Source organism: Lethenteron reissneri, chromosome 22 (genome assembly GCF_015708825.2).
Source record: "Lethenteron reissneri isolate LAM-NWPU_2019-01 chromosome 22, ASM1570882v1, whole genome shotgun sequence".
Taxonomy (NCBI): Eukaryota; Metazoa; Chordata; class Hyperoartia; order Petromyzontiformes; family Petromyzontidae; genus Lethenteron; species Lethenteron reissneri.
Window position 1 is genome coordinate 8,495,640 of NC_083800.1, and position 288,358 is coordinate 8,783,997.

Consider the following 288,358-nt stretch of genomic DNA (forward strand, 5'->3'; position numbering starts at 1 on the left):
TCGTCCCTCCCCCCCACCCCTCGTCCCTCCCCCCCACCCCTCGTCCCTCCCCCCAACCCCTCGTCCCTCCCCCCCACCCCTCGTCCCTCCCCCCCACCCTCGTCCCCCCCCCACCCCCTCGTCCCTCCCCCCACCCCTCGTCCCTCCCACCCACCCCTCGTCCCTCCCCCACCCCTCGTCCCTACCCCAACCCTCGTACCTCCCCCCACCCCTTCCCTCCCCCACACCCTCCCACCCCCCACCCCACCACCCCCCCACCCCCCCCCTCCCCCCCACACTGCCATCCATCCCCCCCATCCCCCCCCCACCCCCCATCCCTCCCCCCACCTCCATCCATCACCCACCCAACACCCACCCCATCCCCCACCTCCCACTCCCCACCCCCCATCACCCCCCCCCATCACCCCCCCCCATCACCCCCCCTGTCCTTGTCAGGTTCTCGAGGGTTTCCCTCCAGATTTTTTTAAATTTAAAAACATTTATCGAGATTTTTTTTAATTTAAAATCTCGATAAATATATACAGGGTGTCATATTCTTGGTTCTTTCGGTAAAATTTTCAAATTTATTGCTGTAGATTTCACACCTGATGATGATTGCTTGTGTTGCAGTCGAAACGTCGTGAGAATTTGTATTGTTTTATATTTCATTATTTTATTATTTCCCTTCTACGTGACTTTACCGAAAGAACCAAGAATATAGGTTCTCCAGGGTTTCCCTCCAGATTTGTATTTATTTAAAAACATTTATCGAGATTTTTTAAAATTTAAATCTCGATAAATATATACAGGGTGTCATAATATTTTTGGTTCCTTCGGTAAGATCACGTAGATCAAATAATTAAAAAACAATAACAATTGTATTATTTGTAAAATAATAAAAAATAATAACAATTTTATATTCTTGGTTCTATCGGTAGTCACGTAGAAGCGAAATAATAAATTAATAAAAATGAAACAAAACAGTTCTCACGACGTTTCGATTGCAACACAAGCAATCATCATCAGGTGTAAAAATCACAGCACTCCCATAACCAAAAAAAAATTATTGCCGTGGTTTTCACACCTGATGATGATTGCTTGTGTTGCAATCGAAACGTCGTGATAATTTTATTGTTTTATTTTTATTATTTTATTATTTCCCTTCTACGTGACTTTACCGAAAGAACCAAGAATATTGTGGTATTGTTGCAAATTCTCAGATGTGTTTAACATTTTTTTAAAGCCCCCTGTGAATATTTAAACGACTAAAATAGATACGACGGCGACGTGTCTCCGTCGCGTTATACGTCGTGTCCGCGTTCAAATAAATGAACGATATTCTTGGGTCTTTCGGTAAAGTCACGTAGATAGGTTCAAAGAAAATAACAAAAAAACTACGACGTTTCGATAGCAACACAAGCAATTGTCATCAGGAGATAAAAAATAGCGTGAAAGCTGCTGAGGCAGGCTGTTTTAAAGGTTTGAAATGGGCGTAGCCCAAGGGTCATAAGCGAAGTGGGCGGGGCTAGTGATGTTAATGTGATACATTTGCATGTCAATGTAAGACTGGAGAGCCACCGCCACATCGAGGAAAACGAGCAACGGTGGCTGTGTTAGTGAGACATTTAACCTGTTAATGTAACGACATTTAACCTGATAATGTAAAAATAGAGAGTCGAAAATAACTACTAACATCGGAAGGAAGGATGGAAACATCACAGCCAGTTATAACTTAAACTGGTTAATAACGTCCTTCCAATGATTGAGTGGCAGGTGCTAGTGATGGTAAAGTGAGAAATTTGCATGTCAATGTAAGATCGGAGAGCAGGATAAATTAACGAATTTTAATTTTTATTTCGTACGCGACCCATTGGCCACTCTCACATCATTTCAGCACCATTCGCATACCCTGTCAACCCATACGGTTTACCCCGTATTGTTGTACAGGGAAATTTAGTTTTTAGGTCCATACGGCGGACAGCCGTTACAATACGGGAACATTTTTTTTGTCTATTTATTTGTGTTTCTCCCTTGTGATGAGACTTTATAGAATGAACGTTGAAATTTGTCAAGGGCAGGGGATGACCAATAAGGTCTGAATTTGTCTGTAATAAGCTAGGCACTGATAAGGGTTCACAGGTATGCCATTGGTTCTAACGAAGTATAATATCTTTGATAATATTCATAGGTGGCGTTTGACTTCTATATTTGGGGGAGCAGGGGTTCGCTTTATCCCTCACATTAAGAATCGAGGGTGCATATTATGTATTTATTTTTAAGCAATTGGAGGTTAAACATAACTCACATCAATCAAAGTTAATGTTTCTGAGCTTCAGAACTCCGGCGTATTTAAGTTGCATTGTCGTTGCGGTCAATGTTACTTGGAACTAACTGGATAAAACAACATCCCAGTGATGCATGCTAATAAGTATAACCAGTACTACCAGTACTATAAATCCTTTATATGCGTGGCGGCTAGAGTCCTCTCGTCCTCTGGCTTGAGATGGCTGCCACCTATGGGTCAGATGATTGTCTGCCTGTATTAAGCAATTGGTAATAAATATTTAATTTGTTTTCCCTAAACAGTGTAAAATTTTGGAAAAAAATTTTCACGAAAATTAATTGTCACACACAACGAGTCTGTGTGGAAAATGTCAGCTCGATTGGATCACGGGAAGTGGGTTAAAAACGAGCGAAAGATTTGCACGGTCCTAAGCAAGCAAGCAAACTTAATATAAAGGATTTTAAAATATATTCGCCTGTGGAGGACCCAGGGATCGATCCCGCGACCTTTGGCATGGGAAGCGAGGGCGCTACCAACTGCTCTACTCTGCCACGGCCTGTGGAGGGGTTATGCTCTGGGCTCCTATACTGTGACGTTCAGCCAAAGCCATGAATGAGTTCTATTTGAATAAATGTAAAATAAAATTTTTTTGCCTAAAAAGTGTAAAAATTTGTAACATTTTTTTCACGAACATTAATTGTCTCGCACAACGAGTCTGTGTGCAAAATGTCAGCTCGATTGGATCACGGGAAGTGGGTTAAAAAAACGACCGAAAGATTTGCACGGTCGTAAGCAAGCAAGCAAGCACGCAAGCACGCAAGCAAGCAAGCAAGCATGCGAACTTAATATAAAGGATTTGAAAAAGACCACTGCTCCAGGTGCAGATCACTGCCTGGTGAATATAACATTTATTCTGCTTAAACAGAGGCCCTATGTAGACATAGAAAGTATTATTATCAGCGCTTCATCCATAGAGGACTACACATATATAGACATCAGAATCGAAACTTCAAAAGATGATGGCTTCAAGTTAAATAATATTTGGAAAAGTGTCATTAGACATTTTGATGTTACCAAATAATGTATGATTGTAACTGTAATACCTTATTTGTTAGGATGCATGACTACCCAATATATACAGGAACACGCGTTTTCTTTTAATATATTTTGTTGATTAAGTATAGGTAGCTGTGACGATACAAATATTGCATAGGTTATTTCAGGTTGTCATTGTTCCTCCCCTTGTTCAGGAATTTAATATAAATCTGCGATAATATAGTTTATATACGCAGATTCAGTCATGTTTAATTGGTTAATACATTGTCAAGGGTGCCATCTGATGATTTACACTTTAGTGGACATACACCAACAAGGCAATTAGGATACTTCCATGCACATGCTCAAATCAATAGCATGCCTATATTAATGTATTGATAGGTGCGTCGTTTGAAGGATTACACGTAACCTGATTAAATGGCACACACCTGAGCAGATACATACACACTCCCACACATTAACAAGGCAATTAGGACATCCCATATCAACATTAAATAATCTATTTGGAGACGTCCATTATAAAATGGTGAAATCTGTATTGCTTAAATAATTATGTAGCTACAGCCTACAGCTCCGCGAACAGTCAGTCCAGCGATGTCTTCCACGTTGCAGTTTCTGGTCCCATGCCCTGGGCTGCTCCTTTATATTGTACCCTCTCTGCCCGCCTTTAATTGGACAGCACCCTCAGCCCCTGACTGCCACGTGACTTCAATTATCTCCATATGTACATTTCGCTGTCCCCATACAGTCCCCTACGGGCACCTGTTCCCAATCAAAGTGTGCACTTTATAATTTCTCCAAACAGTCCCATACACATGCACACGTAGATTGCTTACACACATCAATTGATTGTTGCATCCTTGATCGTGGAATCACAGCACTCGAGGATGTGAAATCATCCTTCCAACAACCTTTAAATTCAAACCACAGCAGAACAAGCCGCAAGGTTGTTTGCGGGCACAGCCAGTGCTAGGCTTGTCCACTTTACCACGTCCGAGTATGAGAGCGGAATTGATTGTCGAAACGTAACAGAACTGAGGTTAATTTAAAGATTGCTCGACAAAGCCCTCCATTCCTGTTGATCTGTAGCGTCAGCGCATAACGTGGCAACTTATAGCGGGGATTCATTATGTATATTCAAATTGAATAATTTGCAGGTTATTCCGTATGTATTTGTACAAATGCCATACTTTTCAACCCCTTATCAGTGCCTATCTTATTACAGACCAATTCAGACCGAATTGGTTACCACGTGCCCATATAAATCTCAACGTTCATCCTACAAAATCCCATCACAAGGGAGAAAAACAAAAAGAAAAAAAATGTTGCCCGTTTTGAAACGGCTGTTTGTCGTATAGACCTGAAAACTTAATTTCCCTGCACAAGAATACGGGTAAACCGTATGGGTTGACAGGAATGAAATGTTTATGCATTACTTTTAAGCCCGGAGTAAAATATATGACTAATGAGATATGAGACAATAATCGGTGTGGTTATAAGTCAAATTATGCATGTTTTGATAATTCATATTTATGTGTTGGTCTTTTTCAACAATTGAATTGGTCGTGGATAGCACAGAGCTACCTCTGAGATTATTTCAAGCTTCCACACAGTAGGGGACATTAACTGCTCACCCACCTAGACATATATAGTGAGTGACTTCCTTACCTTTTTCTCTATTTTGCACGACCATCGTTTTTTTGTTTCTTGTAACTTGTTGACCTGCCCATAGCTCGTTGCATTCCTCCCGTCCAAATAAACATTTGTATGCTGATAAGCCAGCAGATGGCGCTATAATCACAGGCACACGGCATGAATATTACAGCGCTTTGTAACGCAGTCCAACTTGGCTTGCAAGAATAAAGGGATGTTGCCAGTGACGACGGGGTTAGGGGACGATAAGCACTCCCCACAATCTCCTTGAGGCCCCAAACATTTGCGATTGTATTTCCATTTACCAAAGAAAACAATTGAATGTATATTTTTATGTAGGCCCCTGTTTAACAAAATGCATTTGGGACCAACACCGTAGTTAGACTTGGGACAATGTAATTTGCTTTTAATTGTTAATTATTGTGCTTATGCATAGCTACGAGATTTGTGTTTTCCGAATTAATTCGCTCAATGAATGCACTCGATTTTTCAAGTCACATTTTCCACTAAAGCCACTAAGAAATCTGGATTAACAACGCCAATGTACAATTTCAGATTGACCAGTCTTCGGCGGCATAATGTGGTTGGCATGGGCCATGGTGGTTAGAATTGGAACGGGGCCCCTGCTGAACAATTCCCCCCTCTTCGTAGCTCGGAGCCTGAGCCCTTCCGGCGAATGGGCGTCTGTGCAGTTGCACGGCCTGCACACTCGATAGCCTTTACAAATTACAATTATAGTTCGGTATGCGGAATGTGTCGTTAATACTTAAAAATGTGGTTCAAAGTTATTACCTGAACAATACTGAAAATACAGTACTGCACAGTCTACTAATTTTACATTTAATCACTTCCATTCAATGAATTACTACAATGGATATCGTCAACCAAGCTGCCGCCCATTTCCAATTGCACCATCATCTTCAAGTACTCAGGACCAGCACTTGACTTGTGAAATTGGGTCAATGTATTTGATATTTTTGGTGCAATTTAAAAAATATTTCTGGATTTCTGAATGCAGGCACTGTTGCTGGGTCAATCACTTCGGGCGAATGATTCGAGCTGGTGAAGCATGAAACGTGGCTCTTGAACAACACCACAAACAGGGCTCTGTATAGGCGGTGCTTACGCAGTGCGGCAAAACATTTAACTTTAATGATAATTAGTAAGCCTGTGACCAAATCACACAAATGTGTGCACGTCGAACTTCTTTCTTTCGGACCGTACGTAGTCAATCGTGTACCGAATCTTATCAGATCTCCGAAGCTAAGCAGTGTTGAGCCTCGATAGTGGTTGGACGTGTGAACACCGTTTGAACCGGGTTGTCATGGGCAGTTTAGGGGCTGTGCTTTGTGGTGGGAAACAGTAGGCAGTGCAGGAAAATCAAATGTCGTAGTGAATGTAAATGCTCTCATGTATATACTCCCCACCTTGACCAATGGGGTGAAGTATGATCAACCAACATGTACATACGTGTACAGTATATGTGCATGACAATCAGCGATTAAAAGTGGTAGAAGGATGATTGCATCGCCAGGATTGTGAGAAATGGTGACATCTTGAGGTGGCCTTCATCCAGCAGTGGATTGTCCACGGCTCATGATGGTGATATAACACAATATTTTTCTTTGGTCCTTTCGGTAAAGTCACGTATAAAGATAAAATAATAAATTAATTTATTATTTTATCTTTATACGTCACGAAAGCTCCAAAATTAAGATATAACACAATAGTTTAAATGGCAAGGTTGTTTCACCAAAGCCAATCGATCACAATTTTATCATTTTATTTATCCATTACCAATTAATGTAATTCCTGCATTTATAAATCTTACTTAATAAACAACGATCCTGTTTAATCAATAAAGAAGAAACAATTGCATTTTCTCTAAATGTGCAGGAGAAAAGGTACCACGGGATTGATACAATTAGAAATTTCTGTTTAGAGCCAATTGGTCCGTGATATTAAGGGCATATTGGCAATGCTTTTCGTACGAGGGGTTCATTTAAATTCCCTGGTGCCACCATGGCATGAAAGTGTGGTCTGAGTTGTTCATAATGCGAGTACTGTTTCATCATATTTGATCATGCTGGCGTGTCAACCTAAGCTTCCCTTCCAGCCATAACCACACGCGCCTCTTCCGTTATGAGTATACTGTATTTTCGATGCCGAATGTTATAACTGAGTGGGGGAAAGATGAATTTCGAAGGAAATGTTCAATTCTAACGAAATACTCATGACGGCCTACATTTCTCAAGTCGTTGGTTACTTCACACGACCCAACATGAACCTCTATTTTTATGGAGCTGTTTCCAAAGAGCTCCCTTTTCAGCCAGACAGTTGTGGGTCCAAGTGCTGATAGGCTCGTGCGTCGAAGAGCTGTAAGGTACCTATTAAGTGTGGGACCAGTGGTTTAGTGTAATTTCCATGGACCCTGGTGCAAGTAATGACGTAGGGCCCCCTGTCCAATCAAATTCCCTCTATTTTCGTAGACTGGTGCCTGGGTCACTCTAGCCCGTGGGTCCTGGTGCAGTTGCACGAGATGTACTCCCAAGAGCTATGCCACTGCATTTGGGCATGGTTCTGTCAGTGCGCACTTGGGACTACAAAATAAGGTGGCGTTATCAATACAACAACCAACTTGCCTTTATCTCTTCGGTAGTAATTGCACACCACACCAGGTGTTCATTCGTCAACCTAGGGGTGGCACAGGACCGGCTGAGAGCCCACTTGCCACTGATGTTAACCATGGGTGGGAATTAACCTTAAGTCTGCAGGTTTTCAGGTCAGTGCGTTAATGGGCCACTATACACACACATGCACTTTTCTAAAATGATAAGGCTGAAGTAATTCTCATAGGAATTTTAAATTATTCAGTTGTCTTTATATGCCGACTCTTATTAACCTTCGTGGACTCTCCACGTTCGCTCTCGCATATCGGGTTTCATGGCAGAGAAGCTGTGTAGTTAGCTTACATACACTATTTTACATTTAAAACGAGCCCTCTGAAATTCGAGCCTGCAGTCTTTTTTAAAATGATCCATATCATGACGCTCCATTTACTAGTCTTCCATATGTGGTGCTTCATAAGTACTGCCTAGTCTTCAACACTGAAAATTAGTTGCACACTTCAAGTGCATATATACAATACTCAGTGCTAAATATGGCCTATCAAGTATAACTAAGGTGTAATATCCTCACTGGCTAAAATATTCCTGATCTTGTTTTGGGAGAGCGGTATTGTACTTGTATATACACAACTAACATTACATATTACTAAAAATGAGAACATCTTATGGTCTGCGTAACTGTACCATACGGGAGACAAAAGTACTGCAAATACTGTTTCACAATGTGTTGTGGAACATTTTCCTACGACCAAATCGCCCCGACTATAACGATGTCATCTCGTTGTGCCTTGCAAGCTAAGCAGGTACGAGCCTGGTTAGTATTGGGGTGGGCGACTGCCAATGCATACGAAGCCTTGTCGTCGTGGGGGCTGTATGGGGCAGCGAAATGGCAGTGCGGCAATGTGTGGGGTTATACGGAGTGATTTAGTCCAGTCACTGGATTGAGGCGATAGATTTAATCTGCCTGTGTGAACACTAAAACTGTATATCCCCCGATTTGGATGTTCTCCTGGTATTGCAGTTGCCTCCCACACTCCAAATAAAGGAGTAATGTAATTGGCTAGAAATTCAATTCTCACTCCTAAAAATAACTGTGAGACTCGTGGTTTTGCTTTGTAAATAATTAAATCAATTATCATAATTAAGCAATATGTTTGGGGTGTTTAGCTGAACGCCTCATTAGCTGTCAAGCGGTAATTGTATAATAAAGTGTATACAGTACTTTCCCCTTTTTAATGAGTGTATGAGTGAGGCGTTTGTGAGTTCAACATATCACACGGAGTCTTGGTGAGGTATAGTTTGTAAAAATGTATTTTTTTAGAAAAATCACAGACCTGCTGTGTTCACACATCACAAGTCTGACTTTGGCACGTGTGGACAACTGCACAACGGAACACAAAAGGAACTCGACATTACAGTAACATTACTCGCTTACAAAATCGACAAGGTTTCGCATTGTCAAATCGTTACACCATCATTTTGAACTATATAATAGTTCAGAGATAATCGCGTAAAAAAAAATCTGCGAACATGGTCTCGTCAAATAAATATTTATGGGTAACGGTTTTAACATGTCATTTTTTTTGCACATGCGCTTACATTGCATAACAATGAGGTGCAGCACATACTATCGATAGTAAAATGGCATCATCATGTTATGCCTCAATAGCAACAGTTGCGATACATTGTGTTAATTAATCCGAGTGGACACCAATACGCGCGCCGTTGCAAAGAGCTCAATATTTTCTTGTGCAACGTGGTCCATTGATTTTCCACCACTTTCGGCCGGATATCTTTTTTTTCGGCGCTCCGTACTCTTGTATAGGGTAAGGTTCACAGTCTGAAATGAACGCTCTTTCTTTCCTCCATTTTCCTCTTCCATCTTCACATTTGCGCACCGATGCGTCAAATTACGCCGCCATGGGACCTCTTCTTCTTCCTCTCTCAGTTTGCGGACCACCTCGGGCGCGTAAAACGCCGGCCATCGATTCACGAGAGTCAGTTGCGTTTTCATTTCACCTTCATCTCCTCCATATATTTCCTCCCCAACAGGAGGAGAGAGAGAGAGAGAGCCTCCTTCGCGCTCCAGATTTCTCGTGCAAACTCCGTGCTCTTCCACCCGAGCGAACGAAGGATGACGACACCGGGGAAGCAACGATGAAGACGACGACGACGCAAAATAATTCGAGACCGGCACCTAGGGGGCTTGGTGCAATGCGGCGCGCGCGTCTCTCGTTTGTTCGCACGTTTCACCCCCATCACCAGCCACCACCACCCCCCAGCTCGTCAACGTGGCATCGACCCAAGGAGGCAACCCACAGCCACTCGAAGTGGCCTTTTCTTCAGATGATTCTCAGCGAGCGTTTGGTGAAGCGCAGCAGCTTCCTGAACCCCGAGCTCTTCTTCTGCTCCAGTGCGGCCAGCGCCTTCACGGTGACCGCCAGCTGCTCCTCCGTCTCCTCCGCGGCGGCGCCACCGTACGCGGAGGCGGCGGTGCACGCCAGCCGTGCCCTCTCCACCGCTTGCTGGTCCCCGGCGCGGGACAGCAGACCCCGCACGGCGCGCTCGTTCACGCCCGAGAAGATGTGGCCGCTCGCACCGCGCCTGCCGGCCACGGTGCTAGCGCGTCCCGCCGGGGTCACGGCCGGGCTCACGGGGCTCACGGGGCTCACGGGGCGGCTGCTGCTGCTGCTGCTGCTGCACCCGCCGGTGAAGGTGGCGGCCGTGGTGGCGGTGGCGGTGCCGAGGGTGGCCGGGTGGCAGGGAGCCAGCGCGTGGAGGACGACGCACGTTTCGCCCTGCATTGTTCAGCCAGCCGAAAGTCGCGCAGCGATGCCGGTGCTGTGAGCGGTTGACACGCTGTCGTTGTTGGCAGGATCTCTCTCATCGCTCGGACGGAGTGGTTATGGGCTGGACAAAGCGCCGGGCTCGTTGATTTTATAGCCGCGAGAGCGCGAGTTCGTACCGCCCACCGCAACCTGCTGTTCCAGAGCCAAACTCCGCCTTCTAAAAACCTGCCAAACCTCGGCGAACTTGAGCCTCCCAGGCGGAGGAGGGGGGGTCACAGCCACCCACCCACCCACATTGGCCGTCACCCCGACAATCCTCCTCCCACCACCCACAAAACCCCCCAATCCCCGGGCGGGCGCGTCATCTCTTCTCTTCTCGTGGCCGCACCCTTGCGCCATTGGCTCCATGCGACAGGATGTGTGGAGCCAGCAGCAGCAGACATGAAAGAGACGACCAGGGTGGTGGGGGGAGGGAGGAGAGCAAGGACGTGGGGTGGGTGGCAAGACGGGGCTGAACAAATCGGCGGAAACATCCACTCCGAGGAAGGGGGGGGGGGTCCTAGCCCAGCCAATGGATAAGCCCGCAGAGAGGGGTCCTGAGTTCGCGAAAAATAGCCCTGGCTATAAAGACGAGCGAGACGACCACATTCAGCTCTTTGGTTGGTGTGGTGGTAGCGCTACGGGGCTGTGTGGGTCGACGTGCTCTGGGTTGGTGCAGGCCGACAATCTGCCACCTTTACCATCGGCTGGATGGATGTGTTTGTACCGTACGTGTGAGTGTGGAGTCAATACATACAGTATACCGTACTGTGTTTAAGTGGCCAAGGGTAAGAACCCAGTTATTTAAAGTTGTTGTAGTGGTGGTAGTGTGCGTACAGCCCTTGGCGTTGTCATATTTAAATACATCAATCACCCTGTGACCCGTGTCAGAATTCTTGTGTGTCTGTACACCAAAAATATGCCTTTAATCCATCGGCCTATTTTCCTTTCAAAATGTTTGTTCATCATCAGCGTTTGTTTAAACGCGTACATTTTGGGGGCAGTTTCACCCTTCTGTGGCTCATCAGCAGTCATCAGGTGTGCTGAGCAAATATTGCCGGTTTACCAGAGCAAATCCTCTCGTGGTTGCTCGTCCTCTATCCCATGGAGCGCCGGTGCCAAAAAAAAATCTAAACAATAAGACGGATGTTTTTTTTTTTCACCGGTGTCTCTGTTCTTTGGAGGCACACCATGTCCTGCGTGTTCTATGCACGCGTCCTCTTGTAAGTGCGCACGCGGTAATTCTAGAAGGATATCTCAGGATAATTATTCACGGCAAAATTGGCATCTTGAACAATACGCTGTTCTCTGCTGCAAAAATATCACATGTCTGGGTACACTCAAAATGTGTTTTATTCATTAATCAGGTCCTGTATTCGTATTTATATTCCCTCCTTATGTACGATTATTATACGGATACGTTAATGTTAAATAATTACGACTTGCGTAATGAAACTATAATCAGTCGACAAATAAGCGTTTTACTAAAGTAATAATTCTAATCCACAGCTCCTTTGTCAAACCACTGCTGGATAAAGGGCTCCCCACGTATCGATCATAGGGGTTGTTTCACCGAACTTAACCATGCTCGCTCGTCAGTTGCGGGTTTGTGCCGAGGGGTGATTCAGGTAATCCTTACCGCAAATTTTAGCCATGGCCTTTATTTGAACTCAGGTGCCCGGTATCATTATGCGTTAACCTCTGTGCCACATCTCTCCTGCAAACTAAAAATCCCATAGTTGGACTGGAACCCAGACGTACATCAGTGTGGGGTGCTCAACCTTCTACTGCACCACACAACTCTTTGGTTCACAATTTTAAAACGGATCCCTCTCCGTCTGTCTCCGTATGTAACTACAATACGATACATATCAAACATGGACATTGTACTATATTGACATGAACCATTTCTTTATTTAACCGGATGATCGTCATTTGAGACAACATTTGTTACAAAAGTGAGACGTGAGTTAAGATAAATGAGAAGTTATTGTAGGTCGCGCTTTCCACAGACACACCAACCCCAAACACTGGCTTCCTCCCATCGAATGCATATATACAATAGTGGCCGAGTGAAATTGATGACTTACAGCCCCTTTGCCAATCCACTGCTGGATAAACGCCTCCACTATCGGTCACAGGAGTTGACCCAGGACCGGTTCTGATATCAATCACTCGCCATTGATGGTAGTCGTGGTCGAGTATCACCCTGAGGTTGGTAGCCTGGTTCGTCGGCCAGTGTGTTCATCGATCCCATCCACTCACACGACCGCAGTACAGACATAGATAAAACGCAGTCGCCACGTGCTCATGCGATGTTTGGGAGAGGCACATCTCTTTCTGGGCCAGTCGTGGACGTTCCATCGCTACACCGTGAGATAGCGACGGCGTGGGGGGTGGCCGAAAATCCAGCTGTAAATTATCCAGAGATGATGATGATGATGTGACAAATAGTGGGGGGATGGGGGCGATCATAATTTGTTTTACTTACAGAGCAAGCCATGTGCCAGGGAGTGCCTTTGCAAACAGTGACCAAGTGTGATAATTTACAGGACACTAAATCATTCGGTCTTATCTCACGTCAAAGCGCGCTATCGTGACATGGCAGGGCTTTCCCAAATAGCCGTGCTGAGCATTTTGCTTGCGTTTTACGAGCACGAGGTGAGTCACGCCTCTCTGCCGGCAAATGACGCAGGCTGTGGTTGAACTCTGTCCATCCGTGTGTCAAAAAGACAAAGATCCCCCCCGTATAGCCGTATACGTTGACTCAAGTGCCGTTATTGAGCGCCTATTAAGGCCAGCACCACGTAGGAGTGCGTGGTGTGGGCAACGCCAAGCCCTTGATAGTGTGGAGCCGGTAGCGCAGTGGTTAACGCATGAACCCGGTGACCTGAATTAAATTATACTTCGATTTAAAGCTTTCGTGACTGCAGGGATTCATCTTCTTGGTTCTTTCGGTAAAGTCACGTAGAAGGGAAATAATAAAATAATAAAAATAAAACATAATAAAATAATTCTCACGACGTTTCGGCCGCAACGCAAGCAGCCGTCCTCAGGTGAAGAACATGTCTGTCGGAAAGACAGCGTCTGAATGAACACCACCAGGTTTGGCAGCGTATATTTAAGCTGGGTTGGAAGGGGAAGAGCGCATTTTTTCGGTAAAGTCACGTAGGGGGAAAAATAAATAAATAATAGAGATAATAATAGAAATAAAATAATATATCACGACGTTTTGTTGCCTCCGAAACGTCGTGATTTATTATTTTATTTCTATTATTATTTTTATTGTTATTATTTTTTTTACCTACGTGACTTTACCGGAAAAAAAAAACCTAAGAGTATGAATCCTTGCAGTCACGAAAGCGTCAAAAATCTAGAACTTGAATTAAATTCCCAACCACACTTAATATCATTGACAAGGGAGATCCCAACCGAGCCTGGACTCACCCCTCGCCATTCACCGATCCACGTTGACTAGCGTGGTAAAGTATGGTCGAAAAATTTCGATTTAAAGCTTTCGTGACTGCAGGGATTCATCTTCTTGGTTCTTTCGGTAAAGCCACGTAGGAGGGACATCATAAAATAATAATAAAAAATTAACATAATAAATAATAAATTAATAAATAATTTACATTACATTATGTTTTATTTTTTTTATTTTCTTACTTCCCTTCTACGTGACTTTACCGAAAGAACCAAGAAGATATGGTCGAACAATTTCCATGACCGAAAAAATTTAGAGGCCTCCGTCTAGCAGTAGATTGACACGTGGTTGTACTGTATATAGATGTGTCCTGTATACATATACACAAACTACCAGGCTGAGTCGACCTAAGGGGAGGCCCGGAACAGGGTGATTTTATCACACTGCTGATGTGACTCGTCGTCCACTGACGTAAAGTGGGGTCAGGGATCGAACTGTGGTCGGTGTTGTAGTATAGCGGCAGTGCGTTAAACGTTATGCCGACGCTCTCCAGTGACGCACACGGGCATTGCTCAGCTGGGGAGATACTCGCTGGCACTGCGAATTCACGAAGACGTAGATGGGGTTTTTTTTTATCCCACGACCGCAGTTACCGACCCACCACCACCTTCTACGGCAGGCAGGCCGTTACTCACCCTGGAATCCGTCTCTAGGAGCGGCGGTCAACACCGCGCGCCAAACAAACGCTTCATGTCGTCGCTAGGGTCAAGTGTCACTTCCTATCGGTGGGTGTGAGCGGGAGAATAAATTGTTTCACTACGCAAGTCCTGATTGTTAAGGAAATGACCAAATCACCCGGTTAGGTGCCAGATTTCGCGGCATCTCGAAAGTGTGGCGTGTTCAGGCATGGGCAAGTGAGTGCTTAGATGCGCGACCACAATTGTACTTTCCCGAACGGGAGCTTTCAGTTTGAAGACACCTACAATCTAGATAGGCGCTGCGTGACCACTGTGCGCCGTATGTTGTTATTTAGAGGTCGCAGGGCTGCGTGGTGAGTCGTGCAGCAACGCTAATTATTGTACTGCACTTCTAAACTCCCACACCAAGCCGCATTAACTTGCCAGTGCAGTGAAGTCCGCTCAAATAACCTTCCACGACCCGCACGGTTTGAAGTCCCTCTTTCGATGAGCACGGTTGACACCTCCGATTAACACGGTTGGCAACGTATGGTGTGAAAGAAGTTCAACATACTGTACATACATTCAACAGTGGATGGATAAAGGCCTGTGAGATAAAACGTTTTCAGGAAGCTGACAGGCTCTTTATGCTGTGTGACATTCTGGGAACATCTGTGTTATTCGCAAACAAGCCACACGGTTTCACAGGAAACTACAAAACCCCAAAACCAATCCTGCGAAATTCTCACCACACAGTTTAACACGGAGGCTTTCGCGACCAATATCTTTAATACAGGTTTTTGGGTAAGATCGCGTAAATATATCGTTCATCCCACCACCACCCGACACAGCCAATTAATAAGGTTTGTCACGTAAATAGAACATTCGTTACTAGGAGAGAAAAGCCACAACATTTACAATCTGAGTACGGCGTTTAGTCCGTAAATTTGAGTACGTAACATCATCCTCATTGTAAATGGTGTGGCTTTGCTCTCCAACACACCAGTGTGCTGTACTAGTAACGAATTGTCATGCTTTGTTAACGTGACAGACCTTACTAATTGGTGGTGGCGAGTTTAACTAGACATTTATATATTTACGCGATCAAACCCAAAACACATTTTGGATCACACCACACAGCTCACCCACGCAAATGACGAGACCTATGTCATTTTTGCATAACATTGGAAGTGAAAAACTATTGTCATTTTCGAGTTTCGCCACGTTTCTGTGCATCTCTCAGTTTCTCTCGAAGCGTGTCTCTGCTGCTCAGTGTCTCATATCTCGTCTCCGTGTTTCGTTGTGTCTCCGTGTCTATCTCTCTTCATGTTTTTTCGTCTCATTGTCTCTCTGTGCCACTCAGTGTCACTGTCTTTTATCTCTCTCCACGTCTGTCTTCAGGTCTATCTCATTGTCTCATTCCCTGTCCCTCTCTCTCTCCATATCTCTTCCTGGGTTTAAACATAATTATTTGGCTGATTCGTAAACATTCAAATAATTTAAGTGGCTTAGGTATCCTATGCGGAATAGTATCTCTTTAACAGCTGCTATTGGTGTCATATGATGGTGTATGCATAGTTTTTTTTTTAAGAGTACTGTATTTCCCAATTATAGCTACTGTCTGTCATTCGCCAAAATGTCACGTGGCTTATTTTTAAATAAAACATATTCACTGAGTACAAAAATAATTATTCGACAATATGTGAAGGCGGTACACAATTATATGCTGTTGGTGAACAGGATACGTTCTTTGGAAGGATGTAGACATTTTCTTTTATCCTATTAATTTGGCAATAAAGGATATTCATTAATTTGTAAAAGCGGTGTCTGGACTGATATTGTTCAGGCTCCGGCTCTGAATCGCTGGTGACGTCGCTAAGCACAGAGCACGTTGTGACGTAAAAGTGTGTCGAGCACAGAGCAAGCTGATGTGACGTCAGAGCACATACAGCAAAATGTGGCGTCACACAGGACACGGCATGGGTTCAATTCCTAGCCACGGTTAGCATCAGCAGCGAGTCATATCTGAACCACCCATTTACCAACCAGCACTGACCAGCATGGTGAAGTATAGTCAAACCTCACGACTGATACGGTGTGGCAAGGCCTTCATACAGCAGTAGATTGACAAATTTCAATACATTGTTATGCATCTATTTTTTTGTAATAGGAACATAATACTGCGGGAGTTGGTTTACACTTTGCATGGTTGTGCTGTGGAGCTCTCCGATGTGTTTTCGGGTTGTACCGCGTGATGTTCGGCACGATGTCCGACGTTTTGCTCCATATGCTGAGAACCCGGTAACTTCAGGAACTGAAGAAGCTCCCATCCCAGCACGTGCAGAAAAACGTCGGACGTTATTCCGAACAACACACGGCATAACAGGAAACCACATCGGAGAGCTAATAACGTTAATTTGCAATCCGGGAAGTGTGATGCAACATCTGGCGCTCTGCCTTTAACCCAGCAGCCAAGTCGGTAGCGGTTGCAGTGTGGACCTAAATCAGCTGATTGCTTTCGTCCACGTTTCCTGCATATCCATGTTTAGAGCAGAGCGCCTGTGACTCAGGGAGGCTTGTGAAACTGGAAACAATTTCTCCAGCAGGCTTTAACATTCTGTTACAAGAAGTCAGTTTCGCGTAAGCGATCACTTTCATTGTAAAAACGTAATGTGTCACATCTTGGCTATTTGTTTTCCATCATCGCACTCATTACTGTGTTAGTCACTGGATTCCCACTGCTGGATGAAGGGCTCTCCCAAGCCATCACCATCTCTCACGGTCTTGTCATGTAAAGATCGAGAGCACCTGCGCACGATATGATTTAGTCGTTCCATCTCCACAGTGGAGGTTCCCTTTGGGTGTTTTCTCTCCACTGGCTGTCGCTCCATTTTTAGCCTCGACCTTCATCCCATCTAGCGATGTGGCCTAATTAATATAAAAGTATGAGTCATAATATATAAATAGCATCCCTTCTTGCGACGTGGCTTGCTCAAGAACACTTTTCTTAACAATCAATGTTATGATTAGATTTTAATAATGCAATTTGTAACGCGCGCAAGTTTGCGGACGGAACGGCCGCAACTCAGAGGTGCGGAGCCAAGCTGAGTCACTCGAAAGTCATGTTGTAGAGGTGAGTTTTTAAGTGTCTCTTGAAGGAGACGATGGAGTTGATGCTGCGAATGTGCAGAGGGGATGGCGTTCCAGACTGTGGGGGCAGCCACCGAGAAGCGGCTCATAGCCGTGACCTTCCCGGATCTTGGTATCGAGAGGAGGTCGTGAGCCACACTGCGAAGGCATCTGCCAGATGTAAAGGCACGGTGGCAGAGGCATGGTGATCTTGTGTGTGACCCTGCTGGCAATGGGAAGTCAGTGGAGGGTGCGGAAAGAGGCAAGTGAGTCGAGCCGAGGATGAGTGTGGCCAATGATGACGCGTGCTAGGTTGTTTTGAAGTCTTTAAAGTTTTTTGAGGTTGCCAGAGGAGGACCGGACTAAGACAGAGTTGCAATAAATTTCGATTTAAAGCTTTCGTGACTGCAGGGATTCATCTTCTTGGTTCTTTCGGTAAAGTCACGTAGAAGGGAAGTAATAAAATAATAAAAATAAAACATAATAAAATAATTCACACGACGTTTCGGACACACGCTGTCTCCCCGACAGACCTGGTCTTCACCTGAGGACGGCTGCTTGCGTTGTGGCCGAAACGTCGTGTGAATTATTTTATTATGTTTTATTTTTATTATTTTATTACTTCCCTTCTACGTGACTTTACCGAAAGAACCAAGAAGAAGAGTTGTAATAGTCGAGGCGAGACCCAACTATGCAACATGCTGTAGCCTTAACAGACTGTAGGGGCAAGTGCTGTTAGCGAGCACTTATAAAGGCCCGGAACGGTACACGAGGGAGTGGGTGGCCAGCACCACACCCGACCGCCTTTATCTTCCCAGTGGCGATGTTTACACACCGCACCAGGTACTCATTTGAGGCTGAGTCGACCTAGGGGAGACCTAGGACCGGTTCAAATAATCGTCACTGGTGTTAGCCGTGAGCAGGAATCGAACCCGTGTTGCTGGGTTCGTAGCGCAGCGCGTTAAGCGCTGCACTACCCACAACATAGACCCACAGTCTATAACAGCTGCTTATGCGAGATAATTGCCCATACATGCACTATCCGGGCTCCAGCATGATTAACATTCCGAGATTTAAAACTTCGAACTTCAATTTTTTTTCCCAGGTAAGGCTCACTGAGCTATATCGCTCTTTATCAGAAGCGACCTGACCACAATTGATAGCTCAACTAAAGTGACTTATCACGTGTAAATGTAGAGCAGCCAAATACCCTAAATGCACGATTCTAAATGTTGTGGAGGGAAAAACTCCAAATATAGAGGCATCAGGGTCGGGATCGAACCCACGACCTCCTCCATACCAGGCGAGGTAGTTAACATTTGACGAGATGTGGCGCATTTCGGGAGATTTGGTCATATGCCGTGATGTGTTATGGGAACTGAAATAGGTCAAATGTTTAACTAACCACACTACCAGACATAACTTTGGCTCATCAGCCTACGAACCTTCTGTCGCCAATATTTTCCAGCCGCATTTATTCACGCTGGCAAAATTCTGAGCCTCATCGCAATTGACTCGGCAAAAACGCCGCTTAAATCCCTCCTAAAAGGAGCACCGAAAAGTGTAATTTAAATTTCACGTGATGAAACAGAGCCCCCCCCCCCCACCCCTTACATTAATAGCGAGAATATAAATAATAAAAATACGCCGTGGCAGCAACAGCAGCAGCAGCCAGGAAGCGGAACCCGAAGCCTGCACACGCAACAACAAAAAAACGCAGCCTCACGGAAGCCCTCGGAAACAGCCAAGCGCCGTGATTCTGCAACACGGAACCTGGGCAATCCGTCCGTCCACATGATCGACGCGACAGCATTCGTGGTATCGATCAGTCCACAGTAAACTTGGCTGATTCCACGCGTGGTAGTGGCCGAATAAAGCAAACCCAAAGACGCGTCGGGGACTGCAGCAGTGCGTGAAGGAGAGTAGCGGGGAGGGACGCGCAGAGAGACATTCCAGCGAGCCGCGCCCGGCTGCAACCCGCAGCGCAACGGACAAAGGTGGGAACCAACAAAACAATCATCACCACAACCACCACAAATCTACCAGCACAAGTACTGTAAAACAACTAACAACCACCACCACAAATCTACCAGCACAAGTGCTGTCCACTAAATAACAACCACTATCCACCAGCACAAGTACTGTACGAGAAGACTAACCACCGCCACCAACAACAACAACCATCCACTCAATCTGAAATCGACCATCCACACAACAACAACAGCCGACAACGACGCATCGTCGGCAATGGCTCAGTCACCGAGCGGCCCCACCAGCGGCCAACAACAACAGCAACAGCAGCAACAGCAGCAAGCGGCCACCACCAGCAGCACCAGCAAGGCGAGCCGCCTCTCCGTGGACCGAGTCTACGCACGAAGCGTCCCGGGCGCGCTGCGCGCCGCTCAGCTCCTGGCCAGCACCGCGGCGTGGCTCTGCGTGGCGTGCACGCGATACCGCGGCGCGTTGCATTTCGTCGTGTTCGCCGCCGTCACCTCGTGGCTGCTCACGCTCGCCGCCTACGCGACAGCCCTACTGGGGCTGGGATTAGCGCGCAAGCGACAGGATCGAGGAGGTGGCGGTGGAGGAGTTGGAGGTGGCCATCGGCTCGGTTGGCTGGCGTGCAACGCGTGCGGGGACTGCGGGTGCGCTCTGCTCTGCGTCGCCGCGTGCGCCGTCGCTGCGCACGCGGCGCGCGCGCACTCCTTTTGTGACGTCACGGGCTACCGATCCAGCTGCCCGCATCGCGCGTACGTGGCAGCATCGGTCCTCTGCGGCCTCTGCGCGCTCCTCTACGCCACCTCTGCGCTCCTGCACGGACTCAAGTGGCGGCGGCTGCGGCAGGAGGAGCGGCAGGGCAGCGAGCGGCCGGCTGCCCTCGCTTGAATCACGTGGCAGACGTTTGATGTCGTCTTTCAGTCTGCCGCACCCTGTCTGTTTATGCCCAACGTCCTAGTGTTCGTCCCACTATCGTTGTTGACTCCTTGTTTGGTTTTCTCACCCTGCTCACGTCCGCCCCACCGTCTCTGTGTTTCTTTTGTTCTTCCCGACATTCCTCTGTCCATCATGCGAACTCTGTCCGTCCCCCACAATCCTCTACGTTCCTCTGGACCCTCTTTCGTCTTCCCACAATCCCTTTGTCGGTTCATCTCTCGTCGTGTCAATCCCTCCTGCTGATGCCAGCTCCCCTGTACTGTTACAAACTGATTGGCTGGCATGGCATGGGTCTTGATTGACTGCCTCTGATGTTACATTTCATAGGTCATAGTGCCTGTATCAGTATTGTTTGTTTAACTGCTCAATCCTTTATTCAAAGTGTCAACTGCCTCTTTCTGGCAACTTGATGTATTTGTTTAGGTGGAGCCAAGACTTGGGGTGTGTCATATGTGGCTTTTCCAGAAATGTACATATATGTTGAGATGAGCTTTTAGAGTCATCTTTGTGTAACCACCTATGTGTTGTCCATGGCTGGGTCATGTAGCATGGATGCCTAACCACAGGATGCCCAAGCAGGTTCTGTTTGGCCGGATAGAGTAGGATAAACGGGCATGACACGGGCTGGAAAAGAGACGTACTGATGCGGTACGGGAGGATGTGGAGCTAAGTGGACTTGCCAAAGACTGGTACCAGCGGTGTCAAGATCGGCCTCTATGCAGGAGGCTCGTGAAGGACGCTACTGGTCAGTTGGAGACAGTCACCCTCCAGCAACAACGGAGGGCAGAGGAGTGACGCTCACAACAACGAGCGGAGCGCCGGGCGGATAAAATTAAGCAAGTTGGCAAAGTAGGGGGCACAGTTGGTGCATCTGCCAGTCGTCTCAGTCAGCCCATGGCACCTGGGTCTGTCTCGTGACCTGTCCGCGAGCCTTCGACACTTCACGTGGCCTCAAAGTGCACCTGACCTGGCACAGGTGCCGTGGTGGCGGGTATTGGTATATATTGGTATTGGTTCATAAGAGCAGGGAGTGACTACAGATTTGGTGGTGACTGCCTTTTAATCATGTATTACATATTGGGCTATAGGAAGTCACAAGAGATTAAGAATTCCATGTCCTAGAGAAGGGAAAGATGGCACCCTCATCAACAGTCTCATAGCGAGAAATGAAAGTGAGTGACCACAGACGTAGTGGCAATGACTATTTCAACCATACGTGGAACTTGTAAAAGAGCCATATGAGGATTACAGCCATATGAGGCCTACCACTTCCAAATAGCCCGTAATGACACCTATCACTACAAGCATCTTAGCTGCACTAATCGGGTGCAAGAGGGAAGTTTCTTTCAACCATTTCTGATTTCAGCATGCTCAGTCACTTCTGTTATCTCAAGGGACTTTTTCAATGACAACATTTGGGTGTGGGTTAATGTTTGGCCTACCAGATGTGTCTGGAAGTCTGAGATTTGACCCTCAGTATTTATAAATAACTATAATAGTCTGAATACAATATAGGCAACTGGCCGAATAAATTTTGTTCTGACTGGAGCAGTAAATAACTGTTACATTAACAATGATGCCAAATAAAATACCACAATAAAATTCTAGCAATTCACTTACCAACACACCAAGTGAACCAAATCAGAATAGACCACGGTCAGGTTAGGGTCTTTCTAAACGACTCACGTAATGACACGAGGTCCCCAGTTATAGCTCCAGTAATTGCCTCTGCATTTTGGTTAAAGACTACATTTTTACGTGTAACAAACTTTTTTACAAATGTTATCCATAAACTGGCATGCTTTGACCCCACACCTATTTGGCTGTTGTCTGGCCAACCGAAAGTTATGCAATAATCTGAACCACAAGTCCTGTACGCGATGTGCAGACAGAATACTACGAATCTGCAGATCAGATAGTGATTTCTGACATTTGCTCACGAGACAACTTTATTTGATTGGCTATGTCGGGTAGTGGAGGCTTATAGTGAAAAATTGGTATTATAAATACACGATCTAACCATAAAAATGTTTTATTAATCATTGGTCGTGAAAGGCTACGTATAAAAATAAGCTGTTTTGTTGAACGTATTTATATCATTTCGTAGTGAGAATGATAGCATGCTAAGGTTGCTCATGTAGTGTTAAGTATTCAAATAGCCACGCTTGCATCGTCATAGCTTGTGAAACGAACACGGTATCGCAGAATACAGGAGCCTTCCATGAGGAGTGAATGTACCATTCCAATCGGTATGTTTACTAAGTATACTGCTGTGAACTCTTGTCAAATGCAATGCACTGTTTATACGTATAACGATGGTACAGCATAATTCACATTTGAGTTATGCATCATTATTCCATGTGCATAAGCCAACTCTAGTCAAAGTGTGGGATACATTTACAGTTTTTTTTATTACATTGATTACATTGATAATGATTACATTGATGCCTTCTAAAGCACTACCATCAATAACTGGCTTATGAGATTGCGCTGCCTCCAACAACATGAATGTTAGTGGTATATATAAATAGCCATTGTTAATCCACTGCTGGATGACGGCTTGCCCACACTTTGTCAATCATAGGGATTGTTGACTATACTTCACCACGCTGGTCGGCGCAGGTTGGTGAAGTGTTAGAGGACAGGAGCAGGTTGGATATCGCTCGCCACTAATGTTAGCCGTGGCAGGGAAATAAACTCTGGTTGCTGGGTTCATAGCACATTGCACTAACCACCGAACCCCTAGTGGTGTACACATTTTAGGAATGTGCTCATGAGCATATTCAATTAATAATGAACCAAGTACATATTTTTATATTTGCTATTTTTTTCATTTATCTCCCTCATCGGAATTCCAGCCTTATCTGAAACTGACAAAAAGTGACCAATTCCTAAACAGCCTCAGAATTAACAGTACTGTTTTGTATATTTATTACGTTTTCTACCAGCATTGCTTTTTTTTTATATTAACACGAAGTTTTATAAATGTGTTAGCGGTGTGTGCATGTAAAATTACGCGGGAACAAAATGTACCAAATGTATCCGTGGGCAAAGAACACAAGCTGAGACCCGTAACATTGAGGATATGTGGCTCCATGGTTTTTAGCCAAACCAATGCAATGAAAGAAAAAAATCACTAGGTAAGGCCCAATGAGCTATATAGCTCTTTCTCAGAAGCGACTTGGCAATCACAAATGATAGCTAAAAGAAGTGGCTTATCATGTAGACACTTAGAGCAGCCAAATCCTGTAAACGCGTGTTTATAAACGTGAAGGGAAAAACCGGAGGACCCGGATAAAAAAAATCTACGCGACCACAGGGAGAACATGCAAACTCCAAATATACAGGCGTCAGGGTCGGGATCGAATCCACGACCTCCTGTATACCGGGCGAGGCAGTTAACATCTCACCACCGTCTAACAAAGAACGTGGCGGTGGATATTTCGTTGGAAGTGATGCACAAGCACAATTAACAAAGACACGCAACACACTTGTTAACAAGACTTCCTTAAAAACATTAAGTCTATAGGGTGGCCCAAAAGTCAGGACACATAGGGTTTTTTCATTTATTTTAACACTGGCAATCAAACATTGCAATTGTTTCTTCTTTCAGTTATTGTATTTTGTCTATTATTATCATCATCTATTTTTCTTCTTCCTATGGGGTCACTTCAAATCCGTCGTTTACAAAATTTACCCAAAAACCCCAGGATTAATTGAAACAAAAAAGAATTGATCAATGTTCGAAGATAATCTTTTTTGTTAAGTCCGAAATACATTTCAAATGATAATTCATTCACGCATTAATGTTAACGGAAGTCAGTTTGAACATTCGTTTAAAAAAATAAGCCGATATGATTTATATTCTTGGTTCTTTCGGTAAAGTCACGTAGAACGGAAATAATAAAATTATAAAAATAAAGAAACAATAAAAATGATCACGACGTTTCGACAGCAACATCAGGTGTGAAATCCACAGCAAGAAAATTAATGGAAGTCAGTTTGAATTTTTTTTTCTTGCTGTGGATTTCACACCTGATGATGATTGCTTGTGTTGCAATCGAAACGTCGTGAGAATTTTTATTTTTTTATATTTGTATTATTTTATTATTTCCCTTCTACGTGACTTTACCGAAAAGAACCAAGAATATGAATCCCTGCAGTCACGAAAGCTTAAAATAAAAAATTAAAATCCGATATGATTTGTTAAAATAAATACATTCACACTGTGTCCTGACATTAGGGCCACATACACTGTACCAAATTACATTCCTGCATCACCTGCACAATCATTGTATTGTACATGTACTCCCATCATGTAAATCCACTGCTGGGTGAGGGGCTCCCCATGGCATACAGGCTATGGGAGCTATTTGACCGTACGTCACCACACTGATCACTACAGTATAGGTTGGTAAATGCAGGGAGCATACATGAGTACAGTATAACAATGTATATTTACGCACTACACCTTGGCTTCTCAGCACATAACCCCGCTGCCTATAGAACCTGTCATGCATGACCGTGTCACTACATCTAAGCACTATCCAGGCCAAATCTTTGCTTAGCTTTTGAAAACTGACGAGGTTGTGGTGCATTCTGGGAGATTCGGTCACAGTCGTAAGTTATTTGCACGACTGAATATAAAACGCGTAATTGTTCAGTGTGGTGCAGTAATGAACAAATACACGGTGTACAATCTCCGCAAGTAAATCATGGGAGGAGATATTTGTTTACATAAAAAAATATATAACTGCCAAGTTGAAACATTTGTTGGGTTTTTTTAAAAAGTATTCGTTGAAATTTAACATTTGAAATAACATGCCCTTTTTTGTAATGTTCGTTAAAGGTACATGTTTCTTTGTTATGTTTACATTCGCCTTTAAAAAATAATTGTAGAACACGATTTCCGTATAGGCTACGGACTGTATCATCATTCCCAACGTTTGCTAAACCAATGCAGTTTTGTACAAGGGCTATGTAATCTCTTACCGTTGAAACAGCTGTCATTTTAGTGTTAATACAAAATAAATCATTACTAGACAACGGCCTTTTGTGTTGCCTCTAAAGTGCACTTTGGTGAGAAAACACTGAACATACACACACATTTTTCAAGACCATGGTATGTTCAATGGAGGTGAGGCCGTGTTTGACTAGCTGTGTTGATTCTGTGAGTGTATGTAGGCAAAGTCAGCCTAAAGCCTACTTAGAATTTTAATAAATCACATTCTCCAGGTGCTGTGAGGCAAACGCAACCATTGCAATTTACCAACGTGTGCCTACTGTATGTGAAAATATGTCGAGTACTTGACACTTTTTACTTTTGCAGTCACTCATAGGCTATACGGATTCTTAAGTTGCATTTTAATTAGTTGTCAGATTACCAAAAACACACACTTCTCTTCGTGTTCAAAACGGAGCATTTGAATCTATTTAGTTTGACACTTGTAAACCGTCTGAATGATTAAATGTAACGTTGATCAAGATAAGCTGATAACCAATATCTCCAACAATAATCACATCACGGAATGTCGATTTGAAAACAACAGTAGTAGCTGGTTAACACATTTTAAAAAATAACTCCACATTTGTAGGTGCACACGTGACGTTGCCTCCATAGTTGAACAACAAAACGAATACTTCATTGTGAAATGGGAATCTAGTGGTGTGTCCAATGGAAGGAAGAAGACCTCACAGAGAATGGCTTGAGGGCGACATTCGAGATTGGTGCCAGACAAATGTGGCACTGCCTGAGCATTCTGGCACAAAGACAGAGAGCCAAGTGGACACAAGTGACGAAATGTGCGGTGGACATGAGTGATGATGTTGTACATTGCGTGCACAAGTCGCAAGTATTGCTTATCTCGTCCAAATACAGGGCGAAGCATTTATATTACACGCTCTCTTCTCAGCACGTGAGTGAATATTGTGAAAGCAATAAGCTTCGTACATTACAGAGGAAACAGTGGTAAACATGTATAATTCATGCATTGGGTGGGGGACAAGTGGAAGCTTAGAAATTAATTATCTCACTTCTCACTCATTCTAGATTTGAAGCTTTCGTGACTGCAAGGATTCATATTCTTAGGTTTTTTTTCAGTAAAGTCACGTAGGTAAAAAATTAAAATTAAATCATTATTTTATTGGGGTATGGACCACCCTGTAGACTCACTGAAGTTACTTACAGTGGCCTGTAGGTGACATTGACAGAAATTAATGTGCAGAAAGGAAAACATGTTAGGGGTCAATTAATTTGGGAGTCACGAGACATCTGGACCACGCTGTACATGTCTCATCACCTACAGGCCACTGTAAGTAACTTCAGTGAGTCTACAGGGTGGCCCAGATGTCTCGTGACCCCCAAAATTAATTGACCTCTAACATTTGTTTTCCTTTTTGCACATTAATTTATGTTTTAAATAAACCTTACTTTCAAATAAAAAAAATTACGTTTTAGAGAATTAAATGGGGGGGGGGGGGGTCACGAGACATCCCGACCACCCCGAAGAAAGGAAAACATTTACACAGGCACTGTAGCAATGAAATGATGAAAGTAGCATCCAGTGGTGGGGGGGGGGCCACAGCACAGGAGTGAAAAGACACACACACAACACACACGCCTAGTTGTGAGCTAAGGTTCAAGGGACTTAAGCAAATATGTGTTGTGACTGGAACTCTCCTACATACAAACTGAGCAAAAAAAATCAACAGCAAATTCCAGTAGCGTTGGGCAGTGAAGAGAGTGGTTGACTGGGGGATGGGTGAGAATGATTACTCAGTGGCTAGCAGCAAGGGCCATTTCACCCTTACATTGCTCCAGAGAGTGTGTGTGTGTGTGTGACAAAGCCAGCAAAGACACCAGCTGCTCGGGGAAAAGAAGGAAAGGATTGCCTATTTAGGGCCAAAAAACGCTGCAGCAGTCTTGGACCCCCTCCTCGATTTTGGTAAGAAACAAGAACAGCATTTTTCAACATTCATTTGGCGTCGAAGTGGTCATGTGCTTCAGTTGTAACGTGCCAATTCGGATGTGTGTGTGTGTGTTTTAACACAGTGAGTGGTAATCGAACCCGGGTCACAGAGTTCGTAAGCGCAGCGCGCTAACCGCTGTACTCACCGCTCCCACCGGTGAGGATTATCTGAACCGGTCCTGGGCATCCCCTCTAGGTCGACTCAGCCTCAAATGAGTACATCGCCACTGGGGAGACAAAGGCGGCCGGGCGTGCCGGCTTTCATATGCGTTACTCGCTAACAGCACTTGCCCCAAAAGTCTGTTAAGGCTACACGGGGAGGGGGGGGGGTCTTTGTCTTTGTTAACACAGCAGTACAGCGTTACAACGTTTTGGTCATCCGTGCATAATCGTCAAGTCGGGGTTCCGGTGCTTTTGTTGTCCTCTGACCCACGGCTAACATCAGTGGCGATGCGACACGTGGACCTGTAACTTTACCCCACTTCACTCCTTAACCCGCGGTGACCTAGAATTGGTGAAGTATGACCAAACAACCCGCCTCCCTGCCCCCCGTGGCTATATCTCGATCTTACATTCATTCGCATCTTTCTTTCGTATACGGGCTGATGATGTGTTAACGTGCAGAGCAACGGCTACAATGTCACGACATCCAGGTGGTCAAGCCGAGATAACCGCGACAGGAGCACGTGGAGTGATTTCGCTGGAGATATCCCCTTCGTATTTGCGGATCGGGCGTTGCTGCTTCGTTATACGTCGTTACTGGTCTGTTCTGGGTGACCCATACCTATCGATCCAGTACGATTTACCCATATTCTTGTACAGGAAATCGAGTTAAACATTTGGTGCCTGCTTGTTTGTGTTTTCTCACCTTGTGATGGGACTTTGTAGGATGAACTTTGCTATTTATAAGGTCACGGGGGTGACCAGTAAGGTCTGAATTGGTCTGTAATAAGTAGGGCACTGATAAGGGGGTGACAGGTATGATAACCGCAGTCGTCTGCCGTCCGTTGCTGATGATTATGTTGAGTTGGTTGCTAAATGACTCTGTTGAGTGAGCGATAGATTTGTCCCTGTGATGGTGTAGAGTGGGGGGGGGGGGGTGCTGTCAGTATTCGCTGGTGGGGGTCTTTAAAACCACAACAATACAAATCGTGAAATCGTCCCAGAAGATCAAACGTAAAATCGTCACGGATACGAAACGTTTCCAACACTTGTCCCCCGAGGTTGAGCGCGGGCGTGAGCTGACACATTCCGACACAGTAGGAACAACACTTGTGGTGGACGGAGCGGTGGCGCAGTGGTTAGCGCACTGCGCTGTTCATTGCCCGTGCGTCCACGTCCAAGTTCGATTCCCAGCCACGGTTCGTTCGTCCGTTTCTCAATCCGCTTGTCCTGGTGGCGAGGGTCGTGGCGGCAGCGTGTTGAGTAGTGGCGGTCCAGACCCCCCTTTCCCTGGCGGCAGACTCATCACTATACATCACTATACACCGCTATAGACTACTACTAGACACTACTACATTATACACTACCACACTATACACTATTACACTTTTGCTGGGGAATTCCCAGGCGTCCCCAGGCCAGCCGAGCGACATCGTCCCGCCAGCGTGTCCCTTGGGTCGGCCCCGAGGTTTTCACGCACCCGCCAGCCATTTAACTAACCCGCATTGACCAGCGTGGTGAAGTATGGTCAAACAATCCCATGGTCAATCCACTGCTAGGTGAAGGCCTCCGTTATCCCTCTACGATCCTGTGATTGCACAATCCATCTGGCTTCTGTGCTTGAGCTGAAGTCATCAATCCATCTCTGCAATTCGTTCCCGGCATTTGAAACATATGCCGAATTGAACACTTCATTTGGAACCCAGACATTTGGAAATAGTCAAATGTAGTTTCCCCATATTTATGTCTTTAACATGAAGCATGTTTGGTCCTTTTTATTATCAACGGGGATGTGACGAGTCACCCCTTGGCGAATCGATTAAATAATCAATGACAATTTGTACCGTAGGGCTCGGCGAACCCATTACATACATTTAACCCTTTACATTGCAAATCAAACTTCAGTTGTTCACCGATTGTAATTCGCTGTGGTTGCCCCACCTGATGACGGACGCTTGTGTTGCGCCCGAAACGCCGTGATTTAATTTAGTTATTTTAATTTTCACCTACGTGACTTTACCGAAAGAACCAAACAGTATGGATCCTTGCAGTCACAAAAACTTCAAATCTAGAATCAAACTTCAGTTCATCGACACGCGATTCAAGGCATGGCGTGAGCGTAGATAATTGACACGAACCAATGAGGACCTATACCAATGTCATCTGTTTTCTTTAAGCACAATGATAACGATAAGGGTATATCCAAATTCTATAAATATTTGAATATATTTGTTTTTATTAGCTAAGCCGAGACTGGACATATCCCTGTAAACATGTGACGGTGGTCCAACGGTGGCATGTTTGCTGGAGTGTTGGCACCAATATAATTTACCCAATCTTTCATAGACAGGTTCAAATCATTTTAAAACATAAACCAAGGGCAAATTTGAACAGCTGAAAACACAGTGCAGCTGGGACAATGGGTCAATTACGTCGATCAATCAACCAAAATGTACAAATAAATAATCACTTTTGTGGTCAATTACTGAAGGCAGGAAACCCCCCTACATACCACGCCTGGCGGGATGCAACTGATAATACTGATTGCGTAAACAATCCTTGTCCATAACCTGCCGTCCAGCGGCACACGTGGGTATAGAGTTGAAAGCTTTCATCAACTGTTTGCATGTCATCAGATATTTCCAGAAATCTAACTGATAATCGGGAGAATAATCGATTTCTTAAATAGTCGGATAGCTCAGCTCGAATATAATATGGACAACTTGCTCATTAAATGTATACAATGTGTAAGCAAATTAAGTACAGTACTCAAGATTGATACACACTGGCTCATTTATACATTAATATATTTTTATAGGTATGTGCATGGCATATGTTGACACGGTAGTTATGCAAATTGTAATTTTTTTACAAGTTTTCCAGAAATAAAATGTGTTGACCAAATTTAGTAGCCCCATGTAATGCAATGCGTCATGTGAACCAAACCCACGTCCTGCAGCAATCTCAGCAATCGCTTCCGGTACACTCGGCCACACGGCACCCTACCAATTGCATCATCATCCAGTGCTGCTATTTTAAACTTTGTCCATATTTGTAATAGAATTCATCCTCAACCCCCTTTTTTGAATAGTTCACGTAAGGTTCATTCGGCAAATCTAAACTTTGATTAAATCTACGGATGTCCGAGTCCCCACTGCATGACAGAGGCACTTCATATCTATTTAAAACGTTTAGTGAACAAGTCCATGACATTTATTCCAACAATTGGTCCCGATGCTGTGATAGATGATGGCGATGACTTGGGGAAGCCTCCATCCCGCAATGGATTGATCATGGCCAATGATGATGGGCATTCATTACAGTGGCTATCTTCTTGGTTCTTTCGGTAAAGTCACGTAGAAGGGAAATAATAAAATAATAAAAATAAAACATAATAAAATACAATTCTCACGACGTTTCGGCCACAACGCAAGCAGCCGTACTCAGGTGAAGAACAGATCTGTCGGAAAGACAGCGTCTGTCGAGGTCTACTAGCCACGACGAGAGGGCTTCTGAAGGGCGTTTGTGTAGTTTTGTTATTCGTTCGTCGAAGGAGGGCAGACTACAGTAGTTTTGTTATGTGGTATATAATTTGGGTTGCATGGACGCAAGCGCACGACTTTGCCTTGTATTTCATTTTCCATTTATGAAGGATATGTGCGCAGCGGTTTCGTGTACACTGACAGATCCTTTGTTTCTAGATTTGAAACTTCACTTGATACAGCAAATCTGACTGTGACGGTCCCACCTGATGACAGAGACTTGTGTTGCCTCCGAAACGTCGTGATTTTTATGATTTTATTTTTATTAATTTTAATTTCATTTTTTACCTACGTGACTTTACCGACAAAACTAAGAGTATAAGATCCTTTGTTGTTTAACCAGGCGAGAACACTCAGAATAAAATGATGGGTTTTTTTTTCCCAGGAAGAATTGGGTTACATGTATTACAGTGGACGGAATGCATGCGTTCCGGTTTGGAGCGGTGGCGCAGTGATTAATTCACAGCACCATGAACCCAGACACCTAAGTTAGATTCACGGCCATGGCTAACATCAATGGTGAGTGGGACCTTGACCGGTCCTGACCGGGGGTGCAGTCAATGTGGGTGTCCTGGGTGTCCTTTACACCCTCAACATTGTTGGATATGGCTCAGAGACACCCACAATATTTTTCACCCCTGGTCAGTACACACAGCACAAAACTGGACAAATATCTCCCTGACAGCCTTAACAGACTGTTGCGGCAAAAACTGTTAACGAGCACCTATGAAGGCCGGCATGGTACACGAGGGGGCGGGTGGCCAGCATCACGCCCGACTGCCTTTGTCCCCCAGTACCAATGTTTTCACATCGCACCAGGTACTCATTTGAGACCGAGTCAACCTACGGGTGGCCTAGGACCGGTTCAGATAATCGTCACTGATGTCGGCCGTGAGCGGGCATCAAACTCGGGTCGCCTGGTTTGTTGCGCAGTGGGCAAACCGCGACACGAACCGCTCACCTTTTGTCAGAACGCACACCCACATTGGCACAGAATACACACACACACAGAGTATTCAACAGTGCAGAGTGTGGACAACACGCGCGTTCACACAGTCGGCCACATTACCGCAAGCCAGCGCACGCGGTCAACACGCACATTGACTCAAGTGCCAACGGCTGTGCACACACACGCTGCACCACTCTCCTTCATGGCGTCACAATAGAAATGCAGCGTCCCAGAAACATCCTCTTGTCCACGTTTTTTTTGCGGATAGGAGTTGAGTGGCAAATTGATCCTATTATTTGCGAGCAGCCGTATTTTTTTGTGTCACGAATAAGTGATAGAGTGCGAATCACCGGCGGATCCACAAGTTGTAAAGTATGTTTGCATACGGTACAGGATCGTAACTTAATTCATAAATCAAAACTATCCAAGACTGTCATAAGTGGAAATAATGAGTGGATATTTGCAATGCAAAGTCTCAAGAAACGTGTCTTTTTCTTATTTTATTGAATTACATTTCGTTATGTTCATAAGCTTATGCTGCAGTAGTTTCACAAAAGAACACATCTTTTTGTCCCCTTATCTTAAACACAAGTGAAACGAACGTTAAATAGGGGTTGCCAATGCGACGTATATCATGGCTCTAGATTTGAAGCTTTCGTGACTGCAAGGATAGCTGTATCAAGTGAGTGGAGTGCTTTCCCTCACTTGATACAACTGTCGTGGCTGTAACGGTTCCACCTGAAGACGGAAGCTTGTGTTGCCTCCGAAACGTCGTGATTTTTATTTTTATTTTACTTTATGAATTATAATGTTTTACCTACGTTACTTTACCGAAAAAACCTAAGAATATGTGTATCATGGCAACTGTAATCAATGGGAGCATGAACAAATAATGGGCAACAACTGTGCATCTGTAATGTGGCCAAAAACCCACCGGGGGGGGGGGGGGTGCCCCCAACCTTCCAATGTTTGGCTGCACCCCCATGATCCTGAGCCCCCCCCCCCCCTACCCCGTCTCTCTTCACCATCCCACATTGATCGCCGTGAAGTTTGGTCAAACAGCCCCCACATTTGACGCATCGTCGGGAAGCATTCGCTGAACGGTGTACTAAACAAAGGGCTTGAAAGTACCGTCGTTTTATCACGTGTTATTGTTGTTATTGTTGTTGCAGTGGCCTGGAGTGCTTTCCCGACTATTGTCCCTTGGCATCGGGCCACGCTGCGTGTTTTCCCCACAAACGCAGCTCCGTTTGTGTAATTACTGGAACACTAATTCTCGAACGTGCACGTCCGTGCGCACACTTTATAGTTACCAGAAATGCAGAGTGTGAGCTTAATAGGAACGTTACAGATAATTAGCCGGAAGCTTTGGATATACACAAAAACAATCCGTTGTTTTCAACGAGCCCTAAAAACTGACCCAATGATTTTCTAGGAAGGAAGTCACCAACATCTATTCACGTTGTGTTTACGCACTAATTATGTTTACGCGAATGTTGCTAAATCTGGACCTTAATTTCTTCCCTACATAGCTACTGGTGGGGATATTTTTAGGGACGATGATGAGTAAGAGCTCGAGGTGACGGGGGGGGGGGTGCAGCAATTAAGTTTTCCTCGCTGATAATTTTTGGCTGCCACCTCTCAGAAACGAGATCTATCAATGAATGACCATATTGCCGCTAATGCCGCCCATTAGTGTGGCCTCAAACCAAGAATGTAAAACGTTCTGTTAATAAATATTCAACTGCAAGATCGGCAAGGAGAGACACCGTTTGCCCATGTTTATGAGTTGTATAATAAGGGATCTGTCCAACTTTCAGTGTTAAACTTGATTAACTTTTTCATTGTGATGTTTATAAAACATAATGTTTTTTTTTTATTCAACTATTAACATGCCAATACCGAACATTATTTTAAAATGTGGCAGATAACTTCACATTTCAAAAAATGGTACTCTTGTGGATGTTATGTTACGTGTGATTTAATTCTGAAGCTTACAACTTGGCACAGTTTAACACGTAGGTTTTCGCTACCAATATTATTCATAATACAGGTTTTTGGGATAGATTGCGTTATTTACTTGGCACAGTTCACAACACAAGTCTGCAACCAGTACAGCTGCCTGCTAATAACTACATTGAATGTAATCATATAATCCTCTTTAAAAAACCCATTACTATAATTTACATTTGGGGGTGGAGCGGTGGCTTAGTGATGAGTGCACTGTGCTACGGTCTCAGTTAAATTCTGGTCCACGTCATCGGTAGTGCTTGATGTCTCTGATCGTGTCCTGAGTCAGACATTTGTGACGAATTGTGACGGGGGGGGGGGGTGAGAAATGTGACGTCACATCAAAATGCGCAACTTTAAATAAATATAGACAACACGTTCTACTTAATTAATTAGACTTTTTAATGAATGTTTTCTCTTACAACATCAGAGTGCAGCGCCACATTAAATACGCACTACAATGACAATAGTTTAAAGCGATTTGAAGCATGTTTTTTTTTCAAAATGGAAATATGGTTTGGGGGGGGGGGGCAGAGCTTTGTGACGTCCAAAATCGCATGACGTCATTTATGGACGGAGGAAGCCTTCATCCAGCAGTGGATTGACAACATTTGCGTAAATTATAATTATTTACACCTTTGTTGCAAGGACATTCAGTGCTGCAATGGTTAGTGTGGACGATGTCTTGCCCTCAGTGAGGCGTAGTAGAGTCTGTGTAATTGTACACTGCTCTGTATCTCAATACCACGCTTCATTTATTTATTTAAGCAGGTAAGAGAACGCTATGAATTGAGTTTTCTTGGACAGAATGGCCCTGCCAACGACAGCACAAACACACAAGCTGCTTAAATAACAAATAAACAGCCACGCAATAACGCAAGTACGCTGTGCAATTATACGTGAACAACGCAAAACACGCAGCTGGAATCGAATGATACCGGTAAAGAGAGCGAATACATTACCGTACCATTAAATTGAGAAGAAAAAAACAGGAAACGGCATACAAAAACCGAATATATATTCCATATAAATTTTCGAAATGTTTTGCCGAGGGTAATCCAAGCTCAATACAGCTGTTGTAAAACAACATTTTGAATGTCCTACGTGAGTGACCTGTGCTCAAAAGATTCGTTCTTGGCAGGCAGCTCTGCATCATCAATAGGAGCGCATTCACGTGGTACAGAATGTGTGTGTGTGTATCTTTGCCTGCCAGGCACATTGGATGCCTTTAAAAAATGTCAATACTGTACCCACTAAGATACGGGGCCCCTGTTTGTTTGCTAAATATAGTGTACACTGCACATTTGTTAAGCGTGAGCTGTTTTAGCAATATATTCATTACTAATACGCGCTGTGTGTATTTACGTACAGTACACTCTGTTTTGGGTGAATAAATAAATAGGCCAATGGGCAGGACGTTTTAGTTGAATGCTTGCCAATGAGCTCGTCAACATTTTCAGTTTCACTGCTGTGGAATATCAATGGGTGTCTTGGAACAAAAACGTGTCAACCCCCCACATAATACATAAATATGAATAAAACCATGCGAACTTGATTGGAACACGTTTCATATTCATTTTTATGGTATAATTTCCCCATGGATAGGCGCAATGGATTTAATTATTAATGTTTTTCATTCAATAAATCCACCTACTCTCAACAAAAGCCTTCTTGGTTCAAGTTTTTAGAGGGCAAAACTCAATTAGTAGAGTTAACAAGATAAGAGCCTGTAATTCAATCAAGAGTCGGCCATTGTTTGACGATGAGCCAATGATCTAAAAGCTTTAATCAGAGATGCCCCATTTTACAATCTTCTCTTCATTTGCACTTAATATACCAAATGAATATACCAAAAATTCCGTACTCTTAAGGCTCTTGTGAGTTGGTGGCAATCGCAAGGCCGTATGCAGAATGTGCACAAATCATGGTGATGTCATCTTGACATGCAAAGCATCTGGGACACCTGTTATAATGTTGCTGGTGAATGCTACTTTTTCGTGTAAGTATATCATAATTATCACACAGCAGTTCAGATTTCCTGAGTTATGGCTTTTTGTGTTGAATTGAAATTATCCACTCTCCACTTGCTCTAAACGTGTGCATGATATTTTATGCACGGTTAGAGTGTTAAATGTGCAATTGGCTTGAGAAGAAAATGTGCCGAGGTATTGTTTCATTAATAAATTGGCTTTCATGTATTTATTTCTGAAGCCCCTTTTGCCAGTCCACTGCTGCATAAAGGCCTCGCATACTGCACTACGCTTGTTAGAGTATGGGTGACGAAGGGGGAGCGATAGTGCAGCGGTAACCACGCTGCGCTACGAACCCAGCCAGCTGAGTTCGATTCCTGCTCAAGGCCAACACCAGTGACGAATATCTCAGCCCGTCATGTGCATCCCCCAGGTCGACTCAGCCTCAATGAGTAACTAGTGCAGTGTGTAAACATCGCCACCGGGGAGACAAAGACAGTCGGGCGTGGTACTGGCCACCCACCCTGTCGTGTACCGTGCAGACCTTAATAGGTGCTTGCTAACAGCACTTTCCCCAACAGTCTGTCAAGGTTATAAGGGTAATCTTTGTCTCAGGCCTGGTTCTGATACCACTCACAAGCAGTGTTAGCCATTACAACGAATCAAACTTAGACCGTCGGGTTCACAGCGCAATGAGCAAACCCCAACTCTGCCTGTCTCCCTTCCATGAACTGTTATGCCATTAGAACGGCCAGTCATTCTGGAGCTCAAAAACAGCCATTGGAGACATTGCTTATATATGTTGTTATTGTATACTCTCCACAATGATGCAAATGCTTATTTAGAGTTATGTTTGATATAATTTCGCGTGAAACTGGGACCCAGTATCGTAAGGGGGGGGGGGGGGTTCCTTGCCTGTAAGGTCAGCAGTTCTCCAGCATTGATTAAAGGAAGCAGGACTCTGCTGATGAGACACTGTGTTGTTGAAGCCGGTCCAGAATTTGCTTGTTGTGAAACAATGTGCGCCTTTTGGCGTCATCTGGTCCAACCCATGTGAGACTAGGCTCTAAGGAAAGCTGTCTCGGGTGTGGACCAATCAACTTCAAGGACAGTGCACATTATCAGAGTTATGTCTTATGACTGCAGGTATTGCGGTCTATGCAAATGTAGGGGTGTTAAAGAGAGGGCCCGTTATGCATGGCAGCCTATGGAAAACAAACACAGTGGGCGGGGCTACGTAAGTGCACGAGCAAGTGCCCTCTACGACGTCCGAGCCAGACACCCTGGGGGGGGCTGGTTCGAACGTTATGATCCCCCGGGGCCCCACCCCTCAGGGAGGGGTTGGGTATAAAAGGGGATGTTTCAAAGGGCTCGGCAGTTATGTTTAAGCTAAGGGAAGAAGATTGAAGACGTCTTAGATAGAGCCCTGGACTCCCCTGGTTCGATGTCCTTTTCAGGGCCGGACAGGATTGAGCCAGCGGCGTGGTCCCGAAAGCCAGAGCCGGTGCTCTTGTAAGAGCTGGTCTGGAACTCCGGGTACCGGGCCCGACTTACCAGTGTCGGGCCAGTTAGCCTCCCCTAGCCCATTAGTGGAGGATTCGGGGCTAGGACAGAGTTAGCTAGGGGTGTATTGCGAGTTATACGGGTGAGGGGGCCGATACCCCCTCGAGTGTGTATATGCCCACTGTCATATTGTGAATAAACATACGTGTGCCTCAACCTCGGCGTCAAGCGTCCTCACCGGTACTTCACAAACATGACTCCTTGTAAAAAGGTGTCAGTTTTGTTGCCAGATAGAAGGGTAAAAAACCAATTATCATATTTTTACTGGCAAATGAGGTTCCCTTAATGTTGCTGGAATTATGCACTCCCAGAAGGCCGTGTGGCTGATGGGTTGTGGAAGAAATACTTTTATTTCTCTTCGTGGAGAAACAAATATGTGAAGGACACGTATAGTCTGCTTATTTATTGTGTACGGTAAGTATTTATTTCTCAACAACGATGACTACTTTGAGTATAGAACATTGGCAGCTGTTGTCTTCACACGGTTAGTTATCAACCACTGTAAGTCATAAACAGTTTGTACAGGGCTGCTCGTGACATCACTACAGCAACTGGCCTACGTCAGTAAGGTAGTACGTACGCACTTGCAGCTGACTTATCTTGCCATAAATGTCCTTTGTCTACCCACCCACTCCCTTCACAACAGCATCACACCACCACATCGCAATTTGCATTATATCATAAACACCTTCCCAGCGTGGGAGATGACACCCTTCTGAAGATGGGATTGTTGAACTCCTTAAAGTAATGAAGCAATTCATCACGGGTCACACTTTTGAGTAAATAAATCTAGCAGATGACCATGGGAAGTAACGAGACACTTCTCTAGGGAAAAACGCCAATCGGTAACTAATGAAACTATTTTACAGGATATAATTAAAAGCAAATGAATATCCAGGTTAATAAGTCCTCCGATTAGCACAGTTGGCCATGTAGCTACGTACGGTGCGAAATAAGTTCAAATAACGACGAGTCAACAGGATCCGATGGTTCTGTGGTTGGAATCCCCCTGTTGCCTTATAAGGCATGGAGCAGTAGCACAGTGGTTCGTACACTTGGATATGGGCCCAGAGACCTTGAGTTTATTTCCTGGCCACGGCTAACGTTGGTGATGAGTAATATCTGAACCAGTCTCGGACCATTACCCACCACTGCTCCCCCCCCCCCCCCCAATAACCTACACTGCACGAGGAGGCCTTCATCCAGCAGTGGATACAAAAATGGTTATACTTTGTTTATTTTATAACCCGATCTTGAATTTCGATGTAAAGCTTTCGTGACTGCAGGGATTCATCTTCTTGGTTCTTTCGGTAAAGTCACGTAGAAGGGAAATAATCATTCTCACGACGTTTCGGCCACAACGCAAGCAGCCATCCTCAGGTAAAGAACAGGTCTGTCGGAAAGACAGCGTCTGAATGATTCTGTCGGAAAGACAGCGTCTGAATCATTCTGAATCATTCAGACGCTGTCTGAAACGTCGTGAGAATTATTTTATTATATTTTATTTTTGTTGTTTTATTACTTCCCTTCTACGTGACTTTACCGAAAGAACCAAGAAGCCGATATTGAATGTTAAGGAACGTGGGCGTGAGCAGGACGCAATCGCTTGACGGCCCGTGGTCGAGACTAACTACGGAGTGGCAGCCAAAAGAGGGAACTCGGCCGGGAGGATGTCCACCCTCGTGTTGGGGCGATGGAAGCAACCGGTGTGCAGGAGCTCGATGGACTGTTGCATGGTGATGACTTTAGTAAGCCTTCAACTAGCAGTGGATGGATCATGGCTGCTGCTGAGTATGATAATAATGATGATGCTGCATCAAATGATTGTCAAAATATTTTAAAAAAAATCCTCAGGAATGGGATTTAAAGAGCAATTGGCAGCATCGACATCGATAATTATGAGTCACTGTGCCAATTGTAAGGCTGTGTTTTAAACAAGACATCTTTAACCAATGCGCACTGACCAGCGTGGTGAAGTATGGTCAAACGATGCTCGCGACTGCCACGACGTGAGAAGGCCCTTCTCCAGTAGTGGATTGACCAGAAGCGCCGTTAATTATTCCAGCCTTATTATTCCGAGTTAGAAGCATGCTAAATAGCCACACAGCGACACGTGGCAGAGAGAGAATGAATAATGAGCTCTGCCCATGTCTTTAATTCAAATTCAAAATGTGTCTTGAATCAGACAAAACATTGCATCTTCATTTTCATACATTCGCACGTCTTATTTCAACTTTTTTCCAAGGCCCCCCCCTCCCTCCACCAAAATCCACTCTGTAGATGAATGAATTTCTGCTTTACAAGGGGCGCCATTCATGACTTTATTTGAATACAAAATCAAATATTTACAGAGGAAAGTTTGTATCGAACCGCCTTATTTTTTACGCATATTTCCCCTGCGAACTTTAAATATATTATGATTGTGAATAAAGTCTTTATTTCTAACAACCATCTTTTACGGTCAAGGAAAATGAAAAAATAAAAACGACGAGATTTTTTTTTTTCAAAGACTGCCCAAATGGTTCTGTTGAACATTTGCTAAATAAGCCAACTCCTGTGCTCATGTGGCTCCTACCCTGGCTGCCACCTGTGGCCATGCAAAATAACTTGAGACGCTGGGAATCTCAGAGCCGGCTGTTTGTGCATTAAAATGACTGGTTGTCCACACATCAAATGGATTGAGCGAAATCAAACAATAATTTGTGATGGGAAAATTCTGATATGCTTCGAGATAAATTCGAAAATGACTTCATAAGAGGCATATGCATGTGTGAGGCTTGTCGTGAACTAAAAGGTGCAATGTGTAGGACTGTGGGTTATTGATTTTAATTCCGTGGTGCCTGTTTATAAGAAGTTTGCGTCATGGGTTGAACAATTCACCACCCCCCCCCCCCAAACGATTTGAGAAATGGTAACGATGCGGTGTAGTGATTTTATTTTTTTAAATGAATGGTTCACACTGTAGAAAATATAGCGACCTCTACGAGCTGGTAAGGTTACATTATCTTATTACGCGCAATATATACCATTAAATAACGTCTATTCCACACAAAAATTGTTGCACGTGTATTGTTCATGCTTAATACTTTGAAACGATGCATATACGCATAGTAATATCCTTGATATTAATCGAGTGATGTAATGCATAAGAATAGCAACCGATTGAATTAAACAAAAATTATTATCATTATTACAAAGTATGTGTGGAGTGGTGGCACAGTGGCTTATGCGTTTTACTGTCAACCTAAGTTAGATTCCTGGCCATTGCTAATATGACTGGCGTGTAACGTCATCACCTATGCCCCCACCTCCCCACCCCACCTCATCAGCCCACCCACACTTACCAGATTGGTCAAGTATGGTCAAACAACTTCCATAATAGCCGACATGGCACGGGAAAGCCTTTCATCATCCAGCAGTGGATTGAGATAGGGGCTGTTAATGTTTCCAAATATAGATGTTTACCAATCTTGACTTGAAGCTTTCGTGACTGCAGCAATCCATACTCTTTGGTTCTTTCGGTAAAGTCACGTGGGTAGAAAAATAATAGATCACGACGTTTAGACCACAACACAAGCAGTCGTCATCAGGTGGGACAACCACAGCAAGAAAACAAACTGCTGAAGTAAGCCAATTACGTTTTCCTGTTGAACAATACCTTTGGCAGAGTACTATACTTACTGTTTCGTTGAAAAGTCGGGTCTGCGCATGATTTACGCTGACTCGCGTTATTTTCGGATGGCATCATATGTTCAGATTTAAGGGAGTGATATTGGCATTGAAGCCCAGAGGCTTTGCAGGGCGGTGGTTACACGGGTTTACGGGGAGTTCCCCGTTCTCGTGATGAAAGCCCACGCATGTCCGTGCAGTCCCGTAGGTCTTGTTGTTGCACGGGCTGTTTCACACGTGCCCCTTGGGGGTGGATCTCCGGGACCCCCTAAGCAAAACCACATTTCTGAGGCCCCCCACTTTCAATTCACGAACTCTCGTGAAACGACAGAAGAGATTTAGACGCGAGATAAGTGATGAGATGACAGGTAGAGACAACACAGAGCTGAAGTGAGACGTCGCCAATCGATGAGCGTGCAGTGTGATGGGATGAGAGAGCCAGGCGAGGCGGTCACGTGGTGAAATGAGAGATGCAGACAAGACAGAGATGTATGGGGAATGATTTATAAGAGAGATAAAATGATAAGAGACAGTAAGATAACATTGAAATATATGTATTCGCACACAATATGAAATTGATAGGTAAGATTTGAGAAATATGTTAGGAGATACATTCAAATGAGCTAAGTGATATGAGAGGTATGTATTCTTAAGATGATCAGGAGACAGATGATACATTGGACTTGGATAGAAGAGATATATGTTCTGAGAAAGATGAACTCAGATGAATTGTCACAAAAAAGTTAGATATATTAAGATGAGATTGAAGAGATGGGATTGAAAGTAGGAGAGTGTGTATTCAGAGATAGGAAATGATTCAGGCGAGACAGAAGAGCGAGATACTGAGATATAACTGTTAGAAAATAAATTATAATAGGAGATGTACATTCAGTTATGAAATGTATTCTATCGGAAGACAGGATAGGGATTCAGAAGTGATACACAAGATACAAAGAAATACGGGATATATATTTTAGAAGGGAGACATGAGCTGCGTGATCAGAAGGGACAGGCGTTTTAGACGTGTTCGGAAAAGGAGCGATAGGAGGAGAAAAAATGTTCAGAAGAAAGGGCACAGGAGAGAGACATCGTCAGAAGAAGAGCGACAGGGTCGACCTGCAGCCAGAATAGACAGAAGAGAAAAACAGGAGCGAAAAGGAGTGGAGGAAAGCCACACGTGGAAACGTTACTCTGCATTTCATGTGACCATGTCAACGATTAAGGGGCCTTCCATAAATGACGTCACGCACCTAGGGGGGGGGGCAGACATTTGTAACGATGTGTGACGAGGGGGGGGGGGGTTTGAGAAATGTGACGTCACATCACAATGCGCAACTTTATATAAATATAGAATTGTTGTAACAATCCTACAACAACAGAGTGCAGCGTCACATTAAACACGCACTACAATGACAATAGTTTAAAGCGATTTGAAGCATGTTCTATTTTCAAAATGTAAATATGTTTGGGGGGGGGGGCAGAGCTTTGTGACGTCACATTTGAGGGGGGTCTGACTTTTTGTGACGCCATGTGACATGGGGGGGGGGGTCAAAAATCCTCCAAAATCGCGTGACGTCATTTATGGACGGACCCTAAGCCCCCACCCTCAATTATGCCTCGCCACAGCCACCGCCGCACTCCTGCGTGTTTATTTATTTATTTGTTGTTGACGACGACGATGACGATGATGGCAACTTTTGGCGTTTACCAATTGTTGACATTCTTGCATTAACGTGGTGTGACATGCTGGGAGCTTCAAGCAATTTGTTTTTTAATGTCGTGTTTATCCCAACGTGTGAGCATATTAAAAGGGCTTTTATGGCAAGGGTGCCCTTGTTTTGAGCGAGCAAATGTCAGTCGACGGCGGGTCAGGGAGGGTTTGCAGGTCGTGAGTGGTGACGACATTTGCCAAAGCTCGAACGAACGCCCAAGCAAGCAATGCAGGGGTGGTGCTCGTCTCTGTTGATAGCACGCACCCCGTGGTGGAAATTCCACATTCTTGTGGCAGTGGCCTGTAGTGTGTACATTAAACAGCCCATCACACCTACAGTCGTGGATACGATCAAGTTGTACGTGTTATTCAGAACCGGCCCTAGACCTTTGGGGGCCCTAAGCAAAATTTGGTTGGAGGCCCCTTTGATGTATGATTTTTTTTCACCCACGAGCTAACAGTGACTCTAGGGGGCCCTCTGCTGGCCACGGGGCCCTTTGCAATTACAAGGGTCGCTTAGTGGCTGGGCCGGCTCTGGTGTTATTGTATTAATGTACCACGGCATGTCGACATGTTGTTTTTCCCCCAAACACATATGTGTGTGTGTGCGTATACAAAGATTGTGTAGGCTTATAGACGAATGTATATTGTGGGTGGTATTTATGTATTTTCAACTTATACTGGTAGGAACGAAGTGAACCAGCCTACAATAGATTATATCGTCCGTCCGTCCGATGTCCGATTAGGTGTAGCAACATCGCCCCCTACTGCAAACACTTGGCAGGACCCTACAAAAACCTTTAGACTCAGTGAGGCTTTCCTGGCTAAACAAGTGTAACATTCCCTTATGATTCCCTGAGATAGTTTTTAATTAAAACATTTAAATTAAAAATTAACTCACAGCGGCCTAAAGCCTACAGCTAGGCCTAAAGCCTAGAACTAGGCCTCAAACTCTCCCTTCGTATCGTACCCCCGCCATTTCATTTTATTATAGCCATTCATTTGTTCGTTCCTACCAGCCCACCCCGCAGGGACCTGTTTGCGCACCGTACTGTGGCCAACCGCGCTAATCGGAGGTGCAGGGGAAGGACAACAAACTCATTACGACTTCAGACCGCTTTTTCAAGGGTGAACTGAGTCGCCCCTGATGGCCATTACAGAGATAATACTCATCTAGATTTGAAGTTTTCGTGACTGCAGGGATCCATACTCTTTGGTTCTTTCGGTAAAGTCACGTAGGTAGAAAATAAGCAAGAAACGAATTGCTGTGGTTGTCCCACCTGATGACGGACGCTTGTGTTGCGTCCCCGAAACGTCGTGATTTATTTTATTTTATACCTACGTGACTTTACTGAAAGAACCAAAGAGTAGCTAATACTAAGTCTTAATTTCACTGCTAGTAAGATCCCACTTCTGGCCCAAGGCCTCCATCCACCCATGCGGTATCCTGCCACCTCCATCCAGTGCACCCTCCAAATCTTGTACACCTTCACCCGCCATCTCATTTCCCATCTAGCTCTCTTTCTCCTGCACTCCCATTGTTACGTATTCCCATGTGTTGTCCTAGCTAGATTGTCCTGTCCAATCGGAAACTAGATTACAGAGAGTACATTCAATTGCGCAGAGTTAAATGCAAAAGTCAATGCATCATGGCCGCCGTCATTTATTAGCAGGATCAACACTGCTGCTTGCGTTATCCTATACAGAAAATGGCAGGTATATTTGAAATAATTAAGTATTTTAATATGAAAGGATGAACGCCGAGAAACTAAACGGTGATGGTTTTTAACGTCTTCTTGGTTCTTTCGGTAAAGTTACGATAATAAAATAATTATCTCCCTTCTACGTGACTTTACCGAAAGAACCAAGAAGATGAATCCCTGCAGCCACGAAAGCTTTAAATCGGTTTTTAACGTGTTTTTACTTGAGTTAACCGTGTTTTTTTGAACATACCAAACTGACAACGCTGATATATGACCCAACATGGAAGCTATACAAAACTGTTGTTTAAAATCGCTCTGGGTCAGAATTGCGAATGCATTTTTTTGACTTCAGAAATGGAATGCTTGAAAACAAGCCGTCAGTGTTTTGTCACGGGTGTTGGATGCCACATCTGTGATGGGTTACACACTTTTGCGTATAAATAACGCCTGCAACTGCATAATGTGCTGCACAACATTAGGGAGAAGGTTAACAGGATATATATACACATAGATTGACCGCATATTAAAACAAGTGGGGCAAGTCAATAGATGGTGTCCTGTTGACTGGTTGTCCGCAGTGGTAGCCCAATAGAGACTGTCCCGTCATAGGAATATGGAATTTCCACAGCTCAGGGCCACCAGTAGAGATGAGCACCGACCTAGTGTGCTCATTTGCGCAAAACTACACTTGATTAGACACGTGTTATGTATGTGTATAAAGTCGGCGTTGATCTCGTTCAATTGAACATAGGCTGGCATTAATCTCCTGTTTACAGCTCTTGAGCCATTGATGGAAATTCCACATTACTATGGCCCAAACACTGCCGAACTCTCCACTGAGTGGTAATTCATATATTGACCCTGGAGGGATAAAGGGTTAAGTTGACCCCCAAAATTTGTATTGCAAGCCGAGTACTCTATCTCTCACCTGGCCTGGTAAATCAAAGAACAGATGATTACATATCGTAGGCATTATTACACTGTGTAACAAAAAAAAATTGGTCCTGGGTAGTAAGTGTTATTTCCTAATTGCTTATGCCTCAAAAGTACAGACAATGAATATTATTCCCCACAAACTTTGCTTTTGTGACCAGTACAGTGATATTTAGAAATGTACCTATTTTCAATTAGAAAACGGGCGAATTTGTGTCTTTTCGTTCACATAAAGTCAGAAAAAATTTCAACCACATCAATTCCATACACCCATCCATCAAATTCACCATGAAAGTGGAAAATGATGGCAAGCTGCCATTCCGGGATGTTTTGATCCAGACGAGGCCTGATGGCTCGTTAGGACATTCCGTCTCCAGGAAAGCCACACACACGGATTCCTATCTAAAACCTGACTCCCACCATGCACCAATCCGGCCCAGAAGAACTCCCTCATCAAAACACCCAGCAGTCGAGACCAACGACAGAGAGGAGACAGCCGAAGGAGGCAATGGGCCCGTGGAACATGTGGATGTACGGGGTAAAACAAAATCACAACGCATAACAAAGCCGAGCATCAAAGCGATTCAATAACACGGCAGTACCCTCATAAGTTGTGTGAGATAGGCCACGCAAAGTATTTACACCATTGAGCTTGTACGCCTGCACTGCAAGTAAGGGGAGCGAGATGGTGCGATTGCGTGAAGTCAATAAAGGCTAATGAAGCGTAGCGGCAATGTAGGCACGCAGTGTTGTGAACTCCTCACCCCGTGGCCCTAGACCCAGTGAGTGCAAGTCTGAGAGTCACTGGCATCAGCTCGCTCCACCGAAGCCCGATACTTATACAGTGGTCAAGTTGGAATGTGTTTTTGTACTTTACTAGGGCTCTTAGACTCCCCCCCCCCCCTCTCTACGTATAACAGCGTTGCGTATTGTACGCGGTATTTTCACGTAGACGAACTACGCATGAACATGTTGCATGTGCAACGAACCGCCCTCTTTGTTAATCCACTGCAGGACGAAGGTGATCCCTGACCCTGCTTGGGTTGTGTGACGATCTTCCAAGCTCATGGCGACCTGTTTGTGTCTATGGTGGTCCCCATCGAAGCATCATCCAGGCTTAACCCCGCTTAGCTTCTGAGATCGGGCACGTGGGTGGTATGGACAATAATGCAAACAAAACATATGTAATGATATCATCGTTATCATCAGACATGATCATTCCACTGCTGGATGAAGGCTTCCCCAAGCCGTCGCTGTCCCTCGGGGTGCTGCAATGCAAACAATCGATCAAGTTCAAGCACATTGTCTGATTTCAAATCGGGGTTGGGAATCGAACTCAGGTGGCCGATTTCATAGCACCGGAAGATATGAAGCCTGGCTTCGATCCTGCATCCATTTACTATAGCTAACTATAAAAGTAAAAGCGGACTTTTTACCAATTCATTGTCTTCGTAACTCTTAGGCGATGAAGCAAGTAACTGTGCGCAAGCAGGCGCGTTATGTAACAGAATGTTATTGTGTGCGATGGTCATGCGCCTGCTGCTGTCTGGCAAGAGAACTCGGTCGGCGAATGTCATAAGAACTTTAGAAGGTAGAGTTTGGCGCAATTGACCCTGACAAATGTTCCCAATTGTGATAACTGCAGAATGTCAGGGCCAGCACTGACCCCCGAGAGGTTTGCAAAGAATTCCATTGTTTCGTGTCTTTGTTTCTCTTCAAATGAACGGTACGTACCGGTGATGAACAATACCGGTGCTGAATGATGAGGCGTCTCAAAGTCACCCAGTGGTGTTCACCAAGGAAGCGTCGGCTCGCAAGCAAAACAAAATGCAGAACCGAAATTGAGCGGCGTGCCCATGAACCGCGTTGCGTAACCTTATTTACAGGTTGGTGATAGGGGGGCATACAAAGCTCCATGACACGGCCAATGTTAAATGCTGAACAGAATGAGTAACGGTGTCAGCTGGCCGTGTCTATTGTGCATTCTGCTCCGGCTCTCACTCCGTGTATGAGGAAAGGCTCTAATGCTCAATTGTACTATTTTATTTGACTATAAGAGTTTATAAGGAGGAGCTGAGTCTTAAGCAAGAGGGTTAGGGGGGCAGGCCCCTCAGCACCCCCCGAGCACTCGAGGCTAAGGGACCGGTAAACACGAGCTTCCATGAATGCGAATTGTCAGCAAGGCCAAATGAGGCACGAATCATTAACGGCCAAATTTCACTGAACAAGGGAGCCACTCTGCGTGCGCTTGCAAGTATGTTAACTTGATCGGCGAAAGAAATAACTGGCTCGGCGCTCTCGGATATTTGTTACGTCGTTGCTTCATCGAGCAGATCATATCCTGTTGATAAGTGCTCATTTTTTTGTTTTCAGGAAGTATCCCCCATCTGCTGGAGGTTTTGGTTTTGGCCGGTGTGGTGGCACACAATGTGGCCTTTGGCGTTTGCGAAACGAGTGGGCGGGATTGTTGAGTGTCGGTCGTGCGCTGGTCATTGCTCTTTTTTTCGCGATGTTTCTTCCGCTGTGCGTTGGCTGTGCCAGCCTACAAAGGTGTTGAACTTGCAAGGGATGGAAATTTGGACTTCTGGTGAGCTGAGGTTGAAGATAACGAAATTGAATTATTACCCAGAATGCTCTCGTACACAGCACTTGGCAAGACTTGATATCATAAATTCCATCAGGCTAAATACACGTGTCTATGATAAGTAATTACAACACTGCAGGTAGTGTTACAGCTGAAGGCAAACAATTTAGAAAGTATTCCCAAAGCACTCCAAATACTGAACGGATTGTAAATTATTACCTAGAATGCTCTTCTAAAGCACTTGGGAAATGTTGTATATAATAGATTGTATCAAGCTAATCACACGTGAAGAGAGTAGACCGCTATTTGTATTGTGACAGCTGATACCAATCTCATTCCAAAAGCAATCTTAATATAACATAAAGAAAATAAAACTTAGTTCTTTTAATGGTTTAGGCACACACCAACACACTTGACAAATGAAAACAATTGCTTTATCGACAGAAACCTACGTAAAAAAGACAACAATCACCCACATAAAAGATCACAAATCTGCTTCGCATGTGGCAGAGATTTGTAAAAAAAAAAAAGGGAGGAAAACTGGCTCAAAACGGGTTGTTTTGTTGTGCACTTTTCGCAATCGGTCTACAATTCTGCGCAGGGCGTTCAAGCTATGGCATCATGTGCTTTATAGAGTGTTTCGAAAACATGTGCTGAGATATTTGAATTTGGTAAAAAAAAAAAATAACCCTGAATTAATTCCAACTGATCATCCTTTAAACCCTTGCATGGAGAGCAGTATCGTGTGTTGCTCCACGTGTATGAAATGCTGCAATACAAATTGTGCACCCTATGAGCACTCACAGCGGGCTTTGTACATACGTAAGTATATCTTATTAATTTATATAAGCACACACCTGCATGGCTATTGTTCCCATGAACTTCACTCATTATATTCCTCCACACATGTCGAGGGGGTGAGGTCTACGAGACTGAGCGTTTAGTTCTCATACGTACTATTTCCATTCACCATACTTCAAGTCGCAACACTTCTCTTTCTGAGTAATTCCTCGCACTGCTCGACTTTAGAATTCGTTCCCATCGTCTATTTTCCTCATAGCCTTACCCTAGTCAAGAAGCGTAACACATTCCTGCGGAGGGAGCTGGTAGGAACGTTGGGTTGCTCGGTCAATGGCCAGGGTCAACGGCGGCGTGGTGTATTCCGCAAATATGCCCGACTGTGAGGGTGGGCACAAGCCGGCGTGAGTCTGTTAAACGTTGAGTTTTATAAGGGCACCACGGGGTGACCAGTCCCCTCCGCACCCAGCCTCACCCCAGTGATATTTTTAATGTACCTATTTTCAATGAGAAAACAGGCGAATTTGTGTGTTTTCGTTCATACGAAGTCAGAAAAAAACAACATATGATTCAAAATGAACATGTAATTTCCAAAATAATACAAAAATGTCTACAAAAGATTTAGAAGTGAGTAGTTTTTCGAGATTTACGATTATATTGTAAATCACTTTCCCGAATCAGCCGCCAAATGTAGTTTCCCATCATGTTCTCGTTATACTGTCCTTGGTAGCGGCGTTCAAAGTTCAGTATATCCTGGTGGAAGCGCTCAACTTGCTTCTCTGAGTATGCCCCCATGTTCTCCTTGAATTTATCAAGATGAGCATCAAGGATATGGACTTTGAGCAACATCCCATTGTGCCGTAGTTCTTCACCAGAGTCTCAACCTAGCTCCACATAGTTTTCGACCTTGTGGTTGCCCAGGAAGCCACGAACCACTGCGACAAAGATGTGCTAAGCCACTTTCTCCTTACGAGTGAGCTTCTTGGGGAATTCATTGCACTTCAGGATCTTCTTTATCTGTGGTCTGACAAAGACACCGGCTTTGACCTTTGCCTCAGACAGCTTAGGGAAGAAGTCTTAAAGGTACTTGAAGGCTGCCGACTCCTTATCTGCAGCTCTGACAAATTGCTTCATAAGGCCCAATTTGCTGTGCAGTGATGGCATGAGCACCTTCCGGGGGTCCACCAGTGGCTCCCACTTGACGTTGTTCCTCCCCACAGAGAACTCGGTCCGCTGTGGCCAGTCCCGCCTGTGGTAGTGCGCCTTGGTGTCTACATTTTTTGTAGTAATTTTTGTATAACTTTAGTATAAATACATGTTCATTTTGATTCATGTTAGTTTTTTTCTGACTTTACGTGAACGAAAAGTCACAAATTCGCCCGTTTCTCATTGAAAATAGGTAAATTTCAAAATATCACTGTCCTAGGTCACGAAAGCAATGTTTGTGGGGAATAATATCCATTTTCTGTTCTTTTGAGGCATAAGCAAATAGTAAATAACACTTACTACCCAGGTTACAACAACAAAAATGTTACACAGTGTAATGGATGACTCTGTCCTCAGAGCTTGACTTCTCACTAAATAGTGTCTGGGTCTCTATTAGACGAGCATCTATGGCACATGACTAAGTAGCTGCGGCCATGGTGTGATTATACTGGGTGTGGTGTCCTGGGTATGGAGATATTTTCTGGGTCGCTGACTCGTACAGGTCCAGCTGAAATTAAGCCCTGCTGCTCGTACTGCACAGGAGAAGATGACGACTCTGCCCAGTGATGTGGAAAGGGGCGCGGAAGATGATGGCTACGGGCTGCCACTCAACGGCTACGAGCGGATGATGGACGGGAGGCTGAGGTGCAAATTCTGCGACTACACGTGCAAGGACATCAGGCGTCTGGAGGAGCACATGAGGACACACACAGGTGAGTGGAGAGGTCTGTGCGTGCACCTGCAGTCTAACGGTTAGCACATTGCGTTCAAGCACCTGGGGAGTTTGATTCCAACTTATAGCCAACACCTTTCATGATTATCTGAGCCAGTCCTGGAGCTCTCCTAGGTCCACTCAGCCTCAAATGAATACCTGGTATGATGTGTAAACCATTGCCACGTTTTGCTGTGCCGGTCTTCATAGGTGCGCGCTAACGGGACTTGCCCCAACAGTCTGTCAAGGCTATATGGGTGATCTTTGTCTTTGTTACACACACGGGCTCACAGTAAGATGCAGAACTCTGCCATTGTTTTATTTATCTCCTGCCTCTTAGTCCTAAATTATAATCATTCTCAAATGATAGTCGCGTCAAAGTGTGTTCCTGCTCAAATAAGAAATGAATGAGGCATCGCTCGACTTTGTGAGCGGTCATGAGCCAGTAGCAAATAAATTCACATTCATATGGTAGGGTACCAGTCTATCTGTAGGCCGACCACTGCTGACTTTGCACAGTGGGACTCAGTTAATTGACTGGAGAAACGAAAGTCGAGTCAACCCCCGACTGGAATTTGAACTTGCAACCTTCTGTGACTCATATGGCCTCGTCTTACGTAACTTTCTGTTATGCTTTCAATGCAATCGGCCCACTGCATATGAAGGTCCCTGCATATTTCCTATTGAACTTTCTTCAAATTGGCTTATTTCTGCTTATTTTCTGCAGAACTATTGGTATCTTGCATTTCATAATTGGGACCGTAAATGGGCAACTACTATAATGCAGTGCTGTATATATAATTACATTTTGACTTAAAACTTTCATGCCTGCAAGAATTAATATTCTTTGGTTCATTCGATAAAGTCACGTAGATAGAAAAATTATAATAAAAAATAAAGTGAATAAAAATAATAAAAAACAAAAAAACCACTCATGTAGACTGCAGCCTGGTTCTTAATCGGGGTGAGTGTAGTGGCAATCTATAATGTAGACTGTAGCCTGGTTATTAAGTTTGGTGAGTGTACTGGTAGTCTATAATGTAGACTGTAGCAATGCTTATCAAGCTGGGTGAGTGTACTGGCAGTCTATAATGTAGACTGTAGCCTCGTTGAGTGTACTGGCAGTCTATAATGTAGACTGTAGCCTGGTTTTTAAGCTGGTGAGAGTATTGGCAGTCTGTAATGTAGACTGTAGCAATTGTTCTTAGCCTGAGTGAGCATACTGGCAGTCTATAATTGTAGACTTATTATTGGTTCTTTCAGTAATAAAAATAAAATATAAATAAAAACAAACACCACGACGTTTCGATCGCAACACAAGCGGTCGTCATCAGGAAAAGGGGGGTTAGCCTCACAACTCAAGTCATGACCCAAAGTGGTTGATGACATCTTTTCAATGATAGCTGAGTTTATAACCATCCTCTCGGTTGAAATTGTGTCTGTGTCTGTATATATGGATGGCTTCATGAACGAATCTTTGTTGATAGCTAGTAGGCTTGAAAAGTACCATGGTCTTAGAGAAATAAATTTCGTGCGAGCCAGCCGCATTAAAATAATGATCAGCCACGGCAGAAGTATTGGTCCTACCGTGTTTCAAATCTGCCTTATGCTGACGAACACAGTCCAAGACATGTCGTTTAGTTTCCCCAATGTAACTGCTGCCGCAGATACAGCTTAGTTTGTAGACGCCGGGATATTGCATGTCAGGAATCTTGTCCTTCACAGATCACAAATTTTGTACACTGTGTTAAATCGGACCCGGATCTTGTGTTTGTTCATGATTTTGGAAATATTTTTGGTTACCCCTGCTATGTATGGCAAGGTGATGGTGTTGATTGGAGCTTCAGATGGCTCCTTCCTCACGGTTGGGGTGATGGCTTTGCGGATTGTGTAGTTAGAATATCCATTCGCCTTGAGAGCTTGGTGTACGTGTTTGAGTACACCGGTTAGGTGTTCATGGTCGGAAATACATTGAGCTCTATGGTGTAGAGTTTTGATGAAGGAATTCTTCTGAGATGGATGGTGGTGGAAATCAGGTTTTAGGTAGGCGTCAGTATGGGTTACATTCCTGTAGACAGAATGGCTCATTGAGCCATCTGGTCTCTTTTTAATTAGGACATCCAAGAAAGGTAGCATGCCATCCTTTTCTACCTTCATGGTGAATTTGATGGCTGGGTGTATGGAATTGATGTGGTTGAGGAATTGGTTCAGAGCTGGTCGGCCATGTGGCCAGATGACGAACGTGTCATCCACGTACCTCTTCCGCAAGGACGGGCGTAGAGTGGATGCCTGGATGGCATCCGACTTATATTTTGCTATGTAAATATTGGCTACAACTGGAGATAAGGGAGAACCCATTGGGGCGCCTTCAGTTTGTTTGTAGAATGTTCCATTCCAGTGAAGTATGTGCTGGTGAGGCAGTGTCTCACCAGGGCCGGTACATCAGCATTCAATCCTTGTTGGACCAAATCTTCAATGATTGCAATGGTATCAGGCACAGGAACTTTGGTGAACAAAGAAACTACATCGAAACTAACGAGCAAATCATCCTGGGGACAGTGAGATGTTTTTAATTGATGATACCAGGTGAGCTGAGTTAAGAACAGAAGAGGTGGTCTTACCAGTGAATGGCTGCAAGGTCTCAGACAGATAACGAGGCAGTTTGTAGGTGGGTGAGCCAATGGTGGAAACGATGGGACGAAGGGGTGTACCTTCTTTATGGATTTTTGGTTAGCCATATAATCTGGATGATCGAGCGGCAGAAGGTTTTAATGAAACCCGTTTGGTCTGTTCAATTAATGAAGCTGAATCAGTGATGATACTGTTTGTATTCATAACTAGGCTGTTGGTGGGATCTCTTTTAATTTTTATGTAGCTACCATCATTAAGTAGGTACACGGTTTTGTCCATGATGACCCTGGCATTGCTGTTGTCGGCTGAGAGGATGACGATATCATCCCTCTTTTTCAATTGAGATAACTTAAAAGCTCATCCTTACTGGTGTTGCTGGCTGGTATCTTAGCGCTTTTGAGGATTGCAGCGATATCAGATCTTGTCTCGTCTGCAGCGATGTGTCCCACACCCTTAAGAGCTACATCGACCTGGGCAATAATGTCATCCACTGGTATGTGTTTGGGGGTGACTGCGAAGTTCAACCCTTTAGCCGAAACCGACTTTAGATCCATCGGAAATTAGGATATTACTCAGATTAATAACAACCTTGTCAACGTCTAACTTTTTATGTGGATCTGGTTTCTTCTTGGAAAGGAGGTTGAACTTGGAAATCAGGTTATTTTTACATTTAGCTGACATTGTGGCGGCTGATGAAGCAGTCACGTTATCTACATGTTCATAATCAGATATAGAATTTTTTTCTGTCAATGTTAAGTGTGATTTCAAGAGTGTCTTGTCTACATGATCTAGTTCAGTACTGAGCAGTCTAATTCTCTCTGAGATCAGGGCCAAGCTAGCCCTGAACAAAATTCGTTTGGCATTGCAAGACACGATGGCAGCAGAAGTCAGTGTAAATGAGATCGGTATTACAATGATGTATATATGTAAATCGGACCCACTCATGTAGACAAGGCAGTCAAATTTTGGATACGTAAAACAATTATAATCAAAGTAATTATATGATTGTATATGACGCTCACGAGACCAAATTAGCCAGAATGCACCTGATCTTCTCAGGTCTCAGAAGTTAAGCATATTGGAGCCTGGATAGTGCTATATAACATGTGTTATAGTTATTCTTTGGGTCTTTCGGTAAAGTCACGTAGGTTCAAAGAAAATAACAAAAAATGTATGTTTGTTATTTTCTTGGCACATATCTACGTGACTTTACCGAAAGACCCAAAGAATATGAATTCCGGCAGTCACGAAAGCTTTCAGTCAAGGTGTTATAGGTTGCTGTGTTGTTAGCATGGAGACGTACAGCAAAATCCACTGTTGTAGTGCACTATACTCCCACACCTATGCTCCCCGCCTACTCCAACCGGCAGTGACAAGTGTGGTCACATAACCCCCACGACCCGTACAGCATGGGAGGGGGCCTTCATCCAGCAAGTGGATTGACAAAAAGGTGGCAGATAAAAATAAGAAGTCTAATACTGCAGTTACACATCTCAGAAAGAGTAACTAAATTCTACACTGAGCTGAAGGGTTGCAGTCTCGACAGTATGTAGTGTAGACAACTTAAATGCATTATTCCAGTCCCGCACTCACCCTACTAAATCATTGTAAATGTTGTGAATGTGATTATTCACCCCCTTGGCGATTGAATGAATTGGTCACATCGGAGATGGGAGGTGGTGATGGTGGTGGTGATTCAGCTCAAGGGTAAATTCACGTTGGGCTCGTTGTGGTGCATGCGTAGTCGTCGAGAGTGGCTACGAATAACAGACATCGTATTTGACTGTTAACAAAAGTAAGTGACCTTGGGCAGTTGTTGTCGAATATGTTGATTTTATTTGTTGTGTGTGGATATATGTAGAAGTTGGCGATCCATTTATAGATACCCCACAAACAAGAGTGATACAAAATACATCTAGGTTTTGTTTAAAAGCCTCTACACGTCAATCTCAAAGTGTGTTTATCTTTTCTACACTCTCTTTGTAAGAGAACGGAGCTATAGCTTTCATAGTATATTCATCACCTGTTGAAAATAAAGCGTCATCAGAAATCGGCGGGGTATCTATAAATGTATCATACATCCTACAACCAAGTGCGTTGCATTACCCCATCTCAGACCTCGAAGAATTATGTTAGCAGTGACAACCTATTACTCATCGGCCAGAGCAGTCTAACGCTCGCACAGCAAGAGGGCCGGCCCCACGTGTAAAACCACAGAGATTAAAACGCTGGATTAACAACTGTACGCGCACACTACTCACAGCAGCACACGCGGCTGACAAAAACACGACACGTGTCTATCTCGCTATAAACGCCGAGAGGAGCCTCGCTGGTTATTATTTCTCTAACGTTATGAACGAGGTCAAAACAAAGGTCAGCATCGCGTAGAATATTGTGAAATGTGCTCGTGATTGCACAGTTCAAGATGTTCAAAATTGGGCACGTAAGTAAAATAATAGCTCTTGTTTAGAGCCCCTGTTCAATCCGTCGCAGGATGAAGGACTGCCTCCCCGGTAAACTATGCAACGTCGAGCCAACGTTGACAGGTGTTGGAATCATTGGACCACGTACCTGTCAACCCATACGGTTTGCCCGTATTCTTTGTACAGATAAATTGAGTTTCCAGGTCCATAAGGCGTACAGCCGTTTCAATGCGGGCAACAACAACAAAACAACCGATTTGTTTGTGTTTCTCCCTTGTGATGGGACTTTGTAGGATGAATGTTGAGATTTATAAGGGCACGGGGTGATCAAAAAGGTCTGAATTTTTCTGTGATAAGGGGTTGACAGGTATGGGACCAATTCGGCCCAACCTTGGTCTCAAAGCTCCATGTCTTTGCTTTTTCAATCGGTCATGGGGTGGGCGGGGGAGGGGTTGTTTGACCATACTTCACCACGCTCGTCAGTGCAGGTTGGTGAAGGACGATTTTGTCTCTGGTGAAAGGCGATTCTGCTCTCATGGCAATGGGATACTGCAACTTCATGCACGTGCCCTCCAATCAATATTTAGTTTTTATACATATACGGCTTTAACAGTTGAAACCAACATTTCCGCACATTTGTCAATAACTACCCCAAAACGAAATAGAAATAATAGGCGACGTTTCGGTAAATGGCCCTTCATAAGGCGTAGAGACAGAATGTCAGGCCAAAGAGCTTGAGTGAACGATAGGCGGACGGCTGCTGCGCTGATCGATATTCAATTGTGGGACAACAGATACTTGTGCAGTATTTGAAGAGGATTTTTTCCCCCCTCTTGTTGAAAATGAAGTTCTTGCAGCCTCGCTCTTTCACTGCCGTGACTTTTTGCCTTGGTTTGTAATCAGTTGTTCAACTCTGTGCGCACTGAGCCAGACTGACGCATTACGCAACCTCCCTCCCCCCCTTCCATCGCCGCGTTACGACCCCTACTGGGCCCACGAGACTGTAAACGTGGCAGCTGATGCTGAAATTAAATACCACCGTCTGTAGACCTTGATGTAATAATAAGTTGGCCATATATTTGACCATATTACAGATATCGTTTAATATTTGTGGAGGTTGGTGGTGGGTGGGGGGGTATAGAGATTGGGGAGGATAGTGTGATGTGATGAAAAAAAAGTCTGTATTTTATACTTTAGCATTTTCATTACATTCTCCACTTGCTTTCTGGGTTAAAAAAAAGACTCACATTTGCAAGGCAGCTGTGTTTGATGGCATAATTTTAAACTGAAGGGGAGGAGGGCAGAGGAGGGCACATATAGCCCTGAACACGATACTTGGGTTACATCTTCTACATAATTAGTTTGGACAGTACATCATTAATATGCGTCTCATCAGCACTGTTTTACCTCTTTAAATAGCTTCGACATCTTTCTGCCGAACACATTTGCATGGCTGAACGATTTTGAAAGTACAACTCTTTCGCGAGTGAACTTTGTACACGTTTTGTAAAATTCATGGATTCGTGGTCTCTCGCCACTGTACCCCAAACGCCTCCAGATGAGCTAAAAGGGCAGCAAGAATGGGAGAGAATGTATTGTTACACCACATGGGGCCTTAAGAGGCGGCATTGCCTTCTTGTGCCACCCCAACTCTAACCCCTTGTGTCGTCTGCGTCGCGTAGAGGGTTGCCACCTCAGATGTACAACTGGAATGATGGGACATATGGGAAAGAGGGAGAACTACTCGCAACTGACCAAAACAGGGGATTGTAATGTTTAACACGTCGGCCTTCGCGACCAATTCTGGCAATTAGTAACGAATTGTCAAGTTTTGTTTACGCGACAAACCTCACCAAATTGTCCTGTCGGGTGGCGGCGGGTTAACGACACATTTATACTTTCGCGATCTAACCCCCCCCCCCCCAAAAAAAACATTATTATGAATATTATGAACGTATTGTAATGTTTAATGGTCCAGGAAGCCGTGGATTTCCCCAAGAACAGCCATCTCAAAAAGAGTGCAGAATCCTGTAAAAACAGCATGAAAAAAACCCAGGGCAAGGTGGTAAACTCCATCAGTAGCCACACAGAACTTCACCGTACGGTTTGAATATTTGACAGTCGGGGAGGATGAGGAGGGCTTTTCTGCTGAACGTGGCGAATCGTAAGCCACCGACGTCCCTGCGTGCGTGTGTGTGGTGCGTGTGTGTTGTGTGTGTGTACCCTTTGTTGTTGGCCTTGGCATCGTGCCACCCACGCAAGGCGGATGACACGGCCAGTGTTGGTTTATCACGGGGGGAGGGAGAGAGGGATGGTGGGTTGTTGGTTGGGCTTTAGAGGATTTAGGGCAGATGCCGGCGCGTACTGGTTTGAACCAGCGCGGTGCGGGCGAGCAAGCCCACAGAGACAGGAAGAGATGCAGGGCGTGTGTGCCGACCACCACCACCACCACCCATCCCCTCCCCTTGCCTCGCCACAGACTGGCCTGCCCTGTTTGTCCCTTTTTTATTTTGTTGCTGGCTTGTTGCTAGCCGGCGACTTGCGTCTGGGAACACCGACTAGAGAGACTTGGGTCTGTCTCTCGAGTGCATTGTTCGGAATCTCCTGGGATGCACAATCGGCCGTTTTAATAGAAGCTGCAGCGCGCCAGGCTGACTCCAGTGCCTCGCCCATGACATTGTTAACGCGTGTTTACTTTAGAAGGGACAAGAGGCCATTAAACTATTGCATTGTCTAGGGTTGTGGGGGGGCAGACAATGTTTTGGCGTTTATGTGGCATTTATATGAAATGGCACTTTTCTTGACCACATTTCTATGGAAACCATAAAAAAAATGTTGGCTTTTTTCACCGAATGTTCTGTGTACACCCCTCATTGTGATCGTCGAAAAAAATATAATCGTCGTCTTGTTACCTTACATGGCTTTCACTCGTTAATAAAATAATAAAATAACGAGTGTGCTGAGCATATTTTTATCTTCTGTATATAAAATAAGCCCGATAATTTGATGCCAATGAAGTGTATACTGTCGCTGATGTGGCACTCATGACAGCCATAACCGGTTTGTGCCGGTTGGGACTACAGACCAAAAACTTCCCTCTTGCAAAATTAACGTATTTGTTCTGCATTCTCACAAATTATACAATGCTGCGATGTGTACAAAGGGTTCGAATGTGATTGGCGTCGTAAGAATTTAAACAGCTTTCCTTCATAAAATCATAATCCTCCGATTATTACACGGAGTGTATAGTGCGAGATGTGTTGGCATGCCAACTGCGTTGTGAGGCTGTGAACATTTAGGGCTTGTTTTACGGGGTGGCTTACTGGCGTTCTCGTACGTGGGACGTTTTCTTGATTAACCATCTGTTCTTCAAATATAACATTCCTGCCAGCGTTTGGTGGGCAAACAACTCAGAGTTCACTCAATAAGGTCATTCGTTTGCGATGTGAAGCTCATCGAGAGTTGAGCGAGAGCTCGTTCATTGATTTTAATGATTCAGAACTCGCTAATTCACTCCGGTGAATTAGCGAGTTCTGAATCAGTCAGCTGCTCCCTTTTCCATATTCTATCGCTACTTTACTTGATGCAGCAGTCGTGGCTGTGACGGTTCCACCTGAAGACGGAAGCTTGTGTTGCCTCCGAAACGTCCTGATTTTTATTTTATTTTGTATTTTACTTTTATTAATTTTAATTTTTTACCTACGTGATTTTACCGAAAAAAACCTAAGAATATGAATCGTTAACGTTCCCGCTGTGACGGTTCCACCTGAAGACGGAAGCTTGTTTTGCCTCCGAAACGTCGTGATTGTTATTTTATCTTGTATTTTACTTTTATTAATGAAATTTTTTTTTTACCTACGTGACTTTACAGAAAAAAACTTAAGAATATGAATCGTTAACGTTCCCGTTGTGACGGTTCCACCTGAAGACGGAAGCTTGTGTTGCCTCCAAAACGTCGTGATTTTTATTTTATTTTGTATTTTACTTTTATTAACTATAATGTTTTACCTACGTGATTTTACCGAAAAAACCTAAGAATATGAATCGTTAACGTTCCCGCTGTGACGGTTCCACCTGAAGACGGAAGCTTGTGTTGCCTCCAAAACGTCGTGATTTTATTTTATTTTGTATTTTACTTTTATTAATGAAATTTTTTTTTTTACCTACGTGATTTTACCGAAAAAAACCTAAGAATATGAATCGTTAACGTTCCCGCTGTGACGGTTCCACCTGAAGACGGAAGCTTGTGTTGCCTCCGAAACGTCGTGATTTTATTTTATTTTGTATTTTATTTGATTAATTTTTATTTTTTACCTACGTGACTTTACCGAAAAAAACCTAAGAATATGAATCGTTAACGTTCCCGTTGTGACGGTTCCACCTGAAGACGGAAGCTTGTGTTGCCTCCGAAACGTCGTGATTTTTATTTTATTTTGTATTTTACTTTTATTAACTATAATGTTTTACCTACGTGACTTTACCGAAAAAAACCTAAGAATATGAATCCGTTAACTGTTGCCCGCTGTGACGGTTCCACCTGAAGACGGAAGCTTGTGTTGCCTCCGAAACGTCGTGATTTTTATTTTATTTGTATTTTACTTTTATTAATTTTATTTTTTTACCTACGTGACTTTACCGAAAAAAACCTAAGAATATGAATCGCTAACGTTCCCGTGAACTTCACTCAATGATTCCTCGACCCGTGTTGAGGACTCGGTCAACCACCATACCGCGCACGTCAAGCAGACCTCTCTTCTTCTGCTTTTTTTCCTCGAAAGAAACAGAACTTTGGAATTTCTCCCCATGGTCTCTCCCAAGAAAATATAACCTCGCTCAATTCAAGAAACGTCAGTTTAACACGTAGGCTTTCGCGACCAATATTATTCATAATCAACGTTTTTGGGTTTAGATCGCGTACTCAAATTGTAAATTGTTGTGGTTTCACGCTTCAACACACCGATGGGCTAAAGCAGTGAACTAATTGTCTTTTGTCAACGTGACACTTTTTTACTGATTGGCCGTGTCGGGTGGTGGAGGGTTACGACACATTTATAAATAACGCGATCTAAACCCAAAAACGTTGATTATGAATCAAGAAACGTGTTAACTCTTATCTATTGGTTATGTTTGTATTTTTTTTTATTTGTTACACGGATGGTTCCATTTAGCCATTTTGCCCGGCTATTTCACGAGGTAAATCCTTGGTGGGTGAGCACAGCAACGACAAAGCCAACACGTCAATACTGCAGAGAACGAGTACAGGGTCCTTCAGGAATATCGCAGAAGTCTGACTACGTTGATAGTGTGTTAATTGTTGCTGGTTGTTCGACAATGTGGGCCTTTGAGGCCGTGCTCAGCAATTGTGTAAAAAAACTATTATAGAACTGAGAAGGCTGGCACAAGGCTTTTCGTTTGTGAAAAATTCACAAACTAGTTTGTGAAAAATTCCTGTCACGGTGGCTGCATCGTTCTCCAAAAGGCTCCTGTGAAGAAGATGGTGGTGTCTCGGTGGTGATGATCGAAACTGAATAATTTAATTACAACAAAAAGGATCTGTCCCACCCTCTAGTGGAGAATGTGTATTTTAATTCGTGAAAATCTACAGGAAAATCTTGCATAAGACAGGCAAACAGTGTTTGTGAACTGTGCATTGGAATTGTCTACCCAATAAGACATGGCAATCTGATCGTTTTCTTGAAATGCTTTGCTTAAAATTTAGCTATTAACGTATTAAATGTAAAAAAAAACAACACAGCTCTCATTTCCATATTGCAAATTTGTAAACGCATCAGCTAATACCCTCTGCCATAGGTAACAGATTGTGTGCTGTTGTCAAACTAATTGGGGGCAATATGTAAGTCATTGTGCAAGGAACAAGCCTTACTTGGCAAACAGTTGTATCTCAATGTAGATAACAGGGTAGTAGACACACGGGCTAAATCAAAAGAGAAAAGAGTTTGCAGAACGATAGAAATTCATGAATAAAAAAAATATACGAAGAATGAATGGAATGTCACAATAGAAAAATAAATATCAATAAACATTGTATTTAGTTATGGGAGCACGCTTTAAAAAAGGGATATAGTTGCTGGTATCCTCAAACTGCGACACTGCCAAATTGGTTACATTTTAACCATTTAATCAGCATCAGCCAGGACATTCTGTCGGTTTGCGCCATAAGCTTTTCCATTTAATGAGGGGCGAGGGTTTCTGTTCAAATCATTAACCACTATCATGTTTTTAGCCATGTTGCATATTTGTTTTGTCTTTGTAAAATAAATATTCAGCACTTAACACTGCCACGAAAGGGCATACACACCTTCCCACAACAAACACGAGCTCGTTAAATAAGTGTTGCACTTATGAAAGTATCCAAAAATTGCTTTTTTAAAATCAAGTTTCAGCCGCTTGCCAGGTCCATGGTGCTGGTGCCATTTATGTCGGACACCGTATTGAAATCTTCTTGGTTCTTTCGGTAAAGTCACGTAGAAGGGAAGTAATAAAATAATAAAAATAAAACATAATAAAACAATAACATAATAAATTTGAGACGGACGCCATCCAGACTGCCACTCTACGCCCGACCTTATGGAAGAGACTCTGTCGCCTCGACGGACCTGGTTTTCACCTGAGGACGGCTGCTTGCGTTGTGGCCGAAACGTCGTGAGAATTGTTTTATTATGTTTTATTTTTATTATTTTATTACTTCCCTTCTACGTGACTTTACCGAAAGAACCAAGAAGATGAATCCCTGCAGTCACGAAAGCTTTAAATCGAAATTTAACCGTATTGAAAGTTTGCATGTGGTGGTGCATCTGTCGATTTCGAACGCTACCGCCTGCAACCTCAGAGTCTGCGCTCGTAACTTTGGGATATTGCGGCACGGTTAGCGGGTAATCGGGCACCTACCCTTTGCCCGTGGACCCAAATCCAAACCACGAAATGTATCATACCCAGTGCCGCAATGAGACGTTGTTTACCGGCCACTTCCTACTTGCGTCAGGAGAAGACACAGGCTGTTTACTGGACGTCCAAGTATAGAACCCACTTAATGGTTTCTAAAATAGTTTCCGTGTACAGAGCAGCCTTACGTTAAACAAGACTTCCATAATTGCCATAGCACCACCCTTTTCCAGGAAGAATGTTGCCCTGCTCGTCGCGTGGCTGCAGACGACGCTGGCCTGCAGTCTCGCACGGAGGCATCTCTGCCGAAGCTGCCTCCGGTCACACGGCGAAAAACGTTTCATAGTTTTGTTAGTCTTTCGGAGGGCTGGAACATTTTAAGTGATTTCAGTTTTTAGACCGACATTAATATATGTGTAAGCGCCGGTAGGATCAGCTGTGGAGCGAGCGACTTGCAATCTGGAGTTTGCTAGTTCAAATACTGTTTGGGGGTTTGACTCGGCTCATTATCTCTCCGGGATCGATACAATGATTAACGCTTTAGTGGGGAAGTCAACAGTGGCTGTCCTATGGATAGACTTTTGTAGAAATGCGAAATTTCCACCACTGCCTCTGGGGTGTGAACAAGAGATGAGCACTAATCTCGCAACGCTCATTTGAGCAGGAAATTGCTTTTACTTTATATGCTCATGTGCCTTCACCAAATCACCCCGAATGCATCTGATCTCGCCACATCTCGGAAGCTAAGTTAAGCAGAACGGACGCTTGTGTTGCGCCCGAAACGTCGTGATTTATTTTTATTTTATACCTACGTAGAGTAGAATTTGGCATGTATAGTGTTTGGATGTGCGGCCACGACGTATAGCAAATTGTCAAAGGTGGCTTCTGGGCTGTTACGTGATGGTCAGCAGAGGCGAGTGAAGGGAAGTCCATTGTTGTACTATACGCCTATGCATCCTGCCTTCACCAAACCTGCATTGGTACTGACCGGCACGGTCAAATAACCCCCATGACCCACTCGGCATGGAGGGGAGGGGGGGAACTCATCCAAAAGTGGATTGACACAGGGGCTGTACATGAACTCCACGAAAGGTTAAGTAGTTTGCCGAACCAAGTATGTGTTGACATTTCAAAAATCAAATCATCTTTGCTCATTCCGTTGCTTTTTTCTTTGTTAAATGTCATCACACAGCTGCCGGTAATTAACACTGTCAGAGGCGTTTCAAGATGTTTCATAATTAATGTGGATACGTCCTGTCACTCATACTCCCTCGCACCAGAATAAAAGATAATATCTTAATGATTTTGGTTCAGTTTTATCTTCGAAATATTTTAACTCTACTCTTTCTCCAACAAATGAATCTTCTTACCACTCAATTACGTCAACAGGTAATGTTTGGGATATCTATGCAAGGCGACGGTGGTGGTGCAGGTGTAATCTACACATGCAAAAAAAAAGTCGAAAGATAAATACCCTTAAGTTTTGAGCAGAATCATCATGAAAATCACTCCACTATTGAAAACCCAGAGACACAAAAATTGGACAAATACGAATCAATTATTGTTATTATAGATGACGAACAAATGTATTTTAGAAGGTTATGGTGAAGAGTTGTGCACATTTCTTTATTTTCAACGTTTATTCTCTCAATCCAGAGTGAATCACTAATTCCTGTATGTTGAAATGAATGGTCATCAAGAGTGGGGCTTCAGCTGACAACTGCCCATACTGATTACAGATAGCAGTCATGGCAGCATAGCGAACTCAAATATACCTCGGTGAGTGTCCGACATCATGAAAGTATGTAATATGCATTACCCGGCTGAATAAAGACTTGGGTGGATAAGGGCTCTATTTACGGAGGACCACACAGGACCACCATACCTTTTATAGACGTTGCACATGTGTCACTATTTAGATTTGTCAGCAGTCTAGCCATTCGGTGCTGTGTAATGGTTGCAAAAATAACAACAAGACCCGAGAAAGAAATCATTGCGGTCTGCGTAATATCAACAGGTTGGTGTATGTATGTTGAACTTCTTTTACGTACGTAGCCAACCTTGATACGTGGACGTTTGTATACTGTACAAGTAAAACTCTGCTTTGTCTCCATGCACCAAAAATGAAGTCCATCAGCCTATTGCTTACCAGACCAACATTATCAAACTCTTAGGTTTTTTCGGTAAAGTCACGTAGGTAAAAATAATAATAATAGTAAATGAAAATAACTAAATTAAATCACGACGTTTCGGAGGCAACACAAGTCTCCATCTTCAGGTGGGACCGTCACAGCTAAATTTGCTTGATACAGTAAATTATACACCTGAAGACGGAGACTTGTGTTGCCTCCGAAACGTCGTGATTTAATTTAGTTATTTTCATTTATAATTATTTTATCATTATTTTTTTTTCTACGTGACTTTACCGAAAAAACCTAAGAGTATGATTCCTTGCAGTCACGAAAGCTTCAAATCTAGAATCAACATTATCAAGCGGCAGTTCCTCAAGCAATCAAACTCTGTACCGGTTTCAACCTTTTGGGTTTCATGAGCAGTCAGGCTGGTTAAACAAATGCTGTTGATTGTATTGGATGTTATTGGCAACAATGCAGCATCACAAAAATAAAGCTGGGTACCGGATGCATTTTCTCTCGTGCAATAAGTTCAACTGCAATATGCATACTGTGATGAGAAAGCATGGTCAGGTTGTTGGACGGTGTCAAGGGATATTGTCCATATGTAGTAACAATGTGCGAGAGAGAGAGCACGATAAGAAATTGACCTAAATACTTGCACTAAATGGGGATAACCTTGTAGAGCAAGTATTAATCTCATGGAAATTATTTTTGTTCCTGGGTAGTAAGTGTTATTTTTTTTATTGCTTATGCCTAAAAAGTACTTTATGTGAAGGAATGACACAAATGCACACGTTTTCTCATTGAAAATGGGTAAATTTCAAAATATCACTATCCTGGTCACAAAAGCAAAGTTCGTGGGGAATAATAGCCATTTTCTTTGGCTTTCATAATCAACGCTGTAATCAATGTTGATCTCACAAAGGATGTTTGAAAATTACCTATGGCTCAAAGAAAATGTAACAAATATGGAAAGTGTGCAAAAAAGGCTAGAGTTAACGCATCGTTGGAATTCCACTGATAGAAATAGGAACACGTGGACCAGGGAACAAGTGGAATTAGCATCATATTGACTGTTAAGGAACGTTAGCTAGGGCAGTACACGTTGCTAAAAGGGGTGATGGCCGATGGACAAGACTAGTGATGGTATCGCAGCCAAAGTAGGGAATCGCCTGAGAGGAGATGGAGCAATGAGATCGGTTTACCTGTGTTGCTCCCTCTATGTATCTTGGTGATATCTGTCTGCTAATATGTCTGTCTATAGTTTTCTGGTTAGATTTTATGTCGCTATTTCATTATACCTGATGATGATTGCTTGTGTTGCAATCGAAACGTCGTATGCTATAATTTAATTTAATTTATTATTTTATCTTTAGACGTGACTTAACCGAAAGAACCAAATAATAATTACGTGCAGGAGTGAGATGGATCGTGGAACAGCACGGGGAGGCCTTCACTCCGCAGTGGATAGACAATGGCTGATGATGACAATGAATAATGCTCATTCATTATGAAGGTTTCTGGGTTAGATCACGTAAGTATGAATGTGTCGTAACCCTCCACCAACCGACACAGCCAGTAAGTTTTGTCACGGAAACAAAACGCGCCAATCTACATTTGAATTTATTTTATTTTATACCTACGTGACTTTACCGAAATAACCAAAGAGTATAAAACGCGCCAACGAGTTACTACTTCAGCCCACTGGTGTGTTGGAGAGTAAATCCACAACATTTACAATTGCTCGTTATGATTACTACTTTACTTTGTCTTCTTGGTTCTTTCGGTAAAGTCACGTAGAAGGGAAGTAATACAATAATAAAAATAAAACATAATACAATAATTCTCACGACGTTTCGGCCACAACGCAAGCAGCATATTTACGAAAGCTTTAAATCGAAATTTATGCTTTACTTTGCTCGCAAGGATCCAGAGAAAACCCTAATTTCAATAAACAAGGCGTTGCTCAAACCCTAACAAAATAAAGCTCAGCTGAACGTACGTGCTCAATGAGAGAACTCGCCCCAGGGAATCACGTTGCCCGGCTGTGCGGCGCGCAGGAGAGAAGCCATTCCGATGCCACCTGTGCCCCTTCGCCTCTGCGTACGTGCGCCACCTGGAGGCGCACACGCACTCGCACACGGGGGAGAAGCCCTACAAGTGCAACCTCTGCTCCTTCCGCTGCGGCGACCGCAGCAACCTGTCGCACCACCGGCGCCGTCGCCACGAGGCTTCGGGGTCGGCGCCGTGGGGTCTCCGGGGAGGAGGTGGAGCCCGGGGCCGGATGGCGCCGGGGCAGCCGGGGCTGGGCTCGGTGGGGTTCGTCCACAGGACCCACCGTTCGCCGCAGATCAGCTTGTGCCATCGACTCGCCGGCCACGGTGGAGGGCAGTGGGCTGGCACCAAGTGCACCAGAAGCGTTTTGAACGTGGCGAGTGTGAGTTGCACGTCCGACGCCGTGGGGACATTTGGCAGTGGCGACATGACCCCTGACCTGCGACGGGACGGTTTGATTTCAGATGGTGGGGCTGCTGCTGCTGCTGCCCATCTGTTGGACGGGCGTCCGCTTGGCCAGCCATCCATGTCTGTGGAGCACATCTCCGGTTTGGGGTTGGAAGTGGATTGTGGGTCTCGTGCTGTGCGAATCGAGGAATGTAGCCAGAAAGTGATCTGTTGGAAGACTGGCAGGATCATTGATGAGGTGGGCTATGGAAATGATTATGGAATAATTCACAGTGACACTGAAGAGCACATTCAGGGATACAACACTGATGATTTGGCATCGCAAAAGAAAGATAAGCAAATACAAAGAAATTCACACAACCTGGAGGCACTGTCTAAAAGCCCCGTGATTGCATCCTCGTACAGCCTTACTCAGCAATCCCCAAATCAATCTCACCCGGAAAAGCAACCACAGCATCAAACACACAGAGAGCCACGTTGCCATTCACAATCCGGCTCGCCCCACACATCTTCATCATACACAGGCAAGATGGAGCCAGCAGAGAATGGCAGCGAGTGCTCAACATCATTGCACAGGCCATCGAGCGACAGGGAAATCATCATAAAAGGCAACACGCCAAGGAGTCGCAGCAGCAGCAGTAGTAGCAGCAGCAGCAGTGCAGTCATCTTGTCTGTGCCCCACGTGTCCAGGTCCGTCCTTCCAAACTCCCACTCCTCACTTAGGTTTCCTGGCCCAGGAACTGGAGCCCCAGTGGATGGCCACACGTGCCCACACTGTGGCATATGGTTCCCAGACAATGTGCTCTTCACCATTCACATGGGCTGTCACGGTCACGACAACCCGTTCTGGTGCAACTTGTGCGGGCGCCGCTGTCACGACCGCTACGACTTCAACTGCCACTTTGCACTTGGGCAGCACAGGCGGTGAGTGGAGGTCGCACGCGCCCTGCACAGCAGGGAGCAATGGCAAGGGGACCTGGGCATGCACCCAGGTTGTGAATAATCGCCTCCTTTCTCCAGTCCAATGCAAGAACGTCCCCAGCTTCAACCTTCCCAGGAAAGCAATGGCCAATGTTGATTCGCATCTGAACATCTCAAGTTACGGAGGCAAGACCTGTCCCTTCCAACAAAAAGGGCCTGGGTTTGATTCATGACTGGTGTCTTTTTGTGTGGAGTTTGTATTTCCCACTGTTCTGCATGGGTTTCCTCTGATTTATCCAGTTTCCTCACATAGCTACAAATATTTACAATGCAATTGATATTGACCGAACATCCAAATACTTGCAAATTACTCCATTTGGGTTACACACCGCGACATCGCCCCCTACTGCAAAAAAAAAACGTGGCAGGAGCCTTTTGAAAAAAGTATCTTGAGGCTTTCCCCCCAAGATCATTCAACGAGAGAACTGAAGCCATTCACTCAGCCCTGCTCAAGCCATTCACTGGCTCTCTAATCCAACTCTAATCAACATGAAAAATTGTGACATGAAGATGTTGTCCAAAGCATATGGTCATGACCAGGGGTCAGTAAAAAACCCCTCAATATTTCAAGAGCCACAATGCATGTGATTACGAGACGGTGGCCCTGAATAAGTAACGGTCTTTTTGCGAACAAATTGATCTCAGTTCAAATTGCTTGTGAAAGTGAATTGTCATAGAAAAAAACACTTGTTAAGCAAGACAAGCCTGTATTTATGAATGAGTTTGGAATCCAAAGCGTTATATGTAGCCTTTTCCATTAAATCAAAAATATGTACATATTAATGTTTCATATATGCCATTGCTATGATATATGCGCATATTCAGATATGTTGCACATATTTATATATGAATGCTCATATGATCTTGTGTTTTTTTTCCCACAAAGCAATGGCAACAATAATTCAGGGCGTTTGAGGACATGTGTTAAAGTATATCAAGAGGATTACTTCTGCGGAGTTGGAGTGATGAGATCAATGAACAAGAGATAGACTGTGACGTCAAAGTACCATGTGGGATATCGAGGGGAGGTCTTCATCCAGCATGATGGTGATGATGGTTGATAAAGTATGCTTTGTGTGTGACTTGTAAGTTGTCTTTGCAGAACCCCCCTGTTAAACATGTACGCTCATGTTTATCATTGATCGTCCTTCGTTCACCACTGGATGCATTTCTCCACATGCCATATCAGCCAAGAAAATAGTTTGGCCATACTTCACCACACTGGTCGGTGTGGGTTGGTGATTGGGGGTTTTGGGGGCAGGACGGTTTCAAATATTACTTGCCACTGATATTGGCCGTGGCCTGGAATCCAACGCGGGTTGCTGGGTTCATAACACAATGCACTAACTCATGTGCCATAACCCCTTGCATGTTTACAACCCCCGAATTTGGCAGGAGACTCGCATTCATTATCCCTGTGATCTAGGGAGACCGAACCTCCCGTATTTTGATATCTTAACATCGCCACCAGCCACCACTCTCCCCGTGTAAACATGGACGTATGCTTACACAAATGTTTTGTTCTTCAGAAAGATTTGAAGCACATTCTTGCTGCATTAGGGCTGTGTAGGGCATAATTGTGCATAATCGTATTGACAAATACAACTTACACGGGTAATGTTTCTACATGGGCATAGATGGTTAAACTTCTTAAAATTATGCTTGATTTAAAAATAAAACATTATTACGAGTCAAAAATTCAACGAATTCTGAGTTTTAAAACATACTCTGAATCCAAGTCCCGGGCTTTGCCTGGCCGCCTTTGTCTCCCTAGTGGCAATGTTCACACACCACACGAGTTTCCCGTTTGAGGCTGAGTCGACCTAGGGGAGGCCCAGGACCAGTTCAAATAATCGTCACCGGTGGTGGCCCGTGTGCGGAAATTTAACTCAGTTCGTAGCGCAGCGCGCTAACCAGGACACTACCGCTCCACACACAAACGCGCGCGCGTCCATAGGTACACATACACGCGCTTGCTGCAGACACACGCAACTTTCAGGGTGCGTACGGCAGTAAACGACTGAAATCATCAAGCAATGCTGCGCGAAGAACGCCATAGACCTGCAACACATTTGTAATTTCCACACGGGTCACATGACTGATGTGACGTCACAGCTCACTTGCCGTGCAAAATATATGCATTATGCCGCCCCCCCCCCCCCCCCAAAAGTATATTTTAATAATGTTTGCATGGTGTACAGTCTGGAAAGTACCCACATGCCAAATTTCAAGTTTGTTGCATGTCGGGAAGTCCGCTAAACATTTTGAACAGACACACATAATCACTAATTTCCCTTTTTTATATATATAGATAGACTTTCAACCCAGAAAGTACATTGGTAACGTATTTATTGCATGTGTAAATTACTGTCATGACGAATGACAACATTTGTTAGATTTGCTTATTTATTCTTGGCACCAATGGATGTCCACACACTATACAGAGCATCTTTTTTTTTGACATTTTACATTCAATCTAAAAAAAACATTTATCACATGAACAAAATTACGTAAATTGTCCTGCATTACGTCAGTTGATGTTTATCAAAATCTGCATACGCCAAGAAAAACATAATAAGAATAGAAATGAATCAAATCCATCAGCCTTATTTAGTTGAATGCTTGCATTACTTATAGCCCTGTTTCGTTTGCCATTCAGTAAAGCACACTGTGTGCCCTGCTCATTATGCTGTGACATTCTGACCGGTATATGTTTACAATCTATTTCAAAGAGGCTGAACATACTTCTCATGGTCATTATTTTCAAATAATGTCTTCGAAGACCATTATGACCAAATGTATATGTTGTTGAACCGTGCTTATTGTGATTGCGATGAAGAAATTGAATGTTAAACTGTCCAGCAATATTGAAATAAAGTCGCTTACAACAGTATGTCTGTTGCTCGATTTAACATGGAATGCAGCAACGGCAAAATAAATCTGCATATGCATTATCACAATGTCTCATTTATACCACCCTTCCCATGCAGTACATCTTGAGTTGCCAGCACACAGGGGTATTTGAGGTAAGTGCTCATGAAGAAAGTGATTGGAGACTATTGTAATTACAATATAAAAACAACAGTACACACAACATATGCAACAAATGGCAACAGTATCGAAAAAGCTAAGCTGTACTTGAGACTATGTTTTTTGTTTACTTCTCTTAAGTTATTCACAGGCTATATGAAAATGGCTTTAACTTACACTATGAGATCTCTTTTACCAGTGGCAAAATATAGTCGTAGGTTTTTACCCTTTAAAACTGGTACAAAACTGACACCTTTATTCAAGGCATCATGTTTGCAATAACCACAACACAAGTAGTCAAAAAAGCAAACAAAAAGAAGCAACTCTGATAATGATAATAGGACAGTGCATATTGTTATCATTATCAGAGTTGCTTCTTTTTGTTTGCTTTTTTGACTACTTGTGTTGTGGTTATTGCAAACATGATGCCTTGAATAAAGGTGTCAGTTTTGTACCAGTTTAAAAGGGTAAAAACCTACGACTGGCTTTAACTTAGTCTTCATTTGATTGTGGACGCATACATAATCTCTGGGAAAGCTCTTCCACAAGTTGAGTGCCAAATCGCCAACTTCCCGTTCACGTTGCTCTGCAACATGCAAATTTGCTGAAACGCACGAAAGAAAGTGTTGCGTAGGCAAAGACACTTTGATTAGTTTTATATGAAGTTGATGGTTATCATGAAAGCTCAAAATTCAACTTGGTGGGAATGTTACGCTCTAAACCCTGGGAGAGGATTCATTAAAACAAGCTGGTGCCATTAGTTTTTACCAGGTTAGGTTTTAAAACTTTTATATTCTTCCTCTAAAGTGTATTTTTTTGGTATTCGTAGCCTGGGGAGGCACCAACTCCTTGCCTAGATCTACTACGATATTTCATTAAGGTTTAATACATAAGGCCACGATTGACTATAATTACTCTTGCAAAATGGAAGCCAATAAATTGCAGTGTTTACCATTGGATGTTGTGCAACATTTTAAGAATGCAACAAAGTTCTGTGCATAAAATGTACGCAATTATTTTTGAGCTTTACGTGTGCAAATATCTTATAAGATGGTGCCTTCACAAAAACTTTGACAAATGTTCTTAAACAGGCGACCAGTCAAAGACAATGGTGAGAATGAATGTTCACCATGTTGGCATTTTATTTCGACATTGATTATTATTCACAAGAAGCTCAATATCACATAAAGGAGACCAATTTGCAAAATATAGAGGCGATATATGGAAATATATGACTTATTTGCATGGTGTACTCCTTGCTCTTCATCAGACAATGCTGGCATTTCATCTAAACAGAAGCAACACGCCAGAGGAGTGTAATGTCCTGCCGGCACCTATGGTATTGATGCTGCACACTGCGTCACTAAACCGATGCACGAGGCGGAGTTCTCAGCGCATCCCTGCGTCCATGAGATCGCGGATGAACCTCGCACGATGAAGCACGAGCCACGCTTCCAGCTTTGTGCCCAGCATTCTTTCCAGATCCTGCGCGTGCACACAGCACACAGCACGTCGGGATCTTAAAGCAGCGTTAGCAACTCTCATGACGCAGAAAGTTGCCAAACGAACATCAAAGAGTCACTAGTTAGACTTCCCTTGCATCTGCCACCGCCTCTGAAGTCAAAAATGTCACCATACCCTTTACCTCTACAGTGCTGTTGTGGTTATGCGGTCCAAACTATGGACCAGACAGTAAACGCATGTAGTCTGCACTCTTTCAACAAACTAATAGCAAAACTAAACACGCTCTCCTGAAGTTCTCTCGTGGCTAGCAGACCTCACTATAGGCATTAGTTCCTGAACATATTGCTACACGCAACAGAACATCTTATTACAAATAGTAACGAGTGGCCGTGCAGCGGTTCGTGCAATGCACTATGAATCCGGTGACCCGAATTCGATTCCCAGTCACGGAATACATCAGCGGCAAGTGATATCCCAGCCAGTTCTGGGTCTCTACCAATACACAGATTTTCACTGACCAGCGTGGTGAAGTATAATCAAAAGCCCATGTGATCAACACGCATTAGGAACGCCTTCATCCAGCTGCGGATTGACCATAGCTGATGATGATTTTTAATCATTGTAAACTGATACAATATCTTTGGCACGGCTGGAAGCCCTCCGAATCAGACATCATTTTGTTTGCAGTAAATGGCACTAAATTTGTCACTCCAGTGGTGGCTTTGACAAAAAAATTGCCACGAGGGGAAACACAAAAAGCCATGAAAAATAGTGATAAAATCGCAGTTGGCATGACTGGCATTAACAACATCGGCACAGCGGCTTCAGTGTGTAAAGCAACGCTTTGGAAGCGGGGCTGGTTGGTTTGTTTGTTTGGAATTCATCGTGCACAGAGGGCTGTGAGGCAGCCGGAAGCCGGCAGTGAAGCAAACACGTCGCTGAGCTTCACATGTTTATGGATACACAGTATGCGTGTGTTTGTTTTCTGGGTACTTCCGTTATCCTTCCACATGCAACATACTTATTTAGGGACGAGGATATAATCCCATTGTGGTCGTCAACATGTCTCTCTTTTTGTATGACGGTCACATCAGCGGAAATGTATGTTCAGTGACCTTAGATAAAGAGGACCACTGCATTTTTTCAGCAAATTCTGGTGTTTTGCATAATGCACGAAAGCCGGTTCTCATTTGTACACGTTTTTGTCACGTGTCGTGCGACATCTTAGAGCGGGGATTTCTAGAAGAAGAAAAAACAAAACCCAACCCGCCAAGACTCGGCGAGATTTATTTGAATATTTGACGAGACATGTTTTTAGCAAAGAGTGCATTTCATATGAATACACCCACGTGTTGCCAGAGGTGGGACAAAGTCATTGTTATGCAAGTCCAAGTCGAGTCTGAAGTCATCAAATTCATGACTCGAGTCTGACTCGAGTCCAAGTCACATGACTCGAGTCCACACCTCAGAGGTGGGACAAAGTCATTGTTATGCAAGTCCAAGTCGAGTCTGAAGTCATCAAATTCATGACTCGAGTTTGACTCGAGTCCAAGTCACATGACTCGAGTCCACACCTCTGCGTGTTGCCATCCTAGAATTTCACCCACGTGCAGAAGAACACTGACCAACGGAGTGGAACAACGCGAACGTCCAGAATAAACACCACATTCGAGACCCTTTGACATTCCTCCTCAAAGACACTGGGTGTAACCATGAACTGCATCAGAACATCAACAGGCCGATGCGCACATCTCCTTCATGAATGGAAAATGAGAGATAGTGGTGCGACTGTGGCAATGCAACCACAACTCTGGAGCATATAGTGAACTACTTGTACATCTGCGCTCCTTTAACGGAGCAAGCAAAACCACACGAACTCTCTAATGTAGTTAGCAGACGTCAACATTGGCATTTAGCTCCTGAACAGATTGCGATATGCAATAGAATTACAAATGCAGTCTCAACACGTCGGTTCTATTTACTCAGTAAACATGAAACATCAGAACAACGTTAGCCCAACGGTTCCAACCACATGGCGTTGTTTACTGGGTAAGCATGTTGTACGTGTACAGCACTTAAGTGAAGTCATTTAAACCACAGGATGGCAAACCCTCTCGAAGCCGGAATAATCTAAGGGAGCGACGATCATGATGGCAGTGACCGGAATACTGCTATTAATTAGATAATATATCATTACTGTGAAATTAGATTTACAAGAAATTAAAACCCAACATTTACTTAACATGCAGTAAGTTGATAACAAATAACAAAATATTCACCGTTAAATTGAGCTTTACAAAGCTTTAATCTTCTTGGTTCTTTCGGTAAAGTCACGTAGAATGGAAATAATAAAATAATACATAATAAAATAATTCTCACGACGTTTCGGCCACAACGCAAGCAGCCGTCCTCAGGTGAAGACCAGGTCTGTCGGGGAGACAGCGTCTGAATGTCTGAATGTCAGACGCTGTCTCCCCGACAGACCTGGTCTTCACCTGAGGACGGCTGCTTGCGTTGTGGCCGAAACGTCGTGAGAATTATTTTATTTTGTTTTATTTTATTATTTTATTATTTCCATTCTACGTGACTTTACCGAAAGAACCAAGAAGATGAATCCCTGCAGTCACGAAAGCTTTAAATCGAAAATCTTTCATCGTGTACGGTACGATTTTATCCGAGTCAATGCCAACACCACAAAGCAGAGGAGGAAGGCCGATTCTTAAACTTAATAAACAAGAGGCTGATTCTTAAACAAACAAACAAAAACCCCAAGAGACTGAATCTCACGGGCGCTATATTAACATGGAGCTGTATATCATAACCGAGTAAACAATTATCGATCCCAGTAAACGCTGTACGCAACGTTTGTCCAACGGGTCTAACCACAATGACAACAACGGTGACCCAACTTTGCCATGTTTACTGAAATCGTAGAGCGATAGTTGTTATAAGTTGGAATGATCCGGTTTATTTTAAGATGTAATCATTTTTCTTCATCTTTCCGGCTCATCCTGAATCCCATCTTAGCCGTGTCTGGCTTAGCGCTGTTTTACCGTATTGCATACAAACATTACGTCAATAAAACATTGGCGTGTAAACTGCATAGTGCGTATGCGATCCATGACGTTATGCACGATTTGAATAAAGACTTAAGACCCTTTCCAAATATGTCACCACGAATTTGTTTTTTCCGTTTTAAACTTTACACGGGCATGACTGCCTTTGGGACTTGATCATGACCCAGGAAACGTGCTGATGTTGAGCTAACCTTGGCATTGGATTTGATGTTTACTAGACAGTTGGTGCCCTAGATTAGCAATTTGCCTTTGTGAACCATGGAGACCAGGTGGAAAGAGGGCAACAACTACTCTTTGTTTTTTTTGGTAAAGTCACGTTCGGCTGCTGGGTTGATGATTTAGTTGTTTTTTAAATCCTTTATATTAAGTTCACTTGCTTGCTTGCTTGCGCGCTTACGACCGTGCAAATCTTTCGGTCGTTTTTTAACCCACTTCCCGTGATCCAATCGAGCTGACATTTTGCACACAGACTCGTTGTGCGTGACAATTTATTTTCGTGAAATTTTTTTTAAAAAATTGTACACTTTTTAGGTAATTTTTTTTATATTTAATTACCAATTGCTTAATGGTGGCAGGCAATCATCTGACCCATAGGTGGCATCCATCTCAACCCAGAGGACGAAAGGACTCTAGCCGCCACGCATATAAAGGATTTATAGTGAAAAACTTTGGTTTTACGGGTTAATTTTTTCATTTATTTTTACCTACGTGACTTTACCGAAAAAACCAAAGAGTAGTTGTTGCCCTCTTTCCACCTGGTCTCCATGGTTCACAAAGGCAAATTGCGAATTAGGAGTGGTTGGTGAAAGGAGGGCGACTTAGGCAACAACTGGTGGTTTGCGTCGCTGCTCTGGAAAGCTGAATATTGTAGATCGATGTTCGGCTGCTGGGTTGATGATTGCGTTGGTCATGATTTCTCATTGCGCCACGTGAAGGCTACACGAGTGATAAGACCCACACGCTGTCATAACCAGAATAAAGTTTAAAAATGAGTTTCAATCAAGGCTGCAGAAACCTTCAATCGAAGTTATCGAACCAGTTTGCTACCAGCAAATTACCTTCACTTCATTCTTGGGCTTGAGGATGTCAAGAGGGTGTAAATTGACCTCTGTGAGCTGCCAGAAATCTCCCAGCTTCCCATCAAATGAAATGTCTTCTTGCTTTGTCTTGTCGACGATCATATCGGGGTTGATGCTCAGAACCTGTCCGGGGAAAAAATAAAACGTGACAAGTTTCTCCGCAGGGAAACTGAATGTGGAACAATCTCGCTCCTTGACCCACATGCAGCCCCCTGCAGCTTTGCTCTGTCGCCCATTATATTCAATCAATGGCAGAGAAAGGACCAGGTCAAACGCCTGCTCTTTTCTATCGATTTGAATGTACTCTGTGATTAAACGACTGTGTCTTCCTAGCCGGCGCATGGCGCTCAACTGATTGAGTAAGTGCAATAGCTTTCACTCAACTGTGCAATTTTGTCTTCGACAAGGCACATATACAAAGGCCAATTTTAACTTTTCTTGTAGAATGTAGGAGTAAGTCCTGTGAGTGGGCACTGGTGCGTGTGCTCGTACACATACACAAGTACATACACAACTGTACGCACAGCGAAACTCCTCTTTCTCTTTTCTTCGCACTAAATGCTTCCCATTATCTAAGCCTTCATAATTTAGGATAAGAGGAAGTCACCAGAATTGTCGGCGATATCTTCCTATAAACCGTGTTTATTCGCGCTTTGCCACTCACGTAAAAGTAGTAAATGTGCGGACGAACACGGCGACTCGGATTCGTACTTAGCACCCCACACCAATTGGATAGGATTCCCACTGAACTGTATAATTATATATTTTACAACAACGCTCATGTAAAACTGATTAGTTACAACAAGTTAGTGGTTTCCTGCTTAACCAACTATGAGGCACTGCTCCTCTCCATTTTCCAACACTGATTTAGCGATGGAAATTCTACATTTCTATGGCATGTGGAGAGGCACTCCAGATGCTATTGACGTCACAGGAAGGAAACTAATTTTGTTGACCCCAGGGGGATGAAGGGCTGAGTGGATCTGCGACCAAAAGTTGAACTTGTGATCTTCAGTTGTGCTCTAGCCACACGATAACTCAGCACACTGCATGGATATTCTGTATCGCGCAAAAGATACGATCACACAAATAAATTATAATTTACGGCCTTGTTCAAATCAAAATTGGATCAAAGGCTCCCCATGTTCATGTTGGTCATAGCAGTTGTTTTACCATACTTCACCGCACTAGTCAGTGCAGGTTGGTGAATGGGGGCCAGGGACCGGCGCAGATAACACTTGCCACTGTCTTTAGCCATGGCCAAGAGTTGAACTTGGGTTACCGGTGGCACACAGTAGCAATTCTAGATTTGAAGCTTTCGTGACTGCAAGGATTCATTCCCAACAGCGTGCTTCAGCCGCACCGAACCTCACAACAATAATATTCAGGGCCTACCTTGGCTCCTCCCACCCTCAACCAGTATATATACAAATACTGTTTTCTTGGAATTTCTCTCACTTGATACAGCTATCGTGCTGTGACGGTTCCACCTGAAGACGGAAGCTTGTGTTGCCTCCGAAACGTCGTGATTTTGATTTTATTTTTATTTTACTTTTATTAATTTAGATTTTTTACACAGTAGCAAGTTCAGTGCGTGAACATCTGCACTGACCTCTTAATAATACATTTGATGTTTTCCCCTCTTTGCTTTGTGTACTGTGGTGAGCTTGAGAATTGATGTTTCGGGCGAGCGCTGAGTAATCATGAGAGGGCACTCACAGCTCCTGGCACCCGCTGCTGTGGATGCAGTGCAAAGATGCGCTCACGCTCACCTTGGCTCCCTCCACTCTCAAGTCCCACGGATCGTTTTGGCGTTGTCTTTTCAGCTGAAGTATCACGGCCTGTGGTACTCTCCGCACAGAAACTGCGACCTTCATCGTGCAAAATCAACAAACAAACATTCACCGTTTACAATTAAGAAACAACAAGTTGGCCCAGATTAAATTGATTCGTGACATTTTTGCTAATTTTGTTCAAACCGAAACAATACAATATACTGCACATGTGAAAATGCTATTAAAATTCACGATAATGCACAAGATGTCCCATATGCCAGATAGAAGAAATGAAAAATAAACGATGTGGCCAATGCCTGTATCACACGAATGCACACAATTTTTGTCCGATTTCGGCAGCATAACCTACTTAGTTCTTGGACGGCGAGATTGCCTGGGGATAACCAGGCGTTGTAGCCTTGGGCCCCGAGATGGTCAGACATGGAAGTGCATCTTAGTGATGGATTATGGAACCTATGGGGGAGCTTTGATTATGCACACATCACTCCCAACTTCTAAAACCCATATTCTTAGGTTTTTTTCGGTAAAGTCACGTAGGTAAAACATCAAAATTTATAAAAAATAAAATAAAGATCACGACGTTTCGGAGGCAACACAAGTCTCCGTCATCAGGTGGGACCGTCACAGCCAGATTAGCTGCATCAAGTGAGGCAATGATTCAAGATGTAATCCCTTAAAAGCGAGTTGAGGGGGGAGGAGAGGGGGGGGGGGAGCTCATCAGAATGTGGTAGCCAATGAATGGAACGTATCGGGAGGGAGGGGGGCGGGGCCTAAAACCCATTCTGCACAGCACATGGAGAGGACACGCGCTACCTGTCTGGCCTCTTCTATGTGCTGTGAAGAAGGCCCATTGCCCGAAACGTCGCCTATTATATACTTTTTGTTTGTAAGGCCTCACTGTTATTGACAAATGTGAGTTACAACTTTCTGAACCGCCCCTACTGGACATCTGTGAGAAAGAGCTATATAGCTCATTGGGGCCGTCCATAAATGACGTCACGCGATTTTGGACGATTTTTGACCCCCCTCCCCCTCGTCACACGGCGTCACAAAAAGTCAGACCCCCCCCCCTCAAATGTGACGTCACAAAGCTCTGCCCCCCCCCCAAATAAAACATGCTTCAAATCGCTTTAAACTATTGTCATTGTAGTGCGTATTTAATGTGGCGCTGCACTCTGATGTTGTAGGAGAAAACATTTATTTAAAAAGTCTATTTAATTAAGTAGAACGTGTTGTGTATATTTATTTAAAGTTGCGCATTTTGATGTGACGTCACATATCTCAACCCCCCCCCCCCCCTCGTCAGACATCGTCACAATTGTCTGCCCCCCCCCCCCCCCCTAGGTGCGTGACGTCATTTATGGACGGCCCCATAGGAGTCTTCCAGTATAAATACATAATCTGATCATGCATGGCATAGACCAAACATCCCAATGTAGGACGCTCCTGAACAAATGCCGGGTGGCTCAGCGAGGCATTCTTCAGTAAATAAAGATAATCATTATAATAATGTGCATGATATTACAGCCTTTAAAATTAGAATTTCAATTACTATGCTTAACTGTAACGTTAATAACAATGTTATAGCAGTTGGAGTGGATACAAAAGTCATACCTCCTCCTTGATGCTCTGGGATGTAAACCGCTTTATGTCTCCGGCGTTTCTGGGTCTAAGGTCATTCACGGCCAGAATTTCATCACCAAAGTGCAGTTCCTTTATTTCTGATGCCTCCATGATTAGCAGAATGCTGCGCACACCACAACAGAGATATACAGTTCAATACCTGTTTGGCGAGGTTGAAAAAGTTTAACAAACTGACGGTGATGTCAATCTGTGTCTCTGTGTGTGCATATCTCCGTGTCTGTGTTGTTTTGGGGGTTAGCGCACTGCAATCTGAACCCGGCGACCCGATTCAATTCACGGCCAACACCAGTGACGATTACCTGAATCTGTCCAGGCCCTCCTCTAAGTCGACTCAGCCTCAAATGAGTACATGGTGCGGTGTGTAAACATCGCCACTGGGGAGATAAAGGCGGCCGGGCGTGGTGCTGGCCGTGTCTCTCTGTGTGTATCTCCGTGTCTCTGTGTGTATCTCTGTGTCTCTGTGTGTATCTCCGTGTCTCTGTGTGTATCTCCGTGTCTCTGTGTGTATCTCCGTGTCTCTGTGTGTATCCCCGTGTCTCTCTGTGTGTATCTCCGTGTCTCTGTGTGTATCTCCGTGTCTCTGTGTGTATCTCCGTGTCTCTGTGTGTATCTCGGGTTTCATCTCCCAGCTGCGTATGGTTCCCCCAGTGCAACCCTCATGACAGACGTTATGGAGGTAATTGGGGCCGTCCATAAATGACGTCACGCGATTTTGGACGACTTTTGACCCCCCCCCCTCGTCACACGGCGTCACAAAAGGTCAGACCCCCCCCCCCCTCAACTATGACGTCACAAAGCTCTGCCCCCCCCAACCCCCAAATTAAATACTGTATGCCTCAAATCGCGTTAAACTATTGTCATTGTAGTGCGTATTTAATGTGCCGCTGCACTCTGATGTTGTAGGAGAAAACATTTATCAAAAAGTATATTTAATTAAGTAGAACGTGTTGTCTATATTTATTTAAAGTTGCGCGTTTTGATGTGACGTCACATTTATCAACACCCCCCCCCCCCCAAGGTGCGTGACGTCATTTATGGACGGCCCCTATCAACTTACTATATTCTGCCATTGTATTCAGAAAATGACATGTTGTCAAGGACATCATTGCGGTTGACCTTCACAGTGATCAACTGTGCAGTCTGGTCCTTTTTCATCTGCCTGTGGGACAGAGAAATACAATATTTAAAACGCGTTGTGTGCGTGTGTAAACGACTTAGCAGTCACACGAGCATGGGTCTTTCAGCTGCAGCGAACTAACGGTTATGCCGACTCGATGTAATAATGTCTGATGAGACGATTTGTTTACAATTTCACCCAATAAAAGAGTCCCCCCCACTGCCCCCCGAAAAAGAAAGGCCTAACAAATGAACAAAACTCATGGCGGTCAACATTCGATCACCGATTGTACATTTGAAAATGCCACGCTTCGTGCGTCACGTTGTTTTGTAGAGTGCTAAATGCAAACAACAACACAAATCCATTCTGAAAAGTATAAATGGTGACAGGGAGCGGAAGCAATGTGGTTCGTGTGCAATGAATCTGAGCGACCTGAGTTTGATTATCGGTCAAAGCTAACGTCAGCGAGAAGTGACATTTGAATCGGTTCTCCTGGGCGACCCCCCCCCCCATCACCAACTCGCATTGCCCATCGTGGTAAAGCAGTTTGGTCAAACAACGCCCGTGACAAACACGATGTGGGGGAGACCTTAATCCAGCAGTGGACTGATAAAGGGCTGGAAATAAAACAATGCGCACAAAAACAATGAACAATTTGCATGTGTCGTGCATCGATTACAGGTCCTGGTAATTATTTTACTTTTATTAATTTTAATGTTTTACCTACTTGACTTTACCGAAAAAACCTAAGAATATAATTATTTGTGTGTTTGCTTTTTCGAATCAAAGGATGGAACAATGACTGCTGAATGAGGGTCCCCGCAAGCCACGTGTACAACATTCTTTAGGACGTGTTGTGACGGGTACTGCAGGATCTGACCGTGTCCGTCCAGTGCACCACCGAGCTGCATTGGCTTCTAGTTACCGAACGAATACATTAGAGAGTCGCACTCATTACACACAAAGCGCTTGTCACAAGTGAGCCACAATACCCTGCTCATCTCGTCAAGGAGCATAAACCATCACGAGACCTCCGGTCATCCTTGCAGCAGATTTTGGCTAACCATCGAACAAACATAGTCACTGCATCGCACGCTTTCAGATGTGCTTCTTCTGCGGGACGTCTGGAACGTTCTTCCTTCCGATATTCGGAAGCAACTGCAGCTATGCACTTTTGAATCTAGATTGAAAACTAATTTATTTAGAACTGCTTTTTGTGTTTAGTTCGTTGTCTTTTCCCCGCACCTATTAGCGCAGTTGGCTATGTACGGTGTGAAAGAAGTTCAACATATATATGTACAACAGTGGTAAACACGCTACTCCACCGCTGGGCCGTGTCGCCACCCTATAAGTCACCTCACCTGTAGCAGTCGGACACCTTCCAAGACTGTCCGGGGCTGGTATGCTGCTCAGCAGCAGCGCTGGCTTGCATTGGGCTCGACGACTTCGTGTGTTCAGGCTGGCCTGCTGCAAACTCCTTATCAATTCTGAGCTTGTCCATTGACCACGTGGGGAACGATTGGTTGCTTGGTTTAGACAGGATGCCGATTCCGTTGTCCTTCGTGTCTTCATTGTAGCGTATGGGCTTATAATTGTGAAAAGTAAATCGGAGAAAAGCGTTGTTGTTAATGTTTGCATGGTTTTTACACGATGTGATTGTTGGCAACTAGTTCTTTTCTACCATATTTGTCCATGAGCCCAGAATAGATATTTTGCTTGTCGGTACCACCTGTGGTGCCAGAAGTTGAGTGGTTCCAAATTGTTTACGTGACCAACAAAGGTGAATTATGTGATAATGGGTGGGTTATGAAATAATTGACTCACATTATCCATATAAATGCATCGGTACGAATAAAGTTTTGCTTCCGTAAGTGGTACCAATTTTTGCTCTGGTTCATGAACTGTCATATTTAAACCGAAGGCTATACATGCTTGCTTTAGTTATGGCTTTACTGTCACACTGCCATATGTTTCAAACAACATGTTGACAAATGTGTACATTTTTACATTTGTACATTTTGTAATAAATCATCAGCATCTCCTGAGGAACTGCATTGCAGTTATAAAATACAGGGTGTTTTTAAAAAAGATTGACCCATTTCAAAGCAGTATATTTCACGATGGCAACATGTTACAATTACACAAAAGTTACAAGCGGTTTAATGAGTTAGCAAGTTTTACTAACCATTTTATAAATGCTCTATGTGCCCTCCACCTGCTGTACGGACAACATCGAGACGATAGTTCAATTCGTCCCAAACGCCTCTCAAAGTGTCTTCTTTCGCTGAATTCACCGCTGCCGTGATTCTGTTTTTGAGGTCATCCAGATTCGTCGCTAATGGTGGCACAAAAACACGGTCTTTTGTGCCACCATGCACTTTGACATTGGCGGATCAATGCCAAAACGCCGTTGAAACGCACGCTGCACCGCAATTACAGATTCAGTCTTGCTGAACTGCAGAACGCCAAACGCCCCTTGTGTTGCGGGGTCACCATCTTGCGAATGACTGAGGCTAGGGGCTGTTTGTGCGCTGGGAGAGGCATCTAGCGGTAATCATTTGAAACTCTACGCCCCGAACTTTCAAGTGGTAAGGGTTTCATTCATGGGCGGTTCGTGGTTGCAGAGATATAGCGATTTCAAATCGGGTCTATATATTTGAACACCCTGTATTGTACACGTTTCTGCGATATGTTTGAAAGTTATGGATTTTCAGATTGTGCTATTTTTGTGTTATGATGGGTTTTTCTTGTCATTTAAAGATTTGATGACTACCCTATGTGCACCTGACTGCCAACATTCATATAATTGTGCTGAATGTTATGTACTTCATACACAGTTGTATGTTGACTGCTAAATCATTAATTTGGCACCTGTACATCGCTATAGCTGTGCTAAATGTTTAGTACATGTGCTGATGCATAGAGTTTGAACACATGCAATTAACGGGTACATTTTAGAAGTTGAAATCTTTGATACATTGTTTCATGGCATCAAATACTCTTGACATTTCCATAGCCAGACTGAATATCCATTTTAAAATTCTTATATAGTCTGGGGTCTCGAGGTGGTGCCAGTGGTTTGCGCACAGCACTTCTGAACCCTGTAACCTGAGTTTGTTCCCTGCCTGTGGCTGACATCGGTGTGGCGAGTGACGTCTGAACTGGCCCATTTTTAAATCCTTTATATTAAGTTCACTTGCTTGCTTGCTTGCGCGCCTACGACCGTGCAAATCTTTCGGTCATTTTTTAACCCACTTCCCGTGATCCAATCGAGCTGACATTTTGCACACAGACTCGTTGTGCGTGACAATTAATTTTCGTGAATTTTTTCTCTCCAAATTTTTACACTTTTTAGGAATTTTTTTAAAATATTTAATTACCAATTGCTTAATAGTGACAGGCAATCATCTGACCCATAGGTGGCAGCTATCTCAAGCCAGAGGACGAGAGGACTCTAGCCGCCACGCATATAAAAGATTTATAGTGAAAAATTTTGTTTTTACGGGTTAATTTTTTAAATCCTTTATATTAAGTTCACTTGCTTGCTTGCTTGCGCGCTTACGACCGTGCACATCTTTCGGTCGTTTTTTAACCCACTTCCCGTGATCCAATCGAGCTGACATTTTGCACACAGACTCGTTGTGCGTGACAATTGATTTTCGTTAAACAAAATTTTCCAAAATTTTCCACTTTTTAGGAACATTTTTTTTTCATATTTCATTTAAAATACCAATGTTATAAAAATGAAACTCTTACTCAAGAAAAACAGAAATGAATAATAAAATAAAACCGATGCCACGCATATAAAGGATTTATAGTGAAAAACTTGTTTTTACGGGTTAATTTTTGTGGTACCCCTTCACCAACCTGCACTGACCAGCGTGGTGAAGAATGATAAAAAAAAAACAATCGACCACCATGATTGACATGGTGTCGAGAGGCCTTCGTCCAGCAGTAGATTGATAAAGAGCTGAACATTGTTATTTGTATTGTTTGATACTCGCAGACCGCACGTCCCTTGGACGTAACCGTGAGTCCCTCCCTCCACCCAGCAAAACCTTTTCTTTCTAACATAGTATGATACTCCATAAGCTTAAAGACGTATACTGTGTATATTTAGACAAACAATGATTATTAGCCTGCAGATATATATATCTAGGCCGTGTGTACCTCTCTTTCTCAGGACACGCATTACGCACCTCCTATTAGCACGGTTGGCTAGGTACTTTGCGTATGAAATTCAGAATCACTTAAAAGTAAAAAAAAACTCATTTACGAAACCTGTTCTGACTTTGTCATTCATTCCTGGAAAACTGAACACATTGTGTTTTTTTTTTGTTACTTCATTTCCAACTTTGCTGCTGTTGATTCTCCAGCGACTCTACATTGGCCGAAGCCAAGCCGCCGCTCACGACTCCAGCCTGAACACAAACCTGAGCAACTGCCACGCTCAGCGAGCTTGGCGTAATCAAGCCCTCCTCCGACTGTGCGCAGTGTGCGTAGACTCGTGGCACTTACATGAAGCGGCGCACGGACCTCTTTTAGTTTCTGCATCCACTTATCAATGTCCCTCCTGTGAAGCATGTCACAACAGATACCACTCACTGCGTGAGCGATTGGTAAATCTAACACAGAGACGGCGACGTGAATGCACCACAAAGCAAACGTTTTTTTCAGAATGGTCTTGCCACGTTTTTGGCTGTACTGGTGATATTGCCACGTGTATTCCAATTGAGTAATTTCTAAGCGTTGGGAGGTTTGGTCAACGCCGGTAACATTGTGCGTGTGTATTGCCTTTTTGTTTTAGCTATGGGAGGGAAATGGGAGAACCCGTATGAAACTCATGGAGATCGCGGGGAGAACGTGCAAATGCCAAGCAGAAAAAAACACCCGAGTTGGCTATTGAACCTAGGTCCCTTCTTGCTATGAGTGACAAGTCTTATACCACTGCGCCATCCTGCTGCCCATTCGACTATTCAGAGTGAATTTGAGGGAGACGCCGTCTGCCACACAACAGTGGGGCCAAGTGTTTTATTGCAGTCAGCAATTAGCTACCCCGTTCTACTATATAAAGTGCACGATTGATTTTTGCCAATCTCACTTCATCTCACCTGCTTGTTCATTAGTGCTGTAGTTGTACTAACATATGCAGCACGGTACTCTATACAACATCTAATGCTTGTCACAAGTTAAGCTTTTCATGCTGAACAAAAAGTAAATTTACTTGACCTTACCAACATTTAAAATTATTTTCTGTTAACCTTCTCATACATATTCTTTGGGTCTTTCGGTAAAGCCACGTAGCCAGAATTAAATAACAAAAACTACGACGTTTCGATCGCAACACAAGTGGTCGTCTTCAGGAAAAGGGGGGTTAGCTTCTAAAGACAACTGCTTATAAAGGTTTGAAATGGGCGTAGCCCAAATGTCAGCAGCCAATGCCAATGCAAGTGGTGGGCAGCGACCGAGGCGGTAGTGGGGTTTCCACCAATCAGAGGGCTGCCAAGCAAAAATTAGCAAGTCAATGCAAGATCGCAAAGCCTTCTACAAGGTGAGTGCGCCAAGGTAGCTATGTTAATGTACTAGATTAACATAACCACCTTAGCATGTTAATGGAGGATGCTTGGCGATCTACCTTTAACATGCCAATCTCTGATTGGTTGAAAGCCCACCATTATGTATACTAATTTACGATGCTACATTTAATCATGCACTGCAAGTGCTTAAACAATATATTTGAATCTTAGTCACAAGAACCAGTTTTCAGAGAAATATTAATCCACTCTTATACCATATTTCTAATTTAACGTTGATGCTACTTCATAGAGCATTATTATCAAGACTGTAAAAATAATTTCACCCACAGAAGGAATCATCAGTTAGGCATATCCAGCAGCCATACAGAGTTAACGATGCCGAACGTTGTATGGGTGAGGTGCCCACAAATGAACTGTGAGGCTCCAAAAAATTGCAGCCAAAATAATGATAGTGTAATTATGTTGATGCTGCCTCAGGAATAGAGATATGATGCCTCCTCTGATGTACAAACACCACCCAGGAATTGCCTCGAGTGGTGTCTCATAACTATAATTATGCAACTGGCAAAAACTGGGACGTTTTACGTCACACGAAGACTTACAGATTTCCCAAGACAGCGCCGTCAAAAAGTTTGAACATTCCTGGAAAACCAAAGAGGTGGCAACCCTACCCAAGAAGCATTATGCATACTTATTTACAGTTTTATTTGAGTTCACATACAACTGGGTTCTTCATAGCTATGTTGGATCTTTACGAGTACTTTTCCTCCTTACCTGCTGCCAACGAGGAAGTACTGACGCTTGTAGACCTGGAAGAACAACACGGCGTCCCCTGGGTCGTGCAGCATCATGGTCTTCACAGCCGACCACTTTGGGTTCTGCTCCGGATTGACTTCTATATTTTCAACGCTGCACATTAATAGCACAGCAGATAATACATCAGTGGAGAATTGTTTCCGCGTTGGCAATCTGCGCCGAGGTATCAGTGAAAAGGTAATACAGAACGCAGAGGCCTTAGCCATCATTCTTTTTGATGAGTGGTTTGTCCTGCCCAAGGCCACAAATCTTTATTTCTTTGTTCTCTGATCTATGTGTTTCCTCTTTCTGTGTGTATCTCAGTGTAATACTCAGGATGCATCTGTACATGCTTTGTGTACTGTTCATCTTTATTTGTCAATGTATGTTAATTAAATCCACATGTTACAATAATATGCAACGATTGAAAACTTTCTTCTCTCAACACACCGGTATGCTGTTTATTTTTTTTTTAAATGTTCCAAAAGCATGGCTGCTTGCTCTCGCTCAACTCTCTGTTTTAGTATTTTGGTGTCAGTCTGCCTTCAATAATTGTCCTTGAGAAACATACTTTACTTCATTTCGCTTTCAAGTTGTGTGCCTTAAACAGATATGTTCTTCTAGATTTAAAGCTTCTAGATTTGAAGCTTTCGTGACTGCAAGGATTCATACTCTTAGGTTTTTTCGTTAAAGTCACGTAGGTTTAAATAAAAAATAAATAATAATAATGATAAAAATGATAATAGAAATAAAAAATTCAGTGTTAAAACCTATGCTGTAATTACGAATTTATTTCATTTAGGTCTGCCTTGAAAAAGATCATTATGGTATCAAAGTGCTCTTTCCAGGTCTTTAAATAAATGAATTGACATTGAAATTCATGCCGCACTGATCAGTCAGGTGGAAATTATTTAAGAATACAGATAATAACAACAATTGAAATCTCTCCTGAAATAGATCACAAGAATGCACCATTGTGAATTCAACATCGATGTCTGTCCCATCGCTGATTCCAAATATAAAGGTCATTGCAACCCATATATGTTCGGATCAGAGCACTTGGATCATATTAAATATTCACTTAAAAATGCCTGTGACAAAAATACAGTTAATCCACAGCATGCGTACACATTGAGGTAAGAAGGATGAGGACGTCAGAATGTTAAATGTCAGGGGAAGTACGCCAAGCCCTTAAACGGTTCAAAGGTGAATTGTGAAATATTTTGCTTTGTTGTCCTGGCTATGACGTTAAACTGCGCCCAATTGTGGCGTCACCTAATCGACCATTGATACTTTATTGGAACGCTCGGAAGAAAACACCACAGCCATCGCTCCATACTTATTGCACAAGAACCATAGAAAGATCAATTGTGTTAGGAGGTGAATAGGGGTGAATAGGGGGGGTATGGTGTGATGGATGGAGGAAGATTGTATCTTTATTGGACTAAAGAAAAATGGTGACTTATCTATTATAACTTTGATAGTGTTGTCTGTTGTTGGACACTTGGTGTTTTGGGCCTTAATGCCTGAGCTCGGTTTTTTCGCGTAAATATATAAATGTGTCGTTAAGACCCGCGACCACCCGACACAACTAACTAGTAAGGGTTCTCACGTAAACAGAACATGCCAATTCGTCACTAGTACAGCACACCGGTGTGTCGGAGAGCCAAGCCACAACATTTACAATCTCAGTACGATCTAACCCCCAAAAAAACCTTTATTATGGAATGATTTTGGTCGCGAAAGCCTACGTGTTAAACTCAGAATGATCCTAAAACGAATAAGATTGTCAAATACCTAAATTAATCGCTCGACAGATATATTGTTTTAAATACGTGTCACTAACTTCAAACTGCAGTCAGGAAAATCAAGGTCTTCTAGAAAGGGAAAACGTGCTGCGATAATACCCAATTCTAGCTTGTAAATCATATCAAGCCGTCACGGAATGATCACCATCTATTTAAGCTTTACCACTTCTCAATAAACCCCCAAGTCCGTATCAACACCATCTGCCGTAGTTAACGCATCTTGTTGTGTGTTTAGACCGACTCAACTGGTTATTGGAGTCCACGAGAGCAGTGTTTTTATAATGTTGCTATACTCGACTGTGTGAATGTACACAATGCATGGACACAGCCTGGCATTGACTGTGTCGGCTCCAAACCTTGACATGGAAATGATTCCAAGCGGTTGATTGGTGACGTAGTGGCTTTCGCTCTCGTAATACTCCAGCAAGCACTGATAACCAAAGTCCCGAAGCACAAAGTACCTGTTTTTCCAGCTCGCCTGCATGCAAAGCAGTGTAACACGTGTTACATGTACATCAGCATACGAATCTTATCTTTTCATCAGGGCCTAATTTCTCACCGAATATTTTCCATGTCGCAGGTCGAATTGACTAGGCACAGTATGGGACACGGGTGGTACATCGGCCAGTCATCTCAAGTCAGTCAACCCATGGCACCCGTGACCTCCTGCCAGCGGGCGTTCGACACTTCACGTGACCTTAAAGGTGCACGTAGCCTGGCACAAGCGCCGTGGTGAAATCACCGCCACTTAGTGGCGAATGGCGGTTGTTGTTGGACTAGGCATGTGACGAGCAGCCACAACTTTGCTGAAAGGAATACTGGATGTAATGTGCCGGATGCAGAAATATTTCCCCAGGTTACAGACCCGGACAGACCTGGAATAATTTAAGCACGACGTTAAATGCACAAGTTAATTTACTCGCTCATATGGTCAACTTTGACTAGTCGTTTCATAACGGTGTGTGTGTGTGTGCCCACACTGGAATTAAAGGGAAATTATTTTTAAATCCTTTATATTAAGTTCACTTGCTTGCTTAGGACCGTGCAAATCTTTCGGTCGTTTTTTTAACTCACTTCCCGTGATCCAATCGAGCTGACATTTTGCACACAGACTCGTTGTGCGTGACAATGCATTTTCGTGAAAAAAAATTTTTCAAAAATTTTACACTGTTTAGGGAATTTTTTCAAAATATTTATTTACCAATTGCTTAATGCTGCCAGACAATCATCTGACCCATAGGTGGCAGCCATCTCAAGCCAGAGGACGAGAGGACTCTAGCCGCCACGCATATAAAGGATTTATAGTGAAAAACTTTGTTTTTACGGGTTAATTTTTTTAAAGCCACTGTTTGGTGGTGATTTTCTACATTTTCTGCCATGAAACAGCCTGCATGCACGATTTATCAGATTGGCAACATGTGCTCTTCAAAGCCCGTTTGAAAATTGTTATTTTTACGATTTAATGTCAGCACAGGACAAGATTACGCCAAAAAAAATACCGACGCATATGTGTACGGTTTTGTTCCAAGGACAGCTGTGCAGGGTCAATAAGTTATCATTTTATGTACAGCACTCTTGTACAAAAAGTGCACCGATGTGACTTTTCTTTCTTAGTGAGCATGTGCACACGATGGATATTACAACCTCAAAAGCTTTCACGGACAGCGTCTTCGCGTGTACTGTGGAGACGTACGCAAGCCAGTGTGTGTCGTGGACCCTCCTCCACCCGACTCGGCTAAATAAATGAAGCTGTCGCGTGAACAGACACGACAATTTGCGTTGTTTCGGCACACCGGTGTGCTGGAGAGCAAAGCCACAAACATTTAACAATTGGGTATAACGTTTCGCTGGGATTGAGCTCCTGATCGCCTGATGATGCCTGTTATGTATACACGCATGCCACAGTGCCTCATACAAAGGGCACAGATCCATCAATCAATCTTTATTTAGCGTGCCAATATCGCTCTCGCTGAAGTAAAACATCAGTGCAGATTACAGAAGATGAATACTATGGATACACGATATTGGCACGTAAAAGAAAGATTGAATTATCTGTGCCCTTTGCATGATGCACTGTTAAATGTAGATGTGTATCTATAGCGATGTTGGCACGTAAAATAAAGATTGATTGGATCTGTGCCCTTAGTATGAGGCACTGTTAAATGTGTGTATACATAACACGTTACACTCGTGAGACAAGTGTAACACACACGAGTATATAAAAACTAGTTGTGTTTATAAATATTAACCAATCCATCGCCCGAGAGTCTCAGTGGGTGTTAAGCATGCGTGTGGTCTGAAGCGATGAATTTGCCCGCATAGAATACCTTCCTTCACGCAGCAAGGTAAACCTACAGCATATATTGATGCCGAGCAGTATAAATCATGCTCCAAGGCCCCGTCAGTAAGCGATGACATCGGGCACTCACCTTCTTTCTGAAGATGAATTGGTCTTGAGGTGGGGACTTCCATAAATTGCCACTCATCAAGATGCTCGGCAAAGCCATCGCTCAAAACGTGTGCAAATAACTGCTGGAGAAAATACGAGTTGATCAAATCCAACACATTATGGAATGATTAAACATTTTTTATTAAGGCACCGTGAACATTTCGGCATACTGCGTACTATATTGAAATGTTGGTCTTGCGTGTTTAGAAGATACATCATTAAATCACATTGTACGTGTTCTTTACCTTAACGTGCTCAATTCACAAGTGTGTTGGTCGGAGCAAAGCAGGAGAAGAGACTTGGCAGGTGCGTCACTTGACTTCCTCGTGAATTCCAGTGGTCATCATATCAGAATGTTGCAAAGCTAGTTTTAAAAGCCCTATTCATCAATGCATCTTACCTTATACTTGTCAAGTCGTTCACACGCAATATATATTTAACATTAATGTTTATAAGAATCGTCAAGTTAAATATTGCTCGAACACAAAATGTGGATTATCACGTCACACAATGAGATGGCGGTGGCTTGGAGAGGGTTTCATCTAGCAGTGGAATGATCATGGCTCAAAGATGATCAAAACTAAAAGGTAATTTTGAGGATATCTCAACTATTTAAAAAGACACAACCCAAAAAACTAAAGCGCTCTTGTCGCTAAATACATTCTTTGGTGAGACTCTGTTGCAATGGTGCACAAGCACAAATAACAAAAACAATAAACACATTCGTGAGTAACGCTGCGTGGCCTTAAAAGGAAAAATATACAACAATTTGAGGTCAATAAAGTGTCACCCTGTGCACAACGTGATGATTGATGAGGCAAACAACGCAACAAAGGCGATCAGCTTTCAGTATGTAGCACATGGTGTCTCACGCTAGCATTGAGGCGACAACAGCAGACGAGTAGCAATCTTCTGTGCCAGGGTATGTGCAGTCGTCGCGCAGTTTCTCGAATGGCGAAGACAGCAGCAACTCGACAGCTGACGGTACAATAGCCATGCATTCTAGATTTGAAGTTTTCGTGACTGCAAGGATTCATACGCTTTGGTTTTTTCGATAAAGTCACGTAGGTAAAAAATATAAAATAGAATAAAAAATAAATGAAAAAACAACTAAATTAAATCACGACGTTTCGGGTGCAACACAAGCGTCCTTCTTCAGGTAGCGAAAGCACAAAACGCTTAAGTGAGACACACTTAAGCGTTTGTGCTTTCGCTACGTTGTCCCCACCTGAAGACGGACGCTTGTGTTGCACCCGAAACGTCGTGATTTAACTCAGTTCTTTTTTCATTTATTTTTTATTTTCTTTCATATTTTTTACCTACGTGACTTTACCGAAAAAAACAGAAAGTATAACAGCCATGCAGCTGGTGACTTGCCATGTGTGGTCGGGTCTTGACGACGTGTAGGATGATGTTATTATTCTTTCTTCGTGTCTTCACCATAATTATTCACGGACTTGTTTTAAACTCCAGAGTATTAGAATAATAGGTCTGTCATGTAATGAAAGTTACTTGCCTTTCCCATCGTATTACGTGAACCAACAGTTATTTGAAGTGATTTTATAGCTCAGCAGTATTCACTTCCGTAGGCTTTTCTCAAATATGCAGGCTTGTACTGCTCTAAATATTTCATCTCATGACACAACACTGAGATCGAAATTTGTATAAAATGGGGGGGTGGGGGGAAGACAAAAAGATCTAAATGAAGAAATTAGTTGAAGGATTGATGCAGTGATCATAGCAGTTCCTATGATCACTGTTTCATTGCTTTTATGGCTTTATTTTGGTGATTTTCGAAAAGTTTTTTGGTTTGGCCATGTTTGTTTGTTGTAGTACAGAGTTAGACTGAAGGCCTTAATCTAAGTTGTCTTGTGGTTGTTGTTTGACTTGCATCCCACTGGGATTATTGCACACAGTGTTGGTGTACGGTGCTTTTTCTGCAATATTTTGCTGTCTTTTCTTGGATTTTCTGTTTGCACATAGTCACTATAACATGTATTCTTGTTCATGTTTTTGTTTTTTGTTTGTTGCGGTTGCACCTGATTCAAGAGCCGAATGGCTCACAGGGCTATACCTAATAAATTAACTTGAAATGAAAATAAAAATAATAAATGAACTTGAACTGTAGCGAGTTACAAAAGTGCTGTGACAGCGCTCCTGCATTTCACTTTCACATATTTTAGCTCAATTAGGAAGGTTCAAACTCATTGGGGCCACCCGTAACATACAGTCTAGATACGTATCTAAGGTGCCTTCATAGTTTTACGTTGCGTGTTCGATTTGTTGACGAGCTTTAGGCATGATAAAAACAGACTACCACACGATTATCTGCAATCATTCCACAATTGTTTATTGTTGCTCTCCATCCAAAACGATTTTGAATTGAGTAACAAAAATGCATTCCGAGTTAACGTGTCAGCGGCAAAGAACACTGGATTACATTTTTTGAAGATAATCTATAATAGTTTTTTTATTGTAAAATTGTATTTTCTAATTGTAATCAGAATTTAAATTAAATATATGCTATTCCATTAACCTTCAGTACATATTGCAATATATAGTCGAGGTGGTGGAGTGGTGTGAAATACTGTAAAAATTACAAACCCTGTTGATTAAAAGTGAAATTGCGAAATGCCCCGTTATAAAAGTGTTTTACTGCAGTTGTGCAAGTGCAAGCTGGTACACCCTAGAAATAACGCCAGACTGCACAAAAGTCTGTGGTTACACAGAACGGAGGACGACTGAATAGGTATTCCAATTACCGCCATTGGCTCTGCTTGTTCACATCTATGAAATTTAAAAACAAAGCATATCCACAAGAAATCATAAAATACACCGGGTAATAAAACATTGCAAAACTTCCGCCTCTTGTTGTGTTCTGCACTTTCCCCACCTTTGCCCAACCCACAATGACCGGTGTGGCCAAGTAGGATCAAATATCCCTCACAACCCGCAGGGCATCGGGAGGCCATCGTCCAGCAATGGATTGACAAAACCGACCCGTACATGTACGTGGCTGTGGGGTATCAGACGGACGCTTTCGCGGACATACTGAAGCCCCCTCCTGTGAATCGGGGCATGTCAGTGCGCTGCGGCTGGATGAGAGACTCTCCGGACTCGGCCAGCGCGAGTTCACGGTCCCGCTGCCTGTCAAGAGAAGCAGCACATCACGCGAGGCTCAGTTGTTGCCTTTGGTGGAATCACAAGGCACGAGCGCAGGTTAGCTGCAGAGCCACGTAAAGACGCATCAATAAATCACTGGCTAAATCACCGTCAACAATGTAAGTCCTGTATTCAACATTGACGAATGCCAAAATAAAGATAATGTCCTCCTTCAGGTTTAAAAAATCTCAATGAGTAAATGGGAAAACCCCAAATATCAGCATTCCAAAAAAGACTTGACAATCTGTAAGGTTTTGGTGCATATATATGGTTTAAATTTATCTTAACACCAGCAAGAGTACACACACACATACACAATGCATACATTTGGAGAGGGAGGTGGGGAGGAAGAGGTTATATATTTTTTAATGTCAGGGTCTCTTTCATAAGCTGCCATCTGGATAATTTTATCTCATCTCTGTTGTCGGCCATGAGCCAGTGGTGGAAATTCCACATTCCCATCATGAGGTCAGAGTCTCCATATGATGACCATTGTTGACTTTCCACAAAGTGGTACTCAATAAAGTTGAATTATAACTTTTGAAAATTATCAAAATTCATACACCTTTATGTATATATTTATGCAATAGTAAATGAAATATTACAAAATAAATAACATTGTCCGCTAAAAAGTGTACGGAATCATGGCATAATTTTCGTGTACACGCAGTCAAGTGATTCAGCATGCCAATCACACACTCAGGAGGCCCTGTTAGTACGAGCTTCACACATTGTGAGCTATGAAGAGCAATGATGAAAAAGGGATTTTAATGTTAAATTGGGAAGTCTGCCCTATGTAAACTATGACCATGGTACAAACAACCCGTGCTGAGAATATGAAGCATGAAACTCACTCTGAAAGGAACACCTTTCAAAGACAATGTGGACAATGAAGCAAATGTGATCATCATTTACATTTATTTGTAAGGCGCCTTCCACTAATGTCTCAAGGCGTGATGAGGAAACTGAGAAACTTTCCAGTTGAAAACTTCAAGAATGGCTTTCCGAAGAGAAGCAATCGCTGGCAGCGATGTAACAGTGCCAAAGGAGACTATTTCGAAGGAGACCATCAAATACTACTCATTTCATTATAATCCTGCAATTTCACATGACGCCATATATACAGAGTATATATAGAGTATATATATGAACATCAACAGCTTCTTACTTCGTCTGCTGCTCCTTGCGTTTCTGTATAAGGTATTTTTTCTTGACGTTCTGCAGCTCACGAGACAGCCTCTCCAACTCATATTTGTTCTCCTGGCATTGTGACTCGTACATGTTGAGCTCCGAGGCCAGGCTCTGGTGGATTTGCATACACAAACACACAAAGCGGATACTAGAATAAACACTAAGTTATAAGAAGTAGCCCACTTCTAAGTATTGTAGAATGTTAGCCAGGTTTTAAATACATAAACCACACTATACTCTTTAGTTCTTTCGGTAAAGTCACGTAGGTGAAAAAAGAGAAATAAATAAATTAAATCACGACGTTTCGATTGCAACACAAGCAATCATCATCTGGTGTGACAACCACAGCAATAAATTTTACTGCTGTGGTTGTCACACCTGATGATGATTGCTTGTGTTGCAATCGAAACGTCGTGATTTAATCTATTTATTTCTATTTTTTTTTTATGTTTTCACCTACGTGACTTTACCGAAAGAACTAAAGAGTATGGATCCTTGCAGTCACGAAAACTTCAAATCTAAAATAAACCACACTCATCATTCCGCTCGATTTTGCCAGGCACATTACATATTATAAGCATATCACTTTAGCAACTGGGTATGCAACTGCATAGCCTCAATGCATTATAGCCACCACTACACACCATTCAGGAAATGTATGAAAAATGTATTTGAGCCAAGCTTCCTACTTTCATCTGCTTGGTTTTCTCACGAAGTGTCTGTTGATAAATCTGGAGCTGTTCGGCAACCTCCGGGCCGGGTTGGCGAGCTAGGATGTGTTTGAGCTCCACGTATAGCTTCTCTTTTTCCTAGACACACACACAAGCACAGACAGTAACACATTCCATTAAATTGTACATGTACAGCCCATTTATCAGTACACTGCTGGATGAGTGCCTCTCCGTGCCATGTGAATCGTGGGGGTTATTCAGTGTGGGTGGGTGAAGTTGGGGAGCATAGATGCAGGAGCATAGAAGTATAGTACAATGGATGTTGCCACACTTCGCTCTGCAGACCGCAACATAGCCCCACGACAACCTGGTGTGCATGTCAGTCACCCATCCAAGCACCATCTAAGCTCAACCCTACATAGAGTCTGAGATCTGATGACACATTCTGGGCAATTTGGTTGAAAGCTTTGATAAATTAGGCACGATTGAAAGTCAGTGCATAAAATATACTGACAATGTTTTGAGTTGTGACCCCATCATAATTTATCCCACCATTAAAAAAATATTGCTTCAAGAAAACACAATACAGTTTCTAATTTAAAACATTTAATTGCTTGTGTTCAAGTGTGCATCTGATGATTTAAAACATGGCTAATGCGCCATATGAACGTCAGTTACCAAGCAAAATATGAATATCCTAAAGGATTAGCTATTATCACTGAAATATGTTTTTTTTTAACACGTACATATGGTCATAGCTGTATAACATTTGTCGGGTTTATTTAATGGCTAAAGTGTTCTCTCTGGCTTAGGTATTAACTTACTACAGTCAATAAAATCTTACTTCAATTACAACCTGTGATAATATTGAAAATATTCTTTTTTATTCTGCACCATCATCTGGAGAGAGCTGCCAAATTAGCCAAGTGTGAAATGAGAAACTTACACTGTATTTATCAGCTTAGAGACTGCTTAAGCAAGCAAATAATTACACCGGCTCCGCATGGGCATGAAATGAGAATCTACGAAAGAACTCGCTACGAGCATTTGCATCTGCAGTCCAATGTCCTGCGACAGCCCACATGTTAGCAATTCAAGCACGTAGTGGCATCCACCGTCCAGCACCAACCCTTAGCGTTCCCTCCTGGCGAAGCCCCCAAGCAAACTCCCTTCCTTTCTCCGAGTCTCGACAGTAACCGTCCATCTAACGCAGCTCCGAGGAGCAGGCCTATTGCCGACCACATTGCCTCCTCTCCTAGCCACGAGCTTCTCTAGCACAGAGGGTCCGGTACAGGTAGCGAGCCTCACCTTAAGTTTCCTGCAGCAGCCGTTGGTTAGACACGAAGTCATCCTATCAGTACCCCAAGATTCTTGGAAGAAACCTGGTAACCATTGTTATCATGCCTTTATCTAATTGATAACTCATAAGTCAGAAGCCAAGGACGTATCAAGGGTGTAGGGAAGACCTGAATGAGCAGCTCCCTCTCGACCACCTCCTCTGTCTTCGTGATGAGTCTCTTTTGCAGCATGTGGATCTTCTGGATCAGCTCGTATGTGCTGGGATCACTGCCCTGTTGGTAGTGGAATACAGTGTTAGACTCTTGATGCTTTAACTATGGCCCTCAAGTTCTATCTAAAATGTCTGCATTAGTGTAATTGATAAATACAAACTAGGAATGTTGTTCATTAACATACATTCTTAAGCTCAGAAAACTTGAAATCGTAGTTGCAAGATTATATAATTACAATTTATACAATTTTATGTTTTCATATCAAAAGCAAGAAATGTAAAAAAAAGCAAGACCATTAAAATATATAATTTTGTCATTTACATATTAATGTAAAAAAATAAAGCAAAGTCTCAAATTAAATCATGAAGTTTTTAGTGCCCAATAATGGTCTCATGTTCATTGATAAAACACACATTAATACATTTTATAAATAAAACTGGAATTGTGGCTACATCTTATGTTTAGAAAAGATTACCACACAGTACCAAAGTGGCAATGAACCCGGTGTGTAAACCGAACTCTCCGTCAGTGACAAAATGTTTGTTAAATGTAGCCCAAAATAGATTAAAGCAATGGTAATTAAATGCCGCCTTATCCCCTACGGTTAAGACGAATGCTGTCGCATAGGTCAAACTACAATTATTTTTCAATTATAAACAGGCATTTCTTGACAGCGACGTTGACCGACTGCGAGGAGTGCTCATGCAAATAGGGCCCCACCTCCAACTTCCTCCACCGATGGATGTTCATGGGGTTCTCTAGCTCCTCCTCCAGAGCCTTGCAGCGCGTCCTCTCCCTCAAAAGGTCACGCTGCATGTGGTACACCTCTCGCCTGCCACACCGCATCGCCATTAATAGAATACGATACAGTCGGGATTTAGATGGCGGCCAAATGTCACTGCATCCCAAGATGCTGCATAAAAATAGTTGACATTTATTTTATAAAGGGAGGGTCATTCATTCAAAGGCAGTGGGAAAGAAGGGAAGTCTTGAGATTGGACTTCAACAGAGTCGACAACACAAATGGATAGGAAAAGAAAGTTCCACACAATGCAGGTAGCAGGCGAGAATTAGAGACCTCGGGAGAGGTAGGCAGAGACATTTATTGAAATTTCTTTGGGATTGGATTGTGAGCCAATAAGTTTGAATTCATTGTCATGTGTTTAACTTCTCTATAACAGGGCATGTGAGAAAATGTGCTGCTTCTAATGTGGATGTTGAGTACTCGTGTGATATCACCTTCTGCTGACCGTTCTCTGGCACAGGGTAATGCACTGGCCAACGGAAGAGCCACTGAATAGAATGTTCTTCTTCTCATAGCACAATTGGAATATATTGCAAAAATAAATATAAAACAATTAAGTCAGGCATAATAACAAAGTATTAATATAATAACCATTGTGCTTGGCTTCAATGCTTAAACTGCTTATTTGGAAGTCACGAGTGCTGCAGTCAAGGGCATAAAAGGGCATGAAGAGTGTGACAGGACCTTTAATTACTTCGTGTGTGCCCATTAATATTGAGTTACAAATGCAGCCATGTACTCAGAGGACTGTTACACTCTAGCATCTGATCACTTTCTAAAATTGGTCAAAAACCGCTGTTATTGTGTCATCCTTAAAGGAAAACAAGATGAAGAGCCCCCATATAGCCTTAACTGACTTTTGAGACAAGTGCTGTTAGCGAACACCTATGAAGGCTGGCACGGCACACGAGGGGGTGAGCGGCCAGCATCACACCCAGCTGCCTTTGTCTGCCGAGTGTCAATGTTTACACACCACACCAGGTCCTCATTTGAGGCTGAGTCTACCTAAGAGAGGCCCAGGACCAGTTCTCGCCAGGTTCGTAGCTGCATGAACGCTACTCCTTAAATGAAAACAAATACCATAAAACAGATAGCTCTATTGTTGTGAATAAGTAACTCGGCTGTGTATTCCACACTGTTTGACGTGAGTGTTAAGCTTCAATAATAGACAGGCACACCAACATATCAGTCTTGTAATGTCAATATGACATCACTCCCTGACATTTTTAATATGTCCAAGTAGCGTTGCCACTATAGTGCTGATGTGGCAAGATAAGGCCTCTTTGTTTTTCGGGTTGCATCTCCTTTATGGATGCTTTTACGATGCTGCCTGTCAACACTCGTAACATGAACTCATTATGTGTTTATACTTGTTTATTGTCGAAGATGATATAAAAGTAGACCTCTGTTATGTGTCTCTACATGTAGATAACATTTTATCCAGATAAGGATATTGGCCAGCAGCATTTGTTTAAGGAACCAAACTCTGTACCAGTTTCAACCTTCAGGGTCTCATTAACAGAGTCAGGCTTGATAAACAACAAAGCTCAGGTCTCCTGTGTGGCTGTGCGTGACGTAAGGTCCGGTTACTCCACTCAGCACAGGGTATGGCAACGGGCATGGCAGCGTTACCGGAGGTCCTCGACATTGGCCGTGCTGCGGGTGAGGATGTTCTTCTCGCGACGCAGCTTGCGGATCTCCAGCTTGAGCAGGCGGATGTCCTCTAGGCGCTGGCGGTACTGCACCTCGCCCTTGTTGAGCGTCGACTGCTGGATCTTGATCTTCTCATACAGCAGAGCCAGCTCATCGTTGCGCCGCACCAGCTGCGTGCCCAGCACGTCGCGCTCCGTCAGGACCTGCGGGGGCAGCAGACAGAAATCGCGTGGCAAGAGGAAACCCGTTAGATAGGACGGTGGGCACATTTTGAATTCTATTTGCGTTGAGGAAGCTTAGAAATCAGAGCACTGCACTGGAACTGCTGAAATGGTGGGTTCAAACCCTGGCAGCCGTCTGTGATTAAACCTGGTACTCAAGTGTAGTGAGTTTATGGTCTTACCACATTAGTTATTAGATATATAATTACTGTATGACATGTTTATGCTTCCACGACCAACATCCATAATAGAGGCACAATTCGAGTACAACGTTTCGCCAGTAACTACAACTAGCATCATCAGGCGACAGCCATATCTGGCTGTCATAAAACGTCGTACTCGAATTGTAAATGTTGTGGGTTTACTTTCCAACACACCGGTGTGCTGTACTAGTAACGAATTGCCATGTTTTGTCTATATAACAAACCTTACTAATTGGCTGTGTCGGGTGGTGGCGGGTTCAACGCAACATTTCTATTTACGCGATCTAACCCAAAAAACCTCTATGATGGATCTTGATGCTGTTATTACATTTATAGTGCCTTTCTGTCTTGTATATGTACGCTGTCTTTTATAAAGCAAATTAGGTATTAAATGCTAATTAAGAACTTTCATCAACTGTCATTATCAACCAATGCTGACATCTACCAAGGTTGTAGAATTACCTCAAGTTTTTCTGGAGCTACAAGCCACCTCATGCCTGCATGTGCCTTTCGTTAATCACCACTGTACACACCTAACGTAATGAAATTCAGTTCTTCGTTGCAACGGTTCCAACCTGATCTAGCTCCTTCTTCTGCCGGAGACGGTCCTGGTCCGCCTCAGATATGATTCGCAGCAGCTTCCGCTCTTCCACCTCCTGCGAGTCGATGAAGGCCTTTGTTTCCGTTGCTTGCAGTTTCATCCGCTGCAGTTCAACCTGCAAGCAACGGCCATGCACTTTTAAATCTAGGTTGAAAAATAACTTCTTGAAAACTGCTTTTTGTGTTTAGTTTGTTGTCCTTCCCCCGCACCTCCAATTAGCACGGTTGGCTACGTGCGGTGCGAAAGAAGTTCAACATACATAAGCACGTTCCACCAATGTGCACATACACAGCCTTTTTGTAAAGCCACTGCTGGATGAGGCCCCTCCCCACGTCTGTGCGGGTCGTGAGGGTCATTTTACGATATTTCACCATTATGGTTAGTGCTGGTGGTGAAGGTGGGGAACACAGCATAAACGTACATGACATCAATTAATTTACTGCACCGCCCTCTACTGCCCACCACGTGGTACCTGAGGCCCTAAACTAATATGTTTGTGCATGGTGGTCACTCATCTAAGCGCTACTCAAGCTCAATCCCACTTAGCTTCCTGAAATGTGAGGAGATTGGCGAGTGATTTGGTCATAAGCATAAACCAATCATCATGGTAAAAAAACCAATGCTGCCTAAGAAAATGCTTCTGAATAGTTTCTTACTCACTTGGAAAAACTTAAACATGTAAACATCCATTCCATTATTACCAATCATTCTGTATTTTAAAATAGTTTTATATATATTGTGCTACATTTGTGTAGTGTAATAACGCGGGCTGCTGACGGAAAGGGGTACTGACAGCAGTACACACGTCAGCAGGTGGAGATCAAAAGGGAAGCCGAGGACAGGGGTCCATCTGGAAGCCGAGAACCCGCGAGTATGTTCTAGAAGGGGGGCGTGGCTAGGGCGGGGCGAGGCGACGCCAGGAGGATAAGAGGGCGCCCAGGACGGGGGCTCGGGGCTGTTGCTGGGAGTGGACCCCCCTCGCCGTGTCGCTGTTCGTCACCTTCCTCACCGCCGCCTCGACCACCTGAAGGCGCCGCTAGCTAGCCAGCCTGTCAACTGTACTAGCTAGGCAGTGCCGTCAAGAGACGGATGTGTGACTGGCGTGTAAGCACGTAGGGCGTCTGTAGTTCCCTGACGTGTAGGAATAAAGAAGGTGTCTTAAGAACCCCTACTCGGAGTGAGTCACTACACTTGTGTTGCATAAGTATGCTATACATATACTTGGAATTGGCTTTTAGAAATAGATGTAAGTATGTATCATATGAAATATTGAGACTGCAAAGACAGTGATGCACAAGCATATGAATCATTCATGATTTAGGTATCAATTGAATATTGTTCCTATCAACAGTCTTCATGTAAAGTGTGATTGCCAAATATAATTCGGTCAAATTTTTCTGCTCGATTTCTCTTCTCAACATAGGCCACTGCCTGAAATATTAACATATCTCTGTTATAATTTAGTGTTAATGAGACGTGGTCCTTTTTGATTGCAAATGTAGAATTGCAAATGTTGATGCAAGCAGTTTGTTGGAGGTAATTCATCAAGCAACATTTGGCCAGTACATACCAGTACGTCTCACGACGACTGAACAACTCATACCTTGAGAGCTTCCCTCTCCTTCTCCACTCGCTGGTTCTCCATGTGCTCTTTGACCAGCGTCGCCTCTTTGGCCGTGATCTCTTCCTTCAGCTGATCAATCTGGTGGTTCATTATCTTCAGTTTCCGCTTTGTCTCCGTTATTTCATCCTTCACAAATGAGATTACATTTTAAGAAATGTCATTGTCATACACACATCCATTAGCATTTCGTGACATACCATAAACACGGATCATAATGCTACCTATTACACGATTGAAGTAAAATATGCATTTTTATAGTAGATATACCGATAAAACAAGCAGCATGCTAAAATACAGCTGGCGTGACACAAGGCTGTGCTGCCACGGCTGTTGATAAAAGTCACAAGACCATCATGCACTCGAGTTTGTCTTCATGATAAATTAATAACATCATGAATGCAACCCTGAGTCACAAGTATTAATGCTCTCGCGCAGTCACATACATATATATTACCTTTAGAAAATAATTTGGATTATTGGCTGCCGAAAAAAATCTATACACCCCCACATATGAGTACATACTTGACCTGCTGTAGGACTGGGTTTACCCTCTTCAGACTGAATTACTCCAACTGCTTCAAAGCTATTAGCTTTGGTTAATGATTTAGAATGCATGGTGAAAAACAACCCTGACTAACATTAACTGTTTCTCTCATCTTATCATCAGTCATTGTTTAGCCACTACTGTATCAAGGTCTCTACACACCCGTCACAATTACAATTAATAAAAGTGAAATATGGGAAAGGATTGTAGAACTACACAAAGTAAATCACAAAGATAAACACGAGAAAAAACTAAAGTAATATTTGCAAAGTTTTAGAAACTCTTTGCTTACAACTTAAAATTTAACCAATCTAAATTAATCAGCTTTTGGGGATGGTGGTGGTATAGGGAGGTCTTAATCCAGCAGTGGATTGATCATGGTTGCTGATGATAAAATAAATCAGCATAACATTACACTTTTAAAATATAGAGTTAGAATTGAACATAATGGAAAGGGCAAAATATGTCAAAATAGGGTGCTCTGAAGGCACTCATGGACAGCAGTGAAATAAAAAGGCTCTCTCGGTGAATGACTATCATGACACGAGCACTCTGCCAGGCAGTGACAGCACCTGTGCCTCGATGAGATTCTTGCTGTAGAGGTTGCGGTCAGAGCGCACGGCCTCATACAGGTTTTGCTGCTGCTTGAGTTTCGTCTCGGCTTCTGCTATCTTCTTCTTGTAGTCAAAGATCTGCATCTCGCGCACCTTCACATCCTCCATGTGCAGTAGAACCTGAAAGGTTTACACAGGAAACCGCAGACTTCGAGTGAAGCCATCAGCAATCAACTCGGCATCAAGCTTGCTTATTTAGCCACGAGTGGTTCCTAATCCTGGCTTAAGAACGATGGCCAGTCATATTTACTCATTGTAGTGGTTTGGCAAGGCATTTGCATTCATAAAGAAACATGCGCCTTTCAAGTTGGGTAAAATCCAAAAATACAAAGCATGATTAACATGTAAATGAACAAATTCTGCATCATGCTAAACTGTGCCTGATGTTATAGAATTACTTTATATACAATTTAATATATAGTGTATAATTCCACATCATACATTAAAATTACTATGCCAAACATTTATTTGCAGTGGTTTACTCCAGTGGAATTCCAGTTCAGCATAGGGGGATATCAAAGTACAAAGCTGTACTATTATTTATTTCATGCATAAATATTATGCATATAATAAATATCCTATTAATTCAAATGTATTATGCTCACGATTCTAGCATCAACATGTATATTTAAGAATGATGCAATTCATTTTATACTACAGTAGATTCTATATGCACCCCCAGGGCAAAACAGCAAACATTACAAACAAGAAAAATATTCTAGAATCGAATTGTACAATCTATACACCGGCATGTGAATTACCACATGCATAATATTTATAATGCAATTACTGTGAAACTCAGAAAAGTTTGGACTATTCTAGGGTTGGCTTCACTTAAATAAACAACCGCTACAAATATTAATCCAGCGGGCCCAATGCTTGACGGACTAAGGGTTATTTTATTTTGGCAATAAGACAAAAGACAGTTAGTTGCACGTTCATGTATGAGTTGAAAATTATTCCACGAGCCTGCCACGGTAGTGAGGGTCCCGTGCAGCATCCACAGCCGTGCCTTTTGCGTGAGGTCGCTGGCCTCGTTGATGTAGCGGTCGCGCTCTTTCTCCAGCTGGAAGATGATCTTGCGCTGCTTCTGGGCCTCGTCCTTGTAATTCTGGATCTCTTGCTCCAGGTTGCGCTTGGACTGCTCGTGCAGGCGCACCATGTGCACCTGCTTTTGTGTCTCACCTGCCGCTTTGCCGATGTTCTGCAATCCACGCAACGGAGCATTTAAGCAGCTAGCACACACGTAAGCAGTGGCTTTGTGGCATGCAGCATGTGTACTATTGTGCTCGACTAATATGTAGTGTTTTTGACAGTGTTATATATTTAATAGTGTACAATATTTAATCACGCACAATGCCAAGTTCAGTTTCGTTTGTCTTCCTTCCCCCGCACCTCCGATTAGCACTGATGGCTATGTATGGTGCGAAAGAAGTTCAACGTACATACAAATCGCTTGAATAAAAAATATCTCTTAATGTGCATAACCCAAGGACACTTCTGCTATATCACCAAACATCAGTTGGGCAAATGTTAACCAGAATGCATTGTTGTTGTGTAAAAGAAACACGAAGGCATACACTTATACAAACATTATGTACATATTAAGAGTAATTGGTAGTGTGGTGTTCTGACCTTATTCAATAACTCTTTCTCTCGCTGTAGTTCATCAATAACCTTCTTGTCAACTTCCATCTGTTTTTTTGAAGCCTCGGCCTCTGCACAATAAATGTCAATATTCATAAATATGTTATCATCACTCTTGTGAGCCATTACGATTCACTGCTGGATTAAGAATTATCAATAGCATCTCTCATGGTCTTATGATGTCACAATCCATCTCACTCCTGCACATAAAAATGTACTCATTGGTGCATAACTGCAGTGTGTTTGCGCTCTCAAAAATATTTGTTCAAACTAAATTACACTTATAAACATCAACAAATTAGAAGTTATACAGAAATGATGAATAAAAATACATTAAGTCATACAAACATTGTGATAAATTTACATTTCAACTTACATTTTCAGCACACTAATTGTTGAGAAATTTTAATTTCACACGACAACTTGCGTAGTTTATGACTGAAGCCTAAACAATAATGATCATTTTCTTTTCGTGAAAAGAACAGATGAAAATACCAATTGAAAACTGGTTGGCTGACGACCAATAGGACAGACTGTCAAACTCTACATATTCCTACAAGCTCAAATTAGCTCAAATAGCATAGATCCTGGTGAAGCAATTGAGATTTAGAGAGGAAACAGGATACGAACCTTTCTCCATTCTAGAAATCTGGTTCTTCAAAATCTCTCTCTGTTGCTCCACCTCCGTCTTTTGGTCCTCAATCTGACGCAGCTTCTTCTGCGTCATCTCACGCATCTTGGTGAGCCGAGTGATCTCATGCTTCATCTGGAACACTTCATCCTCCCGAGCCTGTCCATCAAGAGCAGACAGATTGAGAATCATCATCTGTATTTCTTGAAACTTAACATTGGGGTATCCTCGTTTACGCACGATGCGAAAGAAGTGCAACCTACATACATACGTTATGATTTATTGTATTTTTAAATATAAATATTCTGCTTAAAATGTAAAATAAATCAACAAACAAGGCAGTGGCAATGGATTGCATCAATTATAATGTAAAAAGTGATGTGGCTATAATCCACAATATCATTGTGAGAAAATATTCCGGGAACAAAGATTTGGTCCAATGTTGTGTTATGGGGCCCTCTGCTGGAGAGTACGATGACACAAATAAGTGCAATCCACTGAACGTTTATAATAAAAGGAGAAACGTCTTCCGGCTTTGAAACATTTTACATGTGTCAATACCTTTCTTCGTACACTTCTTTACAAACAATTTTTTTTTTAAATAGTGTGATAGCTCTCCAGTTTGAGATCATTCCCGTGGGATAAACTTATCACATCTTCAGATTAGAATGTGGTGAGCAAGCAGCACGTACTTTAAGTTCACCAGAACTCTGCTGGTTCTCATGCGCCAGCTGATCCACCAACATGACCTTCTGATCGTACTCTTGCTGCAGCTTCATGGATCTGACCTTCAGGCTTTCACTTTCCTTGATTGTTCGCTCATTTTGTATCTATGGCACACAGAGAGACAACACACACGTGATAAATGACACTAAATAAAAAAAATGGACATGAATGAAATGTGTCTGAAACAAAATGCAACAATCCCTCTGGCATAGTTAAAAAGTAACAACAAAGGGGACCAGCAAAGGATCATTAAAGAGTCAACCGGGGATGAAAGCATCATTTAAGTGGAGTTGCTATGCTCATTATGACGTATTTATAGTGTTGGCATGAGTGCTTTTCTCTCAATAATGCTTTAAGTAAAACAATAATTTCCTTCCCATCTTTGAAAAGTTGTTTTCCTTTTACCAAATTTGAATTCCAATTGTGTTATATTTGCAATGTCATGGGGCACAGTGTCCATTTGAATATTTCGCAGAGAAGTGCAATCCTTCGTGTTTGAGAACGGCCCATGGATTTTAGGCAAATTAAATGTAGAACCGACATTTATTTTGATGGACTAAGAATAACTCACTACGCAGGTCTGAATTTGAATCCAGGAACTAATAGGTGCCAGCTCAGCACTCTGGCCTGTGAACCACACCGCCAAAGCCTTACGTTCTGGTCTTTAAGCTGCTGCTCCTGCCTCTGTAGCTCATCCTTGCTGCGCTGCAGATGGCCCTGCAGATTCTTGTTCTCAGCATGCTTGTTGTCTATATCCATCTGCATCTGCTTAACCTCCCGCTCCAGCTTCTCCTTGCGACGAGTCTCCCGCATTATGTCATTCTGTCGCATCTGGATGTCTTGCTGAAGCTGTGGTGGGAGATACGACAAAATATTTCAACCAAGTTTCCTTTGCAAGAGGCCATTAAGTTAATTAACTCCTGAAACCCCACAAAACGTTAAGCGTCATGCACACTTCTATTGCCACACATTACAATGATTTAATACACAATATTAAAAACATGTCAAGGTTAAAAGAGTCTCACTCAAAATATGTATAAAAATATGTACTTTCATTAATTTAACATCTCAATGTGTTTAAAATTGCAACCCTCTTTTTCGACCTTTTCTGCCCAACATTTTTAGTTGCTTCAATATTTTAAAATAACTTTACAGCTCTGATGCAATCTGCAGCTGGATGAAAGCTTCCACATGCCGTATTGGTCATGGGGGTTATTTGACCATACTTCACCATGCTGCTCAGTATAGGTTTGTTGAGGGGGTTAGGGCAGGGAGTGGGCATAACTGGACTGGTTCAGATATTACTCGCTACTGATTTTAGTCATGGCCAAGAACCGAACTCAGGTGACCAGGTCCATCGCACTGTGTGCTAACCATTGCACCACTCCTCTTCCTTGGGCAAAAACCGAAAATGAAAACATTACTTGGAAGAATGTTTTTAAATGAGCAAGTGAATTGCATCCCATGAACTTAGCTGCGTGTTTTTGAACAATCTGTCTCAGAACGATGTGATAGCCGCCTTACCTCGGAAATGGTTTGTTCAACCTCAGTCATATCCTGCTCCATCTTCTGCTGCTGGGTGGTTGCCTGTGCAAGATCCTCACGGAGCCTCACCACATCAGACAGCAGCCCATCCCTCTCCTTCGTCAAGTCCTCTTTGGCTTTGAGCAGATCGTTTAAGCTGAGGACACACGGGGCACACAAGAAACGTATGCCAAAGATTGACATCATTTCAGAAACGTTATGTTTTATGCATTCCATTTAATATTGAATTCGTATTTGAAATGTTAGGCATATAAAATACTGCATTGCTTGCGCTTTGATGAATTGCCACAATTGTGAGTCGTGCTTTCATTCCACAAACAATACTTTTTTTGTCATTTTGGTAAATGTAGGACCTCTAGTGGCTGCAGGGTTTACAGAAAGTAATTTCAACAAGAGTGATAACTAAACTATTTATACATACACAATTTAGTACACATGAGTGTAAGAATACACTTGAATATCTAAATCCAGAAGTAAATGCATGACTATTACAGTACATCTATATGCAGCATTCAAATATACACATGAACAGTGCATTAAATTGTTTGTCATCTTTACAACTTACCACTGTACGGTCAAATGTTGTCATTTGCTTCATGCTTTACACAAATGCGAGTTTAAATTACTGTCGTAAATTTCAACGTGACAAACAGGACAAGCACTATGAGTACCAGTGGTCGGAGGCGGTCACGAGTGCTTGTCCGACTAAGCGAGTGATCCACGCCATCAGACATCGTGGAGATTCCACAACTTAGTCAATGCAAATGAGCACTGCTCAATCCTTGGTTTCAATATAGGGATACACTGTGAACACGACTAACAATGTTAACCACTAGTCACAGTCATCAATATTCCTTATGAATGCCTGGCTGTTGCCTTATCTACTTGTATTCCTGTCCTTGAGAAATGCCGGCTCCTTGCTCGACCATCTTGGCCAGGTTTGTGATCTCCTGCTTGAGGGTCTGGATGGTTTCTTTGGCCCTCTGCTCCTTCTCATGGGCTGCGTCCACCATCTTCCAAGCTTTCTCAATTTCCTTCAAGCAAACACAGACAATGAAATGTAAAAGTTGGTCACTGGGTCTTTATAATAATTCAATTCAAAGCAGGCAGCAATCTATATAAATCCCCCAAAGAATAATCGTGCAATCCACCACAAGGCTATCCATTAATATGACTTTTCTCAAAATTTGAATGAGGCAACATATATCAATAGTTGATTCCAGGGAAATATCTTCCTTTTCCAAAACATACTGATTTAATTGAAGGGGAGATGATACATGGATAAAACACAATCAGCATATGTTCACTTGAGTCCTGAAATACAAATACCCCCTTGCAGTGTATCAGTTTAGTAGAACTTAAAAGGCAGCAAACCTTCCTCACTCCAATCATAACATATAATTTTTATGACATCAGTTTAGCTCGTGCACAATGTATCACCAGTGAGGCAGCAAAATACCAGTAGGAGGCAGTACATCGAAGTAGCTTGCTTAACTATTTCTGCAGTTCCAGTGTTATCCCCTCATATGGGTGGGTTTTCTTTGGTCACTCCAGTTTCCTCCCACATAAAATACACACCTTACAAAAGCACTTAGAAGGCAAGGGTTGGTTGATCACGCCACTTTGTAAAACTCTCAAACTCATTGCGATACGAGGTAGTCAGGAGATGTCATTAAATCAAGTAGGCCAATAACCCCCCATCTGTGTGGACATTTTAGCATTATCCCCCACATGGGTGTTCTCCAAATACTATAGTTTCCTACCACAAGCGAACCAATACAAATAAATTAGCCAAACTATCTAAAGCAGGAACTTAGTAAAAGTGTCCTTGAATATCACACGAACATTCCTGGTTTAACAAATGATTATTATTCATGACACACCATTCCACAACAAAAATAGGATACAATTTCAGTAATTTCTAAAGCAGGGATTTTAGCTGTCAGTGATGGAAGTGCATTCCACATTTGATTAATTCATCGGCATAGGAAAGCTATGAGGACATTCCTGACCAAGGTCGCCGAGTGGCTCAGAGGTCAGAGTGCTGAGCTGGCATCCCTGAGATCCTGGGCTCGTATCCAGGCAGCCACTTGTGATTAAATTGAGCTCTCAAAGTGTAATAAGTTGATGTTCTCAGCCTGATCACCAATGAATGTACTTAATTTGGCATTTTGGCTGTCATGCGCTCTCATATGGGAAAATGCTGCCCTCTACAATATGAATCAAATCACTTGAAGGGATCCCAGAAGGAGCTCTATGGTATCCAATTCAATTTCCCATTTTATACCATTAAAGCATTGCTCTGTGAGAGATCCGAATAGTTTCTTCGGCTCATGACATGATGCTGATAACACAATCGGAGTACATTGTGGGGGATTTTTTCTTTTTAAGAAGTTGCTGACCTTCTTGAGGGAAGCAATGCTGGCCTGATCCTCCTGCGATAGCTTGAGGGCGGTGGACACCTTGGCAGAGTTGGCGACAATCTCGGCATTCAGCTCACGGCACTTGGTCATTAGGCGCTTCTCGTTGTCGTGGGACTTCTTGAGGGCGCGGTGCAGCTTCTCGTACTCATCGCGGAACTTTTCCAGGCTCTTGTCGCCTGTCAGTTCGCTCAGCACCTCCTGGAAGTCCCTCTCCAGCGACTCAAACGTGCCCTCGTCGCCAACAACGGGGGGCGCTTTCTCTTTCTCCATCTCTATTTCCTGCGTGCACACATGGTCACTCGGTTTCAAATGGGCTTTGGTTTTGTTTGATTACATGCTGTTTATTTATACGAGTACTGTATAAAGTTCGTGTAATTTATAGGACCAGGGTTAACTTACTCACCGAATATTTGTCGCATCACTAGGAGACTGGAGTACACACGTGACTAGTAATGACAGCACTTTAATATCGAGACGTATACTGGATACGGTGTGCCAGGAACTATTATCTGGGTTGCTAACCAGGACAGACTCAAATGAAATTAAGCCCTGACAATTAAAACCTATACTTTTTAATATATATATGAACCGGCTGTGTGCACCATTTACTTATGTGGTCTATTGCGGCGTGATGCTCACGCTGGCTTCCTGAGCTGTCTTGTTTCCTGTTCTTGACACAGTGTAAATGTAACTTATTATTATATAAATATATCCTGAATAAGATGTAGATTTAAAAATGTATGTATATGCGTCATTGCTATATATGTATCACTTGATAGCCTGGACACCCTTGGAAATGAGATATTCCATCTCAAGAGATCATCCAGGTCAAATATTCCGATTTTTTCTTTTATTTTCAGCCCTGTGACAATTGCCTGCTGTATGAAGGCCTCCAGATGCCGTTTCGGTGAAAGTGGTTGTGTAACCCTACTTCATTGGGTTCAGAAAATAGTGCCCTAACCAGTGCACCACTCTTTAATACACTGTCCAGGATGATTGATACCCGACTGATTTCTAATGACACTCTTATTTTCTGCTTAACAGGCGATGGAATACCGTCACATTGATGGCTCCATATCTTCCAATGGAGTGAGTTAAACGATTTAATGCGTGAATTGAGATTGGTGGGAGACATGTAGAGGCATTGCGATATAATTTCTCCCTATCGTTTTCGCGGGGATTTATACGAATAGATAATCCCGAATATCCCACTTAACACCAAGACGAATATCTTCATTTCCCTAACACAAATGCATTTAGTCAGGCTGAATTGCATTTGTGGATGGAGTAATTTCTTCTCTTCGTTTGGAAACGAAATTTTCTTGCTTGTATTTGCATAAGTGGATTCCATATATTCTCCTAAATCTTATTGTAAAGTCAGTGGATGAGAATAGTTGTATTAGTTTCACTTATGCTACGTTTAGAGTATTTATTCCGTGGTGAGCCTGCTGCTCCTGCGTTGGGAGTGGGGTACAAGCAGAGTTCACAACAAACCACTCAACACATCCGTTAACAACAACAGTGTGTGTGTGTGTGGCCTTAGCGACGTTTCGGGCAATGGCTCTTCATAGAACATGAATAATAATAAGTGTAAACAGAGTTGTAAAATGGTTCACGCGTGAAGTTGAATAAGAAAATACACATTTCACAGAGAAGAAAAAGAAGACCTGATCCAGGCACTATTTGGACACACACGTGTGTAATGGACAAGAACAGGACAATTGAAAGTGCGTTGTTTCGGTCGAAATGGAAGAATGGGGAAAGTGAGAGAAGACTTAACAGAGGATGTCGTGGCGACGACATCGCAATAGATCTGTGCCAGAAAGATGTGGCCACTACTTGAGTTTATTGGCACCACAAGACGGAGGGAAAAGAAACAATTGACGCAATGTGCAGTGGACACCTTACGGATCGTAATGATGATGATGGTGGTTGGTGGTAGTTTAGACAGATGAAGACACTTGGGACTTTTTCTATATAGTTTCCAATGGAGACATGAGATTGGAGTACCGGTGAAATTTGTATGAAATGTGCAAAATAGTAAAATATTCCAGAACACAAGTTAATGTATACATATAATCAATATAAGGTGTATCGTACATTTATCGATGTGGTGAAGATGTGACTTATAGGACTGATGAAAATGCACAAGAATTGAATTATGTTTGAAAGATGAATGATGGATTTGGTACAAAAAAATCTTTAAACTATTTTTTTTTCAAAATTGGTCGAAACACATTGAATATATCAACCTACATTGAGGTTAACCTTCCACAGCTTAAATATTCGCAATGTTACAGTATTATATGCACAAAAAATATTTTAAAAACAAACAGTAGTACGTGTATTTGCATTACTGAACTGCAATATTACATTAATGTGATCCTCGGTATATAAATAACGAGTACGTACCTCTTCCATAGCTGACGCCGTATACACAACACTGTACTTATACAAATAACATGAATCTTGTTGTTTAAAAAATTTACTTGGCACAATGAAAACCACAGAAACGTTAAGTGGCTGAACGAAGGCTTCAGTTTGCACCGGGGCCTGTTGGGCGCGTTGCCTTGGAGACGTAAACAACGCGGTTATCTCGCGAGACTTGCCCCCGCCTCTCGCGAGATCTCACAAGACTAGCCCCCGCCTCTCGCGAGATCTCGTGAGACTAGCCCCCGCCTCTCGGGAAATCTCGCGAGAATAGCCCCCGCCTCTCGCGAAATCTCGTGAGACTATCCCTCGCCTCTCGCGAAATCTCGCGAGAATAGCCCCCGCCTCTCGCGAGATCTCGCCCACGCGTTCGAGGTCAGGCACCTGTTGAACTCCACGTGGCGAGAGGCAAATTGAAGACCTGGGGAGGCCTGTGTGGCATTAGGATTTCACACGGGCACTCTCATTCGCATTTCAACGGATGTATTCCATTTGCCCTTTGACATCCATTTGCCCTTTGACAAAATCACCCGATTCAAGAGCCTAATGGCTCACAGGGCTATACCTATTAAATGAACTTGATGTGCCCATCCAAACCCAAGATTTGAGCCTGGGTAGTGCTTGACTGGGTGACCCCTATGCACACACAGGTGGTGTGTCATTGGGCTGCAAGTCGTCTCGGTCAAATTTTTATTTAAAGCTTTCGTGACTGCAGGGATTCATGTTCTTGGTTCTTTCGGTAAAGTCACGTAGAAGGGAAATAAAATGATACATTTTCTTGCTGTGGATTTCACACCTGATGATGATTGCGTGTGTTTCAGTCTGAACGTCGTGAGAATTTGTGTTTTTTATATTTTATTATTTCCCTTATACGTGATTTTACCGAAAGAACCAAGAATATCGTCTCAATCAGTCAACCCATGTGGCACCTGGGTCCGTCCCGTGACCTCCCGTCAGTGAGCCTTCGACACTTCACGTGGCCTCAAAGTGCACCTTGCCTGGCACAGGCGCCGTGGTGACGTCGCAGTCACTTAGTATTGATGTGGATGTGGGCAGCGGAGGGTTGGTGTAACAACTTACATTGCGCCGTAGTTTTCTCCCACGTCTATATGCTCCCCGCCTTCATCCAACGCGCACTGGCCAGCGTGGAAGTTTGTTGACTAACCCGTCATGAATTGGGAAGGACATCATACAGCAGTGGTTTGACGAAATTAATTTACGTGGACATAATTAACGGTGGGTCGACAATGATAACGACCTGGAGGCCCCACGATGCGTGGTGTCTCATGGAGGAGGCTCAGCATTGGCGAATTCCTAAGACAGCAGTGGATCGACCACAGGCTGTAAAAAACGTATCTATGGGGCCGTTTTTCCAGTATCAAAGTGTGGAAAATAATAGGGTTTACCCTTTCTGGCAATAAAACAGGTGTTAAGATGTTTATACACCAAGTAGATAACTTTTGCAAGGCATCAAATCTGCATGAACCGCATGCACTTTTGTGGTTTGAATGTTTTGCCACAGGTTCATGCAGACTTGATGTCTTGCATAAGCTATTTGGTGTTTGAACATCTTAACACTTCCTGTTTTATTGCCAGAAAGGGTAAAGCCTATTCATTTTCATGCTATAAAAACGTAATTTACCAGTTATACTCTTGAGTACAAGCTATGGAGTCACCCACCTTAATGCGATGTACTGGTGAAGTGAGTTGTGCCGGCCCTTCGCAATGCTGTCACAGTCATTTGGCATAAACTTCAAGACGTCTCAAGATGTCATCAGCATGGCCAAAGCAGTTGTCACCACGAACATGCCGCGATACGTTTAACAATTACAGACATAAATATCACTGTGCAGCACTGGGTACTTTTTTATTACAGTATGAGTCTGCATTGAAATAATTGGAAATAATTGAACACGAGCAGAAGCTTTTAAACGATTCCAAACGCCCCATAAAAGCAGTCCCAGTTTCCAATGTGGACAATGACATGTGTCTCGCTTTCAAATTATGATTTTTGTTGTTGTCCCGGCTAAACTTGCGAATTCTGTCCAGCAGAACACCAGATCGTCACCAAGAAACGCACGGTACGCGATTGCCACCGGGCCCAGACAGGGCTCTATCTACAGCTCTGGTTGCCAACCTTCCCAGATTGGCCCAGGAGTCTTTACCAGAATTGGCATCGACCTCCCGGTAACTATTGAAAGCAATCCGGGAGATTTTAAGGCGATATTTTAAGAACATAAAACAAATCTCCCTGAATAGCTTCAGAGTTGGCAACTAGACCCACAGCAGAAGCTTGGGATTGACTTACACGGTCAACCAATTAAGAGATCATGGAGGTGGAAAAGGATGGAATGTTACCATTCTTGGATGTTTTAATAGAAAAGAAACCAGATGGCTCAATGGGACACTGTCTACAGGAAAGCCACGCATATGGATGCTTATCTAAACCCTGACTCCCACCACCATCCAGCCCAGAATAATTCCTCATCAAAACTCTACACCATAGAGCCCGTTGTATTTCCGACCATCACCACCTAGCCAGTGAAATAGAACACGTACACCAAGCTCTCAAGATGAATGGATATGCGGACTACACAATCCGTAAAGCTATCACCCCAACCGTTGGGAAAGAACCATCTGAGGACCCAATCAAAACCATCACCTTGCCATACATAGCAGGGGTTACCAAAAAGATTTCCAAAATCATGAGCAAACACAAGATCCAGGTTTGATTCAACACAGTACATAAAATTCGTGATCTGATCCCATCTGTGAAGGATGTGATCCTTGATATGTAATACTTTGAGATGTATTGAATATATACGGCTCCTACAATGATGCAGCATGACAGCTTGCCCGTCAAGCAAGCAACATGTATGTGCACCCACTTGGTTTAATTACTACCTATTTGGCATGTGACAATGCATCAACTGACACAAGAAATCGATTTTTACGCTCACAAAATATACATCAAGTCATACAATTAGTATTTTTGCTGCGTTTAAATGAGTACAGAAACAGTGGGCATACTTATTTTATATAGAGGCAGACGGTCACATAGGAAACATGGAGCTTTCACGCAAAGACATGACCAGGGACAGGAAGTCGACATGACAGATGGCTGGGCAAAGTGAGTGCCAGACAAGGCAACGAACAAGAATGGCAGAGCAAAGGTTGACTGGGCACCAACGTAACGCCACTGATGAGCACATATGTTGACCCTGCAGGATAGTCATGCGTTGGGTGGTACGTGAATGGAAATTGGAATAACATTGAGAGAAACACATGGATTCGAGAACATATGAAAGTTATATACATTATTAAAATTTCCCATGAAAGTAGTGGGCTTGGGCAAGGCACATTACTGGAGAAGAATAGTAATTGGAGTGACGCCAAAAGAATTTAACATATCCGAGGGCCTGTCCATCAAAGAGATGGAGTTGATGAAATCAGCCCGTGTGCAAGTCGTAGGTGGTTTATTACATCACAGAAGCAATAGCGATGACTTCAGCAGGCCTTCATCCAACAGTGGATTTATCATGGAAGCTGACAATGATGATGATGTTGGTTGGTGCTCCATACAAGTAGAGCCACAAAGCGAGCGAGTCAATACCATACACAGATCAGATACTCTTTATTTTCATTATTCCAGGTGGATTATATCACCAAATATCTACGTAAATGTAAAACCAATTTTTAAAAAGCAGCGAATCCTAGAGTAAACCCATCCAGTTGCACATTCATTTGGCATGAACCTCCTTTTCAGCCATTCAGAAACACTCTTTGAAACGTACAAGAGTTCAATGTACGGCAACATTTTTTCCTCAGGCGTAAGACAAACTGCTGATGCAGTAATCCTGAAAAATTTAATCCGTTTTAAAAAGACAAACGTAGAACATACCAACAATAAATCTGTACAAGGAGTCATACAACTTAATTACGCGCAAACCATAACACATTTAACAGAGAACATCAACAGAAATCTTCATAGCATGAAATTGATTTTTTGATATATGTATTGCACTAAACTCATGCAAGAGAGCGGTACAGTAATATCCCCCATAATGACTTTCAGAAAACACATTTTTATCACACTGCCACACTTTTTTTTCGAAATATAATGGCAGTTATATTTAGAAGATATGAACCGCTACCACACCATAACCCTTTGTCATTTGGCCTCCGTGGAGAGGCTTTATGCTTATGAGGATAATATATACGACGTGTCATTGTACGTTCTGGCAGAATGTCATTTGTCATAATTCTCACGATTTTATTATAAAAAAAAGATGGAATTGTACAACAAAGTGATAACAGATTTATACAAACTATACACAACCACTTACCCATAATTCTTTTTAATTACAATTCAACTACAGTATATACTAGATTAATAAAATATAATAAAAGGAAAATATGTCAAGTATTTCTAAAAAGCCCTTTCTTATAGAATATATTATTTAAGACATTTAATTTAGTCACAGAGGAACACCACTAACATTGAAAAACGTCTCAAGTTGCTCGTAGGTATGTAATGTCAAACTATAATTATGGTCACGGAGTGCATAAGTCAGTTAACAAAAGCCATACAAATCTTTACGACATTTTGAGAAAGGCATTTTCGCAGTTTGTAACCCACAGAAATATTTCATTTACACATTCACTTAATAAATGTGCGCATACGGCCAAATCGTCTGGGTGGTTAAAAGGATCATTGTAATTGTTGGACTGCAGCTCAATCACAATTCCACAATGATATAATTTTTTTAAAAACAATTGTTACTATTAAACTCTACCAAATGTCAATTTAATAGGCAGTAAATCAACATTTAATATGTACTATTATTACTTGAGAAAGTGTGGCCATAGTCCACGAATTTTGTTACAGTGACTAAGTAAACACTTTAAGAATAAACAATTTCTCGTAAATATGTAATTAGAAATGTACATGCCAATTGTGACAACATTTCCACTGCCTTAATTGTAACTTGTTTTAAAATGCAACATATACAACAACGAACTCAACCAGGACATAGTGGTGCGTGCCTGTGATCCAGTGTGTTGGAGACTAGGGTTAGTGGATCATGGAGAGGTTTGGAAAACTTAAACCCACCGAGTTCTAACGTGGTCAAGGAGATATAAGTACTGTTCATGGATCCGTTCTGTGCTGACCTTTGTGTGTTTGCATCTCATAAGTTTGGATTTTCTCTGGGTATTCCAGTTTCCTCCCAGATTCAACAGATTCCTTAAACGGGCTGGATAAACATTCCAATGCAGAACCCACCTGATAATACATTTTGAGAATCAGTAATACCATATATTTATCCTTCCTGGAGAAAGATATGGCATTATGATTATACCTCACAGCATCTAATGCTTTTGTCAAATCATATCAAGGTGATGACATACAAATGATTGGACTTTTTTGTTAATTAGCAAGGTATTTTTAGCAAGAAAACTTAAATTTGTGATTTTACTAAATAAACTGGATTTGTAGCAATTTGCTGGTCTACTCTGAGCACATTGCTCAGTGATATACATTTGCCTCAAACTGGAAAAGATATTTACATCCAGAACCAGCAAACCCAAAGAAGTTCTCAAACTTAAATCGGCATTTCGTCAGTTTTGTAAATCACGCAGCAACAGTGGATTTGTGCTCTTATAATTGACGCGTGTTATGATGCCAGGGTGCCATCTGTTTGTATCTTGCTGGTTGTGTCCGATATAAGTTGCGAAACCGCAGCATACAGCAGCACCGAGTGTCATTTTCACATCTTTGCTTTGGCCCGGACTGTTGCTTATCATTACCGAACGTGGAGCTATTTTCTTGGTCTCAAGCCCTGTCAGGTGTGACTCGCTCAGCAATATTTCCAAGAGGCTCAGGCCCTGACATTGGAGGAGGGCTTGCTCTTGGGTGCGGGAGGTGGTGGTCTGAAAACACACAATGGCACATAGAACAAAACATATTTTCAACTCAAGCACCATGTGAAACATAATGTCTAGTCCTTTGTCGATCCACTGCTGGATGAAAGCCTCCCCACGCCATGTTGCTAATGGAGGTCACGTGACCGTACTTCACTACACAGTTCAGAGTAGGGTAGTGAATTTAGGGGGAGGCCCATGACCGGTTAAGAAATTAGTCGCCACTAATATTGGCCTTGGCCGGGAATTGAATTCGGGTTGACAAGTTTGTAACGCAGTCCATGAACCCAATGTGCCACCGGCTCCAGACCTTATGCGAAATATGTTGATATGGATGGGCCTACATTATCATGGACCTTTCTATGTGGTGTTTGGGTAATCTCTTCATGGATGTGTAGGTTCTCCCCAGGCATTTCGGTATCCTCCAACATATAAATATACTTAAAAATGAACTGGCTGAACATCCGAAGCAGAACTCTCCTACAACTCAGCGAGGCATTATGGGGTAAACAGAATAGTAAAAGTAATTAGCATTAAACTAAATATGTGACTATTAATCAATTAATTGATTATTCTTACATACACACATCTATAACCAGTCGTGCAGAGAAACGATTATTTACGATTTATTAAAATGATGTACTCATGCTACATTTATATTAAAAAAAAGTTGAGGGCCAAACTGTACAAACGAGAAGCAATACCAAATGAGTCAGCAAGAACAAGACGAGAAGTTATTGAATTGAATGACCCAAAGTTGTCACAACTGATAACATCTCTGGGAGTGGATACATGCATATTTACATGCCTACAAGAACATAACATAAACACATTTTAAATAAATTAGGAAAATATTTCAAGTGAACAGAACTTAAAGATGGCGCATAGTAAGCATTTGAAAAAAAAATACATCTAAGAGCATCAAAGAAGTTTGCATGTAGAAATTGTATCTCGAACATCATGAAACCTACCCCCCAAAAAACAAAAGGAGCATTGGGCCTGGAAAATTCTGTCTTCGTATGGGAAATCACATGAAAAACCATGTTGTTGCAGCAGGGGGCACTATTCTTCTGGTGAACAGCAACACTTGGGAGGAAAAAAATTAACCCGTAAAAACAAAGTTTTTCACTATAAATCCTTTATATGCGTGGCATCGGTTTCATTTTATTATTCATTTCTGTTTTTCTTGAGTAAGAGTTTCATTTTGATCACATTGGTATTTTAAATTACATATGAAAAAAAAAATTCCCTAAAAAGTGGAACATTTTTGAAAAAAATTTCCACGAAAATAAATTGTCACGCATAACAAGTCTGTGTGCAAAATGTCAGCTCGATTGGATCACGGCAAGTGGGTTAAAAAACGACCGAAAGATTTGCACGGTCGTAAGCGCGCAAGCCAGCAAGCAAGTGAACCTAATATAACGGATTTAAAAATATGGGCAGTGCTTGACGATGAAAGCGAGGGCTTAATTTCAGCGGTACACCACAGCCAGTATAATGCTCACTAATATATGTGGCTACAAGTCACGTAGCTATTCCAGTCTAGCTGCAAATCAGATAATATTCAAAGATAAATAAATCCCTCATTACATTTATGGCTAGTAATAAACGGATACACGTCTGCCTCTAGCAACATTCGTTTCACAGGCCCGATTCTGCTGATGAGTCTCCGACAGCCAAAATCAGTCCAAGGTTCAAAGGCTGATGGAATACAATAACATCTCAATATCATGTGGCGACACACTTTTTTTCTCAACATTTTATTTAACACCTGGAGACACTCATTCATACCCTGCACAGTGGTAAGTGCTACTTTGCTGCAGTTAGACACACACAAATAACGAGTACTAAAACAAAAGTGGAAACTTTGTGAAAAATAAATCTGGCACGGGGGATGTATCAGTGAGCCTAACTCACAATTGGAACGTTGCGAGTTTGAAATCCTAGTTGGGGTCAACTGAGCCCACCATTCCCCAGGGTAGATCAAATTAGGATAATTTGTTTGGAATTCAAGTGATTTTTCAACAGAGCACATGGGACCCCCATCTGAGAAATGTGAAATTTCCACCATTGCCTCAGGGCCGCACATATCTCGTCACTCGTTTGTGTTCTGGCCACAATTTCTTGTGCCCACCTTCACCAGTTTGCCCAACAGGAAATCGTTATCAATTGTGGTGACGATCAAAAGCAGTTGTGACCCAAAACGTGAAATAGCCATTGTAGCCCTCATCTTGTTTAGGATTACAACAGGGCTCATCAACTCAATATTTTGGTGAGCAACATCATAAAATTAGAGTGTACTGGCAAGCCACGGAATATCATATGTGACGTGTACAAACATTATGACGTCACACAGCATCGTGCCGTACGTGACCGCAAATCTGTATCTCTTGTCTCCAGGTATCTCATCTCTCTCTTGTTTATCTCACTTTCATCTCACAAATCTTTTCCTCTTCACATCTCAACAAGCAAATATCACTTGGTGGGTCATGATTTGAAAGCACCTTCAAGAGCCTCATCTCTTGGTGAGTCCACCAGGTTAAACAAACACCTTGATCTATGAGATGAGGACTCTTGATTTAAGAATTTGTAACGAAGCTCCCCCCTAAATTAAATCACTCATTTGGCAAAACACACAGCAACGTCACCCCCCCCCCCCCCTGCAAAAACCTATCAAGACCCTTCTGGAAAAAGAGTCTCGAGATCCAAGTGAGGCTACTGGATAAACATGTGGACTAAAAAAAAGATTACTTAACAAAGCTTCAAACTTGTGTTGGGAAGCCTGTACATGTACCCTGCATCTCTGATTAGCACGGTTGACTACGTACGGTGTGAAAGAAGTTCAACATACATACGTATGTATATGTCAGTGTCCACAAGGTGACAGCATTTTGTTGACTGGGCTGCGTCATCATGCAACAGTGTGGCCACCCACCTGCTGGGCGTGACCTCTACGACAGGCTGGGCCACGTAGGATGGCCCCGAAGGGATCTTGGTTTGTGACAGCATCACGGGACGCCTCGCCGGGTTCGAAGGCAGCGGTTTCTGTGGTGGCGGTGGTTTATACGGTGGCTGCCATGAGGAGAAATGGGTGCAGATTTTCCCACAATTTTTAAATTTGTTTACAAAGGGATTTGGGTGGGTCAAAGTTACCGAGCCAGCACTGCTGGGTCATAAATCATTACACAAACATGTCCCATAAAAAATAATTAACTTATTGTGGCTGAAATGTTATTGCAAATTTTATTTTTGCCATGGAACAAACACTGATATAGATATCTCATAAGTAGTTCTGCGATGTAACTTTCCAGAGGTATATCGTCTAACATTGAGTATGAAGTCATACAGTTCCTTTTGTGAGAGTTCCGAATGGCATTTGACTAATTTAATCTGGAAACTTGATATTGACGTGATGTAAATAAAACAACATCAAGGAAAACACTTGACTTTGCTAGCCTAATGTCACAGAGACCCGGTATTAGTTTAGCAGGTGAGGGAGAAGGTAAGGTCATCATGTACAGGTGACAATTTAGGCAGCGGTATTGTTCAATCATAATGGAATTTTCACATAACACAAAACACTACTCCTAGTTTTTTACAGTTTTGCTTGCCACGTGTCTATCATTAAATAAAGCCCATTTATAATTGCGATCCCTTCATTTAAATTAAAAAGGGAATGCATTTACAGTGGTGTACAAGCACAAATATTAGTATTATATCTGTTACAAACCAAAATTCACGATGAATTCGGTAAGTTTGTTGTGACTGAACTACTAGCGGCTACTTGTGTTGCTCCCCGAGTCATTCTACGCGAGCACGACACCCAGCCACGCTCGACCTCGACGTAACAACAGCACCCTCTGCTGTAGTACTATTAAAGGTGGCGAGCAATCGGCCTGGCAACACCATGCATCCGGTGACAGTGCGGACGAAGGTCGGCGAGCAGCGCACCTCATTGGTCGTCGAGTTCTGATCGTGACCTCCGCTAGGCAGTGGCTTCGTCGGGGGTTTTGGCCTCGTCGGGGACTGGCGGAGAAAAAAAAAAACGGAGAGCATTGTCCAGGTCACCAGCACAACACATGGAGGAGGTGGGAGGTGCAGCTCCACTGGGGCAAGGGCAGTCAGAGATGTGACTCGTGCCTGACACACGAGCGAATTGGCTATAAGCATCTCACAAGGGGGACTGTTAAGAGGGCACATTGTACACGGTCTGTGTGTGTGAGACAGCCGTGTGTCATTCGACTGCTCGATGAGGTCCTCCCCATGCCTATATGGATCAAAGGGGGGTTACTTGACAATACTACATCATGCTGGCCAGGGCGGGTGGGTGAAGATGGGGAGCACACACGAGCGAAGCATAAAGTACAACTATTCATTCTGCTGTTCTGCCCTCCACGGAGCCTAGCAACCGAATGGTGTTCCAAATGTGCTACCTGCATTACGTTCAGAGTCAAAGTATCCATTTGGAGCCCCTGCAGAGCAGTACCCCTACCTCATATTAGGGAACGGCTCGTGGAAGGTGATACCACAGAACAATCGGGAATCGTTCAAGCTATTAAAGTATTAGAGCGATTAAAGTCTGTCTTGAAAACTCACCTCTTAAACTTGGCCTTTACCCCCCCCCCCCCCATCCCAGTTCAGCCCATTTACCCTGCCCGGATCTGTTTATTTTCTGCTTTCCATACACGGAAACTACGGATGAAATGCACCTTACAAATGTACATTATTAATTCTGTGATCATTTCAATCCAAGTTTTTAGGAGCGCGCTCGAAAACACATCGCGGCAAATGTGATATTTTACATTCTCAGAGCGATGAAGTGCAAAACCAGATTTAAAAACCAAATTGACATGGCGTGGGTTGTTTTTATATGCAATCCAGTAACCAGGCTGAGACCATCAGCTGGCTACACTCAGGAACCCAGTTTTATGACGGATGGCTATGCAGATTTGAACCCAGGATTTTAATGCCAGCTCCAGTGCTCTGTCCCTATGAGCCACAGCCACCACCGAACCATTATAGTTGCTTTTGCCACTGGTAACAACAATGCTAGGGGGCACATTCGTCTTACCAGTGCAGGCCGTGCCGTGTGCAACTCGGTTTGCTGAACCCTGCCGCCATGTCCAGCATCCCCTCCATTCCCAGCCTCGCTGTCCCTGTAAAACGACACATCCAAACTCAGCGGAAACATCCAGGCATGGCCAAGCGGTAGCCATCGATCGATGCTGCACATTTTTTTCATTGAACACGAGAACCCAAAAGCTCCTTTTACAACAAAAACAAAAAACCGCCAAGGTGTACAGGATACCGGCTCAAGACAAACGCTGCAACAATCAATTGGAACATCCAGAGGGTGGCGATCGCCACAGTGATTGAGTATGAAAAGCATTGGACTCGGGTTTTGGAAGCGCAAGACAATCAAGAATCCCTTGCTCCGCGTACCCCCGTAAGCCATGCCACTCACAATGCATTGACAATGAAGCCTGCCGCTCTAAAATTTAAAAAAAAAACATTGCGCCTACACTTAGGACGTATGTGGACACACAACGGTTAAACACGACAATGCCCAGCCAGCTTCCATTTTGGACGGGTAATATTATTTAAATTTGTTACATTGCAATTCAGCTCGAGATAACGGAGACAAAGGGGAAATTCCCACAATGATGGTGTGCTATAGAGCTTAGATTTGATGAAACGTGTAAATGGCTCATTACCACATTTTTAATTAACACCGTCACAATGTTCACAGTATTTGCAGACGCACTGCAGCGATTGAGCCAAATTGAATGGATTTTTAAGGCACTGTTCGTTCTAGTGATTTGGCATTCCAGTATTCAGGCAAAATGGAAGCTGTCCCAAGCCCCACCACCAAGAGACACTATTACCCTTCCAACTCCTGGGCCTCCAAATCTGTCATTTTCTGTACCTCATGACTGTCCCTGGCACAATCGCTAAAACCAAGCAAAGGAACACACAAGGACACAGACACACGTCACTTATCTAGGCCATCAAAAGCGCACATGACAAGCATCATGCACAAAATAGCGCTTCTAATAACCCACATGACCCTGGCTTAGCCCTGTACTCATACATTCCCATTTGACACTTGAAAGTAAACCGAACATGATCTTACAGTAGTCATGACAAAGTCTCATTTCAAATTTACGATTGCAACCAGTGGCAGACGGTGGCAGACGCTAGCGTATTGTACGTGCCATGCACACATGAACAATAATGGGATTGAGTTTAGTGCATGCTTTTCCTTTTTGCCAGATGATTATAAAATTCCTATGGAGCTTTCAACGTACTGCAGGTCTAAATCCATGCTGAATTAAAGACTCACTGATTGCTATGTGATGCAATTCATAATTATAAAACATCTAAAAGTGACTGCATCTATTTCACAGGTAAGTCTGTAGTGTCTGTGGGGTTGAAAATCCACAGTTGTCCACGTGGAATTGAACCTGAACTTAAAAACACAAGGTGCAAGCTATGTGGTTGTACAAAGTAAACGGGGACATGCTGTAAATATGACTGAACGGGGTTGGAAATGAGCCCGGGTCTCACTGGGGCAGGCGATATGCACGGTGTCACGCCACAATATACGATGCAAACAAAGCTGAGGAAAAAATAAATGCACCTCAACCTATTTCATCACAATCACCATCGTCACCGGAGAAAAACAAACCATATTTATAACGCACATCATTAAACCATCCCTGCGATTCGAATCAATGGCCATGATTCTGGGTTGCTGCTCATTTTATGAACACAATGTTGTAATGTTTTAATCTTTTTGGTTTAACCCGTTTGTGCAGTTTCATTCGCTTAGCCGCAATGTACAATAACACAACCTGCATGATTTTCATAGATCATGAATAATTATCACGCACTAAATCCGATGCATCTACCGCAAGCAGAAAAATTCATTTTAAATCAGACAAATCGTTGCATCGTTACATGCCTACTATTAGCACATAGCAGCGTGGTAAAGTCCACAGAGAGTGAGACGAAAGACAATGTCGAGATATTACATTTTACACGCAGCTGAGAAAACTCAATGGAAACAAATCTACGCAATTTGAGTAAAGAAAAAGTGCAAATATAGCCAAGTCAATTTAAAATCTGTCCCAAGATTTGTGTGCGGGACACAGTACATTTTGCAACGTCTCATTTCTTATTCGTCTTCAAGCCCTTGGTCTACACAATGGTTGGAACGCGTGTGCCCTCCTTGCAAAAGTGCTTGCCACAAATTAACCACGATACCTTTCTGACCGTCAAGGAAAATAACCCATCACGCAAAATCCGCTCATCCTCGCAGCAGCAGCGGCTTTTGGCTAACCATCGAACAAAGACGGTCACTGCATCGCACCCTTTCAGATGCGCTTCTGCGGCCGTCTGGAATGCTCTTCCTTCCGATATTAGGAAACCACTGGAGCTGTGCACTTTTAAATCTGAAGTGAAAACTTTTTTTACTGCTTTTTCTGTTTAGTTTGTTGTCCTTCCCCTGCACCTCCAATTGGCTACGTACAGTGCTAAAGAAGTTCAACATACACACGTACTGCCTCCAGGTCGTTCTGTGCTACCACCGAGTTGATACTTACTCCCTGGGACCGCCCGGCCAAAGTTAGCCGCACTCACCTGTACGTCTGAGCGCGCGGCTTACGGCCACTCTGCCAGGACTTTTTGAGTGCCTCCCGGTAACAGTAGCACAGCACCACTCCGCAGGCAAGGAGAGGCACCACCAAGAGGAAGATCACCAGCAGGGCCACCTTGCCGGCGTTGCTACCTAGAAACGTGATACAGCAGGTCAAACAACCGCTGTTCTCAGCGCTCGCCTCACGGCCGCGGTGCCCCCTGTGTGACTAACAAAGGCCAATCGCAAGCATGCAACGACCGCACACGGCATTTCCTGCGCTCTTAATTGCACACGTACATGCACGGCACTTTTGTCAATCCGCTGCTGGATGAAGGCTTCCCCAAACCACGTCGGTCATTAGCGTTATTTGGCCATGCTTAACCACGCCGGTCAGTGCGGGTTGGTGAAGGTGGGGATCATAGACGTTCCTGCAAAGTATAGTACAACTATGCATTTTATTGCCCTGTCCTCTGCCAACAATATAGTTCAGCAGCAGCTTACAACACCTGTTCTATGCATGGTGTTCGCTTATACAAGCACCATCCAGGATCATTGTCTGGTTAGCTTTCGAGATCTGATATTGGGTGTCTTCTGGCTGACGATTTGGTCATAAGTGCACTGCACGCAACAACGTGTGCCACGGCAAAAACGCCTGAGTGCCTCAACATTACTACTAAGTGATAACATTGTGAAATTTGACATGAATTTAAAAATCTATACTTGATCACAAGCATCCGGATAATGCTGCAATGGACAGTTGTGGCGCCATTGCCGTTAGCGAGCACCTACCAAAAACATAGCGCAGGACGCGGTGATGGGGGCCAACACCAGACTTCTCGTTTGATATCTACCCCCGGTGTCGACTTCCACAAACTGCACCATGCATTCGAATTTTATACCAAACTGGCCGAGGAAAAACCCCAGGCCACGTTCAGAATACCAATGGTCACTGGTGAGCGTGGTCAAATGAATCGCAGTGGAACCACTGGGATTATTGTGCAGTGGACTAAATCCCACACTAAATTTTACAAATAATTATGATCATTTTCTTTCGGAACTCTTTTTAGAGGTACGCATTAGATACTTTTAAAAAAGAGACTTTTATATGCGCATAAAAATGTCTCATTAAGAAAAGATCATAACAATATGTGACCATGCAAGTTGGACAAAATAACAGAGCACCACTGGGAAGGCATGTGGCAGGTGAATATTTTCCACATTAGCCTTACAAAAGAAACGTTGACCCATACGCCACGGATTTCACCACCCAGGCAAGAAAGCGGAACACGTTTTAGAGCGACAAAGTCGCAGAAAACCAGAGTAGAAAGAGCAGCAGAGGAAATTTGTGACATAAAGTGTGGAAGCGGCCAAAGAGAAATTCGCGGATGCAGATCAATACTGCACCGGTAACGCACAAGGGACAATGGCATCAGCTATGAACAGTCACACAATTAGCACATGAATACAGACATTAACATTTTGTCTAGAAATTAAAACAAAAAAAAGATTTGTTTCTTTGCCATCGACAGCTGCGGACCGCGTGCGTGGAAGAGTCACCTACGGAACGTCCTGTCTTCAATATCGTGAGGAAGGACAAGATTAACTGGTACCATTTTTTTTAAACATTCCTTGGGGTCACATCGGTACAAGTGCGACCGTGTGCAGCGTGCAAACGTATATATATATTGAATTGCCCTGCATTTCACTCGCCGCACACAGCACGGGCATTCCAATGAGGTGCCATGCATCCTAGGGGTCTGTCGCACCCTAACAACGCTGCGATGAAATTTGTCTACAGCTCGAGCATTTAGCCACACAATCTTCCTCACCGGTATGCAAATTCAGATAAAATCTCCGACGCTGATTTGTACGCGCACTCAGGTGAAGACTAAGCACCTGTTCCTTCCACGATGACAACTCAATTATGGCGCGCGGGGAGACACCCGGGTTTAGCGTCAAGCCGAGAAAGCGGCACTAGAGTTAAATTGTCCATTACGAGTAACAAGCTGAGGCCCGCACTGAGAACCATCAATCTTCAGAAGGGGACATCCTCCCCGAAGATTCAATGCCATTGTCTCACCGTAGAGCAGGCCATGCATCTAGAAAATAGCCATAATCTGTTCCACGATGAGAAAAAAAAACCCATATTGAGTCTATGGACGGGCGGGGGTACCCCCTCCCGTTACGAACAGCGGTTTTTCAATCTCAGCCTCAGATAACCCCAGCCCTGGTGCACGGCACTCTGCTCACAGCGCTTGATAGACTGCAGCAGTGATTGCTGCAGACCCGAGCACCAGAAGCCAACAGGCCTTGCAAGTGAAGCCATAGCCTCACTACACATGTGACCAAGGCCTCGAAATTGAGCTTTCAATAAAATTAGGTTATTTTTTTCCCAGTTTACTCAGGAGTGACAGAATTAAATAAACAAACAATCTCTATATCTATGAATACTTCACTCTTGATTTTAAAACTATCTTCCTCTGTAAACTGTTATTTTGTCGTACTCTACATTACATCTGGGTTTGGCGATAAGGATGCTGACAATGTTTCGTTTGGTCTAATGCCTAAAATAATTATCTGGCTTTACCTACGCCAAGAAAAGAAATCTTCTTGAGATGAAGCATGGCTCACATTTTCATCTTCAACTAGCCATCAAGGTGAAAGTTGACCCAAAGAGACCACCGTCTAATCCAGCCACTGTTCTGCTCGACTGCCATTGCTTTGCAGCAAAGAGTGTTGCCCATTCTCTGAGCAACTCTGACATTTGCTGCAAGGAGGAAGAAGCATCACATTGAAACTAATCGTCAGTGTGTGATTGTGCCTTGAAGATGGAAGGAGGAAAGCATATCATTAGATTGTACCAGGGCATCAAACTGTGTGAACTGTAACTGATAACCAGAATCTGCTGAAAGGTTTCCCACTAAAACAGGATCTCAACATCAAACCGGAGAAATGCACATGGACTGTAAATTACAATATCTAAAACAAAATAGCAATTTTTCAAGAAGTTAAAATTAAATATTAACATTTCCATAATAATCTGCTTCATTGCTTTCTGTTACAGTTGCCGTGTACAAGTTTGATGCCCTGTGGCGTACAACAATTGAACATCATCATCACCATCATCATCACCACCATCGGCTCGTAAGACACAGAGACGCCACATTGTCCCTATGTGAAAAATCCATTGCAAGCTCAGAATGGATTTGGGGAAAAAAAATTAAGTGATCATCAACAGAGCAACAGGACGGGCATTCCACGAGGGTCACCTGAATTACTATTACTGTCCACAGAGTCGTCGGGAACATCTCGACTTCCTGAGGAGAGAGGAGGTCAGTGTGTGGGCGCCACGTTTTTCAACCGATGCGGTGCAACAATTCGCCCACGCGGCCCTTTTGCTCCCACGTGCCCTTTTGCGGCAAGATGCTCGGGTCACGCGAACGGTGCGAGGAAGCACGGCGGCGGAGGCGGCTCAATTACGCGGTCCCCTTCTACAAAAATTGCAATGCGAATCATTCGTGGCAGTTTAATTTTAAGTGTGTTGAAAGAGCACCAACAATGCGGTGATCCTGAAAGAACAAGCTCTAATTACAAAAGAACACATTTCTTCGAGCAAACCAATTTCAAACAGAATGACTCCTGGGAAACGCACTACTTTTTACAGCTTGCAGTAAACTTCCTTTAACTGTGGTGGAGTTTTTTCCCCACGTCCTTCCGAGAGCCACTGTGCTTGCCCACACTAATTTCAAGCTCTGCAGAACCTCGGTCGTAGGTCCTTGTTTGAAAACTGCGGGACGGAGCGTCATATAGGGCAGGTCGTGCATCCTGCTGGCCAATTGGACAGTGGCTTACTGGCCAATGAAGTCAAATAAAAACACACTGGAAAGTAGCCAATAGGTGAGAGAGGCATTGATCACCCAATGCCACTGGACTCAGCCACTTCCTGTGAGCAACGCCCTCCACCCAACCTCCTAACAGATGGAGGTAATAATGGGCATGCCTGTACTCCCTCACCCACAAACCCCCCACAGTACCACTCACATGCCCTTCATTAGTTACGGTACTCCACTGAGCCCATGGATCAATGCACAACCACCATCAAAGTTCCATCACATTGACATGAGAAAGGGCTTCCTTCCAAAACCTAACTGCAAGACGGTGCGGCGCAGCATTAGCGCATTAAAATCCCACGCGAATACAGAGTCCACAAAGCCAAGATTCTGCGACGCGCTTCCAATCCTTTAACAAAACGCCGCTGTGAGAATTTATGGACAAAAGGCATTACGCGGGGATTTTTGTTTTTGGAGAAGGGAGATCATGCCATGTGATTTTTTTGATGACCTTTTATCAAGGTACATTCGACACTTCATCATAAGGTCAATCCACCACCACCACAATCATATTAAACATGGGGGGTAAAAAAAATCAGCCCCCACTTTTAATAAAAAAGATTATTGCAGCATCGGCATGCACACATGGGTACCTGGTACACTCCGTAGGTTAGGAGTTTTGGTCACTGTTGAAAAAACAATTTTCGAAGAACGTTAAGAAAATCTCAGCGGTTTGCATACGAGATGCAACGTGTGCTTACACAGCAATACGGGTGGACAAAAGCCTCCCCACGCTGCATCGGTCATCGGGGTTTTGTTTTGTTTTTACCATCCTGCACTGTACTGGTCAGCACAGGTTTGGCGAAGGGGGCAACCAGGACCGATTCAGATAGCACTCGCCACTGATGTTGGTTGGGCCATGAATTGAACTAAGGCCACCAAATTCATAGCACAGCGCACAATAAATCTCTGCGCCACTATGGTTCACCCCTGTAGTTATTTACTTTACTAATCACTCCAATGGGTGCGCACTCACACTGCGCGCATTTACTGCGCGCACGCATTGCCATCTTCTCGACAGCCAACTAGGCAACTGAACGATTATGCAGTGCATGCTTAATGATAAGAAGTCGTTAAATTAATATGCAATTACAGTTATGGCATTGCTAATGTGAACAAAGCTGGAAATGTTTGCGGATGTTCTGTTTTACATCTCATGAAAATTGAATGAATTAAAACAATTACTGTAATATTACTGTTGCTTCTGCAGGTGTTTCTGTGCGATTTTACAGTAGCACTTCGCAACAACTTCAGTGATATGACCAACTTCATGGTTTTGATTTTAGTTCCAATGGTCACTTTGCTGACAAATATAAACCAAGCCCTGTAGAATTAACTGGCACTGCCTAAACCACCACCCCATAATCGTAATCATCCCACGGACGATACTGACACCAAATTCATAGGTGGGAAATAAAAGACCCTCCTCATATGTGTGACTGCGACCACAGCTATTAATCCTGGGGCCATAAAACTTCACACTGCCCCAAATATAATTTTTGAATGCGGTGTAGTTACAATTAAACAACTCCCAAAGCAATTTTATCGGCTAAATCACTTACAACCCAAGCTCTCCTCATTGCTCTTCACAGGCCATACAAATAAATTCTAGATTTGAAGCTTTCGTGACTGCAAGGATTCATATTCTTAGGTTTTTTTTCGGTAAAGTCACGTAGGTAAAAAAATTTAATTCATAAAAGTTAAATAAAAATAAAATAAAAAATCACGAGGTTTCGGAGGCAACACAAGCTTCCGTCTTCAGTATATATACAAGGACTGTTTTCTTGGAATTTCTCTTACTTGATACAGCTATCGTGCTGTGACGGTTCCACCTGAAGACGGAAGCTTGTGTTGCCTCCGAAACGTCGTGATTTTTATTTTATTTTACTTTTATTAATTTTAATTATTTACCTACGTGACTTTACCGAAAAAAACCTAAGAATACATACAAAGAAAGATTGTTATTATTATCATCAGCCATTACCAATTCACTGCTGGATGAAAGCCTCTCCCAAGCCATGGGCAAGTGATACAATTAAGGGGGTCAGGTGTCAACCTTGGGCCTGTGGCAACACATTGGGAACGGTGCGTGAGTACCTTCGTCATTACCACCAGGCAACGAGGTCACGGGGGGGGGGGGGGGGGGCTGCTGGTGTGCGTCTAAATGTTCACTACGGGCGTCGTGTCTGCGGTTATGCGGGTGGATGTGACCTCACCGTGACCGCTACCGTGGGCTGGCGTATTGACACCAACGACTGCGGACACTGATCTGCTCTCGTCTAGCGTTGTGGCGCGGTTCGTGGACGGGTAGCCCACGTACGAGCTGTTCTCAATCACTACTGATGTGAGGTTTAACGGAGGGTAGCCTGCCAAGGAGATGTGAAACAGAAGAGTGGCGTTAAATGTGCACCCGCGATGGGCGCAGGATGTGAAGGAGCACAGGCCGCCTCCCAATGAAAATCATCCATTGCTTGCTGTAAAAAATAACTACTTATTCGATGCAGCAGTAAATAATGACGGATGGTGCTCTGTTTCTTTTCCAAAATATATTTTTCAGATTTGTGTTGGTCAATTTTCAGATGCGAGAGACGTCTGCTTGAAACGTCGCCCAAGCTGCGGCATTAATCTTCATGTCGCAGCAGTGACCTGGAATGATGTGCGAAACATCGAAATACACAGACGCGCAATAAAGAAATACTGTTTATGGTTCAAATACCTGAAAGAAAACACGTGATTGCACGGTGGTGCCACAATACAAATTGCAGAATGAAAGAGGTCGTGTAGGATGGATAGACAGGGTGAGACATCAGTTTGTTTTGTGGTCAAAATGGACCATGCAGTGATGGTGGGTGATCCATTCATGTACAATCATCTGCCCACCTGCAAACAAAAACAAATCATGACTATAGGAAACCAGGATGTCACATTGCACAAACATGGTACATGATTCCCTTCGAAATATTAGTCCATGGGCCAAAGCAGAACTCGGTACCACCTATAGTAAAACAACTTCAGCCGCACCGATTAAAAAGTTATTTACGTGATAATCCTCTCATTAACAGTGGTTAACACAAAGTTCACTACTGTTGGCCAAATAAATACAGTGGGATAGATAAAGTGACATCACCTGAGGTGGTACCGACAAGTTAAATATGTGGCCTTGGCACATGGGCAATATGGCCCGACATGCAAGCCATTAAAGGAAGTGCCACAATTCCATTCCAGGTGGTATTGTGTTTTAAAACACATTCATAATAATTCTCAAAAACAAACTCAATGTGATGATTAGGCCAAAGATTCAACAAATGCCATCTTCGGACAATCACCCTGGTGTTGATTTCACCAAACAGTCTGTGGCACACTGGAACACTGCAGTCCCTGGTACAACAATGAAATGTCAGCAAGGCCTGCAAAGGAAACATGCACTCGAGTTTCTTTTTGGTCGGTCTCAAAAGAGTTAACCAAAAACCCCACTTCAAAAGGTGAACGATGCAGTACATTTTCAGAGCAAGCATCACTTTAAACGCAGGTTGTAAGCAAGATAACGATATTAACTCACTTAACATTAAAAGCACACTTCTTAAAACACACAACAGTCAAGTACGTTTGAGCAATAAAACCAACAGGAATAAAATAATTCCGAAAGGATAAACAATACAGAATAGTTAATACTGTAGGGTCCGTCAATGCCTTCATAATCTTTTTTCTAAAGATTAACAAAAATAATGATAAAATAGAATAATAAAAAACGTCTCCAGTACACATAGATAGGAGTATGCACAACTAAACAAAGAACATGATAAAAACAAAAGGACAGGGCAACAGCAATGGTACCGGGCCGGCAAAGAATTCGGCGAAAAAGCTAGAGGGGAAATCGCTGCGGTGAAAGCAGAAGCAGCAGCTCCGACGGCGGCGGCGGCGGCGGTTGCCGGCAGTGGTCAAGCGGTGAAGCGGTCAAACGGAGCGGCGAGGCTTACTCGGTGGAGTGGGGCTCCAGGGAGAGCCACCGTCCAAGCTGCCCCCGTTCCCTGGACTGGAGCAGTTGGGAGGTGCCCAGCCAGCATCGCAGTGGCAGTTGTTGTTGTTGTTGCAAACCTAGCCAATGACAGGCAGGCGGGCGCAGCCAGGTAAGCGAGCGCACCGTGAGAGCGCACGTCATCGACGTTATCGACGCATTCAGGACAAACGTGTCCACCTGCTGCAGCTGGCACAGGCTGCGGGGCTCATTCGTTGCTTGTGGCGCCGAGGCAGAAATCCCACATGATCGTGTAGGAGGCCAGCCTGTCCATAAAATTATGTTGACTAAAGGCTATGTATAGTACAACTGCTGCGAGGGCTGTTGCAGTTTGATAATTGAAGTCGAGGTGTTTAAACACTCAAGTTATTAAGATTAGAAAATTATATTTTTAAAATCTGGACACAGGTTTCTAGGTTATCGCAGTACACAAGGCGATGGTGTGTTAACTAATAACAATAATAATGTCAACTTGTAACACAATATTCGCTCACTCTACAAGAGAGAGAACGACTAAGAGGCGTGTGGAGCCACACAAGCAGAACGGCAGCCACGCAGTGAGCCGGCACGTAGCTGCCTTTGTCTCCCCAGTGCGGATGTTTACATGCCACACCAGACACTCATTTTGGGCCAAGTCCACCGAGGAAGGGGTAGAGGACATGTGTAGACCACCAGTTACGAACGATGCACACGGGCCAGGGAATTCCGCCTGAGTCACCAGTACCTTAGTGCAGTGCGGTCAACAAATGCCAATACCAGTATGGCATTTTACAGACTGGTTGGGCAAGTGCTGCTCACGAGTGCCTATTAAAGCTGACACGATGCACGAAGAGGTGGCGTGCCTATATTCATATTCTTAGGTTTTTTCGGTAAAGTCACGTAGGTAGACTTTACCGAAAAAACCTAAGAATATGGATCCTTGCAGTCACGAAAGCTTCAAATCTAGAAATAAGGTGGCGTGCCTCCCCATTAATGATGTCGACACACCGCACCAGGAACTCATTTAAGGCTGAGTCAACCTAAGGGAGACACGCAGGACCAGTTCAGATATCACTCGCCATTGACATTAGCCATTGGCAGGAAATCAACTCGGGTCACTGCGTTTGTAGCGCAGTGCACCAACTGGTGCACCGCTGTTTGCGCACGCACAGAGACCACACGCACAGCAAGACTGCGTCTCAACCTAATTACACTACGCAGCATGACAAGTGCACGGCGATGTACTAGCTCAGCACAAAATCGGCGGTTTAAACCGAATACCTGGCATCACGACAGCAGCCTCGGTAACCCCCAATAAAAATCAGCAATACGCTCGTACAATAATCTGGGCTTGGCCCATGCTGGTGCCCTTTTCACGCGTTCTCTTACAGCCCTCGCGAGCCTTTGCCCCCAGCTGTGCTCGCTCTGAGCCGAGGCTGTTACTACGAGCGAGGTCCATAATCGCACAATCGTGGGGATCAGTGGCATTAGCAGGCAAAGCGTACCCCGTGACCGCCGCAGTAGTTGTTACACGCCTGAACACCGAACACCGACACTTTCTGGCATTCCTGGTTCAAGCAGGCCTGTGGATCAACAACAACAACAACAAAAAGGCACTTTGGAAAAAGAACAACTGCAATACAACACCAAGTCCAGCCAGAGTGCATTTCTCCAGCCGAGGTTATTATGGACGCGTATGGAATCGATGGCAGGACAATGGTGGCTGGAAGAGCTGCCAATGGGATGTTCACGTGGCTTTGAACCGACACGCGTGAGCATGCGTTTGATGAACAAGCAGCAGAGCGTGGCGTTAAATCTTAATTTCAATGACGGACAATTTATCAGACGCATTAAGGAGTATGGACACACTCATGGACATCGTCGCATACTGCACACTGTATATATAACAACATTAGTACACGCTGATGATTCATAGAAAAAAATAATCATATTATTTTTTTTAAAGCAGAATGTTATTTCAACGCAACTAAAAAGCCATTGATTAGGCAGCCCACAAGGCTTCAGGTCTATGATTTCCCTTTGGAATTGACACAACCTGGACAGGTTTCAAATCCATTGCTACTTTCCAGCTAAAACTTTTTCCCAATAATATAGTCGTGCTTTGCTCTGAACTTGTGATCCAAAGCTAGTCATTACCAGAGTTTACAGTAGTCAACAACTCCGGACTTTGATGAGCACGTAGACCTTAATTGTTGATCCAAGATTAGGAGTCTCTACATTGCCGTGGTTCAACAGCTTCCTGCTGCGCAATAAACCCCTTTCAATCATCACCAATGGTCGACCTTGATAATGAAATGTCACGGTCCAGTTCCTCTTACCCACGAGGCCTCAATAGCCCTGAAACAAAACCCAAGTATTGGCTAGTTTTAAAACTCGCTGCCATATTTGCATCATTGTACGGATGTACACGGTCACGTCACTTGTTACATTTTTAAGTTACTTGTGTGACCGTGTACACCGGGGTCACATGGCCTTACGTGCAAATGGCTCGTGGGGGTTATTTGACCATACTTCACCACAATGGTCAGTGCAGGTCGGTGAAGGAGCACAGACACTAGAGTATAGAAGTACAGTACAACAATTGCCCTCTACTTTCCACCACATGGCTTAACCGCCACTTATATTCCAGGATCTGACAAAGTCGGGCGCATTCCGGGTGATTTGGTCGTAGGCGTTATACAACGAATTGCGCGGATTTCCTCTGAATCGTATTAATGGAGCTGGCTAAATTTCCCTTGGAGCAGATGTTGGAAGTCCACCTGAAGAGGACTCTCAGGAGTTAACGATCAATTTCCGTTCCTGTAAAGCGTACCAACAAAGCCACGATACAATTTCCCCTGCTGACAGCGCACACAAATATCCCAAGCATGTTTAACTGCAATGTCCATCGTTACATATCTAACTGTCTGGAGGTGACCGAGCTAAAGGCAGGCAAGTGAAGAGATAAGTGGAAATGTGAATGTATAAAGAAAATGACAGCTACACGGTGCACGCATCGGTGACTGTGGCACTGCTGGTACCTTGTCCTCTCCGCACTTGGTGCCCGACAGCACGTAGCCCGGATCGGGCACGTCGCTGCCCAGATTGAAGTAGGTCCCGCGGCACTTGTGCTGCACGTTGCCAATGGTGATGCTCGTGTCGATGATTTGCATGTCCCAGCCGACGATAGGCTGGCCCGTGCCACCCCGACACAGCAGCTTCCCGCACATGATGTTCCTGCGTGTGCGTGTGGCATCGCAGCTTCAGTCACCATCCAGCATGGGCGGATGGGTGTACGTTGAGCTTCTTTCGTGCCGTACTTAGCTAACCGTGATAATCGGAGGCGACCGTGGATGTGTTACACCCCTCGCAAGTGAGGGTTTTCTACAGGCACTCCGCTCTCCTTACACATATGTAAACACTCATTCATGGAGTTGGCTAAATGTCCCCAATATAAGGCCACAGAGCTTGGGAGATTGTTGCTATTGGTTCTGGCTGCTTTGAGAAACTGTGCAGCGCGGTACTAATTTGCGAGTGTATTACTGATGAATTATTTCCATTGCTTGAATGTTATTACCACAATCGTTGTTACAAGAAACGTATCTGCAAGTAAATGACCTCCACAATTAACCCCTTCCAATCGTCACCCACTAGTTAGATTTGTACACGAGGGTTCAAGGTCCACTCACTATCTCTTTTCGCACCCTACGCCACTCGTTGATTACATGCGGACCCCATTAACGCCTTCAGGGAATCAATTGCACTTAAGCAAGTATAAAAAAAAGTCCTGACTCTATGAATTGTTACAATCTGAGATTGGTTTCGAGTATAGTGCACTTTAGTGACTGCAGGGGGTCATGTGAATGTGTTACATACAACATCTACGAATGAAAATGAATTGCTTCTTACACGCACGATTTTTGGGATGTATCGTGCTCCGAAGAAGAAATTGTAATCAATGAATGGCTGCATAGTTACACGTTTAAACAACCTTGCTGTTTATATGTGTAACGATGGAACGTCTTCACGGATTAATAAAAAAATTAGATAATCGGCTTTCAAGGCCATTATTGGACTTTAACATCGATTTTGTAGCAAATTTAGACCAATGTAATTATCATTGGCAATTTCAACAGTTACAAATGAGAGACATTTCATTTTATGAAGAGGTTTTTCTTTCGGCCAATTATATTTAAAGTGCAATGGAGTTTAACAAAATGACACTTTTCTTTACTTTTCTGTGTTTTAGTTGTTGTCAACTGTCAGTTTGGTCAGGTTCAGCCTCACAGCTTTCTAGCAAAAGAGCCACACGTGTGGACAATAACCTGCCCTTGACCAAACCACCCAGAATGTGCCGTAGCATTGTGGAATTGTGAGCAACGGCTTTGGCCCACTCACAGAGAAGGGTGCTGTAAAGTATGAATTTGCGCATGGAAATACAAAATTGGCAAGAATGTGCCCGATTCTTGTCAGATCTCAGAAGCTAAGCAGGTTTGAGCCTGGATAGCGCGTAAATAGATCGTCGTGCAAATAAACAGGTTGTGGAGTTCCGCGATGGTAGGCAACAGAGTGCATTGCAGCAAAATCCGTTGTGCTTAACTTCTATGCTCCCACGTTTATGCCTCCCGCCTTCACTATCCCGCACTGAGCAGCGTGGTGAAGTGTGGTGAAATAAGCCCCATTACCTACGTGGATTAGGGAGGTCCTCATCCAGCAGCGGATTAACAAAAGGGCTGTGCCTGTGAACAACGGTAAAACTTCTCTTCATCAGTCCCTTAATCTGTGGACTGGAGACTGTTACTGCAGACTCATTATGTGCAGCAGCAGCAACACTGCCCGCATACTTGGGCAATATAAATAAATCGCCCTGTGATCATTTTTTTTCTCAGGGATTAATTCTTTGGGCAAAATGGGCGGTGGGGAAAAGAATGCCTTAATAAATAGAAAACAACAAAAAAACACCTCCAAGAGGCAAACACAACGGGGGGCCATTCACGTTGCTCAACTATCGGCTCGAGTGACGGCAGCGCGGCTGCGGCACCGCTCATCGCTCGTCGCAGGGGGGGGGCGAGGCCGAGGGCGGCGCCTGTTGTCTTACGCGGTCAAGCAGGCGACGTAGGCGCCGGACTTGTCACGGCCACAGTTCCCAAACTTGTCCCCGTTGTCGTTGACCACCTGATAGCAGAGGTCTTCGGCCGGCTCGGATTCTGCGAGGGGGAAAAGGAAGAGGGGGTGGGGGGGCGGGAGATCGCGTGCAGTTATACAGAACTAAGAAAGCCTCGAGTTATTTGGCGCTCAATATAGAGAAAGCCCTGCAGATGTGCATATGCACGTGAGTATGTGTACAGCTCAGTCAATCCGCCACTGGATAAGGGTGTACCCCAAGCTGTTCGGGGTCATGGAGGTTTTATTTGACCATACTTCACCACGCTGGACAGTGTGGGTTGGTGAAGGCAGGGGACATAGACGTGGGAGCTTATAAGTTCAGATTTTTCTTAATTTTCTTCTGCTGTCCACCAAGTAGCCTCACAGTCCACAACACTTGGTGGGCGCCCACCCAAGCGCTATCCGAGATACAACCTGCTTAGCTTCCGAAATCTGAGACCGGGCAAATTCTGGCTGATGAAGTCATAGGCTCATGGGCCACATAAACATCTGGCCAAATCTGTCGAAATAACCTCCACATCTCGCCCGTGGGTCCTGGTGCAGTTGCACCGCTTGCACTCGATAGCTACACCACTGAGTGATGGATCGCGACAGTGTCCGATTGGCTCGTTAGGGCAGTGGCATAGCGTGGGCCGTCGAATAGGCCCAGGTGCAAGGAATGAAATGAGCTGACCCTGTCCAATTTCCCCCCACCACTCTCCGTAGTCCGGTGCTTGGGCCCATCCAGTTCGCGGGGCCTGCTGCCGTCGCACCGCCTGCACACTTCGATAGCTACGCCACCAAAGCAAAAGGGGAAAACGTGCAATGGGGGATGGGGGGGGTGGGGGTTGGCGAGGGACAGCCAGGGGCATCACCTGATCCCCACAGCTGCTGGCACTGCTCGGCGAGCGTGTTGCAGATGCCCGTGTAGCAAAACGCCGCACCGCCCTGGCAAGGGGAGCCGCTCTTGAGGAACACGTTGCCCGGGCAGTTGGGGTTGATGCCATCGCAGTACTCGGCCAGGTCGCACTCTCCCATGATGCCACGGCAAAGCGTGTGCTCGCTCAGAATCTGTGCGCACGAATGCACATGAACCGAAACACTTTAATGCAAAGACCTCCTCCCCCCCCCACGCATAGCCAGTTATAGACCTTTTTGGGGCAAGTGCTGTTAGTGAGCACCTATGAACGCCGGCACGGCAGACGAGGGCATGGGTGACCGGCAACATGCCCGGCCGCCTTTGTCTCCCTAGTGTTGATGTTTACACGCCGCACCAAGTACCCATTTTAGGTTGAATCGATCTAAGGGAGGCCCAGGACTGGTTCAGATAATAGTCACTGGTGTTGGCTGTGAACAGGAATTTAACTCAGGTGGCCAGTTTCGTAAAGCAATGTTGCTAACCACTATTCTACCGCTCCTCTTTAATGCATGCAAACGCATGCAAACATGCGCAAACACGTGCGAATTCCAATACACAAGAATGCAGGCACATGCATGTACACACGTGCCAATACATAGGAATGTGTGCACACACACGCTCACACTGCAGGATAGGTCTCTCATGCATATCGTGATCTATGTTATCCACGAATCCCTGCCTTTAAAAACCCAGAATTCGTGGCATAAGCCATAAGATGTGGGAAAACTGGTTTGTGGCTGTAGGAGGAATACACCTGGATAAAGGCGGCTTATTCATTTAATATTCTGGAAAATATTCCAGCATATTTTTTTGCATCCGGATTTCATTTCCAGTGTTTTCTTTGGGGAGTCTGGGATGAGCACGGAACAACCTCACATGGTCTATGATGATGTAAAAATAATAAATTGATGCATACGTTAAATACATTCCATGAATAAATAGTGCACCGATAAGACGGAATGAAGCTTGGGAACAAGATATCTAGTAAATGCGCAGCCCTTTCGTCAACTCACTGCTGGATGAGGGCCTCCCCATGTCTTGATGGTCATGGCAACACTTCGATTATACTTTACCACCCTGGTCGGTGCGGATTGGTGAAGGTGGGGACCAGAGTTGCACCGATCGACAATGGAATTTTCTGCACTGCCCTCTGCTGCCCACTGCATAGCCCCTCAACAGCAGCCTATAACGCCGTTTTGTGAGGACTAACCAGGCTTAACTTCACTTCACTTCCAAAATCTGCCAAGAGAGGTGCTTCAGTTATCGCTTGCCACTCATGTTAGATGTGGCCAGCAACACCACTCTCCTTATCAAGACAAAGACCCCCATTGTAGCCATACAGACTGTTGGCGCAAGTTCCGTTAACGAGCACTTAATAACGTGCGCGCAGCGCACAAAGCAGCGGTATTTTATCTTCTTCTATATTTATATAGCGCATCAGCTCGAGGCGTTTTGCATAGCTTAAAAAGTGGAAACAAAAATCGAGTGATTTAGATGGCAACGGCCTGAGAAATCAGTGACCGTAACGGAGGGCACATGGGGGTCACCAAAGGCCAGGGAAGGAATGGAATGAGTGGAGGGACGGGAATGAGTGGAGGGAAGAGGGGAGGGACGACGAAGGGAATGAGCAATGGAGAAAAGTTATGGGAAGCACCACGCCTGGCCACCTTTGTCTTCCCAGTTACGATGCTTACACGCAACACCAGCTACTCATTATAGGCCAAGTAGGCCTTGCGGAGGCCCATGACTGGTTCGGATATCGCTCGAAACTAACGTTATCCCTAAATGGGAACCAAAATCAGATGGCCAGTTTCGTAGCATGGTCTTGCTAGCCAATTCCCTACTGCTTTTCCCCACACACACGCATGCCCGCACGAGCGTACGCACACACATGCACGCACACACATGCACACACACGCACACACACGCACGATGTAACAAATGCTCTCACCTGGCAATCTTTGCAACACAGCCCTTCGGCACACTGTGCACCTTTCTTGAGCATACATGTGCTGGCATCGCAGCACACATTGTTACATTCCTGGTGAAGAAGACAGACGTTGTTTATTTATCACCGGGTAATAGCCAATTTCTAAAATATAACATTTTACAGGGTAAAATAACTATGAGTAACAAAAGTTGTAAATAACAATGTACAACAAGTTGTGCACACTATAATAACTTTAAGTGATCCTAACGATGTTGTTAGAAACTGATAGCATAACAGTAATTTTACGTCCATTGCAGGACCCTCCTCAGTCTTGAAGCCTTCCTGGACAATTAAAAAGGATGACACTACATATTCATTGATAGATGGCTCCCAATTCAAGAGAACAGATGCCACTGCAACAAATGATGATGATGCTGATGATAATAATAACGTTTTAATTTCTATAGGAACACCTGACCCAAGACTCTTTGAGCAGGGTGCTGCATTCGGATGTTTAGCCAATTCCACTTGTGAGTATTATTCATGTGGTAGGCAACCAGAGTACTTAGAGAAAACCCATTCGTATAAAGGGTGATCATTCAAATCTCAAGAGACAGTGGATTCAAGAATCCATTTGTTGTACCAACATATTTTGGCCACCTTACAGACCAGCGGGTTTGGGAATTTCACCAACCCACCATCACCTCCAATGCGCTCCATCGCAGTCGTGAGCGTGAGCCATTGGGCCCGGATTTTGCCATTTCAAAGGAAGATCGTTGTCGTGTTTTACTACTAGGCGGCAGACCAAAACGATCAACTCGCCGCACTTGGAACGCCTCGTTAAACGACGGGTGCCCGCCTAGGATTGAACTCGGGATCTCAGCGGCGCCAGCTCAGCGATCCAACGTAGGCATAGGCTCCCCCCCTAAGCCCAAGTGGCCAATGGCATCGTCACGGCGAGCTGCCGTGCCCTGCAGGCGGCAGTGCGCACAGCGAGGCTAAGCGCGCGGCTCGTGAGACGGGGTACCTGGACTGTGCCGCAGTCGCACTGCTCGCCGACTTCCACGTACTGGTTCCCGCAGCGCGGGCCCCCGTACAGGTCGCCAGGGCCTGGCACGTTGAAGAGACACATGCCTACTCCCTGCTGGAGGCTGCCCTGCAGGTCCTTTCGACTGCACGTGCTGAACACCTGCCCAGGCGTGAAGCTGAACGCGCGTATGCACGCACAAAGACAAAGATCCCCTGTGTAGCCTTAACAGACTGTTGGGGCAAATGCTGTTAGCGAGCGACTGTCAAGGCCGGCACGGCACACGAGGTCGTGGGTGTCCAGCACCGCCCCCCCGTCGGTCTTTGTCTCCCTCGTGGCAATGTTTACATATTGAACCAGGTACTCATTTGAGGCTAAGTCGACCTACGCACACAGGCACGTGTGCACGTGCACTTAGATACACACACACACACAGAGGGTCAAATCAAGTCAAGTAGAATTTGTGCAGCCAGATGAGAACTCTAAGGAGAGCAGGATGAGTCTCATTTGCAAGAGTGACCTGGGTTGTCAAAATGACAAAAGCAAAACAAATAAAAGTACAGTAATGAAGCAAATAGAACCAAGTGCAAAAAAAAAAATATTAAGTGAGAAATGAAATATATTGCACAAACAAAAATGAATGTTCAAAAAAAACGTTCCCCTTTCGCGCAACTTGGCTCGGACAGGTTACGTTTAGACCGATCGCAGCACAATCACAACCAAGTTACCGAAGCAAGAGGGAAATGGGAAACATACCCGGAGGCAGGCTCCATGATGCAGCCGCCCTTGTTGGCGGACGCCGAGCAGACGCAGCCGCGCTCCGGCATGTCGTGGTTCATGCCCAAGTTGTGGCCGACCTCGTGGGCCATCGTGGAGGCCACGGCGAGTGCGCTCGTCGAGTGGTCCTGGCGGGAGAGGGCACCCGACAATGGCGGCGCTTTCACCGTGCCCCGCGTAACCGCGCCGCGCTTGCAAGGCCACCATGGCGGCGGAGGAATAGCCATCGGGCGCAACTGCGTAGACGCCACGTCTACAACACTCTCTCCGTGCAGTGGGGGTCAGGCGGTGCCTCTGGCTGCCAGCGTCCTCAGCCCCAACACACTTTGGCCACACCAGACGCGCGACTTGTTGCACAACCAATCGCTCAGATGTGGACAAAGCCGTTGCGCCGATGATTAAGTTGCACAATTTCGAGGGAGAGTTAGACGCGCAACTGATAGTTCGGGTGCGGAAGCGCCTTTAGATATGGTCCAGATTCCTGGGCGATAAGATTTATTTTAGCTATAACTCTGCATAAAATTCTACCATTAATTTTCAGATCCTATCTCTATCATGAATTTTGGTGGCCATTTGCGAAGTGCCAATCATCAATGTACTTTTTACTGCTTTCACACTTACACCCGCTTGCCACGAATTATTTTCCAAATCATTTCCCAGAGTTCCATGTATTCAATCTTCAGTTTAGAATCGTTGTTTCCTCAGCCACAACATGTTCCTTTTGGTTTATGAAAGGCCACTGCCCAAAACGTCGCCCAGTTGTCCATTCTTTTTCTTTTGAGGCAATGTTGTTACTGATGAGTGTGTTGAGACGTTTTGTCAATTGTGTTTGTGCACCACTGCCAAAGAAGCATTGGCAAATTAAGTTTTTTAAGTTTCATAAAATGTGTTATTAGTTCTCCGTTATTCTTTTAACACTCAATCCAACATACAAATGTATTGTGCCACCCCATCCCCATGCAAGCTGTTGCTTTATTTGATGACATCCAAATGAACATTTTGCTCTTTTAGATTCGATTTTTCCTGGCACCAGACACAAAAGGGGGAAATCTTTTGAGCGTGGCAAACGGTTTGTAATATTCTGAGTTTAGGTAAAAGTCAACCTTTGGCCGTGAATTATTAACATCATGAGATCTGTTCCACAAATCTGGCAGACAGTGTGCTCGTTAAATGTTTTTTAATCAATGAATTGTCACGGAAGTGAAGATTAATCTCAACTGATGAACTTTGACCCTATAGGCAAAGGCAACTACGTACATGTACGGGTTACAGCCATTTGTCAATCCACTGCTGCATGACGTGCTCCCCTAACCTCCAAGGTAGTAGTTATTTGGTATTTCACCACACTGGTCCGTGTGAGTTGGTGAAGGTGGGAAGCATAGACACATGTGTACGTATGTATGCTGAACTAGCCAACCATGCTAATCAGAGGTGCAGAAGGATAACAAACTAAACAGAGCACAGAGACATTTTCTTGCACTATCCTCTGCTGCCTCTCCAAGGCCTGGAAAACTTTTCATGCACCGTGGTCGCCCATCCACTCACTATCCAGGCACGAACCAGCTTAGCTCCTGAAATCTGACAAGATCGGGCGCATTCAGGGCGATATAGTCATAGGCTAGACAACCATGGCGACCGAAAGTTAACCTGCATGTTGCATTAATTATCACACCACAATTTCGAAACTATCACAAGCTGATTCGCAATAGAAGAGTGGGGGAGCGCTGGTGGTGCAGTTCACGAACTGTGCCTGGAACCCGGTGACATGAGCCTCCCAACCAAGGACAATCCAATGGCCTAAATTGGTACTTTGAGCATTTAAAAACAACAAATCTCATCCGCAAAAATGTATATATATGTAAAAGGGAAATTTGTGAATGTGTGTCTGTTCAAAATGTTTAGCATACTTCCCGACATGCAACAAACTTGAAATTTGGCATGTGTGTAGCTTCCAGACGGTACACAATGCAAAAAGTAAAAATTAACCCGTAAAAACAAAGTTTTTCACTATAAATCCTTTATATGCGTGGCAGCTAGAGTCCTCTCGTCCTCTGGTTTGAGATGGCTGCCACCTATGGGTCAGATGATTGCCTGGCACCATTAAGCAATTGGTAATTAAATATTTTAAAAAATTCCTAAAAAGTGTAAAATTTAGGAAAAAAAATTTCACGAAAATGTATTGTCACGCACAACGAGTCTGTGTGGAAAATGTCAGCTCGATTGGATCACGGGAAGTGGGTTAAAAAACGACCGAAAGATTTGCACGGTCGTAAGCGTGCAAGCAAGCAAGTGAACTTAATATAAAGGATTTAATAAAAATAGACTTTTATATTTTGGGGGGGGGGGGGGGAATGACCATGAAGTGCGTGGCGTCAACCCGCATACAGGACGATATCTGGTGAGCGTTTGTGGTATCGATTAAACGGGAATTGGCCATTTCTAAAGAAATCTACAACCTTCGATTCCTTTGCTCGATTTAAAGAATCGAATCTTGGCGCGCGAGCGTCAAATTTTTTCCACAGCGCGTTGGATTTTATTTTAATTAATGAGGTAATGATAAAAGTTTGCTTTTCATTTGTGTATGTTATGTTTCTAAGTTTTGAGAAGTTTTTAAATAGATTTTTCCCCCGGGCAACGCCGGGTATTTCCCGCTAGTATGTATATATTTTTAAGCGTAGTGCAAACCACTGCATCACTGCATGCAGCTTATTATAATATAATACTGAACAAACCTGTTTATTGTGAGTGGCTACAACAGTCACAACTCATACGCTACGTCAGTTTTGACCGTACCGTGACGTGCAGAACCTTGGAGTTGTGATTGATCCCGAGCTCTCATTCTCATCACATGTCTCCCAATTCTCTAGAACCTCATACCTCCACCTGCACAACATCTCCCATAACCACCACTTTCCTTACTCCATCCATGCATTAATCACACATCAACTCGACAACTGACAACTCTCTTCTGTAGCCTCCCAAAATCTCTCAGATGATCCAAAATGCCACTGCCAGATTGTTAACCCACAATCGTAAACGAGAACACATCACTCCAAAACTCCACTGGCTCCTAAATCAGTCCTGGGTCAGCTGCAAGATCGCACTCTCCGTCTTCATAGATCCTCGATGCACTTGCGCCTGCCTCTCTCTCACCTCGCATCTCACACGACTCCCCTCCATGCTCTCTCGGCTGCTCCAGCAACCAAGGCTCTCTCCTCCCGTCAATGTTTGCTCAGTGGGAAGTCGCTCTTTTTCCTCTGCTGCCCCCAATAGTTTGGAGCTCACCTTCCCCCCAGAAATCCGTGCTCTCAACTCCCCATCTCGATTAAAGTCTAACCTCAGGACTTTCTCTCGATTCAATGAAAGTGCCACCGCTGCTCAGGATGCACGTTACCCACTCAGTTCTGTACAGCTTCTTCAGATGCAACTATATTCAAATGCCTTACAAATAACACTGGTATTGTTTCAGTTAACGGAGCCATGGAATATTTCTCGCTTGTCAGCAAATTGTATTGCTCGCTAGAATATCATGCAATTGTAGAGGTGATACGCGCTGGGATTAAGGATCGTATGCACAGTGCGTGATGATTGGCTGTGTAGGTGGTGACGCGCTGAGAGGGAGTGATCAGGTGGCAGCGCAGTGTGATTGGTGGAGTAATGTTAACACGCGCTGGGGAAAGCGGATCGTAGAGAGAGTGCGTCGTGATTGGGTCTTTAAGGAACGACGCTCACGTCGACGCCGCGTCAGCTCCGTCCCTCGTGAGCAGGGGCTATAAAAGGGGATGCACACAGGCGTAAGGGCAGTGTGTAACCAGCGAAGAAGGAAGACGGGGATGAAGACCTAGAGCCCTGCGGTACCTAGCCCCGCTGTCCTAAGGGGACCGGGACTCTGTGTAACCCAGAGGCGAGTGTAGCGGGTGTAGCCATAGGTCTACACGAGCCGAATGTACTATGTGTAGCCAGGGCATAGGGCTTACACGAGTCGAGTGTATTGTGTAGCCAGAGGCATAGGGCTTACACGAGTCGAGTGTATTGTGTAGCCAGAGGCATAGGGCTTACACGAGTCGAGTATATTGTGTGTAGCCAGAGGCATAGGGTCTACACGAGTCCAGTGTATCGGGTGTAGCCAGAGGCCTAGAGCTTACACGAGATTAGTGGAGTGTGTCGGAGGAAGAAGAGAGACCACACGTTGTATTGTGATACCTAAAGGATTTAATAAAAGTGTGTTACCCGTCAAGAAGTTCCTGCCGTCAATTCCCATACTTCAACTGGCGTCAGAAGTGAAACGGTCCTCCAAGCATGGATACAAGGAGGAACCGTCGGACCCACGGGATTGACCACGAGGACAACCTCGACGACGCGGGCCAGCGGGCATCAGGGGGTGAGGAAGAGGAGCTGCCCACGGGGCAGGATCCACCGACGGCGCCGGTCGAGCGACGGGGGACTGACACCGTGCTTCGCGAGGCACACTCCCGTCTGGCGGAGCTGCTGCTCGCCGCCGCGTCCATCTTGGCGGAGATCAGCTCGTCGGGAGGAGCGGGGACGGCGGCCGACGTGCTACAGGATCGCCCTGCAGATTCCCGCCAAAACGATTTGGCGATTCCCGCCATTTCATCCGCTCCAACTTTTGGCGGGAACGGCCATCACCACGTGGCAGCGGTTCTCCATGCGCGGCCGCTGACGTCACCAACGCGCGCGGCGGACCGCCATCACACACCCGCCACTGGGGCCGCCATCTTACACACCGACGGGGGGGCAGAGAGGAAGCACGAGGAGGAGGACGACTTTATCTTTCAGCAGCGCCTTCCCACGTTGTCAGCATTCAAGGCGGAAGGCGGGGATTGGAGCCAATTTCAGCGCAGATTTTTGGCGCATCAAGAGATGTCCGCCTGGTCCGACGCTACGGCACTGCGGGCACTGCCTGCCATGCTGGACGACAACGCGCTCGCGGCCTTCACGTCCGCACGCAGGTCGGACCGCTCCACGCTCAAGGATGCGCTGGCTCTCATGGCCAAAGTCTACGGTCCTCCCTCGGCGTGCCGCCATCATTTCTACGCAAGACGGAAGGCGGACACGGAGACCGTGCTCGCCTACCGCACGGCGTTGCTCGCTCTCGCTGACGCCGCGTTCCCTCGTATGGACGAGGAGGGCCAAGATGCGATGGTTTTGGAGCAGCTGCTCAAGTTGGCGCAGGACCTGGGGGTCCCCATCAACACGGCCGACGACACCGATATTTCTTCATTACGGGTCGCCACGAGCATGCAAGCGCACGAGGTCCTTCAACGAAAGCAGGGGGTCGTCTGCAACGCTGCCGTGGCCTCAACTCCGGGTCCGGTTGACACCGTGCCCCAAGTCGTCAGCCCACGAGAGGACGCGTTCATCGCGGGACGAGCGGGGGACTGGAGGTCGGGGGGTCGTTCGCCTCTGCGAGCGGCCCGCAAGCTGGAGCAACCGAGATCTCCGACTACTGTCATCACCTGCTATAACTGCGGCCTTCGTGGCCACGTGGCCTCCGGTTGCCGCGCCCCACGTCAGCGCGCCATGGGACCTCGGCTGGACGACGACCAAGGCCCCAAGTCATCACTGCAAACCCCGGCAAGTCGCGGCACCTCACATGCTTGGCCCGCATACTCGACACGTATGGGTCGTCGCGTTGCGACGAGGGAGAGCCGAGTAGAGTTCGGGGATTCGGTTCGGAGAGGGGGGTTCGGCCGGGACCGGGGAGACATTAAATGGTCGGAATTGGGGCACAGAATAGTGGCTGCCTCAGCGGGTTCATCCGTCGTTACCGGATCGATTGATGGGGTCGAGGTCAGGGTGTTAGTGGACACGGGGGCATCGGCGACTATTATTTCGGATCTCATTTATAATATTCTCCCGGTACAATGTCGTCCGCTTCTTCCGGTGGATGTGCCATTTTACGCCGCAAACGGGGGATCGTTGGGCATTATCGGTCAGATTAGGGCGTCAATTTGCATTGGTGATATCAAATTGTCGGGACCCGTTTTCGTTTCATCTTCCCTGGCGGTTCCTTGCCTATTGGGCACTGATTTTTTGGCGAAAATGCCCATCAAAATTCTCATTGATCAGCGTTGCATTGAACTACCATCGGGTCGCCGTATTTCATTTTTGACGAGCCCTAATGTAATTCGGACGGCGTGCGCTACCATTCAGGCGTTAGCAACACAGACCGTGCACGTGCCCCCGGGTTCACAAATGTTGATTCCCCTCCGGTTACGGAAGCCATGGGGGAAGGAGGCCTCGGAACAGGCCATGCTTTTGGGTCCTTCTAATAGGGCTGTTGGAGGTCTCGATTTATCGGTGGCTCACACTTTGGTTGGGGCAGACAGGGATCCGTTTGTCATGGTTTTAAACGCTGGGGCGCGGCCGGCCGTCATTCAGCAGGGCACCGTGCTGGCTCACGCGGCACGGGTCCCTGCGGAGGAGAGGCTGGTTGCGCAGGCTGATCCGAGCCCCACGAATAGCGTACCATCAAAGGAGGACCTAGATTGGATTGATATGCTGTGCGCGGACTCTGACGATTTGTCAGCGCTACAGTTGGGTGCGTTGCGCGGGTTGCTGATTGAATTTTCGGATGTCTTCAGTAAACATAAGTATGATATCGGATGCACGGACCTGCTACGCCACCACATTGAAACGGGCGATGCGGCACCGGTCAGGCAAAATCCCTTCCGACTGAGTCCTGCTGAGAAGGAACATGTTCAGTCGGCAGTTAACGATATGCTGGAAGCCGACATTATTTCGCCTTCTTCCAGTCCTTGGGGAGCACCTATTGTGCTCGTTAAAAAGCAGGACGGGTCCCTGCGATTTTGCGTCGATTTCCGCCGCCTGAATAAGATCTCGGTGGCCGACGCGTATCCGCTCCCCAGGATGGACGAGTCTCTCGACGCATTGTCCGGTGCGCGATACTTTTCGACTCTTGATTTATTGTCCGGATTTTGGCAGTTGCCACTCGACGAGGAGTCTAAGCCTAAGACTGCATTCCGGACTCCAGGGGGCCTGTTTCAATTTAACCGGTTACCCATGGGACTTCACTCCTCTCCTGCGACGTTTCAGCGTCTTATGGAATTGATTTTGTCGGGCTTGCAGTGGGAGACGTGCCTCATTTACCTTGACGATGTCATTGTTTTCGGTAAAACGTTCGAAGAACACCTCCAGCGATTGAGAGGGGTGTTCTTGCGAATGCGATCGGCTAAATTAAAGTTTAAACCGGCCAAATGCCATCTTTTTCGTAAATCCGTGAGGTACTTGGGTCACATTGTCGACTCTTCGGGGATTTCTACCGATCCTGCGAAGACGGACTGTGTCAGTTCGTGGCCGACGCCCACGTCAGTGTCAGACGTGCGCAGTTTCATCGGTTTTGCTTCGTATTATCGCCGATTCGTTGAGCACTTCGCCACCATTGCAAAGCCCTTGCACGCTCTAACGGCAAAAGGAGTGAAGTTCCGGTGGGGACCGGAGAAGGAGGCTGCATTCTGCTCCCTCCGGGACGCCTTGGTAAGGGCCCCACCCTTGTGCTATCCAGACTTTGAGAGTCCCTTCTTGCTAGACACGGATGCTAGCAACACGGGCATTGGGGGAGTGCTGTCCCAAGTCGTTGGAGGGGTCGAACGGGTGGTCGCCTATGGTAGCAGGGTGTTGTCGCCGGCAGAGCAGCGCTACTGCGTCACCCGTCGTGAACTACTTGCCATTGTTTTTTTTGTACAACAATTTAGGCCATATCTCTATGGTCGTCATTTCACGGTCCGGACGGACCATGCGGCGCTCCAGTATTCATTACGGGTTGCCCAGCCCTCGGGCCAATTGTCGCGGTGGTTGGAAGTCCTCCAGGACTATCAGTTCACGACTACGTACCGTAAAGGGTTGCGACACACGAATGCCGATGCCCTGTCGCGGTTGTTGCCTTGTCACAAATGTGCGTGCTTATCGGGATCGGCGCGCTGTAAACCTCCGGTTACGGAAGGTAGGGAGGCGTTGGTTGCGACCGCGAGCACACCAATTGGGGATGGTCCCGCTACCCCAGGGGGTCAGGACTCGCTGCTCTCACTGTCGTTGATTGAGTGGGGCCGTCTCCAAATGGCGGACAGCTCCCTGCTGGCATTGCGCCGAAAGACGGAGGGTTCCGAAGGTAGCCACGACCGAACTGGCTCCTACGAGCTTAAGCAGGGCCTGTTGATGAGATGGGACAGTTTGTCCCGGCGGCATGCGATTGTGGTGCCTTCTGCTGTGAGGGGGAAGGTTGTCTTGGCCGCACACGAACGCCTCTTGCATTTGGGAGTTAACAAAACGCTTGCCCTGCTTCAGCGTGACTATTATTGGCCGGGAATGGGGGGTGACGTGGTGAATATTCTGAAGGGTTGTGTTGAGTGCGCCAGACGGAAACCACCGCCCGTGGCAGCTAATCCACCGCTGCAATCTATTCAGGTCTCGCGCACTAACGAGCTCGTTGCACTCGATATTCTGGGGCCCTTTCCGGTCACGCCTAGGGGTAATAAGTACCTGTTGGTGGGGGTCGAATATTTTACCCGGTGGCCTATGGCGTGGCCACTCGCCAACCAGTCGGCGGTGGCTGTGACGGACGCCTTTGTCCAGGGCTACGTCCTGGACAAGGGGGCTCCCGAACGCTTGCTGACTGACCAAGGGAAACATTTTTCGAGTAAATTACTGCAGGAGGTGTGCGACCTGTTGGGTACCAAAAAGGTGCGTACCTCCCCGTACCACCCGCAGACGGACGGGATGGTGGAGAGGCTTAACAGGACATTGACCTCTATGCTGTGCCAGCAGGTGTGTGAGTCGCATGTTGATTGGGACCTGCAGGTCCCTGGGGTCCTTGCCGCGTATAGAATGGCCCCCCATGCAGCTACGGGGTTTTCCCCGTTTTTTCTAATGTACGGTCGGGAAGCCGACCCGCCCATGGAAACGCAGCTGGGTCTGCCCGCACCACGAACTAATTCTAAATTGGCAGAGCATATTAAATTTAATATTCATAAACTGACAGAGGCAAGGGAGGCCGCACGGCTTAATTCGCGGGCTCGCCAAATTGCGAACGAGCGGTTGCGGGCACGGAAGGTGTCCGTGCACAATTGGGAACCAGGTGACAAGGCCTGGCTGCATTGCCCTCAGGCACCTTTGGCCACGTCGCCTAAATTGTTGAAGCCGTGGCGGGGACCCGTGGAGGTCGTGCGGGTGGCACGCCCCCAGTGCATTCAGATAAAATGGGGGAAACGCCGTTGGTACGTCCACCCCTCCCGACTGAAACCGTTCTCGCCTCCGTATGGCCTCCCCTTGTGTCGTGAGGGCCGAGCATGTGACGTGACCGACGACCCTGAGGGGGAATTGTCCTTGCCTGCTCCTCACATGTCTCCGCCTGATCCGCTCCCAGGTGTCTCGGAACTGACTGCTGCCGACCACCGGCGGCCGGATCTTCACGGCGGGGCCGGTCCTTCCAGACCCGACCCGTGCCGTCTAGAGCTGCCGGAGACACCGGACGGTCGCCAACGTCCCGTTCCATACGACGGACCGGCCAGACGGACTCGCGCTAGGTCGCGCTACTTTGTGTAACCTACCACGTGCGGAGTCGAGGCAGCCGGAGCGCCTCGGCACTGCGTGGGTCACAGTGACACTTGGCGCGTTCGTTTTACGGTGTTCGCTTTTATTGTGTTGTTCGTCGGGCTGTATATTGCTTCATATTTAAGGTTGTGTTATGTTGTTGTTGTTGTGTTACGGGGCACACTGGGATGTGGAGTTCTTTATTACTGCGTTGCGTTATGTTGTGTTGTAGGTTAACAGCCGGGCCGGCTGCAAGCTATGTGGGAGGGGGTGATGTAGAGGTGATACGCGCTGGGATTAAGGATCGTATGCACAGTGCGTGATGATTGGCTGTGTAGGTGGTGACGCGCTGAGAGGGAGTGATCAGGTGGCAGCGCAGTGTGATTGGTGGAGTAATGTTAACACGCGCTGGGGAAAGCGGATCGTAGAGAGAGTGCGTCGTGATTGGGTCTTTAAGGAACGACGCTCACGTCGACGCCGCGTCAGCTCCGTCCCTCGTGAGCAGGGGCTATAAAAGGGGATGCACACAGGCGTAAGGGCAGTGTGTAACCAGCGAAGAAGGAAGACGGGGATGAAGACCTAGAGCCCTGCGGTACCTAGCCCCGCTGTCCTAAGGGGACCGGGACTCTGTGTAACCCAGAGGCGAGTGTAGCGGGTGTAGCCATAGGTCTACACGAGCCGAATGTACTATGTGTAGCCAGGGCATAGGGCTTACACGAGTCGAGTGTATTGTGTAGCCAGAGGCATAGGGCTTACACGAGTCGAGTGTATTGTGTAGCCAGAGGCATAGGGCTTACACGAGTCGAGTATATTGTGTGTAGCCAGAGGCATAGGGTCTACACGAGTCCAGTGTATCGGGTGTAGCCAGAGGCCTAGAGCTTACACGAGATTAGTGGAGTGTGTCGGAGGAAGAAGAGAGACCACACGTTGTATTGTGATACCTAAAGGATTTAATAAAAGTGTGTTACCCGTCAAGAAGTTCCTGCCGTCAATTCCCATACTTCACAATGTTGAAACAAAGCAACGAACCAGTAACTTTGAACCCAGGGCCAATGAGTCCTGCAGTGTGGTATTATTTGGCACCCACAATTCTTCCTGACAGCAGGCAGGCAATGGCAACGGACAGGCTGAACTTGCCACAAAGGTGGCAATAAATTAAAAACATATTTCATTCATGGAGGAGAAAAATCAACTACACAGACCTGTACATCTGTAGTGAAATACATGTGCTACATACATTATACAAAAAGCTTAAGTTATGCACTTATAGACTGCGGAGGCAAGTGCTGCTCGTGAACATCTTTGAATTCCATCGCGGCACATGACGGGGTGGGTGGCCAACAATTCGCCCCTCCACCTGACGTTTACACTCCACACCAGGTACTCATTCATGGCTGAGTTGACAAACACACACACACACTCCACACACATATTACATAGTTAGATATAAAATTAATCATTATAACTTACAATGGAAATTCCTCCCGAGCGATCTTTAGTGCACATGGTTGACACAGGGGCCATGCCGATGGCCGAATCGGAGAAGACGCCTCCACTGCACGCACAGACAACAGAGGCTGCACTGGTAAGATTCCTCACCACTGGACTTGTCAGTCGCGACATCCATATGAACGTACGCTTGCACGAACACTCACAATATGGCAACTTACCTGTGCAGCCCTGTTGACAATCCACTGCTGGACAAGGGACTCCCCAAAGTATGCGGGTCGCAGGGGTTATCTGACAACACTTCAAACTGGCCAATGGGTTTGGTGGGGAGCATAGTCGTGGGACCATAGTGCAGTACAACACTGGATTTTTCTGCACCACCATCTGCTGCCCATAACTTAGTTCCACAGCCGAATGGCCAATTCGCAAGGAGTTCGAGATTGGGAATATCAGTGGAAAATCTTAACTGACTGTTGACAGAAGGCCTCGGCTGCAAGAAGGGAGGTGGAAAATCTTAACATTTCACTGTCTAATTTCCTACCTCCCGCTACAGCTGGGCTCAACGACGATCTGTGGCCCTAAGAGGCTAAAGTGGCGCAGCGCAGGGTATGCGTGTGTGGAGGGGAAGGCTGCGTGGAGGAAGGCAGCGTCTTACGTGAGGAGATGAGCATTGTCATTGTGCTTGCGGGGCAGAAGGTTGGTCATGCGCCACTCGAGGAAGCGGCTGAGCGTGTCGCTGGCGCTGTAGTCCCGGACGATGAGGTCTCGCACGTTCCACACCTCGACGCCGACCAGCGCGATGCGCACGTTCAGCGGCTTGTAGTACTGCCGACGACGCGACAAGGGCCGGTGTGTCGATGGTCACAAGCCGGGCCAAAAATCTCCTGTCACTCACATGAGCGATGGGCGGTGCCCGTCTCCATTGGAGACCCTACCCACCCCCCCACCCCCCACCCCGAGTGTGCGGTGGAATATCCACCTGTCTATGGCAGTGGTCAGTCGGTCTTACCAAAGGCCAATTTTCAGTGATCATTTTATAAAAAAAAGTGGTTCCTATTTTATGCATCCTGAGAAGATGATGGGCTGCAGAGATGACGGGGATTTGAACACATACCCGTTGCAATTGTGAGTCAAGCACTCGATCCATCATAATCAGCCATAAACAATCCACTGCTGGATGCAGGCCTCACCATGCCAGCTCAAACTCTCGCGGGCCTGTGATGTAACAACTCAACGAGCACTCTACCCACAGGGCCCAATCAGAAAACCACTATTATAAGCATTATTCCACTATAACAGATAGAGACTGTAAGAGTAAAGCAATACTACATTATAACAGTATAACGATCATGTAAGCATGGCGGCGCAGCGGTTTGCAAACTGGATTATTTACCTAGCTACCAGAGTTACATTCCTGGTCATGGCTAATAACAGTGGCGAGTGACATTTGAGCCGGTCCAAAGTTCTCCCTCCAACGTCAGAAAGCAAAGAAAGAAATGGTTTTAATGACTTCTTAAACTTGTTACAGGCCTACATTTCATGCAACGGCGATGAAGTGACATCACTATAGCATACTCTTTGGGTCTTTCGGTAAAGTCACAGATAGAAAAATAATTTTTTATTTTATTTTATTAAAGACCCAAAGAGTATGAATACCTGCAATCACGAAAGCTTTAAGTCAAGATCACTATAGCACTCTATAATGTTGCAACTTTAAATGCTTTTTTTATCATTAACAAAGCTTCAAGCTCATGTAGCACAAACCAGGACACACAGCAAAAGCCAGAAGCTACACGATACGAGATTTGTTTTTCTGGGATGTGCCTTCAAAAGTTGTGCCTCTTTCCGCTTGAAGGATTTTTAAGAATAAGTCCTGTGACAACTGTGGCTTCCATGGGCCAATCTCTGACACACGGGGGCACACCAGTCAGATAAATCAGATTTACGAACAGAGTCCTCGCCCCATCAAGCGACGCCGTTAGCGCAACTGGCATCGGGGGAAAAAGAGGTTTGCCTGGTGACATTGTACGCTGCGGTAAATCTGCCTCATATCAGATTCACTCTCAGGTGTTCACGCTTACCCCATCCATGTTGTTGGCAAGATCAAGCACGCGCCTTTTCACCCTCTCCACGTCATGGCTTTGAGACTGAAACTGCAAGGGAGGATGACGCAGGCAACTTAACCTTTTTGGGGATGAAAGCAAATACCATGTCAAGGACGTAACTTTTTTGCCTCGGCACAGGTTTCACTATCACGTAGGTGTTCACGGTTGTGCTGTGCCGCTCTCTGATGTGTCCTCGGGTTGTGCCGCGTGTTGTTGGCGTCGATGGTTGACATTTCGCTCCGCGTGCTGCGAGCTTCTTCAGGAAAAATACATCATTAGGACAGCGAAGCCAGCGCATGAGAATGTTTTATTGCTATTGAGGACAAGTAGTGTAAAATTATTGCGTTGTAACTGTCGTGGTAAGAGATGAAGAGTATGAGCTATCGGACGCTTTTTTATCATAATGCTGGCAGCATGATTACACGCTTGAGGAAACATAATTATGAGCACGACATCTTACGATAAACAATTTTGATCATTTAAGCCACACACGTCACGCTAGCCTGCGTGAAAACAACAAAAGATGACCATTGGGCAAGTTCATCTTTTTGTTCTTGAAATTATTTGCACGTACAAAAAAAACACCTGCATTCATTTAGTCACGCAAAACAGCGCCGTAGCTTAACTCGTGTGATGTTAAAGCCCCCTGCTGCATGCACGGCTCGCGGTGCAAAGCGAGGGGTGTGAAGAAGACGACGGTGGACGGCGGCATCAGCGCAGAAAAATCTCGCATTGGAGCTTAAAAACCGCACGCGGGCTATGCACCAATTTGCCATTGTGGAGGTCTAAATGGGTAACCGATGTTGATGGCTTACCTCTCTATTGTCGCCGATTACCATGAGCTCCACATACTTTGTCTCGTTTAGGACGTTGCGCTTTTTCTGAAAAACCAGAAAAAATTACAATTAGTCTCGTAATATCCATGTATGCATCAGCCAGTGGCTGAGACACCTGCTTTGAGCATCGATGTTTCTCGATGGACAGTGAACTCTTGAGGAACGTTCGGTGCACACATGCGTGCAGATGTAGATACTTTACAGAGCAACCTCTACATGCTTCACAATGACTGGGTTTCCAGTGACGATCATTTGAACCGGTCCTGGGCCTCCTCTAGGTCGACTCAGCCTCAAACGAGTAATTGGTGTGATGTGTGAACATCGCCACTGGGGAGACAAAGGCGGTCGGGCGTGGTGAATCCAAGTCCCGGGCGAAGCCGGGTAGTAAAGCTAGTTATTATATATATTACACCATATCTTTACATGCATTGTAATGAAAGAATGCTAGAAAAATGTAAAGTAACAGAAGATAAACTTGATTTGAAGCTTTCGTGACTGCAGGAATTCCTCTTTGGTTCTTTTGGTAAAGTCACGTAGAAAGAAAAAAAATTAAATAATAATAGAATACGACGTTTCGATTGCAACACAAGCAACCTCAAATTTAGCAATCTTTGGAAGAACGTAATCAACCAGGTGAGGTTGGCTGTTGTGTTGGCCGACTCTCTGTGTTGTATTGCATTGTATTTCCAAGTTTACTATGTTTGTTTTCTCATTAATTTGTACCTGAAGATGGTTGCTTGTGTTGCAATCGAAACGTCGTATTCAATTATTATTTAATTTCATTTCTTTCTACGTGACTTTACCGAAAGAACCAAAGAGTAGCAGAAGACATTTATAGAAAAAAGCACAAGCCAGCAATCATTTATTTGCGTGCGTTTTACGTCTAGTTTGACAATGCGTGCACGATTTTTGAGGAAACACGTAAATCTGAACAGCTCAGGAATACCTTATTTGTTTAATAACTTTGAGTCCTGTATATTAAATAGCTAGTGTGAACCACAAATAGGCCACTTCAAATAATATATACCGTTTGGCGTGCCTGTAATCAATCAGCCACAGTTTTAATGAGTTTTCTCGAATGTTAAGAGACCAACGATAATTGTTTCACCGACAGTTTATAAAAGTGAACATTTAATCAAAGTGATAGTGATGGGGGTTCGAGTCTTATTAAAATAAATACAACCATTTGAGGTGAGTAATAGGTAATAATTAACAAGGTACAATATGTACACAGCATAATGACTGGATTTAAGCCAAAGAAGTGCCCTCATGATCGCCATCATTGCAATAATGCTGCATTGTAAGAAAAGAACTTTAAACATGTACAAGTGAACGAACAAAAAAACACAGATCCCCCGTGTAGCCTTTACCAAACAGTTGGGGCAAGTGCTGTTAGTGAGCACCTATGAAGGCCGGCGCGAGGGGGTGGGTGGCCAACGCCACCCCCGACCGCCTTTGTCTCCCTAGTGGAAATGTTTACAGACTGCACCAGGTACTCATTGGAAGCTGAATCAACCTAAGGGAAGCCCAGGACTGGTTCAGATAATCGTCACATGGGTCGCCGGGTTCATAGTGCAGCGCGCTAACCACTAAACTACCGCTCTGGACAATTAATCTAATGCCAGTGCACACATAGCAATGCATTTTACAGATAGATGCATACATAGAAAGCTAATTATAGTAAGCCAACAGTTATGCTGCAGTAGTACACAACATTTACAAGTGTCCTCGTCTCAATTTCCATACACTGCCTGTCCGTGCTTACTCTGCAAGCAGCATCGCTTCCCTAGTACGGTGCGAAACAACTTCAACACATTTACATACTACTATGTTCTCTGGATTACACCGGAAACAAGTATGGGGTGTAAGGGGGGCCCAGAAACCACTCCAGCACCCCCCCTCCCAAACACCCCCCCCCCCACCACATCCCCCTCCCCTTACGACGAGGCTGCAAGGGTGGACACTTGGGATTTGAATCCGGCATCTCACCAGTGTGAACCCAGCGTTCAGATACAGCCACCCTGGTGAGCTCGGCTAAACCATCCGTTTAAGATGAGTAAGGCCCCTGCGCCTAGACGGATAGAGGGAGTTTAAAAGGCCCTTCTTTGCATTGCAACGTCTCATCCAGCAATATAATTCCTCTTATGTAATACTCATTACACGCCATTGCAGAGCGTTACGAGCGATTATTGCGAATCGATTTCAGTGTCTCTTCTCTATGTCATTATCATCATCGGCCACTGCCTGTCCACTGCTGGATGAAGGCCCCCCCACACCAATCTCCTCTCGCGATGCGTTGTTGTGCAGCAATTACGGGTAATAAAATAAAACTTTCAAACACATTAAACTAAAAAATAGCATACGTCTTTACACACGGCATTACAGAATGGTAGACTGTTTATGGTCGCAGATTCTTTTTTTTTTAACAGGTCGATGAGTTTAGTCCCTAAAGGAAGCGTTAAAAAGGTGTACGTGGTTAGGGATGAATTCCTTTGGCATTTCGTAGGCGCGCAGAAACTTCACTTTGCTTGCCACCTCGTGCCTCGAGGGGACCTGCGTTTTATTTACGACTCTGGGACGTGCACTGACACGCCAGGTTGAACTCCAATCCAAACGAGGTGAGGGGGGCAACGGTTTCAATGTTTGCCGACGTGACACGTTGGCGATGATAATTGCCTAAGTAGGGGGGGGGGGGGCTTCGATATGAGCAGCACACCGGAGGCGTCGCAGCAGCAAAGGAATGCTTTCACTGAAAGCAGGAATGCCGTGACCTCAGCACGCTGGCAGCGGGAAAAGCCAGACGTTGGGATAATCGGATTCTGGGACCTTGGCATGCAGTCCATCATGCTCACATGCATGGCGAAAAAAGACAGGTCACACCACACTCAGACCGAGCTAATTTGATCACAAAGTAGTGCGGAAGGCACTCGCAATACAAATATACAGGACAATCCATTTATTACTACCACTGATTTTTAATGGCCCTTTTTTCTTTAAATTTCACAGGTGACTAAATATTGCGAAGGAAATGGCTGCATGTCTTACACAGGAGGAGGTTAAATGTTGCGCAAGTTAGCTGAAATTACTGGGAGACGTGCATAGGATTTGAAACAAGATGCTATTTTCTCTCTATTGCCTCCAGATTATTTTAGTAGGGTATCACCCTTTGGTATGCAGCTACAAAAGGGTCTTGGGAATGAGAATTGGACCCATTGCTTGGTGGCTGAACGTTACAAACTTCGACAAAGATGCCTAATGTCTTACTTTGTTTGATGTAGTCATTGAGAATAAAACAAAGTTTTAACTTTAACAAATGGCTAACTCTAACCGCATAAGCAACTGTCCCATCATGACATAAACTCAGGTTAAGTACAGCGAGATAGTGGTCTGAATCATGTCACCGATGACTGCATGGAACGGACCATTACGGATAATTATTAAACAGACAGAGGCGTGGCACAACATTAATTTGAAAAAGATCAATACAAATTAAAATGTTCACTTCACTGTGCATCCACCGGAGCTGGCTGATATAAAAACACATCGTACGACTGACATGCAATTAACGGCTCCTCAACAGAGAATAAAGAAGATGCTCTTTAAGAGAAGAAAGATTGGTCTTCACAGTGAAAGTAAAAACACTAGGCCAAAAAGTGACACCACGGAGCTATTTCAGAAGTTACTTCAATCGGAAGAGAGGTCAATTTGAAGTAACTCTGAAAATACTTTGGTCGTGTTTGGGAACATTTTCTGACTTCACACACGGCACTGCTGATGGTAGAGGGCATTTAGTCGCCTCGTGATACAACTGAGATGGAACCATTTTGAATAAAATGAGGGACAAAATTACAAGGGAGACTTACAGATAACTATTCCGCTCATTCATCATCACTCATCATCGGCCATTATCTATCGTCTTTCACGCGTGTATGTTTCTCTCATCCACGTGTTCCTCTTCTGGTCTCTTGGTGTAATCCCAAGCACACACACACCTCTCTACCCTTCTTTGCCACACTCCAGATTTTGTCTTTGTGGATTGTGGATAATGACTAATTCTGTAATTAAAAACAGGCAAGGGCTTACTGGAAGAACATAATAGTCAAAAACGCATAAAATAAAAATGTGTAATAATAATGTTTTATTTACATATTGCGTCAATCATGCAAATTGCATCTCAAATCACTGCATGTGGAATTTGTGACGTGCACAGTTTTTGCATGGAGGCGCAGGAGGCAACCAGAACAAGCATTAATATATATATAATTGACCAAGGTATGTGATCCAATGTTGTGATGTTTGGCCAACTCTATGAATTTGTTTGTATACATGTATTCTTTAACAAATGTTGAAGGAGGAAAGGTAAATAATAATCATTAGTATTATTCTCCTTCTTGCGATTCAATGAACCGTTACAATTTGGGGTCGCGATTCAAAGATCAGTTCTTTTTCAATGTTGCGGTGAATATAGCATCTCAAGTGGCTGCAGGGGTCACGTGAAATCATTACCTACAACAATCTCGAGCGCACCATAGTATGCACGGATAGTATTTGTAACAATCGATGATTCTTCATGTTGTTACATGCGATATAAAAATATTGTTTCAGAAGGCCTGTAGGCTGATCGTCAAGAGTGCTAATTTATTTTTTTTGTGGCGAAAGAGCCACGTACATTTACTTATTATTGATTAAGCACTCGCTGGTGTAGAGTCTCTTGCGGACGAAGGCACGGGTGTTTAATCGGTAGAAAAAAAGCCCCTTCATAACATTGCGCCAACGGGATGGCGCACGAGCGCGGAGTAAAGAGGTGACATCATCATCGTCATCGTCGACAGGGGTTGATGGTGGCAGGGTGGCGTCGCGAGTTACCCTTCGGAGGTGCTGGGGGAACCCTCCGTGCTCCGTTCCGTTGAGGTCGCCGTGGGGGAAGAAGAGGTGCAAGCCGCACCCCCCGGGCGGCATGCGCATGTGCTCCGCGCGGTACACCACGTGCTGCAGTTCGGAGACGGGGGCGCCCCCTCTCAAGGAGCCCTCCAGCGGCTCCACGCCGTAGCTCACGTTCCGCGCATTCACGTAGCCCCTGGTGCCGCGGTGGCAGCAGAAAAGCACAGCCGGTGCAATGATAGAGAGGCAGTTATAGGGTTTGTCGCATGGTTGCAACGCCACTGTCAAAACGTAAGCCTCTCCGCGGGGTCTCTCTGCGTGCAGAATATTAAAGAAAGTCCAAGCTCGTCGCAGTTCCAACGAACATTGGGCGGCGCTCAACTCACACAGACCCACAAGGCCAAATCTGCGATGTAAAGTGTATTATTTATAATTATTATCACCAACATAGTATAATCAGGCCCGTCAAAAAAATTGAGGCCTCGGTACAAAATGTTGGCCGAAGGCTCCAACCATGTAAATAAAACATTGGTGTGCCCTTTCCCCTCCTCTCCTTATCACCAGATAATAACTCTCTGAGCCGATTAGTTTTGGTGAAAGACAGAACATAAAAGAATAAGAAACAAAATGAAGCACATAAATACAATATGATGCACACGTTTAAAATGTTAAACGATTCAAAATTCAGTAATTAAAATGTAAAGTTTTAGAATAGCTTAGGAATAATATCCCAGTGTATTCATTCAAACACAATTCAAAGATCATGTAAATTCCACATTCCTTTAGCGTGGGTCAGTTCAGCACTCAGGACAACCACTGTTATTTTATAGCAAAGTGGTTATCATCTTCTTGATCCCAGAAAGATGATGAACCCAGACGATTTTGAGATGGGCATTCTTAAACTACATCAATAGTCAACCAGATCACGCCTAATACATTGCCATAATTGTGACCGAGTGACTGAGGTACATTGTAATGATGTTATAGAATGGCACAAAAGTCGGGTCGATGCTTCTTAGTAAAATATAAATTGAAAACAAAATGTGTCACTTTTGGGCCTACAAAAGTACAGGCCAGAGTTTTATTTCTTTTACTCGCTCTTTAAAATAAAAAAAATATATGCATAATAGGTTTTTTTTGGGTTAGATCGCGTAAATATAAATGTGTCGTTAAACCCGCCACTGCCAATTAGTAAGGTTTGTCACAAACAAAACATGCCAATTCGTTCGAGTACAGCAACAACACCGGTGTGTTGGAGAGTAAACCCACAATAAACCTGGCTGTCACCTCATAATGCCCGTTGTAATTACTGCCGAAACGTCGTACTCGAATTGTAAATGTTATGGGTTTACTCTCCAACACACCGGTGTGCTGTACTAGTAACGAATTGGTATGTTCCGTTTACGTGACAAACCTTACTAATTGCTTGCGTCGAGTGGTGGCAGGTTTAACGACACATTTATATTCACGCGATCTAACCCAAAAAATAACTCTTCAGTAGATAGTGGTCATAAAAGCCTATGTGTTAAACATAAAAATACACTTTCAATTCATAAACCCGCTAACGCACGAAACACAAGTAAAATTTTGGCACAAAATATTTATAACAGGGTACATGTGTGAGGGTGCATAGCACTAAGAAATAATTGCAATTCCCATTTTATCGCAGACATAGCTGTAAATTCCGACTCAATTAAGGATTTGTTTTTTTCCAGTGCATGGCAGACGGGAAGGGGCTGGGGCACCAACAGCACACGCCCTTTACGATGCAGTTGCTGCGTAACACAGGCTACAGTAACTCACCTGAGACCAGCGCACGTGCTGAGGCTCACATCAGAGTCTGGCTGTCCTTGCACCCGACCATGGTAATAGCAGTGCTCCTAAAGGCAAACAAAAGCATCGTGGTGAAACCACTTCTGCAGCATGGGATGGAGGTGGCCGGTCAGCTCATTGTCACCGCTCCAAGACGTTGTTTCTTGAGGGAATGATGAATAATGGTGAAATAATTAAATGTATACGGCATGAATAGGGGAAGCAGGGCGTCTCTGTCACAGTACTGAGCCAGCGATCCTGAGATCCACGGTTTACATCTGGGTATCAGCCACGAGTGACTCAGTTCGGTTCTCAAGTGCAGAGTGTTTATGGCCTCAGCCTGATCACTGTTGACCGCACAATAAAAATAAACCCCATCATTAAAAAACTGCTTTGAGAATCAAAAGTTTTGCTGAGATTGACACGTGATGAACACTCTTGGCAGGACATAAAAACGAATGGTGCTAGCATTGCGAGAGAGCACAGAAGTGGTTTAATATGTTCTTCTGTGGCTGTTCTCTTACACATGACAGTGTAAGCCAGTCCACTGTGATTAAATCAGTCTCAGCTGCAGCAAGTTAATGGTAATCGAATAAGTCACACAAAACAATCCCTATTCTTGGTTCTTTCGGTAAAGTCACGTAGAAGGGAAACAATAAAATAATAAAAATACAAAACAATAAAATTCTCACGACGTTTCGACTGCAACACAAGCAATCATCATCAGGTGTGAAAAACACAGCAAGAAAATGTGATGATGATTGCTTGTGTTGCAGTCGAAACGTCGTGAGAATTTTATTGTTTTATATTTTTATTATTTTATTGTTTCCCTTCTACGTGACTTTACCGAAAGAACCAAGAATATTAATCCCTGCAGTCACAAAAGCTTTAAATAAAAAACAATCCCTGTCGCATGAATTGTAATTCATTACACACTTTTACATTTTCACTAAATTACACACAGACGAGACCAAATATGTGTAATGTACGATCATCATAACGTATTTTATAAGAGTCCTGGTTAAAACAAGCATAACATAAATGGCAGTAGAATTAAATTAGGTCAATACAAAATGATGCACAACATAAAAACTATAAAAATACAATTTTAAACCCAGGAACATAATATAAGGGTTTTTAGTAGCTTAGAAAAAAAATCCTTGGAGTACATGTGTTCAAAACGCATTTCAAAAATGCCTTTGCAGTCAACATAAAGAATTAAGAAACGTATTCACTGGATTTCCAACTCAACGTTTAATTCAAGCAAGTGCCATTATGAACACAAAATGTGTTTGGAAAATCAATGGGATGGCTAAAAGTGTAAACAATACATCCTAAATTTCGATTTAAAGTGCAGGGATTCATATTCTTGGTTCTTTTGGTAAAGTCACGTAGAAGGGAAATAATAAAATAATAAAAATAAAACAATACAATTCTCACGACGTTTCTATTGCAACACAAGCGATCATCAGCAACAACATTTTCTTGCCGATGATGAAAATTGCTGTGGTTTTCACACCTGATGATGATTGCTTGTGTTGCAATCGAAACGGCGTGAGAATATTATTGTTTAATTTTTATTATTTTATTATTTCCCTTCTACGTGACTTTACCGAAAGAACCAAGAATATGAATACATCTTAAATGTGAACAGGATAACAATTTTTAAGTCATTTACACTTAAAAATAAAAAAATGAATGTGGTGGATTTGTTCTAAGTAGAACTAAGCTACACGTGACGAATTCCATTCAATTAGCCAGTGTTTTTCTATAGCAACAATACATCCAGACAATCCTGTAAAATCACACATAAATCACAACACACAAAACCAGAGACACTAAAACATTCTCAACGCGCACAAACACATTTTGATTCGACTATGCAGTTATCTCTCATTTCTAAATTAAAGCCTAGCGAGTGAAGACAGAGTAGGACAAAACACATTTTAAGAGTAAGGCAGACACATCGGATGACCGACACGTGGTGTTAGGCTGCAGGACAGCAATCTCAAGTGTGGGTCAGCATGAAAGAAAAACACAACCCATGAATTAATGAACTAACATTCAATATGAGAACGTTTCTCTCTCAGGCAGTTGACACGTACAATTTACTGGGGTGCACATCGAGCACACAAACACACGCAGAGCCTACTTTGCACAAGAAAATAATAACCCGATGTCCTGCCTTTGCGACACACTCCAACAAAGCAGAAAGAAAAGTGGCAGTGCAATTTCCTAATTCTCCACTTACGCACACATTTTATACATTGCGTACGAGGCAGTCTCGGGTTCTCTTTTTTTTGTGTTGAGCTTCATTCTCATTTGTCGGTCATAAACAGGAAGCGATTACTCCCCAAGACGCCGCTACCACCATCGGGCTGTGTGCTGAAACAGGAGAGGTGGAAGGGAATGTGGGAGGAGAGGCATGACCCCGGTTTAAAAAACACACCAGCCCCGTGTATACAGGAACACCCTCCACAAGCTTCGAGCAGCAGTTGCGAGGCAAAGGGAAGGGAGGCCCAGCAGGGCAACAGTCCCTTTTGGGGCAAGTGAAAGAAATGGTCGATGTTCAACAGCACTCAAGGGTGGAGCGGTGGCGCAATGGTTAGCGCAACGTGCTATGACCTGGCGACCTGAGTTTAATTCCCGGCCACGGACAACATCAGTGGCGAGTGATACCTGGGCATCCCGTTCACCATCCCACACTGACTAGTGTAGCGAAGTATAACCTAACAATGCCCATGAATTATATAGCATGCAGAGGCCATCATCCACCAGTGGATTGACAAATGACTGTTATTTATTTTTTTGTATTCAGTAGGAATGTAATATGTCCAGTTTGAATTCGGCAAGCAAAATGGAATGAGACGATGTACACATTCTAGATTTGAAGCTTTCGTGACTGCAAGGATTAGCTGTGACGGTCCCACCTGATGACAGAGACTTGTATTGCCTCCGAAACGTCGTGATTTATTATTTTATTTCTATTATTATTTCTACTATTTTATTATTTATTTTTATTTTTACCTGCGTGACTTTACCGAAAAAACCTAAGAGGATGTACACATTCTTTTAACATCACTATGCACGCCCCGATGCATGCCCCAATAAACATGCCGACGTTGAACCAGCGTTGCCCCAACGTTCCATGTGTATCGGGTTCTTGTTATTAAGGTGTTTAAAAAAAAATCTGATTACTGTAGTCTCAATTCAAAAACACTTCTTATTTTCACATATATTCATTGTAATATATATTTTGTTTATTTTGTGCCTCTACATATAAAATTGCATACACGCAAACAAATGCCGCTGGCTAACATTATTGGTCTGGAAAGTCCATGGGTTGATGGACTGAAGCTATTTTTATTTTTACGTGGAGAAAAGAACGGACGTTTGTTCATTGACTCTTTTACCGATAATGTGCCACCTCAGTGCATAATAGGGTTTTAAAAGAATCACAGTGAAAGATGTCTCAAAAGCAACGATCAAGCTAAGTGCTTTTCAGCAAGTACCTGCTGAAGCTGGCAGAGCACCAGTCTAGCTCGGCCACCTTTGTATCCCTGCTACTGATGTTGATCACACCACATTACGTAACCTTGTAAGGGAAGGAAGGGGGAAGGGGAGGGAAGGGGGAAGAGGAGGGGGTCCAGCCCAGGCCAGTTGTGCATCGCTGTCATAAATTGAACCCGGGTCACTAAGAACGGTGATCGGTGGCCTAAACTCAGGATGCATCAATGGGGCTTCTCCGCAGGGTTGCCAGGCTCACTCTCCGTGATCAGGTGAGGAGCTCTGTAATCGGGGAGAGCCCCAGAGTCAAGCCGCCGCTGCTCCTCCGGATCGAGGAGCCAGTTCGAGGTGGTTCGGGCACCTGGTAAGGAAGCCCCCCGGTAGACTCCCCCTGTAATTCTACCGGGAAGCACTTCCAACTGGGCGAAGACCCCGAGGCTGGGTAAGGACACGCTGGCAATGGGACTATGTTGCTCAGCTGGCCTGGGAACGCGTAGGAATTCCCCAGTAGTGTAGTGTATAGTAGTGTATATTGGTGGTGTATAGTCGTGCGTAGTGTAGTCGTGTTTACTGTAGGGCATAGTAGTGTATAGTGTAGTGTAGTCGTGTATAGTAATGTAGTGCTGGAATCTGTCGCCAGGGAAAGGGAGGTCTGGACCGCCCTACTCAACTTGCTGCTGCCACGACCCTCACCAGCACAAGCGGACTGAGAAACGAACGAACGGACGATGAATCAATTAAAGAGGTTTTCATTTGTTCACAATACATGCATTAAATTGGGAAGAGTAATCGATTATTTTATAATTTAATAAAGCATAAGTAATCGGATCATGTGACCTCTGCAGCTACCAGAGTTTCTCCATTCACTACAATAAATAAAAAATGATTCTCGTGATAAAATCACGACCCCTAATCATGACGAGTCTTCAAATCGCGAGGGAGGCAATTTGTTACATGCCTAGCACAAACCACTATGCGCCACTGTTCTACACGAAGACAACGATCGTCCATATACAACCTACACAGACTGTTGTAGTAAGTGCTGTTAGCGAGCACCTATTAAGGCCAGTGTGGCACACAAGGAGATGATGTGGCCAGCACCATGCCTGGCTGCCTTTGTCTCCCCCGTGCTGATGTTCTTACTGCACCAGACACTGATTTAAGGCGAGACTGTTCTTGCGTATGATGGGAATATGATCAGGAGCTAAATACCAGAGTCGAGGTCGGCTGGCCACGACAATAAGGCTTCAGAGGAGCGAGCGAGTTCATGTAGCTTTGCTATTCCTCCTCTGTTGCAAGAGGGCAGAAGACAGTGGTTTTCTATGTGGTCCACAGTTTGGGCTGCATGGCCGTAGAGTCGACTTAGGGGAAAATCCGAGCACCTGTTCCAATATTACTCACTCACCACCGATGTTCGCCGTCGCTGGGAGTTGACCTCTGGCAGCTGGGTCGTAGCGCGGCGCGCTAACCACTGTGCCGCAGGTCCTGATTTAAGTGTGTGCCCGGATGCACGTACGCGCTTTGGTTGGTAAACTGCGCAAGCAATGAAGCAACAATGCCTTCGGAGCAAACCTTCAATCACCCGGCAAACCCAAGAGGTTGGACAGTCAGTCTCTTGGCAGTAATTAGCCCAATGGAGACAGAAGACTGTCTCTAACTTCATGCTGCTGCTGCTGCAGCAAAAAAAAAAAGAGTGGAATTTGAGATAAAGGATCTGCCCTTGGCAGGGCACTCTTCAGATAACGCAAGGCAATTTGGCGTAACTTGTACGAACTGGACTTGTGTATCTTAGTGCCACTGTGTATGCGTATACAACATAACAGTAAGAATCATGCCATTTACTTTTCCAGGGAAGCATCGGAGAGTCTGAACACTCCTTTAAAGGAGGGTCCCGATGTTGGGAAACTTCCGTTGAGGGTGTACTATGCTTAGCTTCCGCGGTCTGATGAAATCGAGCACATTCAGGTTGATATGGTCATGGACCTGTGCCGCAGGAATGTGGAATTTCCACCACTGAGTTAATCGAGAAGAAAACCGATCAACACTCATGTGAGCAAAAGGACAGTTTGAGCGAGTATATGGTATAAATAATGTTAAGAATATGCTCTCCATTAATGCAAAACATTTAACTTTATTGTCAAGGAGATAAAGTACGAGTGTATTTGTATTTAAAACCGTATCACCGCAAATTCAGCCAATATCATCAGATGTCAAAAGCTAAGCTGAACAGAGCCTGGTTAGTGCTTGGATGGGTGATCAACAGTGCACACAATGCATGAGGCTTTGGGCTGTGATATGCCCAGGGGATGGCAGTAGAGCAATGAGCTCATATGGGTTGGATGTATTTAGTTGGCCTATAGATTGCATCCACCTGTGTGCCACTGAGTATTATCCCCTCGTACGTATGCATGTTGAACTTATTTCGCACCGTACATAGCGGACTGTGCTAATCGGAGGTGCGGGAGAAAGACAACAAACTAAACACAAAAAGGAGTCATAAATAAATTCGTTTTCAAACTAGATTTAAAATGTTCAACCTAGATGGTACGTTTCTCTGGTTACTCCAATGTCTGCTCACATGAAGCCAAATACTCATTAAGGCAATACCCTAACACCCCAATGTAGGCCTGACTTTGTGTCACTCTCCTGGGTGAACTAGAGGAGTAAACCAATCGTTATTATAAACATATATGTTTCTATACTCTTGGTTCTTTCGGTAAAGTCACGTGGAAGGGAAATAATAAAATAAAAATATATAAATTTAAATGCCCACGACGTTTTTATTATTTTATTATTTCGCTTCTACGTGACTTTACCGAAAGAACCAAGAATATGAATCCTTGCAGTCACGAAAGCTTTAAATCTAAATATATTTTTCGATACTCTTTGGTTCCTTCGGTAAAGTCACGTAGGTAGAAATAAAACAAAATAAATCACGACGTTTCGAACGCAACACAAGCGCCCGCCTTCAGGTGAAAATCGCGATAGCCGCGATGTCTGCTCCCCTGTGAAGAGAAGCTGTTACCAGCAAGAGTTTATAGAAGTTTTGAGAAAAAGGTAGCCGAAGTAGTGTTAATGGGGTATTATAGTGTAAAGGTAATAAATGGCGTGGCATCCCAGTGGACAGAGGTGGGGGGGGGCGGGGAAGTAAGGCGACTGGATTTCAAATCCACTGTTTTCAGCATTATATACCTGGATAATAGTACAAAGTTAATGAGCTTGCGTAGCGCATAAGAGACCAGATTAGCATGTAGGATTAGCATATGTAATTTGATGAGAGAGGCATGTAAAAGTTAATGAAAAAATTAGCAAGTTACTAACTTGCTTCTCTCATTAAAAACACATTCTCTCTCTCTCTCCCCCGAGCCGTTCTTATGCTAAGTTCATTAAATTTAACATGCCACGCTATTTATTACACAGACTTACATCGACTTGCTCATCTCTCATCGACTTTAACATGAAATTCCCATTAACTTCGCTCATTGACTTTGACATGCTTTTCTCATTAACTTTAACATGCTATTCTTGGTTACACATAGACTGACATTAAAGCTGTCTCTGGTGTGGACCAATCAGTTTCAAGAACAATGAATATATTATCAGAGTTTGTTTTTTGTTTGCATTCTGACCACAGGCATTGTGGCTAATGCAGACATGATTCCTTGTAAAAGGTTTCAGTTTGGTCTTTTAACGCCTCAACACAGCTGTTTTGTTGCAGAAAAAAGGGAAAAACCTTTTATTGTATGTTGAATATTAATGTGATGATGGCACTTTCAAAAGCAGATTTATAGATGTAAACCAAAATTAAATTTACTTCACTTGACGATAAATTTGTATTATGTTACACAGAAAAACATGTATATATGTGCACGCAACAAAGCCACAGGTTTGGAAAATAAAACGCAAGTACAAAAAGTATAAGGATAGCAAATATACTTTAGTTTCCAAAGTAACCAGGAACACAAACGCTAATAATGCATAAACTATTCGTGCACACGTGCGCTGCCTCAAAAAACGCTCACCTCTAATTCCTGCAGCCCTGAAATATAATCCAAAAGCATTATACTCCCAGTTCAATAAATAAAAAAGTAATTAAAATACAACAAACAAAAAACCCCACACACAATCCGATTCAAATTGAAAAGCTTAATCATGGCCAGTGGAGGTCTGGGTGGGCAGGGCTGGTGGGGGGGGGGCGGTCTATCGTCACCCACATGCCAGTTTGGCACAAGCTGTGCACACGCAATCACGTGGCACGCCACAAGCATGAAAAACAACCCTCTGTGTTCTTCCCCATTAATTTGCCTCGGCGAGTCACTTGTACAGTACTCTAACCAGCGAACCAAACCGCACTGGCACATTTGCCCTGTAGGATAGGAGCTGCCACCCATTGTGAACGTTCGTTTCGCTTCCCGCTCTTTCTTCCCAATGGCAGGTCCCCTGGCTCAAACTACCTTCGTCAGGTCCAATCTTGAACTTTCCACTTCGTTTCACTGTATGGATTTCAATCGAGATTTTAAGTTTGATGACGGACGCTTGTGTTGCGCCCGAAACGTCGTGATTTAATTTATTTTATACCTACGTGACTTTACCGAAAGAACCAAAGTGTATGGATTTTCTTTCATTCCTTCGAGTTGTCAAACGGCATCTTTCTTTTTTGGCCACTTGGCTCCTTTCCCAACTTCCCTAATCCTTACAGAACTTCCTTCACCAAGCCCTCACCTCTGAGAGTGTGCCCAATGCATATATTTTTGTTGATTTTTTCGCAAAGGCTATTCGACTTTTCGTCTCCTGAACCTGCTCTAGAATTTTGCATTTCTTTCAATCCATCTGGTTTTGTTAATTAACGCTGCTCGTAAATGGAAACTCAACTCCAGGCCTCGGCGTGTTGATGGATGGTTATCGCCTAAAACGATCGGCTACCCTCTGACAAGGCCTTTACAGGTTATAAAGCCAAGGTGCCTTACATAATGTAATGCTACTGGCACCTGCGTACGTACATACTCATGGTTTTGTAATGCCCTCCTGGTTGATAGAGTAAAAGGTAAATGTGCAGCCTTGCAATGTCTTGCTCAGGATCCTACCACCAGCAGATTAAGCTTTAGAGAGTGTATTTGGCCTACTCTTCCACACCGGTGAGACGTCTCGGAAAAAGGTGGGCCATACCCAAACGTTACCCCACCCAGGTTGGCAGATCTTGATCTCGCCTGGCCACACGGCGGTGGCTCCACAAAACCAGAACGCTGCTGTTCCAACCACTGCGACGAGTCGCTGACCGTGCAGCACCTCGATGTCACCCGCTGCTCGAGCAAGGCCCCTGCACTGTGCAGGGCCCTTGCAGCAGGCAAACCTGCGAGCGCCGAGATGCGCTCACCACTGGAAGGGCATTCGACTTTGACGGGCGGACGCGGAAAGAAGACCTCACCACATGCGATCAGCCGATCGACTCACTGTGGTGCACCCATTAATACTGCCAGAGTGGACAGAGGTGGGGGGGGGGGTGGGGAAGTAAGGCGACTGGATTTCAAATCCATTGTTTTCAGCATTATATACTGCGGCAACATCCCTGGTTCATAGATAAGGTGCTATTTTGTCTCGGCGATTTAACAAACCCCTTGACCCGGTTATTTCTTGTATCACTTACAAGTGTGTACGCTGTTGTGCGCAACGCGTCAACAAGATGCATCCGAGCGTGTACTGCAGCAGCAGTGAATACCTTCTCAAACACACACGCCAGGCTTTGTGCTCATGAATGTTATCGCACACTGCACTATCCCATAAAAACCAATGGTGCTTTATCTTCCAGGCACATTCGTATCAGCAGACAGCAGTTGGGTGAGCATATGGATGAGTTTGCCGGGGTAGCGGCTCTACAGTGGCTCTACAATGGACTTGTGCATGAGGCTGTATCTACACATAAGGTCCTATAGTCAATCCACTGCTGGATGAAGCCCTCCCTCCCTGCGCTATGCAGCACGTGGGGTTATTTGACCATACGTCACCACGCTGGCCAGTGCGGGTTGGCGAGGAGATCAATGTGGGAGCATAGACATACAACACAATGGATTTTTCTGCAATACCCACCATGTACTCCCACAGCCTATAATACCCATTACGCATGGTAGTGACCCAAAACAACACTATCCAAGCTCAACACTGCTGAGTTACCGAGCTCCAACAAGGTGCTATGGAGGAAGGGGGTGGCAGGGGGTGGCGTACAGAAAGTCGGCTGCTTCTGTACCAATTACGGAGCACTCACCAGGTCCTTTGGCTTCTGGGTGACCCGCGTGCCATTCGGCAGGTAGTAGGTAACGTCAAATGCAGGGCTTATCAAGTTCCTGTGTGAGAAGGGTAAGCAGAAGGTATCGACAAATCAAGACTGCGAAAGGGTTTCTATATTAAATAATGGCCAAGTATTATTTTTATCCAACTGGAATATTGCATCTCGAGGACTTATTTCATCTCAATAGGTCCCCCTGTACAAAGGCACGAGTTGGCAGTACCCAGCCCCATTTGTAACGCCAGAACCTCTGATGGATATTCCACATTTTCCTCATTTTTTAAAAAGAATTTGTTTATCTCAGACCGTTAACACAGAGACGGAAGATTGCACTCAGGTTTCCAGGTTGTAATGCTCACACAGTCGAACCTAAGATTTCTGATCGTAAGCACACAAGGTCTTATTTGTTAAGTCAGTTACAAAACACACACTGCTGCACAACTGTCAACTGGCTGACAATGAAAGCTGAGTCATCATTCAGCAATGACACCCTGCCTTAAAAACAGCTGATCTAACAAATGCGAGCCGCCCCTTATAATTACACATCCTGCTGTGGCTGATGCTAGTCTCAGCAGCATTGTGCATTCTATACCCTGGATGTGAAGTCACAATGAACTTACTCGTTCTTTTCCAGCTCAAGCACCAGTGTCTCCCCCTCAATCTCGATCTCAAATTTCGTGCTGTCCGGATGCCCCTCCTGAGGATAAATGCATCACACACAAACACATCCATCATAACATTGGCAGGCGGAAAGCCTAAAGGGCAATGCATTGCGAGACCAAAACCAAGCAACAAGAAAATGATTCAGGCGACTTCCCCATCACGGAGTAACGAGAGCGATAAGGGTCGATAGGAACCAACTGGAATATTTTGCATTCTAACACAAGCGGGCAAAACCCACCCATGTGTTTTTTCAACCAACACATCAATGGCAATCAAACATAATCCTGTCTGCACACAGCCTAATTTACCAACTGTAAACTACTCCACCAAAATCTGGTTTCGCTGCTGTCCCATGCACAGCCACACACACAAAACGTGGGCTGTGACATATCATAAATGGGAAAGCATGCGTAGGGTCAAATATTCCTGAATACGACCTATCTCATCACATCTGGGAGCTGTGCAGGGTTCAGCCTAATTAGTGCTTGGACAGGACACTGCTGGGTGTTGTAAGCGTGGGCTGCCACAAGATGGCCAGGAGTTGGCTGCGGTAATAAATTCTTGACGATGTGCGTTGTGTGTGTGCACCTTTTGAGTGTTACTCCCTCATACCTGAGATTTACCCAGGTACTCCAGGCTCCTCCCACATGTCAATCAATCTTTAACAGAAATGGCCAAACATACCCATGTATCCTAAATACAAGTCAAAGATTTCCTGGGTATATAAAAGACATTATTTTCATGACTGTACCAGACCAAATAACTCAAAACATTAAATCTCAGGAAGATAATTATAATCAACTGCCAAACATAAACAAGTATTTGCAAGCACATAAGCACTTTGAACAATTGTACGCAACTGGAAGTATCTTATGCAAAGTTCGTCATTAATATCCTGGACAGAGATAAATGGAAGGGCATGATCACCGACGTCTTTGAAAAAGGGCGTGCCACGTAAAGAGACCTAGAGAGTTGACAGCAGTGCAGCAGAATCTATTGTTGCACTATGCTCACAAACCCCACCTTCAACAACCCGCACCGACCAGCTGGCCAGCGTGGTGAAGAATGATCACATGACCTCCCCCAAAACCCACGTGGCATGGGGAGAACTGCATCACGGAGGTGTCGCACCACTCCCTCTCTGGGCCTGTTCTGAAAGTTATGTATTTTACCTAACCAGGTAAGGCCCACTGAGCTATATAGCTCTTTTTCAGAAGTAACATGGCCATCACAAATGACAGCGCCAAGAAAGTGGCTCATGATGTTGAAATTTATAATGGCCAAATACTCTAAACACATGTTGATTCTAAACGTGGAGGGGAAAAACCAAAGGACCGCAAGAAAAATCCACGCGACTACAGGGAGAGAGACACGCAAACTCCAAAGATACAGATAGCAGGTGTCAGGGTTTGGATCGAACCCGTGACCTCTTGCATACCAGGCGAAGTAGTTAACATCTCGTCACCGCGGCGCCCCACCATCCTGCTGCCCCCCCCCCCCCAACACACGATTTTTAGAGCAAACGACGCACGGCTGACAGGGGGCAGAGGGAAAGCTCACGTCGCTGCTTGGGTCAAGATACCGCTTGTGGCGGTCGGACACGAGGCGCGGCACCACGACGCTGAACTTCTCCAGCTCCTGCAGCTGCCGCGACCACCGGCCGCTCGCGCTCTCTGCACCAGGGAAAAAACAAAGAAACAACAGCGTTGCTCCAGCTTTAGTTTCGCCGCACGACACGGGCTAACCGACCATGACCACAGGCGAATAAAATAAAAAAACATCATCACAAAGACAAAGACACACAACGTACTTTATATGAAAACACAGCCATATGCTATGCCTATGACCAAATCGCCCACAATCATAGAGCCCGATCTCGACAGATCTCGGAAGCTAAGCAGGCTGGACAGGTGACCAAAGTGCATCAAACAGGGGTGTTGTAGGTGACTGTGTGGCTAACGTTGTTAGCAGAAGGCAGTTCAGAAAAAAATGTGTATACTGTACTATGCTCCCCACCTTCACCAACCCACACAGCCCAGCGTGATAAAGTATGGTAAAAAAAAAACGTGCGGCCCACACAGCACGGGGAGGGGCCATTGTGTGGCAGTGGCCTGTCAAAGGGCTGCATATCTACATTTATTATACACTGGACTTGGAGTTTTAACCTACTTCCCCAGATGAAATACCCCTGTGACAAAAATATATACAATTGGCGTTTAAATTTCGATTTAAAGCTTTCGTGACTGCAGGGATTCATCTTCTTGGTTCTTTCGGTAAAGTCACGTAGAAGGGAAGTAATAAAATAATAAAAATAAAACATAATAAAACAATTCTCACGACGTTTCGGCCAAACACCTCAGCCGTGGCAGATCACTGTTACAACTCAGTGGGCTCACATGATATTGACTTCTCCAAGACAGAGGTTCTCTGCAAGCCATCTGGCTATCATGAGAGATTCGTTCATGAGGCGATCCACATATACAAACACAGAGACAATTTCAACCGAGAAGATGGATTCTGGCTTAGCAATCATTGGAAGGACGTAATAAACCATTTCGGATCTTAACTGATTGTGTTCACGTTTACGGTGACTTTCAGACCGCTTCCACTCACTGGCATGGTGCAGTGTGCAGAGTAATGTATGGTGTCGTAATTGTATAGTAAACATATAGCAGTGTGATACACATTAGGGTGGGTAGAATAATACATAGTGTTACATTAAAATGGATAAGGCAGCAACTGCAGCAGCAGCAGCAAGTGCAGCAGCAGCAGTAACAGCAGCAGCAGCAACTGCAGCAGCAGCAGCAACTGCAGCAGCAGCAGAAACTGCAGCAGCAGCAACTGCAGCAGCAGCAGTAACTGCAGCTCCCTTTGATGCTGTTAATCCTGCATAATGCACATGAATATGCAGTACTAATCACATTCCTGCATTTCCCATAAATATGCTAAATTCCTTTTGATATGCAAATTCCTTTGTCAATGCGCCCAGCTTATATATATATGCTCCAAGCTCGTGTGCTGTTTCATTCAGACTCTGTCGCCCCGACGGACCTGGTTTTCACCTGAGGACGACTGCTTGCGTTGTGGCCGAAACATCGTGAGAATTGTTTTATTATGTTTTATTTTTATTATTTTATTACTTCCCTTCTACGTGACTTTACCGAAAGAACCAAGAAAATTGGCGTTTACCCAGTAAACAATGCAAGGGAATAAACCAACCCCAAATGGTTACTCAACTAACTTGTGTTGATGGGAAATGAGAAATGGTGATGCAAACAATGATCAAATACATGGACAAGCCACAGCAAGTTGGGGAGCTTTTGCAACACTAAACTTCATAATGAAACGCACCTTACTGATGTGCCTAAAGAAGAAATCAATCATTCAGTGCACACTACCCTGCTATGACACACTATCCTGTTATGCATCAGAAACATGAACATTGACATAAAGAATGGAAACTAATTGAAAGGTGGGCAAGAAAGCATGGAGGGACGAAGATGCATGCTCCGGAATTACACCGAGAGACAGAAATAGGAGCACACGGATCGAACGGAAGTTAGAGACATCATATTGACTACCAAGCAAAGCAGGTGGACTGGGGCAGGACACATAATGGTGTGAGAGGAAAATGGCTCGCGGTTTGGATTGGTGATTGAATGGCAGCCAAGTCAGAGAAACGAACCTGTTGGATAATTCATCCCAGTGCTCCACTCGGGGCAATCAATCTCAGGCACTGTTGCTTCTAGAAGCGAGAGATGTTGTTGATAAATAACGCTGCCGATGAATGGACTGGAAGACGTGTAAGCATTATTAGCGTGCGTCTAATTCTGGATGGTAAGGTTCAAGGCATGATGGGGTGGTCGGGCATCGCGGCCAGCAGCCTTTGTATCAGTAGAGCTGGCACACACACACACACACGCGGTGCCCCTATTCAAGCACAGCCAACATGACCTAACATAATTTAGAGTGGCATCAGTGAGCAATGGCTTCACACTGGCAGGGGATCCCATTGCTGGGCTGGGACTTCAATTAATGACCATTGTAAATCTTACGTCCATGGTTCCACTCAACGCGTCACAGCAGGTAAGAGAAACTGAAAGAAAACTTTAATTTTTAAATAGACTAGTTATGATGAAATTCATTATCAAATTTTTATTCAACGGAGAGATGCATGCTCAGAATTACACTGAGAAAACAGCGGTGAAATACGTGGATCTGAAGACAAATGCAAATTTGGGACACTGCAACGTTTGGGCAGGACACACGGCGAGACGGGATGCCGGCGATGCACGAGTTTGATGATAAAATGTCAGGAAAAAGATGGAACACGCCCAAGAGGTCAAGCATCACAAAGATGGAGTGACAAGAATCGCTCATGTGCAGGAGTGACGTGGACCGTGGAATTGCAAGGACCGTCTGGGATGAGAAGATGACATCGTGAGGCCTTCATCCATCAGTGGATAGAACAAAGCTGATAATGATGGATAGCTTGGGATTGTTTTTGCTTGATTATTCTTGTCCATGTATGCTTGTCTTGCCAAACTAGGCGACAGCCGCTTCATCGGCAGTGTGGTGAGAAGGCCGAAACATCCATAATAAGCACATTTTCTGCTCCTACGATGTAAATATTCGTCACACATTTCATTATAGGTTTGTGAATCAAGTTTATCGAGTCAAAATAACATTCTTATGTTGTGGAAAGAGATTAATTACAGGGTGTGTCTCTATATAGTATTGAGAAGTTGAATATAAATGGTTATCGTTCAAGTATGTTGAACTTTTTTCACAGCATACACAGCCCACCGTGCTAATCGGAGGGGCGGGGAAGGACAACAGTACACACACCAATGCTTTGTGTGCCAATGTTGATCCTAATAGGTGTTCACTAACTTTCCATACAATTGTATGTGCACATGCAGCATGTACAGTCCCTTTTTGTAAATTCACTGCTGGATGAGGGCCTCCCAACACCTGTGCAGGTTGTATCATGTGACCAAAACTTCACCACGTTGGTCAGTCCGAGTTGAATACAGGGAGCATAGATGTGGAAAAGTAGTGTACAATGATGGATTTTGCTGCATTTGCTCTCTGCCCACCACAACGCTGCACCAACAGCTGCCTATGACGGTTTAGCTGCTGTGAATGGTGATCACCCATTGCAGTACTCTTGGCTGTGTACTAAGGATGGGTCGTTCTTTTTCCGATTATATATTTATACGAAGTACAGCATTAATCTGTGCTTATTTGAATTAATATAACAAAAATACCATGGACAGACAAGACGAGTGTAATAAATGTTTGACGGATAGCGGGTATGCAAATAATGTGAATAAGAATGATTAGAGAAAGGCGAGTTAGATTTCCTGACACAGGAAGTAAGACTAGGCCCATGTTGGCCTGAGGATTTCCTCATTACATCAGCAATGAAAATCCACCACACCTAAGTGCATAACATCACAGAAATAGCAGCTCATCATGCAAGAGAACAGTAAGTGAAGTGCACCCTAAGAATTTACCCGAATTGAGTAGGGTTCTGGAAAAACAACAAAGTTATAACCCACAGATATATGTATTAAAGAAGCCCATGCTAGCTTCATTGGAACAATTTTCAATTCACTTTTAATAGTTCTCATTCTATCACCTCCACACAGATGGTCGGGACAATCGACTGGACAGTTTAAATGTAATCCACTTAATCAACCTACTCTCAAAAAGGCTACATTTCGGACAATGTTCTTTGGAAGATTATCAAGCTTTTCCAGGATCATCCCTCAGGTATCTATGCCAATCTGCGAGTGTCTTGATGTGATATCTGGGCGGTAAAATTGGTACCACTCTGTAGGACAGCAGTGGTTGTCCGAAGGGGTTCTGACAGACTTGTGAAAGTTCAGAGGAGTTCGAGAGGCGGTGACAGTACCGAGCCAGCGCTGCTGAGATCCTGGCTCTAAACCCAATTGAGTAAACTTGAGATCCTCATGAAGCTCCCAGCAAGTGGAGCGGAACGTCGGACATCAAGCCAAAAACACATCGGGCGAGCTATCCAGCAGAGACGAGACACCGCCAACAATGCATAAACAGACTTCATACGTTTCGGTGTTGTGGTTAAGTCGTGGGCAGGAGAGGGCTTTGAAGCAAAATCCATTATTGTACTGCGCTTCGATGCTCTTACGCCTTCAACAATCCACACCGACCAATGTGGTGAAGTGTGCTCAAATAACCACCATCCACCCTCCCTGTGTGGGAAGGCCCTCATCCAGCAGTGGATTGACCAAAAGGGGCTCTCTGTACGTGTACCATGGCTTCTCAGGTCGTTCGCAATGTATATTTTTACCATCCCAAACGCAATTTCAAAAGTATACAATTTTATACTCTTTGGTTCTTTCGGTAAAGTCACGTAGGTATACAAATATTAAATCACGACGTTTCGGATGCAACACAAGTGTCCGTTATCAGGTGTGACAACCACAGCAATTGTTTCTACCCACGTGACTTTACCGAAAGAACCAAAGCGTATGGATCCCTGCAGTCACGAAAACTTCAAATCTATACAATTTTACTTTCCATCAGTTTTGGCGGCTGAGGCCCCCATTGGCACAAATTTAAACGAGGTCACGCGCTCCAGGGGCTGAAGCCAGCCCGAATGCCACCCCGAATGCCAACCCCATCTACCTTTAACATGGAACTCGTCAAGACATGGAGATGTGTAAGAATAGGTTTTACACTTTCTGGGAATAAAACATCTGTGTTAAGATTTTGATTTAAAGCTTTCGTGACTGCAGGGATTCATATTCTTTGTTCTTTCAGTAAAGCCACGTAGAAGGGAAATAATAAAATAATAAAAATATAAAACAATAAAAAAAATGCTCACACCTGATGATTGCTTGTGTTGCAGTCGAAACGTCGTGAGAATTTGTTATTGTTTTATATTTTATTGTTTTATTCCCCTTCTACGTGACTTTACCGAAAGAACCAAGAATACAGGTGTTAAGATGTTAAAACACCAAACAGAAACCTTTTGCAAGGAATCATGTCTGCATTAACCACATGCACTTTTGGTGAACATGCAAACAAAAACCATGCTCTGGTAGTAGATGATGCCTTGTCTTTGTAACCGACTGGTCCACGCCAGAGACAGCTTTCTTTAGAGCCCAGTCTCAACTAGTGTTAGACCAGAAGACGCCAAAAGGCGACCAGCACAAAGACAATGCCACTTGTCAGCACATTGACAAGCTCGGGGTGAGCAGCTACATCATGGGACCCCCCTTGCCACTATCAAAATATAATAATAGGTTTCACCCTGATAATTGGCAAATGAGGTTCCAATGAGGTTTCACCCTTTCTGGAAAAATAAAACAACAGGTGCTAAGATGTTAAAACACCAAACAGAAACCCTTTTGCAAGGAATCAATAACATCAGAGCTGTGTTTTTGTTTCCACATTCGGCACAAGTACGTGCCGTTGACATAGACATGATCCCTTGCAAAAGGTTTTTGTTTGGTGTTATACCATCTTAACACCTGCTGCTTTTTTTCGATTTAAAGCTTTCGTGACTGCAGGCATTCATCTTCTTGGTTCTTTCGGTAAAGTCACGTATAAGGGAAATTATGTTTTATTTTGTTTTATTTTTATTATTTTATGATTTCCCTTCTACGTGACGTTTTATTTTTATTTTGTTTTATTTTTCATAATCAACGATTTTTGGGTTTTGATCGCGTTTATTTATAAATGTGTCGTAACCCTCCACCACCCGACACGGCCAATCAGTAAAAAATGTGTCACGTTGACAAAGACAAATAGTTCACTGCTTTAGCCCACCGGTGTGTTGAAGCAACAACATTCACAATTTGAGTACGACGTTTCGCTGGTAATTACAACCAGCATCATCGGGCAATTCGCCAGAATGGTGAGGCTCTCCTGTGTCTCCCGTTCTTATATAGAGCAGCAGCAGGATGACGTCATCATTAACTCATTAACTCATCAGGTGCAAAGATTCAAGGGGGGAGTGATTGTAATTATATACTAGATTAGTAATCAGGCTATTGTTACGATGCGAGTTGTAGATTAGTAATCATTTGGAATGTGTTTTATTGTGATTATGCTACATTAGTAATCAGTTAGTGGTTGTTTCCCTTATAAGTAATTGTAATGTATCTTATTTAATAATACGCTTCCAGGCCGCACTAAGCCTGTAGCTGTCTGAGCGATTAAAGTTATTTCTGTTTCTCTCAATTTCAATCGATTCTCTAATTAGTCTTTGCCAGTAGTAACTAGTTTTACACAACACTTCCACGTTGTCAAAATCAATTGAGTGTCCCTGTTGGCATGCATGTTCTGCTACTGCCGACAGTTGTGTTTGTGATAGTTTAATATTTCTCTGGTGTTCTTTTAGTCTTACACTAACGTTACGCCCTGTCTGTCCAATATAGCATCTGCCACATACACAATTAATCCGATATACACCTTCTGTTGATAATTTAGGTAATTCGTCTTTAGTGCACGTTACTAGTTGTTGAATTTTGTGTACTGTACCAAATCTTACTGTAATGTTTTGCTTTTGCAAAACATTATTATTTCCCTTCTACGTGACTTTACCGAAAGAACCAAGAAGAAGACCTGCTGCTTTATTGTCAAAAAGGGTAAAACCGATTTTCACATCTTGATACTGGCAAGGGAGGTCCCACATGATATGAAGTTTCGTGCTTTGCAGGAGGGTCGTTGCACGAAACGTCGCCTATTCCGTGTGCCGTACCCCCCTTCGAAGACGGTGGCTACCGGCAAATGCGAGTTTTCCAAGCACGAAGCTGCCACGCCGGCCATCAACGCATCACCAAATCAATGCCTCACCTTGAGCGTGCTCCTCGAGGAGCTCCGCGCTGGGGACGCCCTCCGCGCTGGGGACGTCCTCCGCGCTGAGCCCCGCGCACAGCAGGCAGAGAAGAGGCAGGGCTCGGAGTGAGGCCATGGCGAGTCGTGGAGCTCCCTTCCTGCTCCCCCTCCTCCTCCTCCGTCAGTGGCACAGAGATCTCAGGCCAATACCAAGCAAGAGGCAACAAAACGAGCGATTTGGGGGGGGGGTCGGTTTAGTCGCTTCGACTTAAGCGAAGAGTCGTGGGGAGTGCAACTTCACTCGATAAGCCGCAGAATGACATCCCACGGTGGGCGGCGGCGGTCGAACAAACTTAAAAAAAAATAAAGTTTTACGTTTCGGTTAAAACGAGCTTTCGTGGATGTGTTGTTGTTGTTGTTGCTGCAATGAAGAAAGCGAGACGCTTTTGGGTGTCCGCTTGGGTTTGCAGCTCGGCTTTTGCGACGTCAACAACAACAACGACGATGATGATGACAGAGGCAGCAGAGATCGGTCGGAGGTTTGAGCTTGTGAGCAGCGTGCGCCGCGTGTTGGGTCTGTGGACTCTGCGCCACATTTCCTGCCCCGCTGCCGCCGCCCATGTGCCTCTCTCTGCTCACTCGGATTTGTCCACCCCCCACCACCCGGCCCCTCCCCCACCCGGCCCCTCCCCCCCACCCGGCCCCGCCCCCACCCACCACCACCCCCCACCACCCCCCACCATCCCCCCACCCACCCGGCACCCCCCCCCAACCACCCCCCCCACCCGGCCCCCCCACCCACCACCCCCGGCACCCCCCCCACCCGGCACCCCCCCCCCACCCGGCACCCCCCCCCCAACCACCACCCCCCACCCGGCCCCCCCACCCACCACCCCAGGCACCCCCCCCCCACCCGGCACCCCCCCTCAACCACCACCCCCCACCCGGCCCCCCCACCCACCACCCCAGGCACCCCCCCCCACTCGGCACCCCCCCACCCGGCCCCCCCACCCACCACCCCAGGCACCCCCCCCCCCACCCGGCACCCCCCCCCAACCACCACCCCCCACCCGGCCCCCCCACCCACCACCCCACCCCCCCACCCGGCACCCCCCCCCCCACCACCCCCCCACCCGGCACCCCCCCAAACCACCCACCCCCCCCAACACCCCCCCCAACCACCCGCCCCCCCACCCACCACCCCACCCGGCACCCCCCCACCCGGCACCCCCCCCACCACCCCCCCACCCGGAACTTTGTTTTAATGCAACGAAAACTCCTTCCCACCTTTTGTTTGCTTTGGCACCGCCCTCCCGAATTGGTTGCGAGCTCAATTGGCCCTGCGGGCTAAGCAACGCCACTCATTTTGCCCTTGTTTATTTCTCAACACACGATAGTTTTATTTTATTTTAAATGTTTTTGTAACTTCTCCCATCAGGGCCACACAGCCTCATGGCAGTTTTTTACTTGAAACTTTCGTGACTGCAGGAATTCATATTCTTTGGTTCTTTCGGTAAAGTCACGTAGATATAAAAATAATACAAATAAAGTGAATACAAATATAATCAATGTAGACTGTAGCCTGGTTCTTAATCTGAGTGAGTGTCGTGGCAGTCTATAACGTAGACTGTAGCCTGGTTATTAAATTTGGTGAGTGTACTGGCAGTCTATAATGTAGACTGCAGCAATGGTTATTAAGCTGTATGAGTGTACTGGCAGTCTATAATGTAGACTGTAGCCTGGTTCTTAACCTCGGTGAGTGTACTGGCAGTCTATAATGTAGACTGTAGCCTGGTTTTTAACCTCGGTGAGTGTACTGGCAGTCTATAATGTAGACTGTAGCCTGGTTTTTAAGCTGGTGAGCAGCAGGGACGTGCGGTGAGGGGAGGCAGGGGAGGCAGAGCCTCACCTGTCATACTCCAATGAAAATAGCTGTGACGAAAATAAGAAGAATAAAATAAATATTAAGATTTTCCACTGATCTGTGTTATAAATGTAATTTCTGTACGATTCCAATCATTTTTATAGTAAAAATCGCCGAATTTGCGAAGCTCCGCTGCAAATACAGGGAGACACGAGAGGTGAGGCAGCGACGAGCTCAGCCTCCCCTCTGATTGCGCAACCCCTCAGTAACTGGATGGAGCGCGGGCAATAAGCGCGTGCCTGTTACTATCTCAGTATGTCACCAATGTAATGTTTGTAAACCCCTTCATTTCATGTCCTCGCCTGCCATACTCCAGGTAACCTATTTCACGTATGTGTACAAAGATATTTAGGCTCGCTGGTCTCGTCATGAAACTGCAATGAAAAAGCACCAGGGGAGGCAGCTATCACATCTGCCTCACTGAGGGGGACGTGTCAGACACGCCCCCCTCAGTGAGGCCACGCCCCCCTCAGTGAGGACACGCCCCCTTCAGTGTGTGAATCTGGCTCTAACACTAGCCAGTGCCTTCCCAGCCATTTACCTCACCGCACGTGACTGATTGGCAGTCTATGATGTAGACTGTAGCAATGGTTATTAAACTGAGTAAGCGTCCTGGCAGTCTATAATGCCGCGACTGTAGCCTGGTTATTAACCTGAGTGAGCGTACTGGCAGTCTATAATGTCGACTGTAGCCTGGTTATTAATCTGAGTGAGTGTACTGGCAGTCTATAATGTAGACTGTAGCCTGGTTATTAAGCTGGGTGAGCGTACTGGCAGTCTATGATGTAGACTGTAGCAATGGTTATTAATCTGAGTGAGCATACTGACAGTCTATAATGCAGACTGTAGCCTGGTTATTAATCTGAGTGAGTGTACTGGCAGTCTAAAATGTCGCGACTGTAGCCTGGTTATTAACCTGAGTGAGCGTACTGGCAGTCTATAATGTAGACTTCTTATTTAGTTCTTTCGGTAAAATAAAAATAGAAAAATAAAAAGCAAAAACCACGACGTTTCGATCACAACACAAGCGATCGTCTTCACTTTATTTTTCCGTAACTTTAATAACCAAAGAATAAGCTTCCTGAAAGTGCATTCTAGGAGGCAGCATTGGTTGAATACAAACTGGACCGGTTGCGACACGTCGTTCTGTCGCATCTAAGCCACACAATGTGATGACAATTAATACTCCTTTGCCCGTGTTTATTTCTCAACACACAAGTATTTTGTTTAAGTTTTTTTGACGTCTCCCACCGGGCCACACAGCTTCCTGACAGTACATTCTAGGAGGCATCATTGCTTGAATGCAAACAAACGGGACCGGTTTCGACGCATATCGTTCTGCAAGCATCTAAGCCAAAAATACGTTGACACATAACACATCATATTCTTGGTTCTTTCGGTAAAGTCACGTAGAAGGGAAATATTAAAATAATATAAATATAAACAATAAAAATGTTCACGACGTTTTGACTGCAACACAAGCAACCATCATCAAGTGTGAAACGTCGTGAGAATTTGTATTGTTTAATATTTCTATTATTTTATTATTTCCCTTCTACGTGACTTTACCAAAATAACCAACAATATGAATCCCTGCAGTCACGAAAGCTTTAAATCAAAACATAACCCATCCTCCTTTGAACCATATTTTTCTCAACAAGCACACGCACAAGTATTAATTTGGGGGTGTTTGTGTTTATTTTTTTAAACATCCCCCATCTGCCACAAGACCTTCTGAGAGTGCATTCTAATCAGTAGCGTTGGTTGAATTGCAAGCAAACACTGGACGGGTCTTATCGTCTGAGTCAGGATTGCTTTTTAACCAACGCTGACTGTGCCATAGCCCCCCATTTGAGGTGCCCGCCCTCTTAAACAAGGTTACGCAACAGGGTGGCAGTAATAGTACTTGTTTTCTCTCACATAAAGACGATTGCTTGTGTTGCGATAGAAACGTCGTGATATTTTTATTTTTCTATCTACGTGGCTTTACCGAAAGACTCATAGAATATGTATTCCTGCAGTCACGAAAGCTTTAAGTCAAGAATATTATTTGTTTATCCAGGGAAGCCTCAACGAGTCTCAAGCCTATATTTCAGCAGGGTCCTGCATTAGGATGTTTGGTTACAAAAACACAGTATTTTTTATAGGAGTGTTTGCATGGGTGGACCACTGTGCACAACCACTTTGCCATAGGGCTACGGGGCTACATGGGTGGGCAGTGGATGATGAACAATGGATTTTGCTGCACTGCACTTCTATGCTCCCCTCCTTCACCAAGCCTGTACTTACGAGGGTGGTAAAATATTGTCAGATAACCCCTATGGCCTGCACGCCGTGGGCATGTTGTAATCCATCAGTGGATGGACGAAAGGACTGCACGTGTACTCCGAGAATGTCCGGTGGGTGTGTGTGTGGGAGAGAAAGCCAGAGAACGCCCACATCTCGCGAACACGAACAAACATGTTAGGTCCCCTTGAGACTAAAAGACTGTTTTAGAGGGGAGAACGAGATGACAGATCAGTAACAGTGCACATGTAGGTGGTACAATGTGATAGCAGAATAATAAGCGGTAAATTAGGCCACTGTTAACCTTTTGAAAATGAGAAGTGGGTTTAAACTGTTAGCACGCATTTTCCCCAGCATACACAAGTACAGGGTGGTTCAGATGTCTTGTGACCCCTATTTAATTCTGTAAAACTTAAATACAAATTTTAGTTAGGCTAATTTAAAACAGAAATGAATATGCAAAGGAAAAACCTGTTTGGGATAAATTAATTGGGGGGTCACAAGACATTTTGTGTAAACTAACAGCTGGTACGATATCCTCAACTTAGAACAAAACTAAACCATCTCTTCCAATAGTGTACACGTTTTTAATAAAAATGTAACTGCAGTAACATACATTGCAGATGGAATAAGGTCCCATTCAAAAGCACTTAACCTCCATAGTGATAACGTAACGGGAGGATCTACACCCACATTAGGCAGCCAGGTCAAAAGGTCACTCAACCTAAACTATTATCATTGGATTTCTATATGGCGATACAGAGCGCATGTTGAATTTTACTTGATTCAGATCAAATCGAGCCGGCTTGTGTTCTTGTCATGTGTTTTTATTTATTTATTAAAGTGCCCTCCTACTCAAACGATCATTTGGTGGCCGAGAAAGTAGGGGAAAGTCCATATTCCTATGGCAGGGGTCAGTTTATCCAGATGACGATTTTGGATCGCTGCTTTTTGTGCACAAAGTGAAGTTATTTATACCCAACAATGCATCACTATTTTTGTTAAGGAAGGTCCTGTACGTACATACTTAGATTTTCTAAACCCCTACAGTGTATATCACCACGGTTAAATAAAGATCTAAGAACGCGGCCAGTCATTAAAAAAATAATTTGGGCATATGAACCTTATGGCAGGGACCCCGGGGTCCCATAAGCCCCCGGCTCTCGCATAAACATATAATGTAAACAAAAAGTTGCTGTTTTCACCAATGAGTTTGAAGGATGGTGGAAAGTACATATGCCTTAAAAACTGAAAACTACTAACCTGCACTACCTCTATTTAAATAGACTATCGAAAAAAAATTACACCCCTCTGTCAATCATCGTGTTTCTCAGTGTGGATCTGTGAACACACTTTGTAAACAGCACATAAAATAGTACGTGTTTTCAATGCGCTGTTCTTATTGTAACAATCGTGTTATATACCAATGTTACTCTACAGAGTAGTGGGTCGCCGCACCTCTTATCCGCATTGATACGAGCGGTATGTGGAAGCTATGGCTTAACCGCAAAAAAAACCTATCTGCACAGATGCATCCAGACAAGATAAGTATTATTTAACACGGAGGCTTTCGCGACCAGTATTATTCACAATAAAGGTTTTTGGGTTCGATCGCGTGATTTATAAATGTGTCGCAACCCTCCACCACCCGGCACGGCCAATCAGTAAAAAATGTGTCACGTTGACAAAAGACAAATGATTCTAGATTTGAAGCTTTCGTGACTGCAAGGATTCATATTCTTAGGTTTTTTCAGTAAAGTCACGTAGGTAAAATTTTTTAATTAGCTACCACTCCGTGGTATATACGGAGTGGTAGCTCTTGTAATCTCTCATTTACTTGATACAACTGTCGTGGTTGTGACGGTTCCACCTGAAGACGGAAGCTTGCGTTGCCTCCGAAACGTCGTGTTTTTTATTTTATTTTACTTTTATTAAGTGTAATTTTTTTACCTACGTGACTTTACCGAAAAAACCTAAGAATATAAAAAGACAAATGGTTCACTACTTTAGCCCACCGGTGTGTTGCAGATTGGATCAACAACATTTACAATTTAAGTAGTACGACGTTTCGCTGGAAATTACATCCAGCATCATCGGGCGATTTGCCAAAATAGTGAAGCCATCCACCTGCATCCAGTCTTCTAATAGTGCAGGATGACTTCATCATTGTTGAACCCCATCAGGATTCGAGATCATGACACGACAACAGAACGATCTACGGCCAGGTGGGTCGCAGCGTTTATGTGCGCGGTGGGACGGAGTCGCCAAAAAGAAATGAATTCATTACGATTTTGACTTCCGTTTATTCGGGACCCCGGGGTCTCGCCATGAGGTTCATATGTTGCTTCTAAATGTTTTGGCCTGTCATAAGTTTACGCCACGAGTAATCAACTGCAGTACGGTAACACATTCCTGAGCTGGTAGGAACGTTGGGTTGCTCGGTCAATGGCCTGCAGGGTCAACAGCGGCGTGGTGTATTCCGCAAATATGCCCGACTGTGAGGGCGGGAACAAGCCGGCGTGAGTAGGTTAAACGTTGAGTTTTATAAGGGCACCACGGGGTGACCAGCCCCTCACCACCCAGCCCCACCCCTCCCACACCCCATCCTCCCCACCCAGCCCCTTCCTCCCCACCCAGCCCCTTCCTCCCCACCCTTCCCACCCAGCCCCTCCCCACCCAGCCCCTCCCCACCCAGCCCACCCAGCCCCTCCCCACCCTCCCCTCCCCACCCAGCCCCACCCTCCCCACCCAGCCCCTCCCTGCACGACGGACGGACACAATAACCCCCTGTGGGCTAGTGGAACCAGTGGGTTCCTACCAGTATTCACATTTTACTTGTGTATGCACGTATGCGCAAGTGTATGAGAATTCACCAACATTGGTACAGCGTTATCTTTTGAAATACAAATGCGCGCCGATTTATTGTTCGACTCGATTAATTGTATATTTCAACCCAACATTCAAGACTGCTTAATCAATTTATTGTTGCAGTGGTGACAATAAACAAACACGCCACCCAGATTATTCATAAGAGCTTGTAAAGGACAACTACTATAACGTAATAAATGTGTAGTAAATGTGTCATAGAGAGGCACGGGGTGCGGTGTATTGACATCGTGGACACCTCTAAGATGTGGGTGTAGTACCGGCCCTAAAGGAGCTCGGTCAGCACTGAGTGATCGCGCTGGATGGCACCACGCTTGGCGTGCAGTACCAGCCCCTACAGGATAGGGTGTGGAAGTGCCGTCCATAGGAACGGGGTTACTAAAGGCCATGGCACTCCGGTTGACCAGAGAGGACACGTGACCGGTTAAGTCTACCAAGGGCCCCAGGTGGGGGCTAGGGGTGGTCACGTGGTCCGGGTAGAGATCCTGCTAGAGGGTTCTGGAAGGTGGGCGTGGCCAGGGACGGAGCCGGCCACATCACAGAGGATACAAGCCGGGTTCACCCTGAACCTTCGTCTCCGTCCTACAGTCTCCAACACGTGAACATGAGCCAAAACTGTGGACCGGTCCATTGTAGCTAGTTACGGTATAATTAGTGTAGATAGCCTGGTGGTCACCACCTGTAAAGGGGCAGTTACCCCGTGTGTTGGTGTTAATAAATGTGTTGCCTTCAAAGAGTACGTCTGCGACTCAGTTGAACTCACTACAAATGTGTAAATGTATTGGGCAATGCATTGCATAAACGAGAATTAAAGACACATTTCACTCGCATACAACCACAACCCTAAACCATGTTGTCTATTACTGTATTGTGCACCAATGTAGTTACAACAAAAGTGAATTACTGTGACCAGCTATTTATATTGCAATTCATTGTATGTGTGATCAGCTGTTTTATAAAAGTGAAACTAAACACCAAAATTCATGGTATAAACGTATTCTGTTGGGAGAAATCTGATGAGAGCTGGTTAATGTTGATATGTATGATAAACTTCGGAATAGGCGCCACCTATTGGTAAATGTCATTAAGAATAACTGCAGTGCAACACTCAGCATGGCATTTAGCAGTGTCAGTAACCACAACTTATGTAAATAAATGATTCATGAAAAAACTCTCGCACACGGCAGGGTTGAAAAACACAAGTACCTTTAGTATTCTTCTTTTATTTTACACTACAATTCACGTAGATGCTTCACTCATTTGCACCCACAAAGTAAAAAAAACGCACACAAAAGCTCCAACGCCAATGCGTATTATTTACAGCATTGTGATACACGAGTAAAATCTGAAAAGAAAAAAACCGAACTCCCAGGTAGTTAATGTGAGCTACCTGAACGCATATGGATTGCTTACATTCAGCCAAAGCACATTAATCTGAGCGACAACCAAGAAAGCAAATATACAAGTTAATTATAAATGGCACAAACATCTGCAAAGTTTATTGCATAACGCTTATACACGCTTAATTATTTTATCAAGAAATGACAATGTTTTCAAATATTTAAGTGGTAATAAAAATGGAATTAAAGTATTCACAAACATCTGAATTCTTTTACAAATATAAACAAACCTGTACCAGCCAAATAATTAAGTTCATCTAACAGCAATACCGAGTGTGAATGCTTAAATAGCACGAGATTCAGCGTTTACATTTTAATTACAAAATATTTTATACGCCTTTGACACAATGCAGCCGTTTATATAAGCAGACTTCATACTTGCAGAGGCGACTCAAAATGTTGAAACCTTAAAATGTCTATCTCTTTATTAAAGTCGCCAGCAAGAATATCATAGTAAATTTTGACCTTACAAAGGTGTAATTACATTTATGACTGCAAAACGCTTTACTAATTGGTGACAATACTCAAGTTTTTTTTTTTTACAGAATATACCATATGCTTAGCTTTTTAACACTCCACCGAAATCCACTCTCATGAAGGGGCATTCATTGTTATTCTTGCACGAGGCACTTTTATCTGATGTCAGTGCATGCAGAACAGTGTTATTACTGTTCCCAACAACGCAGTTAAGATGTTTTTGTCCACCAAATACCATAAACAGTGCCACCATATGCACCAATGAAATGTTCAAACAATCTGGATGAGAGGGCAATCACAGGCGTGTTACATCAGTGTTGCACCAGAGATGAGAATGTGAAAGCAGTGTGTAGGATATGTCCTGATACCTCAATGACTGGTATGGCTGATGTGCAATGCATTTTTATCTAAACTTAATATTGAATACTTTATCCGTGCCCAGCCAAAGCGGTGGTCCCAATAACAAATGTCCACACGAATATGCATCTATTTGGTAAATATATTCACTCTTACAGGCAAGTCTTAACAGCACCTTCAGCAAAACATATTTGTAGCTTGAATACCAATCCCAAATATACAAATACATGCTACGTTTCCCTAATTCATGTAGGTAGAGGTGGATATACCTCACAATATTTTATTTTGTAATACATTTCAAAAGACAAAGTGACACAATTGAAGGGCTGGGAGTTCAATTCTCATTTGGAGATCACATCACCCTATCAGCGTCCATCAATCATTATCTATCCACTGCTGCATGGAAGCCTCCCCAAGCCATCACAATCCCTCGTGGTCTCGAGATGGAACATCCAACTGATAAAGAGCCAATTCATTGCTCCATCTCCGAGGTGGACGTCCTTTCGTCACTACCACCGGCTATCAACCCCTCGTGCGATGTGCTGCCCAAACCCACTTACTTTTCTTCACAAATGTGTTCCTTAAACGTCTTATAATTGACCGATTTAGACTTGCTCATTAGTTACCATGGCGAGTGGACATGAAACTACATGAAATGACTGAAATTTAAAAGAGTGCTGCGAAGTTGGGCACAATCATATGGTTACCACTCATTGGGAAGTTAAGTAGTTATCCTTTGGAGAAGGTGGCTTCCATCATATGAAATGATCATTGTAACCTATAGCTTATGGCTTCAAATGCCGCTGAAAGAACTTTGAATATATTTACATTGTTAAAAAAGTGAATGACTGGCAAGAAAAATCACAACTCATAATAAGCACAAGTAATTTACATGCTTACAGGCTTTTAAAAAGTAAGAATTAATGTAATAATTTATTGACAAGTGACTCAAAACAAGTATGAAAATAAAAAACATGTATTTTTGAACTGTCAAGGAGTTATACCAATAACTCTTTCATTAGAAATGTATCTTTTGTACTCGGTGTGTGATGGTGTAGAAATCTGCACAGGATTTGATTGTTGTTTAAGCATTACAGCGATCACTCGTCAATGAGAGCCGTCTTCAAATATAACTTGTGCAGCTATCGGGAAATCAATCGTGGCGATGAATATACTCTTTGGTTCTTTCGGTGAAGCCACGTTGATTTTATTTTCTACGCGACTTTACCGAAAGAACCAGAGTAATTTCCTGCAGTCGCGAAAGCTTCGAATCTAGTGTGATGAATATAGGCAAATGTTTTTTTAAGGAGGCACTTTTCTAGATGGCAAGTATAAGGAAAGAATGTACCCATAGGCTGTTTCCCTTTTGAGAGTTGAATGTTGGCATAGAATAATAAACTTGCTAAGTTAATTCCTTCATTGGACCATTTATCAACTAATCTGCCGGCAGCTAGTCAACAATAACAATTGCCTAACATGAGCGTTGATATCACTCAGAATAAACACATTCTGAAGATTAATATCGAATTAAGGATGATCAACCTGGAACAGCACTACCATGGATATGAGCATGTACCGATTCATTCCGATGGAAATTCAACAAGCTGTCACAATTTCATTGTCCAGATTAGTTTCAAGCAATTTTATGTCTTACCAGTGCAATGCATGTAAAAACTTAGCTGCTGCACAAAAAAAAACAATAACATACAACTATTTACAAATCATACATTTTTACATTCGCGATTCGATTCACGTATCTTAAGCGTAATAATCTATTTAAATCGGTGAATCGTGGCATGCCCATGCATCAACCACATAACACGGGCTGCTGCCGCTGTTGCTGACGATGATGGGGCGCGCGTGGTTTGTGAATGCTAATGAGGTCGTGTCGCAGCGTGAAGGTTACTGGTGGCGTACAGCGTTCAGTCAGCATCTTTAATTTTAGTGGGAGACTTTATCTAGTCAACAAGGTGTAGAATGTTGGTCTGAAGATTTAATTGAAGTAATAATTAGCCTCGTCGACTTTTGCAGTTAAAATGTCGTCCACCACGAGTTATTAAATGCTGGCGTGGGAGAGTGAAATTCTCCCCTCCGATTATTGTCAGTCAATCAGCGAACTCATTTATATGAATTACAATTGTTGGTCTTGCTCGGTGCACTCCAGTCTCTAATAACCACATTACCTTAATGTGCGTCTTCATTCAGACTAGTTAATGTCGTCTCGTCATTGTCAGTCACGCTTTAGCCCTTGTTGGGTAGTCGCATCCACCGTCATGACTGACGATTTTCGTCCACTCGTAGTCATCACTGATAAATAAAATAGAAAATGCAAATTAGCGAAAAATATTTCCGGTGGTAATGTCGTGACACAAAACGAACACTGCTGGCGTGCATCTGCTGCTCGGCGGTTATCTGCGGCCTCTCTTGGCCGGAGGCTCGGCACCACGGGCCTTCCTGCGCGTGGGCTCTGGTGACTGTGGCGGTGCCGCCCGCTTGCTGCTGCCCCGCGTCTCGGGTGCCGGGGCCGTGGGCTGCCTGCGGCCTCTTCCAGCTCCTCCCGACGACACGGGTCTGGTGGTGGGGGGGGCAGACAGGAACAACATGGGAGAGGCAGGGGTGGCCGAGCTGAAAGTCAGCATGCCTTGTGAACAACGTGAAAGACATGCGCAAGATTAGGCTAAAGCAAGTTACTGAAAGGAAGGAACGGAGCCGCCTCCCTGAACAAATTGTCGGCGAAATCACCGATACTGGTCTTCAGGCCTTCAAATGCCGAGCACACGTGTGCATCTCCTAACTTCACACACCTAGTGAATCAATGATAATAGCCCGACGAGACGGACTAATGTCTGACATGGCTGTTATTCACAATTGCACCCAATACAAAAATGTAAACTACTTACAACTGATTTACGGCAACACGTAAATAACAAAGGTTGCTAAATAAGTGAAATTTCCCAGTCTTCCCTTCAAAAATAATAAATTGACCAAAACTTCCCAAGGAGTACTCTGCTGAATGAGCAATTTTGGATTAGTGACTTTTAATTTGATAAACAATAAACGAAGTATTCCCATACTCCAATAAACATGGAGTGGTTGCTCATCTAATTCCACGGCAAAAGCAAGTCAATCCATAGGAAAACAACGGACTTCCACAAAGTGATTTTAATTCTACCAACTTCGTACAGATGAAGGAATGAGTTTGATAACAGAATGGGATTTTAACTTGACAACTTCCATGCGAGTTTCTCAGCTGACTATGTGGTACTCTCAGGGATGAAGGTGGTGGAGACTATCACAGAATGGGATTTGAATGCGCTTTAACCACAGTGCTAGCCAGCCAACTGAATATAAAACAAATATTGAGGATAAATATCGATATGTTTGCTTTAAAAAGCCGAGCCAGGCAGACACACAGACCACGACACACAACAACGATCTAATTTGCCCAAGCAAGGCCTTACTTGTCATTGCCGGAAGTGGCTTGCAATGACCGCGTCGCTTTCGCTTGCTGCTGCTGAGCGACGTCACCGGCGTTGACTGCCGCCGAGCGGGTTTGTCGGCCAAGAGCCTTCACCTCCGCCGCGGCCGCTGCCGCAGCCGACAGCCTGGCCTGCCGCGCTGGCTGCGCTGCCTCAGACGCCACGCTTGCCGTGGCACGAGTCTGCCGGCTCTGCGGGGAGGCGTCGGCACCGTCCTTCGCCTGTTTAGCCGACGACAGTCTTCTGAGCTGCATGCGCTGTGGCGGGGCGCCTTTGCTGCCCGATGACTTCTTCTCCTCTGCGCCGTCAGACGTTTTCGAGTCCGTTTCATGTTCGCTTTCTGGCTGCTCAAGATCCGAATTCGCAGCCAGACTCTCAGCCTCGAGTTGCTTTTCAAATTTCGCTTCGAGATTTTCCACCTCTTTTTCTGCTTCCTGTGTGCCTGGCTTTTGTAAATGTGGCTCATTTTTATCTAAACTGGATTTCTGTTGAGCAGTATCCATTTCTTCCATTTGAGGAGGCTGTTGCTCATTTTCCTGCCTGCTTTCCTCTGCACTTGCAGAATCACAAGGCTCAACAGTCCTTGTTGTATCAACTAGTGTTACCACTTGTGGTTCATGTGCTGCGGGAGATTCAGCTTCTGGTTGGGACTCGGAATCGTGTGCTTGCTGTTTGCCATCACTTTGAAGTAACCCCTCCTTTACACTGGGAATCTCTTCACAGCCTTGTTTTTCCACGGAAGAGTAATTTGTCTCATTTGAAGCATCCAATGAAGATTCAGGGCATGGCTGCAAACACTCCAGGGACCGTAAGGTGGAAGGATCATTGACAGTCGTTTTCGAAATTCCAGACACGTCAGCAGCCGTCTCCCCTTTGTGATCAGTGTCGCTTACAGGCTCGCCAGGCACGGCCAAGGTATTTTCCGGCTCCCCCGTTTCGCTCTCTTTTTTCTGCGAAGACAACTCGGGCTCAGGATCTGCAGGCCCTTTTGAGGACGGTGCTTCCTCCGCCGAAGCTTGTGCAGCAGAAACTGCCGACTGCATCTGCTGCGTCCGCCGGGGCAGCTCAGGGCTTTTAAAGCCCGACGATTTGCGTCCTCTCTTGCTCTGCTTTGTAGTGTCGGCCGACGGAGATTCGCACTCCGAGGGTTGGAGACCGGCAGACGCGCGAGTTTGCCTGGCTTTCTGCCGAGCATCATGCTGCGGCGACGCCATCTCTTTGGCCACTTGTTTTGCCTGGCGTCCACGTGGTTTTGACTGCACTGCTTGAACCTTTCCCTGCCGCGTCCGCTTGTCCTCGCGGTTCGGAGACACTGGGCCACCCGTCTTTTTCCGTGTTTGGCGCGCGGCCTCGGCAGCCAGATGGCCGGACGCCCGCCTTGTCTGACGGCCAGAGTCAGACTCAGTCGAGGACTTTGCTTGTTTCCGCCGCGTTCGGTGGGCCAGCGGGGGCTCCTTGCCCTTCTCCTGCTTCTCGTGCCGCGTGCTGCGGCGTGTGCTGGGTCTGAAAATCCAACGTGAGAGTCGAGTAGCCATTAGCATGACGAAAATACAGATACTGAAAAATAATGCTTTTTGACTCAATAATATTCCAGTTGTGGCTTTTGGCCTCACGCAAAGGCACACTTGTTATATAAATGGGAGAAAAAATACATGCAGAACCCTCACAGCGAGCAGTACACCACCACGTGTCGGAGAACTGCCCTAGAAAATGATGTCACAGAACAACTTCTGAAGCCACTTCAATGGGCCCATGAACCAACCCCAAGGACACTTTTCTAATGGCTGGCAAAGAGTGTTTGTCCCATGCCAATGAAACAATTTTTTTAAAGTGAAAAACCAAATGCAATATTATGGGTTTGAATCCATCAAGGGTAGCTTTGAAGATTTGTCATTGGCGAGTGAGCTAAGACCATCAATTCACTACGCTTAAGAGCCGAGATTTGAACTCGGGCTTCTCAGCGGTGCTGACTCGGTGCTCGGCGATGGTATTAGCTCTCCGAGTCATGTGGCACCTGTATATATATATTTTTTTATGTTCTGCTACTCTCTATTATGGGTGTCATTGGAATGTTTTATTTATGTTTAGAAAAGTGGGTGAGAAATTCAATAGTAAATGTAGCATAGAAGAATGATGGTTGTGGAAATTACTGTCACGACTACACAATTCTACAGAGCAATTTTCCACACTGATATGAACAATAGACATGTGTAACACACATACCGCTGCATTTTCTCTTCGGAATTTGAGGAATTTTCTGCTTCAGAAGAATCTGTGGTTTCTTTACTCTCAGCCTCCGATTTGTCTGTTAGGAAAAAAATGAAACAGAAGCGTTACCTTGACTCGAGGTATACTAAACAACATTCCATAGATGAATTGAATATGCCATGTATTATTATATATCATTAAAACAACTCGAAGAGATGTGCATACACAGAACATATCGACAACTGCCACTGGCTGCAGACCGCTCAAACTAACGGCATACATTTTATTTTTATTTCACCTTTATTTAAGCAGGTATAACAAAAAAAACCTTGAGGTTAAAAACCTCTTTTGCGAGGAGGACCTACCAAGAAGTCAGCAAAAATAAATCACCACACACGCAATACTAAATAGTACAATACAAAACATTAAAAACAATTACAATGGTCAATGACATTTTCTTCTATCAGAGCTTTGAAATCAGACAACATTGATAACCCTCCTCCAGTTTTAAAATCGTTTGTAATTTATTCCAGAACCAAGGAGCATGATAGGAACATTGTTTAGGAACATTGTTTCCCCATTTTAGTCCTTGCCCTAGGAACTGTTAAAGAGAGCGCTGACTGAGAATGAAAGCTGGAGGGTTGTGATGTTTTTGTCACAAAAATATAAGAAAAAAGCATTTGCTGGTGCTCATTTGTGTTGCCAAGCTTGAAGTAGAAATCACCAATGTATTATGCAGGGAGCAGTTTACTCTTCCTACCACATCACACACATTTTGGACACAAGCGCTAACAATAACCTCCAAAGAGGATTTCAACTCACAACCTTGTTCGTCTGACTCACTTTGCCATCTGTTACATACTATAAACATCCCGATAAGCAGGAGGAAAAATAGAGCCTGGATTCAGCTTGTGAGATATGTATGTAGCTGAATTATGATGTAAAGCTTTCGTGACTGCAGGGATTCATATTCTTGGTTCTTTCGGTAAAGTCACGTAGAAGGGAAGCAATAAAAGAATAAAAATATAAAACAATCAAATTCTCACGACGTTTCGTTTGCAACACAAGCAATCATCATCAGGTGTGAAAACCACAGCAAGAAAATGATGATTGCTTGTGTTGCAATTGAAACGTCGTGAGAATTTGATTGTTATATTTTTTATTTATTTTATTGTTTCCCTTCTACGTGACTTTACCGAAAGAACAAAGAATATGTAGCTGAAGTTACCCGGTTTACAGCATAACAAAACAAAACAAAAAATCTATGATACGAACAAGAATGAGGCTCATCTCCACTGGTATCCCTCAGCCAGTGGTGAAAATGCTCAATGCCTGCGATGAGAGGTAGTCTCTCTCTAAGCTGCCCACTGGTGTGAAACGAAACAATGGTGTGAAACGCAAGATACGGAGGCTGCAGATCGGACCTGACTGTACTCTCCGTCTCTTGCCGGGCGGAGGGGTGGGGGAGCCGTCTCGCTTGCGCGCGCCTCTCTTTTTTGCGCTCTTCTCGCTTGCCGCACCTTCGCTCCCATCTTCCAGCGGCTTCACCGCCTGACCAAACAGAGAGGCAGGTACGTAACTCAGCTCCTGTACCCAAGTGTGCATGCACGTAAACACATGGCGGCTCTGTGTGTGGGCCTATGACTACATCACGCATAATGCACCCAATCGTCTTAGAGCTCGGAAGCTAAGCAGGTTTGAGCTTGGATTAGTCCATGGAATAGTGACCACCACGCATCAGATTTCGTGGGCTTCTGCGGGCGGGGCTACTTTGTGGGCAGAGGGCAGTGAAGGAAAATCCATTGTATTTTACTATGCTCCAATGTCCATGGGCCCAGGTTTACCAATCTGTACTGACCAGCGTGGTGAAATATTACAAGCCAAACAGCTCGGGGAAAACCCACATTTTTCTTCCATGACACAAGGGCTGTACATGCTCTACCTGTGCCTGTGTGTAAGCGTCCTCTCCCAAAGCAATGACTAATATTGACTGACATGTGTGTTCTCAGTGGAACGAGAGGACCACTGAAAGGTTATCAGATAATTACATTCTTTTGTTTGCTTAAATCTTTGAGCAACAATCGTGTATGTATGTACAAGAAAGCTAGGAGTTTAGCAACTTCAAATAGTTCCTAAATTAAGGATGATTAACTAGATTTTCACCACATCTGACCCAACAGTAACACATGTACAGAGAAGAACGCCTTCAGAAGATGAATAAATGGCAAGAGCATAACTGCATACAAACTATATATATATGCAGTTATATATGAACGTAAAAATACCGTTAGGATAGTATCATAACCCTCAATGGGGCAATCACATTGCAAATGTTCAGCATTTCAAGCAGACAAGAACATGTAAATACGTTAAGATAATATTAAACAATGTAGAAATGTGTAAGCTATATTTTTTCATCTTAACCTTGACACTCACCTTTGTATCTCTTTCACTTTCGGAGCTGGATGTGGGGCTGGAAATTGCTTCCAATATATCTGCCCCAGTTTGGTCTGCAAACACAACATACCCCGTTAGGCACAGCAACAGCTTTACAATATACCACTGAATTGTGTACACATTAAATATATGACTTTATGGAAATCACTTGAACGTTTGGAGAAATTTGCAGAATGTGTGAAAATTGGAAATTTTATGGGTAATTATGCGACTGCAATTTCACTTAACTTGAAACACAATGCATTGAAATTGAAAGCTATTGCCGAAATTGGCCAAGTAATTTCCGTATGTTATATTTGTTCAAAATAAATTGCTTAATTTCCAACTGCATAAGCGCCTTCACACAACACAATATTCATTTCCCGGCTGCGAGCTTGCACACATGCTCTGTTATGGTACAGTATTTTCCTTGGGATTTCTGGCATCAGCAGCATTACAACTGCAGCTTTAATTAGCCAAAAGCTACACATTTAACAAAGGGTCAAATAAATCACTCCACAATTATTTAAAGCGTTTGTTGACAAGACAAAAAAAACAATCATTCAAGAACCAAACTTGACTGACAAATAATTCAAGTACTTGTTGGTCAAACAATTAGAAACCAATCTTAACTTTAAGGTGCAGAACTCCAAACTTTATTTTCCTGCCAAAGTTACCTTTGATGTCCATCCCCTCGGCTTCCTTGTGGCTGCCATCATCATGTGACGGCGGCATGCCGTCTCTGACGCGACTTTCCACTTGATCAGCATCTTTTAGTCCTTCAGTTTTAGCTTCTGCAGAGTCAATGTGTACAGCCTCCACAGCAGCCTCCACCTGCTCAATTCTGCCTTCAGTCTCAACAAGGGTCTTTTCATTTTTCTTTTCATTTTCGCCTTGTGATGGGGCCTCAGAGCCCAGAGTGGGTGTGCAGGATTCTGTGAGTGCCACAGGGCTTTGAGTTATGGCTGGAGTTGAGGCTTGGTCTTTGGGGCTTGAAATGCCAATGCCTTGAGTTGTTGATGTAGCAAGTGTTTCTGGGGTTTTCAACCTCTTTCCATTCGTTTCATTGACAGGGCTGCTGCTTGGAAGGCCTTCAGTAGGAACACAAGATGCTGTGGTGACATGGGTTGTGTTATTCATTGAGCCGACGAAATCTGCACCATCTGCTGCACTAATCCCAACATCGCTGTCTTGTGCACCAGTCTCAACATTACTATCTGCTGCACTTGAAACAACAACTATTTCTGCTGCGAAAGTTTCAACATCGGTGTTAGCTGCACCAGTTTCAACATCACTAATAGTCGCACCAGTTACAACGCTGTTTGCTGCACCAGTTACAACGTCTCTGTTTGCTGCACACGTTACATCACTGTCTGCTGCACACGTTACATTACTGTTTGCTGCACCAGTTACATCACTGTTTTCTGCACACGTTATATCTCCTCTGTCCATTGCACCAGTGACATTACCGTTGTCTCCTGCACTTGTTATAGGAGCTCTGTCTGCTGCACTAGTTTCAACATTTATATCTGCTGCACTAGTTACATCACTGCCTGCTGCACAGGTTTCAACATTTGTATCTGTTGCACCAGTTACATCACCGCTGTCAGCTGCACAAGTTACAACATCGCTGGCTGCTGCACCAGTTTCAACAATGTTGTCAGCTGCACAAGTTTCAACATCGCTGGCTGCTACACTAGTTTTAACAATGCTGTCAGCTGCGTGAATTGCAATATCGCTGTTTGCTGCACAGGTTACATCTTTGTTTTCTGCACAAGATTCATCACTGTCTGCTGCACAAGTTACAATATTGATATCCGCTGCACCAATTACAATATCGTTGTCTGCTTCACTAGTTACAACATCACTCTCTGCTGCACAGGTTATAACATCACTGGCTGCTGCACTAGTTTCAACAATGCCGTCAGCTGCGCAAGTTGCAATATCGCTGTCTTCTGCACAGGTTACAACACTCTCTGCTGCACTGGTTACAACATCACTGGCTGCTGCACTAGTTTCAACAATGCCTTCAGCTGCGCCAGTTGCGATATCGCTGTTTTCTGCACAAGTTACAACACTGTCTGCTGCACCAGCTTCAACATTGCTGTCTGCTGCACCCGCTGCAATATCGCTGTCAGCTGCACAAGTTGCAAATTCGATGTCCACTGTACCAGTTGCATCCTTGTTTTCTGCACAAGTTACATCTCTTTCTACGGCACCAGGTTCAACATTGCTGTCTGCTGCACAAGCTGCAATATTGATGTTTGCTGCATCAGTTACATCACTTTCTACTGCACCAGCTGCAACATCGATGTCTGCTTTACCAGCAACATCACCATTGTCCATTGCACAGGTTACACCGTTGTCTCCTGCACGAGTTAAAACATTGGTGTTTTCTGCACAGGTTACATCTCTGTCTGCTGCCACTGTTACATCATTGTCTGTTGCACCAGTTGCAACTTCACTTTTTGCTGCACAAGTTACAACATCTCTATCTGTTGTAAAAGTTACATTGCTGTTAACTGCACACGTTACAACATTGTCGTTTGCTCCACCAGTTAGAACATCGCTTCCTGCTGCAATAGTTACAACATCGCTGTTTGCTGCACTAGTTACAACATCGCTGTTTGCTGCAATAGTTACAACATCGCTGTTTGCTGCAATAGTTACAACATCGCTGTTTGCTGCACTAGTTACAACATTGTCGTTTGCTCCACCAGTTAGAACATCGCTTCCTGCTGCACCAGTTACAACATCGCTGTTTGCTGCAATAGTTACAACATCGCTGTTTGCTGCAATAGTTACAACATCGCTGTTTGCTGCACTAGTTACAACATCGCTGTTTGCTGCACAGGTTACAACATTTCTGTTTTCTGCACCAGTTACAACATCGCTTCCTGCTGCACCAGTTACAACATCGCTGTTTGCTGCACTAGTTACAACATCACTGTTTGCTACAGCAGTTACAACATCACTGTTTGCTACAGCAGTTACCACATCGCTGTTTGCTGCACTAGTAACAACATCACTGTTTGCTACAGCAGTTACCACATCGCTGTTTGCTGCACTAGTAACAACATCACTGTTTGCTACAGCAGTTACAACATCGCTGTTTGCTGCACTAGTAACAACATCACTGTTTGCTACAGCAGTTACCACATCGCTGTTTGCTGCACTAGTTACAACATCACTGTTTGCTACAGCAGTTACAACATCGCTGTTTGCTGCACAAGTTACAACATCGCTGTTTGCTGCACTAGTTACAACATCGCTGTTTACTGCAATATTTACAACATCGCTGTTTGCTGCAATAGTTACAACATCGCTGTTTGCTGCACAAGTTACAACATCGCTGTTTGCTACATCAGTTACAACATCGCTGTTTGCTGCAATAGTTACAACATCGCTGTTTACTGCAATATTTACAACATCGCTGTTTGCTACATCAGTTACAACATCGCTGTTTACTGCAATATTTACAACATCGCTGTTTGCTGCAATAGTTACAACATCGCTGTTTGCTACAGCAGTTACAACATCGCTGTTTGCTGCAATAGTTACAACATCGCTGTTTGCTACACCAGTTACAACATCGCTGTTTGATACAGCAGTTACAACATCGCTGTTTGCTACAGCAGTTACAACATCGCTGTTTGCTACATCAGTTACAACATCGCTGTTTGCTGCACAAGTTACAACATCGCTGTTTGCTACAGCAGTTACAACATCGCTGTTTGCTACAGCAGTTACAACATCGCTGTTTGCTACAGCAGTTACAACATCGCTGTTTGCTACAGCAGTTACAACATCGCTGTTTGCTACAGCAGTTACAACATCGCTGTTTGCTACAGCAGTTACAACATCGCTGTTTGCTACAGCAGTTACAACATCGCTGTTTGATACAGCAGTTACAACATCGCTGTTTGCTACAGCAGTTACAACATCGCTGTTTGCTACAGCAGTTACAACATCGCTGTTTGCTGCACAAGTTACAACATCGCTGTTTGCTACAGCAGTTACAACATCGCTGTTTGCTGCACAGGTTACAACATCGCTGTTTGCTGCACAGGTTACAACATCGCCGTTTGCTACAGCAGTTACAACATTGCTGTTTGCTACACCAGTTACAACATCGCTTCCTGCTGCACTAGTTACAACATCGCTGTTTGCTGCACAAGTTACAACATCGCTGTTTGCTACAGCAGTTACAACATTGCTGTTTGCTACACCAGTTACAACATCGCTTCCTGCTGCACTAGTTACAACATCGCTGTTTGCTACAGCAGTTACAACATTGCTGTTTGCTGCAGAAGTTACAACATTGCTGTTTGCTACACCAGTTACAACATCGCTTCCTGCTGCACTAATTACAACATTGCTGTTTGCTACAGCAGTTACAACATCTCTGTCTGCTGCACCCATTACATCATCACTGTCTGCTTCACAAGTTGCATCACCACTGTCTGCTGTACCAATTACATAACCACTGTCTGCTGCACCCGTTACATCACCACTGTCTGCTGCACCCGTTACATCACCACTGTCTGCTGTAAAAGTTACATCACCACTGTCTGCTGTACCAGTTGCATTACCACTGTCTGCTGCAAAAGTTACATCACCACTGTCTGCTGCACCAGTTGCATTACCACTGTCTGCTGCAAAAGTTACATCACCACTGTCTGCTGCACCAGTTGCATTACCACTGTCTGCTGCAAAGGTTACATCACCACTGTCTGCTGCACCAGTTGCATTACCACTGTCTGCTGCAAAAGTTACATCACCACTGTCTGCTGCACCAGTTGCATTACCACTGTCTGCTGCAAAAGTTACATCACCACTGTCTGCTGTACCAGTTGCATTACCACTGTCTGCTGCAAAAGTTACATCACCACTGTCTGCTGCACCAGTTGCATTACCACTGTCTGCTGGACCAGTTACATCACCGCTGTCTGCTGTACCAGTTGCATTACCACTGTCTGCTGGGCCAGTTGCATTACCACTGTCTGCTGTACCAGTTGCATTACCACTGTCTGCTGCAAAAGTTACATCACCACTGTCTGCTGCACCAGTTGCATTAACACTGTCTGCTGGGCCAGTTGCATTACCACTGTCTGCTGCAAAAGTTACATCACCACTGTCTGCTGTACCAGTTGCATCACCACTGTCTGCTGCAAAAGTTACATCACCACTGTCTGCTGCACCCGTTACATCACCACTGTCTGCTGCACCCGTTACATCACCACTGTCTGCTGCACCAGTTGCATCACCACTGTCTGCTTCACAAGTTACATCACCACTGTCTGCTGCACCCATTACATCATCGCTGTCTGCTGCACCCGTTACATCACCACTGTCTGCTGCACCAGTTGCATCACCACTGTCTGCTGCAAAAGTTACATCACCACTGTCTGATGCACCAGTTGCATCATCGCTATCTCCTGCAAAAGTTACATCACCACTGTCTGCTGCACCAGTTACAGCACCGCTGTCTGCTGTACCAGTTGCATCACCACTGTCTGCTGCACATGTTACATCACCACTGTCTGCTGCACCGGTTACAACATTGCTGTTTGCTGCACAAGTTACAACATCGCTGTTTTCTGCAGAGGTTACAACATCGCTGGTTGCTACAGAGGTTACAACATTTATGTTTGCTGCACCGGTTACAACATTGCTGGTTGCTATACCAGTTGCAACATCTCTGTCTGCTGCACAAGTTACATCACCACTGTCTGCTGTACCTGTTACATCACTGCTGTCTGCTACACCAGTTACATCACCGGTTGCAACAACACTGTGTGTTGCACAAATGACATCAGTCGGATCAGCGGTACCAGTTACTTCGGCACTATCAATTTCAGAAGTTACATCAGTGTGATCTTCTGCAGAAGTTACAACAGCACTGTCTGCTGCATATACAGCAATGTCTGCTGAATTTGAAGCACTGACAGTGTCCATTGCATCACTAGCATCTGCACAAGCTGAATCAATACTATCTTCTACACAATTTACATTGGCCTGATCTGCTGTACCAGTTAAATAAACACTGTCTGCTACATTTGAAACACTGACCACTTCCGCTGTAACACTATCTGCTGCACCAGTCGCATCAGCCCGATCCGCTGCACTGGGTGCACCAGCACTGACAGCTTCTCCTGCACAAGTGGTATCAGCACTATCTGCTGTACCAGGAACAGCAGTATCTGTTACACAAGTTGCATCAGCATCGGCTGTTGCAGCCAATACAAAAGTAGTATCTGCTGCACATGTTATATCAGCATTATCTGCTGCATAGGAAGCAATAGCATTGATCGCTGCACTAACAGCATTAGTACTGGCTGCTGCGCTTGAAACACTGACAATTTCATCGGCACTAGTTACACCAGCACTATCTGCTGCACTAGTTGCATCGGCATCATCTACAGCACTAGTAACATCAGTTGTATCTGCTACGCAGGTAGCATCAATACCATCTGCTTCGCCAGTAACAGCACTATCTGCTGTATGTGAAACACTGACACTTGCTGCTGCACTTTTTACATCACTGGCATCATCTGCTGCACTAAATGCAACATAACCATCTGCTGTACTGGCAACATTTAATTCACCTGCAGCACAAGTAACACTGGCATGAGCTACTGCACCCACAACATCAGCAGCATCTGCTCCATCAGCAACATTGGCAGTTTCCATTCCACCACCACCACCACCACCTGTTGCACTGGTATCAGGAGCACTGTCAATCCTGCCAATAATTTCAACGCTATCTGTTACAGTAGCGGTAACATTGGCGTTATCTAAAGCAGTGACACCAATTTTATCCATTGAACGTTCAGCCTCTGCTGCTGCTGTACTGTCGCCAGTTCCATCAGTGGGTGTGCTGGAAGCTGTTGTATTTACACTCTCAATTATTTGCAGAGCCTGGTCAGTTGAAGGCAATGTCGCAACAGTTTTCTCAGTGGTGCTATCTGCATTTAAAGCCTTATTTTGCTCGTCGGGCTTTGGAGGCCCATTGAGAGGAGAGACATCTGTGTTTGGCTCCATGGAGTTCAAACTCTCTTCCTGTGCTTTCATGGTCTCAAGTTCCACCGCGTCCGTATCTGCACAGGGCCCAATGCCTGCTTCCCTTGCCGGCGATGCCATTGCAGGTCGTCGCGACTGTTCTTTAGCCACGCTGGTGATCGCCAGTTTGTTGGAGTCATCCTCTGGTGCAGCATGCTCAGAATTCCCTGCGCTTATAGCGTCATCTGGGGCATGCGGCTTTCCAACGCCTTCCAGCGCACACACTCTTTCTGGTTCAACATTCGTTTCAGGGCTGATGACCAAAGTGGGAGTGGCACTCTCTGGTGAGGTCTCTGTAGCAACAGGCGCTTTACCTTTGCTCTTGCTGCCATTGGCCACTACTTCAGACACAGCACCAGTGCCATCACTCGTCGGTAGATTCTCTTTGGATTTTGCAGTACCTCGTTTGTCCACCTCCACTGCGGCGGGCAACGATGGCTTTGATGACTCAGTTGGTTTCGCCGTATGCGCTGAAGCTTGGCCTTTGTGTGGTTTTGGCAGACCACTTGAAGAGCCTTTGCGGGTGCCAGAAGAAGTGTTGGATTTGTGCGCAGCGCTTCGCTCTCTGTTCTCCGAGCGCTGTTGATCAGAGGGGCTCGAGGATGCCCGCTGCGTGCCGTGATACTTCTTCTTTTCTACCCGACCTGCCTTGTCGACCGTTGGTGAAGACGTCCTTGTGCTAGAAACGCTCGGTGGGACACCTTTGCTCGACGGCCTCCTGCTGACTGTAGCGGATTTCTCTTCCCTCTCACTTCCCCGACCACCATCCGCCTTGCCATCTTTGCTTTTAATTGGAGCAGGCTCGCCACTCTTCTCCAGGACTCTGGAACTGCTTTGTTTGTCTTTTGTCTTCAGCGAAGGGCGGTTTGTGCCATGGGAATGCTCCCCCCTGGACAATTTCTTCGCTTTATCGGACACCGAGGGCTTTCCATCTCCGGAAGATTTCAGCTTTGGCATTAACTTGCTTCCGCTAGAAGGAGTCTTTTTCTCCCGACCATCAGACCTCTGAGTGCCTTCACTGTCCTTCTTAGTCGGCTTCAGAGACTTCTGCTCTTTTTCACTCGGCCTCCTGGCCATCTTTTCATGTTTAGCCGACCCTTCGGAGTCTTTTGACGTTTTTCCAGCTTCCCTGCCGGAACCGTCCTCGGCAGTCCTCTCCCTGCTTCTGGAGTGCAACTTCTCTGTTCTCCTTTGAGGGAAATCTCCTTTATCTTCCACGGATGGAGAGCGAGAGGTTGTAGAGGACACACTGATGGAGCGCTTACGGTCCTTGAAATCGAGGGATTTCCTGAAGTCCCTGTCCTTGTGCTTCACCTGCTCACTGTGACTCTCTTTCTTGCCGTCAGAGTCTTCATTCCGACTCTTCTTAGCACTCCTCTGCTACCAAGAAAACACATTTCCCAGTTTGTTAATGGCATCTCGGGTAAGGGGAGTAGTACAGATCGATATTAAGGAATGCATACAAACATGTAATCTGTGTTCCAAGATGAATACAACTATTCATGAGGGTGACATACTGCCATATGCTGCCAGACGGTAGACAGATTTATTCAAAAGGCTTAGCTCAGTTACAGGTGTCATGGATGTCTAACCTCTTCACTTTGCTCTGAGTTTTCACGCTTTCTTTTATGTGTATCTGGTGGCAGCACAGACGGCTCCTTGGATTTGGTCCTAAGGAGAAAAAAGAACCACATGAATGCTCAGGGTGACTGCAGACCATACCTGCCTGAGTGCATTTACAAAATATCCTACCGAGTAATTCATATTTACTTCCAACAGTGATTTCCTTTTGTTCAGCAAACTTGTTGTACATGACTTTTGTGTTGCTCTTGTTTATCAAAAGCCCCACTTTGCAGCCTTCTTGGTCACGTAATTTAGTCAGCCAAGTTGTAGGGCCAGCTGTTTGGTAAAGAAATTAGCAGACCTCATTCTACTTGTATTGTATTCCAAAAGGAATACCTACGTGACTTTACCGAAAAAACCTAAGAGTATGAATCCTTGCAGTCACGAAAGCTTCAAATCTAGAATTCCAAAAGGAGACAAAACTAATGTGAAGGTTTACAGACTCATTGGCCTCTTATTGCATGTATACGAGATAAAAGGTTAATAGCGAACTGAATAATGGACAAGGCAGAGACCAACCCACCATGCGAGGATGCTGGATTGAGATATTTTTCTACTATTGACTGGTATACATACATATTACAAATAAGATTCAAGAAAAGACCAATGAATATGGAAAATCATTATACCCAGCTTTTGTCGACTACAAAAAAAGCATTTTATTCAGTGAAAATATTAATTCCTTCAAACTTACATAAAACACTGCTTTAACGCAAACAAATGATCGAACTTATCAAAAGCATTTACCAAGATATAACGGCTATACCTAGACTGCATAGATAACATAACAAAGTGGATATCAGGAGAAGTCTGGCAAGGAGATATGCCTTCAGCAATACTATTCACAGCAACAATAGAGGATATATTCCAAAAGCTAGGTTGGAGAAATAAAGGCATAAAGGTGAAAAAATTGCCCACCTCAGATTCACTGATAACATCACCATTATAATGGTAATAAATGACAATGATTAAAAACAATTAAAAGCGGTAACATCAGAAAACCGTTTAATTTCGTATCATTAGACCATGCGAGTGCACAACTAGTTTCTTGATTTAACCTCACAATGTGTAACATTTTCCCACAAACACATGTTCTAAATGCTAAATGATTGAAAAAAAACACGTGGTTGTACGAATGTATCGGAAGCTCTGATGGAATGACTCAATGTTCGGTGAAGCCTCCACCAAAGGTGCCTTGTGCAACCAATGAATTTCATTGCAAAAAAAAACCCATACCTTTTTTTCCCTTCATTGTGGATTTTTAGAGCCATTTTCTTTTCCAGGGCCTTCAGCTCCTTAAGGGTCTCCTTCATTGTGCCCGTGTTCTGAGGCTCCCCCTGCGGCTTGGCATTTAAGGATGCTGCAGAATACAACCAGGACACAAGAACGGCTTAAAATTCTAATGTGTGATATAAAGCTAGTGCTGGTAAAAAGCCTGCTCCGTACTAAATCACACAGTGGCAGCCAAACAAAAAAGTCGGGTTAACGGGTACGAGGTGTCGAGAACAATTTTACACGAGCATGCAGAAATGCCGACACTGCGGCATTTAATTTAAACTTCACAACGTGCGACGAAATGAGTTGACCCATGTTTCCCCAGTGTGGCATCAGAAAACACGAATCCTGATTTGATGCAATATTTAGAGAGGTTGTTTTATTTATTTTGTAACGGCACACTCCTGGGAGATGGAAAAAGGGTCACCAAAGAAATAACCTTTTGTACCTATGTGAAAAAGGACCCAAAAAACCGACAGAAACGTAATATGATGTGACAAATAACATCCAAGAGAAATATTAACCGCTACGCTGCCCCGCATGTGATGCAGTCACAAACCATCATCTGGCTTTTTCTGTTTCAGCTTTTCTTTGTCCGTTACGGTCTTTTTGCGCTTCTCCTCCAGCCTCTCGCGGTTACGTTGTCTCTTCTTTAGCCGTTCTTCCTTATCCTTGGCCTGCACCGGTGTGTGTCACGTACACGTGAATGGTTTATTCAAATGCAATTACAACACAACGTATTCTTTACACAGCATAAAAATGTAACTGCATGTTAAGACGCTGTACATAATAGTGCGACATGTCCATCAGAGGTATATAAAACATGTAAATAGCAGAGAAATTTAGTCTTTGGCAGAGGAAGTCTTGAGCCTAAACTTGAACAGGGGCAGGGAAAAGAGAGACAGGTAATGAGTTTGGAAATAGCATATTTGATCGATTTTGAGTTTGTGGGTGCGGGATTTGGGAAGGCCGTAGAGTAGGCAGTCAATTAACCAAGGAAAGAGTTGATGCAGGCAGGGGGACAGCGGTTACAGCAGTCGATGGGGCAAGGAATTGGCAGATGCAAGAGATTTCCCATAGGTGAAGGTAGCAGGCCCTGAAGAGCTAGGATACGTGGGAGCATAACTCGAGCTCATTGTCGATGGCAACTCCCAAGATTTTGTAGACCCTTAGCGACCGTGATGTATTAGAGTCCAGGAGGTGCACACTCCAAGGTGGAGAAGTTGCCGAGAGAAACACATTTTTTGCAAATGAGGAAGAATTGAGTTTTGGCAGCGTTTAGCTGGAAAAACTTTGAATTCGTCCAGGATGAGACCGCATGTCATAAGCTTGGGTGAAAAAGAATCAATAGACGTTCACAACTGGGTGTCGTCAGCATGGAATTGGTAATTGGCATTGAAGCTGGAAATTATTTGGACTAAGTGGAAATAAATATATTGAGAAGAGCAGTGGGCTGAGGATGGATCCTTCTTGACACATCATATCCCAGGGGGATGAGCAAATGGAATACGTTTAAGAGGTAAGAGAATACCCGGTCACAAGTGTGCTGGAGACACCTACGTATCTATGGCGGCGTTAAAATGTTACAAGCAGCAGTGCGGTCTCGGAGATGGAGGAGTGAAAAGGATCCATTTTCATAGGAGAGTAGGTCACTGACCACATAGGAGAGTATAACTAAAAAAGGTAAACTATACTATTTACCAGGTAAAGCCCACTGAGTTGTTAGCTCTTTTTCAGAGGCAGCCTGGCCACAAATGATAGCTCAACGAAGTGGCTTTCATTATGTGGGAATTTATAGTAGCAGGCAAAGAATGTAAATGCAGGTTTCTAAATATAGAGGGAAAAACCAGAGGACCCGGAGATAAAATCCTCATGACCACAGGGAGAATATGCAAATTCCAAATATACAGGCGTGAGGGTTGGGACCGAACACATGACCTCCTGCATACCACACGAGGGAGATAAGATCTTGCCCCAGCTGCACCCCAAAGGCAATGCAATAACGTAAATTTGAGAAGAGAATTCTCTGTAGAATGGCCTCAATCGATACCAGGTTGTACTGGATAAGGAAGACCATGAAGAGAGGTGGGAAAGGTGGGAAAATAAATATCCTTTATCATACTTCTCCCAGAAAAGACTTACGAATGTATGGAAATGTGCAGGAATAATGGAATATAACAAAGTAAAAAAACACTTGGGAATGACAGGAGTAGCTGAGGGACAATGGAAGGAGGGTAGCTACATATTCCTGTAAAAGGTCCCCCCATTCAGTGCGGATTAAGCTAGTGCGGGGCCTGTAGCATATGCAATAAAGGGGCCCTAAATAAAAAAAAACACAGAAATATAAAAAAACAAAAATAACTTGCATAGTAAAGAAATTATATTTTTTTATTTGCTATACAGCCAGATAATACGACAAATCGCTAACCTTAAACACCCAGTCGTTCATAAAAGTTGAAGGCAGTATACTACTATTGTAATAGAGCAAGTGCAGAATCATTGAAACGTAATTGATAGCTTGAAAGCATTTAGCGCGGGGCCCTTGAAAGTGCAGGGCCCGTAGCATATGCAGCTACTTTTGCTACGAGGATAATGCGGCACTGCCCCCATGTAAGTGATGCCTTGGGCTCGATCTGCTTACGATCTTCTGCCGACACTGCTCCACGGTGTTCTCGTCGTCCGAGTCGCTGTAATATCTGGAGTAGAGGAAGGGCTTGCGCACGTAGGAAGTGCGGGAAGCCTTCACCTGGATCGCCTTCTTGTCCTCTTGTTTGTCCTTGACGTCTGATTGGTCAGATTCAACAAAGTTAGACAAGCACACCAAGAGCCGAGGCAGAGTTGAAGCAATGAAGGGTATATGAAGGAAAGCGAGTTCAATTAGTATCCTTATTCCAAGGGAAATGCAAAACAGCAAGGAAATCTTATGTAGATATGAGTGCCTAGGCTGTGTTCTGGTGCTGTCTGAAGTTTTGATACAAAATAAAATAAAAACCTTTCTGTTGAGGTCACGTACTTCCTTTTGGCAATTTACTGATGCCTCTCTCCCATTCATTTTATAAAGCAATGCGGTAACGTCTCTTTGACAGAGTGTCTGACCTTGAATTTAAAGTAAATTTTTATATGAATGAAGCTTTTGAAAATCGTGTCAAGAAGTCCAGGGCACTTCCTTGCTATGGGGCATGTAGCAATTCATGCCTCTACAATGAAATGACTTGCCACAATTCAGTCATGGATAAATGCATCGTCTCGCTCTTACACCCTCGTACGTAATGTTCTTCATTTGTTCTGTTTGAACAGTAATACTGTGGCGAGATGTTAACTACCTCGTCTGGTATACAGATGGTTGTGGGTTCGATCCTGACCCTGACGTCTGTATATTTGTAGTGTGCATGTTCTGCCTGTGATCGTGTATATATTTTTTCGGGTCCTACAGATTTTCCCTCCACATTTAGAAACATGCGTTTAAAGTATTTGGCTGCTATTCATTTCCATATTCATAAGCCATTTCTTTGAGCTATCATTTGTGGCCAGGTCACTTCTGAAAAAGAGCTAAAAAGCCCAGTGGGACTTACCTGGTAATATAAAAATAGCTAAAAATAGTTTGTATGTAACGTGAATACTTGCATAAATTATTAATAATCCATTTTGCCCACACAATTTTATGCATGTGTCATAAACACAACAATCAATAAGTCAATTATTTGTTACTGGCTTATTGAGTGCAAAATTACAAGATAGGATATTTTACTTTTGGGTTACAACTATAATACTTTTAAATACTTTGCCAACCCACTGCCGGACGAAAGCCTCCCCATGTTGTGTATGTAGATCATGGAGTTGTTTGACCATTCATCAAAATGTGGGTCAGTGCATGTTGGTGAAAGAAGTGGGTGGCAGATCAGACTGGTTCAAATGTCACTTACCACTGATGTTAGACCCAGCTGGGAATAAAATTCAGGTCACCGGGTTCACAGTGAAGTGGTGGTATAATGAATACCACTGTATTCATCTATTCATGCCTGCAGGATATTTTTGCAACTGCTATGGCCCAATTGGGTAGCGTTGAGAACATTTTTGATTTGACGGACAAATTGATAACGTCAGTTCATGCCACACATCGCACCAATTTGCAATACAACTGCACCACACGCCACCATCATTCTTCCTTTAAAAGGGGACAAAATAAAAGGTAACCAGGTTGCTCAAAGGTCAGAGCGCTGCACTGGCACTGCTAATATCTTGGATAAGAATCCAGGCAGCTGCCTGTAATTAAACAAGGTTATCAAGTAGAGTGAATTGAGGTTTCCAGTCCGGTCACCAATGACAACACAGAAAAATAGCATTTAATTTGGTTTTGAACTTAATTGGATTCATTACGGCTGCGAAAATATTAATTACAACATTGGTTTGAATGTCATGTAACAAGTATTACCCTCTAGTGCCCCCTTCTGTACAAATTAGCAGGGATCTCCAAGTAATTTTGCAATATCCACTTCCACGGACACGAAGCACTGCCCTGCTCTGCCAGAGATCCAAATGAAGACTTTGCATCACGACGTGACATCTAAAGCGCAATTAGGATGAAATTGGGGGGGAAAACCCCATAGATAGTGGGTATAAAACACACACCTTCTTCATTTGCCTGGGACTCTTTGTTTTGGCCGGCATCGCTGTCCTCGCTGTCAAAGGAAGACAAGTCACTGGTGTGCACGGAGCTCACAGAGATGTCGCTCAGCTGCTCCAGGTCCGAGTCTTGCAGCGAGTACTCTGAACAAAAGTGACACACGGAGAAAGCAACTGAGCAAGCGGCTTGGAGTAATGACCAACAATTCAACTGCAAATCTACATTCAGTCATATGGCTGGGTGGCAATGTGATTTTTCGCGGTTGCCACAAAATAGGAAGCTTGTGTTCTAACTCTGGTCAGGGGATGACTCAGTCTATCATCCCTTGAGGGACACTACAATGAGTACCACTTTGTGAGAAGACAAAAGTGATTGTCCTTTTGAGAGAATGGCTGCACCTTGGATATGGCATTTCAGCACTCGCTCAGGGATGTTGAGTTCTGCTACAAATCTTTTCAGCAAGGAGAGACTTGTACATTAAATGTTATCTAATCATATGCAAGATTACCCTATTATTAGCTGAATGAGGGGCTCCCCATACTGTACAGATCATGGAGATTATTTGACCATATTTCACCATACTGGTCAGTGTGGGTTGCTGAAGGTAGAGACAATATATGTGCAGTTCGATGGATTTTGCTCTACTGCTCATAACCTAGCCCCGCATAACTATGAGTGTATGCATGTATGTTGAACTTCTTTCACACCGTACATAGCAAACCGTGCTAATCGGAGGTGCGGGGAAGGACAATAAACCAAACACCAAAAGCAGTTCAATCTAGATTTAAAAGTGAAGCCAGTGGAGATATGCGCTATTAAATCTATATTGAAAACCCGTTGCCTCCACAGTGCTGGATTGTGCATGGTGTTCACTCATGACTCATGCAAGCACTGACCAGGCTCAAGCCCGCTGAATTTCAAAAATGCGGCAGGATTGGGCACATTTCGGACGATTCGGTTAGTTACCCGATTTAAATGTAATCTTAATCACTATCCAGTAGCACGCTGTCACAGACAACATACCAAAGGTTTGAAAATCTATTTTGGGTTTAGGTAACAGATTCAACATGCCTTCATTCTCCTTCCAACAGGTGGGATTTAAGATAAAGCCAATGGTAATGCACTTTAGATGTATCTATTTTCCGGTACATCATTTGCACTTCATATATTTTAATTTAGCTGGGCGGTGGCGGTGCACGCCTGTAATCAAGCACTGTGGAGGCAGCGAGGATTAGTGGATCACAAAAACTTGGTGAAACTCCCTTCCCGTGGTCACTGAAGTGCCATACCCTGGCTCACCACAAGAAAGTGATAAAGAAAATGTGGACTCGACCTGTTCCATCTGCATGGGACAGTGTTGCTCCCTCGCACGTGTGGGTTTTCTCCCACATTTAAACAATCATATTACCTAAACATATGGAGGACCGCAGCACTTGGGACGGCGGAATTTGATGCTGGCTTACAATAGTTATAAAATGCTCTTAAATACTTGGCCACCGATTGCCACTTTGCAAATATATAGGCCGACTAATTTGTTAAATGAGACAAAGTTCAGTTTTTTGCTTACCCTGTGGTAAAAAAAAAAGATTAGTTCCGTACCTTTTTTAAGATTATCCTTTGCCAATGCTTTGATTGCTGAAATGTCTTTGCGAGAGTCCGATTTATCATCACTGCTTGCATCCGACTTCTCCGCTTTTAATTTAGAATCCTCAAACACGCCTGCCGCCTTCTTCCCAGCATCATCTTTTTTGAAATGCGATTTTTCCACTTTCTTGTCTTCTTTCTTCACAGATGCCTTTCGATCCATCCTCTCGTCTTTGGATTCCTTCCGAACCTACCCCACGCAACAAAAGTAAATGAAAAAAAATATTACAATCCTTTAAGTCATGTATTTCTTTCACTGCTCTTAAGTTACACACACACATATTAACGTGAGAAATTACCAAAAATAAAAAATAAGCAATACTGAAAACCAGATATTAAATTCAGATATATTATGAATATTCTGTGCTTCCAATCACTCACCATACTGGGGCTTCTGTCAGCAAGCTTCTTGCTCTTCTTTGCATCTCTACTCAGCTCGGATGACACACACCTCTGCAGCGTGGGTGGTATATCTTTCGGTTTCACGTCCACGATCTCCTCCGTTGCGCCGTCCTTGCCATCTTCGGCAAAAAGGTGGTGCTCCTTTACGAGCAGAGGAGGTGCGGGGGACACTGAACGCATAAGTTTGCTGCTGTCCGCCGATTCTGCCCTCCTACTGGCCCTGACCGTGGAGCAACTTCCTTTGCTGCTTTCAGCAAAGGCTTTCGTAGGCGTAGACACACTGGTGCTTGCTTGTAGTTGATCCGATGCCTTTTCAGACGCCGCTGTTTTCAGAGGATCTGCGCTGGGTTTTAGAGGCGCAGCACTGGGGAGCGACGACACAGCCTGCTTCTCAGCCTTGCTGCTGTGAGACTGTTTACTCGATGCCGACGGCTGCAGTAGCAACGAAACAGGCAGATCACACATACCATCCTTCATCAGTTCGTCAATAATTTTTGAATGCATCAATTCATCCGGCGTCATTGGATTGGTCGGATTTTCTATAACATCTGCCTTGCTACTTTCTGGCAGGGGACTGGACACATCAGACGTGACTGGCGACTGAGAGTTGTTCTTTTCTGGCAAGGCTCCTTTGCTGGTGTCCGGCTGTTGTTTGTAGGTGGGAGACGATACCGTTGTGGTGGCAGTGGCGGTTGAAGTTGCAGCTGGGTGCTTGGAGCTGCTTGAGCTGGTGCTGCTCATGGATGTAATAGAGTCAAGGATTGACTGTGCATCGCTGGCCAAACTGATGCTTGGAGTGGAGGTTGGTACATCTAAGAGATGGGAAACAATTAATTGTTACAGTTCTGAGGGACACATCGTATTTACTGCATTAAATTTGGCTTACAGACAATACCTAGAAAATAAACTCTGCCCTTTGCCAAAACACTGCTGGATGAATGCCTCATCACTGTGTATCAGTCACGAGGTTAGACTAACCATATCGCACCATGCTGGTCAGTGTGGGTTAGCGAAGGGTGCTCATGACCAATGCAAATATCACTCGCCACTGATACTGGCCGTGGCGAGGAATTACTCAGGTTACTGGGTTCATAGTATAGTGCACAAAATACAGAAGCAATAAATGCTGACTGGCATCACACCCAGTCACATTGATCTAGGTACCCTATCACAATTCTTAAGTTAAGAGCCAAACCAGGTATGAATACTGAATGGCAAACTCATATACAGCTGTAGGACTGATGTGGACAGGAGAGTATATGGTAAGGAAAAGCTTGATCCATATGAAAGGCTCCGTATGTACCTGTGATGGACTGTGGCACTTCCTGCGGTTTATCCAAGTCGCCTGGGCCATTCGAGGGTTGCCCTGTCTTTCCTTTTGGACCCGAAGGAACTCTGCCACCAATAAACTCAAGCACAGCACTCTCCACCTGTGGTCGAAATGTCTCATTGATCTTAGAATTCACCACCTGCTGCACAATCCGGTCCACACAGGCGGCCTTTAGGATGGTTGATCTGCCGAGTGGACACGCACAAAAACAAACATCCTATGTTTTTTTGCCTTATAACCTGTAGGGAAAAGTGTTGTTAACCAGCACCTGTTAAGGGTGAGTAGGTGGTATGGCCAGCAGCATGCTTGGCCGCCCCAATCAATGTTGATATTGACACACCACACCAGCGACTCACTTAATGTAGTATCAACTTTGGGGAGGGCTAGGACAGGTTTCTATACCACTTCCCACTGAAGTTTTTCAAGGTCTAGAGTCAAATTATATTGTTGGGTCTTTCGGTAAAGTCACGTAGATAGGTTCCAAGAAAAAAATAAAAATAAAAAAACTACGACGTTTCAATCGCAACGCAAGCAGTCGTCTTCAGGAAAAGGGGGGTTTAGCTTCCCAGGGAAACTGCTTATAAGGGTTTGAAATAGGCGTAGCCCAAATGTCAGCAGCCAATGATAAAGTGTTCGGCAGCAAGCCAGGCAGTGGTTCGTTTTCCACCAATCAAAGGGCTGCCAGGTGAAAATTAGCATGTTAATGAGGGAACGCAGCGCCGCAACCATGGGGTCGGCGCGCGAAGTGACTGTGAAAAAAGTGCAAAGTTTGAAATGGGCGTAAAGAACAACTAACATCAGAAGGTGGTAGGATGGGAACATCATAGCCAATTATGACTGAAACTGGTTGATAACGTCCTTCCATTGATTGCTCAGTTTGTACCCATCTTCTCGGTTGAAATTGTGTCTGTGTCTATATATATATGGATGGCTTCATGAACGAATCTTTGTTGATAGCCAGTGGGCTTGCAAAGTACCTTCGTCTTAGAGAAATACATTTCGTATGAGCCCACCGCATTAAAACAATGATTAGCCACGGTCAAGGTATTGGTCCTACCGTGTTTCCGATCTGCCTTATGTTCACAAACATGGTCTGAGACATGTCTCTTAGTTTCACCAATGTGACAACTGCTGCAGACACAGCTTAGTCTGTAGATGCCAGGGTACTGCATGTCAGGGATCACATCCTTCACATGGGATCAGATCACGAATTTTATGTACTGTGTTAAATCGAGCCTGGATCTTGTATTTGCTCATTATTTAGGAAATATTTTTAGTGACCCCTGCTATGTATGGCAAGGTGATGGTTTTGATTGGGCCCTCAGATGGTTCTTTCCCAATGGTTGGGATGATAGCTTTACGGATTGTGTAGTCTGAATATCCATTCATCTTGAGGGCTTGGTGTACGTGCTCCAGTTCACTGGCTAGGTGATGACGGTGGGAAATACATCGAGCTCTATGGTGTAGAGTTTTGATGAGGGAATTCTTCTGGGATGGATGGTGGTGGGAGTCAGGTTTTAGGTAGGCATCCGTATGGGTGGCTTTCCTGTAGACAGTGTCCCATTGAGCCATCTAGTGTCCTTTCGATTAAAACATCCAAGAATGGTAGCTTGCCATCCTTTTCACCTCCATGGTGAATTTGATGGCTGGGTGTATGGAATCGATGTGGCTGAAGAATTGTTCAAGAGCTGGTCGGCCATGTGGCCAGATGACGAACGTGTCATCTACGTAACTCTTCCACAAGGACGGACGTAGAGTGGATGCCTGGACGGCATCTGTCTAAAATTTTGCCAAGAAAACATTGGTTACAACTGGAGATAAGGGAGAACCCATTGGGGAACCTTCAACTTGTTTGTAGAATGTTCCATTCCAGGTGAAGTAAGTGTTGGTGAGGCAGTGTCTCACCAGGGCCGGTACATCAGCATTCAATCCTTGTTGGACCAAATCTTCAATGATTGCAATTGTGTCAAGCACAGGAACTTTGGTAAACAAAGAGACCACATCGAAACTAACAAGCAAATCACCTGGAGATAGTGAGATGTCCTTAATTAACGATACCAAGTGAGCCGAGTTGAGTACAGCAGAGGTGTTCTTACCAGTGAATGGTTGTAAGGTCTCAGACAGAAATCGGGCCAGTTTGTAGGTGGGTGAGTCAATGGTGGAGACAATAGGATGAAGGGGTGTCCCTTCTTTATGGATTTTTGGTAAGCCATACAATCTGGGTGGTCAAGCGGCAGAGGGTTTTAAGGAAAACCGCTTGGTTGGTCCGATCAAAGATGTCGAATTGGTGATGATATTGTTGGTTTTCGTAATAAGGCGGTTGGTGGGATCTCTTTTAATTTTGGTATAGCTACCATCATTAAGTAGGTCCTGAATTTTGTTATTGTATGTGGTTTTGTCCATGATAACTGTGGCATTGCCCTTGTCGGCTGAGAGGATGACGATGTCATCTCTCTTTTTTAATTGCGAAAACTCAAAGTGCTCATCTTTACTGATGTTGCTAAGAGGTGTTTTAGAGGATTGCAGCAATTTCCGGTTTAGAGTCAAACCTAATTCTCACGGAGATCAGAGTGAAGTGTGTGAACAAATGTGCTGCCACTCCTCATACACACACACACACACACAAGAAAACAGAGTTGTTGAAAAAAATATCTCTCGCAAAATATACAGCTCAGAAAATATTTTGCATGGCAGCATAGGTGAAGCAATTCAAATATGTTTTTCTGTCAGATCAGAAGAGCCAACTTGACTATAGCATTCAGCTGTAAAGGATTCAAGTAGTTTTGAGTCAATAATCTTCCATTAAGCAGGGCTTTAAAAAATGAATTGAAAATCAGTGACCGTTTCTTCACCAAATGGCGAGAAAACCAAGTGCTTAGCTGCGTTAGCAGTAGCCAAGGAGATGAATGTTGAATCAAGAAAAACTCCACTCAGATCAGTACTTGGCACAATGAGTGGATGAGGACAGGGCAGTGTGATGACATCGACAGTGAACGGCCTATTGTGCTGTACGCAACTAAGTTAGACTGTCTTTTTAATGTTTTTTTAAAAGCCACAATGGATGCCAATCATGGGCAAGACGAAGTGAAGACCACTCTAATTTTAGCTGTTACGGAGCAAAGAACTGGAAAATACTCCGATCCAGCTTTCATAGTGGATTCACCTGACTGCCACTGCTGCTAAATCCATTTGCACTTAGCCTCATTTGCGATGAGTCTGGCGCTATTCAGACTACAGAGCAGCCCGCAAGGAAAATCAAATAGTTTTTCCATCCACCCGCAACGGTTCAAACTCCTATTGGGAGCCATGAGTGCACAAACTAAAGCAATTTAACCAATTTTACTGTAAAGGAGTACCTTTATGGGAAATGCAAATTTTTTATTTTTTATTTTTACAATGGTCTCTTAAGCCCCAAACTTAATTCTGGCTTTGTATTCTCCCAATATGACCTAAATTAAAGTGGTGTTATGCTGTATAGTACACATATATACAAGGCATGCATCTATAACTAAAAACTTACAGAATTTATTTTCATGGAGAGCAACAAATAATGCAAACGCATCACCTGTAAGCGATATACAAAAACTGGCAACTGCAAAAGGATGGCATACTCACTGGAGAATCGTTTGACGAAGGCTGTTTCTCAGTTGACTTTTGTTTAAAGAAGGACTCCATTTGATACCCGCCAGGTGGTTTGAAACAAAATTTTCCAACCTTTGCCGCAAATTTTGATACGTAGACTGCAAAATCAAAAGACAAATATTAATGCATTGTTCGTTACTACAAATGGACCGATAAACATTTTGAGAGTGAACACACAATCCAAACCGGGTCACAACAAAACCACGAGTGATACCAAGCTGCTGTTTGCCAGGTCTCCTTTGCCAAAGTGGTGTAGCATTTCAGAAGTGGCTCAACCCGTTTCATTTAATACGGACGATTAAATATACCGAAACTCCCAATATGTTGCAGTGGTGGATTCCATTCGCAAATCCTGCTCACCGTATTTATCTTACCTGCGCGGTCACTCGCAAATAAATGTGGATAACAGGAGCAACTTGCCGTTACATCCGGCTGACTCCTCTGGTCTGCAAAACGATCGCAGATAAGAGGTGAACATTTGGGGGGATCGCTTCCAAATGCCACGGCTTTGTGGATAAGTGCCAATAGGAGGATTTTCCACTCAAAAAGATAAATCTGCTGAATGGTCCCGTACAACTGAAGTCGAAGTGTGGTGTGCTGCATTATGATCGTCACAACCATCATCACCTTTACCAATATTACTACCCATCACCAGCATCAGCGCCCTATTCATCATTCCCGTTACTACCATCTTCATCATCATCCTCGATTATCTATCCCGTGCTGGATGAAGGCGTCCCTGTGTCATCCTTCACGGTCTATCGATGCTACAATCCATCTTCATCTATCACTTATCTCAACGCGAATCTCACGCAGCGCCATGGAACCAAGGCCATGCACGGTGCACTTGAGCTCAGTGGGTCCATTGCCCAGCAACAACAAAAATCAATGATACAACTATTACTCCGTCATTATCAATTCATCATAGTCGCCATCATCATCTTCATAAATGTATCATCAACATGCATTTAGTCATACGAATCAATTGATCATCAATTGATCGATTATGACCAATCATCATGCACCGTTGTGCGAGATGGCAAATTAAAAAAACAGGAATTGTTTTTTTCCCACGATGACTCCTCTAATCCGCGAAATCGCTGCGGACAAACGAGTCGCGAATGAGCCCGAGTCTCGAGCGAGTTTAAACTGCTGAGTCTGTAGCGTTGGGTCGATCGCGAGTCAGTATCCGTGGTGTGATGAGTGTGGTGTGGCGAGTGTGTAGTGTGGTGAGTGGAGTGTGGTGAGTGTGGTGTGGTGAGTGTGGTTAGTGTGGTGAGTGTGTAGTGTGGTGAGTGTGGCGAGTGTAGTGTGGTGAGTGTGGTTAGTGTGGTGAGTGTAGTGTGGTGAGTGTGTTGTGGTCAGTGTGGTGAGTGTGGTGTGGTAAGTGTGGTGTGATGAGTGTGGTGTGGCGAGTGTGTAGTGTGGTGAGTGGAGTGTGGTGAGTGTGGTGTGGTGAGTGTAGTGAGTGTAGTATGGTGAGTGTGGTGAGTGTAGTGTGGTGAGTGTAGTGTGGTGAGTGTGGTGAGTGTAGTGTGGTGAGTGTGGTGTGGGGAGTGTGGTGAGTGTGGTGTGGTGAGTATGGTCAGTGTGGTGAGTGTAGTGTGGTGAGTGTAGTGTGGTGAGTGTAGTGTGGTGAGTGTGTTGTGGTCAGTGTGGTGAGTGTGGTGTGGTAAGTGTGGTGTGATGAGTGTGGTGTGGCGAGTGTGTAGTGTGGTGAGTGGAGTGTGGTGAGTGTGGTGTGGTGAGTGTAGTGAGTGTAGTATGGTGAGTGTGGTGAGTGTAGTGTGGTGAGTGTAGTGTGGTGAGTGTGGTGAGTGTAGTGTGGTGAGTGTGGTGTGGGGAGTGTGGTGAGTGTGGTGTGGTGAGTATGGTCAGTGTGGTGAGTGTAGTGTGGTGAGTGTAGTGTGGTGAGTGTAGTGTGGTGAGTGTGTTGTGGTCAGTGTGGTGAGTGTGGTGTGGTAAGTGTGGTGTGATGAGTGTGGTGTGGCGAGTGTGTAGTGTGGTGAGTGGAGTGTGGTGAGTGTGGTGTGGTGAGTGTAGTGAGTGTAGTATGGTGAGTGTGGTGAGTGTAGTGTGGTGAGTGTAGTGTGGTGAGTGTGGTGAGTGTAGTGTGGTGAGTGTGGTGTGGGGAGTGTGGTGAGTGTGGTGTGGTGAGTATGGTCAGTGTGGTGAGTGTAGTGTGGTGAGTGTAGTGTGGTGAGTGTAGTGTGGTGAGTGTGTTGTGGTCAGTGTGGTGAGTGTGGTGTGGTAAGTGTGGTGTGATGAGTGTGGTGTGGCGAGTGTGTAGTGTGGTGAGTGGAGTGTGGTGAGTGTGGTGTGGTGAGTGTAGTGAGTGTAGTATGGTGAGTGTGGTGAGTGTAGTGTGGTGAGTGTAGTGTGGTGAGTGTGGTGAGTGTAGTGTGGTGAGTGTGGTGTGGGGAGTGTGGTGAGTGTGGTGTGGTGAGTATGGTCAGTGTGGTGAGTGTAGTGTGGTGAGTGTAGTGTGGTGAGTGTAGTGTGGTGAGTGTGTTGTGGTCAGTGTGGTGAGTGTGGTGTGGTAAGTGTGGTGTGATGAGTGTGGTGTGGCGAGTGTGTAGTGTGGTGAGTGGAGTGTGGTGAGTGTGGTGTGGTGAGTGTAGTGAGTGTAGTATGGTGAGTGTGGTGAGTGTAGTGTGGTGAGTGTAGTGTGGTGAGTGTGGTGAGTGTAGTGTGGTGAGTGTGGTGTGGGGAGTGTGGTGAGTGTGGTGTGGTGAGTATGGTCAGTGTGGTGAGTGTAGTGTGGTGAGTGTAGTGTGGTGAGTGTAGTGTGGTGAGTGTGTTGTGGTCAGTGTGGTGAGTGTGGTGTGGTAAGTGTGGTGTGATGAGTGTGGTGTGGCGAGTGTGTAGTGTGGTGAGTGGAGTGTGGTGAGTGTGGTGTGGTGAGTGTAGTGAGTGTAGTATGGTGAGTGTGGTGAGTGTAGTGTGGTGAGTGTAGTGTGGTGAGTGTGGTGAGTGTAGTGTGGTGAGTGTGGTGTGGGGAGTGTGGTGAGTGTGGTGTGGTGAGTATGGTCAGTGTGGTGAGTGTAGTGTGGTGAGTGTAGTGTGGTGAGTGTAGTGTGGTGAGTGTGTTGTGGTCAGTGTGGTGAGTGTGGTGTGGTAAGTGTGGTGTGATGAGTGTGGTGTGGCGAGTGTGTAGTGTGGTGAGTGGAGTGTGGTGAGTGTGGTGTGGTGAGTGTAGTGAGTGTAGTATGGTGAGTGTGGTGAGTGTAGTGTGGTGAGTGTAGTGTGGTGAGTGTGGTGAGTGTAGTGTGGTGAGTGTGGTGTGGGGAGTGTGGTGAGTGTGGTGTGGTGAGTATGGTCAGTGTGGTGAGTGTAGTGTGGTGAGTGTAGTGTGGTGAGTGTAGTGTGGTCAGTGTGTTGTGGTCAGTGTGGTGAGTGTGGTGTGGTAAGTGTGGTGTGATGAGTGTGGTGTGGCGAGTGTGTAGTGTGGTGAGTGGAGTGTGGCGAGTGTGTAGTGTGGTGAGTGGAGTGTGGTGAGTGTGGTGTGGTGAGTGTAGTGAGTGTAGTATGGTGAGTGTGGTGAGTGTAGTGTGGTGAGTGTAGTGTGGTGAGTGTGGTGAGTGTAGTGTGGTGAGTGTGGTGTGGGGAGTGTGGTGAGTGTGGTGTGGTGAGTATGGTCAGTGTGGTGAGTGTAGTGTGGTGAGTGTAGTGTGGTGAGTGTAGTGTGGTGAGTGTAGTGTGGTGAGTGTGTTGTGGTCAGTGTGGTGAGTGTGGTGTGGTAAGTGTGGTGTGATGAGTGTGGTATGGTGAGTGTAGTGTGGTGAGTGTGGTGTGTGTGTGGTGTGGTGAGTGTGGTGTGGCGAGTGAGTGTGGTGTGGCGAGTGAGTGTGGTGAGTGTGGTGAGTGTAATGAGTGTGGGGAGTGTGGGGAGTGTGGTGAGTTTGTGGTGTTGTGTGTGGTGTTGAGTGTGGTGAGTGTGCCGAGTGTGGTCAGTGGAGTGTGGTGAGTGTGGTGTGGTGAGTGTGGTGAGTGTGTGGTGGTGAGTGTGGTGAGTGTAGTGTGGTGAGTGTGGTGTGGTGAGTGTGGTGAGTGGTGAGTGTGGTGTGGTGAGTGTAGTGAGTGTAGAGTGGTGAGTGTGGTGTGGTGAATGTGGTGTGGTGAATGTGGTGTGGTGAGTGTGGTGAGTGTGGCGAGTGTAGTGTGGTGAGTGTGGTGAGTGTGGTGTGGGGAGTGTGGTGAGTGTGGTGTGGTGAGTGTGGTCAGTGTGGTGAGTGAGTGTGGTGAGTGTAGTGTGGTGAGTGTAGTGTGGTGAGTGTGTTGTGGTCAGTGTGGTGAGTGTGGTGTGGTGAGTGTGGTGTGATGAGTGTGGTATGGTGAGTGTGGTATGGTGAGTGTGGTGTGGTGAGTGTGGTGTAGTGAGTGTGGTGTGGCGAGTGAGTGTGGTGTGGCGAGTGAGTGTGGTGAGTGTAGTGAGTGTGGGGAGTGTGGTGAGTTTGTGGTGTTGTGTGTGGTGTTGAGTGTGGTGAGTGTGCCGAGTGTGGTCAGTGGAGTGTGGTGAGTGTGGTGAGCTGAGTGTGCTAAGTGAGCTGAGTGTGGTGAGTGGAGTGTGGTGAGTGTGGTGAGTGTGGTGAGTGTGGTGAGTGAGTGTGGTGTAGTGAGGTGAGCTGAGTGTGGTGAGTGGAGTGTGGTGAGTGAGTGTGGTATGGTGAGTGAGTGTGGTGAGTGTGGTGAGTGAGTGTGGTGAGTGTGGTGAGTGTGGTTAGTGTGGTGAGTGAGTGTGGTGAGCTGAGTGTGGTATGGTGAGTGTCGTGAGTGTGGTGAGTGTGGTGTGGTGAGTGTGGTGTAGTGAGTGTGGTGAGTGTGCTGAGTGTGGTGAGTGAGTGTGGTGAGTGTGCTGAGTGTGGTGAGTGAGTGTGGTGAGCTGAGTGTGGTGAGTGTGGTGAGCTGAGTGTGGTGAGTGTGGTGTGGTGAGTGTGGTGAGTGTGGTGAGCTGAGTGTGGTATGGTGAGTGAGTGTGGTGAGTGTGGTGAGCTGAGTGTGGGGAGTATGGTGAGTGTGGTGAGTGAGTGTGGTGAGTGTGGCGAGTGTGGTGAGTGTGGTGTGGTGAGTGTGGTGTGGTGTGGTGAGTGTGGTGAGCTGAGTGTGGTGAGCTGAGTGTGTGAGTGTGGTGAGTGGTGAGTGTGCTGAGTGTGGTGAGCTGAGTGTGTGAGTGTGGTGAGTGAGTGTGGTGAGTGTGGTGAGTGTGGTGTGGTGAGTGTGGTGAGTGAGTGTGGTGAGGTGAGTGTGGTGAGTGTGGTGAGTGTGGCGAGTGTGGGGAGTGTGGTGAGTGAGTGTGGTGTGGTGAGTGTGGTGTGGTGAGTGTGGTGAGTGTAGTGTGGTAAGTGTGGTGTGGTGAGTATGGTGTGGTGAGTGAGTGTGGTGTGGTAAGTGTGGTGAGCTGAGTGTGGTGTGGTAAGTGTGGTGAGCTGAGTGTGGTATGGTGAGTGTGGTGAGTGTGGTGAGCTGAGTGTGGTGAGTGTGTGTGGTGTGGTGAGTGTGGTGTGGTGAGTGTGGTGAGTGAGTGTGGTGTGGTGAGTGTGGTGTGGTGAGTGTGGTGAGCTGAGTGTGGTGAGTGTGGTGTGGTGAGTGTGGTGAGTGAGTGTGGTGAGCTGAGTGTGGTGAGCTGAGTGTGGTGAGTGTGGTGTGGTGAGTGAGTGTGGTGAGTGAGTGTGGTGTGGTGAGTGTGGTGTGGTGAGTGTGGTGAGTGTGGTGTGGTGAGTGTGGTGAGTGTGGTGAGTGTGGTGTGGTGAGTGAGTGTGGTGTGGTGAGTGTGGTGTGGTGAGTGTGGTGAGCTGAGTGTGGTGAGTGTGGTGTGGTGAGTGTGGTGAGTGAGTGTGGTGAGCTGAGTGTGGTGAGCTGAGTGTGGTGAGTGTGGTGTGGTGAGTGAGTGTGGTGAGTGAGTGTGGTGTGGTGAGTGTGGTGAGTGTGGTGTGGTGAGTGTGGTGAGTGTGGTGAGTGTGGTGTGGTGAGTGAGTGTGGTGAGTGAGTGTGGTGAGTGTGGTATGGTGAGTGTGGTGAGTGTGGTGAGCTGAGTGTGCGAGGCTGTAGTTGAGGCCTTGCCTTCGTGTCAATGTCGGCCAAGCAGTCGCGACGGAACTGATCGAACATTCCCTGCGACTTGAGGTGACCCACGATGTTGGACACCAGCTTGGGGTCGCCCGGCGGGAGGTTCGAAGCCATGGCCGCGCGTTCGCGAGCGCCTTAATGAGTTTAATTTAATTGTTTCGTGATTTTTTTTGTTATAAAATCGAGGGGACAGACGAGCTAAGGCTGCATTTGTCGCTTACTTGGCGATCGCGTGGAGGCCCAAGGGGCACGATTCGGACCCCGCGCGATTCGCGGTGAACGGCGCTTCGCCTGCGCATTCACCAGCGCGCAGATTCGCGCGGAGTAACGAATTTATTTTTATTTTAAATGTAAACGCGTTTATTTATATCGACAGCCACACAACTGAGCCTCGTGACTCTATTTTTTTGCTGGAGAGTTTTCGCCGCTAATTAACGTTTTTTTTAATTTAAGGATGTTTTCAGACGATTAATGATGATTTGGAAGGAAACCCACGCCTTGCGAGATGGGGCACAACGCTCTATAACCGCCGTATAGATGGGAACAGATGGCGATTAGTCCACTTGCTTGAACCGCCTTCTCCCGATTCACCAATCATTTGCTGGATTACAGGCATGCACCACCAACCAACTTCCCAGCAATGACAAATTATGGCATTCCTTAGTCGGTATTTTTGTTGTGTCGTATACCCTCCGCCACCCCGACGCAGCCACTGTTAAAAGTTGGCACGTGAACGCACGTGGCCAATTTGTTACCATCTTCTTGGTTCTTTCGGTAAAGTCACATAGAAGGGAAAGTAATAAAATAATAAAAATAAAACATAATAAAATAAAATAATTCTCACGACGTTTCGGCCACAACGCAAGCAGCCGTCTTCAGGTTGCTTGCGTTGTCGCCGAAACGTCGTGAGAATTATTTTATTTTATTATGTTTTATTTTTTATTATTTTATTACTTCCCTTCTACGTGACTTTACCGAAAGAACCAAGAAGATGGATCCCTGCAGTCACGAAAGCTTTAAATCGAAATTTGTTACCACTTCAGCAGCACCGCCGCCGATATTGTTTGAGAACGACCCACAACCCATTGAACAATTTGGCGATGCTGCTACCGCTGCGGTGTTGGCAGTGCTGCAGCAAGCACAATTAATACTGGTAGCAACCTCCTGGTTACACCAACCCACAGGGGATTATTGTGTCCGTCCGTCCGTCGTGCAGGGAGGGGCTGGGTGGGGAGGGAGGGGCTGGGTGGGGAGGGGAGGGTAGGGAGGGGCTGGGTGGGGAGGGTGGGGCTGGGTGGGGAGGGGAGAGTGGGGAAGGGCTGGGTGGGGAGGGTGGGGCTGGGTGGGGCTGGGTGGGGGGTGGGAGGGGTGGGGCTGGGTGGGGAGGGGCTGCGTGGGGAGTGTGGCGCTGGGTGGGGAGGGTGGGACTGGGTGGGGTGGGGAGGGGCTGGGTGGGGAGAGTGGGGCTGGGTGTGGGGTGGGAGGGGTGGGGCTGGGTGGGGAGGGGCTGCGTGGGGAGTGTGGCGCTGGGTGGGGAGGGTGGGACTGGGTGGGGTGGGGAGGGGCTGGGTGGGGAGAGTGGGGCTGGGTGGGGGTGGGAGGGGTGGGGCTGGGTGGGGAGGGGCTGGTCACCCCGTGGTGCCCTTATAAAACTCAACGTTTAACCTACTCACGCCGGCTTGTGCCCGCCCTCACAGTCGGGCATATTTGCGGAATACACCACGCCGCCGTTGACCCTGGCCATTGACCGAGCAACCCAACGTTCCTACCAGCTCCCTCCGCAGGAATGTGTTTAAAAACTCAACAGAATTATGGAATGAGAAGAATAAGAGGTACCCTTTCCAACACAGGTGTTGAGATATTCAAACACCAAATAAACACCTTGCTGAAATTGAACCTTGTTGAAAGGCATCAAGCTATGCTTCTTATTCAATAACTCGCCTTTTGCCCGTCCAAGGACGACGGGTGTATTGCAGTAAATCTGAAACTTGCAAGCGAAAAGCAGACCACGACGTGATATAATCATTGCATCAATTCGTGTGCAATTTGTAAGTGCGCGGTGACACAGACCTATTGCATTTAAAGGTTATAATCCCTTACTCTTTGGTTATTTCGGTAAGGTCACGTAGGTATAAAATAGATTAAATCACGACGTTTCGGGCGCAACGCAAGCGCCCGTCATCAGGTGGGACAACCACAGCAATTGTGTTGCGCCCAAAACGTCGTGATTGAATGTATTTTATGTTCTACCTACGTGACTTTACCGAAAGAACCAAAGAGTATGGATCCCTGCAGTCACGAAAACTTCACATCTATATTATAATCCGTTGTTCATCAATACGTCCTTTTTACTTTGATGTCTCAACAACAGCGTTACGGAGATGCGTGACGTGAGGGTTCTGCCTTTGTAGTGAGGGTTGTAAGTTGACGCTGAAAAGGGGGGAAGAGGCGTCTCGGTCCCCCCATGTGCAGTGACGTCACCCGCTAAATATTATTAATGAGGGGGGTGTCCATGTGCAGGACGTGACCTGTTAATGATTTTTATTTAAAGCTTTCGTGACTGTTCTTGGTTCTTTCGGTAATGTCACGTAGAAGGGAAACAATGAAATCATAAAATAATACAAATATAAAACAATAACATTCTCACGACGTTTAGACTGCAACACAAGCAATCATCATCAGGTGTGAAATCCGTAGCAAGAAATTTTGAAAAACGTGGCGGTTTTTAAATTAAGTTTGCTTGCTTGCTTAGGACCGTGTAAATATTTCGGTCGTTTTTTAACCCACTTCCCGTGATCCAATCGAGCTGACATTTTCCACACAGACTCGTTGTGCGTGACAATTAATGTTCGTGAAAAAGACATTTCCAAAATTTTACACTTTTTAGGACAAAAATATTATATTTAATTACCAATTGCTTAATGGTGGCAGGCAATCATCTGACCCATATGTGGCAGCCATCTCAAGCCAGAGGACGAGAGGACTCTAGCAGCCACGCATATAAAGGATTTATAGTGAAAAACTTTTTTTACGGGTTAATTTTTTTTCTTAACGTCAGCACCACGGACAGCGATTTGGCAGTTGTTCAGACGGGCGAGTCCATCTATGTTCGGAAAAGAGGAGGGGGAGACGAAGAGAATGGAATGCGGTCTGAAAGTCACCGTAAGCGTGAACACAATCAGTTAAGACCCGAAATGGTTTATCAAATCCTTCCAATGATTGCTGAGCCAGAATCCATCTTCTCGGTTGAAATTGTCTCTGTGTTTGTATATGTGGATAGCCTCATGAACGAATCTCTCATGGTAGCCAGATGGCTTGCAGAGAACCTCTGTCTTGGAGAAGTCAATGTCATGTGAGCCCACTGAATTATAACAGTGATCTGCCACAGCAGAGGTGTTGGTCCTACCGTGTTTTAGGTCTGCTTTGTGTTCACGGATGCGGTCCGAGACATGGCTTTTAGTTTCTCCATTGTTACTACTACCACAGAGGCAACTCAGTTTGTAGACACCAGGGTACTTTATGTCCGGAATCGCATCTTTTATAGACGGAACCAGATCACGGATTGTATGTAATGTGTTGAATCGGACCTGTAGCTTGTGTTTATTTAAGATTTTGGAAAGAACCAAGAATATAATGTGAAGTAGGTTTATACAGTATGTTAATTCCCAAGCAATTTTTGTCTTTGTATATACAACTTGGGTTTCTTGTCGAGTGTTTGCATTTCTGCGTAATATTTTGTCATTATTTTGGATTAGCGATTTTAATTTGTATTTGAGAATTTACATGAAGCATGATGCCAGCGGGCAATGTTTAATGTTGGGCCAGAGCTCATTAGAGTGTTAATTACTGCAACTTGCCGAGTAACAGCATAGCTTGGGAACTCCATTCCGATTGCCAGAGATTTGCCACGTGTCGGTGAGCATTACTCTGTGGTAATGTGGTGTTCCATCTGTTACCCTACGAATTGCAAGCGCAATGGTTGTGCTGTTTTGCTACACGCTACGCTCAAACATATCTGAAAGATATACAATTGAGCAGTGTGTCCCCGGCCTGTGGTCTATGCACAGCTGCTGTGATGGGAAGCGGCCCATAGTGTTGTTGCAGATCCTGCGATCGTAATGTTATTGGTGCATGTTGGTCTGCGGAATAACTGTCGAGGGTTCAACATGATCTGTGGCTACAAAACGACTGGGAACCATTGCGACGTAGTTTATGTTTATTATATATGTGCAAACAAAAGGACACCAACGGCCACTGCGTTTTAGAAGAATATTTGTCTCACGTTCATATTGAACGCTGTCGCTTGCAACTCAATATGTACCTCCAACATTGTGACGTTGAATCTCCCAGCTAAACATTTAACTACCACATAAGCGTGCATGGCTGTGCTGTATATAACTATCCGACGTGTTCTCGAGGTTTTACCGCGTTTTGTTTTTCATGATAGCTGACGTTTCGCTCCACGTGCTTTTTCAGGCATATTGGCCATGCCGAAATAAGCTCAACCGTAACGTTGGAGAGAAATGTTTGGCACTATGCCGAACAAAGGCGCAGTACAATAAAAACATACATCAGAGAGATAAACTAAAAACTACGTAACCACTTAAATAGAAGCGCTTTGATATTGGACAACGCTTTGATATTGTACATTCGGAAGGAATGTATTTTATAGGGTTCATGGATTGGCAGACCATCTGCAACTCTTCAGGGCAAACCCTGCCAGCTCTGCACGCATTTGCTCATTAATTTCATGCTGCCTGGTTAGAAGTCCTATAAAACTCAATTTCTTGCCTTCAGATTTCACACAGTATAAAAAAAACCATTTTGATAAGGATAGAAACACAGCCTAATTTATGTTCAATTAATGACAAATACTTTTGCTTAAAGGATAGTGTAATAAATAAGGTCCATACGCATTTCTTAGCACGAGAATCCACAATTTTAGAAATCACGTTGTTGTTTTGTATGGTTAATAATTTAGTACTGTACTAACATATGTAGCTAAAATAAGCCTAGTGTTAATGGTGTTTGCCTGTTAATTAGTAGCATGCTTTGAAAATTTGTTTTACTTCGGTATCATCAAATGTGAAATGATACCCTCTCTCTCCAGTCTAAAATTGGCAGAATTCTTAAATCCAGGGCCTTCCATTTAAGCTGGCCATATAACAGCTTAATGAAATGTCCTTGTATAAAGTTATTTAATACAGAGATAAAAGACGTTGGCTCGAGATTTGTGGCTCGTGCGTGGTCTGATGCAGATGGTTTATGGGCATGATACTAAATAACTGGGCCCCAACACAGGCCCGGCCAGCCAAATTGGGGATTGCAAAGTGCCAGCCTCAGGTGTGGCCAATAACATTGATAATTCAATTACACTGGCAGTACATGAAAGCCTATGGAACCCGGTTTATCCAGATGGGCGAGCAAGATAAGAAAATAGTTTGAGCCATCAGTCACTGGCATGCTCATCACAAATGCTATTATGTTTTGTTGCTCTGACATAAAAACAACGATGGCACGCAACTTTATGGATGAATGTATATGGCTATTAAGAAAAGTGGTGACGTGATCTTTAATTAAAAGATTTTGGAATGAGGTAAAGTGTATGCTTCAAAAGAGATACCAACAACGCCAAGTCGGGCTCCAGACACTGGACAGCATTATTGTTGACACGAATGCAATAAACGGGGATAGTGTTGTGATATGTCATAGGGTGCATTGGTATAAAACGCAGTCCAAGGTCACATGGCTGCTGTTTTTTTTTGTATAACAAATTGTGGTTATTGAGCCAGTGTTACGAATGCAGTATTGTACATTGCACATAAATGTAATCACATAACCGTGGTGTACTGGGTAGAATCAATGCAACTTATAAATTAAGGGCATTTTAAACGCATTTTGTGCAGGTGCACATGGAACTTTGTTACATCTTTAAAGGCAAAAGTCCAAGTAAGATTTCTTGCTCATCTGTTTACAACCCTGAGCCATTAACATAAAATTCCACATTCCTATATCAGTGGTAAGAATAGCACAACCACCGTTTATTTGACCACAAAGTGGTACTTATTTTATCTCCGTCTAATGGATGACAGCATGAGTCAACCTCCAATCAGGATTTGAACTCGCAACCTTCAAATTGCATCTTCACAGTCCCAAAATATACATTATATTTAAGAGGAAACTGACTCCCATCACTGTACAAGTGTGCTGTCACAATGACATTTTGAATAGGATTCAGTAGTGTCCCCTTTGAAAAGTTTGCAGAGTCCTTTGTACATATAGGTTTGGACTTATATACACCTTGATGGGAAATGAACGTCTGATTGTGACTTATGATATATCTTTATCATGCCATTGCATAATTACATTGCAATTTTTTTTTTATTATGATTATTAAGCATTTTCGGGTGATGAGCTCGGTAATCCGGGAGATCTTCAGAGTCGAGCTTGCTGCTCCTCTGGATCGAGGCGAGCCAGTTGAGGTGGTTCGGCCACCTGGTAAGGATGTCCCCTCGGTAGACTTCCCCTGGAATTCTACCGGGCAGCAGCAGCAGCAACGTCCCACTGGGCGTAGACCCCGGGGCCGTCCCAGGCCACGCTGCTGGCGGGACCATGTCGCTCGGTTGGCCTGGGAACATCTGCGTATAGTAGTGCAGTGTATAGTGTAGTAGTGTATAGTGTAGTGTAGCACTGTATAGTGTATAGTAGTAGTGTATAGTGTAGTGTAGCAGTGTCTAGTGATGTAGTGCTGGAGTCTGTCGCGAGGGCAAGGGAGGTCTGGACCGCCACGACTCAACACGCTGCCGCCGCGACCCTTACCAGGACAAGCGGATTGAGAAACGAATGATTAAAAAGTGTGTGTACGTATGATAATTGTTTTTTTACACTTTTATCTGGCAACAAAACGGACACCTTTTTTACAATGAGTCATGTTTGCATTGACCACAATACCTGCGGTCGGAATGCAAACAGAAAACACAACTCTGATAATGTATGCACTGTCCTTGAAATTGATTTGGTGTCATCTGGTCCAACACATGTGAGACTAGGCTCTAAGGAAAGCTGTCTCGGGTGTGGACCAATCAATTTCAAGGACAGTGCATACATTATCAGAGTTGTGTTTTTTGTTTGCATTCCGACCGCAGGTATTGTGGTCAATGCAAACGTGACTCCTTGTAAAAAAGGTGTCAGTTTTGTTGCCAGATAAAAGGGTAGAAAAACAATTATCATATTTTAGTACTGGCAAAGGAGTTTCCAATGGTGTCTGTGTACGTATTTTTCTGTCACTTGTCCAGGGATGATGGCACTATTGTTTTATTACTCCGAGTAATAAAAACGGTGGCATGTAACTTTATGGATTAATGTAAATAGATTTTTTAAAAGTTGCGATTGACCTTTTTTTAATGCTTTTGTAATGGAAAAACGTGTATGTTCGAAAAAGGAAAACCTAAAACTACACCTAAATGAGGCACTCATCTGCACGTTTGTCTGGGGACAACAAATTATCAGCCCATTACACCAATTCCAATGGATGGTGTGTCATTTGAAAGATTGATGTTCATGAGAACCAGGTCAAAAGCATTTCACCCACTTCTGATTATTTGGCCACACGCATTGCTTATTCGCTATACCATTTACAATAAACTGGCGCGTGGTGCAAAGCCACTCTTCAAAAGCCATACACCGGATAGGCGTTAGCAGTCAGCCAGGGAATCCTTCAGTCATTAATTTTCGTGGGGGGGAAAAAATCAACGGACCTCACGCACCTCATTGCCTCGCCACATTTAAACCACCGGGTCATGTAGAAACAACTTACCCGCGCCCCACCATGGAGTGTGTGTGTGCCTGTACGTTCACTAACCGAATGATACCAGTACTTTTTTTTCGATTTAAAGCTTTCGTGACTGCAGGGATTCATCTTCTTGGTTCTTTCGGTAAAGTCACGTAGAATGGAAATAATAAAATAATAAAAATAAAACATAATAAAATAATATAATAAATCTCGCTATTTTTTATGTTTTATTTTTATTATTTCCATTCTACGTGATTTTACCGAAAGAACCAAGAAGATGATACCAGTACTGTTTATCAGTTTTCAATTCATTGGTGGAGCCAATGAATTGAAAACTGTGGAGGGAGGGTTAATTTAACCAGACTTCTCCATGCCGATCAGTGTGGATTGAAGGTGGGAGAGGCAGAGACACGGGGGCCTCGTCAAAGCACAGTACAGGGTGGTCCAGATATCTTGACCCCGAATTAACGGACCCCTGTCATTTTATTTCATATTATTACACACCCATTGGGATACAAGAAAATTAAGTTTTAGATAATTTAATTGGGGCTCAAGACATAAAGACCACTCTGTCCAATTTGTTTTTTGTAATGCCCTCTCTATTGGCCACCTCGCAGCCCGACAGAAGTGAATGACAACCTGGGCATCCATCCCAGGACATGCCAGGCTCAACCGCATGCTTAGCTTCAGATCCCGAGATCGAATGACATGCAGTGCATTGTGTGACTGTCCTCGGCAGCTGAAGTCATAACTGTACTGCAATGTTCAAATCAGTCTGCAGCCGGCTACATTGCTATTCATTAAAATGGGCATTACAGCTAATCCCGCAGCAAAATCAATTGTTACAAGGCAGGCTGCTCACTCACTCACCTGGATCATCGCATTAACCATTGAACTCTATTCAAAATCTAATCTAGTGTTAATTTGCATTGGTTTTGGTGATAACGTGTTTCATGTAAACGGTGTCACTGTTGCAGCTATGTGCCCGTCTGAAAGTGAATGTTTGGGAATATTGTGCGTGAAATTAATGGCTTGGTAGAATGAGCAGGAGTCTTCCATTACTGGTGAGAGCCGTGTCTGTGAGTGCACACAGCGTCAGAAAGCATTTCGCATACTTGCCAAATGTACTTATTTAAATTGTGGACTGCCAGAATTTTAACCAGGTCGTTCAAAGCTAACCATACTGCTTTATAGAATGCTCAAAAAAACATTTCGACACAAATAGAAATTTGGTATGCTGTAGAAATTGGTTTTGAAAAATGTGGCAGTTTTCCATTCAAATTGATAGGGGTTGGTAAATAAGGTGTTGGCAAATGTTCCTTTTAGATTGAGAAAATGTACCCATGTCTCCATAACCAACGATGCGCGCAAATAACCACGGCTGATGTGTTTCCAGCGATTTCGTCAACGTGTCAACCTGGGCCCAAATAAAATTGTTTTACTGTATACGGTAAGGTTAGTTATAGCTTTGTTAAAATAAGCAGCACTATTGGCAAAATCATTAACATGGAAAAACAAAAAAACACACAAAGATCGTGAAGCCACAGTATTAGGAGTGGTTGCAGGCTTGATTTCATAACAAAGTGTTAGAACCAAAAGAGTCAGAAGAAGCATTAGAGTCAGAAGAAAAAGCACACACGCGGACAGGGGTTAGCTTAAAGCAGACGTATACAGTTTAATTTTTGCAATTAACATTCACACTACAAATACTGAGGAATTACCTGAAGATAATAATGCTTTGCGACAAATCCTTTCGATACAGAAACACTTTACCCAGATTCAAGTACCACAGGCTATGCTGAAAACACCAAACCATTTTTTTTTGATAGTGTAGATACACAAAGAAACGTGAGGAGGTAAATGCATATCCATACCAGAATGTGGGAATCTGTTTATTTTAAAAACATATAAACATTGTGTCATAAGCATATCATTTATTTAACTCTCCATATACATTCTTATTATGAAGAGCACTATTCATTCCTGCTAGCCTCTGCTCAAAAACTGCGCAATCACCACTCGCCTTGCACTAAATGAAACCAGCAACCCAGTTTTTTTCTAGTGTAAACCACAGCGTTGAGTTTTTAGAGTCTAGTTTTTTTAAATAACAAAAAAATTCCATCTCCAAAAAATCGTCAATAAAAACAAACTTTATAGAATTAGATCATAAAATTATATACTCCAACATAGAAATACAAAAAAAATATTAAATGAAAGGTTTTCCCAAGATCTTTTATATATATTTTTTAAAAGAAACTAAAAAATAATTATGAAAAAGTGTGAAAAATCTCCCCCTTTTTCTGAAAAAATCTTTCTAAAATAATTACAATCATACAATTGTATTTAAGTATAAACTTAATATGAAAAATAAGGGGTTTCTTTCTCTCTTCTTTAAACTACAGTAGAAAAATGAGTGGATAACAAAGTCAAAAAGATTTTGCACCAAAAAATAAATCTAAGTTTCCAGGCCTTTTTTTAGCTTTATGAATAATATTAATGATTATTATTATTGCACATTACAACAGTGTCAATGCCGAGAGCAGGTGTGTTGAAAGCCATGCCTGTGCAATCCTTCTGAATCCTTGTGACCTGTTGCATTGTGGGTTTAAATGCCATTTCTCCGTAATGCACAATTGCAAGTGTCATCATATCAGCTTCATTACCATAATAATTTAAGAATTAAATTACATATTAAGGTCCATTTTGGTTACGATGGAATAATACAAACCAAAAATTAAAAGGTAAAAAAATTAAAGAGTAAAAACCAAAAAAACAGGAACAAGTTTCCTCATACATAAACCGAATCCGCAAATAGTCTGCAGATTTGTTTGTTTGTTTTTTCAGAGCAGATCGCACTCTCCTGAACATTAACGGATTTTCAAAAATGGACAACTCGTTTTTCCATTTCCCATCGAACCTACAACAATTACAGCAACATTCTTCGACGGAACCCCACGCGCAGCAAAACTCTGTAAGAAAATAAACACAAATCAAATACAAAAATAAAACTATGTGTGATTTGAGGGCCACGTAAAATGTATTGCCATGCCAAGACCTGAAGCGAGCGTCTGTCTGTAAGCCGGTGTGCGCGCTTTAGGTAGTGAACCCCCCCTGAGCTAGGAAGCCAAGCAGACTAAAGAACACACTGTCGACATGAGATTCATCTCGTCTTCTGAACATTTTAGCGTTGTCCCGAACAGCCAAAACCACCAGATTTGTTTTCACGAAGGGATTTTGGAATAAAGATCCAGGCTATAGTTACATTAAGCCAGCGCTACCTACAATTCTTTACAATAAAGTATATAAAAAGCTCTCAGTCAATTCGAAGTTTAGAAAGCAGAGCGATGCAAAAAATAAAAGTTTTCCATCTCTTAATTTTTTTCATGCAGAATTAAATTATACATTTTTATGAATAATAAACTTAGAAAATATTCTTTCTTTCCTGCTTCTGAAAAATTGAGGTATTGCAAAAAGATGCAGCAGAGAGAAGCATGCCTACAAAAGTCTGTGTGTCTGAAAAAATTGTCCTAAGGATACAAAAGTAGTGCATACCAACAAATGTGGATGTGGGTTATGAAAAATAGAAAACCACTATTGGGCAGCAAACGACGCACCAAAAGGCCCAGGAATCGTTCGTCTCCCATCTCAAAATGTGATTAGACAGAAATTAGTTCACCAGTACAAAAAGCTCAAGTCATTTTCCAAAACATCAAAAATTCAGCTCCATGACAGCAACTCGATGACGGGGAAAAAACGCACAATACAGCACAACACTGAACACACAGTAACGCCACGCTAAATTTGCCATAGGCTATAATAATGCGACCGCTACAATATCAATATCGTCGCTAGTAACTCGCTAAATGCTTTTTAGAAATACTATGAGGAAAAAAAACCCCTTTCTTAGGTTATACATTTTTTTCCAGTATCTTTGTTAGTGAGTCGAAAAAACACCCGCACAATACTTTGTGAGATAAACAATCACAGCAGCACTCTATATTCAAGCCTTGGGAGGAGGGGATTCTGTACTCTACTGCAGCTTCAAGTTAAGGATGGTTTGTGGTGTAAGGTAGGGGGGGGGCAGGGTGAAGCTTGTCTCCATTTTGACTTACTGCAGAGTAAATCGGACGCTGTTCTTACGGTTTTGCACTAGCGTTGGGGGGGGGGGCTGAACATTTTGGTTAATAGTTTTTATCGTCGCAATTTTGTTTGAACCACTACGGTGCAGCATCCGTCTTTGGTGTGCCAAAATAAAATTGAGGTTTATTATAATTAATATTACCTGTCATTTTTTTTTACTAGTGTGTGTATACATTTAATGTAGTTTCTCTAAACGAAAAGCAGCTGTTACAAATGTGGCATTAAAAAAAGGAAAATGTAATTAGGCATGCTAAATTTGAAATGTGGTGGGGGGTTTAGTTTTATCTATGCGGGGAAAGAACTACGGTTTAAAATGAAGATTAGAAAAAACAAAACGCCATGCACACCTTAAGGTTTAAACTTCAGCGTTAACATGTACACACCTCAACCATAACTAGTGCTCCTTATAAGGTCATTCCACTCTGCAATGCAGATTAAATTGGTTTGTAGTTTCTTTGCAGTGATTAATAATTTTAACAGCTTTATAGGAAAGCATGCTATTATTCATGTTTAGGTTTCGCTAACAGGTGCAGCTTGTACCCTGACAGCCAAGCTCGACTCCCTATATAGTTTTAAAAGTATATCCAGATAATGTCTGCACTCCAAAATTGCCATTAATATACAGTAGCACATGCAGTAAGCTTACAAGTAAACATGCTATCACTATGCAACGTTTCAATATACTTTTTTTCCTTGTGTGGCAGGTTTACCGTAGATTAGGAAACGTCTCACCTGTGCAACAGTGCCATTCTGTGTAAATACATAGAAATTTTCAAATAGCAAAGATGTTTTTCTCTCTCTCGCTCGCTCTCTCTCATCAACATCCGCTTATATAGCAGCATATCTACGTTTTTTTCGTGCGTTTATCCAAGAATGTGCTGTAACAATTCGCATTGAGGTATCAAATCACTTCCAAGTCAAAATGGAGAGCAAACGGCAATTCCTTTCTGCCTTAAGCTCTGCGGTTTGACGTCTATGCCGAGCACGTGATTTATGCAATGTGCGCACGTGTGCATGCGTCGTCGTGATTGTGACGGTGTTGGGGAAGGGGGCTCCGAGACGGTATGATTGCTACCACCAGAGGACACGTCTGAGGGGAAAGGAAGGAGGGCAAGGAGAGGGGGTTTCATCTTAATAATAATTATACAAAAATAACTAAACCTTCTGTCCCCACCCCTACACCTCCCCCCACCCCACCCAAAATAAGGACCAAAACAATAAATAAATGAGTAAAAAAATACACCCTTAACAATAAAAGAAAACAACGGAACGCCCCCCGCGGATTGACCGACCCACGCCGTGCGCATGACCACCATCACCCTTCCACCCACCCACCCACCCCCCGCGAGATTAGGTTTTTCTGCGGGCGGTTTTTACCCCACACGCGTTTCCCCCTCCCATGAGCTACCGCCGTGGAGCGTTCCATTTTTATTCTTTTCACAGGGGGTGCTTTTTTTTCCGTTTCGTTTATTGTTCACCTCCTTTGAGCACCCCCGCCGCCGTTCCTCCCCAGCGCCCCCTCCCCGGGTGCGCACCTCGCCACCACCCCCCACTCTAGCTTTGGTTACGCTCTCGGGAGCGCAAATGGCAGGCTTGTGCACATCAGCACTGACATAAGCGGTTAATTGCGATTAAATAAGCAAGACAAAAAACAAGTGCATGGCTCTCTAGCTATAGGTTAACCTCAGCGATAATCTACGGCGATTGTTTATAGCCAATGTTGCATTTAGCTTGCACTGAGACATGGTTAGTCGATGTGGTGAACACACAGCAACACAGTCACGTCAAGCCACGTCGCTGACGCTGCACACCAGAATATATACTATAATATAAGCGCCATCATGCACTTATTTTTGTCGATTTTTTTTCCTCTCTCTCCGTTCTTATATTAGCTTTTGAAAAAAATAACGATAATCTATTCCTTAAGTTTTGACATACAGATTGATGGATTGATGTCTGGTTAAAGTGGCCGATGAGTTGGGTTAGACCTATTTTCAACAAAATTTAAATATATTTGTTTAAATTGTTGTGCACAGGCAAACACATCGGATGCCTACGTGTTCGGGTTGGAGGCCGGTGCAATGCTCTCCTGTCTCCAGGACCCCTGGCTAGCAAAGCATTGTGGGAGATCAGGGTGTACTGCCTCACATGTGAGGAGCAAGCACTTGACGCAGTCTGAACATTTACAACAAAACCACTCAAATAAACTTGTGCTAAACACTTCCCGTTCTAACACTTATAAATAATTCTTAAAAATATTATTTTTTCCATTTTCAAAATATGTAAATGCTGAGACATTGCTCAACTATTTCTTTTAAAAAATTATATTTTACATTAATGCCAAAATGTAATCATTTAATAGAGATTTTACAAAAAATTAAATTAAAAAAATCGTCTGTTTTTTTTCAACACACAACACCCGAGGCACCCACAATCCTTTGCGAATCACAAGACAGATCCTGTGGACTACAAACTACGTGGAAATGTGGCAAGAGGGAAAAGTATTTTAACGAACTGCCAAGCCTTTATATAGGTTCCTCACGTGGATCTTTGTTCAGAATACAATGCATAAATATATGTACATTGTTTGACAAAAGTGTTTTTGTTTCCACTCACCACTTTTTAGAGTCTACTTTTCATGCGAATGTCAGTAGTCAGGCTTGTCAGTCTATGAAAACAGCTCTTTTATAATTAGTTGGGCAATATCAGAAGCAAATCAAATTATTACCATCCACAATGGTACTTTGTCATGCAGTGCGGCTTTTCCAAAGCAGTTGCTGGTAGGTAGTTTTAGCGCGTTACACAAATTTTTCCCTCTTGCCATGCGCTATGCCCTCTCATTGAAGACCTGGGCTGCAGCCAATGCTGTACAAATGAGCGTTCTTCACAGTTAAGCACATTCCCCCCCCCTCCCCCTGACAATGGCCACGAATCGCCGCAGCTCAACACAATACTCCGCTAAGAGTAGCATCATCTGTTCCTTCTCATTGGGTTAAGGGCGACGCCAGCACGAGTGGCAAAATCCACCATGAACCAATGCGATCGATCGATCTTTAATCAGCTGCAGCCCAGGGCTTAAGGGCAAAGGGTTTGTTTTGAGAGCGAGGCGGGCGGCATTAATTTGTGATTTCATATCATTTGTGATCCCACCTCGCCCTCTCTTATAAAGGTGCCCCCCACCCCACCACCACCACTCGTTTGTTGTTTAACACCAGCGGTAGGAGATGTGGCGAGGTCGATCTGCTCCTTCCTTGACCAGCGGCTTGTGGAACTCGCGGCCGGCTCGGGAGTGGATGCTTGCCCAGCAGTGCTCGCAGTAATACTGAAGGCAGGTGACGTTGGCACAGAAGAACGGGGCGAACTTCCCCCCGCAGCGTGCACCCTGACACTCGTCACACATCTGGTCATCCAGGACGTACGGCTTCACCTCCACCTGCTCGCCAACAGACACAAGGGTGATTGGTCAAGACTTTCGTAGAGAAAACAACAACGTGCAGTTTTCATTTCTTCTGCCGTCAAGATATATGTAACATCTAAGCAGCAGCCTCTGCAACACTGCCATCGTCGTTGTCATTGCTGGAAATGCAGTGGTTTTTTTAAAGTGGGTATTCTTCATAAGAAGCGACCTCAATGTGTAAAGTACGGCAAATTACATTTTCCCTTCTTTTAAATCTCTAACCGATAGGAATTGTCACATGTGAATGTTTCACAAAAAACGATAGTAGACAAGACGGCGGGTCACATCTTCGCGGTATTTAGTGGTGTGAGTACACCTTTTCCTGGTAAGGTTATAAAACTGGTATATGCAGCATTTTATTACCATGATACATTTCTCAGAAAGCCGATTACTTCCATTTTAAAACATGATTGAAGATTTGTCCCCAGTATGCCCTTGACTATAGTCAATGATAAACCATATTATTGAGATTAACATCACGAAATAATTTGTATAAACCATCTTCCATTGGTACACAATTCTCAAAATGCATTTCAATCACACTAAAAACCTCTGCCCACTATACATGCCTTTAGCTCTATATATGCCTACAACTCTATATATGCAGCTATTCTTTATTTTACCATCCCGAAGCATTGTGTGAAAAAATTAACATAATCTAAAGGTAGCTTTGATTTTGAAGCCACATTTGAGTACAGCCAGTTTGTCATTCCTGGATGAGGGCCTCCCCACACCGTGTAGGTCTTTACTATCGTGGTCAGTGTCGATTGCTGAATATTGGGAGAGCTGAATCAAGAGTATAGTACATGGGTTTTGTTGCAGTGCACTCAGCTGCTCATTATGCAGGCCTGGAACAACCCGCTTGTCTAAGCCACTACCATACCAATATTAGATTGCGAATGACAATAATGGTAGTCGTAAACAGGAGGAAATAATACAAAGCTAAGCTGCTAATTAAAAAGGACGAGGTTGACTTAAATGGGCCAAGAATATGACTATGGACTTGCCGACAGCGTGACTAAATGGGTCAAAACTCCTAAATTACAAAGTGGGCTTTCTGCCTCAACTAGAAGCTTCCTGGAGGCCAAGTGACTTGCATACTTCAAAGTGACTCATGTAGCTCATAGTAATGATGGCACGGTATATATATATATATATACGCTCGAATGTACACACACGAATAGATATGTACATGCCGAGCGGGCTTTGCTAGAAAGCTAAAGCTCGCGGGGATTTGGGTGCACAACTAAACATCCTTCAGACGACTGTGGAAGCGATTGACAAAGAACAAAGTAAGGTGTGGCCCTGGAATAACGGTGGACCTTCGCATGCCAGATAACATAGTTCTGATCATATACATACATCAGGAGACAAATGACTTCTGTATGGATGTATAAGCACAAAAAACTAATAAATACATCTAGAGTCGATTAGGCTCAGAGAATTACAATATGAAATCCACAAACTCGACTAAAAGTCTGCAGATTGTCAACTAGACAAAGGCCTGCATTCTTAGGCAAGTGAGCCAGCACAAATCCATGCTTAACTTGTTTAGTTCAGGAAAACTGTTAACACCGTGGTCCCAGCCATGCTCAGAATTATCCAAGAGCTGGGCCTGAGCCAAGCCATGGCTGAGTCGCTCAGGATGCGTGTTTTAAAGCGACCGAGTGGCACAAGCCCCAGCCATGCCGTGTGTGCAGCTGACCCAGAGCCACATCTCCCTTGTAGAATAGTCGGGCAACTGGCTAAGCAGGATCAACCGTGTAACATGAAAGAAACTAAACACTCAAATAAACTCAAATGACTAACAACATGGCCCTCAGACGACTGAAATAAACCAAGCCGACGACATTTCACGTTGGCAGAGGGAGTCTACGACATTCACACTGGCAGATGGGGGGGGGGGGTGGGGGAGACAGCCCCACATGCGGTGCAAGCGGCGCAGCGAGCGGCGCACTCGGGCGATGCCGTTTACCCGCTTGTCGATGTCTCCGTGCTGCAGCTGCACGAAGCGGGCGGAGATGGCCGCGATATAGCTCTGCTGGTTGGAGAAGGCCACGCGCCCAGCCCCCTTCGGGTACTTCAGCTCGGGGTCGGTGTCGATGCCAGCATAGCACACGCCCCCGTACAGCCGGTCCATGATCATCGCCAGCTCGACTGCGTGAGGAGAGCGTGTCCGGACGCACGATGCACAGGCGCATGAGCACACATGGATAGCGCTTCGGTCAATCTACTGCCGGATGAGGGCCTCCCTACGCTATGCTGGGTCAGGAGCATTATTTGACCGGAGGAGGCTTCGAGTGAATCGGAATCTGTGCCGAAAAACGCGCGGTACAACCCGCACACGCAATGGCTTTTCTTTACAGAAAACATTAGCCTACAACGGTAAACATTTTCTGCTGTAAAACGTTAAAGTGGATTTACGGACAGCACCCTGCTCAACTGCTTTTTATAAGCCACAAAGTCTATATTCCTATGTCAGGGGTGAGGCTGTCGAGAGGACAACCACTCATGACGTCCCATAAAGCGGCACTTACTTTTATCAACCCTGGAGAAAAATTAATTGCCGAGTCGACCCCTGATCGAGATTTTAACTCGTGACCTTCAGATTGTGATCCGAGCGCTTGCTTCACTGTGCCTCGTGCTTGTGTTTATATTACGCCGCATAGCCAATGACTACAGCGGTTAAGTGATTATGGTCCCTTCTTCAAGACCACCACCCGCGTAACCACTTGGAGGCTGTAGCCCAATGAACAAGCAGCTATTGTTATATCTCCCCGATGTGTTTTCGGGTTGTACCGTATGTTATTCAGCATGATGTCCGACATTTTGCTGCACACACTGGGAGCATATCCAGGAAATGAATTAAATTTCTTGGAGTGCAACGTCGGACGTCGTGGCAAAACATGCAGTAAATATTTAAAAACACGTCTAAGGAACTATACAGAGCAAACAAACACCTATTCAGATGTCCGAGTTAGTTTAAAATTTGCATCGGACAGCCTTGGAGACACTGGGTTCTAGGTTCGTATGTGCGAGATTAGGGGGATTTGATTTTTGAAATTGCGTATTTGAGTTGCGTAATTGACGTCACTAAAACACGGCAGGGGGGGGGGGGGCAAACAATGAGCGAGCAGTGATCCAAGCGCGGCTGAAGCGGTACTCACTGGCTCGGAGCGGGCGAGGAACCCCTCCCACGAAGATGGTTTTGCGTGGGTCCAGGGGCTGAGAGCCGTCCATCACAAAGTCACTGTCGCTTAGATTCCATGGGCGAATTTGCACCTGCACGCCGGGCGAAAAGGGACGCCACAGTCAGCAGGCACATCCATTTCCATTTGAGCCCTTAACATTACGTGCGTTACGTTGGCCGACTGGGCGAGGCGAGCGAGTGGAAATGTGGAATTGCACCTGGCCACAGTGAATTTGTTAATCTTGGACAATTTAGGATGTCAGTGACATATTGGTCTATGTAAGTCTATTGTTAGGATACAATGCAATGTCTGTTCCAGTGTCATTCTATGGGTCTACTATTAGCAAGTCTAATGTTAGTCTATGGACCAATGTTAGACTACGGGCCCGATATTAGTTTAAAAGTCCAATGTTAGACCATCAGTCTAATGCAAATGAATAATGGAAGGGAGTCCAATTATACTATTAGTCTATGGACCAAATATTGTTTCCCAAGTCCAATGTTATCCTATGGGTCCAATGTATGCTCATAAATCCATTATTATTCTATAAGACCAATGTTCGTCTATGGGTCGAATGTCCGGTTGGACAGTAAACAAGGCACAGATGATCCGTACACGATATAACAAAACCAGAATCGTAATTTGCGTACACACACACACACGACTACAGTTTCCACAATCGCAAGCAGCACAAGATGTACGGCGATTTCACGCCTTTCCAATTTCACACACTGACAGAAATGTCAGGTGGACAAGATTTACGCCGCGGAGTAACTCGCCCCCCCCCCCCCCCCCACATCAGTCACGCTTCCCGGGTGCCGCAATTGCACCACGCCGCGGTAACCCCTCGACCCGCGATCCATGCGACCGCTTTGATGGCTTCTCTGATTGGTCTAAGCCGAGCACCAAAGCCGATGAGAACACAGGCCATCCCTATTGGGAAGACACGTGCTCAACACGGTGGGGCTGGCGTGCCCCACTTACTCACGCGGCCGGCACCAGAGGGAGTGCAAATTCTGGTGACACGGGCGAGATCATGGTAGTTTGTAAATTACAACCAAATGGTTCATGCCTGCACATGTAACAGTGATTTAAGAACGTCTTTTGCAACGTGCGTCGATTCGTCTTAGCGGACAAATTCTCCTAAGCGGCTGGCAGATCAACATCCCCGTACTTTAGGGCCTGAAGCATTGATGATTATGCATTTTTGAATTACATGACGATTTCTCAGCATGTTCTAATTTATATGTAGAAAAAAAAAACATTGTAGTGGACACCAATGCAGTTCATTAGAGGCTTGTTCACTATTTTGTTTAAAACGTCGAGACATTTTAAAATACTAAAATTGAGTATTTTGGAAACTAAGTCTTCCCTGTTGTAGGGAGGCATCATTTTCAGTCTAATTCAATTGGACATAATTCACTTAGATGCAGAGAGAGCATCGCTTCCTCTGAGGAACAAGGCAATTTGGGTTTCTAAAATGGGCACATGGGCCTGCCATATGAGCATCAATTATTTTTTTTACAAAGAGAACATTGCTTATTAGTGCAGCATTTGGTGACACCTATTAGCCAAATTCCAGGATAAAAAAAATCTAAAGTGCAAATAAAAATGAAACTTAATTAAACTTGCTGAACGTGTGCATCGACAAAAAAATACAAATTATTGCCAAGCCTTTCCCTACAAAATTATATGTAACATAGGTAACATTACATTTAGCAATGATAAATCAGAATGATCTACTGAGTAGCCATTTAAATATAAAGACTTTGTTTAAATACACTGCAGAAAGGCTACAGAATTATGAAAACAAGTTGCACAACCTTTCTGTTTGTGCTTCTCATGTCACGTGTTTTTGTGGGATTCACATAACAGAATAAGTGCACTCTTACACTAAACTGAACGAACAATGCATTCATGGGTGCAAGCACGCTCATGGAAAGATCTCAAAATGTTTTGGCATATCCTTGTGTGTTTCTATATATTTATATAAATACCCACACGTATAAATGCACACAAAGCACGGGACAAGCACAATAATCATCATGTGATTACGCCCTCTGGCCAGGGAATAAACTCGAACTAAACCAAGTTAGGCTACACACACGCACACATTAACATTGCAGCCCCCGGCCTTAACGTTAATATAACAGAGAAAAACCTCAGCCGCACAGCGTCGAATGGCAAACACACACACACGCCTACCGGTTTGTCTTTAATGGTGGGGCTGGACACACACAGATAAAGCTTGTCTTCCTCCTTAATGCAGGCGTCGATTAGAGCCTGCACCGAGCTCTCTTCCTGGAAGAGCAGAAATGCGTATCCTACAGGGGGTGAGGAGGGAAACAGCCAAACACAAAAGCCCATTAACATCACGCAGGCCGCCCCCTCTGCGCACACTTGTTTACCAGCGCGAAATACAAAAGGGGCCCCCCCCTCCCACTTTCTGAAAGCTTCGTTCACTTCCGAAGGCTCATTTGTGAATAGGTGCCAGATGCTGCTGCTTACATGAGGCTATAAAAAATTCAACGGCCCATATTTCACCCCTCCGTGCCGGAGTGCGTTGAAAATAAAGGGAGGTAAATTATCAGGAGGCAACCCGATGTTTCTTTATCGACCATAATGGAGAATCTAACATCTGGCCGTTTTCGGGCAGCGGGCAAGCAAAGCAATTTGGTTATTTGACAAAGCCTACACCGAAGTCTGAATTTATTAACTTTTCGCTCCAGATTGCCCAGTTGCCAGGGTTCTCCCCCAGCAGGGTTGCTTTACATGGAGGCAGAGGTTCAATTCCTGCAACCGACCAGAAATCCCATCGGAGTCCCTGAGGGCCATTGTGCCAGGAAACAGACATTGATCACAGGACTGTGGGAGACAGCAGCAGCTGAGATCGGCCTTTATGCAGCAGTGGATAGATCATGGATGATTATGATTATATTCATGAGATTAGACTACTGTGCAACATGTTCAGAACCCATATTTAAAATGTTAAAATAATCCACAGCTAAATTATGAATAGTAAATATACTCCATAACTACAGAAGTCCAAGTGCTCACGTTAAAATGTTAAATATTGATTATCTCAATAGTCTGTCACCTGGTTAAGTAAAGAATACAGATATAATTGATCGATAAAATGGCATGACTCTTCAAAGTGATAATCTTTCGTTCATAAAAGTAGTGAAACCACTAAACAAACCAAGCTCACACGCAATTTTATTTCTTGCAGCTTGTCACATTCTCGGATGTAAACATCTACTGGAACGTTAAAACCAGCTGTGGCCTCAGGTGTCGTGTGAAGGTGAATGAGCAATGGGCCATGAAGGACAGACCCTTTAACACCAAGTCCTCAAGAGCGAAGGGGTTTGAGCCGTGGTCATTTCTCACTCCAACCCTTCTGCATCACAGGCCGACCCCCTCCCCCACCCCTTTTTAAGCATTCCAATAAAAAAACGAGATTAAGGCCCAGAAATGCAGCTCGGTCTTTGGTCACGGAAAATCGGCACACGCGTGAAGCCGACAATGCTAAGTTGCCGCAAAACCTGGTGGGGATTCTGGGATGTTCCGACAATCGTGCAAGGTCATGATGCACGCGAGCGCGACCCAACGTGACGAGATAACGAGCACCAGGCTCCCGGTACGATGACGCGAGGGCCATCGAGTCCACAGTGGCAGGGTGGGGGTCACGCAGTCAGCAAACACGGGGGCAACGCCTGCCCCCAAGACTGCACTGCGCTGACAGTTGGCCACAACATTATCTATGCAAATCAACAGCCTTGTAAAATTTGCAGTGCCCCAAAAGCCTTACTTAATGCCAAATTTGCCTACCAGTTGCGGTAGTCCTCAGCCTGCCACCTTGTATACCGACCGCATTACTTTGCTCAGGTGTACCTTTGGAATGGTATGTTTTCATCACGAGTGTTATCTAAGACAGGCACTGCATTATATATATATATTTTTTAATGAGACGTTAATAACGGCTGTCCTGGAGAAGGAATGGTCCTCACCCACAGCAATATGGCATTTCTATGACTGGCTTAGGGCCACCAACAGAAAGGATCAGTGTCTGAAGCTTGTTTAAGCAGAGGGCTTGTGTTTTTGCACATAATTGATATCTGATTTACATATATACATGTAAATCAATTGTTTGAATTGCAAGTCCGTGTAAAAATCACTAATTCTACGTGGAAGAAAAGGTACACGAGTTTTTAATTAAATTGGGTGTAGCATCTATGACGTGTGACTTGTAATGCACCATCAAGGGAACCGGATAGCCAACCCGTGAACCAAATAAGCCCGTTGCTGCTGGCTGTGGGCAGTTGCTCATCGTAGTTTTTGCAAGGAAAGGCACGCGCAGCGGGAATGCGAAACGGATGACTGCACTCACAAGGAACGAGAGAAATTAGCAGGGTGTGCACGACGGAAGTTTACCCACTAGATGGCAGGAGAAGCCTCGAAAATTTGCGGAGTGCTTTCCAAGTGTTGTCGCCGTCACCCACAACAACATCCTTATCACATCTCTCGCACGCCCACACACGGATGCACTCATTTTAGATTCACGCTAAAAAAACGAGAACTGCTGTAGCGCGTAATGCAATGGTGACAAGGTGACGTTTTGGGTCACGGCGTGACCCCAAGGGTCATTGCGACCGGGCCTGCGTTAACCCGTCCTCCAGTGCGCTACATTAAACAGGGGGCCCCCGCTCTTGTCACGTAATAGCACACGTGCAGTCAAAGGCAGCAGCACAGCTGTTTCGCTCTCCACAACGCGGGCGTTTGTATGATTCAAATTCAGCAGATTTAGAACACATGTTAAATTCTTTTACGGATACATTATTAACATTAAATACACGTATTCGGGAGGGTCACGGGTTAAGATGTTTGCCAAACTCCTTATTTGCACGTCTGAGGAGACTGGAGTGCCTGAAGAAAACCCAAGCAAGCAATGGATAACACTGTTACCCTACTTGCTGCACTGCCTCTTACAGGTACCTCATTGCCCTACAGGTAGGCGTGTGTCAAGCACAATGCCTGCATTTCTGGGTGATCAAAAGCAACAGCCACCACAACACAACAATTTAAGATCACCTACTGGAAATCTGGCCCATTTATACCGCATTGAACACTGGTGTTCTTTCTTGAAGGGCGGCCAGCCAAAACATTCATATATCATCTTCAATTTCTAGAGACGTTTTCCTTCCCATTTTTAACAGGTTACACATGAATTGTCAAAAGCTAAAGAATTTTATATTTGAGCCACATCATTTGCGGACTGTATGCAGCACTCAGCCAGCATGCTACAAACTGTACATTACTTAAACAAGGCTCCCTCCCTTCCTTTCTCAAGTGGTTTCTCTAAAATCAATAAGACACACAAAACTGGCATGGGTTGCAACTGATCCACCCACTGCCACCTACGTACATGCTCGTGGCGTCTCTTCGTTCACCCTCCTCTTAAAGGGCCACGACATTTGAAGCGCCACAAGGCACCGCAGAAGAAATGTTTTACGAACAAACAAAAAAAGCACAGAAACCATAAAAGAACATTTCGTTGCTTCCCCTGCGTCGGAACGTACGGTGATAAATGAAAATTCATGTAGCGTACATGCCTCTGCTGATGAATCCCGTAAGATACCGCATTCCCCCAGCACATTACTGCCAAATCTGATGGGATTTTAACTTGCTCCACGCTGAATAATGCATTATGCAAAGTATTTTGTTCTTGTGCGTCACTCACAAGGTGCATTATCCTGACCGAGTCGGCGGTTCCAACAAAACGTACGTGCGCAGCGTTTAATCAATCTTGTTCGGCAATCCGTCTTGGCGCAAGTGTAAATAATGGGATTTTCAGTCTGCCCGGTCTATAAAGAGTTATAAAATGGGCAGGCGCTGCTTGAGAATGCAGCCAGAAATTTCTATCCGGCCCGGGTTTATGGAGCGGATAAATCAATTAAGACCGGGCGACCGTGCTGCCCACTTGCTCGTTTTGGGAGCCTGGCGGGCGTCCCTCTCATGGGTCTCTCCCCCCCCCCCATCTCCAGCAGGCGCTGGAGAAGCAGTTCTGTCCAATTACGTCGTGAAAATCCAGCCGCCGTCAGGCCACTTGGAGATAAATGCGTACCTGGAATCGTGCGTCCCATCTCCGAGGTAGACAACCCCCCCCCCCCGCCCAACGCGCCCGTAGGAGGCGGCACACACTTGCCTTGCCGATAAGCATTATGCATCATGCTTTGGAGCCCATTAATCAGCCGAAGGGAGACGTTATGTAAATGAGCGTAGGGAGAATAACGGTTTAATGTTGGGGCTGCATTGGCAACAGACACACTGAAAGTTTCGTCGACGTATTAACGGCAGCGGACTGGGGAGACCTTCAGACCTTCATCCAGCAGTGGACCGACTGATCATGGCTGATGATGATAATGAAAATTAAATGTGCAAATATGTTTCCATGCATAAGAATTATTTTCCTAAACGGAGGTCAGAAATTTTTATTTAGTAAAATAGAATATACACAGACAATAATCATCTCGATTTATACCATGACCGCATGAAAGCTAAACAGTATATTTGTATAGGTATATAGGCTCCATCATTGTGGAATTGTACAAATCGAGACATTTCTCTCGTTATATTTTTTAGAAAGTCAAATAAGCTCCATGTTCCAAATGGGCAATAGGGAGATCTTTATCTCCATCAATGGCAAGGGGTGGAAATTCCACTTTTCCATGTCAAGTGCCCGTTTATCCAAAGGAAAGCCACTGCTGACAGCACACGAAGCATTGCCCAGTTTATCGACTTCAGCTGCGCTGCGTTAACCATCAACGGGGATGTTCACCCACGAGCTTCCTATTGCGAGTCACGTGCTCAAAACCGCAACGCCACCGCCCCGGCTGGACAGCATCTGCCCAATAATAGCAGCAAGCTGTAATCTAATACAGTAATGACATATGAAACGCCTTTTCACAAAAAGAAAAACCAAACAAACAAATACGGCGGTGTGTTCCACGATGCTTTTTGCTCGTCACGGATGCATCACAAAGACAGCAGGCTGTACATTGCACCTGCCAACCAAACAAGCGGTCAGAGGGAAATAAGTGCGGGGAGCTGTGCGTGTGTGTGTGGGTAGGGGGCGGAGGCCGGATGCTGGGAGTTGCCACGCTGCGGAACATCTGTTCATCTGATCGTGCCTTGTCTGGTTAAAGGATACGATGGCCGCTGGTACAGGTGCTCGTAAATGCGCATGTATGTGTACGTAACGGTTAGCGCGTTTCGTTGCGAACCCAGTGACCCCGAGTTCAATTCCTGCCGACGGCCAAGACCAGTGACGATTATCCGAACCGGTCCTGGGTCTCCCCTCGGTCGACTCGGCCTCAATGAGTACCTGGGTGCAGTGTGTAAATATCGCTTACTTGGGAGACAACCATGGCCGGGGCATGGTGCTGGCCACCCACTCCCGTGTACTGTGCCGACCTTCATAGGTGCTCGATAATAGCACTTGCACCAACAGTGTGTCAAGGCTATACGGGGGATATTTGTCTCTGCACAAGACAATGATGGGGAGAGGTGGGTGGTGATGTGGTTGGTGCACGGTGCTCTGAACCCAGTCACCTGGGTTCGATTTCTGATCGTGGCTGATATTAGTGGCGATCATCCAAACCTGGCCATGGGGAGACAAAGACTTGGGGTGTTGTCCACACCATCACCTCACGCACCACGCAGGCGTTCATTAGGTGCCCACTAACAGAATTTGCCCCCAATATAGAGCCTTTGACAGACTGCCCCAACAGTCCGTCAAGGGTTATACATGAGAAAGATCTATTCTTTGTCAATGTAGCGAATCAGCTAAGCAGTGGAGTGGTGTCTTGCACCATTTCGTAAATATTTTTTTACACTGATTACAAGAGTGTATTAACATGGATAACCTGCATTTTTGTTTAAGACAACTGTTGGGGAAAAAAACCCCTTCCTTTTGCATAAAATACAAAAAAACATATCAAAGCATATGTACATTTGTGAGTCCGTTTTCAGTTAGTCATTAAACTAATTCAATAATTTAGCAAATGGCAGATAGAATACTTAAGACTGCCAAACATTTATGGCAGCTGCCGCGGCTACGTCCAGCAGTAACGCAAAACGCTTAAGCACCCAAAAAGTGAAATCGCTTATAAGATTCTACAAACCCTCCCAAATGCTGTTATTCTAGATCGTAGAAAAAACCTAAAAAAAACAATCATGACACCACAGCTACTACCACTGCACCATTGTACGTTTGTTTTGTTGCTATATCGCCTTACGGTTAAAGTGCTGCGGATATTTTTGTGCCGAGCGCGGAAAATCACCAACGCGACGGTGAATGAGCTGCGGGCGCGGCACAGCGCGTTCGTCATCAGCGGCGGCGCGGGTCCCCCAGGCGTGAGCAAGCAAGCGGACAAACGAGCGAGTGGGCCAGCGAGTGGGCCAGCGAACGGGCGTGCCAACGAGCGGGCGGGTGAAGAGGTGAACGTGTGAGTGGGTGAACGAGCAAGCAGGTGAACGAGCAAGCGGATGAACAGGTGACCGAGCGGGTGAAGGGATGAACGTGCGAGCAGGTGAACGAGCGAGCGGGTGAACAAGCGAGCGGGCGAACGAGCAGGCGGGTGAACAGGTGAATGAGCGAGCGGGTGAACAAGCGAGCAGGTCAATGACCAAGTGGGTGACAGAGTGAGTGGGTGAGGAAACAGGCGTGCCAAGGAGTGAGCGGGTAAGTGGGTGAACGAGCGAACGAGCAAATGAGTGGGCGAAAAAACGGCCGAGCGAACTAGCAAGATAACCCCCCCCCGCCCCCCCCCCAATCACGTGTCCTTGGACACGGCTGCCGTGTGTGTCATGGGGGACGCTGCAATGCGGATGCTACCCGGGCAAGGTCAGCAGAGGACAGAGATTGCCGCTTGCTGCGGCAGGAGTCGCTGGGTTAAAGTCAAATTGTGTGGTTAATGAGTTGCCCGGTTAACACGTACTGGTAACCTTCGTTTACTGTGTCTATCTGACCGGGTAGTGTTGTTGATGGCAGATTTGACTTGCGATCACAAGGTCACGTGTCTACGTGCGACATGTTGTTCTCTCCTCATTACCATCACATATTTAATGGCATGGTGAAGTATGGCCAAACAAGCTCCATAACTGACATGGCACGGGGGGAGTCTTTTATCCGGCAGTGGATTCACAAACGGCTGATAACTATTCTTTATAGGGCGGCACAGTGGCCAGATGTTAACAACCTCGCCTGGTATACAGTAGGTCGTGGGTTCGATCCAGACCCTGACACCTGCTGTATATTTGGAGTTTGCGTCTCTCTCTCTTATCATCATCACGGTGGCTATGAGATGTTAACAACCTCGCCTGGTCTACAGTAGATCGTGGGTTCCATCCAGACTGACACCTGCTGTATATTTGGAGTTTGCATGTCCTCCATGTGGTCGTGTGGATTTTTCTCCGGGTTCTCAAGTTTTTCCCTCCACGTTTAGAAACATGGTTTTATAGTATTTGGCTGCTATACATTTACACACAAGCTATCATTTGTGGCCAGGTCGCTTCTGAAAAAGAGCCATATAAGCCAAGTGGGCTTTACCTGAGAAAATAGTTCGTTAGTTTATATTTATCACTAAAGGTGTATGGACAAGGAGAAATGGTAGAGCAGGTACTCACTGTACTCTGCTCATGAACCTGGCCTGGACTTCACCTAGATTCACTTGGCCTTAAAAATGTGAACCTGGTGGGATTTGTAAACATCACAGCAGGGGAGACAAAGGTGGCTCTGGTCACACGGCCCCTCCGTACGTGCGATGCCATCCTTAATTGGTTTTCACTCACAGCGCTCACCCGAAGGTTAAAAGGGGGGAGAGATTATCATTTTGTGTCTATGTGGCAAGCTTCAACTGAATTTGTTTTACCGAATATTGATAAAAGTGGTCTAATTTTAGTTTTTAAAAACGATTAGCGTCGTTCAAGAGTGACAATGATTGATATAAAACACTGCTCACCGTCCTGTCAAATTCAAATGAGGCAGTCAGCCAAAGCATTGGCACACAAAAAGCTTTTCTTTCACACTACCGTATTATAACCTCTCGCATTATTGAGAATTATTTCACGGAACGTACCATTCATAAGCCCTTACTTTTTTTTCCTTTCTTTTCGCCGTGAGCCACACTTTTTGTAAATTGTTAAATAAAGCTTCGCGTGACTTTTGGAATGCGAAACTCTCAGACAATGAGCTCTGTTGATAATTGAGCCGAGCGCTGCTGAAGCACCATGCTTATCAAAGCGAGTCCGACACGTACAGATTAGGCATGTGTGCGGAGCAAAAAAAAAATGCTTGACTGCCCGTGATGGGTGCCCGAAATCCACCAATATTGCCTCCATGGTCTCGCGCAGACACACAAGGGAAAAACTCACGGCTGGAAAAAATTGGAAATTGGTTATCTCTGTTGAGTTTCTGCTGCGGATTTTTTTTCTCTCTCTCTCTCTCAAAGCTTTAAAGATTACATATTTGGACATTTTGAAGCCAGCTTACATGGCCTTAAGCACGCCTTTTCAAACATCAGCCGCTATCCGGAGGTGTATCGGGTTTATTTGTCGGGTACTTTATCACGGTTATTTCATCAGGAGGAAAGCCATGTAATTTTTATTTCCAAATAAACACATGTGTAGCCAATGATATAACGCTAAGCCTTGTGAGGTCGGTAAGGTGCCGTTAGTGAGCCCATAAGAAGGTCGGCACAGCACGTGAGGCAGTGGTGTGGCTGTCGTCGCATATTGCACGGCACATAATTCAACCGCGGTGCAGCAGTGGAGTTAGCGTAGTTGTTTGCGCATAGCACCACAAACCGGGCAAATAGTTTGATTCCCAACCATGACTAATATCAGTGGCGAATGGTATCTGAACGAGTTCTATGCCCCCTCTATCAACCTGCACTGACCAGTGTGGTAAAGTATAGTCCAAATAATACCCCGATGACCAACACAGTGTGGGGAAGACCTTCAATCAAGAGTGGATTCAGAAAGGGCTGCAATCATTCAACCAAGCAAGATGTTGGCACAGGGGCTGAGTCACAATCACAGGGCTATGGCTTCAAATCCCAGTTAGTGTCTCATCTGGCTGACTATCCCTGAAGCTGCATGGAAAACGGCCAGCAGCTAAAACACATTCCTGCGGAGGGAGCTGGTAGTAACGTTGGGTTGCTCGGTCAATGGCCAGGGTCAACGGCGGCGTGGTGTATTCCGCAAATATGCCCGACTGAGGGCGGACACAAGCCGGCATGAGTAGGTTAAACGTTGAGTTTTATAAGGGCACCACGGGGTGACCAGCCCCTCCCCACCCAGCCCCACCCACCCCACCCAGCCCCTCCCCACCCTCCCCTCCTCACCCAGCCCCTCCCCTCCCAGCCACACCCTCCCCTCCCAGCCCCACCCTCCCCACCCAGCCCCACCCCTCCCATTTTTGGATGCACGACGGACGAACACAATAATCCCCTGTGGGGGCTGGTGGAACCAGGTGGTTCCTACCAGTATAACCATCGGAAAAATTAAGTGATTTTCAGATGGGGGGGGGGGAAAAAAACACGAAAAACACCCGGGATAGGTGCTCATGACACGAGGGATTTGGCCGAGGCACGGTTATGGAAAGAGAGAAATGCCGCCAGGGGAAACGGATCGTCCAGAGGCTCCGAGGGCAGTTCAAGATGGAGGAACTTCTTCCTGGCATCTTCTGCTGTAACAGCAACAACATTCCACTGCTCTGCGCCATTGTTTATCCTGCATGAATATTTACAGTGTCGGTTTTCCCCTTACTTTACGCAGTAGTAGATGTGTTCCAAAAAAGGCCGCACAAAGAAAAAACGCACGAAACAACCTCCGCATAGAGGACACACACACGGCAGACCGCAAAGGAGTGAATTCAAACCGCGAATATTGGGTATAAATAGCTTAGCTGCGTATAACACGAAATCGCACAAATTTAACCTACATACAGTAAGAGAAACCTATATTCACAATGCACCATCAGAAGCATCTCAGTGTTCAAACAAGTGTTGGGGGAAGTGTTAATTTCCAGAAGTGGCCCTAACCCCATTGGTAAAAAAATTCCACATTCCTCTGGTCTTCCCATCCTCTGCGCTGTTGTCAACTGCAATGACATAATTTCTGCAGCCTAACCAATGACATGAAGGACAACTCACAATACGGAAGTGCACTGCACAAATGTAGATTATTACATATTTTCGTGTCAGTCAAAAGTTAAAGTGCCTCCTTGCTCAAGCAAGTGTGAGGCAGTGGCTCATCTCTGCTCGCAGCTGGTGGCGAGAGATGGAAATTCTCGTCTCTAACACACGGCAGATTATTTGGTCATACTGCAATGGCAGTGGTGCAAATGCACCACTCCACTTGTGGCCTCTGTGCTAAGAAGGGCCATTGCTCGACACGTCGCTTTATTCCATATTTTTACTTTTAAAGCAATGTTAATAAACGAATGTGTTGAGTTTTATTTAACATAACATGTAGCATGACCTCTCTGGCCTTCCGAACCGGACATGGATACTCAATTTATCCACATGGAGTGATAAATCCCCAGGCCGATAGCCCTGACTGTAATTTGCATTCGTAACTTTCTTAAACTGCGGATTTGTCCACTGGATGATCAAGCAGAAGAAAGAACCCATTTGAAAACATAGCCGTGTAAAATGACTGCGTGTGCGCGAGCCGAGCGCATGCCCTGTTGAGGTTGGCTGGTTGTTTTTTTTTAGTTTGCATTGCTGGAGGCATCCCTCAAATGAATGGAGCGAGCACAGCAGTTAACCTGACGAATGCACCCACAGGCCTCGACATCCCCCTGCCCCTGCACCCCCCCCCCCCACCGGTCCCTGCTTGGTTCCAGGTTCACGCGCACTTCCAACTGCTGCCTCCTCTTCACCCTCCTCCAGGGAAATCGGCGCGCGATCGCAGGACCTCAAATAACCCGCGCGCCTACCTAGTTAGGGAGCAACTTTCTCAGCAGGCAAAAAGAAAAATAACTTGCAAAGGGCACACCGAAACATTAACAGCACTGGGAAGATTGTCTTTAAGCCGCTGTTTGGCAATAATGGAAGCATTTTGGAGGTCGTTTTTCTGGTAAAGTCAGCGGTAAGAACACTTTGTAGAAAATAAAGTAGCGCGGGTTTCTGTGTAAATGCCGAAGAGCAACGAAAGATGCGTGTGGCTTAACTTTACCGAGATTGTCTTGTGGTTCTCAATAGAAATGGTGGTAGTTGGGGAACTTCAATTAGATTGCACAAGATGAATGTGTGACCTTTATATATATATATTTTTTACAAAATAAATAATTTACAGCTCGTTGTCAATTCACTGGTTGATGAAGGCACCCCTGTGTATGCAATTGCAAACCAGGATGTGTGTTTATACCACGGTATAGGGTAGGCATTTAGTTTTTTAAAGTTAATAATATAATTTTTAAAACACATTTAAACGCATACACTGTGTACACATGCTTATCTTTCAGATGGACGCCGCAGAGTATGTGTGTGTCTAGCAAATACATGAAGCCAGACAAATTCTTGGGTCTTTCGGTAAAGTCACGTAGATAGGTTCAAAGAAAATAACAAAAAACTACGACGTTTCGATCGCAACACAAGCAATCGTCATCAGGAGAAAAAAAGTTCCCCTTTCCAGCAGCTCTCTATTATAATGAGAAGCAACAGATCAACAATGTGCGTAAAAAAGAAACGTGTTAATCACACACCTGTCAACTCCTAATCAGTGCCTATCTTATTACAGACCAACTCAGAGCTTATTGGTCACCCCGTGTCCTTATAAATCTCAACGTCCATCCTACAAAGTCCCATCACAAGGGAGAAACACAAACGAATTGTAAAATTTTTTTTTTTGCCCATATTGAAACGGCTGATGCCTTGTAGACCTGAACACTAAATTTCCCTGTACAAGAATACGGGTAAACTGTTTGGGTTGACAGGTATGTAATCAGTGTGGCCTGCTGTGCTTTGGCATAGTTCAGAAAAACGGTCATTGACGCAATTATAAAACAAAAACTGAAAAGCGCACAAGGAAGCATCTGCAGATGCAAGCCTGGAATTAAACCGGTGGATTAGAGGCCATACACAGTTTTAATTACATTTATCCATATTAATAAGAAAGGCAAGCGGGCTTGGGCATGACGCGTTGCTAAGGGACGATGGACGGGGGTCAAGAATCATCACGGATTGGCAGCCCAGGAATGGAACGCGTCGATGGAGGACGAACGCGGTGGAGGTGGAGCGACGAAATTGGTGCGTATGCATTTGCCAGGTGGGTTGTGCCGTGGCAGAATCGTGAGGTTGTGGCTGTGGCTTGGGAAGAGCCATTACTCAGCAGTGGATTGACCTTGGCTGATGATGACGACGCAATAACTAAAATGGCGTGCCATTCTCAACGCAATAACATGGCATTCAGTTGCAAGAAAGAGGTGGTTACAAATAATGAATCACGTCCCAAATATTACATCAATAAATGTAAATGTCACAAGACACACATTTTTCGCATGAAAGCCCAGAGCGTACTAATGTTGCAACTTTTTGATTTAAAGCTTTCGTGACTGCAGGGATTCATCTTCTTGGTTCTTTCGGTAAAGTCACGTAGAAGGGAAGTAATAAAATATTTTATTTTTATTATTTTATTACTTCCCTTCTACGTGAATTTACCGAAAGAACCAAGATAATGTTGCAACTTGTATTGTTGCAACCAATAGAAATAGTAAGCATATTGTTTATCTTCAGATACAACTGAAAATTTCATATTCACAGTGTTGTAAATGCTGTTGTTGTCTTTAAGTTGTGCCAAAACAAAAAGGTGATGCGCTGTATTACGACCGAAGCCTCAAAAGTAATTATTCCCCATCGTGCAAAAACGATATAGAAAAGATTATAACTAAATAAATAAAAATAACTACGTGTGGGATACCTCACACCTGAGCACACAACCAATTAAAAGACAGTGAAGATGAATTCAATACAAATCAAGCCACAAAGAGATTTTCCTATTGGTTTCTATGCTTCAGCTCCTACAAGGTCCTTGATCCTAATTAAGTTTGGATGTCATAGATTACTTTCGCACAAAGGGGGCACGCAAAAGCTGCTCCGCTAAAATGAAAAAGCGAAAATTGCACTCATCCACGTGTTCGTCACGTTTAACCGATCCCCCACCCAAAAAGCGAGAAAACAAAAGTTTGGGTGTTTCATGCGATTAAAAATAAGTGGTTTGTAAATGAGCACATCGGCTGCTGACATTTCCACACCTGTACCTCTTATCGCATCGCACCAAAAGACCGTGTGCGCAGAGCCACGATGCCGTCGCTTTAAATGCGACACACGCAACAGCGCTCCAATGATATACAGCAGGCACGGCAACGTAACAAAGCGAGCTTCACGTCACTGGAGGCAATTTCCTATACATCGACTTCCTAGAGTGCTTTTGTTTCAAATATGCATTCTACGTACTACACACGCAAGTACGTTTTGTCAATTCACTGCTGGTTGAGAGCCTCCCCAATGCCGGTTGGAGGGTTATTTGACCATAATTCTAGATTTATTTGATCATACTTCCCTATGCAGGCTGCAGGCTTAATGAATGCAGGGAGTTATCGGCATGGAAGCACAGAAGTTTAGCAATGGATTGTGCTGCAGTCTGCTACGCCTCCGAATGCAGGCCTGCTGCAAAACATGCTCTGCGTATACAGTACAGACATGCTATGAAATTAAAGATAGATACGCGGTTCAGCCTGTTCACACGGCTGAAATAGGTTGCAACAAGGAAGCTGATAGAAACTGTATTTTTTTCCAAAAGGTACATCGTTTAACTAAACAATTATTATGAACAGCATCTTCAAAAGATGGCCCGATGAAATCAACCGTGAGCAACGTCACTTAAAATAAACACTCATTCTTTTACTTATCCGCCCTAACATATTTCTGGCTTTTTACATTCCTGTTTCATTCGTGGCTGTCGTGTCCCAGAAGCTCACCATTTAAAACGAAATACAAAGAAAGCCTGAAATGGCAAATGGGAGGCAAATGATTTATATAGCGGGGCCTTTCAATTCCTCAAGCTGGGCAGATGACATACCTGCAAACCGAACGGACGGATGTTAAAGCCGCCCTACGCTGGATAAACAGCGGCAAACAAATTATTTTGGGGCGAGGTTCCGAGATGGAAAAATGAATCGATGCGAAGAATAGGCCGCGTGATTTCACAGGCGTACTTCTACACGGTCCCCGATGCCCCTGGCACAGAAATACTCCTCTGCTCCTTTTTCAGCGGTGCACCACAAGGGAGTTGCAACAATAGTCTCTCCAGTAAAGTACACTCACATACTTGTGCTCGTGTGTGTGTGCGCTAATGTCTTTGTGTGCGTGGGGAGTGATAGCGTAGTGGTTAGCGCGCCGTCAATCCGGCGACCTGGGTTCATTTCTCGCTCACGGCCAACAGTAGTGAAGATTATCTGAATCAGTCCTGGGCCTCCCCGATGTTGACTCTGTCTCAATTGAGTATCTGGTGCAGTGTGCAAACACTGGAACTAGGGAGAGACAATGGCGGCCGGGCATGGTGCTGGCCACATGCTCCTTCTTGTGCCGTGCCGGCCTTAATAGGTGCTCGCTGACAGCATTTGCCCCAAAAAGTCTGTTAAGGCTATACGGATAATCTTTGCCTTGTATTTACACACTCGAATGCATGTTCAAGATGTCATCGTATATTAAATGCACCTACATAAAAAAAACACTAAGAAATCCACGCACACAACAGCAAATGTAAAATATATTACGCGTGTAAGTTAAGACTGAGATTTTCAGGATGCCCAAGACCACAGCACCCGGAATGAACCCGATGTTGTCAGACCTCGGACATGAAGCAGGCTTGGGCCTGGATAGTGCTTGGGTCACCGCCACGCATAAAAGTCGTGATAGCTTGCCGCAGGGCTACATTATAAGCAGAGAGTATTTCAGCGATATCAATTGTTGTCCTGTTTTATGCTCCAACGTCCGTGCTCCCCATTGTCGCCAAACCGCAACGACCAGTGTGGTCAAGTATGGTCAAGTGACCCTCTACGGCCCGCATAGTGTGGGGGAGACCCTAAAAAAACTATGCATAGCATATTCAAAATATCACCATAAATTATGTGTGCAGGCACATGTGTGTTGCATGTGCGATGCCCTTGCAATGCGCAACATGCAGTCATCCCCAGCCTTGCCTGGAGTTCCTCATCAAGCACTCAGGAGACAAAGGTGGCTGACTAAATGGCGTAGGCCACCCATGCCACCCCCCCTCCCCATGTGTTGTACCAGGCTAAATATACACTGGCCAAACAACATCTGCCACTGCATCTCATGGCTAAGTCAGGTACCTTGTTTCCCCCTTGTATTTTTGCCGATTCTACTGCGACGGTTGTTTTTTTCATTGAATTATAGCCCTGAGGTATCAACCAACAGGCTGTTTTCCCCTCTCAAAAAAAAAAAAGAGTTTCTAGTTTTAACACCGTACTTGGCTTTTTACAACAAAATTAATAAATACCATTCCCTCAGCCGCCACCCCTCACCCACCGCCAGCCCAAAATGTAACCCACATAGTACGCATAGTGAATATGCCCGTGTATACTCGCTTCACAACAGTTTCCGTAATACAGACCGCAGGTCTACAGACATTGGATCGCTGCTATCGCTAGGTGCATCTGCCCATGCTCGTGCGTTGAGTAGTTTTACACAAATATTAATAACGACAAAGATGAAGGACACCCCCATGCTGTGTCGGTCATGGAGGCTGTTTGACCAAACTTCACCGCGTTCGTCAGCACGGGTTGCCGAAGTGGGGTGGAGGTGGGGCAACAGCACCAGGTCGTATCATCACCCGCCACCGATGAGAGGCATGGCCAGGAATTAAACTCAAGTCGGCAGGTTCAAGTTATGGTCCACTACCAACGGTGCCACCGCTCCCACTCAAGAGACCTTTATTTCATACCAGGTGAGTGGCCATTGAGGCTGAGATTTTTTCAATAGAGGCCACTAACACCACGAGTGCGCCCCCCCCCAACCCGCTTGCTCCACACCGACCACCAGAAGCCGCCGCCGCTACCACACCCTACAGCGTGCACCGAGACGGGGACAGCGCCCCGCTAGTCGCCGCGGTCGCGGCGCCCTCCCTCTCAGTGGGGCTTCCCTTTCTTTTGGCTTCACCTCGCTTCGGCGAGCCCGTGTCCGCGCGGGCACTGTGGGTAATGGATTGTTCTGGTTGCTGAAAAGGCGCGTGTGCCTGTGTACGCGCGAGGGCCCACACACGCAGAGCAGCACAAACAGCGGTCTCCCCCCCCCCCCCAACTGCCATTACCGCCATACCCCCCCACCTCCACCTCCCTTTGGCTGGGCTGCCGGTTTTGGTCACGCAAATGATAAACAGGCATGGATAGCTAGCCTCCAGGAGGCTGCAATTCAAATGTTCTGTGCAAATTGCATTCGCTAATGCACCGGACAAGACGACACAATAGGGATGGTTTGGTTGTCACACACACGCCCACAAAGTAGGTATGAGCAATTCGCAATGTACCGTGTTCCATATAGTGGGAATCATTAAGGCCGATGTGGCGCACTCGGGGGGGATATGCGGCCTGCACCAGTGCCGATGATTAAGTCACCACACCAGGTCCTAATTTTCACTGAATTTACAAAGGGGAGACCCAGGACTGATTCAAGATAATCAACACTGATGTTTTAACACCACCGATGGTTAACACCACTGATGTTCATTGAACCTTGGCCGCCGGTGTTTGTCGCGCAGCACGTTGACCACTACGTTACTGCTCCCTTTAAAAGGTGCTCGCTAACAACATTTGCCCCAACAGCCTGTACGGCTCACGTGCTTGGCATCTATATTCAAATGGTAGATGCACTTGAAATATACTTTGCGGACAAATGCATAAATAATTGCTAACTATTCAATAAAATATGAATGATAATCATTCAGCCAGAATGCTTTATCTTTGCAATTCCATCGAGTATGATTAACTCCAAAAGAAAACAATCTTTACCAATAGACCTTCCAGGTCAATACATGTTAAAAAAACAAGTGGCAATCATAAAACCAGCCATTGTGTATTGACGATTGGAGATAGAATGGTTTCGGCTGGTTAAGCGATTGTCCAAGACCTTTTAAACTAAACATCGTTTATTTAATATCCTTGAAAAAAATTCCTCTTTGTAAAAAAAGCACGCACGTAAAATTCTAATCACTTAACTTGCGCTTATTAAGCTTGGCAAGCTCCTAGAGAGTCTACCAAAGTCATCCATTTAGTAATGTCATATTGGCTTGCCATGTCGACACTTTATGCGGCAGGCGCTGACAGTTGTGATATTTACACAACACTCGCATCAGCGATTCCACGCACAGTGCAGGCTTAACACATTTCTCTGGGTAACCTATGGTATTATTCCATTTCACCCTTATTTATACATTTACTTATTCCCAAAATGGTTTAACCGCTTATAAACTATTTGCCAATGGACATTTGCCTTCCAATCCACAAAGAATCTGCAACCATGATAATTGTTTTTTCACCTGTTATCTGGAAACAAAACTGACACCTTTTTTACAAGGAGTCATGTTTGCATTTACCACAATACATGCAGTCGGAATGCAAACAAAAAACACAACTCGAATAATGTATGCACTGTCCTTGAAATTGATTGGTCCACACCAGAGACAGCTTTTATTAGAGCCTAGTCTCACATGGTGTTGGACCAGATGACGCTAAAAGGCGCACAACTCAAAGACAATGCACCATCAGAGTATGAGAGCTCGGGGTAAGCATTTACACCAAAAAAAGGTGTCAGTTTTGTTGCCAGATAAAAGGGTAAAACAATTATTATCGTATTTTGCTACTGGCAAAGGAGGTTCCAATGGTGTAATCTGCAAACAGTTGCAAAAACAGGATCCATTGTTTTCCCGTGTGTTTTTCGCGATCCCAACCCAAGCGACAACATTCACTTTGGTTTTTGTTTCCAATTTGAAACTTTGAAACATAAATGCGTTTTATACACGAATTTTGTTTTTCTTAGCGAATCACGGCGGCCAAACTGATAAGCTCAACGCACTGTCAAAAATCCAATTCCACTTCTAAGTTCAGATGGCACTTACCACAAGCAATCCACCCCACAAAGGCTTCTGCTCAATCTCGGGCACCAGGCAGTAAACTGGCCATCATGCCTCATAATTGTTTACCCAAATGACTTCGGTGCACACACAGAAAGGACACTTTGGTTTGCAATACAAAGCAACCGCCATCACCGTGCAATAACCATAGCTGAAATGTGCAAACTGTCCAATAACGCCACGACATATCTGAGCGAGCTGTGTAAATTTTTGCGCATTACCAATTATGGGGCCAAATAACGTTTAATGAAGCCACCTCTTTGTAGTGCCTATGCACAGTTTATCCTCGTACGTTTTCGGGTCAACGTGAGTGTGTAAGTTGCAGGATGCTTTTTCGGACAGTTTACGTGCAGTGGCTGTAGAGACTTGCAACAAATAAAGCGATTCCTCATTGAAGCACATCCGCCTTTAGCAACGTTGCCCATTTGTGCCGATTCATTTGAAAACATAACTTGTCATTTTAATACAATCTCTTCCTGTTAAAGTTGAAATATTGTAAATGCTACAACTCTGTGCTGCTGCACCGGCTGTGCGATAAGTATTTGTGTTGCGTCGCGTGTTATTTAGCACGATGTCCGACGTTTCGCTCAGGCACCGTGCCAAACACAACACGTGACACAGCACAACACGAAAACCGAGGCAAACTGTGCTGCTCTGATTTAGATTTAAAGCTTTCGTGACTGCAGGGATTCATCTTCTTGGTTCTTTCGGTAAAGTCACGTAGAATGGAAATAATAAAATAATAAAAATAAAACATAATAAAATAATTCTCACGACGTTTCGGCCACAACGCAAGCAGCCGTCCTCAGGTGAAGAACAGGTCTGTCTTCTTGCGTTGTGGCCGAAACGTCGTGACAATTATTTAATTATGTTTAATTTGTTTTATTTTATTATTTCCATTCTACGTGACTTTACCGAAAGAACCAAGACGATGTGCTGCTCTGATTTGAAGACGTCATGTGATTTTTGTTGCCTGTGAGCAGTTCCACGATTTTTACATCATTGATATGAAAAAAACGTGTTAAGTGTATTTTTAAAAAGCCGAACTTTGAATATCCAGTCAACATACATTTTTCCTCACAAAACTGCAATTGCCGCTTAAAGTAGAAAAGGAGTTACACATTGAGCTTCAATGTAATAACTAGTTGCAACAAATTCTGTACACGTAGATAATTTAAATTGTACTAAATTATTGGTGGATAAATGGCCTAAAATGCACACAAACGTCAGTGTGGATTGTGGATACATTCAAAGACAAAGTAACCACCCAACTCCCATAGGCTTAACCGACTGTTGGGGTAACTGCTGTGAAGGCGAGCACAGCACACAACAAAGGGGTGGTTGGCCAAGACTTTCCGCGGCTGTCTTTGTCTCCCCAGTGCTGATGTTTACACATCGCACCAGGGACTCATTTTAGGCTGTGTCAACCAAGGAAAGGCCCAGGACTGGTTAACATAATCGTCACCGATGTCGGCCGTGAGCAGGAATCGAACCGGGTTCATAGCACAGTAAGCTAACCACAACACTACTGCCTCCCAGATACATTTACACACAAACAAGCATTCAGGGGCTTGTACACAAACATGCACTCACAAATACAAGCATGCTGACAGTTTCTTGTATTATTAATGTTGGAAAGAATACAAATAACATACATGCACATTCCGTTTGAAAGTAATGACTCGATCACAAGAAAAACATCGGAGAAATCAAAGCTTGGCATAATCTAAAATATTAGAAATGGAAACCTCTCCTTTTGCCTTTTTTCAATCTTGTCCGCATAAAGAATTCTGTGCAAAGTCTATGCATTTCCCAGGTAATTTCTTGCTCAGTCACCAATTGAAAAGTTAAATCACACATTGCAATGGAAATCACATGAAGACCCTCTCTCCACCAAAGCAGCAGAATGAATTTCACGAACCCCTTTGTGCGATGTAATAACCGAGGAAGAAAGTTTGGGTCTCGGATGTCACTAAAAGTAGTTTTAAAAAAGAACAGGACGTTAATAACCAGTTGGAGACAAGTAAAAAGATAAAACAACCTCGCTAGAGATGGCCAGGTTAGCAGCAAAGCCAATTAATTTTTATCGCACATTGCTTGTGAACATTTGCACCTTTTACTGCTAGAAAGTTCCAAAACAATAAAACTTGACCTATTGTCACATAACAGAGCACATCTCAAACTACTTGGACACGTGCATAATTGCAGGTGCATTAGGACAAGGTTGAACAATAGTTTTCACATCTAAAGAGTCTTGCAGGGAAAGAAAGCATATCTCTATTACAGACTTTATACATAAAACATACGGGGCCCATTTGCCAATATGCATCGGGGGTGATTACTCACAAAATCCATTCCACCGACGCTTCCGCAGAGAGACCATTACAAAATGCGTGTTGGAGAATCCAATTTAAGAGTCTGAATATAAAATGGACTGGAGAGCTCATAGGCTCCGATATTGAATGCTTGGCCTGGCAATGATTGGTGGGTAATGGGATTTGATTTACATTCAGAATGCAATATGGACAATTTTATAACCCGCCCGGGTTTAGTATATGCAATTTTAACTTTTGTTGTGCGTGCAAAATTAAGACAAGGCAATATTTCAACTTTTTTTTATATTTCAGTGCATAAGTTTGGCAGGGGCACCGATTCATATACACCTTCTCTATATGTATGTTGTGAAGAGACAAGTAAGCATGAGCCGTTGACATATCGGCACACTGTTAGGCCCAAATGTGGACGCAACAGCCCTTAAATTACGGATGTCACTTTGCCTCTAATTGCAGCGGATCAAATCATCGCTTTACAATGGCAATCTATCATCATCCGCCATAGTCATTCCACTGCTGGATGAAAGCCTCCCCAACCCAACCACCACCTCTGGCAATCGTACAATGTAACTCCACATGGTACCTGCACACTAGCTGATTTCATCGCTCCGTCTCTTCGACTTACGCTCTCTTGGACACGACAATTACCATTACTTACCATCAGAGGACATTACAGGATATTTTCCAAACTAAGTTTAACTTTCCAAATAAGTTAAACGTTTCGGCAAATATTTAGGCAGGGAAAATGGCTTAAATTTATTCCAAAAATGCGGCGGCTGTTTTTATTAGCGAGCTGTGTTTTAAATTTGAGGGAAAACTAAGTGGAGGTGAATTAAGATGATTGTGCGTGTTTAACGAGGCATAGCCGCAGAGACGGAAAAATACACGGGCAAGTTCGAGGCAAGCTGCTGGAAAATAAATTCCTACGTTTTCCATGACCTCACTGTATAAAGCTGAGACTGCAAAACTGTACCTTATTTCATCATCCTAGTGTGAGAAACTCTCTCTCGCTCACTCCGGAGCATTACGATGGGCCCTCGTGATCACGGCACAATGGGGTTGGCGGGGGATTAGCGGGGACCTACTTCATGTACTGCTCTACCGAGGCAGCGTGAGAAGCTCGATTCTGTGGGGGCGGCTGGTTTATTTCAGAAAGAGATAAGAAGGTGCACAAAGTTTGCAGGCTTTAAAAAATAATGATTGCTCAAATAAACTTTCTTTACGACTACTCTTTAACCATTCTACCTTGAGAGCATTTCAGAAACTTTAAATTGACACATTTCACACTGCTAATCCCCACATCCCCACAGGGCCATTAGAACAGTTGCACGGGAGAGAACTTGGGGAGCTGGCAAATAAAACCCGATGCAAATGAGGTACATCGGGGCAGCTTGTGAGCAAGCAAGGGACCGTCCATGCCCATCTCACCGTCAGGAAAAGACCGACAAGCGATGGAAGTCTGCAGAATATCGGCGTTGTCGCAATGGGGACACTCACCTTTAGGAGGAAAGTAGGACTTGCTCTCAGCCTTGTGGGGCCAGTCAACGACCAACATGCCAAAGCGCCGGAAGCTGGCAGTGATCTCATCTGCACAACGTTAGGCCACGGGCGGCGGAGAAACAACAGACACAGTCAGGCTGACGGACGCACAGTAGTGTCACAGACTCTTGATAAATCGCTTCGGAGTGATAACATATACGGTCTATGGCTGGTCTTTCCTCTCGTGTTTAATATCCTGACAACGGTGGGGGAACGGTCAGCATTTGTGTGGAGGATGTCGAGCTAATAATCCGATCTCAGCCCCATTTATGGAGAACATTATGAAAGCAGCATGCCAAATACTAATGTGCGCAGACATTAAAGATCCCATGACATTAGATAAGTACCCAGATTGCTGTGAATTACAAAAGGCTTGGCCAGTGGTTTTAGAGGGGTTGGAAATTGGCAGGTGGGGAACCATTATAACTGTTGTCAGAATGCCTAGTAGGTATTCTGACAACAGGATTGCTTTCAAAAGGTAATGCTGCTGTATCACACATAGCACGAGTCATGCCAATCTATTCTGCATAATGTGAAAAGGAATACAATACAGGCACATTTATGTACTGTCAAATGTGGTGATGACGATGACACCCATGACAAGGGTTATGGGGATTATGATAGAAATAATTTTGATGATGACGATGGCAATGGTGATTGTTACATGGCAAGAATTATTATACCAATGATGATAGTGTTGGCATCGATTGTGTGGACGCAACAGATATGACTGCGCGATGAAAACAATGGCGACGACCGTGATGACGGTCATTGACAGAGGCGATTATTCCTATCATCTTTTTGTATTGTTTGTTGTTGTAACGTTCTGACCTGCCCCTACTGGACATCTGTGAAAAAGAGCTTCTTAGTTCATCGGATTCCCTCCAGTCTAGTTAAATATTATTATTTCGATTCTGAATGGCATCAGTGACGACGGGTATAGCGACGACCCCCCCAACGGACGACTCCGATGACAACACTCGACATCGATGCGATGACGGCGACAGTGACAGACCACGCGCGGCCCACCACCCCAGCGAGTTACCTTCGTCGATGTCGGGGGGCAGGCCGCCCACAAAGACCTTGCGGGAGTAGCGCTCCACGTGCTCTCCGTTCTGGCTGCGTGGAGAGCAGCGCGACGGGGAGCTGAGGCTCGAGGCGGCCGACTGATCGCCGTGGCCGTCGTCCAGGAAGCCGTCCTCCAGCGGGAAGAGCGAGGAGCGGCCTGTCGCACACAGCCGGCCCACTCTCACCGTGACGGAGCGTAGCTGCAGGGGGTCTCCCCCTCGCCCAACATCTCAAACGCCCGGTGTGTAATACGTGGCCACGCTGTATGCTTGTATGGTCCTATTGATGGCTCGTTCCGTACCCAGCATCCGATAAGTCTGAATGATATGCCACTAATCTGCATGTACAACTTTCACAATAACCAAACACCTGTGTAATGTGGCAAAGCCAAAGGCTTGCATGTATGTATGTGTTACAAAGGGTTACCTCTGAGCCAACAATTGAAACGTCTACATAATAAATGGATGATTATTATGAAAGTCAGAAACATAAGTGGCTAGTCTGCACGTATTTATGTATGCATGCATGTGTGCATGTGACCTTCTCAAGAGATCTCATAGACAGCTCCTCCAATTCCAATGAATGAAGGGTCATTTGAAAGCAAACGATGTATACTTGATGTGAACAAGGCGAAAGTTCGAAAAAAAATAACCTTTGGCCAACAAATTTGGTTAAATGGCCCCAACGCCGCTTATCCGCCCTGGTGTCACGGGGCCGACTGCGAGACATCAGCCCCGTTGGGGAGGGAGGGGGGTGTGGAGGGGGGGGGGGGGAGTCCGAGGGGTGGCGGAGCTTCACCGGGTGAGTGGCGAGCATCAGGCAAGTGGTGAATGAATGTCTGACGAGGATCAGGTGAGTGTCGGATCAGGTGAGTGTCGCGCGACCGTGACGTCACCGTGTCCACAGAACGGACTGCACAGTTTTTGTAAAGGCACCACAATGTACGTGATATTTATCATAATAAACACAACTTATCATCCACATGGTAACAAGTGACCGTGCGGTCCTGGTAACTGCCGTGTTGCAAATAACGGGATGGAATCACAGCCGTAGGCAGGGTGTGTTGCTGGGAAGGGAGTGGTGGCGTTGGTCGTGGTAGGAAAATCTTGGCGGTGTTCAGTGCACCACAATAGATAAGGCTGCTGATGTAAAAATTGCTTCCAACTATGCAAGTTACGCTCTTCTAAATGCCATCCTGCTAAATATGTCCTGCCATTCAAAATGCCATCCCCTCCCTCTGAAATGGCTGATATTATTTTTTTCCCGTTACAAGTCACTGCTTACGATCATGGTTATGACATGGTTTAAGCACGCATATATAAAGCAAACATAAGAAAGCCTAAGTATGCAAACATTATAACAATGACCCGGGAATCATATAACGAGTAAAAATGGATAAAATTGTATACTGTAAAACATGTACGACAAGTTTCGATTCACAAACTGCCTCAAGACTGCATCTCAAGATGTTATTTTAAAAGATGTAGATCTCTATTTTAATACAAGTGCCAAAAGCATAAGGAGGATGTGATTCATTATTAATAAGCCATTATCAATTTTTTTTTCAATAAAGAATGTATTTATTAAGTTTAAAATGACATTTTACAGAAAATATGATTAATCATTATATATAGTGTTCGAACACTGATGTGAAAAGTACCACATACATATATACCTAGTTGTTGCTGTATATATACAGTATATTTATATAAAATATTTATATAAAATATTTATATTAACATGGGAGTACTCCAGATATGATTGAACTCATAAATGAAGTTAACATTGTACTTTTCCTCCACGTTTTACAAACTAAGAACGCTTATCCAAAAGGAGAAAAAAACAATAAAAAAACGCTTCTAATATAAACCTAACGCCAACTCTGGCAAAAAGACGAGACATTTTATAATTGAGGTATTCCTTCCGCCCACACCATGTGCCACCATTCCTCCGTTTGGCCCTCTAATTAAATCCGTTTGACCCAATAGCGAGTTCTTTAAAGGCTCATGTCAGGAGCACTCCTGCTGAAAAATTTGCGGAGCTTGTAATTGAACTTTTTTTCTCGCCGCCGATCAATAATCTCCTCTTCCTGCCAGGGCACACTTCACCAGCTGCAAGCCACACCGTGGCACTGATCATGAGCAGCATTCGTTTTAAAGAACGCCTAAAAAGGAACCCCCCACCTCATCCGTAATTTTGACGAATTCGCACGTGCGTAGCCTTTCGCCTCCCATCTCCTCCCGCACGAATCGTGTCAACGGGATTGCAATTTTAAATGCGGGCGGACAAGGTCAGGAGATGTCACGAGCCACGGATGTGTAGACAGCATTTGCCCGAGTGCTCAGTGGGAAACACAAACACAATGGCAGAGGGGGGGAGAGAAGGGGGGCAAATAAACTGACATTTTCTCTCCTCCGCCTCTTTAGCCACAGGGTTTGCAGCTGCCTCTAATTGAGTGGCAGAAATGGCTGGGGGAGGAGGAGTTAGGAATAAACCATTTCTTGGGGAGAATATGTAAAAGGGGGAAAAAAAACGATCTTGTGGTTTTGCATACCAGGACATCCTGGAGGAATGGAGAGGCTGTATGGAGAGGTTGGCTCACGACACACGCCGCGCCGCCTTCCATCAGCCGCATGCCAAACCACACCGCCCGCCACTCCACAAACTTGGCCATGATCCATAACCCAAACTGCCCTCGATGCGCACTTTTTTCTTTTGTCTTTGCCCTCCCCCTCTTCATCTGTAGGCTTCTTGCCAGTGACCAAGTTTCTACCCAACGCCTGCCCGCGCTTTCGCTTCCCGTTTCTATTTCCACCCGAAGCAAGCGCCACGGGTCTCTCCCTGCCTGCACGTGGCACTGGCGGTGGAGCTTCGCGGATATTGGCCCCTGATTTTTGTGCGTTCCGCTTCGCAGGCAATGTTTTGACGTGGTTAAGGCGTAAGCCGACAACTATACAGCACTGCCATCTAGCACATCACTAGCCAAAAGCAATCCCGTTGAAGCCAAAGGCTTAAAAAATGTATACATCTGTCGAGCAAGCAATGGCTCTTTGGCAGACCTTAATTTGGCAATATCTGAACAAAATAATTTGATGGCTTCTTTCCAAATACGAACGACATTTTGTGAAACTAATTTTGTCCATTACTGACTTCTAAATGTGATAGCACAGCTGAACAAAAGGCAGCTGCTTAGAACGAAAACACTGTCATAAAATATATATTTTTGTGAAGGCACACTCAATTGCAGAAATTGTGCCACAGTTTCTGCGGTTGTTTAAATAGGTCACACTTTGTGGTTTACCAAGCCCGTCACTTTCAACACAATGCTAGAATACAGCAGAGATTCGTAATAACCTTCACCAACAGCCCTCGCACAGCAGAAATGGTTTTCTTACAAGCCTAATAAATGGCTAAACTGTCATGTTTTGTTACGGTGACCAAGAGAACATTCAAGGCAAGTGGATATTCTTGTTATCCAAGACAAATTGATTTTAAAATGTCACTTGTAAATTATCATTTTGTTAAGACACCGTCATTAAACAGTTTAAACTTTAATTAAGGTCGTGCTCAATATTTAATTACTGTAGTTGTTTTGCTAATGATTCAGTTGTGTAACAATGAATTACAAATGTCTTCAGTAAACTATAAATTGTGTATAATGGAAGCTTTATTTTCAGTATTTATTTGAATATACATTTTAATGCAGAAATACGGTTGTAAATTATTTTCAACCAATTTGTCCAAAATTTTTTTTTAAACATTAACATACATGAAAATGATGATACAATTGAGACAAATATCTGCACTCGGCTAAATGTACACACACGCACACTAAATTGACTGGAACCCCATACAACCCACTGATGACTTCCTATCTGACAAGGGCCAAGTGGGGCGCGCGGATGTGGGACTGTCAGCGAAACATTTCCGTTATGGCTCTCCTTCAGTTTAAACAAAACCCCTTTTTAACCAGGTCTACATAAATACACAAACAACTACTGCAAGCAATCCCACTTGCACTGCCTAAACAAGAATACCCCACGGTGTTACCAAACCAGCAGGAGCCTACCAGTGGTGAACGCTGAAACGATTCCAATATGCATATAAAGACAAATGCAATTAGACGTAATAGGGTTTATTTTTTATTCCTGGAGTAACTTAAGATTCCATTAAGGACGCCAATAATATCTGCTGGGAATATCACATTTCCTCTGAATTCCCTTTGAAAGTTTCAGATGTTTTGAAACCCCCTGTATCAGGCTGCATGGATAATATGTATAATGCTGGTTTGTAAAAAGTAAAACCAAAAACAAGTAGCGCTCTTACTAGATTTCATAGATAGAGTGCAAGCCGCAAATGAATTAGAATACAAGTCATCAAAAAATCCACCAAAACATAAATTCATATAAAAGTAAATCGAACACCAATTTAAATTGTAGCTTTCAATTAAAAATTTCGCCCACATTTACCGCACCATAATTACGCAACAATTGTGCAAAATTGTAATTTTAATACATTGCATTACCAAGCTGTATTTTTTTTGCACCGTTTAAGTTATGAAAAATTATTAAGGCAGTGTTGTGTATATATTTATACCGTATATATATCGTGTATATAAAAACGTCCACAAAAATTATGTATTTGCCAAAACATTTAAAGAAACAAATACATCAACACACAAAATGCTACGAATAAATTGCAAGCAATCATTCCAGGCAACTTGTGCAACGCCGGCAGCAATTACGCATCGGGCGAGTGCAATCAGGGCGTCGGGAGGGGTTCATTAAATTTTGGATCGCAATTCCGATAGCTTCGTCGGGCAGTCAATTAGAACCGAGGCTCGAGTTCACAGGACCAATTGCCGACGCCCGCTGCCGATTGCTAAAACCCGATGATGCAGCCTCCTCCTCCTCCATCCTGCCACGCTTCATCGCGCCCAGCCGAGCACCCGCTCGCGGATACGCGCGGGGGGGGGACAAAGTGAGCGGCACAGGACAAGCCCGGGATGCCGGCGCCAATGACGCCTCAACAAAGCAGACGGGGAAACACAAGCCCTAACTAACCCGGTGGTGCCCCCCTACATTCCTCATGTTTCACGATCAGTGTGGGGAAAAATAAAGGCGTAGGCCTGCAATTGCGCGTGCTCACAATTGCTTGGTGGACAGGCCTACACTCGTGAGCCCCTTCTACTGGCTATTTTGTGGCCTGCTTTACCAGCGAAACGTCGTACTCAAATTGTAAATGTTGTGGTTTCACGCTTCAACACACCGGTGGGCTAAAGCAGTGAACTATTTGTCTTTTGTCAACGTGACACTTTTTTACTGATTGGCCGTGTCGGGTGGTGGAGGATTACGACACATTTATAAATAACGCGATCTAAACCCAAAAACGTTGATTATGAATAATATTGGTCGCGAAAGCCTACGTGTTAAACTGCTTTACCAAGTTGACAAGATAAAAAAAAATATTAGGGATGTAACAATTGAATATTTTCATGGAGTCAATTCATTTTCTTGCTGCGAGGTCACAATTCGATTTATGAATTGATTTGTCCTTTTGTTTTTGTGGGTCACATAGAATCTAGCAGTTTAAGCATGTATGAATTAGAAAGAGCGATCGATTCTGACACACATGACTGGATACATGTGTTAGAGTCAATATTAATCGATGAATCACTACATTCCCAAGAATAATAATGATACTTGGCATAGAGTTAAATGCTATAAGACAAAACTGCATTGGCATTGAAGACGAAACTCAACGTAGCAAGCATTAGTTAAATCAGACCGAACGTTGGAAGGCAGCATTTGACGTATAAAAACGTTACAAACGCATCATCCATTTGCACGTACTATTTTTGTTTCGTGTAATTACTAACATGTCTTATTTACACCAACATTTAAAAATGTGCTATATTATTTTTCTACATGAATGAGGAAATATTGACAATCGTCGTGTCATTGAATTCAAAATGACTGCCGAAAGGTTTTACGGACTCAATCGCGGTTGGGCTTGCCTTCGGACCTCCAAGGAATACAAATGTGTTGTGGCGACAATGAGCGGAGCTGAACAAATTTATAAAGAGGTCAACAACGCTATTTGTTCCCATCATAACTGTAACATTTTTCTTTTAATTTGGGACGAACATTGAGATGTTTAATTGTTAATCAGCGGGTCAACATTTAGTTATCATGAAATGTTTGATTGACGTTAAACCTAATTTATGTTTTGTTTCCACCCTGGTACAGCAATCTTGCTTTACAAGTATACATTAATTTAAAGGGCCCCTGCAATTCATTTGATTTTCAACACATCTGTGGGTCAAGAATCATACACAAAGGACTGTATCAAGCTAAAGCAGCTGGTACATTCAAAAGGTTATCAAAATAACGTCGAGAAATTATGGTTCATTATTCAGTGGCGTGTTCTGTTGATTTAGCCCTTCTGTCAGCAATGCCCAACACACAGGTGTGCGCGGAATTTACAATGCATGGAAAATTAAGCTCACGTCACAACACTGAGATTTTGCCCAATTTACATAAATTAGATATTCCAAAAATCACACCACATTTGCAAATTATGCACTATTGTGTAAACAAATTTACCAGGTTTTTTTTTTACAAACTAGATTAATATTTTATATCGTGAATTACCAAGGTAAGCAATCAAACGGCGGCCGCAATTTTGTTCACCATTACACAGCACTTTAGACAGAATTAAACCGTGTAAAGTAAATGTTAATCTTGCCTGTCTGCGCCTTTGTTGAAAGACAAGGCAGGTTAAGTTACTTAATGGCCTACGAACCCCGGGGGACAAATTTGCTAAAAAAAATCATGACAGCCCAATCAAACAGAGATAGGCTCCTTTGGCTTATATCACACGTGACTCAAGTTTGGTAGAAAAATGTGAAGATATTTATTTTTTCCCTTGAGATAACCTCTTGGAGTAGTTTGCACAGATTGAAGCCAATTGATTAAATACTTTTCCAAAATCAACCTTAGATGGTTTTGATTATTATTTTTCCTGCACTAATGTACGAATTTAGACTGAATATAATTTAGTGGCTTTAACACTTTACGGAGTTAAACATCCGTGACATTATTTTTCACAAGTTGCACATTTTAAAACAATGCATCTATAAGGGACATTTACTGATTGCACGTTATATTACAGACTCCAATTACCAAAACGGAGACCAGATTCCATCTGTGTGTTCTACATTTACATCCGAGAGATCGAAACAACCCTACACATATCAGATTCCAATTTTCTCCCATGACTACTTTATGACTCAAACAGGGAGATCTTAAGTGATAGTGAGTTTAAAAAATCCCAGCTCGAATGAATCCTAGAAGCTCCGTTTTTTAAAAGCCCTCAATAAGATTTGTTCCTTTTCGCAAATAACGGCTCACCCGCACATCATTTCTCTTGGTCGAAATTATTATTACCGTCCCGTGTTTAATCAATACAGCCAGCGTGTGATACAATTTCCGTGGCAGCAAAGGTAAAATATCACTGTGGTAAGGATGTAGAAGCGGCAGGTGGAAAGGCAGCAAAGCTTGCGATTGGATCAGAGGGGAGGGGGTTGTTGAATCACGCACAGCCAGCCGTGGCTTCACCCAGCAGCAGCACAACGTGATTCAACAGACAGCGGGTCCACCACTTTGTAAAGAGGGCGGCGGAAAGTAAAGTGACAACGATAAGAATAAATAAATGATACAAGACCATTAACAAATTAATACATCAACAGATAAAAACAAATCACAGATACATGCAGGATTAGAGATTGAGAGCCGTGGCAAAAAAAGGACAAATAAACAATTTACAGTACCTCGTCTTCTGCCATAACTCCTTGCTGCATGTAACGAGAAGAGACATCACAGTTGGGTACGTTCACGTTAACGCTCTCCCCTCTCTGTTATTTCACGGGGCAATTTTATATCCGTTTTTACAGAGACACCATGACAAGGGGTTACATACATTGCGTGTGTGCATATGTACGACTGGCCACCCACCACCCACCACCCCCCACCCCCCACCTCCCCCCGTGCGCCGAACCAGCCTGCGTATTCTTCTTCAAGACCTGCGCAAGTGGCTGTTTCGCTTGCACCGGCCGTAATCTGCAGCGTAATGAGCTGCGGGGGCGGCTCGTCCCAAAAGGGAAGCTAGCGCACGGCCCGTCTTTCCAGGCAGCGCACAGAAAGAGAGAGGTGTATGGCTTATACCCAATTAACTCTGCCTCCTGGGTATACGAGGATGGACCTGCAAGTAGTGCCCTGCTAAAGCACATCTCGCCAAAACCACACGCAGCATCCAACCCCCCACACCCCACCCCCCACCCCCTCCAGAACACAAAAAGCGAAACGGAGCAAAGTGCAGTGTTTAACATTTTGCATTAACCACGCAATGTAATGGGAGCATTAAACAAATATTTGCAGGGTAGCGCCCCTTATCCAACATTAAATAACGGCAGTGAACTGCTTTAAGTAACGTCACATGTCAAGCGGAGATCCTGCGAGAGGGTCGTGGACCGCTAAGGGCAGCTGTTGTAGGCGTTTGAATGAAATTTTTTTAAACGAAATATTGCTCTGTCCTTCAGACAACACGGGTCTTGCAATACATTTCTTGGCTGCGACCTCAGAAGATTTGTTACTTTAAGGGTGACTGATGAATGTGTCATTTGCAAGGCACTTGCATTTTTATTCGGCTAAGAGGAAATACCTGAAAGATCAGCATATCTGAAAGTCGGAATTTTCCAAACCAGTGTTTTGTAATGCATGACCCAATCACACCCTAAAGTACATGTAAAATGCAAAAGGATGAACTTTAACCTCAAACATTACATAACATAGTGTATAATTCACATCTCCATGGAAATAAAAATGCAATGTACATTATTTCCTTGACATATCAAGCTTGGTCAAGTTGCAATGTCGAAGAAAAGTGCGATCCGTTTGCACGTTTTTGCATTTTTAAACGCCAAGGAGATTTTACCACTCCTTGCTCACCCAAGAGGGCTTATTACGATGGTCTCGCAAAACCACCCGCTGAATGAGAAAAATCGAAACCGAGGTGGGAGGTGGAGGGAGGTCAAGAGGCCGTCGGTCGGTCCGTCCAAAATCACAACGAGCACAAACTCACCGCCCAAGACAAACGAAAGTGAAAGCATCGCGGTCCCGTCCCGCAAAGGTAACGAGTCCTGACGCGCGAAGCGATAAAAATCTGGAGCGCACGTTCTGGATTCCTCAACCATGTCGCCAGTGATGTGGTGGTGGCGGAGGGGGTGCAGGTGGGAGTGCGGGTGAGAGGGATAGCAGGAGACCAATCGCCAGACTCTCAAGTGGATTATCTGGGAATCCGGGTGGAGAGTAAACAGCCTGCGTCACCTGCACTTCTTGCCACCTAATGCATCAATTCATCCGGAACCCGCGGTGGCGCACGCCAGAATTTCGAATGCTTCTGCCCTCGACCGGCCAGAGAGCGTTGCTATTTTTTCCCCGCTTTACGGAATGGAGCGAGCGACAGAACCAGGGCCAAGCGTCGGGTTTTTCACCGAAAGAACCGGACAAACGTTACTGGCTGGGCTCAGGGAACTGTCCCAAACCTCCCTTATCGGCTTCCGTTAAACCTGCAGCGGTGACATTCTCATTAAGTTAAAAGTACAGGCGAGCCTCCAATAAAATAGTAAAGCTCTTCAAGGGCATCCAATTTACCAGAGAAAATCTTACAATGCTACAAAACGATTTGGAAATTCGAAATCCTATTAGTTCCCGTGTAGTTCATATGCATGGCAGTTATTTATTTCCAGCAGCTCCAATTTAGTAATATAACCAGTACAGTAAAGAACAACAAATATTATTGCCGATTATCAGCAGGGGATTAAACTGGCAAAACTAAAATATGTTCCAGAATCACAGGATAAAGTAGAATAGAAAATGTTTCGATCGGATTATTTTGGCTCGTCCATCGACACGCTGCTCCCAAAGCAGCGTTCATGCTTCCAAGGTAAACACTACTTAATAGTGCGTTACGGGAAATGTGCTGAAAGTACTTGGGTTTACATTCATGAAAAAATTGGGTCCTGCTTTCAACGAACAGCGCACTATCAAAATACGGAGAGGTAACTGCATACTATGCTAATGCATTTGCAACATACAAATAAGTCAATCTTGCTTCGGCAACGAAATTCCACAAACGGAATTAGACTGCGCCGCACATTCCAATTAAAGATTACCGCGCGCTGAGAAACGCACGGAGCAACGTCGCGCAAACAACTTTCCATTTTGCACGGCAATGCAATTCGCCAAAAAAATTCTCGAATTAATAATAAATATCCCCGTTGACGGCAAAAACGGAATGGGAATTGAGATTTACAAAGTCGTGTGTTCGACACAAAATTGTCGACACGGATCGTCGCGACGAGGGCACAGCCGGCGGGATACGTGCGCGGGGAAGGGGGGGGGGACAGTTTTATTTCTTTATATTTTTTCTCCCCTCCAATTCTGCGGCAGAGAGGGCAAATCTGCGATGCGAGTCATGCTCGGCTGCAGCGACGACGGTGGCTGATCCCCAACGCCGCTGGGATTTGCCGCCCACGCCGCCGCTGTATTATTCTGCACGTTGCGGCCTCCTCCCAACTGAAGGGCGTGCAGATTATTTACCATCACCGCCACCACCACCACCACCAGAGCCAGTGAGCCCCCCCACCCCCTCGCTTCCACCCTCCTCTTTCCACCCACAAACCCCGGCTCGCTCAGAGACAAGACAGTCTGGCGCCGCCTGATAAAAGCGCCGGAGCGAGCTCTGCTAAATGCCAGGTCCTTGCGTGCGGGAGGGCACAGAATTAAGGTGCAGCATGTGTCCATATTATCCCCTGGCCCTGCAGGATTTGAGCAGGGCTCCATATCTTTCTGTGCTTAACCAATTGTTTGTCCTCCCCATCCACAAAAAAAATATCACTCCGGGAAAAAATTATATATATTTTAAGGAGATTGGGTTGCGGGTGATATTTTATAAAATATTTGTATGGATTTTCGTGAACATAATCCTGCCATTAATTCATTTATTCAGAATGAGGTTTTAAGGGCGTGCGTGCAAAAATGTGGTCGCAATTGATGCCACGTTAATGAAATTTACAACTGGCAAGCTGTTACAGCAAAAAAAATCAATGCTGCTTCTGAGTACATTTGATATCCAGCACATGTGAATTGTAACCGCCATGAATTTTTAAGTAAAATTTCTAGATAGTCGTCGAATGTGTTCAACATACCAATAAGAACGACGCGAAAAAAATGAATCACTACACACAACCTAAAAAGCCCCTCAAGACATTGTTATCGAGATGCAATGGGCATGCAAGACTCCTGCATCAAGTTGCAATTAGCGCTGCTCCAGTTTGTCTAATAATTTCCCAGAAAGTTGTATTTGTATTCGAGGCAATGTTTGCATAGTGCGTCAGCACTCCGCGCATGACCCCGAGCCGCGGCACAATGCGTCAATTGTGTGACGTCAGCACACTGGGATGATATTGGAACAACGGCAGATGGCAATAGTGCACAATGTATTATTTATTATAGAAGCATTATTAATGTCAGCACCTTTAATATTATCAAACATGTTTCTTGTTGGCAGGATATATTAATTTTACAAAGAAATGTTTCAATTGTGAATCAACAAATTAGTAAATAAACAAAGCATAATATTATTATTACTACGACAGACAGAGACGCATAGCTACATATGAAGATAGGTAAATATGCCGAAGATAGATTACATTTATTCAATCCGGCAATATGCAATGAAGATACTCAAGTGCAACCTTCACGTTTTTTAAAACCCACAAACTCACCTGGCGTGGAAATAATAATTTTCTATACTGCAATGTAGTTAATCTTTGGGCACTGCTTTCTTCGTATATCCGCTTTAGATCATAGCATCTGGCGAACCAGTGGCATTTAATTTACGAGGCACGACCTTGCTGATCAGCCTGATTTTCGTGAAAACTCGCTCAAGGTTGTCTGGTTTAAACCCAAGCTGCGGCAACGGTGCAGACAGAGGCACCCGTCACCTTCAAGTGACATTGAACGGAGGAGAACGTATGAGCGAAGTACCCACGCATTTCCCCCACCTCGCAAACTCATACTCCCAGACTTAACGCCGCAATGATCAAGTTACCGTCCGCGTGGCAGGAGACAATGGCGCAAAGGAGGAACTCGCCCGATAGTTAATAACGGCTTCGGCTGCAAAGTCAAACATTCGGAAATGACCTCCGAGACCAATTCTATTCTCGCGTTGAACTCTGATGTTTACCGAGTGGTTTTTTTGCCTCTCCTCCTGCCCTGTTGTCAAGACGTTTCTATGGCTATCATGTCAAGCATTTGTGAACGATACTACGCTTACCAGTCGAAGTGACAACGTGAGAAACAAAAGAAATACTAAGCAAAGCTCATCTTCCACTTTAATTCAATGCACCGCAGCAACGTCCCAGCACGCAATGCGTGTAACTGCCAATTTGCAATATTCTTTTCCCCCCTCCCACTAATAAATTTGACCGTATTCACTCTCCAGGCCCACTGCCTATGCACCTGCGAAAACAACGGGGGTCCGAATTTGAGAGATACGTCAAGCTCCAGAGTTCTCCACGTCTCCCGTGTGCGTGTACGTGCTTGTGTGGCGAGCACGAGCAGTGCGAGTGTGCGCGTGGAGTGACTGGCGCGGTCAATAGCAGCTCACTGCGCTACGAACCAGGTGACGGCACTTTGATTCCCGGCCATGGTGAGCGGCAGTGGTGACATCGAAAATGGTCCTATTCCTTCCCAATGTCAATTCAGCTTTTATCGAGTAAATTGGTGCGGTGTGTGTAAGCATCAGCACTGGGGAGACAAAAGCATTAATTCTAGATTTGAAGCTTTCGTGACTGCAAGGATTCATATTCTTAGGTTTTTTTCGGTAAAGTCACGTAGGTAAAAATTTTAAATTAATAAAAGTAAAATAAAAATAAAATAAAAATCACGACGTTTCGGAGGCAACACAAGCTTCCGTCTTTAGGTGGAACCGTCACAGCACGATAGCTGAATCAAGTGATACAGCTATCGTGCTGTGACGGTTCCTCCTGAAGACTTGTGTTGCCTCCGAAACGTCGTGATTTTTATTGTATTTTTATTTTACTTTTATTAATTTTTAACCTACGTGACTTTACCGAAAAAACCTAAGAATATGAGACAAAGGCAACCAACCAGGCATTGTGCCGGATAAAGCATCCCCTTGTTTGGAGTCCTATCCATAATAGGTTCTTGCAAGCAGCACTTGCACCAGCAGACTAAAGCCTCTTGGAAGAATCTAGATCTGTCTTTGGGCTTACAAAAGATGTGCCAGTGTGTGTAGGGATTGGTGACAGTGGCGAGGCTTGGGATGGGAGCTGACCAGGACATGGCAAAACAGGAAGAGATTCCTGAATCTATTGCACAAAGCTTTGAATGTTTTTCTCCCGTGTATATATGTGGGTTTTGTTAGGGTACTCTGGTTTGCTCCCAAACGAAGCCAAACAGTCTAAAACGGAATTGTCTAAACATCCCAATACAGACCCTCCTGAAAAATAATCTTGTTATTCACTAAAACATTAATGGTTTTGGTGAATATCAATAAAGGGCACTGTTTTTATTATAGTGAATTAAAACCAAAGGACATTATTATTAATACACTGTACTAGAATCTCAACAATCCAGGT

General features: G+C 44.4%; 7 protein-coding genes across 13 annotated transcripts in view; 2 read left to right on the plus strand and 5 right to left on the minus strand.

The window, feature by feature from the left end:
* The first annotated feature begins 19,342 nt into the window (after positions 1 to 19,342).
* Positions 19,343 to 25,636, plus strand: MARVELD1 (MARVEL domain containing 1). Its single transcript, XM_061556524.1, has one exon. The coding sequence runs from the start codon at positions 19,905 to 19,907 to the stop codon at positions 20,538 to 20,540; it is 636 nt and encodes a 211-aa protein (XP_061412508.1). The 5' UTR covers positions 19,343 to 19,904; the 3' UTR covers positions 20,541 to 25,636.
* On the plus strand, positions 20,258 to 70,758 carry LOC133345604 (zinc finger protein Pegasus-like). Its single transcript, XM_061556521.1, has 3 exons — positions 20,258 to 20,299; positions 50,898 to 51,069; positions 67,221 to 70,758. The coding sequence occupies exons 2-3, from the start codon at positions 50,904 to 50,906 to the stop codon at positions 68,549 to 68,551; spliced, it is 1,497 nt and encodes a 498-aa protein (XP_061412505.1). The 5' UTR covers positions 20,258 to 20,299; positions 50,898 to 50,903; the 3' UTR covers positions 68,552 to 70,758.
* Positions 70,759 to 70,986: 228 nt separating this feature from the next.
* Positions 70,987 to 92,738, minus strand: LOC133345605 (uncharacterized). Of its 3 annotated transcripts, XR_009755457.1 has the most exons (12): positions 92,646 to 92,738; positions 92,381 to 92,480; positions 90,308 to 90,429; positions 88,123 to 88,257; positions 86,330 to 86,384; positions 83,173 to 83,396; positions 81,752 to 81,853; positions 80,665 to 80,797; positions 79,027 to 79,125; positions 77,234 to 77,377; positions 72,127 to 73,119; positions 70,987 to 71,861 (listed from the first exon to the last, which is right to left on the minus strand). XR_009755457.1 is itself a non-coding variant. In XM_061556522.1 (11 exons), exons 2-11 carry the CDS (start codon positions 92,456 to 92,458, stop codon positions 73,024 to 73,026), a joined length of 1,188 nt encoding a protein of 395 aa, XP_061412506.1. In that variant the 5' UTR covers positions 92,459 to 92,480; positions 92,646 to 92,738; the 3' UTR covers positions 72,068 to 73,023. The 3 variants fall into 3 exon arrangements, 2 of the variants coding, with proteins under 2 accessions (XP_061412506.1, XP_061412507.1); XM_061556522.1 differs by lacking the exon at positions 70,987 to 71,861 and having other exon boundaries at positions 72,068 to 73,119; XM_061556523.1 differs by lacking the exon at positions 70,987 to 71,861 and having other exon boundaries at positions 72,068 to 73,119; positions 92,381 to 92,483; positions 92,646 to 92,679.
* Positions 92,739 to 94,730: 1,992 nt separating this feature from the next.
* CFAP58 (cilia and flagella associated protein 58) lies at positions 94,731 to 114,773 on the minus strand. The gene is made up of 18 exons (XM_061556516.1): positions 114,585 to 114,773; positions 112,152 to 112,451; positions 110,635 to 110,783; positions 109,729 to 109,885; positions 108,859 to 109,053; positions 108,171 to 108,308; positions 107,478 to 107,637; positions 106,836 to 106,918; positions 106,213 to 106,404; positions 105,159 to 105,320; positions 104,022 to 104,168; positions 102,393 to 102,533; positions 101,373 to 101,596; positions 99,656 to 99,767; positions 98,891 to 98,995; positions 97,443 to 97,562; positions 96,731 to 96,864; positions 94,731 to 95,547 (listed from the first exon to the last, which is right to left on the minus strand). Exons 1-18 carry the CDS (start codon positions 114,591 to 114,593, stop codon positions 95,427 to 95,429), a joined length of 2,649 nt encoding a protein of 882 aa, XP_061412500.1. The 5' UTR covers positions 114,594 to 114,773; the 3' UTR covers positions 94,731 to 95,426.
* A 3,446-nt stretch (positions 114,774 to 118,219) lies between these two features.
* On the minus strand, positions 118,220 to 186,397 carry LOC133345603 (disintegrin and metalloproteinase domain-containing protein 12-like). Of its 3 annotated transcripts, XM_061556520.1 has the most exons (27): positions 185,796 to 186,397; positions 178,509 to 178,621; positions 176,906 to 176,982; positions 176,265 to 176,343; positions 166,490 to 166,566; positions 164,672 to 164,882; positions 159,785 to 159,850; positions 158,946 to 159,017; positions 157,520 to 157,689; positions 156,886 to 156,970; positions 145,825 to 145,973; positions 145,069 to 145,246; positions 144,063 to 144,152; positions 142,068 to 142,263; positions 141,146 to 141,254; positions 139,089 to 139,284; positions 137,553 to 137,630; positions 136,031 to 136,148; positions 134,270 to 134,419; positions 132,647 to 132,679; positions 131,433 to 131,480; positions 128,166 to 128,313; positions 126,410 to 126,475; positions 125,596 to 125,680; positions 124,476 to 124,550; positions 123,460 to 123,596; positions 118,220 to 120,533 (listed from the first exon to the last, which is right to left on the minus strand). In XM_061556520.1, exons 1-27 carry the CDS (start codon positions 185,911 to 185,913, stop codon positions 120,482 to 120,484), a joined length of 2,976 nt encoding a protein of 991 aa, XP_061412504.1. In that variant the 5' UTR covers positions 185,914 to 186,397; the 3' UTR covers positions 118,220 to 120,481. The 3 variants fall into 3 exon arrangements, with proteins under 3 accessions (XP_061412504.1, XP_061412502.1, XP_061412503.1); XM_061556518.1 differs by lacking the exons at positions 131,433 to 131,480; positions 132,647 to 132,679; positions 134,270 to 134,419; XM_061556519.1 differs by lacking the exons at positions 126,410 to 126,475; positions 131,433 to 131,480; positions 132,647 to 132,679; positions 134,270 to 134,419 and having other exon boundaries at positions 185,796 to 186,396.
* Positions 186,398 to 194,080: 7,683 nt separating this feature from the next.
* On the minus strand, positions 194,081 to 231,137 carry LOC133345607 (biorientation of chromosomes in cell division protein 1-like 1). 2 transcript variants are annotated; one of them, XM_061556527.1, is made up of 17 exons: positions 230,893 to 231,137; positions 224,806 to 224,930; positions 221,164 to 221,375; positions 219,840 to 220,672; positions 219,414 to 219,648; positions 217,820 to 217,957; positions 215,832 to 215,974; positions 213,750 to 213,867; positions 213,152 to 213,275; positions 211,885 to 211,963; positions 210,607 to 211,672; positions 203,908 to 204,342; positions 203,231 to 203,304; positions 202,219 to 202,345; positions 200,810 to 200,891; positions 198,569 to 200,089; positions 194,081 to 197,678 (listed from the first exon to the last, which is right to left on the minus strand). In XM_061556527.1, the coding sequence occupies exons 1-17, from the start codon at positions 231,010 to 231,012 to the stop codon at positions 197,516 to 197,518; spliced, it is 5,595 nt and encodes a 1,864-aa protein (XP_061412511.1). In that variant the 5' UTR covers positions 231,013 to 231,137; the 3' UTR covers positions 194,081 to 197,515. The 2 variants fall into 2 exon arrangements, with proteins under 2 accessions (XP_061412511.1, XP_061412509.1); XM_061556525.1 differs by having other exon boundaries at positions 209,839 to 211,672.
* A 9,422-nt stretch (positions 231,138 to 240,559) lies between these two features.
* CPEB3 (cytoplasmic polyadenylation element binding protein 3) overlaps positions 240,560 to 288,358 on the minus strand; it is a 94,535-nt gene continuing 46,736 nt past the window's right edge. The window contains exons 4-10 of one of the 2 annotated variants that reach the window (XM_061556528.1): positions 282,464 to 282,487; positions 274,610 to 274,789; positions 273,523 to 273,612; positions 251,684 to 251,802; positions 249,455 to 249,569; positions 248,263 to 248,444; positions 240,560 to 246,263 (exon numbers count right to left, since the gene is read on the minus strand). In XM_061556528.1, coding sequence (XP_061412512.1) covers positions 246,036 to 246,263; positions 248,263 to 248,444; positions 249,455 to 249,569; positions 251,684 to 251,802; positions 273,523 to 273,612; positions 274,610 to 274,789; positions 282,464 to 282,487 — 938 coding nt within the window. In that variant the 3' untranslated portion in view covers positions 240,560 to 246,035. The remainder of the gene's footprint in view (positions 246,264 to 248,262; positions 248,445 to 249,454; positions 249,570 to 251,683; positions 251,803 to 273,522; positions 273,613 to 274,609; positions 274,790 to 282,463; positions 282,488 to 288,358) is intronic. The other variant, XM_061556529.1, reaches the window with a different exon arrangement.

Coding starts and splice junctions, on each gene's coding strand:
- MARVELD1 (XM_061556524.1), top strand. CDS start 19,905: ATGGCTCAGTCACCGAGCGGCCCCACCAGCGGCCAACAACAACAGCAA.
- LOC133345604 (XM_061556521.1), top strand. CDS start 50,904: ATGACGACTCTGCCCAGTGATGTGGAAAGGGGCGCGGAAGATGATGGC. Junction 51,070..67,220: donor GCACATGAGGACACACACAG/GTGAGTGGAGAG, acceptor TGCGGCGCGCAG/GAGAGAAGCCATTCCGATGC.
- LOC133345605 (XM_061556522.1), bottom strand. CDS start 92,458: ATGGCTTTGCCGAGCATCTTGATGAGTGGCAATTTATGGAAGTCCCCA. Junction 88,258..90,307: donor GGAATCATTTCCATGTCAAG/GTTTGGAGCCGA, acceptor ATTAATGTGCAG/CGTTGAAAATATAGAAGTCA. Junction 73,120..77,233: donor AGCCCAAGAATGAAGTGAAG/GTAATTTGCTGG, acceptor GTGCACGCGCAG/GATCTGGAAAGAATGCTGGG.
- CFAP58 (XM_061556516.1), bottom strand. Junction 110,784..112,151: donor GCATTGCTTCCCTCAAGAAG/GTCAGCAACTTC, acceptor GTTTGCTTGAAG/GAAATTGAGAAAGCTTGGAA. Junction 101,597..102,392: donor AGAAGAAGGAGCTAGATCAG/GTTGGAACCGTT, acceptor CTGCCCCCGCAG/GTCCTGACGGAGCGCGACGT.
- LOC133345603 (XM_061556520.1), bottom strand. CDS start 185,913: ATGGCCTCACTCCGAGCCCTGCCTCTTCTCTGCCTGCTGTGCGCGGGG. Junction 142,264..144,062: donor TGTGTTGCAAAGATTGCCAG/GTGAGAGCATTT, acceptor TCGTGCGCACAG/ATTCTGAGCGAGCACACGCT. Junction 136,149..137,552: donor ACTACTGCGGCGGTCACGGG/GTACGCTTTGCC, acceptor GTCATTGGCTAG/GTTTGCAACAACAACAACAA.
- LOC133345607 (XM_061556525.1), bottom strand. CDS start 231,012: ATGGCTTCGAACCTCCCGCCGGGCGACCCCAAGCTGGTGTCCAACATC. Junction 215,975..217,819: donor GTCCCAGGCAAATGAAGAAG/GTGTGTGTTTTA, acceptor CTGACCAATCAG/ACGTCAAGGACAAACAAGAG. Junction 213,276..213,749: donor ACAGAAAAAGCCAGATGATG/GTTTGTGACTGC, acceptor TGTATTCTGCAG/CATCCTTAAATGCCAAGCCG.